At 31.7% G+C, this 288,358-nt stretch overlaps 18 protein-coding genes across 34 annotated transcripts in view; 11 read left to right on the top strand and 7 right to left on the bottom strand.

Moving 5' to 3' along the window:
- Positions 1–2,412: 2,412 nt before the first annotated feature.
- On the bottom strand, positions 2,413–4,293 carry LOC109808567 (phosphatidylcholine:diacylglycerol cholinephosphotransferase 1). Its single transcript, XM_020371614.3, has 3 exons — positions 3,681–4,293; positions 3,473–3,610; positions 2,413–3,258 (listed from the first exon to the last, which is right to left on the bottom strand). The coding sequence occupies exons 1-3, from the start codon at positions 4,041–4,043 to the stop codon at positions 2,950–2,952; spliced, it is 810 nt and encodes a 269-aa protein (XP_020227203.1). The 5' UTR covers positions 4,044–4,293; the 3' UTR covers positions 2,413–2,949.
- Positions 4,294–20,626: 16,333 nt separating this feature from the next.
- On the top strand, positions 20,627–24,139 carry LOC109806829 (PTI1-like tyrosine-protein kinase At3g15890). The gene is made up of 4 exons (XM_020369342.3): positions 20,627–20,999; positions 21,372–21,516; positions 22,883–23,145; positions 23,231–24,139. Exons 1-4 carry the CDS (start codon positions 20,962–20,964, stop codon positions 23,874–23,876), a joined length of 1,092 nt encoding a protein of 363 aa, XP_020224931.1. The 5' UTR covers positions 20,627–20,961; the 3' UTR covers positions 23,877–24,139.
- A 5,438-nt stretch (positions 24,140–29,577) lies between these two features.
- LOC109809338 (uncharacterized) lies at positions 29,578–34,613 on the top strand. Its single transcript, XM_020372613.3, has 5 exons — positions 29,578–30,006; positions 30,963–31,089; positions 31,353–31,573; positions 33,447–33,620; positions 34,259–34,613. Exons 1-5 carry the CDS (start codon positions 29,845–29,847, stop codon positions 34,340–34,342), a joined length of 768 nt encoding a protein of 255 aa, XP_020228202.2. The 5' UTR covers positions 29,578–29,844; the 3' UTR covers positions 34,343–34,613.
- An 8,507-nt stretch (positions 34,614–43,120) lies between these two features.
- LOC109808699 (mediator of RNA polymerase II transcription subunit 7a) lies at positions 43,121–47,081 on the bottom strand. Of its 2 annotated transcripts, none has more exons than XM_020371809.3 (6): positions 46,957–47,081; positions 46,151–46,294; positions 45,526–45,595; positions 44,643–44,809; positions 44,475–44,548; positions 43,121–43,435 (listed from the first exon to the last, which is right to left on the bottom strand). In XM_020371809.3, the coding sequence occupies exons 2-6, from the start codon at positions 46,283–46,285 to the stop codon at positions 43,375–43,377; spliced, it is 507 nt and encodes a 168-aa protein (XP_020227398.1). In that variant the 5' UTR covers positions 46,286–46,294; positions 46,957–47,081; the 3' UTR covers positions 43,121–43,374. The 2 variants fall into 2 exon arrangements, with proteins under 2 accessions (XP_020227398.1, XP_020227399.1); XM_020371810.3 differs by having other exon boundaries at positions 46,151–46,323; positions 46,957–47,080.
- Positions 47,082–58,586: 11,505 nt separating this feature from the next.
- On the top strand, positions 58,587–62,225 carry LOC109817386 (signal recognition particle subunit SRP54 2). Its single transcript, XM_020382621.3, has 8 exons — positions 58,587–59,081; positions 59,162–59,315; positions 60,255–60,405; positions 60,486–60,634; positions 60,779–60,879; positions 61,011–61,168; positions 61,313–61,427; positions 61,535–62,225. Exons 1-8 carry the CDS (start codon positions 58,751–58,753, stop codon positions 61,861–61,863), a joined length of 1,488 nt encoding a protein of 495 aa, XP_020238210.1. The 5' UTR covers positions 58,587–58,750; the 3' UTR covers positions 61,864–62,225.
- A 10,518-nt stretch (positions 62,226–72,743) lies between these two features.
- LOC109817373 (zinc finger BED domain-containing protein DAYSLEEPER) lies at positions 72,744–79,127 on the top strand. 5 transcript variants are annotated; one of them, XM_020382606.3, is made up of 3 exons: positions 72,744–73,029; positions 73,890–73,959; positions 76,999–79,127. In XM_020382606.3, exon 3 carries the CDS (start codon positions 77,015–77,017, stop codon positions 79,004–79,006), a length of 1,992 nt encoding a protein of 663 aa, XP_020238195.2. In that variant the 5' UTR covers positions 72,744–73,029; positions 73,890–73,959; positions 76,999–77,014; the 3' UTR covers positions 79,007–79,127. The 5 variants fall into 5 exon arrangements, with proteins under 5 accessions (XP_020238195.2, XP_029131053.2, XP_029131052.2 ...); XM_029275219.2 differs by having other exon boundaries at positions 72,745–73,029; positions 73,679–73,959; XM_029275217.2 differs by having other exon boundaries at positions 72,745–73,029; positions 73,614–73,959.
- A 3,606-nt stretch (positions 79,128–82,733) lies between these two features.
- LOC109817384 (Pentatricopeptide repeat (PPR) superfamily protein) lies at positions 82,734–85,384 on the top strand. The gene has a single exon (XM_020382620.3). It carries the CDS (start codon positions 83,022–83,024, stop codon positions 85,251–85,253), a length of 2,232 nt encoding a protein of 743 aa, XP_020238209.2. The 5' UTR covers positions 82,734–83,021; the 3' UTR covers positions 85,254–85,384.
- Positions 85,385–85,876: 492 nt separating this feature from the next.
- On the top strand, positions 85,877–91,141 carry LOC109817374 (alpha/beta-Hydrolases superfamily protein). The gene is made up of 11 exons (XM_020382607.3): positions 85,877–86,250; positions 86,433–86,508; positions 86,628–86,713; positions 87,282–87,375; positions 87,470–87,546; positions 87,748–87,875; positions 88,661–88,732; positions 89,252–89,322; positions 89,526–89,601; positions 90,754–90,897; positions 90,982–91,141. Exons 1-11 carry the CDS (start codon positions 85,990–85,992, stop codon positions 91,019–91,021), a joined length of 1,125 nt encoding a protein of 374 aa, XP_020238196.1. The 5' UTR covers positions 85,877–85,989; the 3' UTR covers positions 91,022–91,141.
- Positions 91,142–110,913: 19,772 nt separating this feature from the next.
- Positions 110,914–122,694, top strand: LOC109817382 (Tetratricopeptide repeat (TPR)-like superfamily protein). 5 transcript variants are annotated; one of them, XM_020382618.3, is made up of 24 exons: positions 110,914–111,065; positions 111,325–111,402; positions 111,505–111,563; positions 111,662–111,754; positions 111,890–111,962; positions 113,864–114,199; positions 114,298–114,362; positions 114,452–114,583; positions 115,235–115,276; positions 115,363–115,884; positions 116,036–116,190; positions 116,520–117,003; positions 117,277–117,339; positions 117,429–117,530; positions 117,979–118,296; positions 118,372–118,464; positions 118,589–118,690; positions 118,786–118,890; positions 119,031–119,164; positions 119,276–119,459; positions 119,562–119,693; positions 119,848–119,960; positions 120,044–120,119; positions 120,551–122,387. In XM_020382618.3, the coding sequence occupies exons 2-24, from the start codon at positions 111,333–111,335 to the stop codon at positions 122,174–122,176; spliced, it is 5,079 nt and encodes a 1,692-aa protein (XP_020238207.2). In that variant the 5' UTR covers positions 110,914–111,065; positions 111,325–111,332; the 3' UTR covers positions 122,177–122,387. The 5 variants fall into 5 exon arrangements, 4 of the variants coding, with proteins under 4 accessions (XP_020238207.2, XP_020238205.2, XP_020238206.2 ...); XM_020382616.3 differs by having other exon boundaries at positions 111,496–111,563; XR_014433815.1 differs by lacking the exon at positions 110,914–111,065 and adding an exon at positions 122,414–122,694 and having other exon boundaries at positions 111,090–111,402; positions 111,496–111,563; positions 120,551–122,319.
- Positions 122,695–136,425: 13,731 nt separating this feature from the next.
- Positions 136,426–136,917, bottom strand: LOC109817387 (VQ motif-containing protein). Its single transcript, XM_020382622.3, has one exon. The coding sequence runs from the start codon at positions 136,915–136,917 to the stop codon at positions 136,426–136,428; it is 492 nt and encodes a 163-aa protein (XP_020238211.1).
- A 7,105-nt stretch (positions 136,918–144,022) lies between these two features.
- On the bottom strand, positions 144,023–146,178 carry NHO1 (Actin-like ATPase superfamily protein). Its single transcript, XM_020382610.3, has 3 exons — positions 145,672–146,178; positions 144,601–145,558; positions 144,023–144,410 (listed from the first exon to the last, which is right to left on the bottom strand). The coding sequence occupies exons 1-3, from the start codon at positions 146,028–146,030 to the stop codon at positions 144,165–144,167; spliced, it is 1,563 nt and encodes a 520-aa protein (XP_020238199.1). The 5' UTR covers positions 146,031–146,178; the 3' UTR covers positions 144,023–144,164.
- Positions 146,179–170,527: 24,349 nt separating this feature from the next.
- Positions 170,528–175,467, top strand: LOC109817379 (pyrophosphate-energized vacuolar membrane proton pump). 2 transcript variants are annotated; one of them, XM_020382612.3, is made up of 8 exons: positions 170,528–170,897; positions 171,953–172,527; positions 172,698–173,077; positions 173,342–173,428; positions 173,521–173,851; positions 174,391–174,801; positions 174,907–174,966; positions 175,063–175,467. In XM_020382612.3, exons 1-8 carry the CDS (start codon positions 170,642–170,644, stop codon positions 175,267–175,269), a joined length of 2,307 nt encoding a protein of 768 aa, XP_020238201.1. In that variant the 5' UTR covers positions 170,528–170,641; the 3' UTR covers positions 175,270–175,467. The 2 variants fall into 2 exon arrangements, with proteins under 2 accessions (XP_020238201.1, XP_082930835.1); XM_083074709.1 differs by lacking the exon at positions 170,528–170,897 and adding an exon at positions 170,918–171,056.
- Positions 175,468–176,585: 1,118 nt separating this feature from the next.
- Positions 176,586–182,721, top strand: LOC109817383 (S-adenosyl-L-methionine-dependent methyltransferases superfamily protein). Its single transcript, XM_020382619.3, has 8 exons — positions 176,586–176,850; positions 176,930–177,056; positions 177,148–177,209; positions 180,404–180,562; positions 180,674–180,818; positions 180,931–181,002; positions 181,346–181,454; positions 182,341–182,721. The coding sequence occupies exons 1-8, from the start codon at positions 176,754–176,756 to the stop codon at positions 182,440–182,442; spliced, it is 873 nt and encodes a 290-aa protein (XP_020238208.1). The 5' UTR covers positions 176,586–176,753; the 3' UTR covers positions 182,443–182,721.
- Positions 182,722–183,267: 546 nt separating this feature from the next.
- LOC109817388 (uncharacterized) lies at positions 183,268–195,398 on the top strand. The gene is made up of 16 exons (XM_020382623.3): positions 183,268–183,425; positions 185,178–185,473; positions 185,557–185,685; positions 185,763–185,970; positions 187,631–187,777; positions 188,299–188,373; positions 188,692–188,763; positions 189,210–189,281; positions 189,914–189,985; positions 190,127–190,198; positions 191,473–191,544; positions 191,778–191,849; positions 193,092–193,235; positions 193,603–193,674; positions 194,158–194,304; positions 194,958–195,398. Exons 2-16 carry the CDS (start codon positions 185,279–185,281, stop codon positions 195,140–195,142), a joined length of 1,734 nt encoding a protein of 577 aa, XP_020238212.2. The 5' UTR covers positions 183,268–183,425; positions 185,178–185,278; the 3' UTR covers positions 195,143–195,398.
- A 3,367-nt stretch (positions 195,399–198,765) lies between these two features.
- On the bottom strand, positions 198,766–206,734 carry LOC109817375 (topless-related protein 1). Of its 2 annotated transcripts, none has more exons than XM_020382608.3 (26): positions 206,575–206,734; positions 206,012–206,149; positions 205,718–205,897; positions 205,490–205,603; positions 205,252–205,410; positions 204,629–204,806; positions 204,407–204,533; positions 204,207–204,316; positions 203,940–204,108; positions 203,726–203,835; positions 203,552–203,621; positions 203,366–203,439; positions 203,180–203,275; positions 203,005–203,100; positions 202,723–202,850; positions 202,371–202,605; positions 202,123–202,284; positions 201,961–202,053; positions 201,611–201,757; positions 200,742–200,852; positions 200,461–200,640; positions 200,250–200,378; positions 200,071–200,166; positions 199,694–199,882; positions 199,447–199,613; positions 198,766–199,273 (listed from the first exon to the last, which is right to left on the bottom strand). In XM_020382608.3, exons 2-26 carry the CDS (start codon positions 206,089–206,091, stop codon positions 199,069–199,071), a joined length of 3,405 nt encoding a protein of 1,134 aa, XP_020238197.2. In that variant the 5' UTR covers positions 206,092–206,149; positions 206,575–206,734; the 3' UTR covers positions 198,766–199,068. The 2 variants fall into 2 exon arrangements, with proteins under 2 accessions (XP_020238197.2, XP_082930834.1); XM_083074708.1 differs by lacking the exon at positions 206,575–206,734 and adding an exon at positions 206,292–206,411.
- A 46,666-nt stretch (positions 206,735–253,400) lies between these two features.
- LOC109791549 (uncharacterized) lies at positions 253,401–254,639 on the top strand. Its single transcript, XM_083074707.1, has one exon. It carries the CDS (start codon positions 253,563–253,565, stop codon positions 254,178–254,180), a length of 618 nt encoding a protein of 205 aa, XP_082930833.1. The 5' UTR covers positions 253,401–253,562; the 3' UTR covers positions 254,181–254,639.
- Positions 254,640–256,625: 1,986 nt separating this feature from the next.
- Positions 256,626–272,392, bottom strand: LOC109791550 (mediator of RNA polymerase II transcription subunit 15a). 3 transcript variants are annotated; one of them, XM_020350856.3, is made up of 12 exons: positions 272,139–272,390; positions 270,466–270,598; positions 269,242–269,353; positions 269,007–269,127; positions 264,678–265,895; positions 264,473–264,543; positions 262,670–262,744; positions 260,170–261,522; positions 259,669–260,013; positions 258,023–258,226; positions 257,825–257,913; positions 256,626–257,032 (listed from the first exon to the last, which is right to left on the bottom strand). In XM_020350856.3, the coding sequence occupies exons 2-12, from the start codon at positions 270,573–270,575 to the stop codon at positions 256,825–256,827; spliced, it is 3,906 nt and encodes a 1,301-aa protein (XP_020206445.2). In that variant the 5' UTR covers positions 270,576–270,598; positions 272,139–272,390; the 3' UTR covers positions 256,626–256,824. The 3 variants fall into 3 exon arrangements, with proteins under 3 accessions (XP_020206445.2, XP_020206447.2, XP_029125741.2); XM_020350858.3 differs by having other exon boundaries at positions 270,466–270,589; XM_029269908.2 differs by having other exon boundaries at positions 256,893–257,032; positions 258,109–258,226; positions 272,139–272,392.
- A 12,018-nt stretch (positions 272,393–284,410) lies between these two features.
- Positions 284,411–288,358, bottom strand: part of LOC109791551 (uncharacterized) — a 15,527-nt gene continuing 11,579 nt past the window's right edge. For all 4 annotated transcript variants that reach the window (XM_083074703.1, XM_083074705.1, XM_083074704.1 and 1 more), the window contains 6 exons: positions 287,907–288,358; positions 287,696–287,763; positions 286,001–286,855; positions 285,754–285,842; positions 285,524–285,684; positions 284,411–284,862 (listed from right to left, as the gene is read on the bottom strand). The exon at positions 287,907–288,358 is cut by the window's right edge. In XM_083074703.1, the coding sequence (XP_082930829.1) occupies positions 284,855–284,862; positions 285,524–285,684; positions 285,754–285,842; positions 286,001–286,855; positions 287,696–287,763; positions 287,907–288,358 (1,633 nt within the window). In that variant the 3' untranslated portion in view covers positions 284,411–284,854. The remainder of the gene's footprint in view (positions 284,863–285,523; positions 285,685–285,753; positions 285,843–286,000; positions 286,856–287,695; positions 287,764–287,906) is intronic.

Genomic DNA, 288,358 nt, shown 5'->3' with positions numbered 1-288,358 from the left:
CCGTACATAATACGATCATAGCAGTCCAACCACATGGAAACACAAAGGGTAAGCTAGTATAAAAAGAACAACGTATAGCAAGATTTAAGTAATATGAACAACTACAACTATCAACACATCGTCAGCCTACATCTCATCGAATGTACAACAAACCAGCAAATGGCAAACAATGCGTCGTCACGCATGTCATCTCAGAGATCTCCTACAACAACTCAGCCTTTCGGCCTACAACAACTCAGCCTTACGGCCTACAACAACTCAGTCTTTCGGCCTACAACAACTCAGCCTTTCGGCCTACAACAACTCAGCCCTTCGGCCTACAACATCTCATATCATCATACAACATAACACCACTTTACAGCACAACATATCATCTTACAGCACATCAAGACATCTTACAACAATATTCATCTGATACAACTCAACATCATCAAACAACTTTATCTACTAGTCATCACATCATAATCATCAACTTCAACTTATCTCAGCACAAAACAACATTGTACAGCATATAGTGAATTATCATCTATGCGCCTGACGCACTCGTGGTTACGCCCGGTGCAGTGCAACTAGAGAGCACCAAGGGGCCAACGCGCCCAGCGCAAGCATGCCCGCGCCCGACGGGACCCAACCATAGAGCCCAAGGCTCACTCGCGCCTGGCGCAATACCAATTGCGCCCAGCGCATGCCAGGCAGAGACTCCATGGAGTCTCACGCGCCCAGCGTGCCCAAACCCACGCCCAGCGCGGGGAAGGCAGAGACCTCCCTTGGTCTCGCGCCCAGCGCAATTCAAATTGCGCCCAGGGCCCTCAAGGCAGAGACTCCCAAGGAGTCTCACGCCCAGCGCGACAAGGGTCGCGCTCAGCGCAGAATCAAAAAGCCCAAATCAGGGTACAATTGATATCGTGCCCAGCATGGTCCAAGTCACGCCCAGCGCGGACTAGCCAGAGACCCACATTCCCAAGCGCGCCTGACGCACCCATCATTGCGCCCGACGGGCTTGCCTAAATGGAGTCCCCTGGTTGCCACGCGCCCGCGCGAAGAACTGCGCTCAGCGCGAAGCTCAGCAGCAACACCAACAAGTTCGAAAATTTCACCCAACCCTGCAAAACAATCAGAAACCCAGCATGCAAACGGTTCAAAGTACCACATTTTCATCCAAGAGTCCAAAAACACCACCTTTTTACACATTCAACAACAAAACAAGAAAAACCCCAAATTTTTCTCAAAACCCCAAAGACCCCAAAAACTCAAATTTTCACCCGATCAGTAAAGAATCAGCAATCATAAACAACCAAATGAGTTCTTAGACCCATTTTCAGCCAAAACGCAACAAGAAAACTAGCTTCCCTTACCTCGGGCAAAGATTCCGAGCTTCCGGGAAGAAGAACAACAAGAAGGAGAAGTGAAGAGAAGAGAGCTTGAGAAAGGAAGAGTTCCACACGAATCAGCTAGCTCTTCTAAACTTGGTCAGCACCTACACACCCAGAGAGTCCAGAGAATTTGAGATCAAAAGCCAGCAAAAGAAAAGAGAGAATTGAGAGTGATGGTTCTAAAGTTTGGGGAAGGAAAAGAAGAGGGAAGGGGTCTCACAATTGAAATTATTAGTTTTAATATAATTTGTTGTGTAATTAAAGAGTTTATGTATATACAATTATCTTTATCAATAAGTAATATTTTGGATGATGACCATAAATAAAATCACAAAAACTTAAAATCAAAGTGAATGATATTTAAACAATGTAGTGCATGTTTGGGTTCCAATTCTAACGTGAATTTTCATGTTTAGTTGAAGCAAAATTATTTTGCTTCCACGTAAAATCCATATTCAACATGGAGAGAGAGTGTAGAATCACGTTTTAAAATCTAATCCAAACATGCAAGTAGAGAGTTATGTGAGTGTGTAAGCCCTAAAAGCACAACACTTCCCTTCTCTGACAACTAGGCTAAAATTTTAAATACTCCGGTAAATAATTCCAACAATGAAAAAGGTGAGGATCTTCTTTTTTATATTTTTATTATTAATTAAAGTTTATTAAAATGATAAATTTAAGAAAATTTCGTTTCTCATTGAATGATTTTTTTATTGGTTTAATGAATTTTTTCTTACTAAAATTTATGATTTTTAATTACATTTATCTTCCGGAAAACTATTCAAAATCGGCCTTATTTTATTTTCGTAGTCGCCCACACGACTTATCTTTGCGGATTGCGGGCCATACAAAAGGAAACGTGCATTTACTAATAACCACTATATTGAAATTAAAAATCAAAATTTAATAGTCAAAATCTGAAAATTTCAATTTTACAATCAAATACCATGAATGAGCTAACGCAGGATCTTAATAGAACCCAAGTTTTCCAATTACAATGAATGAACTAAAGCAAAATCTTAAAAATTCAATTTTACAATCAAGACACAACATTAAAATCTGATATTCCATTCAATAGCCGTCCACCAAGTGGGAACAACATCTAGAGCAATCCATCATGCCAAGGGAATTCCAACCCACACTCCACTAAAACAAAAGAAACTCAATACAGCTTACAAAAAAAATACAAGTGAAATAAAACTCAAATTTAAAATCACGCCGTAACCAAGACTACTTCTAATATCATATCACTTTTTGACCTTTTCTTTTCCTCTTTACAATTCAAACTATTGCCAATCTTTGGAATCCATCACCTTTTCCACTTCCATGATCCTTCGTCAATTTTTTCATTTTAGCTACATCAAACCAACACTAACAGTGTTACCATCATGATCTCTAACACTTCTCTTAACATGACCTCTCTTATCGATTAAAATTGATTGAAAATTACAAATTTGTGAGATTCATGGTATAAGAAACGAGTCTCATCAGATTTTGTAATTTTTGATAAATTTCAATGAATAAGACTAAAAGAGACGATATAGCAGAGCATATGTAGTGGTGATTGGTGATGCAATCAAAGAGTGAAAGTGTGTTTAGTGGTGAAAGGAGGATTCCTTTTGCTATCTTCATACTTGCCAGCTAAAGAATCAAAAAGAATTCCAGCACCAACCCCGACAGCCAAATCAATAGTGTAATGGCCTCTGGAAGCGAGCAACCTGACAGCTTGCAAAACATTGAGCACATCAAAAGTCCATGCCAGTTCCCACCTCTGCATCCTCCTCATGTCCAACGAAGCAATCACCGAACCCGCAACATGCCCCGAGAAAAACAAAAAAAACGACACATTCCCGACAGGAAAGTCCGCACCAGACCCCAAAAACCCCTATTCACCATCAAATCAAAAACAATATATTAATCATCAAAATAAAACCAATTTTATCTCACTTTTCACTTTTGTTCTTAAAAATAAAAACCACCTAAAAACTGCATTTTTTTAATCAAAATTGGGGTTTTATCTAGATAATTTATGTGAACCAATAACAGTTACAAGATGGAGGAAAGTAATTTAGAGAAATCATGGTTGATTAAAGAATGACCTGAGGCAATGGAAGCTGGGTGGAGTAGCCTAAAATGCCACGGCAAGTGAACATGAACAACGTTGAAATGGTGGCTCTGGGGCGTCCTTCAATGAGCCACGTCCATAGGATATAACTGGTTTGCATCCCCACAAACACCTGCCCATAAAAGCAAAAAGATCAGATTTTGAGAGCAACCCAGATTCGATGAGAGGAAACGGCGACGTACCGTGTTGAGAGCGGCGCAGAGGGTGTTGAGGTGCGGCGAGGACTGGAGGAGCGCGTGGAGGGGGCGCGTGGCGAGGAAGCCGAGGTCGAAGGGCGGCGAGGAGGGCGGCACCATGTGGAGCGTGTACTCGACGCCCATGAAGAAGAGGAGTCCCAAGGCGAACAGGCACGGCATCCAATGGTGCGTCGCCACGTGGAGCGCGTCCGCCACCGTCCATTTCAAGAACGACGCCTCCGAACGGCGCGTGGAGTTGTTCTTCATGCCTCCGTTTGCCGCTTGCTGTCTGCTGCGTCTGCGCTTCGCGGAGGCCTCACCGGAGAGAGTTGCGCCGCCGCCGTTCATGACCGTTGGAGATGGGTTCATGTGCGCAAAACATAATTAATGCTTTATTTATATTATAATAAAATGGGTGACGGAGTTTCCTATGTCGGGTTGAGGTTGGTTTTTTCAGAATTTGGAGTACGCTATTTTCTTTTTTTCTATTTTTTTTGTAAAATAAATGAATGCAGAGTGGTGATTGGTCTAAGTCCGATGTGATGTGGTTTGGGTGTCATTCTCTATGCTTTCAGTTTTGTGGTCGGTGCTGAGAATTACTTGGAGGAGGTTTGGCACCAAGCTAAATATGGTACTGGATTTTGGCACGGACCAACTTTTAGGATAATTTTTTTAATCAAAAATTTAAATTAAGATATGTCACAATCTTGTAATATAAATGTTAATGTCGTTATAATATCACTTTGACATTTCATTATATATTAATCACTTTTAATTCTGATTAAATTATTCTCAATTCAATGTACTAGACACAAAATGTAAATCAATCGGTTAATTGTTTCGTCTTAATAAATGTTTGTCATTTCAAGTTCCAACCAAGTATGTAAATATGTTAAATTATATTCCACTTTTTCTAGTAAGAATACTAATAATTTAAAAAGAAAAAGAAAAAAACATAAAATATAGTGATTCAAGATTTATTGTCTTTGAAACTACTATTTTACATATATGAGGAAGTGTCGTTTTGAATTAGCATATCTAGTTTGTTTTGTGAGAAATTTTATGTATATTGAGTGATGTCTATTATGTATAATTAGAGATGAGTAGGATTTATATTTGAATATAAGTTTGATTCTTACTAATATGAGAGTTTTATTGACAAATAATTTGTAATTATCTTTATAAATACTTATCAGATTTTGAGACATCTCCTAAATTCTGATTCTAATGAGTCTTAAAGACCTAAATTCACTTAAGTTTCTATCAATTAAAAAAAATAGAAGTGAGCAACAAATCATTTTAGAGCATCAACCACATAAATTAATTACCATGAGATTGATCAAGTTTCAAAACACAATCATGTAAATTAGTTGGCGTGAGATTGGTCTAATTTATCTAGAGATGTCAAAGTCTTGAACATACGACTACTTTATTGCTTAGTGAATAAAATTTGTCTTACACAAACGTTTTTGTGGTTTATACAAAAAAACAAGAGATCCAACTCTAACTAAGGTTATTTAGATAGGTTCAATTTTGAGATTAATTAAATTTGCTATATTTTTTGAACGAGTTCAAATTAAACTGAATCATCCTAAAGTTTAAAAATTAGACTTGATGCATTTTTTTAAGATAAGTTCTTTCATTGAAATATCTATAATTTCATCAATTTTACTTTTAGTTTTTGTGTAAAAAAATTGGACCAAATTAAACAAACTTCAAATGGTTTTTTAAATTAGCATTAAAACTCTCACTTAATTGGTTCTCATCCCCACGGTGTAAGTTTTTCTGACATAAAAAATTGTATGTAGCCATGAATCATGAGAAATATCATGGTCAACAAGTAAATCATTCCATGACTTTAAGATTTCGCCTTCCTTTTCATGTAGATTAACGCATGCTTTATATCATGTTCTAGTTTCTAATATAGGTTCTTTTGTTAAGTGGTCTCATTTACCAACACCTCGTTTATCTTCTTTGAAGCATGAAAATTTTATTGAAATCAAAATTTCATTTTTTTTACTTTTATTTCCATATTCTCAATGAATACTAAACCTAATTTTCCTGCTATACTCGTTATAAAATTCATATGTTGTTGGCTCATATTCAAACTCCATTCCCAAATATGGTTTGTAATCAACAACATTTTCTTGACCATGTTGTGGATTATGTTTATAGATATTATTGACCCATTTCTTTATACCTTCTACTATTAGAATTGATGTCGCATTCATGTTTTCTGAAACAGAATACAAGTATCATCTTAATGATCATAGAAAAATAAAAGGTTTGATACACTTGCTCTTATAGTTTTATAAACTTTACCTTTTATTTCTTATGACTAAAAATGTTCTATTTTAATCTTTATACATATCATTTTTTTAATTCCTATAATTTTATAAATTTTTTTTTAGTTCCTATAACAATAGAATACAAAGACTAAAAGAAAACAAATATAATATATATAAATATTAAAGTAAAATGTTTTGAATTATAAATACTACAATATAAAGTTTATGAAATTATAAGAAGTTAGTTAAACCAAAATAAAAACAAAAACTTACAAGTCTAAATGCATTGTTTAATCAAAGGAGAAAAAACTATTCAATCAAAATAAATTCAAAGAGATATAAGTATATTTTCGACTAACTAATTAATATGAGTTTTAAGAAGAAAGGATGGATTTCTTAAGCACCATAAGAATAATGAAGATGTCTTGGGTTTTCGCAAAAAAATGATACAAGTGTTTCACAATATCTTTTTTTTAAGTCCGTATAAATGGCATCCCGTTTTGTTAAAAGAAATGCTAAACTACGTTCCATTTTTAAGTTAATAAATTATTTTAAATTAAAATAATTTCCAGCCATCAAATTATTTTTAAGAATCGGAGATGTCTATTTTTCTCACCTATACTGGGAGGAGACGAACGCGAAAAGGAGTGTCTTACTCTAACTTAGCATCACATTAGCATTGATTCCAATTTTTAATAAAATCAAAATGAACAGAAAAATGTCTATTGTATATTATATTACAAATAATCTCTTCACTGTCCATGTATAAATGTAAATAAATTTTTAATTGTAAGCATCAGACATTAGTACTCTTGTAGACAACGATATATGATTGTCGCCATTGCAATTCCTAATTAAAACTTTTTAGTAGATATGCAATATTATATGGGCATTTTATCATTGAGGACTATCTTTTAATTGGTTTAAGTAGGTAAGGAAAAAGAGAAAACTTGTAGTGTATTTGTGGATTAAACAATATCTTAAAAACCCTTTTCTTAAACATCTCACTATAAAGACTTTTTTCTTTCTGAACTACTCCCCCAAGCATATATAGAATGTGTTAAAACATTTGATGCATGATACATGAAAATATAAATAAGTATGATGAGTAAATCAAAAATGATGTCAATCACTACTTATGTGTTTGGAAATCCGTTCAAAACAAGTTAAACGGACATTTTCTTCAACATGTTAGACCTCAGCCCAAATAACTCATTAGTTTCAAACCTATCCTCGACCAATAAAACCTATAATGTCCTTGAAGAACCCGAAGTTCAAACGGGGAACAGGACAAAAAAATTGGACCACAAAAACAAAAATACCAAAAAGTCCAAACTGAGCAATATAGCCCTACATTAAAAAAGAAAAAAAGCAAAAAAGAACGACCAAAAACTAAAAAGAGTGAAGAATTGTAACTATTGTCCAAGTACATGGATCAAAATATGAGACCTATTTCTAAGTATCTAAATTTTTTTGGTGAGGCTGTCCTTGAATGTTATCCATCTTGCTTAAACATTTTACCCACAAATCGTAAGCCCATTTCTAAAGTCACACATAAGCCAGAAAAGATCCTCAATAGGCAACAACAATCCATAAATAACCATGTTCTTTAAATAAGCTTCTAGAACGATATAACATGTGTTCTGAAGTGGTTTGGAAGACGGAAATGAATCTTAGACTACATAAACAAGATTAATGTCACTTTTTTTTTTGGGGTCGGTGGAAATTTGTGGCACTAATGATATGGGTTCCACGTTTCATTTTGGTACAGATTCGTGAATTAGTAGTCCTACACATTGTTCCCTAACCCACCACTAAGCTATCTACGTGGGACTATGCTCCAATCTACAATCTTTAAATCGCTAGAGAAGTGTGTGTGTTCGAAAAAAGAAAAGGTATAAATAAAGACATCTATGCACATGCAATGATGCAAAGACTCAAAAGATGTGGTAAACTCGAATTGGTGTATCTCATTGAAGGAAATTAAATAACACGTAAATTTGAGTTTAATTCAATATTATAAAGTTTATGTATATGATATTTATATATATTAATTTGATTGTATCATAATATCTCTAACATATTTTTTCACAAAAAAAATAATTAATTTATTACATAAAAAAGGGAGAAAAGCAACTTATATAAAAAAAAACAACTGAAATAACTTTAAAATGTGAATTGCTTGTTGTAATCTCCATCTATTTTCATCTTGAACTAAATAATACGTGACAATAAAATAAATTTTGTAGTCTAAGAACTAACTTTTGAGTAATTATTGACTAAAAAGAGTATGAGATTTTAATTTTAATTTTAATTTAATTAAATTATTAATATGACCTCTCTTATATAAAATAATTTTTTTTTATAGTCAATAAGGATCAAATTTGACTTTAACCATCAATCGCTAACTTGATCCCATTTGTTAACGAATTTTTTTATTTGACATGCATCTACATTTACTAATTATTATATATGTTTATGGTAGTTTTAATTCTTTTAGTATACTTAAAATTCATCATTTTGATATATGCAGTGTAATTCTTGTTTTATTATATGCTTTATTGATCCAAAGATGATATGAAAAATAGAAAAACTACATAGGATTTTATTTTATTTTTTTTACTATAAGAAACTAAACGCCCAGATTAAAAATCTCTATATATTAAAAAAAACGGTTGAAATATTAGCAAGTAAAACAATTTTTTTTGTTCGTCCCTGGAATATTCATTATCGATAACAGTGATTAATCTCCTCATTACGTTGGAGGCATCTCAAAAAATGAAATAGCTGACCCTAAAATTTAACGCGACTACATACACAAGTCAAGAAACAAGTAAAACAATTTGAATGTAAAGGAGAAGGGAATTGAAAAGCAGTATCACATTTTGATAGAATTCTATTACGCTCAGCTACTACCACTGCAAAATTCAACGGCCAAACCACCCCATTATTTCATATGTGAAAAATGAGAGGGTACATTATCATTTGATTATTGGATAAGACTGCTTAATAATAAAATTTATAAGGCTAATTTAAATACATCCTCCTATTCTTATCATAAGGTATAATTTAATAGAAATTATTTTATTTTATAATTTTTAAAAAGTATTAAATTATTTTTTGTTTCAATCATTTTAATTAGTATCGATGCATAAGTTTTGATATGAAGTAATATCTTTATTTTTTTTTTATGAAATTTAATGATAAGAAAGAAAAGTAAAATTGATCCATAATTTATTTTATAAATTTAATAAAATCAACTAACATAAATACTTATATCATGTATGACTTTGTTAAGAGCTAGTTATCAAGACTAATATCCTACCAATTATTCTCTCATTATTATGATGTAATTTCCTGTTTTACATTGTAATCTTTTTCTTTAAATCATATTGATTGCCTCACACAAATTGTGGTAAGATTTATCACATCTTACATGGTATCAGGTTACGGTTCCAAACCCTAGCCTCCAAACCCTTATGCCGTCATCGGCCTTGTTTGCGTGCATCTTTTCTCTCCTCCTCTCTGCCACCACGGTCGTGCATTCTCCCCCAACCGTGCGATCGTCCAATTCTGTTTGCGGTCCTCTTTCATGGCTGACGATACCACTCCTCTGTCTCTGCCGTTTGCTACCTTGGTTCACATGATCACCATTCGGCTTAACTCTGAGAATTTTCTTCACTAGCGTAAACAGGTTACTTCTCTTCTTCAAAATCAGAATTTGTTTCACATTGTTGATGGTTCTGTTGAACCACTGTCACAGATCCTCGATTCTGTTCCAAATCCTCGATTCGCTCAATGGCAAGCTCAAGATCAAAATGTCACCAGTCTCCTACTTTCCTCCTTGACCGAGGAGGCCCTCTCTCAGACACTCAGTGCTGACACTACTCGGGATATTTGGACTCTCTGCATACTGCCTATGCTTCACGCAGCAAGGCTCGTGAACTGCGCCTCCGTGACAAGCTTCAACTCATGCGTCGTGGTTCTATCTCTGTGACAGAATATGGAAAGAAATTTCGCACTATTTGTGATCAGTTAGCAGCTATTGGTGCTCCTATTGCTAATGATGACAAAGTACACTGGTTCCTTCGTGGTCTTGGTCCCTCCTATGCAAATTTTTCCACGGGTCAACTTGATCAGGTACCTTTGCCACGATTTACTGACATTCTTTGTAAGGTCGAAAGCCATGCTATTTTTCAGGCATCTCTTGAGGAACCAATGCCCTCTCAGCCAGCTGCCTTCTATGCGAACAATCAACCTCGCTCATCTGGCAATCAGTCATCTCGCAGTGGTAACTGTGGACATTCCAATGATGGTTCTAATGGTGGTAATCGTGGCAATTCTAATGGTGGTTCTCGTCAACGTTGCAACAACTCTGGTCGTCGCAACTCTTATGTCCCTCGATGTCAGATTTGTCGTGAACAGGGTCATTATGCTAACAAATGTCTGGTTCACTGGGACCGGTCTTCTAAGTCTGCTAATTTGGCTCAGGCATTTGTTGCCAGTTGCTCGTTGGACACCTCAAACAAGTTAGATTGGTATATGGACACCGGTGCAACATCTCACATGACGCCTTCTTCGTCTCAGTTGACTGATTCCCAAAATTATAATGGTACTGATCATGTTTTTGTGGGTAATGGGACCTCTTTAAATATTACTCATGTTGGTTCTCTTTCTTTATCACGTACTGTTCCTTTGTCAGATGTTTTGGTTGTGCCTCATCTAACTAAAAATCTTGTATCTGTTAGCAAACTGACTCGTGATAATCATGCTAAAGCCATTTTTGTGGATGATATCTTTGTTATTCAGAATCGAAAGACAGGCAGAGTTCTGGCAAGGGGACGATGTGATCAAGGACTCTATGTGATGGATCAAGGACCACAAGCATTGCTTACTACTAGTTCTTCATTGCCTCGTGCCTCTTTTGAACTTTGGCACTCTCGTTTGGGACATGTTAATTTTGATGTTATTAATAAGTTGAATCAGCAAGGTTATTTAAATGTTTCGTCTATTTTGCCTAAGCCAGTCTATTGCACTACTTTTCAGATGGCTAAGAGTAAACGTTTGTTTTTTTATGACAATAATAAAAGGGCTTCTACTGTTCTTGATCTTATTCATTGTGATTTATGGGGACCATCTCCAGTTGCTTTTGTTGCTGGATATTCTTACTTTGTTATTTTTGTGGATGATTTCTCTCGCTTTACCTGGTTTTATCTATTACGACATAAATCATATTTTTATGATGTGCTTGTTCGGTTCAAAGTCTTTGTGGAAAACCAATTTTCTCAATTTATTAAAGTTTTTCAAAGTGACAATGGCACCGAGTTCACGAATAACAAAGTACAAGATTTATTTGCTTCTTCTGGTGTGTTTCATCGGTTCTCATGCCCGCATACTCAAGCACAGAATGGTCGGGTTGAACAGAAACATAGACATGTTCTTGAGATTGGTCTTGCAATGTTGTATCAGTCACATGTTCCTACCAGTTATTGGGATGATTCTTTTAGTTTTGCGGTATATATTATTAATCGTGTTCCCTCTCAGGTGCTATCCAGCCATATTCCGTTCACACTTCTATTTCAAGTTGCGCCTACATATGCTAATTTTCATCCTTTTGGTTGTCGTCTGTTTCCATGCTTGCACCCATACATGAAAAATAAATTTAGTCCTCGGAGTTCTCCTTGCATATTTTTGGGTTATAGCAGTCATCACAAAGGATTCAAATGCTTAGATCTGACCACTTCCAGGATTTATGTGTCTCGCCATGCTCAATTTGATAAAATTTGCTTCCTTTTTGCAGGTTCTCCTTCTTCTAGCATCGATCTTATGGTTTCTTCATTTTATGAACCAATCACAGGCTTCAAGTCTTCTTCGATGTCTGCTTCCTCTATTCTTCCGACAAGACCACCACCAGTTACTACTTTGTCTTGTCCATCATGTGTTTCCTTGGATGCTGCTCTAGCTCCCCATCCTGCTCCACCTGTTGCACCTGCTTCATCGGAACCTGTCTCTCCTCCACGGACTCCATCCCCAGCATCGGCCTCTCCTATAGTGTTGTCTGCTTCTTCTAATGCTTTTATTCAACCAGCCCCGGTTGCTGTTCGTATGCAGACTAGATCACAGAATGGCATTTTTCGGCCTAATCTGCGTTATGCCCTCGCTCATCACCAACCTACTACTCTTCTCACTGCTTTGCATGGTGCTGCTGATCCCAAGGGTTTTAAATTTGTCATGAAGCATCCTCAATGGTTGGCAGCAATGGAGGATGAGCTCTTTGCTCTTCATAACAATCATACTTGGACCTTAGTCCCTCGTCCATCTGCTCCTAATATTGTTGGTAGTAAATGGGTTTTTCGTACCAAACACAAAAGTGACGGCACTATTGAGCGCTTAAAAGCGCGTTTGGTGGCTCAAGGTTTCACGCAAATTCCAGGTTTTGATTACTCACTCACTTTCAGTCCGGTTGTCAAGGCTACTACTATTCATCTTATTTTATCAATTGTCGTGCTTAATGGCTGGCCACTTCATCAGTTGGATGTAAAAAATGCTTTTCTTCATGGCCACCTCACTGAAACTGTCTATATGGAACAACCTCCTGGCTTTGTTGATCCTCGTTTTCAGACTCATGTCTGTCGGTTGAACAAGGCTCTTTATGGGCTCAAACAGGCACCCCGTGCTTGGTTTCAACGTTTGAGCTCTTTTCTGATGCGCTCTGGTTTTATTTGCAGCAGGGCTGATCCATCCTTGTTCTTCTTCTATCGCGGGCACATCACTCTCTACCTCTTGGTTTATGTGGATGACATTATTCTTACTGGAAGTGATCCCCTCTTTCTCACTCAATTTATTGCTCGTCTTAATGCTGAGTTTGCAATTAAATATCTAGGAAAGCTTGGCTACTTCCTTGGTCTTGAGATCACTTATATTGCCGATGGTTTGTTCTTGGGACAAGCCAAATATGCTCATGATCTGCTTTCCCGAGCTATGATGCTTGAGGCCAAACCTGTCTCGACCCCATTGGCTGCCGGTTTTCATCTTGTCAGTGATGGAGTGACTTACTCTGATCCAACTCAGTACCGCTCTTTGGTTGGGGCCTTACAATACTTAACCATTACTCGCCCTGATTTATCATATGCAGTCAACACGGTAAGTCAATTTCTCCAGGCTCCTACTATTGATCATTTTCAAGCTGTCAAACGTATTCTCCGTTATGTTTGTGGTACACAACATTTTGGACTTACGTTTTGCAGCTCACCTTCTCTCGCAGTTCTTGGTTATAGTGATGCTGATTGGGCTCGCTGCACAGACACTCGTCGATCTACCTATGGCTATGCTATCTTTCTTGGTGACAATCTCTTGTCTTGGAGTGCCAAGAAACAACCTACTGTTGCCCGCTCTAGTTGTGAATCTGAGTACCGAGCCATGGCCAACATAGCTTCTGAACTTGTTTGGTTGCTCAATCTCCTTCGTGAACTTCGTGTTGGGTTGTCAGCGACTCCTCTCCTTCTCAATGATAATCAAAGTGCATTGTTTATGGCTCAGAATCCTATCGCTCATAAGCATGCTAAGCATATTGATTTGAATTGTCACTTCATCCGTTAGTTGGTTGCCTCTGGTCGCTTGGCTGTTCGCCATGTTCCTACTTCTCTACAACTTGCTGATATTTTTATAAAGGCGTTGCCTCGTCCGTTTGTTTGAATTGTTCGATCCAAGCTTCGTATTGGTCTCAATCCAACGTTTAGCTTGACGCAGGGTGTTAAGAGCTAATTATCAAGATTGATATCCTACCAATTATTCTCTCATTATTATGATATAATTTCCTGTTTTACATTGTAATCTTTTTCTTTAAATCATATTGATTGCCTCACACAAATTGTGGTGAGATTTATCATATCTTACAGACTTGATTAAAAATGTCTTATAATAAAAATAGAAAGAAATATAATGTTAGAACAAGTTATAAATATATATATTTTCTCGTATTGTTGAATAAAAATAATAAATAGAATATTAATAAATATTACATCAACATCACTCAATTTTGTAAAAATAGTTATCATAAAAGTTCATATCTCAGTAACAAATGTTATACATGTGTATTTAATTAATGAAAACACAATTTTATGTGTTAGGTAAGCGATCATTTATAACATAACATGTGGATTTTTAATTTATTAAAAAGATAAAATATAGACTGATAGTATAAAAAAAAAAGGTTAAAGGAACATTTTTTTTTCTGCAACTAAATTATTGAAGAGTTCATTTGATAGCTGTGTTGAGTAATAAAATGATTGGGCCATGCATGCCAAATGCTATAAAAACTGACAAACTGTTACCGCAAATTTGTACAAGTAAGATCAAGGAATCTATATGATCGATTAAATTCAGTCTCCAGAAAAAGAAAATGCATGTATAATATTATATTGGATATATACATTGATTTCTAATTAGAAAACATTTTGTAAACCAAAAATCAAAGTGAAGTATTATATTTTTTAAAATTCAAATCAGCATATTGTAAAGTGATAAGAATAATTTATTCAGACGAAAGAAAATAATGTATTCTTCAAAGCATCAAAGAGATTTTTGGAAAGATATCCGGTGAAAGTAATATTCTCTTTTCTTCTTGAGAAATGACAATCCGTGCCACGCTGTAATTAAAAATAAACAAATAAGAGATGATAAAATGAGAGTGTAGATATAACTTTACAATAATTTGATAGTTATAAATATTAAGAGGTAAAGGAGTTAAAAAAATATAAACACTAAAATAACATATCTTTTATATAAATAGTTATGCGAGATTTAATTATTAATTTAATTAAAATATATATTTGTTATAATTACTTTAATTATTATAAATTTTTGGTGTATTTAATTACTATAAATATATTTATAAATTTAAAAAATCAATGAAATTTAAGAAGAAGAAATGAATTTGATTCTATTACAATTAATTAATTAGTTTACAATTTATTATTTTATTTATATATATAGAAAGAAATGAGACATTTTGCGCCTCGAAATTATTTTTTAAAAAAATATATGATAAAATGAGTTTGCAAATAGTACTTTATAACAATGGGGTAGTTGTAAATATTAATTAAGGAGAAAAAAACTAGAAAATGTAGACACGAAAATAACATTTTCCATATATTAATAGTTATAGATATAAAGAAAATATATATTGTGACTCTCATTCTTACATTTGAGAAAAAGAATGTTTAATCTCAATTTTTTAAATTAAAATAAATTATTTACATTAAAAGATTAAAAATAAATACATTACTATGTACTATCATTATCAAAATTAAATCCATAGTGTCATTACTATCAATGACGAATTTAGACTCAACTAAACACTACATTTTACAAATCAGTATCTAAGCATAGTGAATAATTAATTAATTCAACTATATTAGGTTATCATACGATAATATGTAGACATTCATACAATATATATATATATATATATATATATATATATATATATATATATAAGGTGTAGAAAATATATTAATATAAGTTGAAAACATAAAATTTATTAAGAGGTTATAATAAATCTATGTACATATATATAATATACATCAAGTATAATACTAAAAACATAACTCTAACGTCAGTCAAGCATTTATTCTATATACAAGCTACACTAGAGTAGCCTCCAACAAAAAAGTGTCATCTCTAGCATGACATGCAAGCAGCTAGTCCTCTAGCCTAATCTTGTCATTCTCCTATATTATATAATCATCACAGTCCAACAAAAAGAAAATGCAAGGGTAAGTACAAAATAAAAAGGACAACATAGTATAAAAGTAGTAACATAGCTACACAAGCAACTTATCCAACACCACACAACACCAGTCCAAGGGCCAACGTAACTTAGCAACATAGTATAAGAACAACACAACAACTTACAACTTAATACAACTTAATAACATCAACTTAAACAACATTGTAATCATAACAACATAACATCATAATGTGTTGTCACACATTTCAACTAAGAGATCTCTTATAACATAGGTGAGTTGTCTAGGCATTTTGACCCTTTCAAATCAACTTAACAACGTGATCTTTTTGAGCTCACTAGATCAACAACAAATTTGGATATCAATCAATAACACAGCGTAATTTTTCAGATTTTGTCACTTAAACTAAAAAAGTTCAATATCCCTGTTAAGATTATAACAACTTGTGTATGAGCCTACTACGACCTTAGTATGCATGATTAAACCTATATGGAATTAGTCCATTAACCAACCTCCAAATATTGCACACCTTTCCAATACTTAGTTAAGAATTTTAGCTCCCGATCTTGTACTTGTAACAACCCTTCCTGACTACTACACTTACGGAATCACTATATCACTAGCAACGAAAACTAATTAGATAACTAGAATGTAACATGTTACTAAGAAAAAAAATCACATGAACATACACACATAAAATATTCATTTAAAAAATAAACGTAAAAATTTAGAAGAGACAAAAAGAAAACAGATTAGTAATAATTATTTTTATTCTTTTAATTTTTATTATTTCGTTCCTACAATATTAAACAAGTTGCACAAAATAAAAAATTCACACTTTAATTAATATAATCTAAATAGAGATACAAAATGATAAATTGTTAACCTATTGAACTATAATTTATATATAAAAAAATATTTTTTTAAGATTTTATCAAAAAATGTTTATTTTATTGAAATTTATTATATTTTTATTCTTTGAGAATTTTATAAAATATTTTATTGCCTGTATTTTCTGTATCTTATACCTTGCCATCACTATTAGTTATTTTTAATTTTAAATAAATATACGTAGACATTCGTGTTTTTTTTCCATAACATAACATAAAGAGGGATTGCAAAAATATAAGCCTCTCCTATGTAAATATTGTGATTTTGATATTTCCATAATTTTTTAACTATTTTTCTATAAGTATTCTTTTGCAAAAGATACGATTAAATATTGAATTAATGTAGGTGTTATTTTAATAAAGATTTACATGGTATGATGGTTAGTCACGTTTCATACATAATTAATATATACTTTGTACTTATAACGTAGTAATAAAAGGAAATAATAATTTGTTTTAAACTCAATTTTGATCTCTATTTTTTATTGGTATAATTAAATAATAATATCTTTTTAGTGTAAAACTGTTTCTTCCCATTTTCTAGTCAAATTATTTGCAATTTAAGATATAAAAATGATTTCAAATATTCACAAACTAGAAATGCAACAAAAATTTGATAGATTTTTTAAGATTTTAATTTCTAAAAGTGGAAATATTGAGTTTTTTTGTTGGTTTGGGATAAGTTTTCTAATTAGTAAAGTTATGCCAATTAAAGTTTAAGTAAGAAAAATTGACAAAAATAAAAAAAGAAAAAACTTAGGAGTTATTGGATTGAGATTTTGAAGGATTTTAAAAGATTTTGTTTTATATAAAAAAGTATTATGATATTTAATCAAGATTTTCAAATAATATATTCATGACTTTTTTTAGCACAAAAAGGTCTTGTAATTTTTAAAAAACTTTGTAAGAATTTAATAAATTTTAAGATTTTTTTAAAAGACTTTGTAGAAATGTATTAATTTAAAAAAAATTATATGACTTTTTTAATCAAGATTTTGTAATATAAATTTTAAAGGAGTTGTATCAATTTATAAGATTTGAAAGGATTTTATTAAATTTCAAAAGACAATATGGATTTTTTTGTTTAAAAACAATACAATTAATAAAAACATAACATAAATGACAAGGTTTTGAATAAAAAAAATTAAAAAAATCAATAAAATTTTCAATATTTTAATAAATAATTGAATATGATTTCATGTTCTTTTAAGTAATATTCTCTAAGTATAATTTTTTATGTATTTATATTTTTTCATTCACACTATTAAATTTGTACAACATATTCAAATTTATGATATTAATTAATTGGTAGAGTTATCAAAATATATTTTTAATATATGTTTAAAATATTGAAAATAAATATTTGTTATATTTTAATAATTTAAAATTTTTAACTATATAATATTTAATAATTCAAAAAATAGTTTTAAATATTAATAATAAAAAAATATATTGATAAATTATATTTCAAAGGTGAACAAAAAGAGAAAGAGAATATAAAATAAAAAAGACACAAGAAGAGAGAGAGGAACAAAAAAAAGTAAGATAAGGAAGAAAGAAACAAAGAAAGGAGAACCAAAGAGAAAAAAACATGTGAGAGAGCCAGAGGGGAAAAATAGAAGAGAAAAAGGTGAGAAAAAATGAGGAGAAATTAATAATAATAAAAATTCACATAAAATTTTAAAAGTTTTGATGAGATTGTTGAATGAGTGAATTATCTGTAAATTTTACTAAAAGTCTTATAAAAGTCATCTTTCAAAATAATCCATTAAAATTTTTATGTTTTTGAATACTAATAGACATTTTTTTAAATGAAAAAAGTCTTAATTGAATACTATAAAATTTTAATGTACTTAAAAAAAAAGACTTTGATGTACTTTTTAAAAAATCTCAATTGTCTTAATTAAATATCATATGATTTTTTTATATTAATTTTATTATGAAACACTATAAAACTATTTTGTAATAATAAAATCTTTTGAAATTTTAATTTAATATATTCTTTTTAATTTTTTTAAAAGAGCAATGAAATTGGGTGATGTTTAATTGACCTTTTTTCCAATTTATAAAAATCTTCTGGAATTCAAAAGTATACGATAAATTATTTTGTAAAATAAATTTCATATGACAGTTTAGTAAAAAAAATATAAATAGATACTCTTCCAACAATCTCACTCAATCGAATAAGACTTTTCTACGCTCTCTTTTTTCTTCTTTTAACTACACTTTTTGTCTTCGTTAGAAAATATTTCTCTTCCTAAAAAGATATACAAACATTTGTTTTTCATCCAATTCTCCACTCCTTTTTTACAGTCAGGTACTTTTTTATATTATTTTTTTTTCTTTTTATTTGTAATAGTAAAACTTTTCATTATTAATGATAATATTTTCTATAAATTAGATCGCTATACATAATACCTATTTGTTCTCTTAAATTAAAAGTGTTCTCTCAAGAAGAAAAAAAAACTCATTGGAATAGCCATATTTTTATTATTGTTACTGTTTATGTTAAATGCGTATTGTTGAAGGTGATTTTTTTTTTTATGATTTTTTCTCTATGTGATTTTTTCTTTATATTTTTTTATATTATTTATTTGTATAATATGTGATGAGGCACATAAATATTATATATATTTTTATTATTTAAATATTTATTTATAAATATCATATGATTCTTTTTATGATAATGCAGATTGTTTTTTTTCTTGTATGATCATATACTGATTTGAATATATAATATTTGATAATATTACTATTATTATGATATATATATATAGCAATAATAATATATTGTTATAATATTACTTTTAAATATATATTTTAAGATTTTATTCATATTTTATTTTTCAAGTAAAATTATTTTTTATTAATATAATAATTATTCTTGTGAACTAATTTCATACATATATTGTATTCTGGTCTTATTACTAGTTTTTTTTACATTATAAATAAAATCATTTAAAAAATAAGAGTGTCTTTGTATGAATTTTTAATTAAATTAGTAGATGAATCTTCATTTTTAGTTTTACTAGTTAATGATATTGTTCAAATTCAAGAACATGAAAAAGAATGTCAATGTATGAAGAGTTAGTATAACTTTGAATACGTAGAAAAATGTTAATTAAAAAAACATGAAATTATAGTTAATTATTTGTCAAAAAATAAAAATTTTATGTTAATTTTACTTTTATTTATTTATTATTTTTTTATCAAATGCTTGTAGCAATGTTTTACAATTTTTTTTTTGTGAAATCTATAAAATTTGTTGAAATTTTAAGATATAAATTCATCAAGATTTATTAAAATCCAAACTACAAAACTTTGATTAAAATCCATATTTTAAAAATCTTTTAAAAAAATCTTGATAAATATGATATTCTTAAAAAGTTTTTCAAAATTCATTAAAATCTACAAAAAATTTTAATGCTAAAATAATCTTTCAAAATCTCAAATATTAATAACTCAATCATAATAATCCATTTTTAATTTATTGTTGAGATCAGAGAATCCATTAAAATGCAATATTAAACATTTATTTACTAAACAATAAATAAATAATTTTTTTAGAAATTTATTTATTTTTATCATTATAGATAGATAGGATATGTAAATATTCTAAATAAATATTATATTATATTAGATATTTAATTTATATTAATTTGATTATAAAAAATTAATAATTTTAAATTCAGATTTATATAAAAATAAATAAAAAATTAATGTGCATTATTATTACTGATCAATCAAAATATCTATAAAAAGCGATGAGGGAGAAAAACTTTCAAAATTTTTATAGTAAAAAATTCATTTATACATGTTATATCACATGAAAAAAAATCTATAACAACAACACAAAAACTGCCATTCATTAGCCAATTAATTTCCCCCCCAAAACACAATTAAAATTTAAAAAAGAAACAGGCCCCACACGTGTCTTGTTTTATTTAATAGTAATTAATAATTAACTTTAATAATTAATAATAAATAAAAAATAATAAATGGCAACAGCTGGAGTTGAGGTTCAGCATGACAACAAGACAAGGACGAAGAGAAGTAACAACGCAAACCTTAACTTCCATTAAACAGAAACTCTCTTACCTCCTTTTTTCGTCACTTTTTTGCTTACAACATCATCATGCTTTCACTTCCTCGTTAGTGTTGTTATCTTTTCTCTCACAACTCTTCATTTATTTGCCTTCACGCTGAAACCAGTTACACATAAAAGAGAAGTGAATAATATCCAAAGGAAACAACAACAACACTTGTTTGGGTTGGTGGGTCGAGTTCAAGTTTTGATTTTGTTCACCTTTTCTGGGATTCTTTGACAGAGGAGAAGGCGGAGCTGAGTGGTGGAAAGGTTATGGCCTTTTGGTTTTGCTGCGGAAAATCTTCTTGTCGGTATGACAATAATACATGTTTTTTTGTAAACTGTTTTCTTGTTTTGGTTTTGGGGTTAGATAATGACTTCAAGTTTGTATGTTTAATTTTGAAGAAAATGAATGTTGTAGAGGATTTTGAATTCTGGGTTTAGCAATAATAGTCTTGAATCTTGAGTAAGAAGGATCTAAATAAGTTTGTTAGATTAACTGTTTTCAGCATACCAAGGTGTCTGTTTCATTGATCCTATATATACCAGACTTCTCAAAGTGTATTTTATTTTATTTTATTTTATTTTTATGTTCAAACTTTGATCTCGATTATGCTTTTCATTTTATTTTTTGCTCAATGTGTTTTGAGTACACTTGACATTAGTCTTGTTCATGCAAACAGAAGGCGAGGGAAAAAACATCCTACTTGGAGGGTGTTTTCTTTGAAGGAATTACACGCTGCTACAAATAATTTCAACTATGATAACAAGCTTGGAGAAGGGGGATTTGGCAGTGTGTACTGGGGTCAACTATGGGATGGGTCTCAAGTATGACTAAACTTTAATTTTTATTTATTTATTTACTTATTGTTGTTATTGTTACTGTTCTGCATCTTATGAAATTAGCTTCATTGTGTGCCTTCTATGATTATTCTTGCTCATTTTAGTGACAGATGAGGGTTTTTTAGTGTTACATTTACTCTTAATAATATATTTGGACGGCCTTTTATTTTTTATCCAACTGCATATTTTGAAAATGACGAACCATATGAAGGAGTTTTCTCGGATACATGTTCTATTCAATAATGACATACCTCGACAGATGTAGTACTGTCACATGATTTTTTTCATTCCTACCAAAGGATCTGCTTCAGTTGGTTAAAAAGTGTGTGAGTTGTTGTAAATCCTTTGATATCAAGTTCAATGGATAAAAAAAATGATTATTTTCATTCATTGTTGACACTTGAAAATTGAAATTGATTTGACATCCATTCCATCAAAGTATTACTCTCACCACAATATCATTTTCTTTTATCTACTTTTATGAAATAATATCTTCTTATTTTGTCTCTTTCATATTGTAGATGTTAATACTGGATGCTCTGTATCCAAAGAAACAATCATGATTAATAAATGCAAACATTGTTTCTCATAATTTATAAAATATAATAAACATTAGTGTTTTTTTTCTTCAAAAGGATTGGTAATTCAGTACAACGTGCGTGTAGCTGGCTTATACATTTTTGAACAGAGTAGAGTTCATTAGCAGTATCAATTGTAAATGACACTGGTAAAAGTAAATAATTGTATAAAAGCCATTTCTCTTCATCAATTATTTTGGCCATTTCACATTCTTAATGGCTTTGTCGGGTATGCTTTGGTAGTAAACATCTCATAGAATTTCCTTTATTTTCATCAGTCTTACTTGACATTAGTAATGATGATTCTTTCATTGTTGCTGTAATAGAATCAGCTTGTGAGAGATCCGTGCCAAAGAAAAATTTTCTTTTGATCAAATTGGGGTTCAGTGGGAGAGAAGGAAGATGAATCCCCTCATTCCTCAGTGTCTTTGATTTTGTATTTCAACAACCCTAAATAATATGACACCTAGCTGTTGATAACAATTTTTACTATTTATTCTTATTCCTTGCAATAGCATCGTATATAGAAGAGAGTTTGATTTGTGTTCCTTAACGGATAGTCTTTACAGACATGCGAGGATTAGATTTGACCTCATAATGTAATTTCCAAAGAATATGCTCAAAAGTTTTTGAGGAGCAAATGCTGCAAAAACCTCTCTATTCATAACATTTTATCCAGCGCTTGAGAATTGAAGCTACTTAAATCAGTTGATGGAAGACAAATAGCACATCTGCATAACCATTTTATTATTTCAAAAATCTTGTTATTTCAGATTGCGGTGAAAAGATTGAAAGTTTGGAGCAACAGAGCAGAGACAGAATTCACCATGGAACTTGAAATATTGGCACAAATACGACACAAGAATCTTCTGAGCCTTCGTGGGTACTGTGTTGAAGGACAAGAACGGTTAATTGTATACGAATACATGCCAAATTTGAGCCTTCACTCTCATCTTCATGGACACCACTCATTCGAATGCGTTCTTGACTGGAATCGGCGGATGAACATTGCAATTGGATCTGCTGAGGGAATTGTGTGAGTACTAAGGACTAACCTCACTTTTCTTTTGAGCTTATTACACTGACATTGCATTATTCCTAAACTACTTGACCACTTTCAGATACCTTCACCACCAAGCAACACCTCAGATCATCCACAGAGACATTAAAGCAAGCAACGTGTTGCTGGATTCTGATTTTAAAGCCCGAGTTGCTGATTTCGGATTTGCCAAGTTGATCCCTGACAGTGCAACGCTTGTGACCACAAAATTTAAGGGCACCCTTGGCTACCTTGCACCAGAATATGCTATGCTAGACAAAGCTACTGAGAGTTGTGATGTCTACAGTTTTGGCATCCTCCTTCTTGAACTCGCTAGTGGCAGAAGACCAATCGAAAAGCTTAGTTCCTCAGTGAGGCGATCGATAGTTGATTGGGCATTGCCATTGGTTTGTGAGAAGAAATTTGGTGAAATTGCTGACCCAAGACTAAAGGGTAAGTATGTGGAGGGAGAGCTTAAGAGAGTTGTTTTAGTTGCACTTATGTGTGCTCAAGATCTTCCTGAAAAGAGACCAACCATGCTTGATGTAGTGGAACTACTCAAGGGAGAATCTAAGGATAAATTTTCTCATATAGAGAAGAGTGACATGTTCAGAAGCGTCCTAGCTGTAGAAAGCAGTGGTGGGACATCAGTGACTGAAGACAGTTTGGACTATATCTCAGAAGAAAAAGAAATGGAACGTCCCTTGAAAGAGAATAATGAACTATGAATATTGAATTATGATAAAAAGAAATAAAAATGTATGAGTTCGAGGGGTTGAAAGTTGAATATAAGTTATGAGGGTTTATTTATTTTTGTCGTTGTTATTGCAATTTGCAAGACAACACTGGGTGCACATTGATTAGATTAGCATGGATTTGTTTAGTGCATGCGTGATTGTATGAGTGGTTGGGGTTTGTTCGTTTGTGCAGTGTTTTATTATTCTCCTTGTGGTTACCAATTTGATATCTGCATCGTGTTTCATCCTTGTTACTGTGTTGTATTGCTAGTAAGTTTTGGTGAATTGTGTCATATCAGAATTTGTCAATATTTGTTTTTGTAGTATTTTCGTTCTAAAGTTTCAGCATCATTTGACGCACAAGCGCTAGCTCTATTAAGAATTTATATAAACATATAACTTTTGTATTGTACAAAATATATGTTTACTTTATATTTATTAAAATCTATAATAAATATTTTTAATATATATTGCAATTAAATTCATACTAAATAATTTTTTCAACACCAATTATATTCTAGATTTATGGTGAATAATTTATTATTATTATTATTATTATTATTTTTTATAAATAATGAACAATTTACATTACTCCCTTGGGTTTTGTATAAAATAATCAAAAGTGTTAACCAGTGTTCTATTAAAAAAATCAAATGCATAATTTTTTTTTATTAAAAAGTGCATTTGTACATTTTTTTTCGTATAGTTTTATTATAAATTTTAAGGAATTTTTTTTTACATATTAATTTATTAACGGTGTTTTAAAGACACTAGTTATTGAGTGTTAAAAATAACTAATTCATCAAGACTAGAAAAATAGTTCTATAATTAATTTTAATTAATAATATCATAAATTTAGATTTTTTTCTAAAACTATCATTTCAATTAAATGATTTAAATAATTATTATATTTAATGATACTACATATAATTGAAAAGATACTTTTATATTTTCTTATCAATGAGTATTTTGTGTTATTAATAGATAATATACATACACTATAACACTATAAATTTTTTGTTGTTTATGAGTTATTTTGAGTTGAGGTCAAATTGATGAGTTAGGAGAGGATATATAAAATTTTTCTTAAGATATGAATTTCATAAGTTTATTTAAAAAAAAATAGAAAAAAGTTAGAAAGAGAAACTTTGGAGCCAAAAAAGAACCATCTTCTCTTTCGACTTCACATGTTTCTTCCATCCTTCCCCTAAGTGAGGTTGAGTAGCTATGTAGATATTCAAAGCCTCTAAAGCTAATAAGTAAGGATCGTAGAGTGGTAGTGCAAAGTTTTCCTAGAGAGTCTTGTTCTTGTTCTTCATCTTCTTCTTCCTTTATTTTAGGCGATCAAAGGTAAGGGATGAAGTGAATGTCATTATACAAGAAAAGGGATTGAATTTTTTTCTTTTTAATTTTTTTCTTTCAAATTAGTTTCTCATAAAACAAGTTGTCTAAGAAAAGACAACTATGGTATTGAGTGTTTTTTTACTACGACAACTTCTGAGTTTAATTATTTATGGTTCAAAATATTTAGTAATATAATAGTAAATGCAGCAAGCTAAATAAACAAGTAAAATAATAAGGAAGGGGAGTATGAAAATAGGATTTATATTGGTTCACCCCAACTGGACTACATTTAACACCCACATAACCTTGTGGGATTTTTCGCTAAAAACACATTCAACTACCGCACAAACTCAACCACTTGTTCATACAAACTGCTATTCAGCCACTTGCTATTAGCAACAACACTCAACCGCCTATTAAGAAAGATAGCTTCACAATCATCTACTATGAGACTATACACAACACCTGTTGTGATTTACTTTTCTTTCCTACACTATAACACTTTCAATTCTGGGTAGGAAATGTTTACAAAAAAGGGTTTATTGTGTTATTGCTGATAACAAATATCACAAGTCAATCTCCTACAATGGAGTTTCCACTAAGGAAGATATCTTTTTTTTTTCTATTACAAATTAGAGTTACGAACATGAAATACATTTCTCCAAAATATCAGAGGATGAAGCAACAAAAAGTGTAGCTTTTTGAGTTTAAGTGAATTTTCTTTTTCTTTGTTCTTGTTTGCTTTAAAATGAGACTTTTGTCTTCCATTTATAGGCACTCAACAAATAGATCCGTTGGAACTTGCTTTATTTTTTATGTTTGATGTTAACATCACTGTATTTCTTGCAATTATTAGTTTTTACAAACAAGGTGCCTTTTGAGAAAGTCTTCACTTCAAGTCTTTTGAACCAAGTTTTCAAGACAAGTCTTTTTAGAAGAAATGTTTCAATTGAAAGTTTTTGATCAACAACTTGGTGTAGTCATCCAATGGCTAGGGATAGACATTATCACCGGTGCTAATCATCAATCTTTGACATATTCTTAATTTTCCTTTAAGTTGTCATAAGGAAGTCTTGTGAATCTTTCCTTTTGTTAAATGACATAGCGTGTCATACCAAGAGTAATTTTTGGTAGACTTACTTCACCTAATAACTCATGTTTCACATCAAATTTTAAAAATTCAACATTAAGTTGAAAGTTCTTGATTCATAGATCAAATTTAAATTGACGAATAATCATAAAAATATTTTATACGTTGATTTAAATTTATATAACAAACTATCATAAGATTTTCAAAATTTTTAAGAATTTTTAGTTTAATTGATCGATTGTTGAAATTTAATATAAAAAAATGAGTTATTGAGTTAAGTAAGTCTATTCAAATTTACTGTTAGAGTAAATGAATCTTTAATCATAAAAGCATTAAGAACTTTATATTTAGAACTTGGACTATTGAGTGTATTAAGTCAACTAAAACTATCAACTTACTTCAAGAATAAGTTTTGGTTTATTTGCTTCGTTCAATAACTTATGTTTTACTTTAAATTTTAACAATATAACAATTGAATTAAAAGTTTTTAATATATAAATCAAATTTATAATTTAAAAAAAAAATGAAAACTATTTAATACTTCATTTCAATAATCATAAGAGTATCTTATCTATCAATTTGAATTAATAAAATAAAGTATTTATAATAAATTACATATATAGATAAATATTATGTTTGAATAATAAATTATATTTAAAATTTCTATAAATAGATATTTTTAAACTTATAAATGATATTTTAAATTTATGATAAATAATTTATATTATAGCTCAATTATTTATCTTTATTGATAATTTATTTAAAAATATTAAAATTTAATTGATAAATAAAATCAAATTAGATAAAAAAGTTAAAAATTCTTAAGAGTTTTCTCGTTGAAAAAAATAATAAAATAATTTTAAACAAAATTGAAAAAAATATAATTACAAAATAAGAGAGTTATTTTCTATAACTATTAATAAATGAAATATATTTTTAAATAATCGTTTTCGTCTCAATTTTTTTTTTTGAACTTTTTTGTCTATTCAAGTATACAGTGAAACTGTTATAGGCACAAAGTGCCTCGAATTTTTTAATCTATCATAAAAGGAATAAATTTTGGTAATCATCCTTTTAGTTTTCATTTTTATATTTGACACTATTATCCTTAGATTGAATAAAATTTCATTTTTCAAAAATAAATTATTATTTTTGTATTAGAAACCATTACCTTTAAATTTAACAATTTTTTTCTTTTAATTTTTTAAAATAAATATATAGAGGCACAAAATGTCTCTTTCTCTACTAGTTATTGATTGAGTGAATAACTATATATATATATATATATATATATATATATATATATAGATATGATGGTGAGAAAAAAATAATATATAATAAAAATTTAATGTTTAAAAAATGTGAAACTAAAAAAATATGCCTTTATATATGTTGTTAAAATCTACTGTAGAGCTGATCCACTAGGTAAGATCGGTGAGCCTCCTTCACTGGTACGCTTGATGCTCCAATATGGGGGTGATACCTACAAAAGAGACTCCGATATTCAAGTTAGGGTTTGTATGAGTATGAATCTCGTATATGTAATGCACGTACCTTGGTGTGACTTAGGGTTGCTTTGGGCCTTGGACCTGAGATAAGATGTGATAAGATTAGATAGTGGACCTCGTTCGAAGTGAAATCCCTCGAGATCAGTTATGATCTGCTTAAATGCCGAGCTGACGTCGCGTAGCGTGTGCCCGACCTCATCTTGTGCTGTGATGCCGAGCTCCGAACTCGACTTCGCAGTACGGACAGTACAATATATAATATAAATATAGATAAATATTTAGCTTATGAAATGGATACCCGTAAAAAAAACCTAGTTTTTAACAGAATAAAAACATAATGAAAATAATACAAAAATTGAAAAATGATTAACGAGTGATAGGGATGGCAATGGGGTAGGTCGGGTATGGGTTTCATGATACCCGTCCTGTCCCCGCGAGTCAAACCCATTCCCGTCTTTGTGCTCGTACCCATCGGATATATAATTTTTATCCTCATTCCCGTCATGTCGTGTATCGGGTATACTCGTATCCGTACTCGTACCCATACCTATCAAAAATTATTATTTTTTATTAAAAAAACAATAATTTTAAATTATTTTTTATTATATTACAATTATAATTAAATTATTTCTCTATCTCATATTATAATAAATAATCATACATAATAAAATATTAAAATTCTTTAACATAATTAAATGGGGAGTAGGGATGACAAAACGGGCCAGCCCGACCCGTTTTGGCCCAGCCCGCCATTGGCCCGCCAAAAACGGGCCGGGCCGGCACGCCAATGTAAAATGTGCTGGAGATGCTGGCCCGCCCCGCCTAAGGACGGGCTGGCAGGTTGGCGGGCTGGGCTTACAAAATAAAAAATAAAAAAAATGGAAAGAAAAAATATTTTATGATCAAATAAAATTTTTTTGCTACAAATAAATAAATATAACCATATGAAATTAAAAATGTATACATATTGTACATAATATATGTTCAACAAAAACAAATTACAAACTTAGAACAAAATCAAATAGAAATTAGTCCATTTACACTAAAATCAAAACCAAATTATAAACTTACAAATTATTTATAAACTAAATTTTTTGATAGTCCACAAAACAAGTTTAAATACAATTAATTAACTTTAAATTTTTATTTTAAGAATATTAGAAGCTCTCTTGAAAGAAGTTGTCTCTACTTTTTTTCTTGATCATCTTCATCCTCGTCTTCTACATCAAAATAAAATTAAAAAAAATATATGCGGGCCGGCGGGTTGTGACAGGCCTGCCCGCTATTTGGCCCGACGGGTTGGCGGGCTTGGCAGGACAGGTTTGACGGGTTGACGGGTTGAAATGATTGGCCCGGCCCGCCAATTTTTTGCGGGCCAACGGGCCGGCCCACGAGCCATGGCCCACTTTACCATTCCTAATGAGGAGTAGATATTAAATTGGGAATAGGAATGAGAATGAGGACGGTACGGTACCGGTACGTGTACAGGTACGGAACGAGTAAATACATATTCATAGATTTAATATATCAGATTTTATCCGTATCTATACCTATACCTATTCAAATCAAATATTCCCCATCAAAATTATGACGAATTCAGATATTTTCCACGAGAACGGATATATTTGCCATTTCTATCTGGTGACGCTCCCCTCTCTCGTCTCGTAAAAAAATGGGCGATAATAATATGGAAAAAAAGAGGAGCAATAATATAAATTTGAAGGAGAATTTCCGACAAAAGAATCGTTGGTAGCGAACGCGCTGGAAAGCACGTGGAGCACAGGTTCGTCTCCTTTGTGGCACAGCATTATAAATAGTCCTCAATTTTCCTCCCACCAGGGAAAGCGCAGAACCTAACCCTCACGAAAACCCCTTCCCATTCTGAACGCTTCTTGTTCTGTTCCCAAACCTTAACCCTAACCCCAACCCTAACCCGCGTTGGTTCTGATTCAATTGGTATTGGAGGGAGGCGATCGAACAAGGATTCATTCAAATTGGTGGCTAGCATTGAAGAACGATGTCTGCTGCTGTGTGCGGAACCAAGAGATCTTTCTTCGAAGAACTTCCACCTTCTCCGCCACTCTCCAAGAGGCTCCGTTGCTCCTCTTCTCCGATTCGCTTCCCTCCTCCCTCTCTCATCGATCATCTTCGCCCTCTCTTTCCCCACATGGACGACCTCGTGAGCTTTCTTTCTTTTTCGCTTTTCCTTCATGTTTATTTCAATTCACTACTGCATGATTTACTCTTTCACTAATATTTCTACTTTTAGGGTTACAACTTATAATTCATGCTCTTGTCCGTATTGTTATTGTTCGTTATTAACTTGTTCCTTTCTTTTCTTTTTCTTTGGTTTTTGCTGCATAGTAGTTATAGAGTGAATGCGATTTTTAAATTTTGTGTATGGTTGAGAGAAGGAATTTTCTCATTTGATTGTGTTCGCGCTCGATAATACACTTGTAGTTTAGTTTGACCTCAAGAGCTATAGAATGCTGGCCTGCTGTTGTCAACTGAGCTGGTTATGCCTATTTAACGACCATATTAATCAATAGTCTAATGATTGAATTGATTGATTGGCCTGAGGTTTTCGACAAAAAGAATTTGTCTTAGTCACTTTTGTTTCTTTTTGTCCAAGTTACTTCTATTTTCTTGTGCAAGTTTTATCCCTTTTTGTCTAAATAGCTATTTTTAACTTTGCAAGTTTCGAGAGTATTGTTGTTCTTGTGTATTGTAACGGTTCCCGGTTCGGGGGTGGTTTGAATGGCGCCTTAGTAACGTATGGGAGAGATGGTGCCAAATGTGTCTTAGTAACGTGTGGGAGAGATGGTGTCAAAGGTGCGTTAACCGCACGCGGTAAAGTATCTAGAATGATATAATGGGCTTGAAGAAGGCCCAAGCCCACTGACTTTTTGAGGTCTTAAGGTCTCTCAACCCTAAATGTGTGGTAGAGTGAGTGATTGTGGTAAATGGCTGGTCTTACGAATGTACGTTGTGAATCCATGATCTGGCTTTCAGCCGGACGGTCCAATTTGTGATTTGTTTGTGCCATTTAAGATTGCTGCTCTTTGTGAAAGGGATATGATTGATATCGGCATCTCTCTTATCCTATAACTTATCGGTTGTCATTTTACCTTTCAGGTCCTTGAGAGAGCTCTCCAGGAATGTGGCAATGATATAGATGCTGCCATCAAGAGGCTGAATGAGCTTTGCTTGGGAACTGCAGATGGAAATGGAACTGTCGAAGAATCGGAGGTTGTCGATGCGGGTATGTTTGGATGACTTGTGCAATTGAATGATTAGGAGATTAAAAATTTTATGAGAAAATTTTGCTTTTACATGTTCTATGGTCGGATGTTTTAACTGTTAGTTAATCATGTTATGAGTACGGTATTAGTGCACCACCCCTCTATGCTGTCCTGTGCTGGGGTTGTGAAGGATAGGTAGTTGTGTTGAATAAATTGACAAATTGTCAACAGGTTGTGACAACGAATCCAGTTGAGAAACTGATGCTTTTGAGAAATTTTTCAGGTAAATTGGAAGATGATGGAAATGCTTCTGTTTCTCAGAGCCAGCCTGCTATGAACAATCTTCCTGCAGATGGAGCAGAATGGATTGACTTTTTTGTTAGGGAGATGATGGTTGCTACTAGTGTTGATGATGCTAGAGCCCGTGCTGCCAGAATGCTGGAGGTTCTTGAGAAATCAATCAGTGAAAGAGCAAGGGCCGAGGCAACTGATGTGCTTCAGAAGGTATTCATACTAGTACCATTTGAGATTCATGTTATCAACCAAACTCTGATCTTTTGCATGTCACTAAGTTAATGTCCTTTTAGAGCAACAATTCAATTGTATGATGTCATATATGCTACTGACTGGGGATTGCTGAGCTCACACTAGTACCATTTAAAATTCATGTTACCAACCAAACTCTGATCTTTTGCATGTCGCTAAGTGAATGTCCTTTTATAGCAAATTGCATGATGTATGCTACTGGCTGGGGATTGCTGAACTGAAGTAGCAGTTGGATGGTGTTGAGTGTTTCCACTGTTTGTGGAGGATTTCTACGGTTCACTTAAGCAGAGCATCCATCCAAATTGTTTATTTTAATATTTTAATTTGTGTTGTGTATTGATTTACTTTTGTAGTTTCACTTGCTTGTATTTGAGGAGAAACAAGAAAATGAACTCAAGTGTATCACATATGTTGTGTTGGATGTGTGGACATAGACAAGATTAAAGAAAGTTGGGGGTAGTACTTGTGTTGTGGTAGAAAAAATAGTAGAATTTTGCATTAGGTGAATTGGGCATATGTGGAGAAGGTGTTTGCATCTCCTTTTGGGACATTTTTGTCAAGTGAAATCTCAGCTATGAAGCATAGGACACGACATGGCTAAAGTGTGAAACATAGGACAAGGGAACATGACACGCACACATATATATACACACACACATCATAAAAGTTACTAAATTGATCAACATTTGGTAATTAAGAGATATCATTATCATTGAAAAGAAAATTTCATAATACTAGAACTTTGTTGCTTTACATAAAAAAAAAAAAAACTAACAACAACTTGCTAAGATCTTTAATAAAGAGTCCCAAAAAATACTTGATAAAGGAAAATAAGAAATTTACTTATTACTATTCTATTTTTAATTTTAAAAAGATTGGTAAAGAAAAAGATAACTGTGTCTATAACTGTATCCAGCCATTTAAGGTGTGTTTGAGCCGTGTTGAAGCCGGAAAAACAAAAAAAAATCAAAAGACACCGCAGAAATGTGTCTAACACGTGTCGGCTTGTCAACAGTGTGTTGGTCTCAGAGGTGTGTTGGACACCTTGACACCTCTGTTGCTAGACGTGTCGGTGCTTCCTAGAATCTCGGTCCTTAATTAAAAAAGCAGAGAGAATTTAAATAATAAAGTAAGGGGAAATGGGATTTTGATGGTGGGGATTTTTTTTGGGATAAAATCCAAGTGAAAATATCAATTGAGAGAATCTATTCCTGTGTAGAAGACATGGTAGAAACTCCAGGAAGGATAGCAAATCAAATAGTTTGGTCTTATAAATAGAGGTAGATGGAGATCAAGAAAAGTTGCAGGCAAAACCATTAACAAGGGTTTAAAGGTCGATGGTTTGTCTATGGATATGATTTATGATAGAATATTATGGCATTATTTGATTCATGTAGCCAACCTCACCTAGTGGGAAAAAGGCTCGGCTTGTTATTGTTATTGTCATTGCTTATATGATGATAGGCTTCAACTTACTGTGCTTATACAATCTTTACTATGGATCTTCTTCAAATAAACATGCAAAGCATCTGATTTTCTATCTATAATTTTTAATGTGTTTTCATTTAAGGAAAGTTGAGTATTTTAGAAAAAAAAAATGAACTAGTTGTCAGAATTATAATGCTTAAGCTGCATCTTTGATTAAATGATTTTATTATCTGAGTACTGGGTTTTGGGTGGTCCATGATTTTAATGATGCAGAGTTGATCTCTCTACACACTTGTACACTGATGTTCTTATATCCTAGAACCTAATGATTTAGGAATTTATGTATAATAATTTTCCTGGCTAAGCATGTATCGTAATTGTCGCCAGATGTTTTCATTTTCAGGAAAATTTGATGCTGAAAGAGCAAATTGAAGCCTTGATTAAGGAGAAAAATTCTTTTAAAAATGCTTTTAAAATCCAGCATGAACGTTATGCTGATTATGATGTTAAGAACCAAGAGTTGCAGCATTTGAAGCAATTGGTGTCTCAATACCAGGAGCAGATCAGAACTCTTGAGGTCTGAATTAGTTTTATCTTTATCTTTGTTTTATTCACAGTCACGGATTAAAATTAAAAATATAATTATGTTTTAAAAATAGTTATAAAAAGATTGCAAATTAAAATATAATTGCTTAAATTTTATGTTTCTCCTCATCATACGAAGAAATAGAAGGGGAGGAGATTATGTGACTGCATAAATTACAGAAACGACTTAATGACGATATTCATGGAGATTTGTGGTCATTCCTGAGCCTGACGCAGATTTTTCTAGGATACTGATGGCTAGTAATGCATCATTTCCTTGCACTTGCTGTCATGACCTTGTCTCCATTTGGGGTTGAAAGTCAATCTAGTAACCCTGTTATCTATATAGGTTTACAAGTGAATGTTGGAAGTTTCCATTCTCGGTCCTCTCTCAATTTTCTTACTTCGTTTGGAAAGGGGGAGAGCCAAAGCTCAAGTATTGCATCTTAACATAAGAAATTAGTTTACAAATTAAAATTGGTCCATTTTGAAATTTAGACAAACAGATTAGTGGGGAAGTGGTGGGTAAAAGATCTAAACTCTAATATGAATTGTGATTGTTAATGTTTTGCACATTAAAAATTGTTTTTGTGCATGTTGATGATGTCTGTATCCATGGTTTTTTGACAGGTGAATAACTATGCTTTGGGAATGCATTTGAAGCAGGCTCAACAGAGCAACCCCTTTCCTGGGCGCTTCCCTGATGTCTTCTAAAATGAATGTGTAGAATGTCATAATAAAAGGCAGCAAATAGCTGCATCAGGTTGATTAATTATGTCGTGACTTTTTTTTCCTTTTTATTTCCTAAAAAAATCAAGCGTTGTTGTAGTTTGCCTAGCTTCTGTTGGTCAGAGCTTGATTTCTGTTTTTATAGTCGAGGGTTATTCCATTCCATCATATCAACATGGTATACAATTCGACAGTATAAGAATATTTGTCAGTCAGTTCAATTACTCCAGTTATGCTCATTACTGAGATTCCGACATTTGCCTAGTACCGTCCCGATTGAATATTGGGTTAAGTTTTTAAATCTTTTATTGGTTCAAAAGAAATGATCTCCTTTAACGTTTTCTCGTCATAAAAAAGGATATTTTTTTCAAATTAAGTTAAATTATATGTACAACATCGGAATTAGAATTTATATATTATTGAAACTAAAAAGTAGGAATTAAACTAAAAAATTGTAATTATAATGTACATCAAATATTATGAAATTATGTCAATTTATTGAAAACTGTTCCTTAAACTAGTTTTATTATCCGTTGATGCATCTGATTCATAAATATGAGCTTGAACCGGACTATTACCTATTAACAAATCTTTCGTGAGGGCAATGTATGTGTGGACTAGCTTGTCATGTATGGAGTAATGCAAAGGATGCTTCTTTCATTTAGAATTGTCTTCGCTAGTTATCTTCATCTGTTTTAGGTGATAAAATGTGTGTAGTTTTTCTAAGATATTAACATGCCTGTTTCCTTTTATTTTTTGCCAGATCACTACATTTGTTATTGATTAGTTACTACAAAGCGAAAGATTAAATAACATGCATCAAAATGAGTTTATAATATATTTAGTAATTAATATTTTGTACATAAATTCTATATACAAAATATAGTATTAAGAGTAAAGTAAATCTTAGTGTCAATTGATATTTATACAATATATCACTACATTAGAGTAGTCATTGATAAAACTAGTCACCTTCAATGTAATTGTTCTCTAATTGTACAAGTTATCCTACTAATCATGTCTTACTCTCATACCAAGTATGATCATCGCAATTTTAATCACAAGAAAAATATAAGGTAAGTTTGTGAAAGAATTTAACATGACAACTTATGAACATCATTGTAGCAAAACATTTCAACTTAGAATAGAACACCATCACCATCACAATAGTTCAACAACTTAAACATATTCATCATATCAACATATATATCACATCTAATGTTTCGTCATATATATCAATTACAAAGATTTCCTACAACAAGAGGTGAATAGTTTAAGTGGCTAGACCCTATTAAACCACAATAGTTGGTATAAAACCAAAAATAACAGTCGATACTAAGGTTAGAAACAACAACTAGAATAAGGCTAGAAACAACAGCTAACATTAGCTAGATTGATTTGTTAGGTTTTGCCACTTAAACTAGGAAGTATGGTATTAAGTCAAGATAAAATATTTTGGGTATGAGTCTACCACAACATTAGCATGTAACACTAAGTCACCTATGTGATTAGCCCACTAACTACCCTCCAAATACCACAACCCTTCGATACTAGATTAGAGACTAAGTCTTTGATTTGGTACTTTACTCGATTAGTCACTTTATAAATGTGTGCCTCGACTTTGTCCACACACATATATCACATAAAACCTAGTGGGAACAATTGAAAAACAACTTATCCATCGAGGACAACTTATCCATCCAGAGGCCAACTTACCTACGGAAGGGTTTCAATTGAGCTCTTGAAACACTGCAACGTGGCTGATTGACCATTATAAGTTTTTTTTTAAAACTAATTATGTAAATGGAGCTGTTTTGAAACTATTTACACATTTAGGGTTGTTTACTATAGTGTCGCTATGGGCCATATCGACACTAGTGCCACATGTAATTTTTTTAGAAGCCATGAAAGTCATGCTGTAAAAGTCGCCACAGCCGGTAACGCTTCAACTAAAGTCGCTACAGAGAAACCGGCTTAATGTTATATCTACAAAATCGCTACAGGCTATAATGCTAAGAATTTTTTTAAAAAAATAATTAAATGAAATCGCTACCGGCTATAGCGCACTAAATAATTATTTTTTTAAAAAAATTATTTAATTAGTATATAATAATGATAAAAAAAAATGAAATTTATTTAATAATTTTTAAGACTAACATAAATTGTTAAAAATAAAAAAAATTCATTTTTGAATTTAGTTATTTAATATAAAAATATAATTATAAAATATATAATTATAAATATATGTATATATAATAAAGTAAGTAAATTTTTTTACTAGTAGCAAAATATAAATTTTTCATAAATTATTAAATAAATAAAATTAATTTATAAATATTAATTAAATATATTAAACATAAAGTCGCTATTCTCCCTACTAACACATTTGTTTTTTTAAAATTTATTTTATATAATATGTAAACATATTAAAAATTTTAAAATATTAATTTATGTTTTAAAAAATGAAGGTAATATTATTTAAAAATTTTAAATTTAGAAATAAATAAATAGTTTTATTTGTACGATGTCATTACAAATTAAAATGCATAAAAAAAGTTTATAAAAAAGTTATTAAATAAAGTGGCTACAAGTTATAGCGATACTAATTAATTATTTAAAAAAAAACAATTTAGTTAAATTTTTAACATATAACATTTGTAAAAAAATTAAATTTATTTAGTAATTTTTAAGACTAACATAAATTGTTAAAAAATAAAGAAAAAAATCATTTTTAAATTGAATTATTTAATATAAAAAATATAATTATAAAATATACATATATATATAATTGTAAATATTAATATAATAAAGTAAGTAAATTCCTTTATTAGAAGTAAAATATAAATTTTTCAAAAATTATTAAATAAATAAATGTATTTATAAATATCAATTAAAAATATTAAACATAAAGTCGCTATCTTCCTTAGCGACACATTTGTTTTTTTAAATTTATTTTATATAATTTGTAAATATATTAAAAATTTTAAAATATTAATTTATGTTTTAAAAAATAAAGGTAATATAATTTGGAAAAAATAAATTTAGAAATAATTAAATAATTTTATTTGTACGAAGCCGCTAAATGAAATCGTTATAAGCTGTAGCGACACCAATTAATTATTTTTAAATTTATTTTAAAAAATATTAATAATTTATTTTTGGTTGAGTAAACTATTTTTAATTATTTTTAAAAAATCTTATTTTTTGTAAATTATTAAAATATTTTAAATGATTAATTGTTAAAATAAATATATTTTAAAAAAAATTATCAAAAAAATTATTTTTAAAAAAGTTGAGCCATTTGAGATGTTGAAACAATCAATGACGACACTACTAAAGTCGTTACAACGGGTAATGACTTTTGCATGGCTAAATTCAAGCCGTTTTTTTTTTTAAATACATGTGGCATTGGTGTCGCTATAGCTCATAGTGACATTATAGTAAACAATCCCAGAGGTGTAAATAGTTTCAAAACAGTCTCATTTACGTAATTAATTTTAAGAAAAACCCTACAATGGTCAATCAGCCCCGCAACGTAAATTCACACAATAGGATATTCTAATTTCGAAAACAACTTACTTCCCTCTAGCTTTTATGTATCGTAGCTAAGACATGTATCTAACTCATATGCCTATAAATTAACAACTTAACAAATTTATCATTTGTACAACATGCAGCTCATATAACGTTCAACTTTCAACTTTACAACATATCAACTTGAAACAACCTAAATAACATACATATCTACATCATGAGTAACCTGATAGAACAATAACATAAATCAACTTAAAACAACTCACAACTTCACAACATGTTCAACTTACTACATTTCAACATGTATATTCTCTTAAATCATCATTCATACAATTACATCATCATAAATCAATTGTTAACCCACTTAAACAATCAACTTTACATCATAAAACTCATTCACCATCAATAAACTATAAAACAATATTAAATAACAATTTTTCATCATACAATTCATTCACCATCAATCAATTGTAAAACAACATTAAATAACAACTTTTCATCATACAACTCGTGCATAATGCTACACATTAGGTGCTTGGTACCATTGAGGCAGGGAGCTCCTTGTCTTGCCCACGCTTGGCATTGCACCATTCGCACCTAACGTGATTAAGACAAAGAATGCCCCACAATCTTACGTTTAGTGTGACATCACCCACACCCGATCCTAATCAAATAAAGAACTCTTTGCCTGACTCACACTCGACGCCATTCCACCAACACCTAATGTGAATTTAGACAAAGACCAACCTTTCATCTCACGCTGAACGTCATTTAACCCATGCCCGACGTGATTCTAACTCGAGACAAGTCCCTCTCTTCACGTTGGGTGCCATTGATCTTGCACCCGACGTGATTGAGGTACAGACCTCTCTTTGGAATCATGTCTGGCACCATGAAGGCGTGCCTGGTGCAATATTAGGTTTTGCACTTCTGTAAAACTCGATTTTAGCCATTCTCCTAAAACTCAGAAATCCTAACAATATGCAATGTGTAAAGCAACATTTATACAGCTTGTACAACATGATTTCATCATTATAAACAACATGCAACTACAATCAATCAATAATCAACTTAACTTCTCCTACTTCACTTCAAAGCCACAAAACCCTTTCAACTTCACCTTTTAATCATTGAATACCTTTAAACAACTCATTCCAATCATCACAACAACAAAAGCACACCTAAATTCGAAACCATAGCTTCCCTTACCTCTTAGAGAAAATATGCAAAGAAGAGAAGGAGAAGCACCTTAACACACCACAATCTTTAAGTTTTGACCTCGAAGCTTGGATTCTTCACCACCTCTCCTAGAATCAATTGAGAAAATGGTAGAAAATGAAGGGTTCGAGTGAAAATGAAGAAGAAAGAAAGGAGAAGGAGGAGGAAATTCTTTCTTTAGCTTCTTTCTAAAGTTCTTGAAATTTTGAGTTATGAACTTCCTTTTTGAAAAATTTTCTTTTATATATTTCCTAAGTCAACTCTACTCTCTGGTCTAACCCTCCAAAAATTAATGTGTTCTCAAGGTCTCCTAACACTAGAGCTCTTAATAGCAATTGTCAAGTCAAACAACAAGACTATGAAATGACAGTGTTATAATAACAATTTTAGAAGAGTAAAAATAAAAAAAAAATATTTTACAATAATAATTTTAGATTTTAGTAGCTTATGAAAAGTCAAAAAAAGTTAAAATTTGTCAAAAAAACAAAAACTCACTTACTAAATAAATTTATTTTAGTGTGACTAATATATAAGTTTATTAAATGCTTTGTAACACTCTTTAATATCAAAAAATTGTGACACGCTTGATAAACAATTTAGTCTTTTAAATATATAATTAGAGGTTTGATCTCTATTTGATGTGTATGGAAAATTATTTATTAAGAGAGATCAACTTCTTCTCGACAAATCTGATGGATTGGTGTAATGATTAGATACCCTACAATCACAAGTTGTGGATATATTTTAGGAAATTTTGTGTTTGCGAAAATTCATTATGATCGTGACAATTACAATATTGTGAGTGTTGAAAAGATGAACAAAATTAATCTTTAATTCATTGGGTTGAAAGATACTTGTAATAAAAAGAAAAAAAAACTCTGAAAAATTAGTTTTTATCTTTTCATGCTTGATTTTTTTTAAAAAAATAATCTCCTTAATTAATTCTATTTTATTTTATGATATCATTTCATTTTTTTTATATAAAAACAAACTCGTTATATCATGAATAAGATGAAAAACAAGATAAAACATTAGGGAGGGTGACAAGATAGAATTTTAGAAGTCCTCACCAAGCCATAACTACTAAATTTACTTGCCTTCTAAAAAAACTCAAACAATGCATCATTTAAAAGTACTTTTTATTTAATTGAGATTTAGATTTTATGATTATTTTATTTTTATATCAAACTAGTATTTTAACATATGTATAAATCTTTATTATATGTAACTAAAATTTATGATAAATTATATATATAAATAAATATTATATTTAAATATATAAATCATAATTAAAATCTGTATAATGAATTTTTTAAAATATATAAATTATATTTTACATGTATAATAAATAATTTATATTGTAACACAATTTTTATTTATAATAATTTATTTTAAAAATATCAAAATTTAATTTATATATAAATAAAAATCAAATTAAATAAGAAATTAAAAATATTTTAAAAACTTTTTCATAAAAGAAAAACCTCTTAAAAATACTATTATTTATGATAAAGATTCATGTTTAATATATAAGAGTTGATATTTGAAGTAACATACTGACTCCGGTATTCGTCTTATTCGTGACAAGCATCGGCATTAAATATTTTCAACACATTCTTTAATTTTCGCACACAAACAACAATCAGGAACGGTGAGTGTGATTAGACATATTAGTTGGGTGATTTTATTTCTCTGTTTAGTTTTTGAAGACAGGTACTACCACTAACTTCACTCTTATCTTTATGTTTTTCTCGATGCCATAATAGGGGCAGTTAAGGTAAATTGTTTTATTCTGTTTGTTTTGGATTTTTTTTTTAATAATTGTAACTTGTAAGACTGCATTTCTTCCTTTTTCCTCTTATTTTTTTTATGTACAAAACTACAAATAGACATCTTGGTTTAAGAAAATGAATAACTTGAGATTTATGCTTATCATACACCCACATGGCTGATGGCTGTACTTTATCATCAGCTTAAATGTTACCTAATGTCATCAATTAATTTAATTTTTGGTAGCTTAATAGGTGAAGACAGTTGAAGGCATTTCTGAACTTGAAATACCTCCTGGTACCCAACCTGGAGATGTCCTTGTCCTAACAAGGAAAGGTGCACCAAAATTAAACAAACCACCAATACATGGTGACCACTTGTTTACTGTTAAAGTTACAATACCAAAACGTATCAGGCAATATTTTTTAGCACATTCGATCTTTTATAAAGAATGTCATTCGTTAGGCCACTTGCAAGTTGCATAGGTATGAGAAAAGGTAATGTTCTAATATCATGTTTTTCCAAGTATGAACGGTTTCACAGCACAAGAGACTATTTTGCACTCAGTTGATTAGTGAGAGGCTGAGAGATAAGATTATGACTTTCTTTGATAAATGCTGAACTTGCAGGTCAGTCAGTAGCTTTCAAGTGGCTGAAAAATAATTTAGTTCTACGAGTTTATCAGGTGGCCTCGTGTCTCTACAAACCAGTTTCTCTAATTGAGTTTGAGGCTACCGCTTTAACAATTTTTGTAGCATGTGCAAGTAATATTTTGTGGACTTTCACTGAATTGTTAGCTACATAACAAAATCAAACAACTAATGCATATTCTTCTATTTGTTTTACATGTAAATTTGGACACATGACAATTTATACCCAATTTATTTGAGGATCTCCAAATTGTAAATCAAACAAGAAATAATGTATATTCTAGTTTTTTTTTTATAATTATTATCGTAAAGATCTACTTTATTTGTAGATTTTACTAGTTTCTGCAATACATCAACTCCTATATATCAAATATGAGTGATTATCTTGTATGAGTGTTTTTAAGAGACTTTTTTCGACAAGAAGATTTTTAAAATTCTTTCAACTTTATATCTAATTCAATTTTTATTATTATAATTATTTATGAATTAAATTTTCTAATAAATTATCAATAAATAAAAAATTTATATTACAATATAAATTATTTATCATAAATTTAAAAATATAATTTATAGATTTAAAAATATTTATTTATTTAAATTTTAAATATAAACATTTAACCTGTACATTGATCCGACTAATATACTAGTTACTTTATTATTTAGAAATAATAATGATAATTTTACGACCACTGCAACTAAATCTCTGTTAAGCCAGTTTAAGGATAAAAGATACACATTCTCGGTGTTGAATTGGGTTGTAAGTAATAGAGCACATTTTTGAATATACTTAAAATATTTAGTAAGATTCAAATGGTTGTAAAGTAAGGAATTGCCTGTCTCGAACCCAAAACACACCAATGATATTACAATGAGCAGGCTGAAAAATTAATAGTTGATGCTGTGAAGAAAATGAAATTGCTAAAATATATTATTTTATGCTTTAACTAATGAAACCTTTTATAGTTTATATCATTTAAAAGCATTCTTAATTCTTTTTTTAAGGGCAATAAAAAAACATTCTTAATACTTAAAAACCAAAAGGGTCTAATTCGATTAGTTGCATTGTACATATTACTATAAACCTCGTAATAGTAAACTTAATTTATATAAATTAAAAAAATAGACAAATTTCAGTATTAGCATGATTATTTAGAAAAAAAAACTCATAATAATTAAAATATCTCGATAACTACCTCAACTTTAAACTAAATTATTTAGAATTTGTTACGTTTTTTTAATTAAGCTTTCTAAATACTTAAAACATTTTATTTATTCATTAACATAAATAATAAACATTGATATATGCAAATATCACCAAAAGTAATGAATATTTAGTGACTGAACTTTTTTAATAGATAGAAAAAAGATAAGGAACCCATGCGATTGTAATTGAAAGCAAAGTTATAATAACATTTAAATAACATTCAATATAAAAGTAAATCCATCATAACACTCTTACATTGGTTATAACTTAAAAAAAAAAAAAAAACACACACACAATCTAATGGTCCAACCATTAATAGCTCAAAATTCATACACTACTAAATATATTTCCAAGAAAAACACTAGCATAAAATTATGAATTAGCCTCTTTAAAAAAATGTGAAATTTATAAAATTGTTATTTCTAATCAATTTTAACTAATAATAAAAATCGTTAAAAATACATTGTTAGGATTTCCCTATTTCTACTATCTCTACACAAGCGGCAAAAGCAGCCTTCATTTAGAAGGTTTGACAGTTATGTCCAGCGACAACTAATAAGGAAGCAGCATAACTTGTTTTAATCTAAGTCATAAATCATTCCTTAGTAGATTCTTGTTATGAGTACAAGATAGAGTATGCTCTAATGACCATCAAGTGTCGCCAAAGACTCGTTAAGGAGCCTCCGAGCTTCTTCTCTCCTCCTGCAGACAGAGATTATGTTAGAAAAGACTAATGACAAGAACGAGTCAAACATCATTTAACATTCTGATCCTCGGAAGACTCGTAGTCGATCACATTTGTCCGTATAATATAGAAATCACCATTTTCATTCCTGAAAAATGAAAATATTAATTTAGTCCCTACAGAGGACTAAATCAATGTCAAAGGAGGACAAAAATTGCCTTTTTCATTTTTCAGGACAAAAATGGTGATTTTCAGTTACCTCTACAGTACAACTGAATTGAGATCAAGTGCTAGTGTGAAAACTATACAGATCACAATAAATGGGCTGAATCAAGAGTTCAGACCTTAGATTATTACAGCACTATACACTTTAATGATAGTAAGCACAATGAAAAATATGAAACCAACAAGGATGTAGAATGGATGGCTTGGATGGGAGTTAGAATGGGATTAAAATGGATAGGGAAAAACAAAACTAGTCCCTTTACAATTCATTAAGAATGTATTAAAAGAATTCAATCCATCTGACTCAAAAAAAATTACATTCATGGTTAATCATTTTTCATAGATGGATATCCAATCCATTCATTCAAAAAGAAATTAAGTTATACTTTTATACTCTTCGTATTTATCAACGAAACTTTTCTCAAATATTTATCTCCGAACAAGAAATGTTTTTCATAAGAACCTAGAATGGATCTTTATGACCATCATTGATCCAATATCTTGACCCATTGGTTTAAATAATTCGGTTGATGGTTTATTAACCATCCAATAATAATTGTTGATCCAATCCATTAGGTTCCATTGTTATGGTTGGATCATATTGGTTAAATTTATGCATGGACGAATTATTAGATGGTTAGTGAATATATGGATGCAATAACCGCCCCCAAAAACCAACTACATTGTTAAAGGATATCAAATGATAGAACAAGGACATTTCATTATGTTGGTACCAGAGCAAAAGATTCATAAGGGTTCGTATGCAATTAAAGAAACAATCAGGAGATATAATACTATAACAATCAGGAGATGTGATAATATAATATGTACCTCTTTATGTCCTCCACTGCTTGTTTACGGCGCTGTATCTGAAGTTCCAAAATGTGAATCAATGTTGCTCTCGCCTACAGAGTAAATACTATAATTAAAATCCAGACAAATGAAGAAAACAAAACAGCAGCATGCTAGAGAAAGGAAATTGTATAGATAAATGTATACCTGATGAGGACGCAATGAATTTAAAAGGTGATGTAAGTTCTTGAATATAGTTGAAATTTCTTCAACTCTCCTTGCATACTGTGAAGGTCTCTCGATAAGAATATCAGCAAGCTCCAAGACGTGTAATTGCAACTCTCCATTAAGTGATCTCAACTCCTTCTTGAAATCTACGTAAGATCAGAATCTTTTACTAAAGTATGGAAGATAAAACATTTAAAGAATCTTGTAATGGTTACACTGTAGCAACTTATAATGAAAGAGAAAATAAATTATGGACATTTGACCCTTTTGAAATCACTCACTTTACTTTATATGACATAGATGTACGTTGTACATATCATTCTGGAATATTAAGAATTAATGCATGTTACAACAAACAATATTACAACAGTAGTTCAACTTGTAATATAACAGCCTATAAAGTAATAAAATCAATACACAATTTGAAAAGTCAGTGCATGCAAAGTAGTAATTGATATTGTATGTGCCATGTCTGATCGTTAGCAATTCCTCTTTCCCATATTGAAATTTTAAATAAATGGTGAAAATGTTATTATTTAGCAACATTATAATATAATACTTCCTACATGTGGCAACAGAGTATACAATAAAGCTAAAAGTGAGTTACCTACATTACAAAGCAAGGAATCAGCAGAGGCATTCAAAGGTTAAAGCAGAGTTCATAATGATACTACCAGCTCTCTCGTGGAGCAAGAAACAAGTCATATTTACTTGCTACTCTTTTCGGAAAATAATTACTAGATAAAATCAAAATAGAAAACCATCATAATAGAAAAAGCAAAACTATTTTTAGCAACTAATATGGTCATTCCATAACATCATAGAATCAAATTGCACATAAATAGAGCTAAAAAATGCCTACCAACATTAGGCCCCTTGGAATACAGCTGGCGCACCCCTTGTTCTTCCAAGCTTGGCAGAACATCACTAGTCTGTGTGGAAAATAAACAAAGAACAAAAAAATTAATTAGAGGTAGTCATGCCAAGACTTAGCAAATATTGCATATCAAACCTACAAGAAAAACCCCATTTTACAACTCTAAATTCAACCACTCACTAATTCCTACTTTAAAGTTCCTACTTAAGAAAAATGGCCTTAAATCATTAAAAATAACTAAAAAGAAGAAGAAAAAACAAAATAGGTTTATTACAAATCAGCATGCCATCCAATCACAACCCCAAAAGTTCAGTAGACGAACTGACTACATAGAGGTCATATTGAATGAGTAAATTAAAACAAATTTTGACTCCCACATAAGCTGTTTCAGGTTTCATTTCACAACCCCAAAATCGAAAGTCATAAAATAAGCATCTACAAAAGCCTTAATAGATAACAATTTCTTACTAAATTAACTTAGATGTACAGTTAAAATTTCATTTGGGACGTGCTTATTCCAATGCCACTGCACTTGCAACAACAGCAGAAGCATATTTTAACAATATTTCCTCAAAAATAAAAATAAATAAATAAAAGTAAAAATCCTTACAGTGTAAGTGCCTCCAAAGCAAACGTAAGTCCCTTCAATAGGAGGTGGAGGCTCAGGAGCAGACTTAGGGTCTTGCTTGTAATCTTTGTAAAGTCTGTAAAAAGGTGGCGGTGGAGGGTATGTCGCCGTTGCCATAACTAAAACCTAATATACAAGTATCTCAATTTCAATATCTGCATCATTAAATTAAAATTTATAGATATAAATAAATAAATGTGTAGGAATTAAATTTAATAAAAAAAATGAAAGAAGGGAAAAAGATATGGAACATCTTAATTGTGTGGTGAGCAAAAAAAATGTAGAAAACATAATCCTCTACTGAACTGTACAATGGCGGTGGTTAGAAGAGTAAGCTACTTCTATGAATAAGATATGGAGGTGGATAAAGCTCCTGTGAGAATGATTTGGCTTATTTTAACATTAATGGCATAACAGATACTTGGTATTTGCTTTGAAGATGAAACAGAACCCATTAACACACGCACGCTTCCAATTATTAATTAACAGAAAAAATCATAAAGTGAGCGATTTCAATTGAAGAAGTCGGGGGAAACACCAAAGTTGGAACCTAAAATACTCCATCTCCACCAAATTGGTTAGGGGGAAACTGAGTTCGCAATAAAACTGGGAGGGTGTCTCAAATTGAAGCTTCCAAATGAAACCAATTTGAGTGATTTGATGAGGGATGCGCGTAGAAACCCTTGGTTAATTCATTGGTTGGGCATAACAAAATGAAGGAAAACAAAAGAAAATTGCGGTTGGAATTATATGTTACGAGGAAAGAAGAGAATGAGTGATTGCATTACCTAATGGCTAGGATGGACGAAGCACACAGCACTGCGAGCGACTCTCAGAGAGAAACCAAAATTTCGACACTTATAGGTTAAGACTTTTCAGAGAAATTGAATTTGTAACGCTTAAAATCCTTTTTCCCATTCAGATCATATATATATATATATATATATATATATATATATATATATATATATATATATATATATATATATATATATATATATATATATATATATATATATATATATATATATTTATAAAAATAGGAAAGATTACAAAGATGTAACAACGAAACTTAGGTCCTTTTATTTTTAATTACCTCAATTTCAATCATTTCCTACCCAACAACTAGGTTAATTTTAATGATTATTCAGATGATGCATATTAAATACGAAAAATGTTTTTTTTTATAATTTTAAATTTTTTTAACATCTTATCTAAGTTAAGTTTATTTATTATAATTATTTATAAATTTATTTTTAATATTTTAAATAAATTATTAATAAAAAATCTTAAATTACAATATAAATTATTTATTATATAAAATATAATTTATATATTTAAAAATATTTATTTATACAAATTTTAATTATAATTTATATTTAAATAAAATATTTATATATATATATATAATTTATTATAAATTTTAATTTTATATAATAAATATTTAAGCCAATACAAACCAATTGATGGAGTCTTCAATTGTGGAAACTCCATGATACTTCACAAGAAAACTCCTTCTCGAATCCTTGAGATGGATGCAAGGACTTGAAGCTAAGAAAAGGAGCAAGAGTAGCCAAGGTTAACCTTCCAATTCCGATTAGAAGATTGATGATCTTAACTCTACAAAGAGAGAAACTCAAGTAGAGAAGAAGAGAGGATCTTAAAGTGACTTTCGATGGAGAATTTGCACAAGAAGAAAATTCTCATATAATATCCAAAAGTGCTACAATATCTAGCCACAAGTGAATATATAGGGAAAGAAGTGTGGTGAACAAGTTTGGCTTAACCCAAGGTTAAGTTAAACCATACCATGGTTTAACTAACCTTAGGCACCAAAATTTGAATGTTTAAATTCAAATTTTGGTGCCAAATCCAGTCACCACATGTGCGCCTCCCATTTGAATGTAATTTGGTATTCATTTAAGCATCATTTCGGTCACACTAAGTGCATGTGTGCACATGGCCGAAATGCATACTAAATGGAATACTAATTACATGCAAATGAACATGCACATGCTAACCTAGATTAACCCTAAATTCACATGGCAATGAAATGAAATTCCTAATTTAGGTGGCCGAAATACAAGGCCCAAAAATACAATACAAGCCCAAAGGCCCAAACCTATACTACAACCTAATCTACTTGGGCTTGAGTCAAAGCCCAACTAAAGAGTACTATGAGCTTCTCTTGAGCATGGGCCCATGCTTCATGTATCCTCTTGGCCATAGTCCTAGTAGTTGGGCCTTTGGCCCATGGGCCTCCTCCATCATCCCCTCCCTCTTGAAAAGGATTTGTCCTCAAATCCAAAAATTCCTCCTCTTGGTCAGCAAGTCCTGTAAAAAGAGGTAAATCAGATATATTGAAGCTACAACTAACCTCATACTCAGAGGGAAGATCTAGGACATAGGCATTATTGTTAATTCGCTTAAGGATTTGAAAGGGTCCATCCCCTCTAGGACTAAGTTTAGACTTTCTTTTGGAAGGAAATCTATCCTTCCTAAGGTGGAGCCAAACTCAGTCACCTTCATTGAAGATAACTTCCTTTCTACCCTTATTATTGTATTTTGTGTATTTTTCAGTTTGGGATTGTATATGATTTCTAACCCTCTCATGCAAGTTCTTAACAAATTCAGCCCTAAATGTTCCTTCTTTATGGATAAAAGAAGCAACATCAGGTAGGGGTAATAAGTCTAAAGGGGTAAGAGGATTGAAACCATAAACAATCTCAAAAGGAGACATCTTGGTGGTTTTATGAACCACCCTATTGTGGGCAAACTCCACATGAGGGAGATAGTCATCCCATGACTTTTTATTGCCCTTGAGAATTGCCCTCAACATAGCTCCAAGGGACCTATTGACTACCTCAGTTTGCCCATCAGTTTGTGGGTGACATGTGGTAGAAAATAGAAGTTTAGTTCCTAGCCTTGCCCATAAAGTTTTCCAAAAGTGGCTAAGGAACTTAACATCTCTATCCGAAACTATAGTTTTAGGTATCCCATGAAGTCTCACTACTTCTTGAAAGAATAACTTAGCAATATTGCTTGCATCATCCACTTTGTGGCATGGAATAAAGTGTGTCATCTTACTAAAACGGTCCACTACCACAAAGATTGAATCCTTTCCTCTTTGGGTTCGAGGCAAACCAAGGATAAAATCAATGGAAATATCTACCCAAGGAGCATTGGATATTGGCAAGGGGGTGTATAGTCCATGAGGTTTTGTTGTAGATTTAGCTTGGAGACAAGCTATGCATCTAGTACAAAACCTTTGAACATCTCTTTTCATATGAGGCCAAAAGAATTTCTCTTTTAAAAGTAAAAGAGTCTTCTCAATTCCAAAATGCCCCATGAGCCCACCCTCATGACTCTCATTTACCAAGAGTTTCCTAATAGATCCTTGGGGAATACAAAGTTTGTTTTCTTTAAAAAGAAACCCCTCGGAAATATAGTAACCTTGATAAGGTTTTTAAATACATAGGAGATAAAAGTTAGCAAAATCAGGATCTTTCTCATACAATTCCTTTATGTCATCAAACCCTAGTATTTGAGATCCTAGGATGTTTAACAACACATGTCTTCTTGATAAAGCATCAGCTACTACATTTGTGGAGCCTTTCTTGTATTTGATGACATAAGGAAATTGTTCTAGGTACTCAACCCATTTTGCATGTCTCTTATTTAACTTACCTTGACCCTTCAAGTATTTAAGTGATTCATGATCACTATGAATGACAAATTCCTTGGTTACAAGATAGTGTTCCCAAGTTTGAAGGGCTCGAACCAAAGCATACAACTCCTTGTCATAGGTTGGGTAGTTCAAGGCAACCCCATGAAGTTTTTCACTGAAATAAGCTATGGGGTGGCCACGTTGTAACAACACAGCTCCTATGCCAAGACCTGAACATTCTAGTTCAAAAGTTTTGCTAAAATCAAGGAGAGCTAGAACAGGTGCTTGAGTGAGTTTTTGCTTAAATTCTTGGAAGGCTAAATTATGTTTTTCTTGCCAAAGAAAGACCACATCCTTCTTCACCAACTCATTGAGAGGTGAAGCTAATGTAGAGAAGTTAGGAACAAAACATCTATAAAAGCTTGCCAATCCATGGAAGCTCCTAACTTCACTTACATTAGTAGGAATAGGCCATTCTTGAATGGCTTTGATTTTCTCGGGGTCCACATGAACCCCTTGTTTGCTCACCACAAATCCTAAAAATATAACATTATCAACACAAAAAGTGCACTTGTCTATATTGGCAAACAAGTGATTGTCTCTAAGCACAAGTAAAACTTGTCTTAGGTGATCCACATGATCACTTAGACTTTTGCTATAAATTAATATATCATCAAAATAAACAACTACAAACTTACCAATGTAATCCCTCAGGACATGACTCATCAGCCTCATGAATGTGCTAGGTGCATTAGTAAGCCCAAATGGCATTTCTAACCATTCATATAATCCAAACTTAGTCTTAAAAGTAGTTTTCCACTCATCACTAGGGGTGGGTATGCGGACCGGTCCGGCCCGTTTAAGGCCCGGTCCGCGAAGTCCGCATTTTTAACGGGCCGGATAAATCCGGTCCGCGAAATAAATGGACTTAAATCTTTAAGTCTGTATCCGGCCCGTGAAGCCCGCGGATAAACGGATAAGTCCGCGGGCCCAATTAAATCTAAATTGTTTAGATGAATATTGACTCAGATTTTGAATTTCTTTTCCTTTATTTAACCTATGAAAACATGAGGAAAAAAAAACATATAAAATGATATAAATATACTTCTAATAATAACATCTAATAAATCAAAGTCTTAAATAACAAAAGTTACACATTCTAAATTTCTAATAGAAATATTTAAGTCTCAATGCCTTTAAAATTTAAAGTCCAAGCATACCAACTATTAACCAAATATTAAAGCATTACTACCTTAAAACTTTAAAAGTCTTAATACACAACCAAACAAATATAAAACACTTGTAAGTCCAAGTACATCAAAGTCTAAATACCTTAAAACATCAAAGTCTTAATTAATATCTTAAAAACAAACATAAAATATTTGTAAGTCCACATTTAAACGGGTAATCCGCGGGCTCGCGGATTAAATCCGCAAAATCCGCGGACTTAACGGGCCGGACCTAAAAAGTCCGTATGATTATACGGATTAAAAATCATGGGCCCGTTATCCGTGAAGTCCGCGGACTTACGGACCGGTCCGCGGACTCAAGTCCATATACCCACCCCTACTCATCACCTTCCTTAATCCGAATTTGGTGATATCCACTTTTAAGATCTATTTTGGAAAATATGGATGACCCATGCAATTCATCAAGCATGTCATCAAGCCTAGGAATTGGGTGCCTATATTTAATGGTGATGTTGTTGATGGCTCTACAGTCACAACACATCCTCCATTTTTCATCCTTTTTGGGCACCAATAAAACAGGCACAGCACAAGGGCTTAGACTCTTTTGAATCCAACCCTTATCCATCAAATCTTGTACTTGTTTCTCTATCTCTTTTGTTTCTTGAGGATTTGTCCTATAAGCTGGTCTATTAGGTAGACTAGCTCCAGGCACAAAATCTACTTGATGCTCTATTCCCCTAAAAGGTGGAAGTCCCATAGGGCCTTCACTAGGAAATACATCATCAAATTCAATCAAAATATTTTGAATCTCAAGAGGTAGAGAAAGTTCCAAAGATTTTGTGGCAGTGCATGTGAGTGTCCCTCTATACATGAGGATATAAGAAGATGGTTCAAGTAAGAGAGATGTTTTTTGCAAATTTTTTGTTTCAAATTTCTCTTCTTGAACTATTTATAGAGAGGGAACACTAGTCTCTCTAGAATCCTCTTGGGTCCTAATTTTTAGAGGTTTTTTTTTTACTTTTTTTTTTGTTTTCCTCTCCTTTTTCTTGATCACGTTTGGTCTTCATTTGTACTTGATCCTCTACTACTTGTGAAGGTGTTAGAGGATGAAGTACAAACTTTTTACCCTTATGAGTGAAAGTTATCTTGTTAGAAAAGCCATCATGATGTGTTTGCTTATCAAATTGCCATGGCCTTCCCAACAAGATATGACAAGCTTCCATAGGAACTACATCACATTTCACTTTATCTTGATAGTTCCCAATGGAAAACTCTACTTCCACTTGTTGGTTAACCACCATGTCCCCATCATTGAGCCAGTGAAGTTGATAAGGTTTTGGATGGGATGTGGTAGTTAATCCCAACTTTTCAACCATCCTAGTGCTACAACAATTGCACCAAGATCCACTATCCACAATTAGAGAACAAGCTTTATTTGAAATATTACACCTTGTGTGGAAAATGTTCTCTCTTTGGGATTGTGTATCACTAGGTTGGTTATTGAGAACCCTTCTCATCATAAGAAGTTCCCCATTGTAAGGGTAAGTGACCTCACATGTTTCTTCCTCACTTGCTTCTTCTTCATCTTCACTTGAAGATGAGGAAGTAGTAGCTTCATCTTGGCTACTATAAATGTCTTGGCCCCTCAATATCATAACCTTCTTGTTATGGCATTGAGAAGCAATGTGGCATCTCCCAAGACATTTAAAGCACTTTATCTCACTAGACTTAGTGCTAGTGTGTGAGGTGTATTTTTCTTTTTCTTTTTCTTTTTCCTTACCTTTGTCTAGGTTTTTGGAGGAGTCAAAAGTATTTTTCTTTTCAAAATTTTTACCCTCCTTCTTGTAGTCGTTCTTGGAATAAGATGAAAAGGAGCTTTTGAAATTTTTCCTTAAAACTTGTTGTTCAACCTTGATACAAATTTGAACTAAATCATTCAAATCTTGGTATGGTAAAAGCTCAACTTTATCCCTTATTTCCAAATTAAGACCACTCAAAAACCTAGCAATGGTAATGTATTCCTCTTCTCTAATTTCAGCCCTCATCAAGTATAACTCCATCATTTGTCTATATTCCTCAACACTCATGTTTTTTTTATGGAGTCTTTGGAGCTTATTCATAAGCTCCCTAGTGTAATATGAGGGAATGTGTATCCTTCTCAAGGGACTCCTTAACTCATTCCAATATTGAATTGGAGGATCATTATAAAGACGCCTATCCCTAACAAGGGATGTCCACCGATACATGGCGTGGCCTTGGAAACTTAAGGTGACAAGAGACACTTTTCTTTCTTCACTCACTTGATGGCAAGTGAAGATTTGTTCAACCTTCATTTCCCAATCAAGGTACCCCTCCACATCATCTTTTCCATGAAAATAAGGGAGATCCACTTTGGGTTCCCTAACTTTGGGGGTCCTATGGTTTCTTCTAGGAGGTTGTTGATAATGATCTCCTAAAGCTAGGCTATCATCATGCATGGACTCTCCTAGGGCTGAACTATGGAATTGAGAACTTCCATGCCTACTTCGGTGCTTATTGTGTAATTTTTCTTCCTTTTCCTTTAATAGCCGAATTTCCTCTTCCAAGAGTGCAAGTTGGGCCTCTCTTTCAAGTTTTTCTTTAAGTCTTTGCTTGGCCTCTTGCTCTCTCCAAACTTTTAGTGATCTTAATTCATGTACCACCTTTGAAATGTCTTTGTAGGTACGTGAATCACTATCACTTTGAGGAGTATAAAATTCTTCCATTATAGGTGAAATTTTTTCTTTTATGAAAGACTTTTTGAAAGCAATTTTTGAAGGTTTGAACTAAGTACTTGGAGGACTAAGTATACAAATTGAAATTTGGAGGGAGGTGAGCTACTAAGAGCCACTTAATAACCAAGCCTCTTCAAATAAAAATTACTAATCCCCCTTGTAGTCAATCCTCACCTAAAACCCTTTTTTTTAATGAATTTTTTTTTGTGATTTTGATGTGATGATATATCTAGACGAACAAGTAATTAAAGACAAAGTAAATTTGCAAAATTTAAAAGCTATCTAGACGGATTCCTATGGTGAAAGCTTGAGAGGTACCAAAGACCTTCAAGGACCACTTCCACCAAGTCTAACGCAAACTAGGGTTCTATGGAGAGATGGTTGTGTACCAAAGACACTTCCAAGACACTCCAAATGGCCAATTACAATTAAAGAACAAATGCTAAAACAGAAAATTAATCAAAGTGGCTTATCAATTAAAATAAAACAGCCACCGAAACTAGTGATGGAATTAGAGACCAATTTTGCAAGGAAAAACAATTTAGTGACGGAAATTTCGTCTCTAGTGCCCTATTTTTTTTTTTTTTTAAACAACACAATTTGAAGCTTTCTTCCAAGTAAAACTCCACAGCTTTGAAGGAGGTGCAGCAGCAAAAAATTTCCAGGTGTTTAAAGTGTTTGATGATTTTGTTTAGTAGCCAACCGAAAGCTTCCTCCACTTGTCACCTTTCCTCAACTCTATCTTAGTTCTCTTTTGATGACCCTTGTAGAACTAGCTTCTAAAGAAATGTGTTAGATCAACACTAGGCCACACTTAGAGATCAATTTCAAATTCAAACAGTCAAGACACTTTAGTGAACTCAAAATCAAATAGTAGAGTAGAAGACTTAGATGAACAATGAAGACAATAAGGCTAGCTCAAGAAAGAATGCTCCTAGATAGGTTCCAGATTTAGAATGACAAATCAAAAATGAATTCAAGGATTAAAGCTGAAAATCATATCACACACTTCATGCTACACATGGAAACTGAGAAGCATTAACATATAATACAATCTCCTTTTTGGCTTTTACTTGAAATTAGGTTTGCATATATATATATATATATATATATATATATATTTAATCAAAGTTCTTTTTGAATTTTTCTTTTGATTTTGATTTGATTTCTTTTTTTTTTATTTATAAGAGATGCCTTTTTCTCTTTTGAGTTTTGAAGTCAAGTAGTTCTCAGTCACTTTCAAAATTGCACCAAAACCGGTTTAAAATTTGAATACAAATGAGATACAAATTAGGTCAAAATGTAATGCACTTGCACATGTTTTGCTCATTTGTTTTTCTCACTTCACCGTGGTCCCTACACTTAATGAAATCGCACTAAAAATTTGTAAACTAAGATAAATAATAAAATTGGATAACTCATAAATACAAAACATGAAAAATATATAAGAATAATTAAGTTTTTAAGTATTAGTATTTACACAGTTATCCAAAACTACTATCTCCTAGTGCCGGTCAAGCACAAAATTGTTACCCAAGATGGTGACTCTAACACTAGGAACAAAATATCTCACTTCTAGCAGCAGACTCAGCCAACATCTCCAACCTAGCCCTGATCTGCTCCCATACATCGTATGATCATAGCAGTCCATCCACATGGAAACAGAAGGGTAAGCTAGAATTCAATAAACAACCATACAAGTATAGGGAAACACTATACTACCCATTCATTCAATCATTATCACAAACGACCATACAGTTCAACATAAAAACACAACTCATTCATACAACTTAGAAGCAACTTTAATACAACAACAACAACAATATACAACTTAATATTTAATGCGTCGTCATGCATATACAACTGGGAGATCTCCAACAACTGAGGTTGAGTAGTCTAGGTGGCATAAACCCTACCGAATCTAGTGTTTGACCTACCTCAATCAGGTCAGGTATAGAACAGCGTTAGGAACTCTGAAGATAACTAGGTATAAATAACAATAGTTGATTTCTCAGGTGTGCCACTTAGACTCGGAGGTCCAGTACTACTGTCAGGACAGAAGGGTTTGGGTATGAGCCTACCACGGCCTTGGCTAGCTTCACCAATCCACATATGGAGTTAGCCCACCCACTGTCCTCCAAGTACCACGCACCCTCCAGAACCTAGTCAAAGACTACATCTCTAACTAGATACCTTACTCAAATTGGTCATTCAACCATGACATGGATCGACTGTTTCCATGTCGCCCACACAGTACTAAGGGATTTAACTTTAAAACAACTTTCAACTTTAAAACAACTTTTAACTTATCACCTTAGTACTATGTATCTCAACATAGGACATATATCTTCACCATATGTCCCCAACTTTTCAACTTTACAACAATAGACATCTTTACAACTTTACGACAATAGGCACCTTACAACAATATACAACTTACAAAAATACAACAATAGACATCTTACAGCAATAGGCAACTTACAGCAATAGGCAACTTACAGCAATACAACAATAGGCATCTTACAACCATAAGCAACTTACAACAATACGACTATAAACATCTTACAATAATAGGCAACTTATACAACTTTAAACAACTTTTGCAACTTTAAACTACTTCAACTTATACATCTCAACTTATTAATAACTCAACAATAAACAACATAAAAACAACTTAGTTTCACAACGTATAACAACTTTAACAACATAACACATATTATCAACACACAACATATGACCAACTTAAGCCAACAACTACTCAATCCACACCCAACAACTTAACCATTTTCAAGGAAAACAATGCATGAACTTCCCTAACTCTCCTGAAATTAAACAATTTACATTCTAGCTTCCCTCACCTGAAGATTGGCTCAGATAGCCAAAAACTGAACAAAAGTAGAATTTTCCTTCGAATCTCAACCTGGAACTTCAATCCATTCAAAGCAAGTTTTCTAATATGCATTTCAAGAAATGACAGAAGACATTAGTGGTCTAGAGGAGAAAAGGAATCATACAGAGAAATTTGGGAGAGAAAGGAGCTCACAGACCCAAAGACCTTCTCTCTAAAACTTCTCTCTAAAAACTCACATTCTCCTCACTGCCCACAACCCCTATTTATAGACATTCTGGAGTGGCCAGAACGGCCTGTACCGAATCCAGAACGACCCATTCTCCATACAGAACGGCCCGTTCTCCATCCAGAACGGCCCGTTCTCAACTACGATTTACAGGTTAATTTAATAACTTGAAACGGCCCGTTCTAGATTGGGAACGGCCCGTTCTGGGCTACTAAATCACCTATATTGGGCTTGCTAAAACAACTTGCTACGTTACACATTGACTTCTACAATATCTTTGTTAAGGATAACATTTTTTTGAATTTACCCTCTAAAACATGTGTTTAAACTTAATGTGGATGGCAGCTCCATCAACAACTCAAGACTTGCAAATTATGGAGTTCTTTTACGTAATTCAGTTGAAGAATGGATAATAGGTTTTTCAAGTTTGTTCAACTTGGCTACAAGCCTCTTTGCAGAATTGTTGGCTTTGTTGAAAGAGACTTAACTTCCTTAGGACATGAATCTTTGTGATATTCTATGTAAATCAAATTCATTGTCTGCCCTCCAACTCATTACTTAGGATATTTCATTTTATCCTTATATTACTGTCATAAATAAGATTCAGGAGTTTATGAGTTGAGATCGAAACATCCCCTTTATTCACACTCTTTGTAAAGAGAATAGTTGCACAAATGTTATCCATGATAAAGTCTACATCAAATATGACTATAGTAGTCTAGGTTTTCAGCCCTCAATATTCATTGATATTGTTGATGTTGTAGGTGTCACTTATTTTAAATTTTAATTTTGTTTATTATTTTTGTACCTGATAAAATGAATAGTTATTTTTAATCCATGTATGTTTCTTAAATAATAATGAATAAAAATAATGGTAATAAAAAATTTAAACTAATATTAAAAATAATAAAAACATCTCACAAAAATGGTAAAAAAAATAAAATCTACCACTATTACAATTGTCTTATAGATATAGATTTGCACATTATTTTTTTAGCTAAGCATTTATGAATTATTTTTTATATATTTGCATAAGCAATATATACTCTTTTTTTTTTTTTGCATAAGACAAAATGATAAATAATATTTTTTTTCTTTAAAATAGTGTGTTCATTAGTTGCATAGATAAAAATATAACATTTATTTTTTGAGTGTATCATACTAACTACAATCTCATAAAATAAGCATTTTTCAACGCTTAAATTATAAAACTAATATATAATATCGGACGCTTAAATATTTATTAATCGTTGGATGATCTAGTAAAAATATTTATAAGACGTCTTAGTTTTCTTTAGAGCTATAGTTTAGTATAAACTTAATTTTATTAAAACTCCTAATATAGTTTTATTAATGTCAATTGTAATACTATTATTTCATGTCTTTTATTTCAACAATATACTTATTATTTTTAATTTAACCATATTATTGATAGCACATTTGCACTTATAATATATTTATGGATTGGGTGTGACACTGACATATAGCTATTTAAGTTTTAATATATAAGATTTTTTAATTATAATTTTACAAATTCTTAAAATTTATTTTAAAGATAAAAAATAGAAGAATTAAGAAAATAAAAAATAGATTAATTTAAAATAGTTTAGAGATATCTTTTCACTAATTAATTAGAGTGTGAAAATTAGCATGGTTTTTGTATTGTAATTCATAACTTATACTAAATTATAACTTACAGTAGATTTTTATTTGTCGATTTTAGTCAGAATTTAAAAATATCGATAGTGAAGGTGGAGCGTGCGTGCGTGCGTGTATACGCGAAACGACGTAGTGGGAGTTTTCAGATTTGGATTATTTCACCGGCGGCGAAGGTGGTGCAAACCCTAGTTTTCGAAAGCAGAGAATCAATCGGCGGAATCTGAAGGTCGGCGAAGATGGTTCTGGCGGAGCTAGGCGGTAGCATTTCGCGTGCTCTTCAGCAGATGAGCAATGCGACGATCATCGACGAGAAGGTTCTCAACGATTGCCTCAACGACATCACTCGCGCGCTTCTCCAATCCGACGTGCAATTCAAGCTCGTCCGCGACATGCAGAGCAACATTAAGAAGATCGTCAACCTCGACGACCTCGCCGCCGGCCACAACAAGCGCAGGATCATCCAGCAAGCCGTCTTCAACGAGCTCTGCAAGATCCTCGATCCCGGAAAACCCTCTTTCACTCCCAAGAAGGCCAAGACCAGCGTCGTCATGTTCGTCGGCTTGCAAGGTTTCTTTTTAATCCCTGTTGCGTTGTGCGTTTTGAGTAAATGGAAATATGATTGATGGATGATTCTGTGTTTTTATCAGGATCTGGCAAAACGACGACGTGTACGAAATACGCGTATTATCATCAGAAGAAAGGGTGGAAGCCTGCGCTGGTGTGTGCGGACACGTTCAGAGCTGGTGCTTTTGATCAGTTGAAGCAAAACGCCACTAAAGCCAAGATCCCTTTCTATGGAAGGTAGGTACACGCTCGCACTTGTTGCTGCTGTGCATATATTCTTGTTGATACTCAAGCTGAGGTGTTGAATTGTTGATGAGGTACATTTGCTGTTATATTTCTATGTAAGATCGTGCCTTGGATGGATGCTTGTGTTCCTTATGACTCTTGAAACTGCTAGATGAATAGTATTCCAAGAGAACTGGCTATTCTTTTTGGAGATCGGAATTGCTTTGCAGTCTACTATTTTATGTTGGGTTAGAATTTAATAATTTGTTTTTTGTAAAGACTTTGGCCTTCTAGTGAGTGATTAAGGACATTGAAAGCTTGTTTTGGGATATTATTTGGCTTCATGTATTAAGTCATAAGTGAAGAACAGGGTGAGATTGATGTCCAATCATTTTTAACTATTGAGGTCCAGATTTGGTTGTTCTCATTCTCTTTTTCAGAAATTCTGGCTTGTACATACATTCTTTGATCCCATTGTCAAATTTTGTTGTTCAGATTCCAATGTTCCCAAATTGGCATACACTTTTTCATTATTTTTCATTTTCTTATGTTATTTCTTCTAAGGAAGGCTTAGGAAAATGAGAGGAAAAGAAACTAAGGAAAAGGAGATAAGTTGCCTATTAAAACCATTGATGGCTTGATTACAATCTTTCTCATAGACATGCTATATCATTTTTCCATTGGAAGATCTTTTATTACCAACACAAAACATCAATTAAATCAATAATTAAAATAATTATTCTTTTTTTCTTTCTCCCAAGTCCCAAGGATCTATTTGGATTTTTATCTTATGATTTCTTTTGTTTTCATTTGTTGGGTGGACGGGTGGGTGGGTGAGTGCGTGTTCTATCTTTCATGACAGCAGCCTTGCTTCTATATCAATTGCATTTCATTGCCTATGGTCTTCATGCTCACGTGATTTTATGGTTGCCATGGCCCATTCTTTTGCAGCTATATGGAGTCAGATCCTGTGAAAATTGCTGTGGAAGGGGTTGAAAGATTCAAGAAAGAAAACTGTGATCTGATAATTGTTGACACTAGTGGGCGGCACAAGCAAGAAGCTGCTCTTTTTGAAGAAATGCGCCAAGTTTCAGAAGCAACGGTATTTTATGTGGATACTGGATGGGTTAATTTCTATTTCAAAAATTCAATAATCTCTAATATCTTTTGTTGCATTTTCAGAAACCAGATCTGGTTATATTTGTTATGGATAGCAGCATCGGTCAGGCTGCTTTTGATCAGGCTCAAGCATTTAAACAGAGTGTTGCAGTTGGAGCTGTCATTGTCACTAAAATGGATGGCCACGCAAAGGGTGGTGGTGCTCTTAGTGCGTAAGTATTATCATGATAATTGTTTTAAATTTATATGATTTAAAATCAACTCATGTAAATACCATGTGCGTTGCTTGTGTTTGGGTGTTGTGTTTTGGATCCTAATCTCATGATTTGTGAATCTAATTGATGTTGTGAGTGCAGTGTGGCAGCAACAAAAAGTCCCGTTATATTCATTGGAACTGGAGAACACATGGATGAATTTGAAGTTTTTGATGTTAAACCATTTGTCAGTCGTCTATTAGGTGTGTACTTTCTGGCTTTTTCCTTGACATGGAGAGTATTGGGTCACGTGCACTATTTTAAGCATATGATATTCACGTGTCACTTCCCTTAAATATTATTTTTTAGCATTGTCTGATGACTTTTAAACTAGGCATGGGAGACTGGTCTGGGTTCATGGACAAAATTCATGAAGTTGTTCCTATGGATCAACAGCCTGAACTGCTTCAAAAGCTGTCAGAAGGAAACTTCACTTTGAGGATTATGTATGAGCAGTTTCAGAACATACTTAAAATGGGTCCCATCAGCCAGGTTACCTCCTTGTTATGTTTATTAAATTTATTACACACAATTTTATATTTGATGCACTAAACAGATACTAATGACTGCGTGGTTACTGTGTAATGAAGTTCTGCTCAATTTATTTTGGTGACATTTCTTGGTTGATTTATGTAGGTCTTTTCTATGCTACCAGGATTTAGTGCTGAATTGATGCCAAAAGGCCGTGAGAAGGAAAGCCAGGCAAAAATTAAGCGTTACATGACAATGATGGACTCAATGACAAATGAAGGCAAGCATTATAATTTTTTTCTTCTTGTTTTGGCCGTTTTGAGGACATCAACTTTTTGTATACTAAATCTATTTCACCTTCTAACCTTTAATTGTTTATGGTTCCAGAGTTGGATAGTTCAAACCCAAAGCTCATGAATGAGTCACGAATGATGCGAATAGCTCGAGGTTCTGGTCGTCCAGTTAGGGAAGTAATGGAAATGTTGGAAGAGTACAAACGTCTTGCAAAGATATGGAGCAAAATGAAAGGGCTTAAAATACCTAAAAAGGGTGAGATGAGCGCCTTATCCCGAAATATGAATGCGCAACACATGAGCAAAGTCCTTCCTCCGCAGATGCTAAAGCAAATCGGAGGCATGGGTGGGTTACAAAGCTTGATGAAGCAGATGGGATCTGCTAAAGATATGATGGGAATGTTTGGTGGTGGTGATAAGTAAAATCACTGTGGCATTTGAACTGAGGATTGTTTCTGATCACTACGACACACTCTTTTACTTGACAAGAGCATGACTCATCATTGTGCAATTATGCAGTTTGCATTGAATTCGGATGTATTGTTTTGTCAATCAATCTGCAGCAATCTCAATGGGTGAAATGGTTCGTTTCAATTTTACCTTGAGAGTCTTTTTTCTGTAAAACTAATCCCCCCTTGTTTTCCCTTTTCTGTATATTTATTAGTCTTTAGGTGAAGTCAAAGCAATTTTTATTGCGAATTGGAAATTTTAAGCAATTTTATTGCGAATTTGAAATTTTCTTGTAGGTGTAACATTATTAATAAATTATATATTGCTCCTCTCAATATATTGAAAAAGGTGGAGTTAATTCTTACAGTAGGTTTGTATTCCCATTCATGACATGGGAGTGAAATGTAGTTATCACGTGACGTTAGCCCCATCCAGACTTGAACTCGGTACAATATCCATGAGTCTTCGATTGCTCCGTAGTTTTTTTTTTTTTTTTTTTTTTTCTGGTTGGATTTTCGTTGTTATAACAATGAAATTATCCCTTTCATGGTGTTCACCGTGCAAGCTTAGCATAATGACGTGTCCAACTGACTTTGCAGTTGTGAACGTCTAGACCATCTGTTACTTTTCAGCCACTCTTTTCGCATTCCTTATTTCATATTAACTTATTCATGCATTTGTTCTTATTTGATCATGTCTTTTGATTAGTTATTAACATTTAAGTGCATATTTCTTTTAACTATTATCCTCCTCAAATTTATGGAGGATGAAAAATCTATCATTTCTAAATTCTAATCACGTTTAAAAAATTTGTTGCTGAAATTTTAATTAGTGTAATTGTAATTGATTCCTAAATATTAAATATAAGTCTCTATTTTGTATAAGAGTGTTTTTAAGATCTTTTTTTCTCAATGAGAGTTTGTAAGAATTTTTTTAATTTATTGAGTTGATTTTTATTTATTATAATTATTTATAAATTAAATATTAATATTTTTAAATAAATTATTGTTAACTAACAATAGTTTTTTGTTATAATAAAAATTATTTATCATAAATTTAAAATATAATTTATATATTTAAAATTATTTATGTATACTGATTTTAAATATGATTTATATACTTAAACATAATATTTATTTATATGTAAATTATTATAAATTTTAATTATATTATATATAAAAAATATATTTGTGTATTGCAAATGTTATAATACTAGTTTTATTGTACAACAAACATCATAAATTTTCCTCAGACAATTGGACGTAACGATTTAATTTATTTGAGGTGAGTAATTAAACAAATGAAAATGAAAATATAAAAACAAATTATTTTGAATTTGAATTAAAATGCTTCATAATATTATTCGTCTTTAGATTAATGATTAATAGTTCTTATTTTTAAATTTCGTTCAAAAATAAATTTCTGTGCCTTTGTTGTCATGATTCAAAAAGAAAAAAGAAAAAAAAACTGTTTGAAAAAAGCGGCAAATCGAGTTTTCTCCGCAAATGAAGGTAAGATATAGACAGTATTAATTACTACTATTATTATTTAAACTAGCATATTAAATTCACTCTGTGCTTCCGTATACTTTTTAAAATAAAATAAAAGTTAAAAAGTAATAATAAGAGATTGTGAACAGTTTTTGAATAATTATAATTAATTTAAAAAATAACAAAATTTAATTTAGAGATAATTTTAAAAATATTTTTTTTATAAAATGTGGACACTAAATGGAACAATTTTTTATTATTAATTATTAATAGTATAGATTAAAATTCATAAATAAATAAGAATCTTTTTAAAAATAATATTAATGTATGGTTAAAAAAAATAATTTTAATGTTATAGTCAATAAATTAAATTATTATAAAAAATTACTATTAATATTCTTATTGTTTTCTCAAATGTTTTTTCTCTTTAAATTAAAACAATTAATTATCACTAAACATCAATTAATATGAAATTGTTTCAATTTAAATAGTGATTTCAAAATTAAATATAGTGTACCACTACATTAAATACTCAAAGGAGTGATCTCAAAAATTAAATGTAGTGTACCACTATATTAAATACTCAAAGGAATAACTTTGTAGTTGACTGATTCTATTATATTGCCTTTGAGTAGAATATTGCGGGTAATAAATAGGGGTGGGCAAAAAAAACTAAACTGAACTGAACTGAACTTGTGGTGAACTGTACTATAAAAAATTGAACTGTTTGTAAAAAAAACTGAACTGAACTGTTTAAAAAAAACTGAACTGAACTGAACTGTTGTAAAGTTGAACTGTACTGAACTATAAAAACTGAACTGAATTATAAAAATTGAACTATTTTTATAAAAGAATAAAAATTAAATGTGTTTAACATGTTATGTCTTAATAGATTAGTTCGATAGTTTAATAACCAAAATTTTAGAAAAAAAGTGATTTGAAAAAAAATTGTATCAATTTTGTTGAACTTAACGGATCAATTGAGCTATGTTGAACTACTTATTTTTAGGCGTAAAATTCACTGAGTTTGTTTGACTTAATTTTATATTTTTTTCCTTTGAAAAATTTAAATAAAATGGAAAATAAAGTAAAGTTGACAAATGTGTCCTATTTTGATAGATCAATGAGTCAAAATTGTTCAATTCAAAATATCATAACAGTTTAGTGCAATTTAAATTGCAGTTCAGTTCAAGTTTTTATAGTATAGTTCAGTTCAGTTCAATGACACAAAAGAATAGTTCAGTTCAGTTCGTCTGAACTAATATTTAGTTTAGTTCAGTTCATATGAACTACTTTTAAGTTCAGTATAGTTTTTATAAGTTCAGTTCAGTTCAGTTCGTTTTGTCCACCCCTAGTAATAAATGATACTTATGGTCTATATAAAAAATTAAATGTGTATTAATGTTAAATATTACATACATATTATAAAAGGAGAGTTTAAACGATATCGATGTAACTTTTACTAAGTATTACATTATTCAATATCTTTATATTAAATGTGAATTTTGTAAATCTAACTATTGAATTATAACTTTATATCACTTTATATCAAATTTTGTTAAAATTGAACAACTTAAAGGTAATCAAAATATTTATATTTTATTATATTTTGAAATGTACATATTACATTAATTTTATTTTATAAGAATGAAGTATCAAATCATCTTGAATTAATATAACATTTTGTATATATGATTTAAGAGTAAAAAATTTTAAATCTAAAACGATTAGATTTATAAAGTTCACATTTAAAATTATTGAACGGTCAAATACTTAGTAAAAGTTAAATTGGTGTCATTTGCACGCATACACATACATACACACACACACGCACATGCACACTCACACACACACCCACACATACACAAAATTGACAATTGATAGGAGTATATATCTTATAACACACACACAAAATTGACAATTGATAGGAGTATATATCTTATAGCTTTGCTAGAATTTAGTCTCTTCAAGATCTTGAGTGCATTAAATATTTAAGGTTATCCATCTTTGCACCATCTTATTATCAAATGAGTTTGAATCTCGATAAAAAGGTGACGTTGAGAAAAGTAATCTTAATACAATAAAATAGCTTTGCTAGAATTTAGTCTCTTCAAGATCTTGAGTGCATTAAATATTTAAGGTTATCCCTCTTTGCACCATCTTATTATCAAATGAGTTTGAATCTTGATAAAAAGGTGACGTTGAGAAAAGTAATCTTAATACAACAAATTTTTTGAAAGAGATTGATTTTCGACAAAGTTAAAAAATACTCTTGTCAATATCATAGTAAAAAAAGAAATATAACATTGTTTTTTACTATTAAATAATTAAATTTAAATTATTTATGCACCCAAAAATAAAATTTTTCCCGTTTTATGATTTATTTTTAAATTTTGATCTTCTATATTTTAATTATATCATTTAAGTCTCAAATTTTTTCTCATTTATAATCAAGTCCTCCGTCGTAATTTCATTTGGTATTCAAGTTATGTATTTGCTAATTGTTTTTTTTGTCATTCATTGTTGACATAAAAATAATAGTTTACTTGTAAGGATTGTCAATAATCAACATAACAATTAAATAAATTTTAGGTACCGTAGTTCAAATATTCAACATAACAATTAAATAAATTTTAAGTACCGTAGTTCAAATATTCAGTGTTTTTACATGGTAAATTATATTTATTTATGTTACACCATGTCTAAGTTTTCATGTTAATTAATTATGTTAAATATAAGATGAAATTAACATAAAAAATCTGGTTGTAAATAGGAAATAATAGAGGAGTCCTATTGACCCAATTTTTATAAGGATTTGTAACGACCCGCCATGGTCTCTATACTTAGTGGAATCGCATTACTACTAGTGAACTAAGAGAAATATTAAGCTGGATAACTCATACATACATGTATAAATAAGAATAAAAATAACTAAGTTTCTGGTTATAAAATAGAACACCATATATATACAGTCATCCCAAAAATAATATGACTCTAGTGCCGGTCAAGCACAGACGGAACCGTTACCCAAAATGGTAACTCTAACACGAGGATCAAACTCCATGTCTCACAGCGGTCACCCCAACTCCAAGCTAGCCCTGGCCTGCTCTCATACAAGATATGATCATCGCAGTCCATCCACATGGAAACAGAGGGTAAGCTAGAGTTCAAAAATCAATCATACAAGTATAGAACAATAATCTATACTACACAATCATCCAACTATTAATCATATTCATAGAGTCACACCATACACTCTATCCAATACTACTCATGCATAAGATAAAATCCACCAATCATGAAGTCAAACACCACACTTCATCATATTAATAATCATGCAATAAATGCATCTCATGACAAATATCAATGCATATCAATCATCTAATGCGTCGTTACGCATACACCTATGTGATCTCCCTAACAACAGAGCTGTATAAGTGACATCCCATCTTACCGAAATCACCCCAACCGTTTTCACGCCCAACGCGCCCGCTCGGTCACAACTAAACATGATATAATCCTCACTCAGGTTTACTCGAATGATGTCACTTACACAATTGGAAGTCCAGATCCACCGTCAGGTATAACACAGTTGGGTACGAGCTTACCACGATCTTGGCATGCATAACCAAGTCAATTGTGGAGTTCGCCCACCGACTATCCACAAGGATCCACGCATCTTCTCGAGTACTTGGTTAAGGGAATAACCCTCGACCTCATACCTCACTCCAACACTAGCTAAGGACTTAGAGGAGACTCACCCAACCCAGTGGCCTACCTGAGCACCACTCTCCCAAATCCAATGGCCTACCTGAACACCACTCTCATATATCAGTGGCCTATCTAAGCACCACTCTCAAGAGATCCTATGTGAGCTCTTCCAGTTCAAAAATATTTTTCCTCTCCTCAAGTCCTAGGCTAGACTCATGCCATAAGGCATCACATGCAATTATGCATCACACATCATACATGGTCTGCCCACCATCATGATCAACAATCATACATATGTCATAAGACATCACATGTAATAATGCATCATACATCATACATGGTCTACCCACCATTATGATCAATAATCATACACATGCCATAAGGTATCACATGCAATAATGCATCATACATCATACATGGTCTACCCACCATCATGATCAATAAACACACTCATGCCATAAAGCATCACATGCAATAATGCATCATACATCATACATGGTCTACCCACCATCATGATCAATAAACATACCCATATGAACATATACACATGTCATATCATATTCAAACATTCATACATATCATCACAAAGCATACATATGAATCACACCTCACCATACATCATATATCATACATACATGATCTAAAACTTCAACTTTAAACATGCATAAGCATCAGTTTAAATCAATTATTTATAAACATATTCACGCTCGGGGCAGTCAGCTCGCGTCTGGCCTAACACCAACCCGAGAACTCTAAGCTCTTCCACGCCCGACGCGCTCAACCTGCGCCCGACCTAAATCTCAGTCAGAGAGTTCAAAAACTCTCATCAAACCAATAAATCCAGCCACATGCAAACACAAAAACACAATGCATAGGCTCCATACAACTTAAATAAACTTAGATCTCACATGCATTCAACCTAGGGATGGCAATGGGGCCCCATGGGGGCGGGTAATAGTAAACCCGCCCCCGTCCCGCTAGATGAAAATTGGCCTCATACCCACCCCATATCCGTGCGGGTATCCATGAATTTCTTGAATACCCACGAATATCCATGGATGTCCATGGATATTTATAAATTTTTTAAGAAATTTAAAAAATTATATTACAAATAATTTTAAGTTTATATTTAATGTCATTGAAATATTAAAAATAAAAATTCAATGTTAATTTTGAACTTGTATTTAACATTAATTTTGTTGAAATAATAATAAAAATGCAACATAATCAATAACTTAAAATACATCCATCTCACAAGTAAGTTAAAGTCTCATCACAAAGTTACAATAATTCAATCTCATAATTCTAAAGGAAAGTAAACAACTTAAAATACAAAAATCTTATTGGTTTAATCAAAGCTAGAAAATTAATCAAATTACATCCAACATAATTCTATAACATGCTTAACACATGTTGGTAACTTCATCAACCTCACTTTTTTAAGAAAATAAGATGAGAGAGTGTAGTTTTAGGGTTATGTGGTACAAGGATAATTAGGATATTTAAGAAATAATATTAAACGGGTACCTGCGTATCATCATACCTGCCCCCCGCCCCCGCCCCATTTATAAACGGGTAAAAAATTATCCGTCTTCATTATCTGCGGGTATCCAATTAGCTTATCCATTTATTATCCGTAGCAGATTTTATCCGCAGATACCTGCGGGTGCGGGTATTTTTGCCATCCCTAATCCAACCTATGCATCAAAATCCTCCTTTTTCTCAAAACCCCAAAAATGAGATTTTCTTCAATCCATTTATGGATTCTCAACATTCATGCATCAATTGAGTTTCTAAACTCACATGCAACCTAAACAACAAACATTATAGCTTCCCTCACCTGAAGATTGACTCAAAATAGCTAATAACTGAGAAGAAGTAGAATTCCCTTCCGAAGCTCAACCCGGAACTTCAATCCTCTCAAAGCAAGCTTTCTAGTCTGAATTTCAAGAAAAGACAAAAGACATTTGTGATCTAGAGGAGAAAAAGAATCATACAGAGAAATTTGGGAGAGAAAGGAGCTCACAGACCCAAAGTCCTTCTCTCTAAAACTTCTCTATAAAAATCTCATTTTCTCATAATCACACAACTCCTATTTATAAAAGTTCAGAAGTGGCCAAAACGGCCTGTTTCGAATCCGGAATGACCCGTTCTGCACCCCTACATCATGTGCCAAAATCACATGCAGAACGACCCGTTCTGAAACCAGAACAACCCGTTATGGGATTCATCCAGAATGGCCCGTTCTCCATCCAGAACGGCCCGTTCTCCATCCAGAACGGCCCGTTCTCAACTACGATTTTCAGGTCAATTTAGTAGTTTGGAACGGTCAGTTCTAGTTTGGGAACGGCCCGTTCTGGGCTACTAAATCACCCATATTAGGCTTTTGAGCCTTCTGAAATAACCTACTACGTTACAGGATCGACTCTATAGACACAAAGAATAAATATAAAAATTTTCATCAAGTATTACGTTTTCAACATCTTTTATATAATATCATTTTAACTGAAATAATTATTAAATTATGTGATGTTATATTTATAATTATATATATCAAATTTTATTTAATTTTAAAATTATTTAATAGTCAAATAATTTTATTTCAATGTATAATATGACATTCAAAATATATGTAAAATTTTATTATTAGTAACATATAAAAAAAACAATCATATAAAATTTGATATATATATATATATATATATATATATATATATATATAGAGAGAGAGAGAGAGAGAGAGAGAGAGAGAGAGAGAGAGAGAGAGAGAGAGAGAGAGAGAGAGAGAGAGAGAGAGAGAGAGAGAGAGAGAGAGAGAGAGAGAGAGAGAGGAGAGAGAGAGAGAGAGAGAGAGAGAGGAGAGAGAGAGAGAGAGAGAGAGAGAGAGAGAGAGAGAGAGAGAGAGAGAGAGAGAGAGAGAGAGAGAGAGAGGAGAGAGAGAGAGAGAGAGGATTGCTAACATATTCTCACATCTCATCTATTTTTTAGTTGGAGTATATTAGTAACCTACACCAAAATTTTAGGATAAGAAAATCACTTATTTCTTTTGATTTAGTTAATTTATATAAAAAAATATTAAAGTAATTTAATTTAATTTTTAAAAAGAAAATAAAAATATTTTTTCTTTTCTATTAATTTTTTTTCAACTCATTTTCTTTCTCACCTATCATAAAATCGCCCCTCTCTCGGAACAAAAAAAATTAATTAAAAGAAGAGAGAAATGAGTTGCAGAATGCAGTTAATAAGAGAGATAAAATATTTTTATTTTCCTTTAAAATTAAATTAAATTATTATAATATCCTTTATACAAATTAACCAAATCAAAAGAAATGAGTGATTTTCTTGTCTTAAAATTTTGGTGTAAGTTGCTAACATACTTCAACTAAAAAAACAAGTGAGAGTATGTTAGTAATCTCTCTCTATATATATATACACATATATATACTCACAAATATAATATCATATAATTTAATAATTGGATAAATTTAAGTTGCATTATACAAAAACTCATTAAATATGTAAAATTTGGCATAAAATTTTAAGCTTAAACATGTAAATGAATTCTACATATATTTTGAATATCATATAATATCATAACTGAAGTGATTATTAAATTATGTGATATTATATTTATAAATATGTATATCAAATTTTATTTGATTTCAAAATCATTTTTTATCATTTTATTTTAATATATAAAATAATATTCAAAATATATGTAAAATTTTATTGTTAGTAACATATCTAATAAAAGTAATCAAGTAAAATTTGATATATGTAACCACAAATATAATATCACATAATTCAATAAATTAAAATTTATATTATAGAAGAAATTATTAAATATGTAAAACTTTGGCATAAAATTTTAAGCTTAAACATGTCAATAAATTCTACAATTTTAATGGTAAAATATGAGAAACTAGAATTCCAACTTAACAATATTAAAAAATTTTAAATGAAAAATAAAATGAACTTCTAACACTAATAAATTATTTATTGTTAAATAATTTCTATTATAGTATGAGTCAATTATTTAAGGTATGTTTAAAAATTAGTTGAGTTAAACTTAATTGGTGTCGAAAAAAAAGTATATTCATAAACTTTTACTTTTTCATTAGAATGTATATTTTTTTTATTAAATATAATTTTAAATTGATATTCAAACATAATTTTAAATTTAACAACCAATTTTAAGCTTGACTCTTGAATATAATATTAAATATGTGAAAAGTTTTTCTCTAAAAAAAATGTGAAGAGTTTTATCACTTGTAAGAACAATATCCGCATTGATCATGTGAAAAATATATTTGATCTCAAAATTAAAAAGAAAACAATAACTTTTATTAATTTAGCGTAAAAAATACTTCATATACTAATTATACGTAAAATTTGTATAAATATTAAATAGATATTTTAAAATATATAAATAATATTTTAGATTTAAAAGAAATAATTTATATTATAATATATATTATTTTATTTATTAATAGTTTATTAAAAATATTAATATTTTATTCAAAAATAATTATGATAATTAATAATTGAATTAAATAAGAAATTTAAAAAATTCTTACAAATCTTATAACTAAGAAAAACTCTTTAAAATATTTTCGTGTACGATAAAAATTTGCGTTTAATATATAAAAGTTAATATATAAAAGTTGATTTATAAATTTATTTCATACAGTACTTCCTTCATAAAATGTTTTATAATATAAATTATTTATCATAAGTATAAAGTATAATTAATGTGTCAAAAATAAATTTTTATATAAATATTAAATATAATTTATATATTAAAATACAGTTATATTTTTTTTTCCTTCATTTCTCTCTCCGCCAACACAGTGAATCGAGGGTTGCAGAACACGCCAATGTTTTCTAGTGTATAAAATTAGTATTGCCAAAGTTAGAATTTTAATGTTTTCGGATGTGCCTTTGACGATTAGACACACAATTTAGAAACAATTTTTTTTTATCAGTAAAAAACAATAATAAAAAAGCGAATTTAAATTCCTGTACTTCTACTCATCCCTACCACTACTATAAATCCTTTAAGATCAAATAATTACAAATATTTTTTTTTAATTCACGTGAAAAATGAAATAAAAGTACATTATTATTGAATTATCAACATACAAATAGTACAATTATAATTTTGTTGTGGAACCAATATATTATAAACTAGTATTTTTTAATCCGTACATTAGGATTAATGTTTATTATATATAACTCAAATTTATAATAAATTATATAAATAATTATTTTTGAACATATAAATCATATTTTATATTTAAAATAAATAATTTTATATTACATTTTAACATTATTTTAACTATCAACAATTTAATTAAAATATTAAAATTTAACTTATAAATAAATATAATATATAAGAAATTTAATAAAATAAGAAGTTAAGAGGCATCAAATAATAGTTTCAAAAAATATTTTTGTATAAGATATATATAAAAGTTGATTCTTTTTAAACAATCCTTACTCTTTTTTTTCTTCTTCTCTGCATCATGATTCTTTTATTATTACCTTAACTGATTTTTTTAAAATAGAAAAATTGGATTTCATTAGGCAATATATAAGCCAATATTTTTTGTTTTGTTTTTGGATACATATGGCAGCAACGAGCAACCAACCCTATAAGTATAAGCAGTCTAGAAGTTGCAAGTTTAAACCCTTGAGTTGATTGCCTCGTTTCTTCGGCCGCGCCAACACACACTCTCTCTCTGCCTTCCATCGTCGTTACTTTTGCTTCCGACTATTCCTCTCTTTCTCTCTCTATATCTATCTATCCACATATACATACATACTCTCATATATAACTACTCCATCCTCATTCGGTTCTCTCTCCATTCACTTTACAACGCCGTTTCTCTCTTCCGCTGCCGTTGTACGCGCTCTTACAACTCCCTCGTTGCACAAGGTTTCTCTCTCTCTAGTATTTGAATGTAGTGCTACTCTCTAACCGATTAAACTCTCTTTCTCTCTCCCTGTTGTGGTTGTTCTCACTGTTGTGCGTTTTTGTGTTTGATCCCTAGGCGAAGGAACCAAAAACAAAAACAAAAACAAACAGCCCTATTTATTATTTGAACTGATATTTCTGTTTTAATTTAAACCAATTCCCTGTGTTTCTAATCGTCTGTGTCTTCGCCATGCATGTTCTGATTTTAGATAATCGAGTGAAACGCTGCGTTTTCAATACTTCGTGGTATTTGTTATTTTCTCGTGAAGAAATACAAAATCGTGGTTTTTTTTTTATTTTATTGTTTGATTAAATTGGTATTGTTTGATCTGTGTGTGATTCCGATATATGTGTATGTAGTTCTGTGCAAATGTGGTTGCCTTGTCAATTCATCTGCTTCAGAGGTTTTAACTATCTAATTGTGTTGGATTATTTGTGGATGTTATGAAGAAAGAAAACATGAGTGCGAACTTTGATTTTTGACTGTAAGTATGACTGTTGAGATATTAGAGATAAAAGTGGTCTAGTTATTTGGTTATTTGTAGGCTTGGTTTTAAGCAGTGTTGTTGAATAGCGGCTATAGTGATGCTTTAGAGCTATTGCACAGCAGAGTTCCTAGGATCTGTTATCGCAACAACATTGTGGTGTGCCTTATGCGACCTCTATGGGTGTTGTGGCTGTGGCTTGCATCTTGGTGTCCTGGTTTTGAGAGATGAATGTGGGATTACACATGACTTTTTCCCACCCAGCCCCGGTGTCCTGCTTTCCCTCCTCATGTAAAACATATTAAACTTCTCTTATATGCAAACCTTTGTTCACAGCCTACGTAAGGATCAAGGAAGGACTCCTCCACCTCTCCATTGCCGTTTGTTCACCTACTGTCATCATCTTGTGAGTTTCTGGCCAATTGAACTTTTGAGATAATATTATGCTACCTTTTAGGCATTTTTATTTTTATTTGTATACAATTTAATTTTTCTTACATATATAATTTGATATATTTCAACTGCTATGTGATTTCCAATATTTGCTTGCGACATAATCAGCTAGATTATTGGTTTTCTGCCATTTTCTGCAATTTGCAATTAATAACACTGGTTTTAAGAGGGTATATCTGGCAAAGGGAAGTTACTTCTATCAAGAATATGCTGAAGCTAAAATAGATAATTAAAACATGGATGGAAAGGTTGTTAAATTGAGATTTAAATCATGAACTGCCATGCTAACTTTTGAGGTGTGAATTGTAAGACTGAATTGTAAGATTTGGAGAGAGAAAAGTAAATTCTAATATAAATGATGAATAGTACTTGTTCCAAACTCAAATCTGTCATCATCATGGAAGTCACCACATTCGAGGTATTGTCTGATTTAATGCTGAGTTAGGCACCGTTTTAGGACAAAACTTTGATAACCCACTTAGTGTCAAAGTAGATAATATCTTTGATGCAGTGACCATGATGATGTTAATAGACTTGAAATCAGAATTTTGGTGCTATAAGGAGGGCTTAGGCCACTTTTCCCTGTTGGCCTCAATTGAAGGACTTGTTATAGTATGTTAAAAAGTTTCACATCACTTAGGAGTCGAAATCAATGATAGTTTATAATACATCATCTTCCCTTAACTCATCAAGATGCCTTTTTAGGACAAAATTGTGACGGTTCATTGAACACCAAAGCTTACCTATGATACGGTAATCTTAATGATTCCAATTGACTTGACGTCAAAACAATACTCAATGTAACAATTTTAAACTAGAATTAGACAGAATAGGTTAAACATAAGTCTCGCAAAACAACATTATTAGTCATAGTTGAGTTTGTAAAGGCTTTACTTTGGAAAATATTAAAACAAAGTAATGGAGTAACCAAATAGAGTGCATGCATTAAAAGAGTGGTGATGAAGATAGTAATGGAATAATAATCAAATAGGATATGTTCCATAGCTTATATAAGTTTTCAATTTCTGTGATGAGAATTGATGGAAAAAAGTAGAAAAAAAGGAACTAACGTTGAATTGTTGATTTGGGTGATTTGTTTTGTTGTGATACAAAAATGTTATAATTCATCAATGTATCACAAGATTCAAGAGATTCATTACATGATGCAAAATGCAGGTTAGCCAAATCGCATCTAATAACTATAATGGATGAATCATTTTTTAATATTGTTGTAATATTGTAATAACTCGATTTTTGACGGGATCCATTTAGCTCGATTTTGTTTAAGCAAGTTGTAGTAGTCAATAACGGACTATAGTGGAGCTGCCCCGGGCTGCAGTGAGATTCAAAAGAAATAGTGAAGTTGCTGTTGCAATGACAGACAAAATAGTGGCTTTTCAAGTGCTATAGCAGTGCTACCTTGATATTGGCTTCAAAAACCAAAATTTACCCCTGAAACAACATTGTTTAGGCTTTTGGGGTAAAAATGTGATTACTCTCCCTGTTTTTAATGCATTTTTCACTTCAAAACATAATAGGATTTGAAACCCTTCATCATTGACCATTCCAAAAAAAAGTTACCATTGTTTTGACCCTTATTCCTTCTCACTTTATGGGGCAATTTTATTTTTTATTTGTACTTGTGTTCTATTCCTTTTTCTTCCTTTAGACATCATGGTTCACATTCTGCTAATTTTTATCTAATTCATTGCTATGTTCTTATTACTCCTAGATTGATGATGATTGTGTGTGTAAATCGTGACTTTATTATTTATATTTATCAGGAACTTCGTTAATTTTATTTTTGTTTTGAAGTATTTATGTGCACTATAAATACATTTTATATTGAAAGTTATAATAATTCAAATAGCAGCCACCCCACTGCCTGCTATCTGAGATTAGGGATAACAACAAGGTGGAGGCGGTTAGTAGCTTCCCGTCACTTGCTTTGTTTAGTGCTGGTATCCATGAGTTTTTTTTTAATATATTCGTATGTATCCATGGATATCTGTGGATATTTGAGAAAGTGTAAAATTTTAAATAAAAGAATAAAAATAAAATAAAACTAAAATTAAACAATTTTAAAACATATATTTATATTAAATATTTTTTGTAACATATATTATACTAAAATAAATAATTATGACACATTTAGTGTAAAAATAAATTAAATTAAACTAATTTATATATAATTAAGAAATTTTTTAATATTTTTAAAGTGAGGGTACTCGTGGGTATAAGTAACTTATTACCCACCTCATTATTAAGTGAGTACCCATTTTATTATCCATTTAAAATCCAAGTGGATTTTATCTGCAAGTACGTTTTTTTTTGTTATCCCTATTTGAGATTGAAAACTATTTTGTATTTTGTACAACAATTATTTTGTACTAATCCTTTAGTTATTTACTAGTTTATGTGTGTTAAATATCAACTAGGTCCAACATAATTGGTTAATAGTTAGGTTCCTTAAGCATGTTGATAGAGGTTTGGTTCCTTGACCATGCGCATGGAAAAGATTTTGTTGGGTGAGACAAAGTCCACTTTCGTGAACTTTCTGCTTCAAAAGTCTTTGATTATCGGTTGAAAGATATCCTTGGTTCAAAAAAAAACTTGGGGTTAGAAATGTTCTGCTTTAAATTTGTTTTTCATTTGTAATCTAGAAACAGAAAACAAACAAAAAAAGATGTGACAGTGTTATTCATTTTATATGATGAGGTTGAACCTTCCTTTGAAACTCAAGACTGTACGACAAACTTAAGAGTTCTGGGTCCTTTGTTTTGCAGTATAAATTTCATTTTTACTTAGCAGCTGAAGTTCTATTGCATTCTAAATTCTAACTCTTGTTCAATTTGTTATTTTATGTTTTGCATAAAATTTAATTCCAAGTCTGCCTTGTTTGTTTTTGACAGCTCCAAGTCTGCCTTGTTCATGTATGATATCATGTTCTTATTGATGCCCTTCTGATATTCCATTATTTTTTGTTTTGCAGGGTTACTTGTGCTATCATGGAGTTTGATGCTCGTGTTACTCCTGTTAATAATGATGAGATACCTGATCCAGGAGTGCTACTCAACAAGCAGAGGAGAAAGAAGTCTATTGTGTGGGAATACTTCACAGTGGAAGCTGTTGGATTTGGATGTAGCAGGGCTTTCTGTAAACAGTGCAGGAAATCATTTTCTTATATATCTAATTCAAAACTAGCTGGCACGAGCCATTTGAAAAGACACATTTCTTTGGGTATCTGTCAAGTTCTTCGGGAGAAAAACCAACAAAGCCCATATCCTAAAACTGGTGGTTCTCAAGATACTGCCAATCCACCCAAGAAAAGGCCAAGAGCAACACCTCGATTTGCTGGTAATAGTATCTCATTTGATCAGCAGCGTTGCAACCTTGATATTGCCAAAATGATAATTTTACATGATTATCCTCTTCATATTGTGGAACAACCGGGTTTCATCAATTTTGTACGGATTCTTCAACCCCAGTTCAATCCGTTATGTTTAAAATCTGTTGAAGGGGATTGTGTTGCTATGTACCTCAGGAAAAAGCAAAATTTGTTAAATATTATTAATGGGATTCCTGGACAAGTCAACCTGACATTGGACTTTTGGACTTCAAACCAGACAATGGGTTATTTTTTTGTTCGAGGACACTTCATTGATAATGATTGGAACTTACATCGTCCTATTCTCAATGTTGTTTCAGTACCATTTCCTGATTCTGCTGACTCTTTAAATCAAACGTTAGTGATCTGCCTATCTGATTGGCATTTGGAGGGGCGGCTGTTTACCCTTGCGCTTGATAAATCCTTTTCCAGTGAGATTGTGATAGAAAATTTGAGAGGCCTTCTCTCTGTGAAGAACCCTGCCATCCTCAATGGTCAGCTGTTAAACTGGAATTGTTATGCTCGTGTTCTTAGTCGCCTTGCAGCACATGCACTATGGATCATGAGAGAAACTGTTAGCAATGTCCGCGATAGTGTAAAGTATGTGAAATCTTCCGAATCCCAAGAAGAGAAGTTTATTAAACTGAAGCAACAACTACAAGTACCTAGTATGATGGACCTTTCAATTGATGACCCGTGTAAGTGGGACACAACTTATCATATGCTTGTAGCTGCCTGTGAAATAAAAGAAGTCTTCGCTTGCCTTGATACCACCGATCCTGGTTATAGAATGAATCTAACAATGGGTGACTGGAAGCGGGTTGAAACTCTCTGCACATATTTGAAGTATTTGTATGATGCGGCTAAATTTTTGACTGCACAACCATACCCTACTTCAAACTTATTTTTTGCTGAAGTGTCAAAAGTTCAGGTGGAGTTAACACATGCGGCCTTCAACCAGGATCCTTTCCTTAGCAGTTTGATTTTCTCTTTGCATGACAGCTTTGACCAATATTGGAGAGAGAGCTGCCTCATCTTGGCAACTGCCGCTGCAATGGACCCAAGGCATAAAATGAAACTTGTGGAATTCACCTTTGCTAAGATATTTGGTGAGAGTGCTGAGGCATGGATAAGATTAGTTAAGGATGGTCTTCACGAACTATTCATTGAATATAGCACCCAAATGTTTCTTACAGAAACAAATGGTGATGATGGGGTTAACATTATGATAAAAGAAACATGTCAAGAAGGGCCTATTGACAACGCACTTTTTGTTGATGAGGATGGATTGTCCGACTTTGAATTTTGTATGTCTGATTTTACTGGTAACCCACAGTTTAAGTCAGAATTGGATGAGTATCTGGAAGAGCCTCCGCTGACTGGAGTAGAAGATTTTGATATTCTGAGCTGGTGGAAAGTAAATGGATTGAAGTACCCGACATTGTCTAGAATCGCATCTGATATTTTGTCTTTACCAGTATCCACTCTGACTGTAGATTCTGTTTTTGACACAGAAATTAGAAAGATGGATAGCTACCGTAGTTCTTTAAGCTCCCTGACTCTCGAGGCCCTTATCTGTGCCAAGGATTGGATCCGGTCTGAAGGGTTATAGATTTTTCAAATGTACTTGTGAAAATGGAATTTCAGGTATAGGATTTTTCATTTAATTTGTGTTTTTGTCAGATTTTTCATTACATGTTTATAGTATAAAGATTAATTCTTTTCAAATTTCATTTTCTTGGCCAAAATAACCCCTTTTGTACCAAAAAAAAAATGAAGGATTATATTCATACTTTCATTGTTTCAATGAAAATCTGAAAGATTAATAGTTTCAAATTTTGAATAAAGAACTTGGAAGGATTTTTTTCATGGGATATATTGGCAAATTTTTACCCCACAGGCACAGGTTTACACTTCGGCCTAACTTTTATTCTTTTCTAATTTGATGTTTGAGCGTGATAGGTTGGTCTATTAGTTACTTTTGTATGTGTACTTCACGTATTTCCATTAATATTTCAAAAATTGATTCGCAAGTCGAATTGACCAAAATTTCTGAATCATGCTTATGATTATGTCGAAGCTAAATGTTATGAACACATTTTTGAATACACTCTCTAATTTATTAGAAAATATAAAAAATTTTAGAGATTCATACCATAGTTATTGACTCTATTTTTTATAATAAATTTTAATTAATAAGAGATATTATATTAAGAACAATATGTTAAAGAGTGTTATTGACACTCTTCTTGTTTTAACCGGCTAATTTAACAAATCCGCTGAATACAAAATAAAGAATCATATCCCGACTTATCGTTTGACTGATTGAACGGAATGGGTTGATCGTGTTTAAAACCATGTTAATTTATATTTCGGTGTGATGGATAATTTGATAGAATAGTTCTTAAGAAAAAAGTTATATTTTTTTATTCAATTATCAAATCAGTTTGATTTTAAATTTATAGTTAATTAAATTCTAAGTTGAATTGCATTTTTAATCTCAATTTTAGTCCTTTTATTTTAAAATAAGAATATCTAATCATTCTATTTTTTAAAAATATAAGATTTTGATTTTATCATTAATTTTGATGTTGGATAATTGTCAAATTTTAACATTGTCGAGTAATTTGTCACCATTCAACTAACATGCTATTTAGTGATACAAGGGATAAAAATTAAAAAAATAACAAAAGATTTATATATATATATATATATATATATATATATATATATATATATATTTTTAATGAGTGATTGATATTTATTTTGTTAATAAAATTTTTTCAATGTCTTTTTTAATCTTTGAACATCATGTGACTAAATATTATATCACATAATGCTAAAACTTAATAATTAATAGATATCAATTTGATGAGAGAATTAAAATTTCATATTTTTAAAAATAACGTGATTATATGTCTCTATATTAAAATAAAAAGACTAAAATTGTGAATTATTAATAATAAAGAGATCAAATGTGTAATTTAGCTTAAATTTTATTTCATCTCCTCTACATTTTTTTAGTTTTAAAAATATTAAACACTAATATAAAGCAGAAATTTACAAACATCAATTGAGAGAGAAAAAATATATCTGAAATTTGTTACATGTACAAAATAATTTTTTAATTTTTAATTGCTTTCAATTATTCATTCGTGAAGAAATATTTTTAGTATTGAATTCTAAGATACTGCAATGTCTTATGTTAATTTTCTTTTTTAAAATATAAAAATCCTAATTTCATAATATAAAAATTTAAAAAGTAAAATTCATAGTAAAAAAAAGAAATAAAATAATTGTTGTCATAAAAGGGGAATGATAACAATAACAAATTCAAGAGAGGGAGAGAGATATCAGTTTTTATGTTGAAAGGGTTCTTTCCCCAACTAAGATTCATTCTTATCTCATTCTACTTACAGAAACCCTAACTCAAATTTATTTTTTACATATATATATATATATATATAAATATATATATATATATATATATATATATATATATATATATATTGTTCTAATAAATCTAAATTGATTACAAGGTCTTGAAGATCTATAGTTGATTATAGAGATTATGATATTAATTTTAGCTTTCACCTTTGCCTTTTCTTGACGCGTGTTATAAAAAAAATTATTACTTAAAAGTTAAAATTTCAAGTGTTTTCTGTGTTATATAATTGAGGAACAATCTCAATTAAATAGACCAAAATAAAACAAGTTAATTAAAGAGAACAGAGAGAAAAATAGAGCAAGTTAATGACACTATTATTTACGTATAGAAGTTTCACCAAATAGGAGAATGAAATGAGAACAGTGGTACAATATTATATATAAGTAGTAGTGTAGTATTATTAACAAGAGAAAAAAATGGAGAAGACATGAACCTAGAAAAAAAAAAGATGAAAAACTCACTTAAAATTTTTTGAAGTACTTGAAAAGTCACTTCAAACAATTCTCCAAAATCTTGTGGGTTTGGATGTGATTGTTTTATGAATTTGGTATTTATAGATACCACTAAAAAACTAAAAAGTCTATCAAAATCCCTCTAATATAACAATCCTTTAAAATCTCTATATTTTTGAATACTGATGAATTGTTTTTAAGTTGTAAAAAGTCTCAAATGAATACCAATGAATTTTAATGGACTCTTTAAAAAATCTTGAAAATCCTAATTGAATACCATTAAATTGTTTTTAAGTGACATAAAATCCTGATTGAATACTAACGAACTTTTTAACTCAAAAAAAGTATTTTAAAATCCTATGAAATCATAAACTAATACACCCCCTTACTCTTTGTATTAAGAACTTTAGATTCAATAATTGGATCATTGAAATTTGATATAGAACATGAGTTATTGAACGAAGTAAATCTAGCTAAACTTACTCTCAAAGTAAATGGATCTATCATGTGTATATATATATATATATATATATATATATATGAGGAGGGATATACTTCTTTCAATAAACTTACTTCAATTAATAATTTATATTTTACATCAAATTTTAACAATTAAAAAAATTTTAATGTATAGAAAAAAATTTAATTTTTTAAAAAAATTAAAAATCATATAATACTTTATTATATAAATTTAAATTAATGTATAAAATGTTTTTATCCATCAATTTAGATTAATAAAATAAAGTATCAAATAATTTTTTAATTTTTAAAAGTTGATAAACTTATCTATGTATTAAAATTTTTAATTTAATGAAATTTAATGTAAAATATAAGTTATTAAGTGAAAATAAATTTATTCTCGAAATAAATAGATTCTTTTATATATATATATATATATATATATTTAAATATGTAATTAAGATATATAAAAAGATATATTTAAATATGTAATGTATATATTTAATCACCAAAAGATAGTATATATTTAAATTATTTTATTTTGACAATAATTATTTTTTGAATAAATCTTTTAAATTAAAAGTCGATTAATTTTTAAAAATGAATATATCCTCCTTTACCAATAAATAAATAATATATCCTAAACATGCAGTATATCGATAGGTTCGATACAAACACAAATCATATCAAAATTCGTAGCTCATGCACAGTGAATTAATTAGAAATATGATTTGAATGGTTTTTAAGGTAATTGTTTTAATTAATAATGGACGTGCAAATAAAAAAGTGTCTTGAAGCATAGAGATATTTAAATAAGATATATTCAACAAAATAAATTCGATATTAATAACACAAAAATTAAATATATCTATTACGTTAAGAAAAAAAATAATATTATAAAAAAATTAATAATAAAATTTTAAAAAATAAAAAAAAATTACAAATATAAGAATTATATTTAAAATAAAATAAATTAAAATAAAATTTAAAAATAAATATAAAAACTAAAATAACCTATTTTAAATGATGGATAATAAAATGTAAAATAACTGTAACCACATGAACAAAAAAAATATTTTAAATTTATTACTAAAGTGTACATGTTGGATCAGCCATGAAAATCGTTGGTGGAATCAGTTCTTACTAGTTGGATTCGAAGTATTGTTATGTTGTTTGTTGGATTGAGGTAGAATCATGAATGAATGGTTGTAACTTGCATACAGTTACAAATACATACGTTGTTATGTTGAACTGGTGAGTAAGGTGACATGTTCTCCATGTTATGTTTGCCTTTTTCACTTGCAACTTTCTCTTGGTTCCCCAAGAGAATGATTTCTAACTCTCCTGCTACTACTGTTAAGTGTTCTTCACACTTTTTTGGAGAATCTCCAATCTCTTTGCTTGAAAGGTGCAAGTCCACGTACCAACTAAAGCAAATTCACTCCCACGCCATCAAAATGGGTCTCTCTTCAGACCCTTTATTTCAAAATAGAGTTATAGCCTTTTGTTGTGCCCACGAATCAGGAAATATGGACTATGCCCGTCAGATGTTTGACACAATCCCGCACCCAAGTGTGTTCATTTGGAATACCATGATGAAGGGGTATTCTAGGATCAACCGTCCTGAGAATGGAGTTTCTATGTATCTAATAATGCTGGCTAATAACATCAACCCTGACCGTTTTACGTTTCCTTTCTTGTTGAAGGGATTTACCAGTGATATGGCTTTGCAGCACGGGAAAGTCTTACTAAACCATGCAGTGAAGCTTGGATTTGATTCTAATATGTTTGTTCAAAAGGCCTTCATACATATGTTCTCCTTGTGCGGGCTTGTGGATTTGGCTCACAAGGTTTTTGATATGGGTGATGCATGGGAAGTAGTTACCTGGAATATAATGCTATCTGGGTATCACAGAGTTAAGCAATTTAAGAAATCAAAGAAACTTTTTATGGAGATGGAGAAGAGAGGAGTGTCGCCCAATTCAGTTACTCTAGTTTTGATGCTTTCTGCATGCTCCAAATTGAAGGATTTAGATGTGGGCAAGCACATTTATAGGTATATCAAAGAAGGTATTGTTGAACCTAATCTCATATTGGAAAATGCTTTGATTGATATGTTTGCAGCTTGTGGAGAAATGGATGCTGCACAAGGTATTTTTCACAATATGAAGACTCGAGATGTGATTTCTTGGACTTCCATTGTTTCTGGGTTTGCCAATATTGGTCAAATTGATTTAGCTCGCAAGTACTTTGATCAAATGCCTGAAAGAGATTATGTTTCCTGGACTGCTATGATTGATGGTTACCTTAGAATGAACCGTTTCGTAGAGGCTTTGGCACTTTTCCGTGAGATGCAAATGTCAAATGTGAAACCTGATGAGTTCACCATGGTTAGCATTCTAACAGCATGTGCACATTTGGGAGCACTTGAACTAGGGGAGTGGGTAAAGACATACATTGACAAAAATAGTATTAAGAATGATACTTTTGTTGGGAATGCTCTAATAGACATGTACTTTAAATGTGGGAATGTTGGGAAAGCAAAAAAAGTATTCAAGGAAATGCATCTGAAGGACAAATTCACCTGGACAGCAATGATAGTTGGCCTTGCCATTAATGGCCACGGTGAAGAAGCTCTTGCCATGTTTTCAAATATGATAGAAGCTTCAGTTGCACCAGATGAGATAACCTATATCGGTGTCCTTTGTGCTTGCACACACGCAGGTATGGTAGAGAAAGGGAAAAGTTTTTTCACTAGCATGACCATCCAACATGGAATTAAGCCTAATGTGACACATTACGGATGCATGGTTGATCTCCTTGGTCGAGCTGGGCGTTTAGAAGAAGCCCTTGAAGTCATTGTGAATATGCCTGTGAAACCAAATTCAATTGTTTGGGGATCACTTCTAGGTGCTTGTAGAGTCCACAAAAATGTGCAACTAGCAGAAATGGCAGCTAAACAAATTCTTGAGTTAGAGCCTGAAAATGGGGCTGTCTATGTCTTGTTATGTAATATATATGCTGCCTGCAAGAGATGGGAAAACTTGCGTGAGGTTAGGAAAATGATGATGGAGAAGGGAATTAAGAAAACACCAGGTTGCAGTTTGATGGAATTGAATGGCAATGTTTATGAATTTGTTGCCGGGGACCAGTCACATCCTCAATCTAAAGTGATATATGCGAAGTTAGAAAACATGATGCAAGACTTGATAAAAGCAGGGTATTCTCCTGATACATCAGAGGTTTTCCTTGATCTAGGGGAAGAGGATAAGGAGACTTCACTTTACAGGCACAGTGAGAAGTTGGCTATTGCCTACGCCCTTATTTGTTCAGGGCCTGGAGTAACCATAAGAATAGTGAAGAACCTTAGGATGTGTGTGGACTGTCACCATATGGCAAAGCTGGTGTCAAAAGCTTACAATAGGGAACTAATAGTTAGGGATAAAACCAGATTCCATCATTTCAGGCATGGTTCATGTTCATGTAATAACTTCTGGTAGACAATTTTAACGAATAAGAAGATATAGATAAGTAGCTAAAAACCTACAATTAGCAAAGTTCTAACTAAACATTGAAATGTATATTTTATATTTCTGTGCTTAGGTAAGTCATATGTCAATTAAGATCTTCATTCAATCATTATAGAAACTAGACATTGACCCACTTATTTTGTGGGAATACAAACTAGAAAGAATAAATATTTCTATTCAAAATAAGAATTTTAAATTAAAAATAATTACGTTATGTAGTATTATGGGTACCTAAATCATATAACATTTTCTTTTGAAAGAAAGAAATGTTTCACACCTTATTTCAAATTAAAAGAAATATTTCATTTTTATCCATTCAAACAATTGTAATAAAATGAAATCTACTCTTCGTATTAATTCCTCTGCGCACCCCAGCATAGAGTAAAATTTTCTAAGACTTCCTAATCCATTTTATAGACGTAGAATTGTGGAGCAGAGAGAGCCATATTTTTCAATTAAATTATTAAAAAATGACGGAGACAAGATACTAGTTACACTATATGCCACATCTTAGGTGGAAAAATATGAGGACTACATTGAAGTGGGGACATCAACCGCAATTTATGAAGCAATAAAAAAATAGAAAAACAAAAGGCAAAAAAAAAGTGGCTAGATTTGTTGGTTATGTTCAGCTTGAACCGTTGAAGCTTTTTCTTTGGTTTGCAAAAATTCCAAGTCACCTCTGCCACTGATCACATACCCAACAATGGTCTTTTCTGTTATGTTCTCTCCCTCTCTCAACCTTGCCATTTCTTCCACCACATACTGTTGCAGAAAAAGAAGAACATCATCAACCACAAGCAGAGTTACAGTGAGAGCTAGCTCCACAGAGAAGGGTGAATCCAAAGACAAAGATGCCCCAGAATTCAACCCTTTTGGGTTTGTCACTGACAACCCTTCTAGCCGCAGTGCTATTCAATTACCTGAAAGCCCTGCTGAGGATGGCAACGTTGGCCAAATGCTATATGTACTTATCTCTCTTTCCTCCTTCTACTTTACTTCCTTTGAGTCTTCGTATTGAAGATTTTATGTTGTTTTTGCATGACATCACATGAGTTGATGCTTCTATTACTATATATGTTTGATTGAATAGTGACGATACTATTTATTTATTATGTGGGACAGTAGTAATAGTTTTTGTGTTGCTAGAGGATAGAAGACAAGGGCAAGGAATACGGGTCATACGTTAAATCTGGCAAGTTAAGATGGTTTGTGAGAGAAACAGGTATTATTTATTTCTTTGCTGAGGAATCAGGAATTGCTTTCTAGTTTTCATTTTTCAAGTTTAAGAAATGGTTGGAAAATACATGCTTTTGATTGTTTTTTCTTGTTCTATTTTTACAGGATCAGCAGATAGCAGAAGAGGAACAATTGTGTTTCTTCATGGGGCCCCAACGCAATCTTTTAGTTACCGAGTTGTTATGTCTCAGGTTACCATGCTATCTATGTGATATATACCTTATATTTTGTACACAACTTTAATAATGATAAACAGAAAAGTGAAAAAGGCATACCTAATCTCAACATGATTTTCTAATGTATAAGTTAATTTGTAAAAGTTCTCCCATTTAAATTTTCTAAAAGTTAATTTTAATTCATGTATAATTTAATTTTAACTTATGGGAGAAGCTTAATTCATTTTATCTTCTTATTTTCTTCTCTTATAAGTATTTATTTAGAAGTTTTTCCAAACGCACCCTAAATGATTTTGACTATCGCGGATTCTCAAAATCCTTAAACTCATGAGTAGCCAATAATGATATTCTGTTAATGCTAACTAGAACGCCTACCTATCTGCTTAAGTAACTCATACAATATTAGAAGTATTTATTTTTCACTTCTTTCTTCAGATCATCATGTTTCTCTAATGGATGTTTTAACAGTCTTTGTTCTGGCTTTTATATTGTCCCTTTACCTCCATTACGTGTTTTCAGCGTCTTATGATTAATACTATTTAAATTTTGTTCTTATTTTTTTTAATTTCTTCCTCTTAAACAGTTGTCGGATGCGGGGTTCCATTGCTTTGCACCAGACTGGATAGGATTTGGTTTCAGTGATAAACCACAGCCAGGATATGGTTTTAATTACACAGGTTTCATAATAAAAACATCTTATATAATGAAGAATTTTCCCTGCAGTAACCTCATTCTTAAAAATGTTTTTTTTTTCTTTTTCAATTCTCTCAGAAAAGGAGTTCCATGATGCATTGGATAAACTGCTTGAGGTGTTGGGGGTCAAATCTCCCTTTTTCCTTGTTGTTCAGGTACCTAAAGAGGAATAATACAATCAGCTGTTAGTAGAATCTCTTGCATTAAAAAATTTCAGTGAAACAATTGGAAGTAATACATTTACTATGCAACACTGGGATGCATCTCTTAGAAACAAATATATATTCTAGTTGAATTTAAGTTTTATAAACTCCTTACTAAATAGTGTCTAACATATAGTCACACTTTTCCTAAAGGGATTTCTTGTAGGTTCATATGGACTAACTTGGGCCCTGAAGAACTCAAGCAAGATATCGAAGCTAGCAATACTAAACAGTCCATTAACTGATTCATCTCTCATTCCTGGACTTTTTCAGAAGCTCAGGTTTCCATCTTACAGTACCAATGAATGCATAGCCAAACTTCTAGGCAAAATCTATACTATAGTTTTCTAGATTTATCTCTTGATTTCAGTCACTTGAGGGCTATGGACAAGCACTGTTTTCACTTTCAACATAGATTGTAAATGACATAATTTTTTAAGGTCATAACATGGGTCTGGTAACTGAATATTTCTTCAACTAAAGAACACCCTCGTTCCTATTCTATTGAAATTGACTATATGACTCCTAAAATGATGGAGAGTGATGAATAGTTTCTTTGTTGCAACTTGCAATCCTATGTAGATCTATCACCTTTTGCCACTCCTCTGGAATCATGTACTATTTTGTACTTATTGACTAGAGTCACAAAACTTTGCGCATTTTGAAAATTTTAGATTAGTCTATGTCACTGCATAATTGCTCTTCAGAAATATGACCTATCCCTGCCCATACGAGGCTCCTGAAGGATTTTGATGTCATCATATTTCTGATGGATGATGCGTCACCAATGGGAGTGTGATACTTTAGGAGTTAAGGGAATAAGTCATATTTTGAAAAATTATAAGAATGTTCTGTGACAATTTTTTATCTATATTTGTTGTAGACAAATGAAGTGTGGCCTGGTCATGCATTAACTATATTAATGCTGCTTAATTTTAGCTATGATTTCTCCATGTCACAGCACAACTTAATTTACTGCTGCTTTTGTTTTATGCAACATGTTGCCTGTTTGATCTTGATTCTTAAAACTATATTAACTCCTTTGGTGCTTTTTCTTTCTTTCTAGAATTCCTCTGTATGGTGAATTTACATGCCAGAATGCTATTATTGCTGAGCGGTTTATTGAAGGAGGTAGCCCGTATGTATCCAAAAATTGTACATGACTATTGGCCGGTAATTTTATAAATTGAAGTTGAAACCTGCAACTTAATGTCATTTTCAAACACTCAAAATATCTTGCGTAATTTTGCACAGATTGAAGCAACCAATTTAATTAGCTTAGGAGTATATAACTAACAATTTTGCATATCTGTCTAGCCCTTCATATGACTTAATTGTAAATACGTGGCTCCTATACTGAAAACCAAGGAAAGTTCATTCTAGGTTTTGGCACCACATCAAGTAATGAGGGTTAGACTTTTCACAAGTGATAAACGCATCTTGATCCTTCATTTAATGCACTGCCCAAAGACTTGGAAATGATATTGTAATTTTAGTGCATGGAGCATATAACATACACAGTCATTGTTGTTTTGAATAACCCACTGGAGTAAACAATTTTTTTGTTAAAGCATTAAAATATGAATTAAGGATATAATTACTTCTTCAAACTATAATTTTATGAGGTGCTTGCTCTTATAGCTGCATTATTTTGCAGTTACGTTCTGAAAAATGAAAAAGCTGACGTGTACCGGTTACCTTATTTGTCAAGCGGTGGACCTGGATTTGGTTAGTAGCATCCTTATATATATATGTGTGTGTGTCTGTGTTATATGGAAATAGTTACGAAAAATTACTTGATGTCAACGAAAAATTATTATACTAGAAAATCCATGGTTTATTCACTACAAATTTATGTAATGAACACGAGTAAAACTAATTTTGCTGCCTTAGTGTTAGTAAATAATAAAGTTTCTGATGTTGGTTTTCAGCTCTACTTGAAGCTGCAAGAAAAGCAAACTTCAAAGGTACTTTCAGTGAAATAGCAGAAGGATTTGCAACTCAGAGGTATATCTATTGAATTTGAGCACTCAAGAATTCATGCTTTTCTATTATTATTATTTTTGGAAAGTATAAGTTATTCTTGATAGAGAAGGCTGGGGAACACATCTAAATGGCAGTAGTAACCCTGCCCCTCGCACAAGAATAAAGTTTACTGTTTGGCAGTTACATGTTGGGAAATCGGAATATTTTAATCTGACATATATAGTATATGGTATACAGTATACTTTATTAATTTAGCTCCTCTGAATTTAGTAAAGGTAAAATAAGTAATCTTAGTCATTGATAAGAAAATCAATTTCGACATATTCATGATTTATTGTGCATGTGCATGTAATATAAACGATTGCGACTATTTACTAAACTTTCTAGAATGAGTTGCTCACTTTAGAAGAGCATGATCCATACACTACACTACTCATTTTGAATATTTGACTTAACTCAATTTTAATGACACAGATAACTAATAAACCCTTTTACTAGATAATGGTTGCAGAAGCATAGGGTCTGTTTACTTCTGTTTTTATTTCCTGTTTTCATTCTTAATTTACAAATCTGTCATCTTATTTTCAGCATGTTTCTTATTCTCAAAGTTTTGTACAAGAAACATAAAAAACTAAAAAGTTGTTTTCACTATTTCGTGTACAAATCTTTGGAATAGAAACAGATTGAAAATTGAAAATAAAAACAACTTGCTCTTCCCTGTATTTTTTCTTTTAAATCTGATTCAAGAACAAGTTTTGCTTTAAATATTTGATATTTATGCTGTCTTGTGGTTACTAACTTCAACAAAAAACATAGCCTTACTTGTCAATGCTTTGCAGATATGGATTTTGATTAGTAGAGATATGCAATGAATTAAGTGTTCAATGTCCAACTCGAATTCGTGGGAAGGGGATGTAATAATAATACACGCATAACAATTCATACAATAATTTGTAAAATTAAAAGAGTAATAATACACGCATAACAATTCGTACAATAATTTGTACACCATCAATTTTTTCTCTCCGTCACATCATTTATTGTATTTTAAATTTCTCTCTCTCTCTTAATTGAACAAATTGTTATACTTGTATCATTTCTCAAATAAAAAAAATCCCACCACCCTGAACCTATAGGCTATGATGATAACTAGGTTTTGCAATTGTATTACAGATGGGATAAACCAATACTACTTGCTTGGGGATTATCAGACAAGTACTTGCCCCAGTCTGTGGCAGAGCAGTTTCAGAAAGGAAATCCAGCACACATCCAGCTTAAATTGATTGAAGGAGCAGGTCACATGCCACAAGAGGACTGGTAAGTAACTTTAACATAGGATTCCACTGAAAGTGAAATGTTTTATTCAACCTCTTAACAACAAACCCTTTGTATTTTTGACAGGCCTGAGAAAGTTGTTGATGCTTTGAGAATGTTCTTCTGATTTCAACAACTAACTGACCCTGCAATCATCCAAGTGCTTATTTGATTGGAAGGCCATTTCTGATTTTTTCCTTAAATTGTAAATTTATAGTGCCTTAATAAAATTATAACTTACTTGAAATGAATTTGTGCTCCATTTCCTAATAGAAAATTAACTATTGTCTTTTATTCCTTTAAAAAAAATGACAAAATGTAGAGACACACAAGTTTTGAAAAATTGTAGAGGATGCCAATCTTTTCTTTCAATTGGGATGAAAAGTAATGCTTGTGCCAATCAAACCAAACATTCTACAATCGATTTCTACACCTTAGCAATACGAGTATTTGTGGGATGTGTTGACAAATTTACTGTGTCTCTACTTGACTTGAAATTTTATTAAACACATTTATTTGAATTCCAACTTATTTTGATTAAGACCTGAAATCATATAAGACAAGATCGATCAACCCAATTCATTAACATAATTAACAAAATATATCAATTTTAATACTAATTATATTTTAACTTGAACCCATGATAAACACTGCTTTAACAAACCAAGATTCTAAAAAATATGTAATAATATAATTATTTTTTGGCGAATGAATATGATCGGTAGAATATTTTAAAGTTGACAATCAAAAATTAATCTGTATTTATAAAACATAATTTTTATTGATCAAATATTATTTTAATACTAACAATCTTGAAAGCACAAACTTGATCTTGGAGAAAAAAATGTAGAAATATATAGCCAAGACTGCAATCTCTATTTTCATCAAAGAATCAGAAGTTAATGAACGTTGGTTGCAAAGAATTTAACGAAAGGAAGGTAGCATGGCTACACGTGAAAAGAAGAAATAAAAAAATGAGTTGACATTTCTTTCACTTTCTTACTACATGAAGGGATAAATAATATCACAGACATCAATTAAGCAATTATATTTTTATAATTTTTTCTTCTTCATAATTTTAAGCTATCAATATATATCCCCGCAAGCTTAAGCATTCATCAAAAGACATCATAAGAAAGAAAAAAAAAACTGATCTATGAATTTAATGAAAGGTTTTTGGAGGAGAGAGGGAAAAAGTGGAGAAGAACTAGTTAAAATTAGTGTGCCTATGGGGACTATAATATTAAAGATGATCTTATCTTATGATTCTACAAATCGCTTTCACATTAACTTTTTTGTTTATATTATTATTCAATATTCAAAAAAATTTGTTAGAGTTTAATCTTTGTTATCGCAAAATCATATATTGCTTAAGGTAAAATAGGCCATAGTATTTTATGTTTATTCTCTTTTCGTTTTGAGGTTACACAATTTATTGTTTTTTAGAAGATACTGATAGATTAGACATTTTTTTTCTGTGAATGTGTGAATCTCCGTTTGAGAGAACTGAGATAACAGAGAGAACAGAGAGGGAAAACTTCTTTTGTTATTGCTAAAATAAATCTGAACATGTTACAATAGAAAAGCTACACTATATATATAAAACAACTTAACTGACACTTATATCAGTTTTACCTCTAACATCCCCTCTCAAACTAAGTGTTCTAAGAGAGTGCACATTTAGTTTGGTTCTAAGAGTAAGAAACTGATTACTAGAAGGAGCTTTAGTTAAGAGATCTGCAATATGAAACTGAGTTGGTACATGTTTGACATTTATTTCTCCTTTAGCAACCTTGTCACGAACAAACCATAAATCTAGCTCAAAATGCTTTGTTTTGGAGTGCATAACTGGGTTAGCAGTAAGCATGACAGCTCCCAAATTGTCACACCAAATCAGAGGAGGAGTGGTTACTTTTAATCTAAGCTCTGTTAGAAGAGATTTGAGCCACTGAGTTTCTGCTACCAAAGCTGCAAGGCTTCTGTACTCTGCCTCTGTGCTGCTTCTGGACACAACTTGTTGCTTCTTGGCCATCCAGGATATCATGTTGCTGCCAAGGAACAAACAGTAACCAGAGGTGGACCGCATATCATCTTGATCACAGGCCCAATCACTGTCACAGTAGCCGATTAGATGCAAATTATGTGACTTTTCAAAGAGCAGACCATGATCACGCGTCCCATTTATGTACCGTAAAACCCTCTTAACAATCTTCCAGTGACTTTGTAATGGCCTGTGCATATATTGACACAGTTTGTTGACTGTAAAGGCAAGATCTGGTCTGGTAATGGTTAGATACTGAAGAGCACCAACAACAGAACGATACAGGCTTCGATCTTCAGCTACTTCTGTTCCTGCAGATTGAAACTTGCATCCAGGGGCAAGAGGAGTCTTCACAGATTTGGCATCCTGCATATTAAGTTTATGCAACAAGTTAGAAGCATATTTGGACTGACTTAAAAGTAACTTACCATCACTAAGACTTTTGGCTTCTATTCCAAGAAAATAATGCAATTCTCCAAGATCCTTTAAGGGAAAAATTTTATTTAAGGCGGAGATAACATGTTGCACAAAGTCAGCATTGTTTCCTGTGATAAGAATGTCATCAACATACACAAGCATATATGTGATACTGTTAGCAGTACTATGTATGAATAATGAATGATCACATTTAGCTGAAACAAATCCAAAGGATACAAGTGTAGAGGCTAGTTTGCCAAACCAAGCTCTTGGAGCTTGTTTTAACCCGTAGATCGCCTTCTTTAATCTGCACACCAGATTTGGATTGCTGTTGTGAAACCCTTCTGGTGGTTTCATGTAGACCACTTCCTGTAGAGTTCCATTCAAAAAAGCATTATTAATATCGACTTGTCTAATAGACCAGCCTTTAGACAATGCAATGGACAGTATGACTCTGATAGTCACATGTTTAACTACAGGCTAAACGTTTCCTGATAATCCAAACCATGTTGTTGGGTATATCCTCTTACCACTAACCGAGCTTTATATTTAGAAATACTGCCATCAGGATTGTGTTTGAGCCTAAAAATCCACTTGGAGCCCACTGGTTTTCTATGCGGAGGTAAAGGAACAAGATCCCACGTTTGGTTTTTGACTAAGGCATTGAGTTCCTCATGCATAGCTTGAACCCACTGAGGAGATTGAAAAGCTTCTCTAACTGTAGTTGGTTCCATTTCAGTCACCATGGCCTTTGGTTTAAAAGTTCCAACCTTGCCTCTTGTGACCATAGGATGATTATTGATGACTAAGGGTGTAGCTCCACTGCTAGGACCTGTATCAAAAACAGTCTCAACAGAGGGGTTAACAATATTATCAGTTAAAATAGGTTCATCAGTATGAGAAGGCAGAATTGCAGGGACATTGGTTAAAGGACCCGTAGGTGGAGGAGTATCCTCAATTTGAGGTGCTCTACAAGTAGAAACAACAGGTATAACAGGAGGATGAGCGTTACTAGTAGTAGGAAGAGAACTCAGATTTTCGTGCCTGTTACTAAGCATAGGAAAATCAAACTCATCAAATACAACATGCTTAACAATATAAATTCTTCCTATTGCATCAGGGCATTTATAACCCTTATGATTACAACTATAGCCTAAAAATATACAAGGTTTGGACCTGTAATCCATTTTATATTGATTATAAGGTCGAAGATATGGGTAACACCTACAGCCAAAACATCTAAATATGCTGTAATCTGGTTTCTTATGAAATAGAATTTCAAAAGGAGATTTTAATTTCAAAACAGGTGTAGGAATGCGATTTATAACAAAGATAGCACAGGCGAACACATGGTACCAATACTCAAATGACAAACCAGATTTAGCTAGTAAGGTGAGACCGGTTTCAGTAATGTGACGATGCTTCCTCTTAGGAGAACCATTCTGCTCATGCGTGTGAGGACAACTGAATCTGTGAATTATGCCACTCTCTTTGAGGACAGAACTGAAACTTTGATATTCTTTTGCAGCATCAGTTTGGAGAATTTTCAATTTCTTTTGAAATTGTAACTCTGCCATCTTTTTAAATTCAAGAAAAGAGTTTAGTGCTTGAGACCTGTATTTTAAGAAGTAAGCCCAAGATAATTTCGAATATGCATCAAGAAACACAATATAATATCTATATCCTTCTTTTGAAGGTATGGGTGATGGTCCCCAAATATCAGAATAGACTAATTGCAATGGCTCAGTATAGACAGTTTCAGAAATAGGAAATGAAGATTTATGCATTTTGCCTAAGCAACAAGAACCACACACTGTAGCATTGTCATGAAGTGGTACAGAGATATTACATTGTTTTAAGACATGCTTGACAATTTTGTTTGCACAATGGCCTAGCCTAGAGTACCATATGGGTAAACTATTACATGTGGTAGAAGAATATAAAGCTGAAATAGGAAAACCATTATTAGGATGAACAATTTGCAGATTCTCAAAAGCATATAGACCATCTTTAAGTTTCCCTTGTAGCAGAATCTTCCGAAAGCCCTAAGATTTAACAAAGCAATCAGTGGAATGAAATTCAAAGAAACATGAGTTTTCTTTGGCAAATTGAGCAACACTTAATAGATTTTTAGTTATATCTGGTACATGTAACAACTTATTAAGAGTAAAAGCAATATTGTTGGAAGGATTTTTGAGTGTAGAAGTGCCAATATTGTGGATAGGTAGGCAATTACCATTACCAACCACTACCTTTTCTGTTCCTACAAAAGGAGTTTTGATCATTAGATTTGAGAAGTCATTAGTAAAATGATTTGATGCACCTGTATCCGGGTACCAAGTTTCATCCAGAGAAGATTGAGTTGCAGAGGTTGCTGTCATAGCTTGATGGAGAGGTTCTTGTACAACAGCATCAGATGTGTTATGCTGAGTGGTCTTGGGGTCTGGGAGATTTTCATCAAAACGAGACAGCAATGATAGGCAGAATGTCCCAATTTGCCACACAGTTGACATTGAATTCGTTGCCATCGACCTCCACCAAAGCTATGTTGATTCGAGCGGCCAGACCTGCCTCTTCCACGATTCTGACCACGTCCACGCCCGCGATTGGTCACAAGATTACCTTTCTTGGGTTGAGACTGAGCAATATTTGCCTGAGGAGTGAGCGACTCACGTTTCTTATGCCTCTCAAGACGTTCTTCTTGATGCATCAGAAGAGCTTCAATTTCTGCAACAGTGTATGCTTCAGTCCGTGTGATACACGAAGTGATGAATCCATCATAGTCTTCGTCAAGACCATCAAAGATTGCGTCTATGTGATCTTCAACTGATAACGGCGATCCGATTGCAGCTAGGGTTTCAACGATTTGTTTCACCTGGACAAGGTACTCAGCGATCGATCCAGTTTTCTTGATGTTGCGAAGTTGAATCTTTAATTGCTTGACACGCGCTCGCGTTTGAGAAGCGAAATACACTTTCAAGGCATGCCAGATTTGATGCGACCATACGCACCCAACCATGCGGATCTTAAATTGTTAATCCATAGATTCAAGCAACCAAGATTTCAATAGGTTGTCTTGTTGCTCATAATTTTCGAATGCAGCATTTACCGAACCCTTCCGTTCATCATCCGTAGTCAAGAATTTTGCAGGGATTGATGTGGCTCCATCGATATGTCTTTGTAAGCGGAAACCCTTGATCGTCGCTTCTGCATGTTGCATCCAGGTGAGGAAATTATCATCCGTTAGTTTGGATGAGATCGCATTGGAGAAGACATGAGGGTGCAACGGAGTTTCTACGGAAGCCATAAGAGAGACCTAGGATCGTGGCGTAACTGATACCATGTGAATGTGTGAATCTCCGTTTGAGAGAACTGAGAGAACAGAGAGGAAAAACTTCTTTTGTTATTGCTAAAATAAATCTGAACATGTTACAATAGAAAAACTACTCTATATATATATAAAACAACTTAACTGACACTTATATCAGTTTTACCTCTAACATTTTCAAATTTGAAAAAAGGTTCATATCCTTGGCTCAACTTCGATATAACGTACTTTTTGAAAAAAATTAATTTACAAACACTATATATATATATATATATATATATATATATATATATGAATGAATGAATGATGAGTTACATATTTATTTTTTCTAGCACATTCTTTTTTATTAGTATTATATTGGATAGTGACATAATGTATTGCTTGTCCTCAACAATATCAAATATTTCATTAACACTAGTTTTTTTTATTATATATAAACCTGATTTATGCAATATTTCAAAATTGATAATTAAATATTAATTTGTATTCATGGTCAATATTATAAATAACATTACTGATTTAGTTTAATAAACTTTAAATTAATCAAATAAATTAAAAGTTTAACTTAAAATCTTTGTCCACTAGACATATAATTGTGTAATGTAAATTATTATATTTAATATTAGATAACTCTGTAACCCCAAAAAATAATTCCACTCAAACAAAGTGCCTGACTATTTGTCATATATGCATTTTGATTATTTGCATTTGTGGATAAGAGTCCGAAAGTATATTTTATAGATAAGATCATCCAGTTAGAAAATTTTTTTAGTATGATTTGAATATAGTCAATGGGTTAAAATTATTTTTTTTATCTTTAAAATTATACTTATTTTATTTTTTAATCTTATAGTTTAATATATATATATATATATATATATATATATATATATATATGTGTGTGTGTGTGTGTATAAAGAGAGGAAGGTTCAAACAATACTGATGTAATTTTTATTAACTATTATACCATTGAATAATTTTATATTAAATTTAAAATTTTTAAAGTTTATTATTAGATTGAAAGTTTTACTCCTAGATCATATAATAAAATTTATATCAATCCAAAATAATTTGATATCTTATTCTTATATAACAAAATTGACGTATTATATTCATTTTAAATATATATTAAAATGTGAACACTTTGATTACTTTCAAATTATTGTTCAATTTTAACAAAATTTGATATAAATACACAAGGTGATATGTAGTTACAATTCCATGTCTGAATCAACAAAATTCACATTCAATATAAAATTATTGAACGATATGAACTCTCCTTTTATATATATATATATATATATATATATATATATATATATATATATATATATATATATTAGTCTCTGCATTTAATATGTATGTAACATCATTGCATTTTCATCAAATATAAATTCTTTCATCTGAATCCCAACATGAAGATGACTTTATCACATTAATAAAAATGCAATGATGTTACATACATATTAAATGCAGAGACTAATATATATATATATATATATATATATATATATATATATATATATATATATTCATTCGATCCCTATAGTTATATTTTTAATATCTTTTAGTCTCTACATTTAATTTTTATGTCACATCATTGCATTTTTATTAATGTGATAAAGTTATCTTTAGGTTGGGATTCATATGAAATGAATTTATATTTGATGGACTTATCCTCCTAAATTTAATCTTGTACCACATAAATTAAGGACAAAGATTAAAAGGTATTATAAAAAAAATTAAGTATAAGAACTAAAAATATTTATTTTAAATTATACATATTAAAAAGTAAAATAAGTAAAATTATAAAAATCAAAATGTATTTTAACCAAGTTAATATAAAAATCAATAATCTTATTATATAGAATAATTTATCCTTAACTACAAAAGCCAAAAAAAAAATACATATATTATTTATTGAAATCTAAATTTTAACTGCACTGCAAATAGAATTTAAAAATGTAAAAAGTAAAATATAGTAGCTCTCTAAAAGGAAACAAAAAAAGTTATAATACCAACAAACAGTGAATTTCAATTAATTGAAAATATTTTTAAGTAATGAATATATTCAAATATATTTTCTCATTCTTATATAATGAAAAATATTTTTATAAGTTATTTTTTCTTTATTAAGTCTCATGTATTAAATATCATATTTCATTTAAGTTTTTTATTCTACATATAAAAATTAAATTTCAAAACAAAAATTTTTTATAATAAAAATTACAATAATATTAACAATATTAAAACTTAAAATTTTGTCCATACTTCAACTTTCCAATTGATTTGGTTGAGTTCATCCAGTGATGATCGAGGTCAGATACTACACCCAAGTGCAAGATTCCTACTTCTATGAATAGTAAAGGATACTTCAATAATATAGATCCAAGTTGCTTGTTGCTATATCAAAATAGGGTAATATATAGTACTCTTATAGACCTCGTGTCAAAAATCTAACTCATCTCAGACCTTATAAATACAGCCAATGTCACTGTATAAGGTTAGCTTTTATTATATAATCATAATCATGATATGTCAATATGTTTAAATTTATATTAACTTAGGTCTCAAAATACCTTTTGCAAATACCCACCCAGTCACCCACCCTCCTATCTAAGATAATTCAGTCATATCAAAGGTTAATAATCAAACAGTTAAGAGTTCTGTCAAGATTAATAGTCTTACCTTGAACACAACAATTATTTTCTATTTATATTTGATTTTTAAATTTTTACATACATCAAATTATAAATTTCTTAGTATTCTCCACATCCTTTCCACTAAACATTCTCAATTTCTTTCTCTCTCTTTCCTTTTGGATGTCCACTTCACACACTACTCTTGTAATTAGCCAAAACATTTATCTATTAATTATCTCAAACTAAGTTTTTATTGGTATAGTTGATTTTCTTTATTCTTTCGTCACCTTTAAAAATAATCTCATATCACAGTTTAAATTATTTACTACAAATAAAATATAATTTATATATTTAAAGATATTTATTTATTATAAAAACTAATTATAAGAAAATAAATATTTATCTTATATTATGCAGAAACTAAGATGCTTGTTGCATTGAAGTGATGTGCTTTAATTTAAACAAATTATATTTTTCTAATTTTCTTGATTTCAATTTTTTTTGTTAGGTGTTCAAAGTATTTCGAAATGAGAGGTAAAGACTAATTTATTGAAGTATGAAAATTAAATTAAAAAAACTAAATTATAGTTTGTTAATTTATAATCTTTGATCCACATTTTTGTTTTCTCAATTTTATATTTTATGATTTTAGTCCTTTAATTTTAAAAAAAACATAATTTTAAGTCATATCGCTAAATCCTATTCATTAATTAGTTGAATGAAACTTTGACAATTAATATGTGATTAATGAACAGTGAACATAAAGTTTTTAAGAGACACAATTTGTATCATGATCGTTAAATTTTATTCATTAATTAATTAGTTGAATGAAACATTAATTGACTATTAATGTGTGATTAATGAACTGTACGTGAACATAAAATTTCTAAGAGACACATAATCCCTAACATGGTCCCCCACTTCTGTTTCTCTATAAGATACACGTGAATACATTCTTTCTTCTTTTTTTCTTTCCCTTCCCCCAATCAATACACTAGCTTAGATGCCTAAATTGAATATTGTTAAAGACAATGGTTTAGGACGTAAACGACCTCAAAAATACACGAAGTTGCTTAAGGTAAGATTCCTAACGTTTCTTTATGTGTTTATGGGATATTTTGGTAGTTGGGTTATAATGGGATTGTTTTGATGCATGTGATCCTTAATTAAGGTTAAGTAATCATCCATATACAACAAAATTTATATAACATCTTTTTTTACTTATTTTTCTCCATCATTTCATTTATTATAAAGAGATATATTTATTAATGAAAGAAATAAACACAAAAATAATATTGTATAAATTATTGTACAATTTTTATTATAAATGTAACATTATTCATTAAGATTTTCTTTAATGGTAATGATAGAGTTTGATTCCACAAGTAATGTTGTAATCGGCATGAAATATAAAGAGAAATAAATCATGATTAAGAAGAGGAATAGAAAGTTTTACGCATTTAAATTTGTGAAAATTACTACATCAATTATGCAATAAATTATGAGTAATTAATATATTTTTAATCTCTACATTTATTAAAAGTGATATAGTTTTAATCTCTCATTAAAGTTTGATTTTATTAAAATACACAAAGTAAAGATACATTGATTTATGTAGGAATTAAAACTAAATTGAGACATTTTGAAGGATCAAATACATAGTTTATCTTTCAGTTTATTATTATACAACAATAATAAAATAAAATATAAATAAAATAAAAAGGAGTTATAATTAAAAATACATTTTATAAAAAAATTATAAAATTTAAAATATAATCAATATTTTTAAATAAAAAAAAATAAAACAATTTATTTTAGAGAAAAATAGTATTCTCTACTCCTATAATATGTTTTGAATTCGTTCGAATATTTTAGATGAATTTAGGACGGATTGACCATGAAATGCACAAAAAGAAGAAAGAAAATTATATAGTTTGTCCGTAATCCATTTAAAAAAAATTCTAACCAAGAAAAAAATCTATTTAATTTTTGAGTTAATCAGCCATACACTACTAGTGTAAAATTTTTTACACCAACAACCAATCATATCTTTTAAATTATTTTATTTTATTTTTATTTAATTAAATAAGAAAATGACAAGATACTATTAAAAGATATGATTGGTTGCCAGTATAAAAAATTTTACACTGACAGCATATAAGTAATTAACTTTTTTTTTTACGGATTTAAAATAGATTGTGCGATAATCCATTCAATATTAAATAATGACTTTAGTCAATCCCACTTGTGTTTGAAAATTACAAACAAATTTGTGATTGAGCTGTAATATTAAAAAAAAAAACTAATATGTCCTATATCTGACATGAAATTATATAGAATTTGGATAATTTTTCTAAAATAAATGCAAATATATTTTTTATTATATTTAAATTCCATTGGAAATCTGTGTATAATTAATGAAGTATGTAATCTTTTATCTAATCGACTTATCTAAAATTAGGAAATACACTTTGAAAAAAAAAGTATAATAATAATCATTATTAATTAAAAAATAAACAGTAGAGTTTTGTGATAAAATCAAATGCGTATTATAAAATTTAAAATTAATTACGGTATAATTTCAATAATTTAAATAATAATTATGATTATCATTATTGTTTCAGTAAGGGGATAGCAATCAAAAAATCCTTAGTGATATAAACTCTAAGAGAACTTAGTCGCCATCCTGACCTAGAACATTTAAGAATGAGAAAAACCTGACTTTCACCAATCATCTTTCTTCTTATTTATATGGGTCTCATATATGTGATACGAATCTTTGATCCTCATCTCCTTAAATGCACGTGAATCCCTCCTTGTAACGAGCTTATGAAACGCATTTATAATCGTAATCAAACCTACGCAAGAATCACGAGAATCATAACCTTGATTAGTTTTACCGGAACTTGCTCGTCAATATACCGATGGCTAGCCTAAAGTTTGGGTTGGCCGGTCGGATAGGGACAAGGAAGGTATGTGTTGTTTGGCCTGCTCGGCCAACTGGAGACCAGGAGGGTACACAACCCTCCTGGCTTATGCGTTAACGATGTGTAGAGCCATTGATCAGTCAACTCGGCAAATTGAAGATCTAGAGGGTACACAACCCTCTTGGCTCGAGCGTTAGCGACGCGTAGAGCCATTGATCGGTCAACTCGAAAAATTGGAGATCCGGAGGGTACACAATCCTCTTGGCTTGAGCGTCAGCGATGCGAAGAGCCATTGATCGGTCAACTCGGCAAATTGGAGATCTAGAGGGTATACAACCCTCTTGGCTCGAGCGTTAGCAACACAAAGAGCCATTGATCGGTCAACTCGGCAAATTGAAGATCCGGAGAGTACACAGCCCTCTTGGCTCGAGTGTTAGCAATGCGTAGAGCCATTGATCAGTCAACTCGGCAAATTGAGGATCTGGATGGTACAATTACATTTTATACTTTTAAATTTTTTTTTTCACTTTGAAAGAGACAAATCATTTACTTCTAATAAGAAAAATTTTCAATTAAAATATACTTCAGACATTTTTTTAAAAGATGATCTATGTAGTATTTTAAAATTAATAATTAAAAATTAATTTACACATATAGATGTGATTTTAGTTAGTTAACTATTATTTTAATATTACAAAAATCAATATCGAGAGACAAATTTTCTTTTATTTGTATATCATATAATTTCAAGATTGACTAAATTTTGATGGCGTGAGGTGTTGCACTCCCATTCCATATATAAAATATCTAAACTTGTGTTACTTTGCCCAAAAGCCAATATGAAGTATGAAAGAAAACTTACGATAAGATTTTTTTTTCTCACATGTTTTTTTTTTTTTTTTAAAAAAGATTAAATCATTGACGAAGATAAGAAAGATATTAGTACTTTTTTAATTATTGCTAAAATAATTATAAAATACCATAGTCCTTATGAAATTATAAAGTAATCATATTATTGTATATTTGTACGTCTTAATTGCATTGCTCAAAATACCACTATAATATGTGATTAACTGAAGTCAATTGCTCTCTAGGATACTTTACGTTTCTCAATTATTTTGAATAAAACTATAGTCGTTGAAGTTTATAAATATTTAATTGTTCATTTCATATTGATATATGTTGAACAGGTCACCTGTTTTTTTTTTGTAACGAGTTTCGTTGATTTTTAAATTGGACGGTTATCATTGAAGTCAAATGAACCGTAATTACTCTTTGGTAATCACGTTTGAAAAGCTTGGTCACCTTAATCACCCAAAGTTACATCATTATCATGCACGAATTTGAAGGTTTATTTATTTATTGAAGTTGAAGATGAAGCCTATGCTTCTTGCTTAGTTTGACATGCCTTTTAAGAGGGAAAAAGAAATGCCATGATTAAGGCTGCGGAATTAATTAACGACTATGCAATATATTATGTTAGATATTTTTAATTATTTAAAATATGTGTGTGAGAATCTTTCGTGTCGATAGTAACTTTAATGCCGTACTTAAAATTAATCTATGACACAGTTGATTAGATATACATACTCATGATAAAACAAAAAACTTGAAAAAAATAATGGAGGTCAGACTTTTTCCACATGAACAACAATTAAAATAATTTATTTCTATTATTAATATATTAAATGCTCTCGTCTTAATTTTAAATATAATATACATATTTAAATATAATATTTTTTTAATTATGATAAAATTGTGATTAATCCTTGCTTAAAACTGTGAACGTACTGAAAATGAGTATTTTTCTTTTTAACATAATTTATTTCATATTAAAAACCAAGATTCAAACTTTGATATTATTATTATAATTTTGATAAATAAAAAAAAATTGATCTCATATTTTATATAAAAAAATAAATATTTAATCCATCAAAATTAAATCAATAATAATAGTTAAAGGTGTAACGACCACAGTGGTCGTCACACTACGAAATAACACTATACATTACTGGAATATATACTAAAATAGTATAATAAAATATTTACAACACAAGTTGTTAATTAAGCAACCAACAACAACTAGTTATATATATAACAAAATATGCTACTATAAGGTAGCCTACAAAAAAAATATCCATCTCCAGGCACCTCCTGTGGCCTCTAGCAGCTATTTCCCAGCCTATCCCTGCCCTGCTCCCGTACAACGTATGATCATCGCAGTCCAAACCACATGAAAACATGCAAGGGTAAGCTAGAGACAATAAACAACTCATAATAATTTAATATGCAATACAACAACTATATAATCATCTTCGCATCCGACACATAAGACAAACAACATATATATTATACATCTTAACATCATTTCAACTTGATTCCACATATCAACGCTGTATCAACACTTCAACGCAACTACTGTACAAACTATTGGAATAGTCATCATATTCATCATAACAACAACCAACACATGTATTACACACCTCTCAACAACACATGTTTAAAACAACTTACAACACAGGTAATCTAGCGACACTAGTATCATCATCAACTTGTATACAATTAAGCAACTTACAGCATAACAACACTATCATCATCCTCAATAGGGTCAACATACAACACAATCACAGCTTAACAGCATAACAACATATGTACAACTCATATCAACAACAAATCAACTCATCAACAACTTATGCGTCGTCACACATTTCAACTCGGAGATCTCCTACAATGTGGTGAGTAGTCTAAGTGGCTAGGTCCTACCAAACCGACAACACATAACCTTTTTGGGCTTGCTAGGTAAACAACAAATTTGGATAGAAATCTACAACACGATAACGATTTCTCAGACTTTGCTACTTAAACAAGGAAGTATAGTACTCGGTTAGGAACTAAGTTCCTGACTTTGTACTTTACTCAAATTGATCACTTTGTAATCGGTATAGCTCGACCTTGCCCCTATACCGTGGTCGCTTTGTAATCAGTATAGCTCGACCTTGCCCCTATACCGTGGTCGCTTTGTAATCGGTATAACTCGACCTTGCCCCTATACCGTGGTCGCTTTGTAATCGGTATAGCTCGACCTTGCCCCTATACCGTGGTCGCTTTGTACACGTGTGCCTCGACCTTGCCCACACACGGGACCAACTAAGTCCTAGAGGAGAACAACACAACGTCCACTCCAAGGGACAACTTCCCAAGAAGGGTTTTCAACAAATTGGGCTCTCAAAGCACCACAACTATCTCAATCCGCACAATGGGATGAGAAATTTTGAAAACATCTCTTCTAGTCCTAGTGATCAACAACTTATCATCACAACTAAATCATCTTACAACTCAACAGCACAGCTCAGCTTAACAACTTAAACAACACACAACTTTCAACTCATCATCTCAATTAACTTTCAACTTAAACAACACACAACTTTTAACTCATCATCTCAATCAACTTTCAACTTAAAAAACATGGTATATCAGCACAACAACTCATCAACGTTGTTTAACAACACATTTTAACAACACAAATCTTATTTCAACTTTAAACAACACAATCAACTCAACAGCTTATTAGCTCAACTGATAATTTACAACTCAATCATCATAAAATAATATATTTTCAACACATGGCACAACATACAACTTTATAGCAACATACAACTTTTCTCTAACAACTTAACAACATGGTCTACTAATAAATTTTGTATAAATCTCAACAGGTCTACACATTTCACATCATGCTTCTCACAACTCACAACATTATCATTTCATCATATTTTACAACATATAAATAATCCACACATAAATATAGCAACTTTAGCAACATACCATGTATTCAACGCATTTTCTATTTGGCACAACTACTCATTTAGTTTACAACACTATACTTAACATGCATCTCTTCATTTCACTTTCTACTCATCATACATCTCAATGTAATTATACAACTTCATATGAGTTCCTAAACTCACATGCAACCAAACAACATACAATCTAGCTTCCCTTACCTGAAGATTGACTCAAAATAGCCAAGAACTGAGAAGAAGTAGAATTTCCTTTCCGAAGCTTAACCCGGAACTTCAATCCACCCAAAGCAAGCTTCCTAGTCTAGAGTCATTCTCTCTAAAACTTCTCTCTAAAAATCTCTCCTTCTCCTCAACTGCACAACCTCTATTTATAGAAGTCTGAAGTGGCCAGAACGACTCGTTTCAAATCCGGAATGGCCCGTTCTGGGCTCCTTCATCATGTGTAAAATTCACATGTAGAAAGGCCTATTCTGAAACCAGAACGGCCCGTTCTGGCACGTCTAGAACGACCCGTTCTAAAATCAAAATGGCCCGTTCTAGAGTTGAATTTAACTCACAATGATAATTTTGGAACGGCCCGTTCCAGTCCAAGATTCATAGGCCTATTTAGTAGTTTAGAACGGCTCATTCCAGTTTGGGAACGGCCCGTTCTGGGCTACTAAATCACCCATGACCATCTAAAATACTTACTACGTTACAAAAGGTAGTTTATTTCCATCAATAATATCGTAAAAAAATTATTAAAAATATCCTTTGAATTTAATGATTTAAATAGTGATTTCATTTAATAACATTATATCAAATTAAAAAAATATTTTTTTCTACTTATAAATGTTACTTATATTGTTTATAGATCAATGAATACATCCACTTGCATGAAAAAATAAAAAAAATGATTAATACATGTTAAAGTAGATTTATATTTCTTATAATTATAATTAAAAAAGAATATTTATTTATTTCTTATATAAACAACTCGAGAAAATAATTGTAACGACCCACCCTAATTATTACACTTATAAATCATCTACTACAAGCAATGTAATGACTAACATGTTTAAGACTATATATTAGTAATATCTAGATATGTACACTATAACATGTATATAAATATAAATATAACTAAAAACAACTCTACAAGTAAAATAGTATATACAATATATGTACAATCATCCAATAAAACACGGTATAATTCTTAAGTTGTCGGTCAAACAACATTTATACAAACCAACAAAAGTAGTCAAAAACTACATCACCAACAAAATATGGCCCGGTAATAATTCCAAAAGTCCACTCCAGCTAACACTGCCTTGCTCCCATAAAGATCATGATCATCTCAATTCAAACCATATGAAAAACATATAAGAATAAACTAGATTTCAAAAAGAATACAAGTATAGAAATGAAATATCTATACTACCCACCAACATGCAAACCATACAATCAATAACTCATGGCTCATATCATACAACAATCAATAAAACACCAACATGTTTGAAAGCTAAACACCCAAGCAATTCAAACAGTCACCACAATCATATCATATTACAAAGTATTCATTCAGTGCATATGAACAAGAATCAACTCACACTACATTACATGCACACACCACAACTAATGCATCGCTGCACATTCACTTATGGAAAATCTCCTAACACACTTAATCATTCTAAGTGGTTTGATCTTACTGAATCAACCTAATCGTTTTCACACCCAATGCACCCTCTAGATCAACAACTAAAATGGGATACTAATCCTTCTTCTGATTTCTCGAATGTCATCACTTACACTAGAAAAATTTGATTCAACCATCATGATTAGTATAGTTGAGTATAGGCGTACCACAACCTTTGTATGCATTACAAGTCACATATGAAATTAGTCCACTTACTATCCTTAAGGAATCACACAACTTTTTTAGTAATTAGTTAAAAGTTATAGCCATTGACTTCATACTTTACTCTAACATTGATTAAGAACCTATAGGAGACTCAACAAAGTCCACTCCAAGAGTTTCACACTTACTCAAGGCAAGGAGTTCTTTACCTTATCCACACTTGATGCCACTCAACCTGCGCTTGACATGGCTGAGGTAGGGAAACCCTAGGACCTCACACCTGGTGCGACAAAATCCCATGCTCGACCTCATGCCAACATGAGATGATTCTCTTTCCTCATGCTTGACGCCACTCCTTTGGCACCAAGTGCAATCTAGACAGAGATAATTCCCCTACCTTATATCCAACGCCATTCAAATCACACCCAGTGTCACTTCAATCTAATACAACAACTTTTTAGTATAATTTACATGTAATTCATTTATCAAACAATCTGACAAAAACTTTTGAGATTTCACATGATTTTTTCCCCTTCTATTTCTATTCTCTCTTTTTTTTTCTATTAAATAAATTCTCTTGCCATTCTTGTTTTTCTCATATTTTTTTTCTCTCTCTTTTTTTATTCTTTATCTCATTTTCTCATTTTCTCAATTATCTCTTCCTATTATCTTCTTATTTTTGTTTTCTTCTCATATTTTCTCTCTCTCCTTCTCTATCACCTTTCTTACTTTTTTTTTTCTCTCTCTCTTCTTTGTCTCTTTTCTCTTACTCTTTTTATTCATCTCTCCTATTTATCTCTTCTTCTTCTCCTCCTATTTTTTTAATCTATCAATTGATGTATAATTTATCAATATTTTATTTTTAATTATTAAATATTTAAAATAATTTTTGTATTATTAAATATTATCTATGGTTAAATTTTTAAAATTGTTAAAATTTAACTATTTATTGTTAATAAAATTTAACATTAAAATATAAAACTTTGAAACATATATTAAAAAGACTTTGCAGGTCATAGTAATGACCCTTAAAATAAAAATGAAGTTTTCAATTTAAGTCATGCATGCTTAAGAGGATATTTAGTATTTTTAAATCACGCTTCACAATTTTTAAGTCAAAGTCTCTATTTCTATTAAAGACGCAAGCTAAACTTGTATTAACATGTAGTACTACATAACTTTATTGGCAAAGAATGTCGTTTTAATGAATTTTCAATTGAATTAGTGGATGAATCTTCATTTTTAATAATATCAGTTAATAAATACCATAATTTTAAATATATTGTTTATACTCAAGTGCTTGAAAGAGGATATGTCAATACATGAAAAATTACAATAAATTTAAATATATGAAGAAATGTTAGTTAAGAAGATATTAAAGTTAATTATTTATCAAAAGATAGAGATAATTATTTGTCAAAAGATAAAAAAAATTTGTGTTAATTTTAGTTTTCTTTATTATTTATGTTATATTTTTTTTATTAAATCTTGTAGTATTACAAATCTATATTTTCTTGTAAAATTCATAAAATCTTTTAAAATCTTATAACGTAAATTCATCAAAATCCATTAAAATTTGAATTATAAAGTCTTGATTAAAATCTAAAATTTAAAAGTCTTTAAAAAAATCTTAAAAATCATGACATTTTTGTAAAAACTTAAATCCATTAAAATTCATAAGACTTTTTTTACGTAAAAATTATCTTTCAAAATCCTAAATATAAATGAAAAAAAAAATTAATTAATACCATATATAAAAGTTGCAATGACATTTATTTTGATATAATATTTTTTTGTTACACAATATTACGGGATGGATTAAGTAATAAATAAATTTTTGATAATTTTTTATTTTGTGACTAAATTTTTTGAGACAGTTGTTAATTTCTATTTATTATTTATTTTAGAGAAAAAATATAATTTAATTTGTGATATTTGCATAGTTGGGGATGCTATTAATTTTATTTCTCATTTACATAATTTTCTTTACACATATCAATAGAAAGACAGATAAAACAACACCATAGAGAAAATTAGTCCCTCGAAAGTCAGAATATGGTAAACCACGGTTTAAGATATCCTGCAGTTCAATGAACTGCATGAATCTCAGATATCAATTAATAAAATTTTGATAAAATTATAATAAATTTGTGTTTGAAAAAATCATATTTAATATCCATATGTATTTCAAACATAATTTCTTTTGAGGTGGTTATTATCTTAACATATGAATTTTTTTTTCATATGAATAGATGAATAGATGTTCCCGGTTTTTCATTTAATACTTTTTCCCCTAATTTATTTTTACATAAAGTGCTGAAATCTGAATTGATTGCTGCCTATTTGTCTGCACTTATGATGACGATTTTGTATTTATTGAGAAAGTAAAATTATTTTAACAAAACTATATAAAAATGATTTATTTATTATTATTATTTTTAATATGAGGGTAAAATTCTTAATATGAATGGAAAAGGTATACAAGTATAAAAATAAAAATAAAAAAGAAATATAAAGAACAATGAACATTTGTCTAGAGTTAATATTTTTTAATAAATGTAAGACAAAATTAGAAAATATCTGTTACATAAAGAAATATAAAAAAATCATTTAATGCATGTTTCTAAAATAATTAAAAATATTAATATATTTTATAAATTTTTTTACATCTTTTTCATTGTTTCCTTTTTGGTATATAAGATTCCAAATAAAGTGAAAATGATTGAAGGTAGGAAGAAAAAAAATAAAAATAAAAAAGGCACACAAGTGATCATCGACTAAATAATAGATAAATTGGCAAGAACCAATAAGAAGATGACAAATTTAGTTTGATGAAGTTGAATAATGTACTTGGTCCTGAAAAATTGTGATGGCAAAGACGGCACATCAACGGTTCATGGGTGGTGTTGAGAGGAGGAACAATTGAACAATTGAAGGTCCAAACATGTTGTAAAACAAAAATGTATCTGCCACACAGCATGGTGCCACGTGGCAAAGAATCAACGGGTAGCTTTTCTCAAACACTGTCCATTTTGTCTTTAGCCTCAGCCTATGTGCATGCCTACCTCTAATTTGCTTATAAGTTATTGACATATAAAGAGAGAGTGTTAGAGAGAGAAGCTATCAACTTATTAGCAACAAGGAGAGGCCAGAATTGCTCTCAAATCCTCAAAAAGGTTAAAACTCAGATGACCCTTATCCTATCTTCTTCAAAACAATTTACAATATATCACTCTCTCTTCTCTTGAGACATAAATTTCTTTCTTCTCACACATGTATACTCTTTTCTTTCATTCCCTCAACTTTATCAGCCACTCAGTGATTGTTTTTCCCTTCTAATATCTCATTCAGCAATCATATTTGGGATTGTTGATGAATTTACCCCAATAGGCGTTGTTAACTTTGTGTCATAAATTGCCTTTTGTTCTGTGGCAGTGCCAAAAATGCCCCCAAGATCAGGAAAAGGGAAATCAAACAAAGCAAAGGCAGAGAAGAAGAAAAAGGAAGAGAAAGGTCACACTCTTTTTTCACTTTTGGATACATAACATCCCTGTAATATCATCGGATATTGATGTGTATATATCCTCTTTTGTTCTGTGTTTTTAGCGGCAACAGCACCTTCTCTTGTTGACATCACTGTGGTCACTCCATATGACACAGAGGTTGTCTTAAAGGTACATGATTTATTTCACATTCTCAAGAAATTGTTGTGGTTTGTCATTTTTTGTTTGATATCATCACTAACCATTTGTGTGATGAAAATTTTCCAAAGGGTATCTCTACCGATAAGATACTGGATGTGAGAAAATTGTTGGCTGTCAAGGTGGAGACATGCCATTTCACAAACTATTCTTTATCTCATGAGGTTGCTATTTTTTTAGTAATTTTTCATTATTGTTGGATTAATATTTTATTCCATATGTGCCAACAACCATGCAGTTTTCTTTATTTTGGGCTTACTCACATCTACTCTACTGATTCAATGATGTTTCTTCTATAGGCCAAAGGGGAGAGATTAAGTGATAGAGTGGAGGTTGTTACCCTTAAGCCATGTCTTCTAAGAATGGTTGAAGGTAGGTGCACTTAGCATACTAGTCATTCACCATCAACTACCACTTCTGTATCATTTCTGTCGCTTTTGCATGCCTAATTAATTCAATCTTCGGTTTCTAGGCATATAATTTTGCGACTTTAATACAATTTAATGTATTTTAATGAAGGGGGTAGAAACTTTCCAAGTGTTAGGCACAAATTGTGCATTGAAGATAAATAATAAAGTCTAAATTAAATTTCTAATTTATTTTAATTAAGGTTGATGGGATGGCTTACATGGTGAATATAAATAATGAAGGTAGTGGAGTCTCAAGTAATAATCGGTTTTTACCATTCAAGTTTGCAAATGGTAGTGGAGTCTCATCCTAATTGTAAACAACATATTAATATTAACATAATTATTTTTAATTAATTATACTATAAATTTAAGTTTTATTTTAAGTATATCTTTTACTTTAATGTTAGTTATAAATAGTGCATAAAAAATAGAATTAACAATAAATGAAAGATATAAAAGAAAATTAATCTTGAATAATTTTAAATTTTAATTATTGTTGTTTATATTTAAAATTTAAAAAAAAAATCTAATTCATTATTTACAATTAGAAGCAAGTAGTGTAATATTTTAATGAAACATTTGGTAAGTACAAGGTATGTAGTTTTCAAGTGAACATGTTTTATAGTAATTGTCTAGATTTTTGACTTTAGATGGGAGGACCAATGCATTTTTCTATGGAATACCAACATTATGTTCATGTTATATTAAATTTTGTTTATAATCAGTAATGTCAAAGTCATTGTTTGAATAAGTAAAATAGTGGAGTATATGCGAACATTGTCCCTCTACAAACCACGTGATATATTAATTTCTTATTTCATGTATGGTTCCATAAAGTGAAAAGATTTAATTTTACTTTAGATATTTGTCTTCAACATGTGGAGGTAGCATGACATAAAAGTCACTGTTGGATGCTCTTTATTGCTTTCTATATCTGAGGAGACATTGCCCCTTAGAATATATAATTTCTTAATACTTCTTAAAATACATTTTATAATAAAAATATATAATTTTTTGGCGAGCCTCAAGTATTTATGTTATTGTTGAAATACTTTGAAAAAAGAGAGTAATTTTTAATGTTCAAATTCAAACCTGCTAGTAAATTAATTATATATTTGAAAAAAAAACCTTTCAATGTGGTTTTTATTTGTTTTCCCAATTGGTTATATATTTATTGTGTTTAATGTAAGCGAAAACTACAACGCATTATTAAAAAAATCTATACACTTATTGTTGTTGTTGAAAAATATGTTGTTGTCCTTGTCATAAACGGCGATTATTTATGTTTTGTGATACACGTTTAATATTCGCCGAGAATTCTTGTTGTCATTTATTCAAGTTGCATTTCGGTGGAAAACCAAGCCCCACTTTTCTTCTTCATCGCCACCTCACATTTACATTTTTTTTTTTAGTTTATAAGAATATAATAATTTTTTAAGAAAATAAGAGGGATTTAAAAAGATTAATTATTTTTTAAATTAGGCTGGAACTAGCATGTTAAAGTAAAGCTGGTGTAAAAAGTAACATTTTTTTGTCTTTTAAAATATTTCAAAATATATTAGGCGTTGAAAATTCATTACATTAAAAAAATCATAGTGTAACATTAGTTTTTTCTCCCAATATCGTTATCACTGGTGTGGTTCACACAATTTATATTTTAGGGGAATGCCGGAATGAAATTGTTTTATTTATTATATTTATATATTTGTTTGAGCCAATGTGTTACACAGGATTATATATTTATATTTATGTATCGGTGTCACTCGTGTGAACGTGTGATTCATGCAATTTATATTTATGGGGAATAAGATTGTTTTATTTATTATTATTATTATTATATTTGATTGGGCCAATGTGTTACAGAGGATTACGCAGAGGAAGCCCAAGCAATTGCGCACGTGCGGAGGCTCTTGGACATTGTGGCCTGCACAACAAGGTTCGGTAGGCCCAAACGTGGATCACCAAACCCAGAAACAAAGCCCAAGAAGAACGGTAAGGCCCAACATCAGAGCAAGACGGGCTCGAGTGTGAGCCCACCGGAGACACCGAATGGGGAATCCCGGGTGGGGTCACCGTCGTCGTCGGAGCCTCCGTCGCCGATCTCCGACAACGTGGGGATGAAGGCGATTCACACGACGCCGAAGCTCTCCGATTTCTACGAGTTCTTCTCTTTCTCTAACCTCTCTCCCCCCATTTTACGTGGGTACCCTCTTTCTCTTTGATTTTCTTCCGTTTTCGCACAAGCTCAGATTTTGGCAACAAGGGGTGTTTTTTTTTTTTTCTTTTGCCTTTTGCAGATTTGAAGAGGTGTGAAGTGAAGGATGAAGAAGATAAGCGCAAAGGGGGTTTCTTTCAGCTTCAGGTTTTGAGCGTTGTTAATTAATTAATGAACAAATTTTATTTACTTTAGTTGTGTTAAAAATCCTAAATTATTGGTGGTGGTGGATGAAGGTTAAAATATGCAATGGAAAGGTGATAGAAGTGGTTGGTTCAGAGAAAGGGTTCTACACTGTAGGGAAGCAGTCTCTGCGCAGCCACACTTTGGTTGATCTTCTGCAACAGCTCAGCAGAGGCTTTGCTAACGTAAGCTTATGTGTGTATTTGGTTCAAATTTTTAACTTAATAAATCACGTTAAAATTAGTAGTGATGGTCTGCGTAATAATTTTTCTTCTGCAACACTTAGGTGCTACCGTGCTAGTAGGTTGTAAGTTAGGTTCACTTGGCACCATTCTTTTATAGTTATTAAATTATCGCTTTATTTTATTATGCTATTAACTTTTATTAATAGTTATATGTTATTTATTTTTTTATGATTATTATTTTCGAGCTAAACCATTATTTTTTGTTGACCGGTCATGCTACCTTTTAAATATTAATTTCCTATTATCGAATAAGGTACTCTATAGGCAATTTTTATAGCATGAAAAGAAATTATTTTTTCTCAAATTAAAATTAACGCTTTGAAAAAGTTAAATCAAAGAGTTTTTACAAATTAGTTAAAGTATAAGCCTAAATTTTAGTTTATAAGAGAAAAGTATTTTGTTTTATCTTCTTATTTTATAAATGTTTAGGAATAAGTTTATTTTTTACGAGATCAAATGGTGTATATTTTTGCTTTTATCCTGCTCCCACTGCATAAGCTTGCATGTCAAGCTATCAGAAAAATAGCGACAAGAATGTCTAGTTTGATGTTGTTTTAACTAGTGATTCTAACCAATGACTGAACAATGCAGGCATATGAATCATTGATGAAAGCTTTTTTGGAACGTAATAAGGTACACTTTTCATCAAATGAAACTGATTATTTCCCTTTGTTTTAAATTTTAAAAACCATGTTTCTCTAACAACTCATCTCCTTCAGTTTGGAAATCTTCCATATGGATTCCGAGCAAATACATGGCTTGTTCCTCCATCTGTTGCCGAGTCTGCTTCAAATTTTGTGGCATTACCCACTGAGGACGAAAACTGGGGTGGCAATGGTGGTGGCCAAGGAAGAAATGGCGAATTTGATCATAGACCATGGGCAACAGATTTTGCAATATTGGCCTCTCTTCCTTGCAAAACTGAGGAGGAGAGAGTGATCAGAGATAGAAAAGCATTTCTCCTTCACAGTCAATTTGTTGATGCCTCAATATTTAAGGCTGTTGCGGCTATACGGCATGTCCTGGAATCAAAATCAGACATGAAGAATGAATTGAATTCTTCTCCAGGTTCTATTCTGCATGAGGATCACGTGGGGGACTTGTCCATTGTAGTCAAACGTAGCATCCAGAATGGAAATAGAAAGTATGATTCTGTTGTGGATGAATCCAGCATCCGCAAGGAGGATGCTCAGAAGAATTTGATCAAAGGGTTGACTGCAGATGAAAGTGTAATTGTTCATGTAAGTCAATAAACCGTCTTGCAATGCTATAGAATATAGACTTACATGCAGATCACACATAAGATTTGTTTTGAACTTGTACAGACTAAGCTATTCACACATAAGATACTAAGATTAAGTTTTTTTGTTTCCCCTACATTCTTGATTACAGGATACTTCTTCCTTGGCTGTTGTCGTTGTACACCACTGTGGATATACTGCAACAGTAAAGGTTGTGGGTAATGTGAACATGAAGAAGCCCAAAGTTCGAGATATTGAATTAGATGATCAGCCAGACGGAGGGGCAAATGCTCTCAACGTCAACAGGTTTGAACAATAAACAAATTCGTAAATGTTATTTGTGGATGATCTGAAAATGGTAGCACTTCTAGGTAACATAACATGATTCTATTCAGATATAACTTTAAAAGAGTTTTTGAGAACTTCTCTACTGAAAATAAAGAATTTTTCTAGTAGATAAGCTCTCAAATATTTTCTAATTTTATATTCAAACATGCTCAATGTAGACAACATTTTATTTTATCTCTCTCTATTGTTTTATGAGATTCATTGCAATTGAAGCAGTGCCATCCTTATAGATTAATATTAATAGCAAATTTGTGATGATGCTTGACACAATTTCATGATCTATGCAGTTTGAGGCTACTGCTTCACAAGTCTGGAGGTGAGTCATTAGAAAGGACTTTATCATCCGTATCAAATTCGGATGACCTAGATGCTTCTAAAAGTCTAGTTAGGAAGGTGGTTCAAGAATGCATGGAAAAGATAAAGGAGGAGCCAAGTGTTTCAAGAAGGTTTATTCGATGGGAACTTGGCTCCTGTTGGATGCAGCATTTGCAAAAACAGGAAACTTCAACAGATAACAGTTCAAAAAACAAAGAAGATGGCAATGACATTGAGCAAGCTGTCAAAGGTCTGGGAAAGCAATTTAAATTTTTGAAGAGGAGAGAGAAGAAATTAGATAATCTACATGGTGCAGATTCCAGGGAGCAAAATGACGCTACCCATAAAGTTGAGCAGAACAATGATGACTTAAGTAACTCTAATGAATTAGAGAAACTACTTTCTGAAGAAACATTTTTGCGTCTCAAAGAATCAGGAACTGGTCTTCACAGAAAGGTCTGTGGAATATTTTGAAGATTGTGATGCTTCATGTTGGTGTATTCTCATGCTGCTATTTGTTTCGCTTTTTTTTTTTTTTTTTTTTGAAAATTAACTAGAACTTTTGTTGCATCACTTTTGATTATTGTCGTTTTCCAATTTTTTTTTTATTTTATCATTTTTTCTATATTTTAGCTTGTTTTGGGTGATATTTTTGGTTGCTATGTTTATTATAATGCATCTTTCATATGTTTTATACCTACCATTTCAATTAGTTTCTTCTTGCAACAGTCAGTGGATGAGCTTATCAGCATGGCAGACAAGTTTTATGATGAAATTGCCTTGCCGAAACTGGTAATATTACATTTCTCAGGATTTCAAATTTCTTTAAATAACAGATGGATTTTAGACATGTATCAAGAACTGAATGTATTACTATTTAGGCTATGGACTTTGGATCACTTGAACTTTCTCCAGTGGATGGGCGTACACTGACTGACTTCATGCATTTGAGAGGATTACAGATGCGATCATTGGGTAAAGTGGTGAGAATACTTTTCTCTCTTTCTTTGATTCCTCTAGAAACACCTTTGCTAGCTAAGGATGACCTTTTGGACCTAGTATTAATAATATTCTTTCTATATCTCTAAAGCATCTCCCAAAGAATGTTAAAATCCTCTAATCACCTGAATAAACTTTTCTAGAAACACTTTTAGGAGAACAACAGGAGGAAAATGGAAATAAGTTTCTCCATAAGCTAAAACTAGCTTATACACAAGTTAAAATAAGATTTTGGAGAAGCTAATAGAAGAGAACTCATACAAATTATCATTTTAGCTTATAGAAAAATTTCATTTATTCTTCATATGTTTTTTTCTGCCAAAGTGCTTATGGGGAAGTTTACCCAAACAGATCCTAAATATTGTTTCTAGTTGAAACTAATTTTGGTAATTTAGTTTGCTTTTGCTGGTTCTAATTTCTTGTATGAATCAGGTTAAACTTGCAGAGAATCTTCCACACATTCAATCCCTCTGCATTCATGAGATGGTTACTCGAGCTTTCAAGCATCAACTTAAAGCAGTTATTGCCTCTGTTGATAATGTAGCTGATCTCTCTGCAGCCATTGCGTCAACACTGAATTTTTTACTTGGCGGGTGTCAAACAGAAGATACTGACCAAAGTTTGAGTGATGATCATAATCTCAGAATTCAGTGGTTACGAATATTTTTGTCCAAAAGATTTGGGTGGACATTGAATGATGAATTTCAACATTTGAGGAAGTTATCGATTCTCAGGGGACTCTGTCATAAGGTATCAACATTCCATCGCCTCATTGTATTTTCTTTACATGAATCTTTTATTAATTGCAGTTGTATTTGTTCTCAGGTTGGATTGGAATTGTTCCCAAGAGATTATGAGTTGGACTCCCATAAGCCCTTTGGGAAAAATGATATTATCAGCCTGGTTCCCGTTTGCAAGGTTAGATCATGTTTATGTATTAGTCTCCGAATCTATTCTGTGTATAAATGTATAATACAATAATTTTTATCCCACTGAACCATTTACATTTACAAACAAGAATTTATTTTTATTTTTTTAACAGCATGTAGGGTGCTCCTCAATAGATGGACGCAATTTATTGGAATCTTCTAAAATTGCTCTTGATAAAGGAAAGCTCGAGGATGCCGTAAATTATGGAACAAAGGTACCAATCACTTTCTTCGGTTTGTGTGATGCGTTATTTCTATTCTTTACTGGGTGTAAATATGGAAGTGTTTTGACAATACTATCATATTTCAGGCATTAGCTAAGATGATGGCTGTTTGTGGCCCCTATCACCGAAATACAGCAAGTGCGTATAGTCTTCTAGCTGTGGTTCTCTATCACACTGGAGATTTTAATCAGGTAAAGAATATTTCAGATTTATGTCCCAGCTATTGTAAAAATTTGAGATAAACATGTTATGGACTTGCTGAACATACATATCATGTAGTGATTGGTAGAAGGTCTGGTACTTACATCAATTTTTATTATTCTTTATTTAGGCCACTATTTATCAGCAAAAGGCATTGGATATAAATGAGAGGGAGCTTGGACTTGACCACCCGGACACAATGAAAAGCTATGGGGATCTTTCTGTTTTTTATTATCGTCTACAACACATTGAGTTGGCTCTGAAGTAAGTTAAACTTTGTTGAATTGGTTTAGATGTTTAAGTTATATGACTTTCTGCTTATTGTTACGAGATTTACTTCTTTCTCCTTGAACTAAATGTGTCTTTTGTTGTTAGGTATGTTAATCGTGCTCTATTCCTTCTCCATTTTACATGTGGGCTGTCTCATCCAAACACAGCTGCAACATATATAAATGTAGCTATGATGGAAGAGGGCATGGGAAATGTTCATGTAGCACTCAGATACTTGCATGAAGCTCTTAAATGCAACAAAAGATTGTTAGGAGCAGATCATATACAGGTATCTCTTCCTCCCTCCCTCCCTCCCTCTCTTTCACTCTCCTTATCCCTCCCTTCCTCATAGATGGAACAGTCTTTTAAACAGTATTTTTTGCATTTATAGACTGCTGCAAGCTATCACGCCATAGCTATAGCTCTTTCATTGATGGATGCATATTCTCTGAGTGTGCAACATGAGCAAACTACACTAAAGATACTTCAAGCAAAACTTGGATCAGAAGACCTCCGTACACAGGTCATTGCTTTTCTGATAGTACTACTAGTACATGTCAAATAATCTGCAGTTTCATACTGGTCTTGGATTGAACCAAGGATTGGAAAAATATGGGGGTTGATAGATGGTGTTGGCCAATGTTACCATTTCTTAAAGAATCTTTCTTCCAATGCAGGATGCTTCCGCATGGCTTGAATATTTTGAATCAAAAGCCATAGAGCAGCAAGAAGCAGCTAAAAATGGAACTCCAAAGCCTGATGCATCCATTGCAAGTAAAGGACACCTTAGGTAGTAACATGGTATCCCCGATTTACTGTGTTTCAAACAGGTTATGTTTCAGGGTACATATATATTTAACCTTTTTCATGCAGCGTGTCAGATCTCCTGGATTTTATTAGTCCTGACCCAAAAGGAAACGATGCTCAGAGGAAACAGAGGCGTGCAAAGGTGGGTTAATATTTTTCTAGATGATGTTTATCTCAAAGATAACCAGATAGCATTTCTTAAAATGTAACCAACAGATCCAGTACTCATTTATCAAATTTATTCTATGTATGTTCTTATGATATGCTACGGTAATACGTGCTTCTCTCTTGATTAAATACCTCTTGTTCCAGTTTCATTGGTCACGTGCCTTTCAGTAAGTACTGTCCTTAAGGGAAACAAGAAGACTAAGTTCCAAAGATTTTGGAAGTTTTTACCTTTATTAAAGTCAAGTTTGAACGGCATGCAATTGCAACCTATTACATTCTTTTGGAGTTAGCTTATAGTTCTAGGTGAAGTGCTATTAGAGTTTAATTTTAAATCGGAAGTAATTTTGATAGCATTTGATATCATTGTACCTTATTTTGTATTTGACTTGTTGCTTTTATTTTCAGATACTCCCAACAAGTGATAGCATCCGTCAAGAACATGATGATGCAATTGCTGATGAGAGCATACATTTTGATAACCCAAAAGATGCTCCAAGTATGGTAGAAGGCAATATAGAAGAAACAAATGGCACAATTGATTCTCAAGTACCGAAAGAAAATGGTGACTTCACTAGGTACAGGCCAGTGACAAGGGAAGTTGTTTCTGAGACATCATCTGATGAAGGTTGGCAAGAAGCCAATTCAAAAGGGCGGTCAGGAAATGCTGCTAACCGCAGCAAGTTTGGACGTAGAAAGCGACCAGTTCTATCAAAGCTCAGCATTAATGGTTCCAATAATTACCTTTACAAGGATGGAAGTTCTAGGAATGACATTACCTCGCCACCACAAAGAGGAGTTCCAAAAGTCATGTCAGATATGTCATCTCCATCTAGACAACCAAAAGCTCGAAACGTAGCTTTGAACGAGGATTCTGTTAATCATCCAACAAGAGCTTCTAAAATTTCATCTCCAGCATCTCTAAGTTCCTTGGCTTCAAAGTCTATATCTTACAAAGAAGTGGCTTTGGCACCACCAGGTACAGTTTTGAAGCCATTGTTGGAAAAGGCTGAGATGGACAAGGCTAATGCTGAAGATGAGATATGCAGCAGTCCAGCTGTGACATCAACAAATGAAGGCACCTGCCAAAGTTCCATTATTAATACAGTTTCTCAGCATGATGAAACAGAGGAATCTCATGAAATTGAACCTAAACAAAATTCTACATCAGAACATGAGAAGGTTTCCCTTGCTTTTGATCAGGCAAAACCTACTGAAACAAATGGAAGTAAGCTTTCAGCTGCAGCCAAACCGTTCAATCCAGGAATGTTGTCCATGTCTCATCATTTAAATTCAGTTTCCCTCACAAGCATGTATGATACAGATGTTAGTCAAGGCATGCACGTGGAGCCTGTGCTTCCCCCTGCTGTTGCTAGGGTCCCTTGTGGGCCTAGATCACCTCTATATTACAGAACCAACTATACTTTTCGCATGAAACATGGTTTTGCTAAATGCCAAACCCCTATTAGGGAAAGAAGTGGATTTGGCTCTCCAAGAGTAATGAATCCACATGCTCCTGAGTTTGTTCCCAGAAGTGCTTCTCAAATAGAAACCAATGATGTCAATTCAAATGATTTGTCTGAGGTAGGCATGGCAGAAAAAAATAAGCTTGATGAAAACTTTGTTGAAATCAAAGAAAGTTCCTCAAAAAACAGTATTTCTGAATCTGAGAAGTCTGAGATAGGGAGACAGATATTGCTCAGTCTTCTAGTGAAATCTGTCAAGGATAATATTGATTCTGTGGATGAATCTAAGGATGGTGAAGGAAAAATTGAGAACTTGGAAAGTTGTTCTGATGAAATAGCCAAAGACAGTGCTGTCATAAACATTAAGTATGGAAATGAAGAAAAGAATAAGACGGTGCCTCATTCCAGTGATGGTGGTGAGGAAGAGAAATTAGGTGTTACTGAGAAAAAGAATGGAGATGGTGAAGGGTTTATAGTTGTCTCAAAGAGGAGGAAAAACAGGCAGAAGATCACAAATGGAGTCACAGAATTGTACAACCAACAGTCCATCTGTGCTTCAGTTCGTTGAATAGAGTTATGTTATGAAATGAATAACCGATATTCTCTCTCCATCTGAGTATTTAATTCCATGGCCTAGAATTTTGGTCATTCAATTCATTTTGTTTTTGTCCATATAATAAATCCGTTCAGGATTTGTTTATTCTCTATATAGTAAGTTTCGTTCTGATACTTAAAAATTTTGTTTCAATAAAAAGCTGATTGGCAACTCCATTTTAGTATTATTGTTGTTAATTTCTGTGGACAGGATAGTTTCATTTCACATCTGGAGTGGAATTGAACATAGCTGCTTGGTCTTTCTTTACTCGTGGGCTTTGTCATGGAAACAAGGCCTAGTCTCTATCGTGTTGGGCTTTGGTTTTACATGAACCTCACACATAGTTTTGGGACCAATTTAATTATTGAGTACTTGGAGAAGGAGTGGTCTTTATTACCATAGTGGACCTCTATAAATTATCTGTTAATTGTACAATATAACTTTCAATTTTAAGATATCTATCCAAGTGGGTTGATTGCGATTTCTATTTACCTCAACCCTCAAAATGTTATGCATTTCTTTAATTTTGGCTACTAGGGGAAGATATCCTTTGCAAAGTTAAAAAAAAAACAAATTACTTCAATAAGGATTTATAATAAAATTTATATATAGCCTATCAATAGAGAAATCTAAAAATCAAGTTTAAGTCACAACTATAAAGGTATATTTGGTTCCATGTCAAACGTGTTTTGAATCAATTTCATTACATCCAAAAAATATCATAATCACATTTCTGACATGTTTGATTATTAACAAAATTGATTTCAAAATGTTAAAATTCAAGTTACATTATTTATGCATATTGTCTCTTATTTTCACGTCAAATGGATCCAAGACTTAGAAGTTTGTGAGAATAATTTCTAAATCAAACGTGAATCCACTCCTCCCAAACGTTGATCCAAACACACTATATTAATAGTTTTTTCATTAAAAAAATCAATTTTAGAATTTTATCTGTTTAGATTTATAATTATACTCTTAAAATCAATTTTGATAATAAGTTTCCAAAAAAACATTCAATATGAAAATCAATTTTGGTAACAAGTCCATATCATTTGTTATCCAAAAGAAAATCATATTACTTTTGACTCTTTGATAGAGTCTACAGAGAACTTAGGTCTACAAGAGCAAATCTAAGAAAAATCTAAATCAGGAATTTCATCATGCTCATTCAGTGGTGATAAAGGGGTTAAATACCCTTACACTGGTCTAAAGACCTTGGAGGAAAACAATTATAATAAAGCCCAAACTAACATTATATTCTCTAGTCCATTAAGTAATCTTTAGCCCAATATGGTAATTTTCTGGGCCTGGCTATTATATTCCTATCAATGGGCCCTGGTTGAGTCAGCACCTTGTCCTCAAGGGTGCTACATGTCATGGCTTGAGTGGTGCATGGTTGAAAGTCACGGATCGAAGCTGTAATGGAGGGTGGAGATGTGTTTGTGTTTCTTCGAATGCCATCCAATGGTGAATCACAAACAGGAAGTGGAGTGGCCGTGTCATCAATGCTTGCTGCCACGCGTGTCTCGGGTTTCCATGAAGCAGTTTCCAAGATCGTGTCATCCGTTGGTGAGTGCACATGTACCTTCGAAAGTTGATAAGGCACGGTGGTGGGTTCTAGTGGTTTCGTGTGATTTTCAAGTGTTGTTCCACCTGTATCGGAGCGTGAAGAAAACGGTTCGTGGGTCGAATCGAGTAAAGTTGACGGTGGTGGCCGGAAATGTGAAAGTGGGTCGTCGCCGACAAATGGACGTAGCTTAGACACGTGGAAGACGGAATGAATGCGGGAACTCTCTGGTAACTCCAAGGCATACGCAACCATGCCAATACGTTGACGAATCCTGAACGGACCATAGAATCGCTTAGACAATTTCTGGCTAGATCGACGATGCACAGTCGTTTGACGATAAGGTTGAAGGCGCACCCAAACCCAGTCGCCAACAGTAAAGTGTGCGTCTAAACGATGTTTGTCTGCTTCTATTTTCATTCGTTGTCGTGCCCGGTGAAGATGGTACTTCACAACTGATAAAATGACTTTGTGCTCTTGCAGGATGGTGAACACTGAGGAAACTTTGGGGGCAAAGTTGGGAAGCAAATCAATGGTAGTAGGCGGCGTGCGACCATAAAGAACGTGAAAAGGCGAGGTGGATAGGCTGGAATGCTTGCTGGTGTTGTACCAGAACTCCGCAATGTGAAGGAAACGAAACCACGAACGCGGGGTATCGCTCACGAAACAACGTAGGAAACATTCCAGGGTGCGGTTCAAAACCTCCGTTTGTCCGTCCGTTTGTGGGTGGTAAGAAGAGCTGTATTTAAGTGTTGTTCCTTGAGCTTTAAAAATCTCACGCCAAAACTGACTCAAAAATATGGGGTCTCTGTCTGAAATGATGGTTTTAGGAGGGCCATGCAGTCGAAAGATCTCTTGCATAAAACGTTGGGCGAGCTGTTGTGCAGTGAAGCGTGTGGGCAGGGCCACAAAATGACTATACTTGCTCAGACGATCACATACGACCCAAATCACGGTGTAGCCGTAGGAACTTGGCAAAGAGGTAATGAAATCCATGGTCACCTCTTCCCATACCTTGTTGGGAGTGTGAAGTGGTTGTAACAAGCCCCTAGGTTTCTGAGTTTCATATTTGTTTTGTTGGCAGATGGCGCAACGCTTGACGAACTGACGAACATCTGAAGCCATTGAAGACCAGTAATAGGAAGCAGCTAGGCGGCTAAGGCTGGACTTAATGCCAGAGTGACCAGCTATGGGAGTGGCATGGTATTCCTGCATCAATTTTTGTCGGGAATCATAGACCTCGGGCACGAAAAGCCTATTGTGGAAATACAAGAGCCCCTCGCGAAAATTGTACGTGGGTCCCAGGTGAGGATTATGAATGAATCTAAGAACTGTTGCTTGGCCTGCTGGATCGGATGTAAAATAATTCTTCCATTGTTGTAAAAAGGTTGGAACTGGAGATGACAAAGCTAGCAAAATCTGATCTGGAACATCCTCCGGCCGGGACAAGGCGTCAGCCACTGTATTGTTACGGCCTGCTCGGTAAACAATTTGAAAATCAAATCCCAACAATTTTGTCAACCACTTTTGTTGTGCCGGAGTCTGAATGGCTTGAGACATCAGATGTTGAAGACTTTGTTGATCGGTCAAGATCACAAATTTTTGGCCAAGTAAGTATTGTCTCCATTTCTTGACAGCTTCTGTGATTGCGTACATCTCCCTCACATAAACTGACTCATTTTGCATTCTTGTGCATAACTTTTTACTGAAAAAGGCCAAGGGATGAGAGTCTTGGGTCAACACAGCTCCTACAGCAATCCCAGAAGCATCAGTCTCGAGCACGAATGGTTTGGAGAAATTCGGCAGTTGTAGAATAGGTGCACTTGTGATGTGTCTCTTTAATTCTGTAAAGGCCTGTTGAGCCTGAGTAGTCCATGTAAAAACTTGAGCTTTCAATAATTCGGTGAGAGGAGTGGCGATTCTAGCATAGTGGCGGACAAATCGCCGGTAAAACCCGGTGATACCCAAGAAGCCACGTAGGCCAGTCAACGAGAGCGGAACGGGCCAGTCCATGATGGCCTTGACCTTGTCTGGATCAGGTTGCACACCAGACTCGGTAATGGTATGACCAAGATAGCCCACACAAGCCACGCCAAAGATGCACTTAGAACGTTTTGCATAAAATTGGTTAACAGACAATAAATCTAAAATGGAACGTAAATGTTGCAAGTGTGCATTAAATGACTTACTATAGACCAAGATATCATCAAAAAAAACCAAAACAAATTTTCGTAAAAACGGTCTCAGTAAGTCATTCATTGCAGACTGAAAAGTTGATGGAGCATTAGAGAGTCCAAAGGGCATGACAAGGAACTCATAATGTCCATCAAAAGTACGAAAAGCTGTTTTCTCAATATCTGAAGGATTAAGGAGAATTTGATGATACCCTGAGCGTAGATCAATCTTAGAAAATATCTTAGCAGACCCAAGTTCATCCAATAGCTCATCAATTGTGGGAATTGGGAATTTATCCTTTATAGTGATGGCATTTAAAGCTCTGTAGTCCACACAAAATCGCCAAGACCCATCTTTTTTTTTTACCAACAAAACTGGGGATGAAAAGGGGCTATTACTGGGACGTATGATACCTTCTTGTAGCATTTCTTTAATCATCTGAGACATGGCTTCTTTTTGGTGGTGGGGATAACGGTAAGGTTTAACAGAGATTGGGTTAGAATTGGGTTGTAATCTAATGTGGTGGTCATGAGGCCGGGAAGGAGGAAGGCCGGTAGGTAGTTGGAAAACTTGCTCATACTCTTGTAATAAGCGAGTCAGCTCAGGTTGGGTAGGTTGGGTAGGTTGAGTTTGTAAGTCTAAGGCCGGAGAGGAGGGAAAAGGGTCAACTTGTTGTATAGTTAGGAGGTGGAACGTAGCGATTGAATCCTGATGGAGGAATTGGCAAAATTGGTGAAATGTGGCTTGAGTAGGTAATTGGGAATCCCCCGCAATCGTGACTTGTTTCCCTTGATGAGAAAACGTAAAAGTAGGAATTGAAAAATCTGCCTGCACAGGCCCAAGTGTTTGTAGCCAAGCCAATCCAAGAACCACGTCAGCCCCCTCAATAGGTAGCACAAATAACGGAACCTCAAATGAATGTGTTTGAAATTGGATTGGGACTTCTTGACACACTGTAGTACAAGAAATATAGGCACCATTGCCCACCATGACCTTGAAGGGCTGTGTAGGAACAGGATGAAGATTAAGATATTGGACCATGCGCGGTTGGATGATATTGTGTGAACTGCCTGTGTCAACTAGAATGATAACACGTTGCCCGTAAATCGTACCTTGAAATTTTAATGTTTGGGCGGATGGTTGCCCCGTAAGTGCGGACGTAGATAGATGAAAATGTGAGCCCATGGTGTTTTGAGAAGGAGAATCGGCGGGGGGTGTGTCAATAAGGAACGGGCAGGTGTCGGTTTCCTCCTCACACAAAAGAAGTAAGAATTTGGGGGTGGTACATCGGTGGCCGGGCATAAATTTTTCATCACAGTTATAACAAAGTCCCAAGGCTCGACGTTCTTGCATTTGTTGCATGGATAATTTTTTTATGGGAATTTTTGGGGTAGTGGTGGAGGTAGTTTGGGTAGGATCTGGGGGCGCGGGTAATTTGGTAGAGTTGGAAGCTTGGATGTGATGGGAGGGCGTGGAGGTGGGAAGGTGTGGGCGAGAGAATTTAGGCTTAGTGTCGGATAATTTTTCCTCCACTAGTTTAGCCATGCCAATAGCCTGTGTCAGGGTGCCTGGTTTGAGGATTTTGAGCTCACGCTCAATGGGTGGGCTTAAGCCCGACAGGAAACAATTCAACAAATTTTCATGGGATAAGCCAACAATTTTGTTACACAATTTTTCAAAAGAGGCCTGATATTCACCCACCGATCCAGATTGTTTGAGTTTGAATAATGTACCTTGATGATTTTCATACGTAGATGGTCCAAAGCGTAGTTCGAGCGCTCGGCTAAAACATGTCCAATCCCCCAATTGATTCAAAGAATACATCCATTTGAACCAACTCAAGGCTTCGCCTTTCATATAGAAAGCTATCATAGGAATTCGTTGTTCCCAAGGCACTTGATAAAACAAAAAGAACTGTTCAGCCTGGAAAATCCAATCCAAAGGCTCAGATCCATCAAATAATGAGAGTTGTAACTTGGGAGGACGGATAGCGGAAGGGAAAGATATAGGAGTGGCCATGGGAGTGGTGTATGGGATAGGGTTAGGGTTGGGATGGGCAAAAAAATTATGGTGAGGAAACGGGGGAGCGTATGGATTATGTAGATGGGAGGTAGAAGATGTAGTGGTAGAAAATGTTGGGGAGGAAATGTATGGCGGTGGGTTGGAAATCAATGGAGCGGTTTGGCTTTGGCTAAGGGTACCAGGCACGGTGAGAGGTGGGGGTGTGGAAGTAACGACGGGTGGCTGGGTCGATTGTTGGGTGAAAGTGTCCATCAAGCTGGACATTAGAGTGGTTAAAGCAGCATGACGTTCATCATGAATTTGATTTTGTTGGGACAATTGTACCTGTAAATCAGCAATTTGAGAAGTGAGGTTGGCAATGGCCTCGTCACGGTTGAGGTCAGCATCCCGATTAGGCTTAGGAGCCATAGCAATGAAAGCACCAATTTGATAGAGTCTACAGAGAACTTAGGTCTACAAGAGCAAATCTAAGAAAAATCTAAATCAGGAATTTCATCATGCTCATTCAGTGGTGATAAAGGGGTTAAATACCCTTACACTGGTCTAAAGACCTTGGAGGAAAACAATTATAATAAAGCCCAAACTAACATTATATTCTCTAGTCCATTAAGTAATCTTTAGCCCAATATGGTAATTTTCTGGGCCTGGCTATTATATTCCTATCACTCTTTCACTTAAAAATCAATTCTACAAATTCAAATTTATTCAAAATCAATTCGATTAACACATACCCAAATACACACTAATTAGTATGAGTAGAAGGTTCAACTAGATGTGTCAACTCCTGTTGGCATGTATTTCTTATCAAGTGGCTAATAAATTTTGAGGTTCTTAATATTATTATGACTTAAGGTTGAGGCATGACTCAATATGTGGTAGCAACTTCTAGCATTTAGTCATTGTCTCAAGTCTACAATCTTAGTCCAAATACAGAGCATGTTTGTTGAAATATTATCCACAACTAGAAAGAAATGAAGTTTAGTTTTCTGAACTAGCTCAAGGAACTCAATGTGGGGAACCAATCATGCACCCAAAAAACCAACTGCAAAATAAAAATTCAACAACACTTAACCCCGTTTTTGAAGATTATGACAGTTAACCAAATCTGTCATGTCACGTATATTGTTATTTGCAAGGGAAGGAGGTAGAATAATGCCATATTGATTTCATTTGCTCTTTCTTAATTAAACAAGAGTCGAATACCACATTGAGGAAGAGGTATTCTTTAATTATGAAGATATTTAAATAATTTGTCAAATAAAGTTGAGGCACATCACATCCTAGTGGGTTATAACATGCAGAATTGCTTGAAGGTGAAAACACTCAGCAATCATTATTGTCATCATGCTGCATCATATCAGTTTATGACTTTTGGATGGTGGGTTCTATGACAAAAAAAAAAATCACTTGCTATGTTTGGTCCTAAGTTTTAATTAATTTTCATTTCATATATTTATTAATTTTTTTAGATTTTGTGCAATTGAAAAAGCTAGTATAACAGGAGGATCAAAAAGATGCAAAGTTATTGGTGTGATTAACTTCGAAATATTTTGTTAGATGTTACAGTACTTACCTTTTTCTTTTGTTATTGGATTCTAGGAGATGCGCTTGTTTAATTACTATGAATCGATGTGTACAACATTTGTACAGAATCTGAGCGGAAAATGATATTGTTATCATCATTTTAATAAAGTATATGTATTGTCCAATTAGTGGCATGAACATGTCATATAAATCATATGCTTTGTGGTTGCAATAAAGATTTTTGAATTCCCCATCTTTAATAATTAGCTGCATTAAATTAATTAAGCAAAATTTGCTTGTACCTAGTATGTGATTTGAGTATCTAATTGGGAAAATGAAATTCAATTCCCATATTATATATAACTTGGAAAAAGGAGAGAAAATTAAGCTAGACTCCTGATGTTTGATCTTAATTTTTCAAGGTTTTTTCAAGTTAATCAAGTCATCTTATTTATAAAATTAAGCAAATCCCTTCTTTTATCAATTTTTTTATTTGAAATTTTCAGATTCTCATTTTCTATCCACATATTTGGAGATTTATAATGGATTTGGGCTATGATTATTTTTCAAGGTTTAGAAGTAAAACGAATTGTGAATTTTTTTTATATTTTTACTTTGGGCTAAATTTTGATGTTTTAGTTAGTATATTGAGTAAAAAAAATGTTTGAAACAATTTAATTTATAAGATATTTAGTAGAAAATGATATTCTGATAAGATGGATGAAGTCCATAAAAAATGTTTTATTTTAAAAAATAAGGAGTTAATTTAAAAAAGTTAGGAAATTAAAATTGCACATAATACAAGTATATAAAGAGATAAAAAGTACAATTAAACAAAAAATATCTTTTGTTTATAGAGAACATAGTGCTCATTTGTTTTTTTTAAATATAATTGATTTTGAATCATTATCATAATTGAGATGTGTATCCAAATAAATCTCAATCATTATTTTTGCATTGATATTGCACAGTGTGAAAAATTGATTGAATGTAAAAACAAACAGGATGTCACAGTTATTACTCAAATTATAAGCCGTGTTTTGAAAAATTAACAAATAAGCTAGTTGTATATACTCGTATACTAAAAAAAACTAATTTTGAAATCTAAAAGCTTATATAATACTTAATTGAATTAAAAGTGATGAAAACCAGATTCTAATTTAGCTTCGTATAAAATATGGAAAGACTGAATCATGGCAAAATAAATAAATAAATAAGTTTTGTTCTTATACTTGGGGAGGGGGAGAGGGGGAATCAATTAAAAGTAAATTGGTAACTTCATTTTAGTATTATTGTGAACCCATAGGTTCGGTCTAGTATTAGCCTAGTAGGGATTGGAATAGTATTTACAAGGCTTAAGTTCGAATTCTCTCCATGTGTTATCATATAATTTCTAATGATAAAAAAAAAATAATAAATAAATAAATATATATATATATATATATATAGTTTCATTTCACATTTATAATTGAACATAACTGATTGAGCTTTGGTTTTACCTCCAGGATCAAACAATTTATGCATTTCTCAACAACTGGCTAATAAATTTCGCGGTTATGAATATTTTTATGACTTAAGTTAAGGTTGAGCGTGACTCAAGAAGTAATAGCAACATTTAGTCATTGTCTCAAGTTTAAGAGTCCAAATACAGAGCATGTTTGTTGAATATTATCCACAACTCGAAAGAAATGAAGTTTAGCTTTGAGAACTTGGTCGAGGGTATGGGGTCTTTTTAATGGACTCAGTGTGAGAAGCAAATCATGCACCAAATCAACATAACCCCATTTTAAAGATTATGATAGTTAACCAAATCAGTCATGTCACGTATGAAGTTACGATGTTATTTGCAAGGGAGAAAGGGAGAATCATGCAATACCATTGATTTCATCATTTCCTCTTTCTGGATTAGACAGGAGTAATACCTTCTTCTTTCTTTTAAGAAAAATAAAATCCAAGTAAAATTTTATATATATATACATAACTATTTAACATAATTATGTATTTAAAATAAAATAACTTTTGTACTAGATAAGTTAATTTGCGTGTTTATCCGTGGAGATATACTTAAATTGTGAAGATATTTAAATAATTTGTCGAATAAAGTTGAGGCACATCACATCTATCTGAGTGGGTTATAACCATTAACCACACCATAGCAGAATAGCTTGGAGGTGAAAACACATAGCAATCATTATGGTCATCATGGTGCATCATATCAGTTTATGACGTTTGGATAGTGGGAGGAAGAGAGGATCAAAAAGGGCCAAAGTTATTGGAGTGATTAACTTCGAAATATTTTATATTAGATTTGATGTTAATGTGATGTACTTTTTCTTTCGTTGGATTCTTGGAGATGCGCTTGATTAATTGTTCAATCACTAACAGCCACCAAATTATTATGAATCAACGTGTACAATATTTGCACAGAATCTGAGTGGAACATGATTTCGTTATCACCATTTTAATAAAGTACTATATGTATTATATAAATCACATGCTTTGTGGTTTCAATGAACATTTTTTAATTCACCATCTTAGATAATTAGCTGCACTAATTAAATTAAGCAAAACTTGCTCGTGTCTATTCTCTGCTTTGAGCATCTGATTGGGAAAATGAAATTCCATCCTCATATTATATAACTTAATTTGAAAAGGATGGAGAAAATAAACCTACTGTTAACTAATTCTCACATACTGTTGCAAAAAAAAAAAAAAAAAGTATTAGTTAAACATTTAGTTGCAGGATTAGATGGCTTAACTCAAATTAACATTTACTTATTTTATATGTATTTACTCATTTTAAAGAAGTCAAATCTTAATGAAATTACTTTGAAGGAAATGCACGACTACAAATAAAATTCATAAAACTATGATGAAAGAACTTGATAGCAATAGGGTTAAATGCATGCATCTATGAGATTCTTCAGTTAATAATTTGATCACCAACATGCAGGATCCTAAATTATGAAATGTTACCGAACAGAATAGGTTCAAGGATTATTTTCTCTGTTAGAGTTCGATACTATATCACAATCCAAGTGAAGAGAAAAGTTTATTTCTCTAAGTTATCTTATAATTAATCAGTTCAACACGTCCAAATCGTGTTAGCATATATACAAAATGCAAAATATCAGAACTTATGCTTTACTTTCCCAGAATAATGCTAGCAGAAATTTTCGATAATTAAAAATTTTGTGGAAGCAAAGCAAAGATAGCACTTTCATATATATATATATATATATATATATATATATATATATATATATATATATATATATATATATATTCTTTATTTATATCTATTATAAAATAGATATAGGGGTGTGTAACATCTTTTAATCTCTTTTTAGTGGATTATTATATCTCTAAGATGTATAAAAAAAATCTTATATCATTTTTAAATAACTACACATAACTTTATAATATTTAATTTATGTATAATTATTAAAGATACGATGTGTCTCGGCTTCTCTAGTATAAATAAACAAAGAGAGAGATAATGAGTATAAAAAAAATAGAGATAGAGACACTCTCACGTCATAATTATTTCACTAAGAACATTTAGTTATTGTATGAAACATTACATCAATAAATACATATTATTATATCACATTTGAATGGTAAAAATTAAAAATGAATCCAAATGTATTTTTAACTTTATATGATTATTAATTTTTTTTTCAATATTAACTATCAAAATATAATTGTATGATTTGGATTTATAAGTTTCACATTCAATAAAAAGAAAACTATTTTCACTTTGTATGAACACTCACTTTGTGTTTGTTATCATTCAAATAGCAAAGAAGTTAAAAGAAAAGCAATGAAATAGTTGAAAAATAAAAATGACACTTTGTTTGATTTTGATGAAATTCGTCCGTGAAGAAATAAAAAGGTGTGGGAGTCACTAGTTTTAATTTTTTTCGCAAATTTGTGGAAAAATAAATAGTAAACGGTTGAATTCGTATTGACACGTCACCCGTAATTGTATTATATTTGAATACAGGTCGCTTGCAATCGAACGCATGTTATTCAATTAGGTTTATTTCATTTGATTAAATCAATTTTTCATTCAATTATGTTTATTTCAAAATTTCTTATTCGAATATGAAAACTTCTTATTCGCATGAAATTTCTAATAATTATTTATATTATTAGTTATTTATTTTATTTTAAAATATTATTTATTTAGTTATATATTTTTTATTTAATTAATTAAAATAAAAGATAATTAATAAAAAAATATTTTAAATATTTTTAAAATATATATTTTTTATTTCTAATAAAAAAATTCATAAATACTTTTAAACTGTACTATAACTGAATCTTAATATTTGTATTCTTAATAATTAAATGCATAAAATCACTCGAGTGAGGGTCTAATTTGTATAGTCATTTATTTTATTTTATTTTTATTCATAAGCGAGTATTTTGATTATTTAAAAGGTTATTTCTTATTATTTTTAGGTTTTATAACCTTTTTAATTTTTATAGATTCATAATGTTTATCATTTTAATTTTTATAATTAAAATATTTTATTTTAATTTCTATAGAATTTTCTTTCTTTCTGGTCTTTATAATTTGTTTTATAAAGTTTAAAGGTAAAATTTAAGCAATTATTTATACAGGCTAAAACAAACAAAATTTTTATCTATTACAACTAAAATAAAATATTTTCAATTATAAAAACCAAAACGTAAAGTTCATGAAGTAAAAGGAATAAAAAATAATTAAACTTTATTTATGGATAACTTATTCTTATAAACATTAAAAATGATAGTTAATCCTATTATTTGAGATGTGACAATTTAAAATTATTTTTTAAAATGTACATTGAAATACTTTTTTGCAACAAAAAAGTACAAATACAGAGACTAACAGGAGGAAAACCGACATGATCCTGCTGCAGAAAATGATCATACATGAATGAGGCTCCACGATTACCAGTGTCTCTCATTTCTTGTCTGCTCGAATTCTAAAATATATTCTTGTTTAACAAATAAATAAAAGGTTAAATGTGTTTTAAATGTCTCAATTTAATAAATATATATATATATATATATATATATATATATATATATATAATTTATCTTCATTTTAATTTTTAATCTTTATTATATGTAAAAATCTTTCAGACTAGTAACACTTACAATAACGTAAACAATGATAGATTTGAACAAAATATTTTGAAAGACTCATAATACTTAAATACGTATACCTTAAATCATTTATAATAATCGGTGTCCTTGAGTTTGATCTTTAAATTTTAAAGTCTAGAGTTTTAGTCTTATGTTTCTAAATATAGTTAATTTTTAATATTATTTAAAATTCAAAAATAAAATTGTTTAAAAAATGTGTACACCAAAACAAACTATTATTTTTACATATATATGTTTACTGATAAAATTCTTTGGAAAGATGCATAATATTTGGAAAGTAGTCGTTGGGCTAATTTCATATAAGACTTAGTTTAAGTATTGAAACTTGAGAAATTAATTTAAGTTGTTAAACCAATGTTTGAGTAGTCTGAAGTTATATTTACTTAACTTGGTTGTGACAGGTCATACTAGTGATTCGGTATGATCAAATTACTTAGACTACTCACCTGTGTTAAAAAGATCTCTTAGTTGAAGTGTGTGACAACACAACATGTTGTTGTGCTCATATGTTGTTAAGTTGGTTTGTATTCAAAGTTGATATTGTTGTTATATTAGGATATCTATGTTGCTATGTAGTGAGATTGTTTAGTTGTTGAGTTGACGTTGAATTGTGTTGTAAGTTGAGAAGTCACCTTATTGTAAAGTTGTACACATATGCTAAATGTTGATAGTATTGTTATAGTCGTTGTATAATTAGTTTATTGCTTCTATAATGTGTGATTTCTTTTGAATTCAAGTTTACTCTTACATTTACTTATTGTTAGACTCTAATTGATCATATCTATATGAGAATAGGGTAGGAATAAGTTGGAGGACAAATGAGTTTTTGAGGGTCATGTTGATGATGACGATTTTGTTTAGACTACTCTGATGTGATTGGTTTATAATAGTAGTTACTTGATTGACAACCCTAAATTTATGTTTTCGGTCCAATTTTTTGTATATATATATATATATATATGTATAGTTTATAGTTATAATCCCATTTAAGGATTTACATTTATGTTTTTAGTTGAACTTTATACATATACATATTGTTGTTTGAATATCTAGAGGTTATTTGCATGTAAACTGTAAATAAATTGATTTATGTTTTCTACTACTTAAATTACTGAAATGTAAAATATAGTGATCTGTTAGGTCGTTATAATTCACAATGAACATTAATTTTTAGGACAATGATTTATAAATTTTGGTGATAGAACTATAAACTAATTTTTCACATTATAAGTGAATTTTGTTAAAAAAAAAAATTCTTCAAAAGTACTCACAATTATAAGAAAATAAGAAGAAAAAAATATAATAAATTTTCTATAAACTAAAATATTTAGTTAATTATGTAAAAGTTAATTTTAATTCTTAATTCTGAATTATAAGAAAAATCTAAATATATATCCAAATTCTTAATTTGCCTAAGGGGTGATTTTTTCAATGTTCCATTTGGTAGCATTGATTTAATTGTAAGGAGATGTTGGGCATTAAATTAAGAAGCGGCACTATGGTTTGTATTGTTAGGTAAGAGAGGAAATAGAAGTTGGTGGCGCAATGATTGTGAAATGGAGATTGGTAATGATTGTGTAGTGTAAGTATATATGGGGATGAAAATGAAGTGATAAGAAAAAGAAAGAAAGGAGGCGTAATTAGTTAAATAAAAAGGTGGAGTAGCGCACAGGAGTGTTAAGGTAGAAAGAGTAGTAGAGTACAAGGATAGATTGTATTTGGAAAGAGAAGAGAAATAAAAAAAAAAAAAAAATGATAAGGAAGAAGGTGGTCAAGAATGGTTGTTGTTGGTGTGAGTGGGAGAATGGAGAGGGAAAAGAGGGAGAAGCTGAGGGGATCTGGGAGTGGAGAGAGGAGAAGGGTGCAAGTAGAACCCTTTCTCGGCTATGGCTCTCTCCTCTTCCTCCTCGTGGGGGGTGCGTGGGCTCCCACTCCCACTCCCACGCGCCAACATCTCCAGTGGGGAAACAGGCGAGGCCATCACCATCATCATTCTCTCCGCCACGCCCACGCTCAGCTCCAGCTTCTTCCCGCGCCTCTCCTGGAGCTTGAAGTTGGGCTTTTTGGGGCCCACCTGGTCGGCCCTCTGGGAGTGGGCCATGCGGGAGGGGAGGGTCAGGGGGAGCTTCTGGGCGGAGGGGTGGTCGGAGGCGCCCGTCAGCTTCTGGACGACTGCGCGGAAGTTGGAAGGGTCGGCTTGGACGAAGGTGGTGTTGGGCGTTGTCGGGTCGGCTCCGTAGGTGGTGTTGGAAGTAGCAGCCATGTCTTCTTGTTCTGGTTTAGGAAGCGGGAAAAGAGGAATGTAAATGTCCCCTTTTATACACAAACACAAACCCACCCTTTCTTTTCAACAAATATAAAAATACTACATTACTAACTCTAACTTTATCTAATTACACGCGCTTTAATAATCTACTACTTCCACACACCCACTGCCACTCCCACTGTGCTCTTTCTAATGGAAAAAACCTTTCCCCACTACTCCATAATAACTTAATAACCAGGGGGCTTTTTCTCATGACTGCAACTTTCCATCTTTCTTTTATCCTTGCAAGTGAAAATTCATTATCATCAACTTAAGCTACCTAGCTAGCTTTTCAATGCGAGTATTATTCAAGTTTGCCGCAAAAATCACGTGAAGCTCAAACCTTTGCACCCCAACTTTCATTTCAATTACTCATTAATTCATTCAGACATGGTTTAAGCTTTAAAGCACATGCAAGCCGGCCTACCCATCATTGGTTGCTACACTCATACTAGTGCAATAATAACATTAAATACCCTTCTTTTTCTTATTTAAATTATCATATTATACATTATATGTTGAGAAAAAAAACTATACAATGATTTATATAACATTATTTTTATATTTATATTTTTCTATTATTTCATGATATATTGTTAATGATGAAAAAATATGGACAAAAAATCTATATTTTATAAGTTTTACATGTATCATCACTTCAAAAAATCAATATTGATTGATACAAATAGTAAGAACTTGTATCTCTTAATTAAGATATTTAGGATTTGAAATCTTAACTTTAAATGTGAAATATATTATGTTGAGAGATAAATATATACTTTGTGTACACTTACGATCTTCACCAGAGATTAAAAAAATCATTATTTCATAAAATTTAAATTGAACAACTTAATTTAAAAAAAATTAGTTTTATTTAAATATGTTTCTACTTCCTCAAATTTAAGGTAAATTTATTTTTAATTACTTAAATGTAAAACTACTTTTTTTAGTTCCAAAATCTTATTTTAACCCTTTAAATCACCAATAATATATATAAAAGTGTCAAATTAAGATAGTTATGTAATATTAATTAAATTTGATGTAATATTTTTATTAATAAAAATACTAAAAAAATGAATTTTATGTGATAATATTTAATATATTTTTAACAAAATTTAAATATATAAATTTAAAAAAATTTTAAAAATTAATTTTAAATTTAAAAGGCTAAAAATAATTTACTTAAAATTTGAGATATTTAATCTTAAAAATTTTGTATTACTAGGAAGAAGATAATATTGATTTGATTTATTTTATAATTAAATTTTACTGTGTGTTTTACCATGTGGGTAAAGGATTGAATTTGAAAAAGGGGGCAATGAATGAGGGTAAGCTGGCATTGAATGATGAGTCATGCGGGGTCAGCGGAGCATTGAAAGAAGAAAGAATGCAATGAGAGAAAGGAAAGGAAAACTATTTGCAGAGTCTGAGTTATGGTCAGAGTCTGATCAGAAAACCTGATGTGTCTTGTGATTCTCTCTTTCTTTCTTTCTTTCTTTTATTTATCTTTTTACTATTCTTCCATACCTTTTTTTTTGTTTATTATTATATACCATGATATTGTGCGCATAATATATCATATCATAAAAAATTTAGCTGCTTTCACTTTCTTTGTTTGTATGTTTTCTTTGGTTTCATTAGTTTGCGTGAAGAATTGCACTTTGACATTGGAGACAAAAGTTGTCTCAACTCAAAACTCAAGGCTTCCTTAATTTGATTTCGTATGGTTCGTCGCAGTTTCTTTGCTTTACTCTTGGATTGCTTTTCTTTGCTCCAGGATTTCATTTTTCTGACTTACCATCCTTTTTCACACCTTTGCTTTTTCTTGCCTTTACAGGACTCTTTCGTTTTTCACCTTCCATTTCTAGCTGCTTCTATCATTAACTTTCTCACCATAACTATGCATCAATAAATCATTTATATATGCATAACATAACTGTACAATAACTACACACTATCATCTTTAATGTCTACTGCACTATAAATTACAGATTCACTTCCACCGGGGAAAACCCTGTGCATTTTTTTTATACAGTAATATTCAAAGTACGTTTAATTCGATCGGAGTGTGTACAATGTACAATTTTCTCATACCCCATTATGGCAATAATAATAATAGGAAAAAGAGCCAATTAAAGGAAAAAATAAATGATTTTTTATTTTATTTTACAACAACCACAACAAAATTATAATTAATTTTTAAAAAATTGTGTATATTATTCAATGGAGATGAATAGGGTTGGGTTATCTTTCTATCTACTTGGCCAGATTATTTATTTGAATTTGAATTAGATTCGACCAAGATTTAAAACACATGGGCAGGACTCTATCAACATGGCGTGTTAACATATTTTATCAACATTAAAATTGTATATAGTTAACTTTAAAAGTATAAAGAAAAACAAATTAAGGTATGTTTTACATTTATATTATAAATTAAACAATATAATATTATGTTATACAAAGTATTAAATAAAATAATTTTATTATTAATACATAATTACTTTTAAAAAAATCAAACAATATAAAATATTAATAAATTTCAACAGTTCAAAGAATAACTCAAATCCATCATATTTATACTCGTAATTAATGAGATCTTTTAATTGTGTCATGTTACGGTAAATATATTTACTTTTAACAATGACATGACACAATTAAAAGATATAATTGGTTATCAGTGTAAAAAAAATTTCACTAACAATGTATAGGTGATTAATTTATTCTATATTGCTAATTTTGTTCTTCATAATATACGGATATATAAAGGACCTTTTACTCTAAGGATGTTCCAACATTCTTGATATGTATTTATTAATTTATGAATGCAATATTTTTTTATATATACATTGAATATGGAACTACATTAAAAACTTAACTAGAGAATCTTGTCACTCTTTACATAATTTTTGAACGTAAAAGATATAAATAAATTAAGAGTTTAGACTTCAGTGTTTTACTCCAAAATCATGAAAGGACATGGAAAAATATATTCTTCATTAAATTTAGTAACGCAAATTAAGCAAAGCAAACAAATAATAATTGAGAATAAGCTGTCCTGTATTTGTCTGAAAACTGCATATGAATCAACTTACCTTATCAGCAGTTATGCGCATATATATTTGATGCTTAATTAAACACCGATCACGTGTTGTCGTGTACAATTCACAACCTTAATATGATTTGATCTTCTTGTTCGAATTTCCGATCGATGGCCCACTTTGAGAAACATTATTTTGCCGTTGCTTAAATAATGCAAACAAAGTATTTATGACTCATAAGCCAAAATAATACCCGAAATGTTCACGAAATTGACAAAATTAACAGCACTCTTCTTTTGGTAGTCAAATGGGGCACTTATAGAAAACCATCGTTTTCAATTCCATTGAGAGTATGTAAATGATGCCAAGGGAACATTCAATCATAAGAGCCATGTGTGAACGACACTATGATTGCCAAAGGAGACTAAGAAACTAGGCAAATGTGGAGTGGTGTGTTAACTAACTAAGACACCCTCATTCAATTTAATGCATTATTAATTACATTCTTGCCAAACAACCCACTAGATAGGAATAATAAAATGATTTCATGATGTGAACAAATATAAGTAATTATAGCCAATTTGATGAACCACATTCATATACTTGTTATTATTATTATTATTATTTTTTGTCACATGTTTTGGGGTGATGGGTCTTGCTTTGGGTACAAGTGGTGGGTGCATAGGACAAAGCATAGAATCATGGGCGTTTGGATTTCAGTGGAATTTGAACGAATGAAGGATTAAAATTTAAGGATAAGGTGACACGAATGTTTTGGTTTGTTTTTTTAATTTGAGTTGCGTAAGCTTGATAATTAAACATTTAAACTGTAAAGCATCTTTTTGGCACTCCCTTTCTAAAGTTTTTCAGGTGAAGCCGTGAAGAATAACCCAAACCTATATAATATGCTTCTGGTGAGAGAAAATGGAGAAAAAAAAAAGAAAAAAAAAAAAAAAACAAAGTGTTGCTGCATATAAGATTCAACAAAAATTAGAGCTTACTATATAAATATAACATGACAACCCAATTTGATAAGGTCTCGTAATTTTATTTACTTATTCTGCAATACGTGTTTTTATAGTGAGAATATATATATAATATATTTTATTAGAAACAATCATGTTTAATCAAATATAATCACTATTTATTAAAAAAAATCTATTTAAATATTTAACATAATTATATATCTAAAATTCAAACTCAATCACTTGTTAAATTAGAATAACATCGAAACAGTTGGTCTACATGTTTGATGGTACAGTGGGATTAAGTTATTGTTTAATCATTTATTAAATAAATAAATTAATGTTATTGTATTTAGAATTTTGTTGGTATCTCGATAGAGTAATAATAGGAAACATTAAAAAAAATGCCATATTTTCACTTAAAAAATTATAAGGACTATTCGATTGTTTTTAATTAAGAAAAGCAAAAAATTGCAAGAAAAAATACTCTAATATTTTTTTTATGAGCTTAACCATTTCTTAAAAGGCAAACAAAAAACTCTTTCACAAAATCAACTGTTTTCAAATTTAAATTGTTCAGCACCAGCTTAACGAGAAATTATGAGTATTTGCAAGAGTTTAAAGAAATGAAAGAATTAGAGAGTGGCATTTACTTTTGTCATGATAAACTTATTCATAAGACTCATCTGTAATCTGATGGTGCATAGAAGATGCCTTTTCTTTTGGTAATTGGTAGAAGATGCCAGAAGATGCCTTTGAGACGAATCTCTTAATTTGCAATAATATTAACAAATTGCATTCATGATATCATGTTTCACACCTGCATGGTTAAATAATTATATTTGATAACCCAAGCGTCTGGTTCAGCGGAGTTGATCTAGCTTAAACAAGGTCAGGGATTTGAATCCTACCTTGTGTATGCAGCCGCGTTAAATCTTGAGGTCAGCTATCCCACCCTTTGAGGTGTCTCCAACGTAACTATCGGCAGTGAATATTCCAGGGACGAATAAAAAAAATTATATTTGATTGTATTAAATCAGTGTATTTACCTATATGGGCTTTAGAAGTCTTAATGGGCTCAAAACATAAATAAATAGGACCTTATTTTTGAAAAAAAAAATTAAATGCCTTAACAAAAATGCTTTCATAAATCTGTAAATTATTTTGTCAAAATAAATATAATATAAAATGAAAATAAGAAGACATGGATTTAATGCAATAGACTTCTCTGCAAGTATTTATAGAAGAAAAAAAAAAGTAATAAAAAGGATAAATAATTTTTTTTATAAATTAAAATTAAAAATTGTGTATTTCAACTTTTAGAAAAGTAAAAGAAAATTTTTATAAAAAAAAACTAGTTTTAGTTTATAAAAAAAATGAAATTCATTTTATTTTATTTTAGAAAGATGGCTAAAACAGAATCGTTCACTTTATTTTCTGTTTTTTGGTACATAAACAGGTTAACAGGGCCAAGGTCCAATACTGGTTTTTGTGACTTAAAATAGAATGGACATTGCATATGCTCGAGAACCCAAATCCTTAATAAACTAATGTTTTGGATCAATCCCCTCCATTCCTACGTTGCGAGATTTTTTCTTCTCCATATAAAAGGCCAATTTTACATTGAATAAGGAAGTGAGTTAAATATATTTGATGTTTATATTTTTACATAAAATATACACTATATTTTTTAAATATTTTTATCACATTTATTGTTGATAGTACTCTTATTTATTGTTTCATAAATATTTTTGGATAAAGAATGTTAAATAAAATAAACTTGATTAAAATTTACGTGTATATAAAATATTTGATTATTATATTTTTTAATAAAAATATTATAAAATATTTGATTGCATTCACTTAACAAATTTTCTGGATCCGTTATTGCTTTCAACCATAAATGCTTTGTACAAATATAAATACCATGGTCCCAAAATATATATATTTTTTTAGGGTTTTCTTACATTACATCTGAATCAGGAAGGCGGGAAGTAGTGGTGTTTACCACTAAAAGCATATCATTTTCTTATGAAGAAAACATTATTGATTACATGTCTAGATTAGACTTGTCATGCAACCAGCTTCCCAGGGAGATCCCAGAACAAATAGGAGATCTAAGTTGGATTCATGCTTTGAATTTCTCAAGAAACTACTTCATTGGTTCCATTCCCGCAAGTCTTTCTGAGTTGGTGAATGTGGAGTTCTTAGACGTTTCACGTAACATGAGCGGAAATATTTGATATTCTATAGATCAAATATATACTACGGATCGTAGGAATCGTCTATCTGGTTTGACATCTATTAAGGGACAGTTTGCAATATTTGATGATAGCAGAGCAGCTATAGAGGCAATCCTGAACTTCGATGGACACTTGAGAATGGCCAGAGAACAGACACTGAACTAATCTTGTCAAATATAAATATGATGATGATACTGCTATAGAAATTGTGTTAATCTATTGGACCTTTTGTACATCTTGTGTCATGGCCTTGTTGGCACTAGTAATAGTCTTCCGCATACAACTATGATATCCATACACCTATGTAGGGAGCTTTTAAACGGTATAATTCTGACATACTAATCAATTTAAATGTTTTAGTAACAAATATAGTTTGTTTGTTGGTTTTATGGGAAAATCAAGCCATAATACCAATGCAACATGGAAACCAAGAAATAACACTTCAAAACAGTAGTCATACCCTTGTCTGACACTCTGGATACTCTTAATTGTATGTTACAAAAAATTTTGGGTTTTCAATTTTCACACATGAAATCAACAGTTCTCAAAAATCACTCAATAACATTACTCAAAACTGGTTATATCACAGGTGTACGTAAATGGTGAGCTTTTATGTTAAAGTACAAGTTTTTGAGAATGTATCATTGTCTGTCATTGCAAGCCCGTCCACCCTTGAGTACTGATAGTATACAGAATTATAATTCTCAGCGATCAATACCAAAAAGATTAATAAGAAACTTCCACTCATGTAATTCTTCCATTTTATGCAATGTTTTTTTTCCTTCTCCAAATACAAGGAAAAGAAGGAACAAAATAAAAACAAAACGCCAAATTTATTTGATACTTGATAGTTTATACAATTATTCCCTTCATTTTAGTGACTAATAAGACTATATATAAGATGTTGCACTCAGAAGTAAAGGACATTAAAAAAATGCGGGAAAAGATCATCAAGATCAAATAGCAAGATCAGCCAAGTCAAAAGTTCTACTAATAGCTTTGCACCAACCCTCCACTTTCTTTTTCCTCACTTCCTCAGCAATTTGGGGGCGGAAAACATTAGCATTCTTCATCTTCACCTTAGTATCGAAAACATTATCTTCATTCCAAATCCCAATAGCTAATCCTGCAGCATAGGCTGCTCCAAGTGCCGTTGTCTCTATGTCAGTAGGTCTAATCACTGGATTTCCCAACAAATCTGCCTGTAGAACATTATTAACAAAAATTTATCAGTTATGTAAAAAGTAACACGAACACTTTAGAGAAGCACTACAAACCAGGAATCACATAACGTTATTGTTAGTGCAAAAGTAACCTGACAACTAACAAAATTTTAAAAATTAGATGAAAGAAAGAGATTCATATAGAAAATAATATGCAGTTAGTCCAAACCTGAATCTGCATCAACAGGTTGTTAACAGTTGCCCCACCATCCACTCTAAGCAAAAACTCCTCTGTTTTGGATTCAACATTTCCTGAATCTTTATGCATTGAATCCAAGACATCTTTCACTTGGAAACAAATGCTCTCAAGCACGGCTCGAGCAATGTGCGCCTTGCTTGTAAACCTTGTTATTCCAATGCAAACCCCACGAGCATCTTCACGCCACCATGGAGCATACAATCCATTGAAAGCGGGAACAAAGTAAATCCCACCAGTGTTTTCAACCTGTAATGCCAGCTCCTCTATCTCTGGAGCACTGGAAATGATGCCAAGGCTGTCTCTGAGCCACTGCACTGCGGCTCCAGCAATAGCAACTGACCCTTCCAATGCATAATTGGTTGGAGCTTCTGGGCCAAGCTTAAAGGCTACAGTGGATAAAAGACCATGCGTTGATTTAATTATCTCTTCCCCAGTATTTAGCAGTATGAAAGCACCTGTGCCATAAGTGCTTTTAGCCTGCCCTCTACGGCATGCTTGTCCCAACATGGCTGCATGTTGATCCCCTAAACATCCAGCAAGAGGCACCCCAGCAACTGGCCATCCAGACCCAATCTCTCCTATAACTTCAGCATTGCTAACAATTTTAGGCAAAATTTGAGCAGGAATTTTAAGGGTTTCTAAGATAGACGCGTCCCAATCAAGGGTTTTTAGATTCATGAGCATTGTCCGGGATGCATTGGAAACATCAGTGACATGCAATCCCCCTTTCACCCCACCAGTTAGATTCCATATCAACCAAGTGTCAATAGTTCCAAACAGCGCATCATTCTTCTTTATTGCCTCCTTCACAGCATCCACATTTTCCATCAACCACAGCAGCTTCACAGCACTAAAGTATGTGCTAATAGGCAAGCCACACCTCTCCACAAAATGGTTTCTGCCGCCGGATAACTCCTTTTCCAGTCTCCTGTTTGAAAAGGATTCCATAGATAGCATTGGACAGGTGACATAAATAAATAAGACAGAAAGGGATCCATACAAGAATTAGAGAGAAGAGAGAAAAGAGAAAAGAGAAAAGACCTGCAAATGGTGGAAGTGCGAGCGTCCATCCAAACAATAGCGTTGTAGAGAGGGAGGCCAGTGGATTTACTCCAAAGGAGAGTGGTCTCCCTCTGATTGGTGAGACCGATGGCCTTGAGACCCTTATCGACGTTGAAGCCATCGGCGGTGGCCTTGTCGACGGCCTTGGCGACGCAGACCTTGACGCTCTCAACGATCTCCATGGGATCGTGCTCCACCCACCCAGCCTCCGGGTAGAACTGCGTGAACTCCACGTGGTGGCATCCGATTGCCGTTGCCGTCCCGTCGTATATTATGAACCTGCTGCTGCTCGTACCCTGGTCGATCGCGCCTATGAACACCTCCTCCTCCTTCGACATCTTCTTCCGCTCACAACAAAACCAAACCTAAAACCAAATGCCCATCATCTTCCTCTCTCCTTATTTATCAGGGTTGACCACAAAACACCCACTTTCTTCGGAAATCCCAACCATGTTAATCCTTGTTTTTAGTGAAACCGATCATGCTTCCACACTTTATCCAAATATATTACCACTTTTCTTTTTTTCTTTTTAAATATATTAGACCAATGTACACCCATTATACATATATATATATATATATATATATAAAGTTAATCATTTATATATTATTAGTGTAAAATAATTTTATTAATCATATTTTTTATTAATATTATGTTATTTATTTATTTATTAAATTAAAAATAAAATAAAATAATTTAAAAAATATGATTAATTATGATTAAAAAAAAAAAACTTTACACATAAGTACATAAATGTCAATGGTCACTCCGTGTCAAGTTAGCCAACCACCCCTTTGAAAACTTCAGACAGATTCTCTATCTTGTTCCTTCTGCTATAAATCCGTATCAAAAATTATAAAATATAAAAGAAATCAAAAAAATAGTTTATTTTTATTTTTATTTTATATTTTGTTTTATTTATTTGCTACTCTTGTTATCTATTTTGCTGATACAAATATTTGTCAATTATATACATAATTAATATTCATTGGAAAAACGTTGTTAATTATTTTTTATTACTCGAATGACTGAATTTTGATTGGCCCACGTTATACTAAGTACTAGTAGATAGCCGTAAAAAAACAAAAGAAAATTATCATGATCACTCACATAGGTTATAACGAAAAAGATTCCATGTTTTCTCCAATGTGCTTCTCCCACGTGTACCAGATTTCTTTTGTTTTTGTTTTTCTATATGGATAATATTCTGTTTTATTAGATGTGGTCATTTTTCTTATGGAAACGCAAGTCTTCATTTATTAATATGCTATTCACTATACTCAACCTTGGTTCGTATTCACAGAAAATAATATGTTATTCTACCATCAACAAGACTTATCCATTCGTCCAAAACAATAGAAAATTGGCAGATTAAAGTCTATTCTCTTTTCTTTCTTTTTATGTTTGCAGGCCCGTGTAATTATTGATATAATTAATTTTATTGTTATACCTTTCAATTTTAATGTGAGCTTTAATTTTATCATATCAAAATTAAAGCAAATGTCGTGTAAATCTTTTTGGTTTAGTTAATAGTAGAATTAAATGGAGAAATATGGATCATTTAACATTTAAAATTGTTTAAGCTTTTTGCGTGATTTGGTTTAAATTTCATTAATAACGTCAAATATAACCCCTTTAGGGATGGCAACGGGGTGGGTCGGGTACGGATTTCATGATACCGTTTCCGTTCCCGTGAATTAAACTCATCTTCGTTCCTGTCCCCATATTTGTTGGGTTGGGTATGTGATTTTCATCATCATTCTCGTCCCCGTCGAGTATCGGATATACCCGTACCCATACTCGTATCCGTCAATTTTTTTAATTTTTAATTTTTGTAAAAAAATAATATTTTTAAATTATTTTTTTATTATATTATAATTCTAATTAAGTTATTTTTCTATCTCATAATATAATAAATAATCACACATAAAAAATATTAATTTTTTAATATAATTAAATTAAAAGTGGATATTAAATTAAAAATAAAAACGGGGACGGGTACGGGTAAGGGTACGAGACGGGTAAGTACCTACTCGTACCCGTACCCGATTTAATATATTGGGTTTTACCCGTATTCATACCCTTACCCGGTCAAATTAGGTATTGTCCATCAAAGTCGAGACTATTACTCGCAGGTATGGGTATATTTGTCATTCCTACTCCCAAATTAATGAGAGAAGATTAATAGTACGAATTGAGCATATAATTTAGTATTAAATTTTGATTTTTTTGTGAACAAAACTATTTAATTTAACTAAGAGTCAAGAGAGCACTATTCGTTCACCTTAAAAAGAATAACTTCCAATATAAGAACTAAAAGTTTAAGTTCATGACATCATTGACATGAACTATGAGTATTAAAAAGAAACTATACGAAATATTATTAATTATAAGTAAAAATAAAGAAATAAAGTTCACGAGGACAGAAAAGTATTTAAATCATGGAAAAATAATACTAGTCAAACTGTGAAAGTACTCGTGGATGCAAAAGGTGAAAACTAAAAAGAATGATGGGTGAACATTAATTGCCGTCTATTTGAGGTGGTGAATTGAATGGCGTGACAGTACCGTAGTTATTGGTGGACACATGATTATGAATCCCAAAACCAAAAAAGTCTTTCCGATTGTTGAGGTAGTTCACCATCCTTTATTCCTTTATGCCTTTAACCATTCATTCTCACGCCCTTCTCATGGACTACATTTTCTTCTTCAATAATTTATTTTCATTAGTTGAATGAATGTATTCTTTTTAAAATACATGATACTTACAATTTTGGTCACGTTATTGTAGAATTATAAATTGTCATGTGTAGGGTTTAGTGAATTTGAACAGTATATGCGAGTTATTGTAAATCTTTGAGACTGAATTTGATTCTTATGCATAAAAAAATTATATAAAATAAGTTTATCAATTATTTTGATCAAAGAAATGTATCTTAATTAGTTGAATCAAGTGTATAAATATTATAAACTTTTTCGGAACAAGTTCGATTCAGTAAATTAAAAAAAAATATCCAATTGTCCCGCGTGAGTATTGATATATAAATAGTTTAACTGAATTAGATGAATCTGAATTAAGAAATAGTGGTAATAATATAGTCACCGAATTATTCTTGACGTATTTGAGAGAATAAAATTGAATTGAAATGTTACTTATAATTTATAAAAGACAAATTCCCTTGTCACCTTAACTATTAAATATTAGTTCTAAGTGTTATCATTATTATTTTGTACAAGTTGTTCATTTGTTTTGGTCCCCCGTTATACTCGAATTAATTTGTCACACCATACTTCAATTATCATTATACTCTTATTATTATTTTGTACAAGTTGTTCATTTGTGACATTATATTTCAATTAATTTAAATCAAATTTAGTAAACTTATTTATTTTATTAGTTAGAATTGCAATAACAATTGTAATACTATGGATTTTATAATTGTTTGGTTATTTTTATTTATTAAATGATGATATGTGATTAGTTATTTTGGGTTAAGGTCAAAGTTAATTAAATTTAGAAAAAGATATATAAGGTTTTCTTAAAATTTGAATTTCATAAATTCATTTCCTTAAGAAAATTATAGAAAAGTTAGGAAGAGGTGTAACGACCCGCCTGGTCAATACACACAACACAGCACACCAAAATACTACACAGAAACGAACAAGTATATACATATAGGATCTAGAATATATATATATATATATATATATATATATATATACAAGGTCCAAATCCGTCTAGAATCAAAGTGTACAAAATACATCCAGCAAATGCTAACTAAGTAGCTAAATACATCAAAAGAATAAAACTTCATCTGCTAGCTGCAGACTCTCATCAGCAAACACCAACCTAACCCTGTCCTGCTCTCATACATAGTATGATCATCGCAGTCCAAACCACATGGAAACAACAAAGGGTAAGCTAGTGAAAGAAACAACATACATATATAAATATATGAATAATAGCTACAGCTATCAGCACATCAATCATCTTAACAACATCAGCTTAATATATATAACAGCACACCTTTCACATCATTCAGCAATAACAACAGAGAACAGCAGTACACAGCGATAAATAGCAGTAAACACACAATGTGTCGTCACACATATAAGTTAGTATTGGTCGCTTGTAAGCGGTATAGCTCGACCTGACCCCTATACCGTGGTCGCTTTATACACGTGTGCCTCGACCTTGCCCACACACGGGACCACTAAGAACTTAGAGGAGAACAACAAGTTACCACTCCAAGGGTCAACTTTCCAGGGAGAGTTTTCAACAAATTGAACTCTAAGAGCACCACAACCACTCAATCCACACAATGGGATGAGGAATTTCGAAAACATCTCCTCTAGTCTTAGTGATCAACAGCTCAGCCTTACGGCCTACAACAGCTCCTATCAGCACGGAGCACAGCACTGCATAGCAGCAATAACAGCACCGACTTAACGACTATAACAGCACCACATTAGTGGCTAATAACAGCACCGGCATAGCGGCTATAACAGCACCACAATAGTGGCTAATAATAGCACCGACATAGCGACTATAACAACACCACAATAGTGGCTAATACAACATACAACTCAGCACAACACAGTAATATCAACATATAGCAATAGCGGCTTACAGCTCTATCAACTTACAACACGGCTAAACAGCTTACAGCACAACATTATACATCAAATACGACTTAAATCAGCATACAGCACAGCACAGCTTACAGCACAACATTATACATCAAACACAACTTAAATCAGCATACAACACAGCTCAGCTTACAGCACAACATTATACATCAAATACAGCTTAAATCAGCATACAACATAGCTCAGCTTAACATCTAAACACAGCTCATAGCACAGCCTAAACAACTTACAACACAACAATATCAGCATCCAATACAGCTAAACAACTTACAGCACAACAATATCATCAACTACAGCTCAACATCATAATTCAGCATTATCAACTAGTCAGCACATCAATATTTAACATCTACAGTTCAGCTCATCATATCTATCAGCAAATTTCTATACATAACAGCTTAACATTAAATATCATGCCTGCGCCCGGCACGCTCATGGTCGCGCCCGGCGTGGCACAATTAGAGAGCACCAGGGCTCAGCGCGCCTGCGCAATTCCCATTACGCCTGGCGTGCTAGGAGGTAGAGACCTAGGAAGGTCTCACATGCCCGGCGTGCAAACCCTCGCTCGACGCAGGGTAAGCAGAGACTTCCCCAAAGTCTCACGCCCGGTGCAATATAAATTGCACCCGGCGCCACCTCTGACAAAGACTCCCAAGGAGTCTCCACGCCCGGCGAGACAAGGTCACGCCCAGCGCCACACCAGAAATTCTCAAGCAATGTCACTTACTGATATCGCGCCCCGCGCGGTCCAACCACGCCCGGCGTGGGCCATCCGAAGGCTCACACCCTCAAGCTCACCCGGCGCATACACCACTGCGCCCAGCGGGCTTGCCCAATGGAGCCCTCTAGTGGTCACGCACCCGGCGTGAATAACTACACCCGGCGTGATACCTAGCAGCAACCCTCAAACTTCGAAAATCTCTTCCAAACCTGCACCAAATCAGCTTTCCAAACACATGCAGTCGGCCCAAAACATCACATTTTCATCAAACAACCCAAAAATTTCAGCTTTACCCACATGCAACCATAAACAATGAAAATCCTAAATTTCACCAAAAACCCGAAAACCCCGAAAAATGAGTTTTCATCCAAAACAACTCAAAATCTTTGAAAATCTCAGCAATTCGTGAGTCCTAGCTCACTACAACACACAACCGGCAAGAAATCCTAGCTTCCCTTATCTGAAGATTGGATCAGGATAGCCAAGAAGCAGAATCCCCTTTCCGAAGCTCAACTCGGAACTTCAATCCTTCAAAAGTCAGCTTTCCAATCCAGAGCCCTTCTCTCTAAAAAAACCTCTCCTCCTCAACTGCTCACAACCTCTATTTATAGACATTCCGGAGTGGCCAGAACGGCCTGTACCGAATCTGGAACGGCCCGTTCTGCTCCCCCTCAACACGTACATAAATTACATGCAGAACGGCCCGTTCTGAAATCAAAACGGCCCGTTCTAGAACTCATCCAGAATGGCCCGTTCTCCATCCAAAACGGCCCGTACTCCCCTCCAGAATGGCCCGTTCTCCCTCTAGAACGGCCCGTTCTCCAACCAGAACGGCCCGTTCTCACTCCAGAACGGCCTGTTCTCCGTTACGATTTTCTGGACATTTTAATAGCTTGGAACAGCCCGTTCTAGATTGGGAACAGCCCGTTCTAGGCTACTAAAACACCAACTTGCTACGTCACAAGAGGAACTTTAGAACCAGTGAGATTTATTTTCTTCTATTAATTTTCTTAAGTGTCCATATCTTCCCCCGAAGTGTAGTTATGTAGCAGAGTTGAGATTCAAAGCTTTGAAAATTGAGGGTCATAGTGTTTGTGGTGTTGTACGATGGAGCTCGGAGTAACCCCATCTTACCCTCTAACTCTTTCCTGATGATTTGAGGTAAGAGAAGCTTGTAGAATGATTATTGTTATGTTGTATGTGATGAATTGTTGTTGATTCCATATAGATGATGTGTTGATCAATTGAGGAACTTATATTTCTTGTTTTGTGATTTTGGTTGCTTTTGGGGAGAAGGAAAACTTGGCGATCTCAAATTTTATGGGTTGCATATTGAAATTCTAGTTGTAATTAAGTTATTTATAATGAATATGTGATGTCTGGTGTATTGCATGCTGGTTTTAAGGAGAGGTTGCAGGTTTTAGAGTCAAATCGTGATTTTGCCAAGTGCAAAAATCACTATCACATTCAACGCAACTTGATAGCATCAGGTGTGGTGTAAGCCAGAGACTCTCTGTCTCACTGACGCCAAGTGTGAGCTTGGTAGTATCAAGTGTGAGTTAAAGGATAACTCTTTAAATTGGTCATGTCAGGCATGGGTTAAAGGGTGCTAAGAGTGATTACCTTTAGAACTCTTCAACCTAGTAACGACGAGCTCAAGATAAGTGGTGCCAAGCATTATCACTGGTTAGAATTGAGGGGTATTGAGAGTGATTACCTTTATAATTGACTAATCAAGTAAGGTACAAGGTTGGGAGCCAAAATTCCTAACTAAGTACTGGAAAAGGTGCAATATTTGAAGGATAATCAGCAAGCTAATTCAATATAGGCTAGAGGTGTTCAAAATTGAATAAACCCAAATGAAAAAAAAATTACAAACCAGTCCAAAAAATTGAAAACCAATAGAAAACCACATATTAACAGTATGTTTGGTTTTTAAATTTCCAAAAATGTACTATTCCTAATAGGGATATTGGACTTTTCCTAGTCTAAATGACAAAATTTGAGAAACATATTGTGTTGTGGATTAATATTTAAATTTGTTGGTGATTTAACATGCTTAAAAAGATCATATTGTTAAGTTGGTTTAGTATAATCAAGTCAATTACATTGTTCACCTTGTTATAAGAGATCTTTTAGATAAAATATATGACGTTGTACAATGGAAGGTTTGTGTTGCTATATTGTCATGTTGCAAGGTTGTTTAAGTTGTTATGATATTCGTTGTTGTGTTGAAAAATTGTATTGTTAATATACTAAGTTGCATACTATTATATGTTACTTTGTTGTCTTTAAGGTTACCCTTGTATTTTTCTTGGCGTTGTATATGGGAGTAAAGTGGGATTAAGCCAAAGGATGGAAATGACAGTACTACTCGTTGTAACTTATATAGATTAGTTGTTTGACCGGCATGAATTATTGTATATGTCTGTGTTTATGTTTTATACTATATAGTGATCTACTGAATTGTTACAATAATAACTGTATTTAAATCTATTTATAATAATATATAAAAGAGATATTCTTTTTAATAATTACCTTAACTTCCATAATTTATAGACATTATAATATTTTATTATTACAATTTTTTATCAAACCTAAGATTTAAATACAAGACTTTATGATATATCAATTGAACTAATATACTTTTATTATTTAATTTTAATTTTTATTTTATTTTTAATAAAAATACGAAATGCCACTCTACTAATTTTAATAACTCTATTTGAACATCTTCATTTTCTTTTCATTCCCAATTTTAATCCAAATTGCATATTACTTATAAAAGACAAATTTTCTTGTAACTTGAACTAATAAACATTATCGTTAGGTGCTATCATTATTACTTTGTACAAGTTGTTGATTGTTTTGGTCTCCGACGTATACAATTCACTTTTTAATATAGTTGTTATATCTATATTTTAATCAATTTTCAGAACATACCTTACTTTTATTTATTTATTTTCAATTATTTTTTATATGAAAGAGGCAAACTGCCAAGTCCTAATTAAGGATATGTTTAAAAAGAGAAAATAAAGGAGAATAATTGGAAAGAGAAGAGAAGTGTGTGGAAGTTAAAGAATAAGAGATATATGATAAAAGAGAATTGAAAAAAGTGTATGAATATTTTTGTGAAACCCACATAAAAAACTTACCCTCTAAAATGAGGAGAAGTGTTAGGAAGCTGATTAAATAAAAATAAAAATAAAAAAATTAAATAATACTAATGATAATAATAATAAATAATGAATACAATTTTTATTTATTATATTTAAAATAAAGGAATGATTACGTTATATATATATATATATATATATTTATATTTATATATATATATATATAACAAAGTAAAAATAATAACAATAAATAAAATATTTTAAAATAAAATTGTTTATGAATATTATATTTATTTATTAAAATAATATAACTATAATAATAAATATAATAAAACTATTTATTTTTATTTAAATAAAATTAAATATAAAAATATATTTTATTTATTTATTTCTACTTTATGTTTCTATACTTTCTTATACTTCTTTTCTCTCCTTTCCTTTTCTTTCCTATTCTTTTCTTTTTCTTTATTTTTTTCTTCCAAACATTGTGTAAAGAAAATAACACGCGAGTTATATTAGTGATCGAATATTTTCGACAAATTTATATTAGTCGAAAATGTAAGAATTTTTGACAAAAATTAACAATCATATATTAAAAGAAATAATTAATAAAATTTTAAACATATATATATATATATATATATATAGAGAGAGAGAGAGAGGAGAAGGAGGAATCAAATGACTCACAAAGTAACTTTTAGTAAATTTACTCCCCTCAATAACTCATGGTGTATGTTAAATTTCATCGATCCAATTATTAAATTAAAAGTTATTAAATTTTACTAATAATTAATATAGAAAAATTTGATTAGCTTTGAAATAAATTATTTGTAAAAAAATATAGTTGAAAATTAATTATTTTAAATTACTTAACTAGAATCTTATTAATAATTTACTATATGATCTTTGATATTTTTGTATAACTAATATCTGGTTTTAAAATTGATATGAAAATATTATGATATAACTAGATAAGATTTTAAATTAGTATTTTATTAATGGTTGATAATTAGAAAATAAAACAAGGATAAATACATTTTTTGAATTTTATATCTTAGATTTAAGATGAATAAATATATTAAGTTAATTAATAATTTATTTAAAATGTTAAAATTTAATTTATAAAAATAATATTTTAAAAGAGAAGGGTTATAATAATACGGGTGTAACTTTTACTAAGTATTACATTGCTCAATAACTTTATATTAAATGTGAATTTTATAAATTCAACTGTTAGATTGAAAGTTTTTTACTCTTAGGTCATATATACAAAATTTTATATGAATTTAAGATGATTTGATACTTCATTATTATAAAATAAAATTGACGTAATATATACATTTCAAAATATATTAAAATATGAATACTTTGATTACCTTCAAGTTGTTGTTCAATTTTAACAAAACTTGATATAAACATATAAACTGATATGAACTTTCAATCTAACGGTTGGGTTTACAAAATTCACATTTAATATAAAGTTATTGAGCGGTGTAATACTTAGTAAAAGTTACACCAGTATTATTATAACCCTTCTCATTTTAAAATATATAAGTTATTATTTAAACTTTTAAATTTATAATTAATAATTTAAGTTGTATCATAATATTAATTTTAAATAGAAATAAGTAGATTGTTAATTATAAAAGTAAGTATATATATAAATAAAGATTAATTAAATATAATATAATTATTATTATTAGTAATATAATTATTATATATATTATTATATATTTATAATGGTCCAGACACACCGAAATGAGGGATCCAAAGATAGTATAAGTATGAGATTGTATAGTTGAAGATGACTTAAATGAATTAATTTGTACTACTTATTCTAACAACATGCATATGCTTTTCGGTAGCTTATCTCATCAGAACTTCATAGTTAAGCGTGCTTGACTTTGAGTAATATAGGGATGGGTGACCTTCTGGAATGTTTCCCAAAAATTGTGTAATTAAGGACAAAACATACTGAAAAGTGAAGTATTGTGAAATAGAATCATTGAGAGACCAAATATGAGTGGTTCGTAGCGACCGAATTTGCGATGTCTATAAAATTTAATAAAATGAAAAATAAATATTTAGCGATCGATTTAGAGACTAAACTAAAAAATCATTTTTATTTTATTTAAAAATAAAAACAAACTTAGCGACCGGTTTAGCGACGTATTATTCGGTCACCAATTTGGTCTCATACACAATAGCGACAAAAATCATTGCTACCATTTTGCGACTGAAATTTTTGGTTGTTAAATAGCGAGCTAGCAACCTATGATATTTTCGTCGCTATATAGCTTTGCGACCAGGGTTTTTGTAATTACTTAATTTCGGTCGCTAATTCAGTCACTAAGGTAAATAGCGACCGATTTTAGCAATTTAGCGACCAATATTGGTGATCGCTAAATGCCATATTTTTTGTAGAGTTGCTAGTCAAGCAACACCTAGTTATATTAGAACAATCTCCACCAAAACATCAACATCACCAACATGACACAATATCCTACTTGCTCTTTAGTTTAATCTTGCTCTGCCCCCATAATAATATAATCATCATAGTCCAACAACATGAAAAAATAAGAGTAAACTTGTATGCAAAGAGAACATCATATAATATAGAAGCAAATAAGCTAACTATATAAACAATTTCATAACATGAATACAACTTTACAATTAAACAACTTTGCCACACAACTTTTAGCTCAACATTCAACAATGCATACAACCTTCAACAATATTTCTACTAGACAACACAACAACAAATTATAAAACTTATAAATTATATCATATTAACCAACAACACAACATGTTTATGCGTTGTCACGCATTTTAACTAAGAGATATCTAACAACACATGTAAGTAGTTTAAGTGAATTGACCTTACCAAATCACATCGTTTGATCCCTAAAAAGAAGATCAAGTCAACATAATGTATGGCACGCCGATACCAAGTCAATACGAAAGGTTGCGTACCAATGCCTATTCAACAAATTTACTTATTTCATGGATGTCGCCACTTAGATTAGGAAAGTCAAGTACCATTATTAGATATAAAACAGCTTGGGTGTATGTGGATCTTGATGAGACTTGAAATTGGGAATTTCTAAAATTGAGAATTCAGTTAGAATTGGGGAATTTCATTCTTTCAAGTGAATAAAAACACAGAAGGAAAGAAAGGGAAGGGAAAGAAAGGCATCACAAACAAGGTCGTTTGATAAGTCTGAGAATTACCACAAGAATTGGAGAATTCTTGATAAGATCAAAAGATGCAAGGAAGAATCCTAGCAGAGCTTAAACTCATAATTTAGAAAATGATCAAAGGTCCTTTCATTATGGAATCCAAAAGGATTAATACAAATTTAGTTTATGGGTTTGCTTCATTTTGGAGTAAATAAAAGAAAATTAAAATCTCCAAATGACATGTAAAACTAGTAAGTCTAGTGGTTACAAGATGACATTCTAAGCTTGTAGCCCTAGGTAGGGATGGTAATGGGGCCCATGGGGGCGGGTAATAGTAAATTCGTCCCCGCCCATTGGATGGAAATTGGCCCCATACCCATCCGATATCCACGCGGGTATCCATGAATTTCTTGAATACCCACGGATATTTATAAATTTTTTAAGAAATTAAAAAAATTATATTACAAATAATTTTAAGTTTATATTTAATATCATTGAAATATTAAAAATAAAAATTTAATGTTAATTTTGAACTTGTATTTAACGTTAACTTTGTTGAAATAATAATAAAAATGCAAGATAATCAATAACTTAAAATACATCAATCTCACAAGTAAGTGAAAGTCTCATATCACAAAGATGAGAGAGTGTAGTTTTAGGGTTATGTGATAAAAGGATAATTAGGATATTTAAGAAATATTATTAAACATGTACCCGCGAGTATGAATATCATCATACCGGCCCCCGCCCTGTTTATAATCGGGTAAAAAATTATCCATCCTCATTATCTGCGGCTACCCAATTAGCCTATGCACTACTAGAAAAATTAAAATTTGTGACGAAAATTTGTGACGGATAAAATGTCGTCACTAATAGTGACAAATTTTGTGACGAAAATTTTATTTTTGTGACGGACTACTTTTTTTCAGAGTTTGTGACGGATTTTGTGACGGAAAAATTTTCGTCTCTAACAATTCCGTCACAAACGGGGTCACTAATAAAAAAAAACATTTGTGACGGATTTAGTGACGGATTTTGATTCCTCTCTAAATATTTTGTCACAAAAATCCGTCACAAAATTTAATCAATAATTTTGTGACGGATTCTGTGACGAAAATTTTTTAAAAATTGTATTCCGTTACAAATTCCGTCACAATCTATGAGGGATTATGTATCCCTCTCAAAATAGAAAATTTTATTGTACAATTATTATATTTAAGAATTATGTATAAAATAAAAAATATTTTGCTAAAAAAATAATTAAAAAATTATGAAACTAAAATATTTTTTTCATCCAAAGATTAAAAATTAAAACATAAGAAATGAATTAATTTAAATAATAAGTTGTTATTTTGAAGTATAAGAAATTAAAATATGAATTAGGAAAAAACTTTTAATTTAAAAATACTTATGAAATTATAAAAAGACAATATTATTTTTCATTTTAAATAAAAAAGCTAAAAATAAATATATAAAAGTATATTTATAAATTATATATAACTCTATATATATATATATATATATATATATATATATATATATATATATATATATATAATGGTTGACGCTAGAAAATTCATTGTGCTTAATCATTTAATAAAAAGTACAATTAAGTCTATCAATAAATATATAAAAATATTATCATCATAAATAATACACTTAAATAGAATAATTTAATATATACTATATAATTAATAAAAGGTGAAAAAAAAATATATATATATAATTAATTATAAAGTGTATTATATATATATATAATACACTTTATAATTAATACTTCTATATTAGAAAAAAAAGGTGAAAATAATATATATTATATAATTAATAAATCTGGAATAATTTAATTATTTTTTATTTAAAAATTTAAAAATAAAAAATTAGGATTTTATGACGGATTTTGAATCCCTCACAATTTGTGACGGATTCTGTGATGAAAATTTTTTAAAAATTGTATTCCATCACAAATTCCGTCACAATTTGTGAGGGATTACGTATTCCTCTCAAAATAGAAAATTTTATTGCACAATTATTATATTTAAGAATTATGTATAAATAAAAAATATTTATCTAAAAAAATAATTAAAAAATTATGAAACTAAAATATTTTTTTCATCAAAAAATTAAAAATTAAAACATAAGAAATGAATTAATTTAAATAATAAGTTTTCATTTTGAAGTATAAGAAATTAAAATATGAATTAGGAAAAAACTTTTAATTTAAAAATACTTATGAAATTATAAAAAGACAATATTAATTTGCATTTTAACTAAAAAGCTAAAAATAAGTATATAAAAGTATATTTACAAATTATATGTAATTATATATAACTATATATATATATATATATATATATATATATATATATATATATATATAATGGTTGACGCTAGAAAATTCATTGTGCTTGATCATTTATTAAAAAGTACAATTAAGTCTATCAATAAATATATAAAAATATTATCATCATACTAATACACTTAAATGGAATAATTTAATATATATTATATAATTAATAAAAGGTAAAATATATATAATTAATTATAATGTGTATTATATATATTATATAATACACTTTATAATTAACACTTGTATATTAGAAAAAAAGGTGAAAATAATATATATTATATAATTAATAAATATGGAATAATATATATATTTTTGATCTTTTCTTTTTATTTTATTTTATTTGGAAAAATCACGCAAACAAATATAAGTTTAGTTTTTTTTAAAATTTTTTACTTAAGTGGTGTTATGAGAGAAATAAATTTTAAAATATATTTTTCATTTAATTATATTCAAATATTTACTAAAAATATACTTTCAATTAAAATATATTTTAAATTTTTTTTAATTCATTATCATTCATTCAGTTGATTAAAAAGTGATAAAATATAATTAATTTTCAATTAATTTAATAAAATAAAAATTCTAAAATAAATTATATTATGATTTTAATTATGAATCTATTTTAAATTTATTAGTTTGATGTTTAATGATGTTTGATATTATTGTGATAAAAATTGATATTCTTTCATATTTATATATATTTATTGTTAATTAAGTACTGAACTGATAAGGTAGCTCAGATGGCTGGAGAATGAGTGTTAAGGTTAGAATGAGTAGAAGGTAAGGGGTTCGAATCTTACCACTGCCAATTATCTGAAAATTAATAATTAATACTTGTAGATTAGAAAAAAAAGTGAAAATAATATATATTGTATAATTAATAAATATGGAATAATTTAATTATTTTTTATTTAAAAATTCGTAAAAATGAAAAATTAGGATTTTGTGACGGATTTTGAATCCCTCACAATTTGTGACGGATTTTGAATCTCTCACAGTTAGTGACGACAAATTTCCGTCACTAATTGTGACGGATTGAATTTTTTCGTTACTAAATATTTTGTGACGCCATTTTTTGTGACGACCCAAAATCCGTCACAAATTCCGTCACTAATAATTTTGTGACGAATTTTCTTTAATTTTGTGACGGATTCTTTCCGTCTCTAATTTCCATTTTTCTAATAGTGATCTATTTATCATTCGTAGCGAATTTTACCCGTAGATACCCGCGAGTGCGAATATTTTTGTCATCCTTAACCCTAGGTTCAACTCCAAGCTCCAACATATTATTTTCATATTTTGTTTTTTTATTATTACAACGCCTTTTACCAGATAAAACCAAAACAAACTTTATAATTTAACACAAAATATAAAGAATATTAAAATATCCCAATTGGGCCTCCTAGCTCTCCGTGCAAGCTATACATATAATTAGCCTTGTCTCCTCCATGTGTTGAGCCTTCCATAATTGAGCCTCCAGTAGATTGCCCACCTTGTGCTGCAATGCCTCCTTGACCTTCTTAAGTCTACATCTGGTCATGGGTCCAACTAAGTTTTGAAATGGGTCTTGATCTTGATGTTCCTCATCATAGGCTTGGTCTTGCTGATCATTCTTTTTCATGGGCTTGAGTTTTGATGTCCACATCAAGTCTTCTACTACATTAATATGCACAAATTAAATCCATATGAAATTAACTTGTCGACTACCCTTCAAATATTGCGCACCTTTCCAACAATCAGTTAAGAATTTTATCTTTCAACTTCATATCTTACTCGATTTTTTTGTCACTTATAAACCTATGTGAAGCGACCTGGCCACCATATGGTATCAACTAAGGACCTGAAGGAGTTTCAACGTTCTACCTTAGGAGTCAACTACTTAATAAGGGTTTTCAACAATTTGGACTCTTAGAACACCACAACACATATCCGTAGTATGTGATATCTCATCTTTCATAACAACATCTCTCTTCTAATCCTAAGCTCACAACATAATTCAACAACACAACATAAAGTGCAACTCAAAAACACAACATAACAATACAACTTAACTACATAACTTAATAACAACACATCTTAATAGCATAACTTTACAACACAATGTAACAACACAACTTAGCAACACAACTTGATTATACAACACTATAATAATCTTTAGTTCAACTTCCTACGACATGATTCATCAATCATAACAACATATTTCAATATTATTTCATCTTATCTTCTCAAAAATATAATAATAATAAGCATTAAGTTAAAAAAAGTTGCAAAATAAGATGCTCACTAAGCGAGCTGAGCTTTCTAGAACTCTTTACTGAGTGACACTACTCTCACTCAACGCTTTGCCACTTTCCTCGTTGGATGGGCTTTTGGCTCATTGGATGACTAAACTCCTCTAGAGCTTATCATTGAGCGGTCCATCCTATTTGTGTAAATTCTTGTTGAGTGGGCATATCACACTAAGCGATTAGAATCCTTCATGGGTCATTCTGTTGGGCGTGATATGTCTTGCTCGATAAGCCTAGCCACAAAATTGTTCTCTTGTTGAGCGATACTTTTGCCACTGAGCAAAAATGTGATTTTTGGGTAGATATTCATCTGCTTTTAAATTAGAGTTGGGCACCATGAACTTGTGCTGGGTGAAAATTGGGATCTTCACCCACAACATCCAACTTCTCTCTACAATTGTAACCATCAATTTGTACCAACTCAACATGCAATACTTAAATCAATATTTATACATTATAAACATCTTAGATTTCAAAAGAATTACTACATGCAATAATAACATGATCAAGGATCATCAATTCTTCTTCCTTCACCAAGGAAACCCAAAAAAAAATAGCACTTAGGATTCAACCTTTCAAATTCCAATATAAAACACCATTCAAGCATGAAATCAACACAATAATTCAACATATTTATCCTAGAAATCTAAAGCACCAACTTCTTTTATCTTGAATCCTCCAAAAACAAGGAAAAGAAGAAGAAAATTATGAGAACACTGAATTCTCTTACAACGACTTCTCGCTTTGATTTTCGACTCCTTAACTTTGAATCTATACTCAGCTATAACAATCTTTACTCCAGGGAAGGATTAAAGCACTTATAAGAAGTTAGAAGAAAGAAAGATTTCATTTGCCTTCATAATTTATTTCTTTAAAACCTCTCTTTATGAATCCTAAGAAATAAACTTATACAGATCATGTTCTAAAAAAATCTTATATACGTTCTTCAAATTTAGTCAATTTTAACTCTAATACAAAATAACTAAACTCGTAAAAATTCTTTAATCTTTAGAATTGTAAAACATCATAGCAATACATCATCATAAATCAATTAAATATTAAAATTTAAAATAATTAATAATTCGCAACATAATATTACATAATAAATGATTCAATATTTTTATTTTTAATAAAAAAATAGTGTTCAAAACCACAACTAAATATTACTTTATTATTTTTTTAGAAGTTATTCGGTGTGAACATATTAAAAACAAAATTGAATGGATATTGATTGTTATTTTAAGACTTAAGATGGCCATGCATGGCAAGTGACTAGAGGGCATACTATATAATAAGAATAGCATGACCCATTCCAATAAGGGAAATTAAGAACCGGGAGCGGTGCTTCGGATTAGCCGACAGTATAGTGGAGCGCGACTGTCAATGCTTTAAATTATACTTCATTCATCACACCATATCTTCATAACCACATGCTTACCAAGATTCTCTGTTCCAATAAGAACTCGTACCAGTTAATAACTCTTAACTATTCCAAATGCTTAATTTAAGTGACGAAAGTGAAGTGCAATGGCAATAATAGCTACTTTATGGAAATTTCTCAAGTGTGCTCCAAGTGAAATGAAGGGTGTAATAAGTAAATCAATTCCACTTTTCTTCTCCAACTCATTCTCACATCACGCATTTAAAAAACACAAAACTTTCCTTCGTATTCTAAGTGCGTGTTTGCTTAGATTTAGAAACGTGATTTTTCACTCTTTCCACGTTTACAAGCCAATTTACGTAGAAGCTACAATTTTTTGCTTCTCACAAACGTGAATTTTCATGTCCAAAAGCTAAAGCAAACAACAACAATCTTCTTCTTTTCCTATTTTTCTTTTTCCTTCTTTATTTTAAACTTTGCCTTTTATCTTCTAGTGCCTGCCACTGTCCCCAAAATCGGAGAGGGTATAAATTCTTGAAGCAGAAAGATGCATCCTGCTGGATTGGAAAGCACATAAAGATGGAATGGGTGAAAAGAAAAACACCTCGATGAAAATAGAGATTCGTGATCCAAAACTAAGAAAAATATACTCAAATATCCAAGGCATTAAGGATTTCACTATATTAGCAATAAATTAGAAATATATCCATTATTATACCATAAATTATAATACATTTTTTAAAAAGTCTCTTAATTAGTGTATGATATATTGACTAAATTTCTTCGAAAACCCAAGAGAAGAATTAAAAGAAGAAGAAAAAACACTAATTTTGTCTTGGGATTTGTTGGATTCAAAAGAAAAAAAGAAGAAAGATTTTAATTGTAACGATTCGATAAGCCTTACATTTACTATAGCTCAACCATTACATAACAAAATAGACAATAATTTATCTAAAGTTATCATGCAGCAACTATAAAGACGATCATATAAAACATGCATGTATAGGGTAGGAAATAAAATGTTGAAAATAAAAACCTCTTATGATTATATACGTACCTTGTACACATATACATACTACATTACTACATAACTGTACATGAAATAAACCCTACTCATCAATCAACAATTATACAAGACTTGACTACTACTAAGTAACCTCAACAAAATGAGTCATCACCTGTATGACTCACCACCGAAGTATCCAGCAAATCTTGTTAATCTTAACCTGTTCTTATACTAATGTATGATCATAATAGGTCCCACCATAAGAAAAATAAGTGGTAAGTTTGTGAAAAGATAAACAAGAATGCACAATTAAACAACACAATAACATTAATTTCATCATACAACTTCAACATATCACTAATAGTACTCATGCAACTTACAACATAAAACACCTCATCATCTTCAATTTAACAACATATCATCACACGACAATATACAACTAATGCATCGTTATACATGTCAATTATGAATATCTCATAATACATAGGTGAATAGTTTAAGTGGTTAGATTCTATCGAGTCACAACGTGTGACCTATCTTAACCAAGTCAATTGTTAGGCTTCTTAGAAAACCTGTTTAACAACTCAAATTGATTTCTCAAGTTTTGTCACTTAAATTAAGAAGTCTAGTACTACTATCAAAGTAAAACAACTTGGATATGAGTCTACCATGACATTAGCTTGCAATATTAAGTCACCTATGAGATTAGCCCATTGTACCCTCTAAATACTATGCTCTCCCAATGCTTGGTTAGGAACTAAGTACTCGATTTTGCACTTTACTTAGTTGGTTGCTTTATACATGTATAACTTGACCTTACTCACATACGAATACCACATAAAACTTAGAGGAGATAATTTAAAACAATTACCCATTCAAAAGCCAACTTACTTATTGAAGGATGTCAACTTGGACTCTCAAAGCACCACAATGTATATCTACACAATGAAATATTTAGTTTTCTAAAACAACTTTAACTCTCCTCTAGCTTTTAGGTATCTCAACAAAGACAAGTATCTTCACCACATGTCTAGCACCTCAACAACTTAAGAAACTTAAAACAACACACAACTTTACAACTCAATCATCTATCATCTCACAACTTAACAATAGAAACATCATTAATCATGTATCAACTTACAACATATAGGTTCATCATCATACATCATCCATACAACTTATTCATCATCATTCAACTATAAAATAACTCAAAACAACAAGTTTTTATCATGCAACTCATGTTCAATGCCACTCGCACAACACTCAACATTATTGAGACGAAGGGCTCCCTGTCTTGGTCATGCCCAACGCCAAACTACACACGCCAAACATGGTTGAGGCAGATAGTCTCCCATCCTTTTGCAATTGGCATGGCAAGAGCCCACGCCCGACCCTAATTAGGCATACAACATTTGTCTGACTCACGTCCGACGCCACTCCATTAGTGCTCAACATGGATCCAGGTATGATTCCTTCTCCTCATGCTCAATGCCACTAATCCTGCGCTTGACGTGAACAAGACAAAATCCATTTGTTCAAACCATACCTAGCACCATGAAGGCGTGCCTGGCATAACATTAACTCTACATTTATATAGAACTCGATTTTGGCTCCAACCACTTAAAACACAACCATAATTCACATGCAACCAAATATACATCACATTTGCATCATATAGAGTTCATAAGCACCACCAAAAATAATATGAAACTAAAGATTAAGAAGAATCATCATCTACTCTTCATAAGTAACTCCAAGAACATCTCAACTTAACAATTCATCAAACATGGATTTCAAACAACAATAGTTATGAATCTAGTGATTCTAATCAACAAAAATCATCATACAACAAGGATCATTCAAAACATCAAGCTTCCCTTACCTCTTGATCAGAATCAAAGAGAAAAAAAAGAGAAGAATTTTGCACGTCCTAAAACTCGAGATTCTTGGCTCCACAAGCTTTGAATCTCTAACTCAACAAGATTGATCAGTTACAAAAAGGGAGAAGATAAATGTTTTATTAAAGGAAAGAGAAGAATATTCACTCAAGTTCTGAAAGATTCTCTAAAACATGAACTTATGAGGCTCATGTCTTAAGAAAACCCCAGTATACCTTTTTTCTGAAGCTAAACCAATTTATCTCCAACTCAACTATCCCATAGACCAACTTAACTCTTAGGGTGTCTGGACTTTATAGTCCCTAAACAACAACCAATAGTTAAACAACACAAATCATACAATCACTCGTATAATTAAATTAAACATCACAAAATTAATAACATTGCATTAATAAAGGAAACGAGTTAGAAATTTGTTTGGTTAACATGAGGAGAGAGAATAAGAAACTCTCTTTCTTTATTTATTTTTGTTGATTTATGAGAGAATGATAAAAATTTTAAAAATTAATTTATTCTTATATTTTATAATTTAAAATTTTAAAATATAAATAAAAATACTTTGAAAATTATGCTAAAAATATATTAAAATTCGTCCTCTAATTTTAGTATATTTTATTTCTCCTTATTTATTACATGAAAAAGTACGTATTTTGTGCTTTTTTTTAAATAATACAAAATATTATTTATAAAATTATGAGAAGTTTATCATAAAGTAAGGGAGGGGAAAAATAAATTAAATTAAAAATAAAAAGTTATTATAACAAAAAAATAAATTTAAAAAAATGTGTATATAAAAAACATCTCTTTTATTATTAAAAAATAACGTTAGTTACTCTCTTACTAACATTTATTATTATTATTATTATTAATTAAAATTTATTAAAAATTATAAATTTTGATACTTTTTATTTAATAAAATAAAGTTTTACTAAAATTTATAATATTTAATGAATTAAAATCAATAATACAAGAATTTTGGGAAGTTGGTGATAAATAATTTATAAAATGAGTAGAAGTTTAGGGAAGTTGGTGATAAATAATAATAATAATAATAATAATAATAATAATAATAATAATAATGAATATAATTTTATTTATTATATTTAAAAAAGGGTGATTATTTTATATATATAATAAATTAAAATAATATTAACAAATAAATATAACAATAAAAATAAATTTCATTTATATTTTAAATAACTTTATTTATAAAATTATGTGTATTTATGTTAAAAATAATATCTATAATAAATAAATATTTATTATGTTTAAATAAAATTATTTTAAAAAAATTTTCTTATTTATTTAAAATGATAACATTTATTTTTAAACAAAATTATTTATAAAAATTAACTTTCACTCTATTTTTATTAAATTTTTTATGAAACAATTTATTTTATTTTATTTTATTACAATTTTCTTTATTTCTTATCCAAGAAAAGCCTCATCTAACATTTTATTTAAAACAAAAATAAATGTTTATTTTGTGAATACACACAAAATAGTTATATTAAAAGACAAAAGATGTAAAGAAACAAAAGGCAAAAGAAGAAGTAGTGTTACCCGATGAGATAGGAATAGGATGCTTAACTCGCTATCCAATGCATGTTACGTCAGTGTCCGTTCTTGAAAACTTTCATGATATTCTCTCAACTACAACGGCTATGTTTGGCTTATCGTGTAAACAGTTAAACGCACGTTCACTTGTTATTGAACGCTAATCGATTTGAACCTTAATCGATTTGCTTGATAGTTTTTTTTTCTAGTTAACTTGAAAGATATTTTTGTTTTAAGGCACGTTTCAACCAAAGCAACAAGATATTGCTTTTGAGTTAATGTGAACTTATGCATATAATATATTATTTTATTAAAAATATCTTATTGTTTAATATATAAGACACTAACATCTACTTAAACTAAGTTCCTATGTGTATTTAACAACTTAAAATTACTTTATTTATTTAATTTTATTGATAGTATTTATTTGATTATTTTTTTTTCCGGTCCTTATGTTATTTAGTTGTTATGAAAATGTTTTAGTATTATTTGTAATTTAATTTATAATATTATTATAATTTTTAATAATAATAATAATGTAATAATTTAAATATAATTAAAAAATAATTAACTAAATAATATTCGTATTATATAATAAAATTTATATACATTTTAGTAATTACACATTTTAAAAATATTTTTAATTACTATTATTCAAATAAATTTCTAATTTAATAAAAATACTTGTAAAATAAAGATATCCAAATATAAATCAAGGTAAATTAAATTTATTTTTAGTTAAATTTAAGTTTAAAAATTTAAATTCAACTCAATTTAATTTTCTAACTATACTCCAAAATCAAACAATATTATTCACCTAAACTGGCTAAACAAAGTCGCAATCCTGTGCTATTGCGCACACATAAACCATCAATCCCACACCCTTCGCAGTTCAATCAAAACCATCACCGACACCGTAACATCCATCTGTTGCTTGAATTCCTGGTCCCACTTACTACCTAATCCACATGGAATATTCCTTGATGCTAACCCCGAAAAAGACACGTCACCCAAGGGTACATACCATCAAACTCACGTGCCAAAGTTTTTCTGACTAAAGACGCTAATAAACACATTTAATGTAGTTTAATTTTAATGGTAGTATATACTACATAGTATATAAAGTTTTTTTTTAATATTTTTTTACAGTTAAAGTATATAAAGTTAAAATGAAAAAAATTAACGAAAAATATTTTTTTTAATGAATATTAAGTTTTATTTATAAAAATAAATTAATACATATATAATCAAATATATAATTATTTTTTTAATAATTATGATATTAATATCAAATATCTATTATACAAAATAATGATTAATTTATATCAGAAATTGTAAATACATATAAGATAGATATATTTTTTTAAAATTTTTAAAAATAATATAATGAATTAAATATACTTTTTTTTTTTTTTTTTTTTTTCAATTTTGTTTTAGTCTTTGGAACTATTTTTTAAAACTTATTATAATGTCTAATTTTTTTCATCTAATTTTCACTTTTAATCCTTAATTTTTTAACATTTTAATTTTTAATATCAATTTTTTTCATGAAAATAAGTTTTAAAAACTAAAATAAAATAAATTATGTTTAAAGATTAAAATCAAAAAATTATAAAAATTTATGGAATAAAAATATATTTAATCCTAAGAAATTGTTTTAAAATTTATTTTCAACAGATTCTTTGACAGCTTGTTTAAGTTAATGTTTTATGGAAAAAATGTCTAGTAATCCATTAAAAAATTGTATCTTTTCTATATAAAATTAAAAATAATTAATAAAAACTAAATAAAAATATAAAAGACATTTATATTTTTTTTTATAAATATTTTATTTTATACAAAAAAAAAAACTCATGTGTGAAGAAGATCTTGGAAAAAAGGATGGAGTCTAAAAGCTTCTTCCATCAAGCTTTGAGACTACTTCCATCAAAATCCTATTTAAACTTAAAATAGGAAGGTCATTAAAATTTTTTTTTCTTAATTCTTTTAATATTTTTTCTTATCTATGGACATAATTCATATAATGTCTTAAAATTAATAATTAATAATTAATTTATATTTCTTTTAGTTAAACTTAAAATAGAAAGATCATTTTTTCTCTTGAATTAATTCTTTTAATAATTTTTCTTATCTATGGACATAATTATATGTCTTAAAATTAATAATTAATAATTAATTTTTTATTTTTTTTAGCTAACATCATTGTAGAAGCAAACTGAAATTATTTCTACATGGTATGCAAAAGAATATTGATAAAAAATAAATAAAAATCTAGTTTTCAAAGGTGTGTCTGATGACTACTTCAAAATGAAAGTTTATTTAAAAAAAAAAACTTGACTTTAGTAGATAGTTTATAAAACTATTTCACTAAAAATCATTAAAATTCTCGCTGACATTTACTAGTAAGAGGATGAGTTCGATAAATTAAAAAGATTATGCAATAAGATTAAAAAGTTTTATAACTTTCTATTTATTTGATTTTAGACTTCTAATAAATGAGCTACTCATTTTAGAACTAAAGTAAAAAAATATCGCATTTCTTTGGAATATTACCTCGCATCCACCGTTGGATGACTTAAACCCTCAATGGAAAGGATCCAACGGTAAATATCACAGCTACAACTCAACGCTCAGAAACCGAACACACTCTACCTCTCTCTCTCTCCCAATATAAATGTCCCTACGTCTCGCCTCGCCGCACTCGAGCTTCCCTCACAACACGTTTTCCGTGACTGCCTCCGTTCCGCCAAACGCAGCATTTTTCCCCGTTCAGCTCTCCGGCGGAAGTTAGGTTTCCGGCGACGATGGGTGCTGCTCTGCTGTCGGAGCTCGCGACGGAGATAGTGGTTCCGGCGTGCGCCGTCATCGGGATTGCGTTCTCGCTGGTGCAGTGGGTCCTTGTGTCGCGCGTCAAGCTCACGCCCGACCGCCACGGAACGACGTCGTCGCCGCGCAACAACAAGAACGGCTACGGCGACTACCTCATCGAGGAAGAGGAAGGCATCAACGACCACAGCGTCGTCGTCAAATGCGCTGAGATACAGAGCGCCATTTCCGAAGGTAACATTTCCGCTTTAGATCTGAGCATTTACCTCTGAGATCTGCGTACGTTTCACTGCGTTCCAAACGCGCTTCTCCGGGTTTCTCTTAAACTGAACTGACTCAGGATTTTGTTACTCGGCTTCTGATACGGTTTTCGTAACGGCGGTCTTGAAAAAGGTTCTTAAAGATTTTACGTTACTTTCTACTGTGTCGTCTTGATAAATCATTATTTCATTATATTACTATATTGTTGGGCTTGTTAGCTTTTTCCATCTATAGAAGTTTATTAACTATTAATAAATATAAATATTCTATGTTAAGACATGAACCATACTTGTTAGCGAAATATTTCATGTTTTATTTATGCATAACTTAGTAGTTTCCATGTTGGACTTATTTTTGCTGTTACGGACTATTATTTTTTTAACAGCAGTTAAATGGTGCTACTGTTCTAGCTATAAGTTCTCTTAAATTTTAGGATTGTTCTACATTGTTTATATCCAATTTTAGAACGTTCATTATTGTTAACTTTTTATTTATTTATTATTATTAAAATTCTATGGTCGTGATATACTTGGTAAGGAGGAGACTGGTCAACTTCGTTACCATGGCTTGATTTAATACTGTAGATTGTATTATTATATTAAACAATTATGGAAAATACATCAAAGTTGGTTTGGCGCATGTATAAGTAGTTTCATATTATGATGATAAATTTGGCATTTTCATTCTTCAGTCTGGAATGTTGACACTGAATGTACTCGCTTCAATTTTTAGCACCGCAAGTGATGGACTGATAGTTCATATAGAGCGTTGCTAATGTGCCTAGTCAGTGTTGGGGACGGGATGGACTTCATTAGAGAGCCGCTTGATATTTATAATTTTGTCTTTTAAGTTTCTCATTGTTAAATACCAAGAACACATGCACTAGCTCATGCTTGTGTCTTATCTTATTGTATGTCCTGGGGCACTAGCTTGTAGGCCCAGGCCATGAAAAGTGATTTCTAAATTGAATAGGATAATGTTAATCTCGTAGTAATCTTGTACTTACAAGTTGTGCATGGATTTTACAGGTGCAACATCCTTTCTTTTCACTGAATATCAATATGTGGGGATCTTCATGGTTGCTTTTGCAATACTGATCTTCCTTTTCCTGGGCTCTGTGGAAAGCTTCAGTACTAAGAGCCAGCCCTGCACGTATGATAAGAGCAAGCTATGCAAGCCTGCCCTTGCAACTGCATTGTTTAGCACTGTATCTTTCTTGCTTGGTGCTATAACTTCAGTACTATCTGGTTTCCTTGGGATGAAAATTGCAACCTATGCCAATGCAAGGACAACCTTGGAAGCGAGAAAGGGAGTTGGGAAGGCTTTTATTACTGCATTTAGGTCCGGTGCAGTGATGGGTTTCCTTCTTGCAGCAAATGGTCTTTTGGTGCTCTACATTACCATTAACCTCTTCAAGCTATATTATGGTGATGATTGGGAAGGTCTTTTTGAGGCTATAACTGGTTATGGTTTGGGTGGATCTTCTATGGCTCTGTTTGGGAGAGTCGGTGGTGGTATCTATACCAAGGCTGCTGATGTTGGTGCTGATCTGGTAGGAAAAGTTGAAAGAAATATCCCAGAGGATGATCCAAGAAACCCAGCTGTAAGCCACATTTGCTGTTTTCAATTCCCTTGTTTCCCTTCCTATTTTGAAAAACAAGTGATTTATAAATCGTTGCATTTCCATCAATATTTCATCCTTTTATTGTCCCAAGTTTGTAATGGTATTTACTATTTAGTATTGACTATTGATCCTTTCTATGGTCTCATCAGGTGATTGCTGACAATGTTGGTGATAATGTCGGAGATATTGCTGGGATGGGTTCTGATCTTTTTGGATCATATGCTGAATCATCTTGTGCTGCCTTAGTTGTTGCCTCCATTTCTTCATTTGGAATCAATCACGAGTTCACTGCAATGTTATATCCTCTACTCATCAGTTCTGTTGGCATTATTGTGTGTTTGATTACTACTCTCTTTGCAACTGATTTCTTTGAGATCAAGGCTGTCAAGGAAATTGAACCAGCATTGAAAAAGCAGCTTATCATTTCTACAGTACTCATGACTGTTGGAATTGCAATTATTAGTTGGCTTGCTCTGCCAACATCCTTCACAATTTTCAACTTTGGCGTTCAGAAGGAAGTAAAGAGCTGGTAAGTTGTTAATCATTTAATGTTTATAAACACTCAATGTTATGTGTGATATGTTGAAATTTTCTTATTGTCATTTGTATCTATAAGTTTGTTTTCTAATTCCTCCAGGAAAACACAATTGGTTGGCTTCTATTTAATTAAATGTTTTTGAAAATATTCGAGTATGGTGTCTTCATTTCAAGATTATCAACTATTGTTTTAGTTGTTTTTGTTGATCATGAATGGAGATTGATATTCGGCTAAAATCTTGGTTTAAATTTTCAGGCAGCTGTTCCTCTGTGTGGGTGTTGGTCTATGGGCTGGACTTATTATTGGGTTTGTTACCGAATATTATACAAGCAATGCTTACAGGTAATTAAATGTTAACAAAGTTGTGAAATCTTTCCTATTCTTTCTGTCTCAATACTCAATGGTCTTGACCATCATTGTTTGATTGCCTTCAGCCCTGTACAAGATGTTGCTGATTCCTGCCGGACTGGAGCTGCAACCAATGTCATCTTTGGTCTTGCTCTGGGATACAAGTCTGTGATTATTCCTATTTTTGCCATTGCAATCAGCATTTTTGTGAGTTTCACTTTTGCTGCGATGTATGGTATTGCTGTGGCTGCCCTTGGAATGCTGAGCACCATCGCAACAGGGTTGGCTATTGATGCCTATGGACCTATTAGTGATAATGCAGGAGGTATTGCTGAGATGGCAGGCATGAGCCATCGCATTCGTGAGAGAACTGACGCCCTTGATGCTGCTGGAAACACTACTGCTGCCATAGGCAAGGTACTATGATGCACTTCATCTCTGATCAAGCTATCAAGTTTTCTGGTTCAAACGAAATGTTTCATAGATTGCTGTGCCAAAATATAAAAGCTGGAAAAAAAAAATCTATTCAGTGAAGTAATTTGGGTGTAATAGAAGACTTGATGGATTTTACCAGGCATTATGCTGAAATCTAGTACCCTACAAAACTAGAGCTTTAGTCTTGATATTATTAAAGAGTTAATCATCCATACACTGCAAGTGTAAAGTTTTTTACACTGGCAACCAATCATATCTTTTAAATTTTTTTTATTTATTATTTCATTAAATAAGTAACTGACATGACACTATTAAAAGATATGATTGGTTGCCAGTATAAAAAAACTTTACATTGGCAATGTATATGTGATTAACTATTATTAAATAGGTTAAAGGCTTTTAATGATATTATTGATTTCATTCATACGAGCATGATTATAGAATATGGAGCAAAAGTTACATTTGATGAGTTATGCTTCTCTATGTATGTATTACTGAATTTACTGTCTTTCTTGTACTAGGGATTTGCTATTGGGTCTGCTGCTCTGGTGTCCTTGGCCCTATTTGGTGCATTTGTGAGCAGAGCAGGAATTTCGACTGTTGATGTCTTGACTCCCAAGGTCTTTATTGGACTCATAGTTGGTGCCATGCTTCCTTACTGGTTTTCTGCCATGACCATGAAGAGTGTTGGAAGTGCAGCTTTGAAGATGGTTGAGGAGGTTCGTAGGCAATTCAACACCATTCCAGGACTCATGGAGGGTCATGCCAAGCCTGATTATGCTACATGCGTCAAGATTTCTACTGATGCATCCATCAAGGAGATGATTCCTCCAGGCGCCCTTGTCATGCTCACACCACTCATCGTCGGTGTTTTCTTTGGTGTGGAAACACTTTCAGGTGTTCTTGCAGGCTCTCTAGTCTCTGGGGTGCAGGTAATAATACTATCACTCTAACCACACATTATTTGCAATTTTCGTGAGTATCACATTATGTGAAGTTTGCTGAATCTTGTTATTCTGCATTGATTTTTTCATTAGATTGCAATATCAGCATCCAACACTGGCGGTGCCTGGGATAATGCCAAGAAGTACATCGAGGTAAACTGCTGGCGCTTTATGAAAATAGGATTGCGTTTTTGTTTTTGTTTTTTGTTGGTGGATAAGTTAACACTCCTTGTGGGGTTGAAATTTCAGGCTGGTGCATCTGAGCATGCAAGGACCTTGGGCCCGAAGGGATCTGAACCGCACAAGGCAGCTGTTATTGGCGATACCATTGGAGACCCTCTTAAAGATACTTCAGGCCCTTCTCTCAACATCCTCATTAAGCTCATGGCAGTTGAGTCACTTGTCTTCGCTCCATTTTTCGCCACTCATGGCGGCTTGCTTTTCAAGATCTTTTGAGGGAATGAAACGTATTTAGGGTAGAGTTTTCTATCATTTAATCCTATTTTTGTCGGAGCCTGCGGGCGTTTTTCTTTGTACCGATACTCTCTTCACCTTTAGCGGTAGCTCTTCCATTATCATATCATGGCAGGAAATTTGTTTCTAGTTTTTGCCATAGTGAATTTTAAATTAATCAGCTTTGGATGTTTTCACAAATAGGGACCTGCTTTACGGTTATACCGATATAGTAATAATTTTTAAAGTAATTATTATTAAAAAGTTATATATGATAATTTATAATTGGATGAAAGTATAAAAAAAAAATATAGATAAGATAAACATGATCAAGAAAGTTGTGCGTTATATTCTTGTACCATCGTTATCATCGATTGACTTAGCTTAGTCCAAAGACTATTTAATGAGTTTGGGTCATAACTGTCTTAAACTCTTAATTATAACTGGTCGAAATCGCGCCAATTATGGAGATAAGATCCATTTAATAAACAAATTAATTGAAATTTTACTGAATAAAAAAGAGGATAGGAATAAACTGCCAAGTTGTTTTCGTAACATCTAGAAATTCCCCTAGCACTTGTTTCGCCATCAATCAGACAATCTATGAGTGTGTTTGTTTTGTAGTTCACAAGCTTTGTCTCTTAGTTCAAAATTACAAGATTCATGGATTAAGTTGAATCAACTTTAAAAAAGTGTGTTAATGATAAAACAAACACACACTACATCAAGCCTTTATTCAAGGCTTTAAAGTTCAGATAGAAGTATACATTGTTTGGAGCAATCGTAAAGATTCTATCATAAATATTTTTCTCTTACAAAGAAAAAAATGGAATACTTTTTTATATAGAAATTTAAATGAAAAATAGTGACAAAAGTTAGATACCTTTTTTTTTGGCTTAATTATATCTTTTAACTAAATTTTACGATTTTGTAAATCTTTTCACTCATTTTTTTTAAATTATACATTTTGTTACTTAACTTTTAAAATTTTACATATTTTATGTGACACAAGGATATTGACATACATAATATATTACATTAACATTTAACAAATGATATAGTAGTCAATATGACATATTAATAATTAATTAACAAAGATAAATAATTAATTAGCGAGATAACAAAATGTATAAAAATTTAATAGAAAAATGTGTGATCTCAAAAGTTGTGTGATCAGATTTACGAAATCATGAAACTTTGGTGGTGAAAAATGCAATTAAACTTCGGTTATGTGGGTGTTTCAGTGTTTTTGTCCTTGACTGAGGCTTGGGCCGGCCCATTTGAGAGAGCAAGCTGTCCAAGTCCAACAGCGTGCCTGAGGTCACGTTTCTGGCGGTTGCACTCGATTTCTTACCCTGCTCTCTCATCCTTCCCTCTATCTCTATGCCCAACCCTTCATACTACGTCCATGCAATTAATCGATTAATCAATCAACATTTCTGATTCTGATTGCGATTCAATTTCGCTCCTTTTCGGCGCCAGGAACCATGGCTTTGGGAGCTGTAACTCGACGGTTGGGGAAAAAACTCTTCCCCGTGTTATCTCCCACTACCAGACTACTCCATTCTCACGCCACAAGTTTCGGTTAGTTTCCACTCTTCGCATTCAAATTTCAATTCGCAATTAAAAAGAAAAAAAAATCGATATTATGAAAAACTTTCAGGGTTCAAACAAGTAAACGAAGAAGAAAAGGCTCGCATGGTAGGCGACGTCTTCACGAACGTTGCTTCAAACTACGATTCCATGAACGACGTAATGAGTGCTGGATTGCATAGATTGTGGAAGGACAGGTTACATTACGTTATCGTTTTCTGTTATAATTTCAAACATATTGATATTGCTGTTGGCCTTGGCTTAAATATGTGCTTATTTTCTGCTCAGGTTAGTTTCCAAGCTGAATCCGTTTCTTGGAATGAAGCATCTTGATGTGGCTGGTGGCACAGGTCTGCTATGTTGTCATTTGTCACTATATTTTGTATTATGTTTCTATTTATAGGCTTTAGGACATTGCAATGTAAATTAAATTGATGCAGTCTGGAAAAATAAGTTAATTGTTTGAATGAAACTATGGTGTGTTTGGATGGAGGATTTTTTTTTTCCATAGAAATTGTCCATGCAGTATTTTAAAGATGACGATCAATGATTCGTTTACGCTCACAAAATATAATTTTCTATACCTAACATTTTTTTATATAAAACCAATAGGAATTGATCCGGAGTGCACCGGGTTAACTCCTTTTTCGTTGGACAAGGCTTACGACCAATGAACCAAGGGCCTTGGTTGGATGGAGGATTTGAAAAGGGGGAAGTAATTTAAAAATGGATTTAAATGTTTTTGGTGATAAAATTTACTGTTTCGATATTTTATTAGGAGGGATTTAAAGTGTTAGGAATTCTAACGAGAATTTTAATCATGTTATCTATCTCACATATTGCTTGCTCAAGTTCTCTCTCTAGTTTGTTTATCTCTGATTTGTCTGCATTTCTTCTCATCTCTGATTTTTTCTCTAATCTAGGGTTTTTTTATTTGTTCTATTTTGGGTTTATCTCTGCATTTCTTCTCATCTCTGATATCTTCTGTAATCTAGGGTTTTTTATGTTTTATTTTTAGTTTATCTGTTCGGTAATTTGATTTCCATTTTCATGGATTTGGTACATTGCAACTTTGCTTCATTTCAAGCTTTTGTGGTATATTTACAAAAATTATTGAACATAGAATGATGCTACTGAAATTTCTGATGTGATGCATGGGATACACCACAAAATAGCAATTATCTGTGCAAAAATATATTTTGGAGCTACCTAATAAACCAGTTTTGATGTTGTGCATGAGATATTGTTAGTTGAGGGTCTATGATTTGAATTCTGCAATGAAATTGTGGTTGTTGTGTCTAAGTTGATGTCAATATTAAATCATCACAACCATTAATTATAAATTTGGATAAATTTGTGAGAGTAGTTATTGGATGTGCATAGGATGTGAGTAGTTGAACACATGGGGTGCTTTGGAAGGGAAATCAATGGTGAACACCCCCCACTGATGTTGAAATAATGTGCCTGAAGTAAGAGTGTGTTTGGATGGGGGATTTTAATGGATTAATTCAATTTTTTGAAGAATTTCAAATGTTTTGGGTTGAAATGCTTTGTTTGGATGAAGAATTTACAAATAATTTGTAATTCGAGCATTTGCGAAATTCTTTAAAATTGTAGAATTTCAAATTTTCAAATTCTCCCAAAAAAGTTAAAATTTGAAATTCTTCTTTTCCTACTTCCCTCTCCTCTTTTTTAAAATCGATATAGAAAATATAAATAGTTTTTTTTTAATTATTGAATATTCAAAATTATTTTCTAAATTATTAAATATTATCTAATATTAACTTTTTAAAATTATTAAATATTTAAAACTTGGTCAATATTTAGTTTATAAAATTTAATCTTAAAATTTTATTATATATATGTGTGTGTGTGTGTGTTTAAAATCAATTTTATCCATCGTGAAAATCAAATTGTTGTATTCAAACTAAAAATTTAAAATTTAAAAATTTGAATTGAATTGTTCAAACAAAACATTTAAAGAATGATAGAAATTGAAATTAAAGTAATTCAAATTTTAAGAATTTCATCCAAACACACTATAAGGCAATGATTGGCATAACAAATGTCACACTGTTGACAACAGCCACCACCCTGCTCCCATTTTAAGCCTTGCAAGATGGACAAAGGTTGATCCCCAACCGGACTGTGAAGAAAAGTGAGTGATCAACTTGTTAATAGGGCATTGACAAGGTGTCTTTTTGGAGTTTAGGCCTTTATGAGAGTTGATGAAGCTGTTAGCAACTTGGGTAGCATTTTTGGGAGGTGGGTGGTGACAACTGTGGGGGTGGCAAGAGTGCCTGTGTAGTGCAATGTAGCTGTGACAGTCAAGTTGTCCACAGTTACAGGAACATCCATGAAAGTTATGAGGATAGGAAGAATAACACACACACATATGTGTGTATATATAATAGAGAGAGAGACAAAGAGACACGGCATTGAAGAGAATTCATATCTTGAACTTCCCACCTGATTCTGATCAATTAGTCTAATTCGAAGTAGGACAAAGGGTCCAATGCAGGCTTTGCTCATGTAAACTTCCCTTGAAGCTTCTGTTACTACTAATGCTAGTCCATCATCATAGTAATTGGAATTGTTTTTGGACTGCATTTGGAATGGTATTAAAGCTTTTTTCTCCTTTATGCCAAACTCCAAACATTTTTGTCATGTTTTAATCTTTGACTTGTTTAGGGTTAGGAGAGTTCTTTAACTCTTGATAGTGTGGAATTCCTTTCTAAGTTTTAAACTGTTTGTTTGAATCTGTGATTTGTCGATGCCGTTTGATGGGTTCTGGCAGGTGATGCATGGTTTCTAAATATTGAGTTAAAAGGGTTGATTCTCTTTTCTCTGTAGAGTGACAATATATGTATTTGTTTAAACAAAAAGTTTAGCGTTGGAAGTTCAGTACAGAAATTTAGCAATGAGGGAGCAAAACCGACAGCAATATCTCAAGGGAAATGGCTGAGTGTACCTTGGCGATAAACGTAGTGGGGATATGTGGATTGGTTAGTAGATGTTTTAGTTCATGGGCTACTTGACGAAAGAAATTGTCCACCTATTCAGAGTTTGCTGATTCATCTTGCTATATTCTTCATAGAACTTTTAATTTGGAGCAATTCATTCTATTTCTGAATGCCTAATGGTCAGTGTCTAGTGTTCTTGCTGTTGCATACCCAAGTAGTTAGATCACAAAAAGTGATTGTTTCTTTTAGATTTAAGTTTTCGGTTTTGTTATTGTTCAGCAATTTGTTGCTGGCTATAGAAGTCATAAAGTAAATATAGTTTGAACAATAATTAGGCATCATTATGTTCACAGGGTGGTATTTTAACTTGTTCAAATGTAAGTTGAATGTTCTTCATATACCTTTAAGTTTCTTTAAAGGAATAGAGTTGTAACTGTTAAGATGTGTCTGTATTTTAATATGAAGTTTGCTTTTCCTAGGTGATATTCTCAGCCTAAGGAATTAAAATGCTGCTGCTGCTGCATGCAATCCTTAAAAGTTTAAGGGTTTTTGTATCAAGCTTAATAATTTTTATTTTACAGGAGATGTTGCTTTTAGAATCTTGGAGAACATACACAGAATTAAGGTGAAAGGAGTTGGAGGTGTTTTTGAAGATACTTTAGAGGCAGAAACTCGGATATATGTATGTGACATTAACCCTAATATGTTAAATGTTGGCAAACAGCGGGCCTCGGAAAAGGGTAAATGAAAATGACTTAAACTGTCAACAATTAGTTTAAGTTCATGAAGAGATTTTGGTTTAATATTATTTTCATTTGCTAGGAATGAATATTTTCTGCTTATTATAACAGGTTTTGGAGAAGATGATTCCCTTGTATGGGTGGAGGGAAATGCTGAAAGTTTGAGTTTCGAAAATGATTCAATGGATGGTTATACTATTGCATTTGGGATAAGGAATGTTACACACATAGAGAAAGTACTTAGTGAAGCTCATAGGTAGGTTTGCACTTTTAAAGAGATAGCTATAACTTGTATATGCCTTAGCAGCTGATGGCAATCAATTAAAATGTGTGTTGAATCACTGTTATATTTATTATTTCTTTAACAGGGTATTGAAACCAGGAGGCAGGTTCCTTTGTCTTGAACTGAGCCATGTCGATATTCCTATATTTAAAGATTTGTAAGTATCATTTTCTTTATTTTGCAAGAACGATGGATGTTGTTTTTTGACATTCAAGAAGATAGAGAATGATGATATGCACTAATCACATTTGAGAAAGAAAAAAACAACTAAAATGTCTTTTATATCATATACATTTTACATATGACAATCTAATTTTACATACAACAACAGAATTCTGAAAACTCCTTTCAGATAGGGGGAAGAGATACCTCAGAAAATACAGGCATTCCAAGCCAATCAAATCTACCAAAAATATATAAACTGCTTCCTGCCATAGAATCAGCGCCTCCTATCATACTTGAATTCAATTCAGTTTAATGTTACTCATCATCTCTTGCAGGTATGACTATTATTCTTTCTCAGTTATTCCATACATGGGTGAGCTGGTTGCTGGTGACCGGGAATCCTATCAGTACTTAGTTGAGAGTATCCGTCGTTTCCCCTCACAGGTTATCACATTTCCATTCCATCTTCCATTGGTCTCCATACTTTTTACTTCTTTATTGCTTCCCTTCACAGGTTATCACACTTTGATTCCATCTTTCATTGCTTTCCATACTTTTACTTCTTTATTGCTAAAATAAAAGACTGGCAGTGCTTTCCTTTGTGAGCGGAATTATTGGTGCTTCTCAAGATGCCTGATTTATGATTACAGTTTATTGTCATCCCTTTCAAGTTTGTTACTCAGTTAGTGAAAGATTTGAACTCACCCCCTTCAAATATGTTAGAGAAAGATTTGAACTAAGCTTTGAGTGAGGATGATGAGTCCTAGGCTAATCAGTTGATGGTGATCATCTCCTATGTTATTTATGATTTAGTTGAAACCCAAGTAGCAAGCAATTAGAGGCTTTACTTATTAATGTGTTGCTAATCTTTCTTCAGTCTCCTACATGCAACCTAATGAGGAAGGATGCTTGGTTGGACATTTGGTAGGATTAGCTACTATCTTTTCATTTTAATAAAAGCTAAGTAATTGACTGCATAATAGCATGAGCATAAGAAGAACACTCGTTTTTTAGGCCCACGCTTTATGCTGTTAATTATGAAGCCAAGTAAAACATTAACTATAAAAAAATAGTAACAAAATTGTTTGTTTTTTAGTTTTTACTTGGCAATAATAGTGCCTGTTCTCTGTTTTTATGGAGTTTTATTTGATATCTATAAATGTTGGAAACTTGCTTATATATGCTTGTTTGCTTGGCATCATAAGAATTGTGAAGAAACTTCTCTGCTGAGAATTCGGATTTGAATAAAGTCTGCGTCTGCTTATCAGTTATCTATCTACTTGTGTGTTCTTATTGTATTGACTAATCTAATGTAATTGATGGGTTGCAGGAAACATTTGCATCGATGATTGCGGATGCAGGATTCCAGAAAGTAGAGTATGAGAATTTAGTTGGGGGAGTGGTTGCTATCCATTCAGGCCTAAAAATCTGATATTTATGAACTTTACTCTCAATTTATCTTAATAATTCATACATCTTTCAACACTGTCTATAAGCATGGAGACTGAAGATCAAACGTGATGTTATTTGAACACGTAGAGAACGGAGAAGATTTGAGTTGTTAGAAAGTGTACTGTAATTTCTACCGTATGGCGTTTGCAATTCTTTTAGTACTCGACAGTTTTCTTGAAACATGTATATACACGCCTCTCATGAGGAGTAAACATTTATTTCTTTACCAACAAAATAAAGAAAGAACTTGATTTCGTCACTTGTCAGATGATCAAACGGTTTGTTTTTCCCTTTCTAAGAAAAAAAGCATATGAATATGATGTGTAATGGAATTTATTTTACATCTAATAACCATTTTTATTGTTTTCCGTTTGAACGAATAAAGTAACTGCACAATTAATTAATTATATATATTTACATACATAATATCAATCATTGAAAGGTTATTGTATTCTTTTAAGAGAATGGCGTTAATTGTAGAATTTAAAAATTGTTGGATTGATTCGTACAATAACGTAAAGGATATATGCTTTAAGTAAGGTGGAAGTAGAAACATGCAATGCAAGTGATGCGATGATTGGGAATTAATTAATGGAGGCATAAATCAAGTGACAAAGCAATGGTTAAGTAGCGTGATGAGTGAAGAAATGGGTGCGAAGATTGCATCATTGCGTGCACAAAGTTCGCAAGGCAAACCGGGTGGGTCCCACCTCTTCCAAATGGATAAAGTCAAGAGAATCCCACCTCCCTTCCCTACCCATTTAAATCCACAGCAACCCTATTCGCCACGTGTCTTCCGATGACTGGTTCGGATGTAGGCTCGGTTACGTACCACGTCCCCACCCACTACTTTTGTTTTCTCGCACTCACTACCAGCTATTCAACTTCACCTGTAACTGCAACACGGCCCACTCGGTGATCGCTTCTCTTCTCCCAATCCAACTCATCGTCGATCATCTCAGGGTACGCTCACTTCCTCGCTATTTTCTTTCTCACCTTCTTTTCGTTTCTAACTCTGCATGCTATTTCCTTTCACACTTTTCATAAACGTCTTTCGTTTCCTTTTTTTTTTTTTTTTCCTCTGTGTGGATTTTTGTGTTTTCTGTAGTTCGATCATCCTTCGTAATTTGTTACTTTGCCGTTTGTGTTCGATCATCGCTCGTAACTTGTTACTATGCCGTTGTATATTTTTCCTATAATATATATTATATTAATATTATTTAACTGGTTTATTTTTAGTGTTTTTTTATACTATTATTATTAGCTTTTTACTGTATTTTATATACAGAAACTATGCATCGACTGTAATCATCTATTATAAATCATCATGTATGTTTCTTATATTTTTAGAATAATTACTTTAAAAATCACGTATGAAGTGATTTTTTATTTTTTATTAGTTGATAGTGTAAAAGTTTTTGACAAATTAATATATATATATATATATATGTGTGTGTGTGTGTGTGCCGGTGTTTCATTCTTTTTATATTATTATTATTATGTATTATTATTTAACTGTAATTTTTATTTGTACTGTTCTGAACTTGTGTATTTTTTTTATAAGGATGAATCTGTTTTTTGTTTTGATTTTGCATATACATATCCTTTTCTTTTTCGGCGCAGAGTCAGTACTGAGTAATCTACTTTTTCCTGTTGCCGTTGTTTTAATTGCTTAACTGTAATTTTTATTTGTCGTGTTTTGAACTTGTGTATTTTTGTTTTGATTTTGCATATAGATGTCCTTTTTTTTGGGGGGGGGGGGGGGTGGTGCACAGTGAATACTGAGTGTATTCGACGGTTTCCCTGTTATTTGTCAAGTTAATGTGTGTAGTGTTAAGAGTTATTTTGTTGGTTTGTTTGATGGGAATATATATATATAATTTTTAAGAGGAGAGTTATATATCTTCTTGTTTTTAGTATTTCCACACATAATTCTATAATGGTAAGATATTATACACTTTGGACTTTCACCTAGATGGTTTTGTTTTGGGTCATCATCTAAAAGACCTTTAACCAATAGAGTGTGTATGTGTTTTATAAAATTTTATTTTAACGATTTGAGACTTGATTTGTATCTTAACAATCTTCCTCTTAAACAAAGGACTTAACCTCCTGATTGCTGGAATCTTTCTTGCATTATATTGTATTTTTTGTATGTATGGGTTATGAATTATTGGTTGTCACCAAATCCAACTAATAACTCTGATACCACTATAGAATATTTTGTATTTGTATTTTGTTAAGATATATTTTTATTTTAAGAGCATGATCTAATTTTATTCATAAGCTCGGTATACATTGAGAAAAATTGTGATACAAGAATCAAATTTTGATATTATTTTATTTTAAAAATAAGGACACAAATCTATAAATAATCAAAATAAATCAAATCTAAATATTTGAAACATAAATAAAAGATTTCTATCAAAACTAATTTATTCTCCTAAAGATATTTGGGCATATCCCCAAGAGTTAGTTATATGTGTCACTAGAAATAAGACGTGCAGTATTGCTTAGGACAAAGACAGTAAGTGCTGATTATGATTTGGTTGCTGATATTTTTGAGGTGATCTGGCAATTTCGGTCTTTGGCTTTTAGACGAGGTTGATGTTGTAAGTAGAGCTGTTAATGGATACAAGAGAAGTCAGTCCCTGAATGCTATAATCTGCTGAAATCTTATTAAGCTCTACTTTTTGGTGCCTTTTTGTTTAACAGGATGAAGTTGGTTGCATATGTTCGTTTTTGGTTATTGAATGAATTATGCTAGTGTTCTGCTGCAAGTATATTAACATACATTGGTTACGAGAATATCTTGGATGGGGGGAGCGTGTTCTAGGAAGCAAGAGCAGGACAATGAAGATGGTCTTACCAGGGGACTATCACGAAGATATTGCAAATGTGGGAGTTTGAAATGGTGGACATCCTCTTTTTCTTATCCATCTGTAGATTTTCGCATACAAAAAGGAGAATGTCCATCTCTGTTGGACTTGTGCGTCCAGAAAATAACTGAGGTGTTGATTAAACAAATTTTGCTACTTTGCTTTATCCAGATCCTTTATATTTTGATCTAATCACTGCAATCTTTATCTAACAGGATATTGAAAAATATGACACATTTTCTATGCTGCCACGGGATATAAGTCAGCTAATTTTTAATAATTTGGTTTACTCCCGAAGTCTAACCAGTGCTTCCCTAGAAGCTTTTCGAGATTGTGCTCTCCAGGTATATCAATTATGAACCTGGTTAATTATGTTTTCTTGATCTAAATAGTTAGTGTTTTTATCTCTTTCATTTTACAGGATCTTTACTTGGGAGAATATGATGATGTTAATGATAATTGGATGGGTGTCATCGCATCCCAGGGTTCATCTTTACTTTCTGTAGACCTTTCTGGGTCTGATGTCACTGATTTTGGGCTGACATACCTTAAAGATTGTGAAAGTCTCATGTCCTTAAATCTAAATCACTGTGACCAAATTTCAGATCGTGGACTAGAGTGTATCAGTGGTATATTTTCTTTTCTTGTATTTCTGTCGTTGTTGTGGAAACGCACTCAATGCATCTACCCTTTTTCACTTATTTCCCATATTTGCACTTGGGCGTTAGTCCTTTGAAAATGGATTACATATTGACTTATTTTTCATTGTACATGATAACTTAGTAAAAGTTAGCCTAACATATTTATGCTGCCAGTTCATATATTTTTTTTATGCTGATTGCTATGGATGCATTTGTTTCGAGTAATGTTTTTCTATTCTCAGGAATATGAAGGTGAAAATATCTATTCTCATATTTGTTAGAAGGTTATAAAAAAATATTTCAGGGTATATTTTATTCCTAGAAATGTAAAACCTTCACATTTAACATGCTTCTCATTCCCATGGTGAAGGATGGGTATCTTATATTTCCATTGGAATAGAAATTACTTTTTCTAATTACTTCCTCTTTCCACTTATTATTCCACATTTTTTAATTAAATAAAAAACATTTTTTTCCCTAAAATTAACAATGTTTACCAAACACATTTATGGGAGTAACATTCCTAGGTATAACATTCCTGGGAATACAATATTATATCTTGAAACAAGTGCCTTCTATATATTTTCTTTGAAAATTTTCAGTAATGGAATTCTTGGTAAATGATTTTCAATTTAAGAACATTGATCTTTTAAGTGATCAGTTAAATGAATAAGTATTTAATCATTAGTTATATTTAAATATTATTAACCGCTTGAGGTGGTCGTGGTTAATTCCCCAAATTGAAAATACTATTACCAAGAATTCCCCATGTAGTCTTCTCTATTTTTTTGGCCAATTTGTTTCCTGTTGATACACCTATTTCTAATTTACTTTTAGTTAATATTGAAAAGGTTAAATTAATTTCTTAGGTCCTTGAACTATTTGGGAATTTTTAATTAGGTTACCAAACTAAACATTTAATTGGGTCATTGATCTTGTAAAAAATTGTAGTTGAGTTCCTAAGGTTTTTAAAACCACCACAAATATTTAAAAACCCTAGGGACCCAATTACAAAAGTTTTACAAGATCAAGGACCTACTTACATTTTTTTAGTTTAAGGACCTCATTTAAAAATTTCCAAATAGTTCAGGGACATACTGATTAATTGGAGCTAGAATCAGTATCACAAAGTGTTGTGAGTCAACCTCTGGTTCAAGTAACACAAGAGCTATGTAGGTCTAACTTATTGAAAAATATGCATAAAGAAATCTTATGCTGTTCATCTGCATGCCATGACATTTGATTTTGTTCTGTAATGTTATGCATTTTAATTTTAATATATCATGTTCAAAGAATGAAATTATGCAAAGGGCAATTGACCATGGTTATGTTCCTGCCGCAGAGATTTCTTGCAAAGAATGGAAATGTTTTCAACACCCACCTATCAGTTAATCTAATTTGACATAATGAATTCTGCTTAGTGAGGTTGAAGTGGTTTTTAGTATGCATTTCATGTGTAGTATATTGTTCATGAGTATTTCCTTTAACTTCTACCATCTGCCTTTGTTACATAATGGTTTCCAACTTTTCCTCATCTAGTTGTCTTCCATTCAGTATTCATTTTCATGGGAGATTACTTATGTTTAGAAGCTTTGTCCATAAGATGCTTTTACTTAAGGTTTACAACAACTGTAATAAAATATTTCAGGTCTGTCAAACTTGACAAGTTTGAGTTTTAGAAGAAATGATTCAATTTCTGCTCAAGGAATGAGTACCTTTTCCGGTCTTGTTAACTTGGTCAAGTTGGATTTGGAGAGATGTCCTGGGATTCATGGAGGCCTTGTTCATCTTCAAGGTTGGTTCTTAGCTGCAATTATGTGTGAAACTAAAGCTTTACTAACCCGATTATATAACCTTCATTTTATTTTTTAATTTTCTAGCTGCTAAACTTATTTAATTCATAATGCTGCTAATATATCCCATGATGTTGTATTTAATGTCTATCACAGTTGTTAGTTGTTTCACCTTACAGTTGCATTGTGCTATCGATGAAGTAGAATGCAATTTACAGAGCACCCAAGTGGAGTAACATTTTTTGAGCTACCTTCTGCCTTTATACTTGCCGAATGCTATGAATAGCTAAAATAAGGAATCAACTGGCTACACTTTTTTCCTAATATTAGTTGTTTTTCATTTACAATTATGTATTGGTGATATGGGTTCAATGTAACTAAGCAGCATTCAACATAAGAGAATACTATAATAAGGTTGAAGGAGCTATATTACAGTGTGATACTGTAGCATGATTAATTGAAGAGCTGAACAAAATTGATTTCCATGTAACTTCAGTCCCATAATTTGGTCCATTTTTTTCAGGTTTGACCAAGTTGGAATCTCTCAATTTAAAGTGGTGTAATTGCATTACAGATTATGATATGAAACCTCTTTCAGGTTTGTTGCATCTTGCTTTCTTTTGAGCACATTAGCTGAAACTTTTCCCAATATTAATTGTCTGGACTTTCTTTTATGCAACTAGTGTGTTTTCTACCAAGGAGTAGTTCCTATACATATTCCACCTTTGTTTATTCAGCTTGAGTGGAATGGTTTTATATCTCTTGAGAAGAACATGTTGCAACAGCTGTATTGGATAACATATAATTGTCAGTGTGCCTTCGTGTTTACAGAAGTTATCATTGGCATATTATTAATATTAGACATATGATTCAATAATCAACAGTATAATTTATCTCTAATTCAATTTACTTCCAGGGCTTGCAAGCTTGAAAAGTCTAGAGATTTCTTCCAGTAAAGTCACTGATTTTGGCATCAGTTTTCTAAAAGGTATTGTGTCTTTCCTTTTATCATCGTGACATTTCAGACAATAGGGATTATATGTGTTCCAAACCATCTTTCTAAGAATATGATTATCTTATTCCTGATACTCTTTCATGTTTTTGTATTCTGGAATATTTATATCTCTCTGTAGTATGTGATAATCTTTGTTGTTGGTATTTTTCTCTTGGGAGAGTGAAACCTGAAAGAGAGGTTCAACCTAAAATTTTCATCTTCTTCCTCAAGTATATTCATTTGTGTCTCTTCTGTCTGTCTATGTGTGTTTCTGTGTTGTTTGAAGATGCAAAGGATGATTGATGTTCTGTGCTAGCTTCTAAATTTTTGTGTTAACACAATTTTATTGGACCAAGTTATCAATAAAAGCTTTACAGGACAGTATAGTGCTGTATGCAATTATCACTATTCATTTTTAACGAGTTGATGGTTTATTACAGGGTTACTGAAGCTTGCCCTATTAAATTTGGAAGGGTGCTTTGTAACAGCTGCTTGCTTGAATTCTCTTGCAGGTTGAGTACCTTTATATACTTTTATGCTTATTATATTTGGGCTTACTAGAACCAATAGGCATTAATTTCTGGGCTATTTCCTGATTGGTCCATTGATGCTTTAATCCCGTTCTATTTCTATTTGAATGGATTAATGCTTAAAACTTGAAGCTGAAACATTGTGTTTATTAGGATTTAGGAATGGGATGCCTTGAGCATACCACTTCAAGCGGATTTAGAAACAGGGCAAGTCTAATAATTGTGAAACTTTAGAAAGAAAAACATGGGATGTGGAATGTGATTCCAAGTGTTTAAACTTACTTTTCTCAGATGGGAGAATATTTGGTCCAAACTTTAGTACCTTTTATAGAGATAACCCTGGTTTTGTTTCTTAGAGTTATAGTGTCAATGCAGTATTCACATATTTGGTTATTCGGTAGCTATGAGTACATTGTGTGTGTCTGCTTGACTCTATTAAACAGAAGAAGTTTCAGCTAAGCATATTATTTTGAACCAGCTGCTATTAGTTTTATTAGTATTGTGAATGTTGTTTGTTGAATGTAAAAATGTAACTTCATCGTGTCTTTATAGTATATAATGTTTTAATGAACTTGAAATGTCCATTGAAATTTTGATTTTATGTTTTGTGCCAGAGCTTCCTGCACTGTCAAACTTGAATCTTAGTAGATGTAATCTCTCTGACAATGGATGCAAAAAATTTTCACGTAAGTTGTTAAGAATTGTATAGCTACTTCTCTCAGGCTGTAGTTATATATTTGACAATAAGCTTGTTGGTATGTACTTTTTGACACCATAAGAATTATTGGGGCCATTACATTTGTAACAGTACCTTTTGTTTTTTACAGGACTGGAAAATTTGAAAGTATTAAACTTGGGATTTAATGTCATAACAGATACGTGTTTATTTCATTTGAAAGGTGATTCCAAATTTCTTGCTCTCTTTATTTTCCTATTCACCTTGGACTACTCTGAAGATACAAGCCATCTTTTAACTTTTAAGTGGGCGCCTGTATTTGTTCTCTGTCTAATGGAATTTTTACATGCCATTTGGGCAGCTAGGGAGCAAAACCTAACCTTTTCCATGAGTGAAAGATGTGGAATCAAGAATTTAATCCTAAATGCCCCAGAAAAAAATTAAGATTGCTGTCCCCAATTATGTATCATTCCAAGTCAGTTTTGTCACCTGTATTTGTTCTGTATAATGGATTTTTATGTGCCATTTGGGCTGCTAGGGAGCAAAACTTAATCTTTTCCATGAATAAATGTGGAATCAAGAATTTAATCTTAAATGCCCGAATTATGTGTTAGTCCAAGTCAGCTTTGTCATCCATCAGATAAATTATATATTAAAAATGGATAGATAAATTAGAGGATTGCTTGAATCTTGTAAAGAATATTTTGGTATTCCTAACCAATGTGGATATCCCAACATACCCATCTCATAACCAAGATTGGGCATTTGTAGTTTAAAATTTGCAAAACTAAACATTTGTGGGTTGGTCAACATGAAGATTGAATGAACTCTGATATTGTATTAGAAGTGGGCAGGGCCTAACTCAATCTCAAAAGTCATACATCGTGTGCCTGAATAACTAAGTGCGGTTAATGTGCTTCATTAGGTAAATTCATTTAATGCTAATTGGTTTTAAGATGAAATCTAAGACCTAACACTATATAATAATGCAATAAAAAAAATAAAGAAAATTATTCATAATCAAAGTTAACATAATTTGTTGTAGACTTTGTCATTAATTGTGGGGCCTCAACTATACTTTTTAATTTGGTTTGATGATGTGATACTGCTGATTTGAAAATTTCATTATTTTGGGCATTAATTTTGGAACAATTTTTGGAACACATAGACATGTAGTGTTGTTTTAATTTATTGACTCTTTGTAACAGAACTACCTTTCTAGCAATGATATAGGCTGGTTAATCTCTAGTTCATACAATATTACCATTCTGCGGAGTTTCACTTTTAATATTATAGTTTTAGTTGCAGTTATTGTTCTTAATATAACTTGTAACTTATTTTGTACATGATAACTTTATATTAACATGCGTTTGCGGAATATTTGTGTATTATCAATAGATATAACAGTAAGATATAAAGCTGGGATAGAAGAAAGATGTGAATTATATTTGAAAGAAAATGTTTGTATCTAACAAGGTGATGTATGTTTTCAAGCAGGTTTGACACGTTTGGAGAGTTTGAACCTTGATTCATGTAAGATTGGTGATGAAGGACTGGTCAATTTGGCTGGTAGATGCTTGAATTCCCTGCCTCTTTTTGATGACTTCCTGGATGAAATTGTTGCCTAAAATTTTTTAATATAAGAAAATTAAAAAAAAAATTACTTAGCATATTATCTACTTGGCATAATTGGTTATATGATTAATTTGAAGGATGATTGTGTTCATGTGATTTATCATTGGAAATGCACATAACTATCTAGTGTGATTGTGTGACTTGCATTTTCTTCCCAATGCTTTTAGGCCATAAGCAATTGAAATGCTTGGAATTGTCTGATACAGAAGTTGGAAGCAATGGACTACACCATTTATCAGGTTTTTGATATGCCAGTTCCTTGCTACTTTCAAAATTTTTATGTTTTTGGGGTTAACTTCTGCTTGTACTTCAATGTTTAATGGATTTCATTCATAGTTATTGATCTTAGATTGTGTGCTTGGTGGCCGACTCCAACAATGTTTTATAACAGTATGGCATATAGCAGGATGGCCTCTATTTTTGAATTTTTGTATATAAATTAAAGAATTTATATTTATACTTTATACATATAAATGCTCACAATTATTTATTTATTTTTAAAATAGAAACTAGTCATTGATGATGTATTCATTATTAAAAAATAAAAGGTAATGGGTTTCAAGCAAAACATCTGAGTAAATAACATTAAATGTTGGGGAAAAAGCAATATTCGAAAGTGTATTCATATATCAAACTTCAAATACAAGACTTCCTGAGCATTGAATAAAAAGTGAGGCGAGGGTTGGGGGGTTCAAAATTTAGAACAAAGGAGGTTGAGGGTTCTAAGTTCAGAAAAGAGGTAATTCAGATTTTCAGAGTTCAAAGTAGAGAAAATAATGGGCGGTGTGTGACACCAAAAATACTGCCAGAGACAAGTGGGTGTTTGTAGAATAGTGTGGGTGTTGCACAGTCTAATTAATAGTGTGGGAAACTACATCCAATTAGGGATTTTTAAAATTCTAAAGGGAATGGTAATATCATCTTTGCCCCTTAAAACCCCCCCAAAACTAAATTGTTTTGTGCGCAAAAAATGGATTTTCAGAAAAGCTTCACTCAAGCACCATCATGTGTCACTGCAGCCACATTGATAACTTTGTAGCGGCACAGGCTGCCCTGCAGCACTACATTGCTATAGTGTGTTATTGATAACTATGGTTTGTTTAGGTCAACCATTTTGAGAGATACTTTCTGCTATTAAAATTGTGTCTTCATCATTCTTTCTATTGCAGCTTGTCTGAGTTGGGCATTTACAAATGATGCCCCGCTTCTATAGTTTGTGTTTTGAGCTTCATTTTTTCTTTTAAAGTTAGCTTTATCTCTTTTTACATTTGAACGTTCTGGCAAACTTCTGATGTTCTCATCTGCTAATCTCTTGACATGGATAACTTCTGAATAATGAATAGAATTTATCAGGGAAAAATGACAGTATTTGATTTTTGATTCTTACTACATAAGGTGTAGTATATATACCTCAGATTTTGGGATGTAGAATTCTTTAACTATGTTTACATGGGCTATACTTTTTGATTATTTTCTTGTAGGATTGTCTAGCCTGCAGAAAATAAATCTGTCATTTACCATGGTTAGTGATAGTGGTTTGACAAAATTATGCGGACTCTCGTCGTTGAAGTCACTTAATTTGGATGCTTACCAAATTACTGATACTGGATTGGCAAATCTTACAAGTACGTGCTTCTATGAAAAAAATTAGAATTCAAAGAATGGTTTGTTTATTTCTGTTGAGTATTACAATTAATTAATTACCTAATCCTGTTCAATCCAATTAACTACCTACTGTTTTTTTATAGCAAGGTTTGAAATATGAAGTTAATTTTATCAATGTAAAACTTTTTACGCTTGCACTCAATTGGAATTCACCCAATCACCACATCATCCTATTCTTTATTATGATGTGGTGGTGGAGTGAATTCATATTTAGATGTCTCTGCAAAATTTTTACACTGACCATGCATATAAGTTATTCTGGCTCTTTGGTTTTCTATACTTAAGCTTAATCTTGCAGCATGCATAATTTTGAGTTTGCTAATGCAGGTTTGACTGGCCTCATTGACCTGGATTTGTTTGGTGCACGAATCACAGATATTGGGACAAACCATTTGAAAAGTATGCAATATATCACTGAATATTAACTTCCAACATGATTATTTGTGGATATATTGTTTACCCTTTACCAAAAATATGGTTTTCGTACATTTTTTTGGCATTTTGTTTTTGCTTCTTATTTTTTATATAACAAATAGATGTCTTGTCTTTGCTGTTACAGTTAAATTACATGAGTTTACAGGATACATTATTCTGACATAAGTTTGACCTGATCACTAAATGTCAATTTGACAACTGTAATATGCAGTTTGTTGTCTTGAACTCCCTGCCTCAGTCAAGATTTTTGTTAGTCTCTCGTATAAAAAGATTATACACGTACTGACTGGTGTTCACTGTATATTTGATGAACCACTCTTGTCAAATAAGATTATTTCAATCTTAATTCTCTCTATGATCAGCGGTATTATATATAATTAACTATTATGTTAATGCCCTTAACAGTTATAAATTGAATTTATTGGTTTGCCAACTTATGGTGAACAGAATTTAAGGACCTGAAGTCTTTGGAAATATGCGGTGGAAGTTTGACTGATGCTGGAGTGAAGAATATCAGAGAGCTTTCTTCTCTAGTGTGCTTAAATTTATCGCAGAACAGCAACCTTACAGACAAAACCCTGGAGTTAATTTCTGGTACTTCTGCCGACCTTTGTTTTCTTTGGGAAGCACACTGGTCTTATTTTGTTTGTTTTGTTTTCCTCTTTCCCAAGTTTAAAACCTAATTAGTCACATTGAAAATATACAAAGGACGTTGTAGTGCCTGGGTTAGATTAAACTTGAATATATGTTTTTCTTTTTGAAAGGTGTCTGCTTGGGTAAGTCCTAAATGCTTAAATTATTTGGCTATTCAAGTGGCTTCTGATTGTAAACTGTATGGAACTATTGGTTTGAATTCTGCAGTTAGCATGTAAATATTTTGGTTATGCTGAAAAGTTGAATTAAATTAGGTTAACAAGGCAATTACCCAATTTGAATTTAGCAGAAGGCATCTAAAATTCACTACAATTTATGTCAGCCTTGATGAAAAGCAGGGCTATTTATTTTTTTTAATTTGTTTTTTACATAATGCTTGGTACCTGTTTTGCATTTTAAAGCGCAAGACCATAGGTTGTAGTAAGCTCTAGACATGAAGGTCCTGTGAATTATAGAAATTTACTCTATTTTACATTGGTATTTTCTTAATGAAAAAGGGTTTGCATTTATTCCGTTGTGTAGAGTCGTGAAACTAGGGTGATTGATTGTAGTTAGCTATATGTCTGATCACATGGTTATGCTCATAATTTCAGGGCTGACTGGGTTGATTTCTCTGAATGTTTCAAATTCTCGTATCACCAGTGCTGGACTGCAGCATTTGAAAACACTGAAGAACTTGAGATCTCTGACATTGGAGTCCTGTAAGGTGACAGCAAATGACATCAAGAAACTGAAATCGGTATACCTCCCGAATCTGCTAAGCTTTCGGCCAGGGTAGTTAATTTGGTATTCTGATCTGTGTATATATGTCAGAAGAATGGAAAGACAACCACTTAAGTGTACATAGGCTATAATAATGGCTTTATGGAAGGTGTGACTCTACTTTTGGTGCCAAGCTTTCTTTTGTTTTGTTATCATTGTATATGATGAAAAAGAATGATGCCACGGCGTGTTTTAGTATTTAAGGTGAAAAATTGGAGAATGAACTTTTTATCGAGCAGATCTTAATAGATTAATAATTAACTTATTTGACACGTTTGAAATATATAGTCATTTTGTACCCCCCCCCCAAGTGAATTCTTGATGTCATAAAAATGTTTATAAATATTTTAAGTGTTTTCATTGTTGTAAAACAATTCATTTTACCTCATTGCTTTAAAATATAAAATTAATATTTTTTTGTATTTGCACTAAATTTCTTTCTTTCTTAATGGGTTGAATTTTTATCGTGGAAACCTTGAAAAATAAACATAAGTGTATTTGCACCGTACCCAAAATTCTGATTTTTGACTTCATTAATAGTGAACCAAAACTCTCAATAATACTCTATGAAGTCATCCAAACTAAGCAAATTTTTCCGGCCGGCAAAGTAAATAAATTTAGGTTGTCTTGTCACAAGTTCACGTTCAAGAGAAATGAGTAGTTTTAATATAATCATTAGTTATTTTAAAAAGTAATTGTGTTTTTGTTTGTGTCACTGTCAAGATACTATTGTAGTATTCAATAATTAAAGAGACTCCAAATTAATATTTACATACGGCAATCTTTGCATAATTGGACTTACACGTCTGCCTCGATACTTCATTACCAGTACCATCTGTAGGAAACTACCACTAAATCACCAATCAGATCATCATTTTTTTGTTGAAAGTGTATCTATGGTTACTTTTATCTCTAAAAACTAATTTTTTTATAAATAAATTTTTAGAAAATAATTATTTTATATAATTTTTAAACTCAAGTATTTATTAAACATGTTAGTTTTTACTTATTTATTTTTTTTACAATAATTGCATTGAAACTATTTTATAATCTTAGATATATTATTTCAACTTTTATCATTAGGTCGACTTTAGTAATATCAAATTTTAATATTATCACTTAAGATAAGTAGTTTCAACTTCAAGGACTATTTTAATAATCTGTACACTTTCATAAACTAAAATAATAGTTTACTTAAAAATTATGATTATTGTTGAGTCTCTTTTATAAGTGTTTTTACTAAAGGAGAGGAGACTTCATTCTACCTTAACCAAACATAACTCACATATTCCAAAATACCCTTATATTTTATATATCAATTTCAACAATTGTATCAAAATAATTCACATGCATAGATGGTTTTTTTTCATTTTTTATTTATTTATTAGAATTACAATGACAACTGACACTTGAATTTAAGACGTTCTACATCCTAAATCAACCTAATGGTTGTCTTCATCTCCCTTATTCTCATTTCGTTCATTTTGAAAGTCTATGGTTCGGTAATACATTAATTCATACGAATATAATTGAATGAAAGAAATAAAAATGTTAATTTGCAAGCACGCCAATCATTAGTATTTATTAATAAAAACCTACTTGTGTTCCGATTTTCTTATTGGGGAAATTGAAATTGATCTGAACGATGAAGGGGGCCCTGGCAGTAGGTGCCAAACAAGTGAAAACAGTGGCTGTGCAGGTGGATCTCAACTGTATTTGTGTGAAAATAAATCATATTTGACCCTACCCTATCTCACTAGGTCCTAAAGTTAAATGAAGCATTTATCAACACAACTAAAAAACATTGAAGCATATACTTCTTCTGACACCGAACTGTTTACAAAAATAAAAAAAATAAAAAAAAATACAATGACTGGCTCCGCAATAGCTTCCTTGAGACAGGAGGAAAAGACCAACCCCAAATTTAATGTTCGACAAGTTAAAATTAGGAAAAAAAAAAAAAAAAAAAAAGTTATACTCCTACGTATTTAAAATATAAGTCACGTTAGGAAATTGATTCAAATTTTTCAATAAAATACACATAAAACTCATCTAATGATAAAAATATATTTAGAAATAAATCAAAACATATATTACCGACATCACTTTACCGTAAAAAATATTTTTTTTTAACTTATGATGTCATGATACTTTCTTAGAATGTTCATTTCAAAGATTTGATTTATTCCTAAAAATGACGAGATGTATCAATTTTATATATTTTTTTCTTTTACAATTTAATGAAAACTCACTGGTGACAGTTTTATATTATTTAATCATAAATTATGTATGATGAGATTATTGATTTTTATAATCATTATTTTAAAAGTTATCATCTATTACACTATTTAATAACGAGGTGAGATTTTACTACATACACATGTCTCTATAAGTAAGATGTTATTTACTTTGGATCTAAGTTTTCACGATTTATTTTTTAATATCATTCAAAAGACCTCTTGACCAATGGAGACAATTATATATATAAACTTATGTTCATCCTCTTATTTAAATAATGTGGGACCTTTCTTGCATTTCAATGATCATGCATTTAAAATTTATATTAATCTAGAATTAGTTGACACCTATTTTAATATATCAAATTTAACGCAATAAAATATAAATAATTTGATTACCCTCTTATTGTTATTTAATTTAAACAAAATTTAATATATACATTCAAGATAATACAAAATTATAATTCAACAATTGAATCAACAAATTTACCTTGAATATAAAATTATTGAATGTTATAATAGTAAAATTGTACTAGTGTGAGAAAGGATCAAATTATATCCGTGTAATTTTTATCAATTATTATATTATTCAATATATATATATATATATATATATATATATATATATATATACAAAATTATATGTATATATAAGTGCAAGTGAGTCACGTATTTTATTTAAAAAATAGTGAACAATTAATAATTAAAAGATATTATAGTTATTATAATAAATTAAGGGTAAAAAATTCTAAACAATATGTACACCCAAAAAGAAATTGTATTGCCTTCTTGAATGTTATACATGTTGCAAACTTAGTTATAAAGATTTTAAAAGTGTTTAAACTGTAAAAAAGATTATTAAAAAAAAAAAAAAAAAAAAAAAAAAAAAAAAAAAGCGGACAAACTTTACTTCAATATCATTCCAAAAAAACAAATTACTTTCACAAAGGGAAAGCCATTCTTCACAAACGCCGACAGTAAAAGCCGAAATGGGTATGGTATTCTTTCGAAATTGTTTCTCACACAAATAGAATAGCTCGTATAATTTGAAGGAAAAAATATCTCCTATTTGTAGTTTTTTCGTTTCTAATTACAAAAGCATTTCATTATTTTTCATTTTCTACTTTTAAAATTTATATAAAAATTAAAAAAATGCCTTTATTATTTACTGTTATATATACAAACCCCGAAAAAATATTTTAAAAAAAATGATCAAAAGTAAAAAATAAAAAATGAAAGACCAAACAACGTTTGAAACTACTAAAGATGGTAGAAGACTACAGCTTTACTCCTCATTCTTGGTTAAACTACGTCACACAAGTTACAAATTGTATAGAAAGTATGATGAAGACAAGATTAGCACACATGCAAGACAGGAATGGAACTAAGAAAAGGCAATAAGTTAGGATCAACCAATCTAATTAAATAGCCAGAAGAAGCTTTGAAAGTACTCAAAAGAACTTGTACATCTGTAGCATTAAAACTTGAAAAAAAAAAATCACATCTATTGGAAAATTACAATGTGGTTTTGGCCTTCAACCAAAAGAGTTGCTCCAGAGTTCTGGCATGACGTGATTGTGGATTGGATCAACTGAATTGGAGAGTGCCCTGCACTGCATCATTAACTTAAGTACAAATTTAGTTCTTAAAATGACTGGCCAGCAAGCCAAGTATGTAAAAGAAACTTGTCTTAGGCTGACAGGGATCATCTTTGAGCTTGATCTGAAGAAGGTCCAACTGAAGTAGCTGCCACATTGCTTGCTGACCCATTCTCTATAGGAGGAGGCACACCCCACTTACCCTCAGATTCAAGGGGTTCAAAAACATGAACTCCCCCATCTGACAGACCTACAGCAAACTGATTTGGTTCTTGTGGGTGTGCGGCGATTACAAGCGGTTGTACGTTGGAACTGCAGCATGAAGACTATGTTAGTACTCAACAAAAAGTATTTGAAAGATTATAAATTTAGAATAATGCAGGGTAACTTCGAATTAATGACTAAATTATAGGCAATGGCACAATTAGATTCAGTTTTAGATCGACTCTCGTTCTAGCAGCAGTATAAAAATGTTAAAGGGTTACCTGACACTTGAAGGAAGATAAGAAGAAGGATTGATACGACAACGTAATCTGAGATTTGAAGCACTAAATACACAGATTGTTGCGTCTAAAAAGCTGGCATATATCAGCTGGCTATCACATGAGTAAGTTGCATGTGATATTGGTGCGGATGAATCTCGCGTGAACCACTGCAATTGAAGTTACGGGTGTCAGACAAAAGCATTATAAACAAAATTATTTACACAACACATTGAACTCTGAGGCTAACCTGTTTTAGACCATCTAGTTTTGTTGCTTCATAAATGGCGAGCTGAGTTTCATGTACAACCAAGAATTGTAATTGATCTAGATGAAACTGTACACGAGTATCAGACTGTGCTGGTGGTGTCCTCCCAGGAGGAAGCTGTAAGAATCTAGACTTCTGCTTTTCCCATCCATCAGTATTCCAAACACAAATCTGCATAATAAACACAGCTCAAAAGTAACTCTCCGTATCATTACTATGAAAATTGGATCGCCATTTTGTATACTGAAAGGGGACATACACTTGATAAAAATCAGTTAAACACTCTTGAACTCTTCCTAGTGCAATTTAATCATAGAAATTCAGATTCTGAAGACAGATATATAATAAGCAATCATTACCTGAGCATCTGCTCCAGATGAAACTAATACATTCAATACATGAGAGAAAGCAAGACCAGTAATTCTTTTAGTATGGCCTTTGAGTTTGCTTTTAACCTGCAAAAGAACTTGGCATTACCACCAAAAATCTCAAATCACGAGTACAAAGTACAAACTGTTTACAGACACAGCTCCGTTACCTCGTCAACACGGACATTGTATATTTGAATAGAGGAATCATCCATGCCTATGGCAATAATATTGTTATCTTGAGGATGGAAAGCTAGAAAGGTTGCTGCAGGAGGCGGAGGCATGAAAGTTGTCATAGTCTGCACTTGGCCAAGATTGAAATTGGTTAATTGGCAAAATTCTAAAATGCAGTCTTAAATAATGACTGGGCTCTTGGGTTACCTTAAAAGTCATCATATTGAACAGAGATATCTTCCCTCCTGATGCAGACATTACGTACGAGTCATTTTTGGACAAGGCAAAGCAGGGTACAGCATCCTCGGGATTGCTATCAGCAATGTCATTGGTCATCAGGATGCCACTAGATGGTTGCCACAACTGAGGTTGCAAAGTAGCAGTGGCCTACAGGATGAAATATCAACATCAAAAGAATATAATTTCAATTGCCAATTTCTGAATAGAAAATGGTAGACTAACAGAATTAACTTCACATGTTCTCACACCTTGCCAGACGAGTTACGCTCACTTCGCTGCCATTTCCAAAGCAGGTGAATGGCATTTGATGCTAATGCCAGAATAGCATTACCAGAATTTGTATATATCAACCTTGATATCTGTCAAAAAAGATCATAATAATTTCATTCATGGAGAAGAGTGAGCCAGAGAAGCCTTGCAAGAATGAAGGTCACAATTATCCAATCATTTTTAATTTTTTTTATATTTTAATTTTTGAGCCATATTTAGGGATTAAAATTATTTTGTATAAATGATTAAGGATTCATTAACTTTTCACTATGTTATGCTTAAACACTACCATAATACAATATAACGTGACATCAGCAATAGATAAGATAAGACAGAAAAATTACATGAAAAACACTATACTCAACTACTTCAGCTCCCATATTTATGCATCAACACACACAAAATAGGTTCTATATAAATGATAATACAAACTGGAATCATAAGTATGACCAATACAAAATTTCACATTGGATAGGACAATTTTTTCGGCAAAAGTTAATAGAAGCAAGAAACCCCCAATTCTCCTAGTTGCATAAAGCTAACTCCGGAAAATACTAGGGTTACCAGATAATAGGAAAAGGCTCCTTTAATGTAACCAGGCAAGGGTTATCCAATCTAGTGACTAAGATCGTATTGCACTTCAGATTAAATTAAGGGTGGATAGAATAGAATCACTTTAACTGAGCCTTTTCCTTGGTAATTATAGTGGAAATCATCACTAAGGACTACATGGGTTTGAGATACCACTACATCTAACCATGAAAACTCTTGTGAAGTTGCAATCAGAGTTTGTTACTAAAATTTCTATGGGAGGGTGTATACAATAAATTTGAAGTGAATAACATACCTTGTTTACTCTAACATTCTCAGGTAGCTTCAAGGATCTACATTGAGATGGTTCATTGATTTCAGTGAGCTTCCATATCTTTGACTTGTCATTCGATTCTTCACTTATTCTAGGTTTAACATCACCCAAGTTTCGGGTATCCCCATTCTGACAAGATAAAATTGCCAAAAAGTTAAATCAATAAATAGTAGTCATCATAATAAGTGTGATCATTCCTGTTTCCCAGTAAATGAAGAAAATACATTATTTAACAAGAGTTGCATGTTGAGGAATAACATAAACATTAAAAAGAACGGCACAAGTAGCATGCAAATAAAAAGTCCCACTGACACAAGGACAAGTTTACAAACCATTCCGGCAATAGCTACTACAGACGAAGCCCTCTCTGCCAGTGCAGCACTGGTTGCAGCAGCAGCAGCAGCAGAAATTGGATTAATTGTTGGCTGCCACAAACATTGTGTTAGATTAGGTTATACTAATAAGTAAGGAAAGTATAATATATACAAGTCTACCTTTGCCAAGACTTCTGGTTGTCTTGATGCATCATATGAAGAATTCTCTAGTGTACGCAACAAACGAATACCATCCCCATTGGCTAAAATTTTAATTCCATTCTCATTCGCAGAGACAGCTAAAAGAGTTCCATCCTTGTTGAAACGAATACGTGGGCTTGCCTAGAGTTTAGAAAAGGCAACAATTAGCAAGTAACTACTATTTCTAGACGCTAGCTCTCCAATTTGCAATAAAATAATTAACTTACAGGAAGACCCCCATCAGCATCAACAGTTGTCAAAAGCTGAACATTATCCATATCCCAGAATTTGATGGAGAAATCATCACCAGCAGCCAAAAACCGATTTTTGGTTGTATCAAATTGCACAACTCCCAAAGATCGTTTACGAAATCCTTGATAAGTTCTTTTCACAGCTCCTTCACTTTCATTCCACTCAACAATAGAGGATTCCCCCTCTTTGCTTGTCCCACATGAAAAGAGCCTGTAGTATACATTCATAGCCAAAAACATATGAACATTGAGTAATGAAAAGGAAGTATAATTCAACCATGCAGCAAGATTCAGCACAATACAAGGATCCATGGTTGAGAATATATACCTTGTACCATCAGCACTATAAGCCATGGTTGTGCACCATCGACCTGGAGCTTCATAATCAACACGAGATCCCAAATTGTCATACAACCATGCTTTTATTTTTCCATCTAATGCTGTTGAAAAGATGAACTACAACATCACAGGACAACAAGCATCAGCAAGAAAACCAACCAGAAAAAATAGTGAATGAATTTGGGAGGGGAGTGGATATTAATATAGCTGAAGGAAACATGCCAACAAACTCATCTAACAATTCCTAATGGTACGGAAATCAATTTTCTACCTGAATGTTTTCTTTATAATGTGGACAGACAGAATAAACAGGAGCCTCATGACCTTCAAAAATATACTGCCTTGCACCCGAAGCAGCATCCCATACCTTAAATTACAAAATTTAGTTAGCAACATATTCAATCCTCCATTTCAGGAAACCAAGCCCGTGTTCTGACAAAACTTACCTTAATGGTCTTATCATCACCACAAGTTATCACACATAGTTGCTTATTTGGATGGGAGAATGCTAGATCATTTACTCCACCAACATGAGCATCAATCTGGTAAACAGGTTCATAAGTAAACAAACACAATAATGCACATGTGTATATATGTATGTATATGTATATATTAGGTATGCATGTGTGTACCTCCAGGTGGTGTCGTATTTCCTCCCCACCATGATAAGAGTATATCTGAACAATGTGCCTTGAGTAAGCAACTCCTGTTCCTCAAACAAACTCAGATGTTACAGATTGGTTCACTTGACATCCCAAGGTAAATATATCATCATCATTGTTTCAAACATTGAAGAATTCAAAAAATTCTCTACTTACCAAATAAAGCACCATCAGGACTCCAAATCACACGATTGACAGAAACACCCGGATCTTTGACAAGAGCAGCCTGAATTGATCACAATTAGGTTTTTCTTCAGTCATGGAAAAATTACAAATCTTGCAGTTTGGCACAAATTCCTATAACGAACATTCATAAGGTAAAGAGCCAACCTGAAATGGCATTGAACATGCACTAAGATCCCAAACTTTGAAATTTCTTGAGACCAACCGCTCCCTAGAACCCACCTCCCACAAAGCAATGTCCCCCACATTTGTACCAACTGACATATTGCATCAAATAAAAGTCAAGTGGCAATTTGATAGCAAAAACAAGCAAATGAAAAATAAATCAATGCTACTAAAAGGTCTTAGAAGAGCAGCAGACCAAGAAGTAAAGATTGTTGAACTGGATGAAAGTCCATGCTCATAGGAGATGAACCCTGATTAAGAGTTCGCACGACAGCCTTAGGTATGTCATCAGGTGCATTAAAAGCTTGACTATGCTGACCATGACCTGGGAATGTTGCTGACAACACATTGACAGGTAGATTCACCTGCATAAAGTGATGAATAGCCAAAAACATGAGGTCAAAACTTACATATGCCTACCAATGAATTGCTAATGGTATGTCCATAAGCAAAGCCAGATTACCTCATCTGAAATTCCCATTGGCCTTGTTCTCTTAGCAACATGATCTGAGTCTCCAGATGGATAGTCAACAGAAGGATTAGTTGGGGGGGTCCTAGGATGCTTCAAAGAAGCTTAACAAGGCAATGAAACATGTTAAAAGCAAGATCAATTTTTTTATATGATTGCAGTACGACTACAACTAAAGAGTTGGTGAATAATACCAGGGATCGATGGAGCACCAAGACCTATAGCTCCACCTCCAGATACTGCAGCATGTGCTACCGTGGTAGGATTTGACATCCAACCAGCCAGGGGTGTTGGCACTGGTGCTGGCGTAGGCTGAAAAGGCTGTAAGCAAAAAAGCACCAAAATAAGAATCAACAGAACCATGAAATGATGATCACTATACTGAAGAAAGATGGATAATCAGTTCAGGAGCTCACCCCATGTGCACCAAGTGGAGGAAATCCTCCAGCCTTAGGCAAGGAACCTAGTAGTGGATTATTAGCAGGTGAAGGAGCACGTGCACCATTTGGTTGTCCACATGAGTGATCCACAAAAAGAGTTTTTATATCTGGATTTGGCCGTGGATTCTTGCAAAGTTGATGCTGCCAATTTAAGCTGTAATTGGTTTTTTAAAGGAGAAAAACATTCTTTGTTAATAGAAGATAATTTAATCAATTTGTCAGAAGAGTATTTAATGCAAAACCTAGCACCTTAACTGCATAACAGTGATCTATAATTTAACAGCAAACAGGCAGAGAAGCAGATAATGCACAGTCAAAAATTGACCCACATTGCGCTGGACACCAATAGAGATTGATGGAACTAAAGTTATCCCCTCCTCATATTGATTAAAAACAAATTGTAATTGTTACATGTAAAAGGAAATTATGAATGATCTAATAACGGTAACATCAAGATTTATAAACCAATAAACACAGGAATCTAAATATGGCAGATAAATTCCACCAATTGTAAATAATGATACTAAATGATTGCATTAGGTACCAGAATGTTGTTTCACATTCAGAGTACAAATCTGAGTTCCATATTGAGAAATTACCTTTGATTGATGAGGGTCCGTAACCTTGAGTTTTTAAGGTTGGGAAATTGCAATTTGTCACGAAATAAGGGATTTGCTTCAATGAGCTTTTTGAGCTCAACCAACATGATTGCTCGGGCGGACTTTGTATCACCATACTTAGACAACTGCTCATTTTCCCTACATTACCAGAAACACATTAGCTGTGAATCTTACACTACTTTGACACTGAAAACGAGGCAAAAATTAAGATTGGTACCTAAAATTTTCCAATGTCAAAAGCTGTGTGATTTCCTTGAACAATTCTTCGTTAAAAGTGGCAAATACTTTCAAATCCTTCACCAATATTTCTACAGCTTTGGACCGGTCATGCCTACCAAAATTTAAAACAGTTCAACTATAAACTTGTACGCCAGTGGAAACCTAGAACTAAAATAATGCTGGGAGTCAGCAACAGAATCTAAATGCGAACTTGTTGTGAGCTTACTTATCTAATGCCTCCAGATACTTCTGCTTCCTTATCTCAAAAAATATCTTCATAGAATACCTATTATCATCCACCTTGGTGAAACCAGAGAGGTATTTTTCCACTTCGTCCCAATTCCCATTGTGCACTTCATCCTCAAAATATTTCATGTTAAAGAAAAACCCTGACTCCTGCTCAAGCCTAGTATTATTTTTAACAAAAAAGAAATAATTAGTTAATTAATGAATGTGGTAAAAAAAAACATACAAGGAACACACCAAAATAAAACCTAACAAAATAACAGAGTAGCCCCACTTGTGCACAGTCTCCTTGAACTTTTCCTCATCAAGAAACTGCAAGATCAAGAACACCAATTCCCTACTAAGAGACGACATCAGAACCCCCAACGTCTTCGATTAGATACACACTAGAATGAGCAACAGTGAACTAGATCTGCAAAAACAAAAATTAAAAATTAAAAAATAAATAGCCGCAAGGGTCAGCCACATAAACCACAGAAAAATCCCAAAAAAATAAATAAATAAATAAATAACACTAATAATTGAAATCTGCACCGTCAAAGAAATCATCTAACCAGAAGCATTTATTTATGGAAGAAAACCGTCCATATTTCCAAAATTAACCAAAGAAAAAAAAAACGATGCGGTTTCTGTGGCCAAACGAAAACGAAGAGAAAAACGAAAACGATTTGACTCTATCTACATCCCACACGATCGACAAACTACCTTTAATCCTAGATGCATGAACCAAAAGTTTCAACCAAAAAAAAAATAAAGACAATTTTTTTATTAAAAAAGTAAAAAAAAAAAAATGGAAAAGCCACAGATTCGGAAAACATGAAAGGGAGAAACTCTAACCTTCAAAGCTAACACATCGCAGACCAAACCCTCTCTCTCTTCCGATTCTCGCACTTTCTCTCTCCTCGCGGAAATGGACTAATCTACTCGCTCTCTCTCTAGAAACTCGAAAATATATATAGAGAGAGAAAGAGGTGATTTGAACTTGCAGAAATAGGGCGTTTTTTATATAGGAGGCGACAGATAGAGGAGATGATAAGTATCTCGAATTATCAACTTTGCATGATAAGCTATCGGGGAAGTGGACGCACTTATATTACAAGTGCAGTTAATTGCGGGGCCCACTAAGCCGGCTTCGGTTTTGTCTAAACAATCGGCTCGGAATCTCGAGCTAACAGCTGTCCTTGAGCTCCAGAGCGTGGGCAATGTTCCGGTGGTGGCGGGTGTACGAGATCCACCGTTGGATGAATGGGTTACGTATGTGTGGATGATGACGTGGAGAATCGGAGGGTGAAGATGGGAGGTTGAAAGGTAGGGATAGTTGCTGAGAAAGCGACTTTTACTGGGTTGAGATCCCCCGGTAACGACAAAGTTTCTGGGAGGGGGGTTCCATTAAGTTTGACCCCGGAGTTTGCGGAATATTACGGTGCATGCCATGGCGAGTTATCGGCATGCGATATAGGAATAGGAGACGAGATGAGAGTTAGTAAAGTGAAGTGAATTAAATGTGTGGTCAGAGAGGTGTGTAGGTTATTGTCCTTGTCAGGTGTGTACGTCTGCCTGTTCTTTTCCACCTAGTAAGTAGTAACAATAAAATAATAATATTCACTCATCACGGACAAATTTAAGTGCTCAACAATCCAAATTATAAAATTAATTTCAACTTATTACAACCACTAATTTATGCTTCTCATCATTAATCAAATTTATTTTTTTTACATCTACATAAAGTTCAAATCAGAACTAAAAATATTAATGTTTAATTTTTTTAGATTTAACTTCAACACATTTCATTTTTAAAATAAAGTAGGATAATAATAGTTTATTAAAATTAATGATAAAGTTATGATTTTTTTTAATTTTATTATATATATATATATATATTTTTTTAATTTTATCATAATTATTGATCATTAATTTTTAATCAATTATTGTTAGTGATTCTATCTTTTAAAATACACTCTTTTATTTTAGAAAACCTAAATTCTTTTTTTTAATATGTCAACTTGGTAAGAAAAATAATTATATTTTCTCCAATTTTAAATATAAATAACCAAAATTAAATTTATAATAATTAACATCATTTAAGTTTACTGGTCTCTTTTTATGAGGTTTATTGATCTCTTTTAAAACAACTTATATCTCTAAAACATTCTTTTTCAAGTTTGATATTAAAAATAAAAACTAACTAATAAGAATATAATTTTAATTAAATGAATGAGTATTTAGAGACTATAGTATTATATAAAGTAAAATTAGTTGAATTTTTTTATATATAGAATCAATAGACATGAATTTTATTTTTTTATTTATATTCAAAACTAGAAAGTGTCTCTTAATCATAAATAAAAAGTATTGAATCAAACTCAAAAAAAAATTAATATATTAAATTTTTTTTAGAGGAGATTAATATATAAATTAGATACTAAAAGTGACAACATTTTTTATAATCATGATATTGAGAGTGTCAACTAATTTTATTAGTAATTAATCTTAATCAAAGAATATGTCTAATTATTTTTAATAAGATTTCTTTTTCTAGATACATTTATTTATTCAAAATTTGAATCCAAAATTTAAAAATATCAAACTCAATTACATCAACAACTTATTCATCATTTATTTTTTTTCCTAAATATATATTTTGTTATAATTCAATGTCCAAAAATTTGATCTAATTTATCTTTTATGATTATTTTGTTAGCTTTCCACTCATTTCATTAACTAATGAATATAGGAAGTAGATGTAACGACCTGACATGATGGTTACACTTTATGGAATCACTCCTAACAGTGAAAAGTACATTACTAGAACATATAAGATTAAGGGAAGGAACATGATATATATATATATATATATATATATAGTATGCATATATAAATAAAATAATTAAACTAATATAAATAAGATATATACATGTATACAGTAATCCCAAATAATCTTATGTCCTAGTGTCGCTCAAGTACATCTATACAAGCTACACGTAGTAACATCACCATCACAAAAGATCACGCCATCTGCCTGCAACAACTCATCAAACTTAACCTTAATATGTTTTCGTACAATGTATGATCGTTGTTGTCCAAACCACCATGGAAATAAAAATGGTAAGTTAGAGTTTGAAAATATATACATATAAAAAAAAACAATCCTATAATATAGGACATCACATCACAATCATAGATGAAAGCTACAACACTCCAAGCAAGCATGTATCTCAGTTGAACCATGTCACACAAGACATCTAACAATGCACATGAACACATCATAACATATATCATATGCAAACACCTTAACTAATGTGTTATTACAGATTCATCTACAGAGACATCCTAACAACATGAGTAATCTAAGTGATTTCTACCCTACCGAACCAACCCAATCATTTCACACCTGAAACGTTGGCTTGATCACAACAAAAAGGAATACTTATCCCTCCTCTAGTTTCTTGGGTCTTATCATTTACCTGAATATTGACAGCTTAACTTTTACTCATTAAAAGGGTCATAAATAAAGTTATAAACCTCATTTTTAAGCGATTCCAAAGTCATTGGAAAGCTAACATCTAAGACTACAACTTTCACGAAGATCTTAGGATCAAATTCGTTCATTTTACACCATTGCTACAATGTTAAATCTGGCACTTAATGCTAGATTTCTGTCGTCCTAATTTTTTTTCATAATTACAACGTTTAACTACAGCTACAATATCTCTTCCAAACCATATTTTTCACTATTGAAGCACTCATTTTTTCATAATTACACCTTTTTTATTTGGAGTATCTTCAATGCTTCAATGTTATGTGCAAAAAAATTTCAACATTTGATGAATAATAAACCCAACAACTAAATTCTATCAAATCTCCAAAATCCCTTCACCCAACCAGCAATTCATGCTTCCAAATTCAGTATTTCTCACACATTAGCAACATATAACTTAGATTTTGAAGAAAATCAAACGTGTAAACCACATCACAACAATTAAACCATCAGATCTTTCTCCTTTCACCAAGAACACCAAGTTCTTCCAAGTCCAACATCCACTCCAAATTAAGTAAATCAGTCGACACTCAATGAGAATCAAGGTACATGTAATACCAATTCCAATAAAAAATAAAGTTCTAATTCTCTTTATCCAGATTCTAGTCGTGAAAAGAAGAAGATTTTGCAACCGCTTCTAAGGTAGCACCACACCACCACCACAACTTGTTTTTTTCTCTTTCATGGGTTAGCCATGGAGAAGAAATGATTCAGTCACAACACTCTCAAACATTCCAAGGACATACACTCTCAGCACCTATGAAGAGAAAAAGAAAGAAGTATGACTCACTATTACGATAGAAATGTTTGGAGATTAAATGATATATTCATATATATTTAGAATCAAAATGTTAACTTGTTACATTTAAAGGTGTAATTTTTTTATTATTTTTAATGATAATGTTTTTTATAAATATTTTTTAGAATAAATATGTTTAAGTTTATAAATATCATTCTATCTTATTTTTGTTGTTTTAAAAAATATTATTTTTGTAGATACTTGATATTTTTTTATTGTTTTGTTTTTGTCGTTACCACTTACTCTACTTTGTTTAGTGAAAAAATGATTAATAAAATAAAAAAATATTAATTAAAATATTTAAGTTAGTAAAAAAATAATTTAAATTAATATGATTAAATTATTTTTAGAAGGATAATTTTATTAAGTAATATATTTATTACTTTTATAAATAATTTGATTATATGTAATTTGTTTTTATAATTTATTTTTAATTCTTAGAATAATATTTTTTATTACATTTAAATTTTTTTCTTAATTTTTAATAATTTTATTTGTTAATATTATAATTTACTTTAATTCCTAGAATCTAGTTTTAATATCTTACTTTTAATATAAATTTTTACATTTCAATTTATTAATTGTAATGGATTGTAATAAAAAAGTTCAAAATATTCCAACCTGTAATTATGTCTTAAAAAATATATTATAATTTACTGTTAAATAAAGTAAATTATATTTTTTTAATCTACCAAAAAAATAATATTTTAAATTTAATTTTAAAATGAATTAATACATTGAAAAATAAAAACATTATTATAAAAATTAAACACTAAACATTATTATAAATAATTAAGTTTTTTTTTTATTTCTAACCAACTTAGACAACACATAGATGTACATACAGATAAGAGGTAACCAGTTAAAGAATCCCAATACGGGATGAATGGTTGATCCTTAAATCACAAAACTCAAGCAAATATCTTAATTAATATTCTTTATTTTATTACATATTTTAATATTAAATAAATTAGAGTTAATAATAAAAATTATAAATAAAAAAAATAGTAAAATATGTTAAAGATCTAAAAAGTGGTAAAACAAAACATAGTAATATTTATATATACTTAAAATATATTTAAGTTTTTTTTAATAAGTCAAAAATATTAATGAAAACATTTTAGCTGTTTTTAATGATTTTTTTAATCTCTCATTTATTATAATTTATCCTTTTTGTTTTAAAATTAAATTTTAATTATAATTTAAAAAATACTAATAATTAAAAAATTATATCACAGATTCACAATTTAAAATATTTATTATAAATTTAAAAAATATTTTTATGATAATTTATTTATTATAAATTTAATTTTAGTGTAATTTATATTTTCAAAAATATTTATTATTATAAATTTTATAAATATAAAATAAAAAATTTATCTTGTATATTAAAATCTTACTTTTTTTAGTAACATACATTTTTACCATGACATATATGCTAACAAACAGAAAAAACAAAGGAAAAACATATCTAAAATACTATATTAAAAACATAATATTTTTTAACATTTATATTTTTATTTGAGAGAAATTAAACTCTTTGTTTTATGGACCATTAAATATTGGTAGACAAATAAGTCTTTTTAAATTGAAAGGGTATCTTGCTAATGTGTGGAATTTTGGTTTTAAAAAAGAGGATAAGAAAATCATTTGTTTTACAAGTTTTCTATGTTTTTAAATGTATGGTTTGTATGTTTATCAAGATAGGTTTGAGAAATAATTTTCTATAACGATTTACAACAATTTATGAAACTTTTGAGTGATGTCATAATGATGAAGAAAGGTGGAGGATGATTTGATTTATTGTGGTGTGGATTATATAGGACATTGAGAATGGTATGTTGTTCTAAACTAAACAAGTAAATTTATTGGATATTGTAGATTAAAAAAAATAAAGTTTGTAGTTAGTTGAAGATGAGAATAAAGAAGTTTTCGCTTAATTGATTCTTAGATCTTGAATCTTTTAACTTGTTTGGAGTGATTAGTTAAATGGGTTCGTGGAAGGTAAAAAGAGATTGTGAGTATTGACATGGTGTGGTGATATAAGAGTGTCTTGATTTTGGAAAAAAGATAATAAGTTTAGATTTATATCATTTAATAACATCATTATTGTGTGACTATCATGTACTTTGAGATAGTTTTTTGACATTTAAGCATGTTTTAAGAGCATATGATTTGTGTTACTACATAATTATTGGATTTTTTATACTCTATACATTTTGTACTTTATTGAGTACGATTTAATAAATAAATTGTTATGCTCTTAAATATGTTTTTTTTATTATCAAAGAGTACTCTCTGTCTAGCACGAGAATAATCTCTTTTTCAAGTTTGATAGACACCAAATAGATGAACATTTCTTCTTAATTTATATATAACTAATTATATATATATATAACATATTTTAGATATAATATTGTAAATATGTCAATTGTTTTCCATTTTAAATTAACAATGTATCTTAAAAGATTTTTAAAGTAAAACATTAATTTTAATTTATGTTATAACATTAAATAAATATACATGAATCTTACCCTTCTTACCCTTTTATGCATGTGATAAGGATAATTTGAGAAATTTCAATTGAAAAATAATATCACGTAATTACATTCCTATTTAGTCCCATATTTTAATATAATTTATTAAAAATTTTAGTTATATAATAATCAATGAGAGCATTTTTAAGTGTTTTTCAATAAAAGTTTTTAAATATTTTTTTAAGTTTTTATTTATTTTAATTTTAATTTATCATATTTTATAAATTAAATTTAATATTTTAAAATAAATTATTAATAACTGATATAATATTGTGTCACAATAAAGTTATCACTATGAAAAAATTGTCTTATAATGATACAAGTATAGTGAAACAATATTTGTCACTAAAAATTACTCTTATTTATATTTATATTCTCATAATTGTTAAAAAAAATAGGTATAAAATATAATGACACATAATATATGTTTAATTTTATTCAAAATACATATTAAAATTTTGTGTAGGTATATGTTGAATAGATGGATACTTATGTATCATTGTTAGAAAAAGACTAACAACAAACCTTTTTAAATACACTCTCTAAATGTATTAAAAAGTGTGTTGATAGCCCTTCTCTTATATCTATAGTGACATTTTTATATATTATTATATATAATATTTCTTGTAGTGTATTTTTATCATAAATTTAAAATATAATTACAATTTTTTTTAAAAAAAATTAAATTAGTAAGTATTTTTTGAAATCGATTTTAGTATTTAATTCCATTTGGTCACTAAAAACAAAATGCAATCAACATTTATTTCAAATCAACCAATTTCTCATCATACTCAAAAAATACCACCACTTACAACATTCAAATATTTCTACCTTAAATCATAGTGTAATCACAACTTCATATAGGTTTTAAATAACACAAACACCACAAAATCAACAAGTAGTGAGTCCTAACTTTTCTTACCTCAAGATTATATCGAAAATGAGGAAGGAGAAGAACGAAACTTTGAGCAACTCCAAAATACTTTGCACAGTTTCACTACCTTGATTCAAGGTTCATATTAACCTGAATCACGAACAAAACAACTTCGATGAAATTTTAGAAAGAAAATCACCTCACTAAAAAATATTTAAAGAAGGCGACTCACATATCATAACACTTCTCTCTATATTTTTTTCTCTCTAAATTTTTGAAGAATCGAATATATGAGGCTCAATTATAAAGAAAAATCTTATATGTTTCTCCCCTCAAGATCAAATTAGATTTCTATCTAGAAAGCCCCCAAAAACTACCTAAACTCATAAGAAATCTTCAAATTCTAAAGTTCTTCAACACAAAAGGACAATTCAACACAAAAATATATAATTTTTAAAGTTAAAGGATAAAAAATCCTTAATTGATACAAAACCATAAATAGTACAATATATTTGTAAATGTGACAGTAATCCAATCTCAATATGATAGAATCAAATATTATATGTAACATATTTCTATTATAATTAGACCATAAATTTAAGAGTGAAATTAATTAGCATTGTATCTATAAATAATAAGGTTCTATGCTTCTATGAAACATGTTAACATGCAATATACTTTCATTCCATTTTCTTTTGTCTACTCTTATTTTTGTCTCTTAAAACATCAACAACATTTTATAACTTACATTGTTACAGAAATAACATTGTCCCATGAACTCGAGAAGGAGCAAACAAGGTGCATCCGACAAATACATAAATTGAATGAATGAACACACAAAGTGTATCAGCATGACTTTGGCTCTCGTACACAACCTTTTCTTTCTGGATATAATAATTGTCTATTAAATTTTGTTTGAACATGATAACTAGTCAATCAAAATGGATTTATAGTGGATGATACCGATGTGAATATGGATTGATTTTGAAAATTCGGATAATTTGGACAATCCTAATTTTTACTACAATCAATATAAAAGTCTTGTAAAAAAATTCAAAAGTTGGAAAAGGGTATAACATTTTACACCATTTGTATGAATAATCAATTTATAAAGTATTTTCTAGATTGGTAATTTGCATAAATGATTTTGAAAGGCTCCACATTCTAGACCATTTAATAAAGAACTTGATTTAGAAAATGTGAGTGTAAACACGTATGCATCGAGTTTATTTTTTTAAGTTTTTTTTATGTAGAATTAAAATAATGATTATCCGTCCTTAGATCTTATTGTGAATAATTAAGATTAAAATATACAAATTACATAAGTTTTTTTAAATCGTATGAGTGTTTTAAATTAAAGTGACTTTAAATCTTAATTATTCATATATAGTTATACAACTAAAATTTATTATTTTTATTTTCATATAAAAAGTTATTCTCAAGTGAAAAAACTTATCATTTTAAGAATATGGAACTTTCCACGCAGACCATAGAATCATAATTGAATGATTAAAATTAAAAATCATAAGTAATTACGTTATCATTTTCAAAAGGTTACGTATTTGTTTTAATTTCAACTATTCAAATATGATTTAAAATTTTAAAATTCTCATTTTTCACACTAATTATATATACTCGTGCAGGAAAGAGAGGAAGAGAGAATAGTACAAGGTCTAAAAGTGAGATGTTCACGTTGAGGGATACAAAAATCTAGAGGATGGCCCTCCTAAAATCGTCCCTATCGATAGAGTGCTTAAAAATAATTATGGGCTTAAAACAATTATGGTACAACCATTGATGCTATTTTTTTTTTTTTTTGGAAATGCCTCCTCAACAATACTCTCTTGTTTTCTTCTTTCTTAGTTCTTACCAAACACGCCAACATTTTCGTTTTTATATTGTCCAGAAAGAATAATGTTAAATCATAAAAGTTTACCATCTAATGTCTTCATATTATTCATCATCCAAAAGAACTAATTGTATTAAATGACAAATAATAAATGCAATCAAATTATTCTCCATAGCAGAGAAAAAGGAAAATAATGAAAATAAATAAGAGTTAATTACTTATACACTATCAGTATAAAAAAAAATTTATATTAACAATTAATTAAATTAGTTAATACTGTTATGTCATTTGTTTATTTAATTAAATTAAAATAAAAAAAAGTAGTATTAACAGATCTGATTGATTGTTAATATAAATTTTTTTTTATACTAACAGTGTATAGATGATTAACTTAATAAATAATTTGTTAAAAGGAAAAGAGTTTTTCTAAAATAAAGTAATTAAAATGGAAAAGGATGAGATTGAAATGGGAATGGGGAAGGGTCCTTTGATGGGTACAAAGAGAGCAGTGCAACTTGGCTCCTCTTGCTGGGTCCCACCTTCTCTCTCTAACTTTCAACTTCACTAGCTGCATCTGCTGTGGTGTGGTGTGGGCTATCTTTTCACAAATTAAATTAAATATATCATTTTTTATTGCATTTATTATTTTAATTTCTTTTTTTTCTTCTATTTATCTCAATTTTTAAAATTATTTTTTTTATAATCACGATCTAAAAGTATGAAGTATTTGTAACTGGAAATAACAATTAATTTCTAACTGAATTATAAATATTCTCATTTCAATATAATCTATCAAATTTTTATTAACTTAATTTAAAAATATAAATCACTATCTTTTATATTAATTAATATTAAATTTAAAATATTTAATACAATTATATACTTAAAATTCCAAACTTATAATTAAGTTGAAATAATCTGGCGATAGTAGATACTCCCTATCGTGGTATACAGCAATACATACATTTTTTTTAATATATATAACTACATGCACTTCTTTTAGGTGTGCCATTATCACAACTCTTAAATAAATAAATAAATAGGACTAAGAAGCAGTAGTTGCGTGCTTTTCGTGTCTGTATGTGTCTACCTGCCTCCTCTTTCTAATTACTTCTTCGGGCCTCTTGTGAGTCATTTTTTCCCACTTTTAACTTTGACATTAATTATAGTAAATATTCTGTACAAATATTATTAAATACATCCAAAAACATGCGAAATTAAATAAACATGCTTTGAAATAATAAAATATATTAAGACTTTAATTTCTCGTACATGGTTAATATATAAAAATTTATACTCGTAGATCAACTATAATGAGATTTTTTGTATTTGTTTATAAATATCGTAATGATATGTTAGAATCGTTATATTTTGTAACATTATCAACTAGTAGTGGAATTACTATTATTTAAAGTTATACATTCATAAGTAACTAAACATGTAACATATATAAAGAGAAGGAGATGGAGAGAGAAAGAATTCACTTACTCTAAGAGTAAATTTATTTAAACTTATTATAATGATTAATTCATGTTTTACATCAAATTTTAATGATTAAACTATTGAATTAAAAAATTTAATGTATAGATCAAATTTGTAAAGTTTTTAAAATTTTAAAAATTATTTAATACACCATTTCATTGATACTCTATTTCATTTAAAAATTTGAAAATCCTAAACACACACACAAACATATAGTAATCTAGAAAGTAAACTATGAACCAAAAGTGTTGGTCAAGCACCAACTATATGTTGAGATTTCCGTTAAAACTACTTTTGTTATCACTTAAAATTACTTTTGTTCTGTCAACGGTCTCAAACACGGCAAGTATACTGGCCGTTCAAGTAGTAAAATTATCGTATCCACAGGGATTAGTAAGTAAAATAAGCATTTATTAACTATTCGTGTCTAAAGAATAATTCCAATTTGTAGTTGTCATGTGAAGATTAATTGAAGATCATGACTACTGGAATGTTAACTATAAAAAATATTGGTTTGTGTGTGGAAAAGGGATAGAAATGGTATTATGGTTTTGTGAGATTGTGGGTCAGATTTCACCAAACGTTACACTAATGAATCCTTAATCTCTTGTTACAAACATTGCTTAGTCAACCCATGAGTTTACTCAAACCTAATCCCTTAGAGCAAGAGCCTAGGTGCGGATATTAAATATCAATTCCTTGAGTATCCAATATCTACACCCGCATTACGGGCTAGGGTTTAAGACTACTAATGGGCCAAGCTCCATCCCTAGATACATTTCCCACTAGGCATTTGTTTCAGAGCTAGTTTCAAAGGTTATTTTCCAATACCCAATGGAACCTATATCATGCAAGGAGAATCAATCCAAGGCAAGCATTAAGAATAGAAACATACACAACAATGAATGAAACAACATGTATATATATAATTAAAACGTAAGGATTACAATAGAGTACGTTAGTTACATCTAACCCCACAAAAAATGGGTAGAACCACTCAAAACAATGAGGGTAAACACAAAATAGAGATGAAGAGAGAATGAAGAACCGAAGGAAAGACCCACACACGAACGGCTCCAAGCTCCGGGAATCTCTTCCACAGCTCCTAAAACGCGCCCAATGTGTGAATGAGGAAGAAACCCTCGAAAATGTCTTCAAATACGAGCTTGGGGAGTCAGATTAGGGTTTCGCGCCCGACGCATAAGTCTTCGCGCCCGGCGCAGGGCCTTCCAGGGAAGGTAAGCATTTTCTGCCTCAGTACACGCCCGGCGTAATTCCTTTTACGCCCGGCGCAATATCTTCCAGAGAGTTTCAGGTACTCTCTGTCTCGATCACGCCCGACGCGGGTAGTCTCGCGCTCGGCGCATATATGGCTTGCAGAGATGAGGCACTCTATTCTTCTCAAGCCTAGCGCGAGTCATCTTGCGCCCGGCGCAGTCACTTTTCTCTGCTCCTTAGCTTCTTAGATTTCCAATCCTATGGGTCTTCAATCCTCAAGTCTCTAGCTCAATACCTGCACAAAAATGAAGTGTATTAAGGTATTGTTAGCTAAATTTGGGTTAGTTATATCTGCACACATAATGGATCAAAAAGAGAACAATTATATTGTAGTGGTTCAAAGAATGAGTAGAATTATTCATTAAGTCTTGTCCAAAAAGAGGTATAATTGAGACTTAACGCTATACAACTCAAATAAAAGGGTAGCCCAAAACATCTAAAAATACCACCATTCACCTGATGACCTCCACTAATGTCCTCTATAACCTATTCTTGCTCTGCTTTCGTACAAAGTATGATCATCGCAATCCAAATCACATGAAAACAAGTAAGGGTATGCAACGACACCAAACAAGTATAAACACTTCACACGACTCATTTCTAAGCTACATGACAACATGCAACCCCAATTATTTGAGATCACCAAAATCATCTCCATAGTTCAAAACACCAAATACATTTTCCCTTCACCATTCAATTTGTTTTCAACCACATACTTGTTCAAATTTGATGAAAACAAAAACAAAAAATTCATCAAATTAAGCAATTTGTCCTAACTTCCATTATCTCAACTCTAAGCAACCAAGAATGAAGAAAAATAAGAAGGGGAAGACAACTCCAAGCTCCAAACAACAAAAACTCTACACCAAACTCTTTGATTCAATTCACTAGTGACCTAAATCAAAGTACTTGAACGCATCAATGATTATGGGGAAAGAATCGTCCAATTGAGAGAAAGTTTAGAGAAGTAGGAAACACATAGACCCAAAGCACTTATCTCTAGTTTATCCCCATAGAATATGGATAATTAAACTTATGAAACTCAATTATCAACAAAAATATTATATACCTTCTCTGTTTCCCTCGGGGTTAACTAGACTTCTGGCTAGAGATACTCAAAACTAACCAAATTTATGAGAGTTTCTCAATTCTCAAAGTTCGACAATGCACCTTAAGCACCAGATACATAATTATTGCTAAAAGTAAATAATTAAAAACTTATAGTATTACAAACATGATTTACACAATGTTTTAAATATGACAACCAAAGACTAATCTACGCCTACGAAACATGATTTTGCTGGTCAAACATTATTTCAACACATACATTTCACTTGGACTAAAAAATAGTATCGAATTTAAGTATTAGGTATGCAATTACATTAAATTATTTAAAGTGAGAAAATTAAGTTTCACTTAAACTAAATAAATGGTGGTAAAAAATATTCGTTTGTTTTTGTTTCAAAATGTTTAAATTTGATACAATAATAATTTTTTTTTTCATTTTAATAAGTCAGTCCATTAGATAAAAAGGTTTTTTAAATGGCTAAAGGTCTGACTTTTTTAATAAAAAAAAACTAAATGTCTAAATAGATTTTAATGAAAGCCTTAATTAACTTAACCTATTTCTTAAAAAGGTTTAGTATTCTAACATATTTTAATTCCTAATTAACATGGATATCAAATAATTCAATAATATAAAAGAAAAAGTCAATACTTTAATAATTTTCTAAAAAAATATGTGTAATATATATATAGATACATATGATATATGTATTAATATATGAATTATTTTATATTTATGAGTTATTTTATATAACTATTAATATAAATTTAAAATGATTGTTTATAATCAAGTTAAGTATAGTCCGATAAAGAGTTACAATTTGTAAAATTCTAAAAATTTGGAGGGTGAAATTTGAGAAAATTTTATCTGGGAGAAGATTTTGCAACAAATTGAATGTTTGAGTGTACAAAATGCAATTAAATATAATGTTTCATTTGCATTTTAATAAATAATTGACAAAGAGATGCACTTCACAACATTCTCAAAAATTTAGGGCAAAATTTACGAAAACAATTATTTGAGAGCAAAATTCATGATAAAATGAAAGTTTGGTTACAAAGTGCTTAAGTCTTAATAATATTTAAGTCAAATTACACTCTTAATATTTAATTTTATCATATAAAAATAGTAAAAAAATAAGAACTAAAATGTAATTTAATCTAAATATTATTAAGTATAAATTATCACATCATTTACTTAATGTCAAGTTATACTTCATGTTTCAAGTTCAATGATAAACAAATAAACATGTAATTAATGATTGAACCAAATTATGAAACTAAAAATTCATAATTAAAATTTGAGAAACCAAATTCCACATAAAAAGTTATAAGGAGACAAAAATATAATTTAACAAAAATAATTGACATATTAACTTTTGACAAAATATCTAAATAAAATCCTAATATAATGATATTTAATACATGAAAACTTTGATCGTATTAAATGAATAAATCAGAAAATCAAGGCTAATATTAATACAAAATCAGAATGATGAATTAATTAAGTTATTTTTTTATCAAAATTTATTCAATATCACATTTTAAAGAATTTACATATGTTATTACTTAAAATGTACTATTTTTTTTTCAATCAAATAAAAATGAAAAATAATTATATTAATTTTCTTATCATTCAAATAATAATAATCCTTTAACATTTTCAACCATGATTTAGATATGAAGTAGTCATTATTTAAAATAGTGACTAATTTTAATCAGAGACAGTGATAATACATAATATAAGCATTTTTCTATCCAATGTTAAAATTTTAACCTTGAACTACTTAATTTAAAAATACAAGATAATGCTTATACCAATTATTATTATTTTTTTGAATAAATAACATATACATTGACAATTTTTTTATTTTATAAATTATGGATAAATTTATTGAGATAATAATTATTTTAAAATTATAGCAATGTTTAATTAATTAACAACATAAAACATATTCAGAAAAACTATACATTGTCGTTATAAAACTTGTGCACCGTAATCAGTTAAAATTACCAGTAATATAATTTTTAAGATAATTATTATAGAAATTAACGAGTTTATTATATATATATATATAATGTTTTATCCTTCTCATATATTTATTATTTTTTTTTATTTTGTTAAAGCCAACTATTCTCTGTTATAGTACTTTTATATAACAAGGATTATTCCGTTATCAGTTATTTTTTGTTGTTTTTAAAAAGTTAGAAATATCAAATATGTTTCATATATACCAGCGGATGATAATTATTAACTTTTGCACAATTTTAGAAAATAAATTTTAAGAAATAAAATGAAAAGAGATTAGGCACATCGAGATTGGGCAACCCCTCTGTCTGTGCCTGTCTGTCTCACACAAAGGCTAAAGAGAGAGAGGAAATTAAATGAATTCTGAAGCTGAGTTTGTGAAGAAAGGAATTTCTCGCGGGTCAAAATATCGCGATTTATCAAAATATTGGAAAATGCTATATCTTCTAAAAGTGGAAACCAAAAAATTGTGCAAATAATTAAAAAAATTATTATTTTATAATAAATTTATTATAAAATAATTATTTTATAATAAATTTATTAAAAAATAATAATAATTTTTTTATCATTCGAAGCGTTTTCAACGGAAGCTGTAGCAAACTAGCAATGCTCTTTAAAAAATGGTCAGTAAATATGGGATGGGTAGTGTGATGTGGTGACCGAACAAAAGGATTGACTCCATTTGGTCATAAAAAATTATAAGATTTTTTAGTCATTTAAAATTAATTGCTAATATATCACGACAGCGACACATCGGTGAACACATTTCTACACTCTCACCTGTGGCGCGTGCACTCCACCATCCATCATGTAATTAAGTATACATCTGACTTTTCATTTCCATTTTGTCATTTTCTAAATATTTTTTTATATACAAATAAAAGCATATCCACTGTCGTTATCAACCCAATTAGGTGCAGGGGAAGGGGCAAGCTTTATGTGAATGACCAGAATTTTTAGCTTTTCTATATTATATAATCTTTACTTATTTTTTACATTAACTATTATTATTAATTACGTAAATCAATTAATATAAATAATTATCTTAATTACCAATATTAAATTCAAATTTTAAGTATATGAATGCTGCACTTTTTTTTTTTTTTTTTTAATTTCTTTACGATATCGAGTGAAAATCAATATTAAATAGTATCTCACGTATTTATGTGAAAGTAATTTATTAATGAAATTTTATTATTGATTATACTTTTTCTGGATATATGTATATAAATATATATTTACACCGTTTAAGAAGGTTAATTATTTTTTTTGTAAAAAGAAATTTAATTAAATTTTCTAAAAAAAGTTAATTAAATATACTTAAAATTTACAATTACACATAAAATATACACTATATAATATTCTTATCTGTAATATAAAAATATTAAATATAATTAATTTGATTAAAGTTTATTTATATTTTTGTCAAACATTTAAACATTTTTGTTTGCTTTTACACTAGACGACATAACTACTGACAGCCTTAACTTACAATTATATGCTTACAGATACGAGAATATATACTATATCTCTTGCATATAAAGGTAAAATAACTATATAAATATATGCAATATAGATACACTAATCCTGTAAATGTAAACTATATAATCTAAGTTGTTGGTCAAACAACTAATATTTAGAATACTACTCTACGGTAGCATCCAAAATATAAACAGTTTCCAAACTCCTAATAGCCACCTCAGCTGCAACACTTCATACTTATCCTTACTTTGCTCTTATACCACATATGATTATCATAGTTAAAATCATATAAAAATACGCAAAGATAAACTAGAGTTTAAAACAACATGTACCACAAGATTTTTCAACACACTTCATATTTTTCAGCATCAACATTTCAACACATTTGACTCTATCAACTTTGTAACTATGTTTACTACAACACAAGGTCAACTCAAATGACACAACATCAACAACTCATTTTTCAACACACTAACATACTTCATCACAAATCAACACTACACGATGGCATACTAATGTCTAAAAACAACTCCACTAATTTATCGGATTTCGCCACTTAAAGAAAGTCCAATATCATTGTCAAGAGTAGAAAAACTTAGGTGTGAGTCCGCTATAACATTAGTATGTGTCAACAAAGCCTATATAAAATTAGCCTGTCGACTATCCTTCACATACTATGTACCTTTCCAATAATCAATTAAGGATTTTATCCCTGAACTTCACCTTACTCAAATTGGTTGCTTCTAAATCAGTATGACTTGACTTAACTCCCATACGATATCAACTAAGAAATTAGAGGAAACTCATCATTCCACTTTAAGATATAACAATACTCAAGATGAATTTTTCAACATTTAGACCCTTAGAGCATCACAATTCATATCCACGATCGACACAATTCATCTTATGCCCAATGCTAGTAAGGTAGAAAGCCTCTAGCTTACTCACACCTAGGATTTCCTCTTGTGTCTGGTGAAAATGGGATAGAGAGTCTCTATGTGATCCATGCTCGACACAACTCATCTTATTTCCAAAGTTAATGAGGCAGAGAGCCTCTAACTTACTTACATTGCCACTTATCCTAGGCCAACGTAACCAAGTCAAAGAGCCCTGAAATCACTCACAGTCAAAGCCATTCATCTTATGTTCAGTGTCAATGAGGCAGAAAGCCTTTGGCTCTCTCACACTCAATTCAATCATCTTGTGCCCAACGTTAATGAGTTAGAGGGCCTTTGGCTCATCCACACTCGACACAAAGGTGATTTCTACACTTTATAGAATCACGATTTTGACACAAAACACCAAAATCTAACTTCAATCCAACATGCATGTATCAATTCAATATATAATCACTTAATACAACTCAAATAGAAATCAACATGCAGTCATCATGTAACATAGATAAAAAGAGATCATCATTTTCACTGTAAACACCTAACATGCACACAACTTCAATTTCAACATAATTCAACTCAAATTATCATTAAAGGGTAAGACAATAATGAAATCTTCATCCACAACTTAGATATAAAGAAAATTACAAGCTTCTCTTACCTCAATTCTCATAGAGACAATGAAAAAGAAGGAGAATGGTGAAGAATGAAACCTCTTGAGCTTTTATTGTACGACAACCTTGACTCTCAATTATGAGCTCCAAAGCTTCAAATCTCAACTCAACTTCTACTAATGATGCTAGATGGAAGGATTAGAGCGATTATGTGAAACAAGAAGGAAAAACAATTTCCTTTTGCTCCACAACCTATCTCTCTAAAATCCCTATAGAATTATTAAAAAAATGAACTTGTAAACTTAAGAAAACATTACATACCTTCCGTTAAAGTTAATCAACTTTGACCTCAACTCAAAATAATCCTCAAACAACTAAACTTATAAGGATTCATTAATCATTGAAGTTTTAAAGCACTAAAATAACATATCATCAAATATTCAATTAAATAATATTAACAAATGAACAACAACCATAACACAATGTTATAGGTGGCGGTTAGTGGTGACAATAGTGGCAGTAAGAATAGTTGTGGTGGTAGTAATAAAGATGGTGGCAATATGGTAGAGGTGCGATGAAGGTGATGAAGACAATAATAACAATGATGGAGAAAATTATGATGACAACTATGATAATTTTATTTATAATTTTTTAATCTAAATAATTTATTTTATTCTAAGAATTGTAATTATTTGTTCTCTTGTTAGCAACTATTGTTACATATATATATATATATATGGAGAGAGAGAAATCAAATTACACTTGTGTAACTTTTTTTTTATTTTATTATATTAATTGTTCAATAATTTTTAAACAATTTTTTTTTAAATTTTTTTGTTAAATTGAAAGTTTATTTCTCATAAATCATATATACAAAATTATATAATAATTAAAAATTATTTTATATTATATTTATATAAATCAAAATTGACATAATATATACATTTCAAGATATATTAAAATATGAACAATTAGATTTTTTTTTCATTATTATTTAATTTTGACAAAATTTGACATACGTATTTAAGATAGTATTAAGTTATAATTTAATGATTAGATCAATTAAATTTAACTTCTATATAAAGTTATTAAATAGTATAATGATATATTTTTTTAAAACTTGTTTGATTATATATATATACATATATATATATATATATATATATATATTTTTTTTTTTTTTTTATGCAAAAGATGGTGGATAGAGGAATCAATAACATATCAGGTATGAGGCCAAATGCCACTTGTTTGATTATATAAAAAGGGAAAGAAAAGAAAAGAAAATTAAAATAATTAAAAAAAAAAGAATAAATAATAATATGTTTAAATAAAACAGTTTATTTGTTCTTCTCTTTTCTGTTGAAAAATGGACGATTTGTAGAAGTCATACATTAATAATGCATTTCTTTCGCTATCAAAATTAACTAGATGAGGGAGGGTTTTTTAATTTTTTTTTTCAATTTTTGCTTCCTTATTTTGTCATTCTAAAATGACTGTAAAGGAGAAAAAGAATAATCACAAAACACGTAAGATCTTGATTCTAAATCTGTCCAAAAGTGGACGGAATATAGAAGGAAAGACAACATTGTAATTGAAATGTCAAAATATCCTTATTTTTATATAACTTTATTAGAAATATTTCTATAATTTTATATGCATTTATTTCTTTTGTTCTGCTTTCTACACACCGAATAAAAAGAAACAAAAGTTTTACATTTTTTATTTTTCCTTTTACAAAATCATTTTTGTTCCTGTGTTAGGATACACACTTCACTTATCCTTGTTGTAGCGAGTCTGATCCTGGGTCTCGGTCTTCTCGTTCCTATCCGGGTAGTCCGATGTGAGGGGGGTGTGCCTGCAAAGACACTCCAACGCTCAAGTAAGTGTCTGGCGTAATAAATGTGGTAGTTGAAAGTTAGTTACGAACCTCGCTAGGGTCCTATTTACAGTAATTCTTATTGGGTCGCGATTAAGGACTGGGCCCCGGGAAATTAGGGGGCTAATCCGGTGCATTACATAAATTAACCTCTCCATAATTATCCTAGCGTAAATCCGTGACTTGGTCGAGCACACCGACACGTTCCGTTCAGATTGTGAGTGGTCGGTGGGCTCGGGTATTCGACCTGGTCGTCCACGAACTCGGGTATTCGGCCTAGTCGGCCAAGAACTCGGGTATTCGGCCTAGTCGGCCATGAACTCGGGTATTCGGCCTAGTCGGCCACGGACTCGGGTATTCGGCCTAGTCAGCCACCATGCGGTATATAACCCCCGCAACGTCGAGGATGGGAAAGACGAAGACGTTTTAATTGTATAGGGTTGTGGTTCTCGGCGTGGAGTGGCAGATGTTGCTTCCGACCGCTAGTAGTAGTGTGCATGTTCCTAGTGTAGTCGGTTTTGCTAACCTCGGTGGTCGTGGCCGGTTCGAATTTCCTTGTGCCAAACGTCCTCCCTAATTGCTAAGCATGTTATGATGAGGTCGGTTGTCTCCGAGGAGAGGTTGCAAGGGCGGCTTAAGGAGGCTGAGGTGACGTTGAAGGAGGCATTGACCGCCAATGCAAAGGTCACCGAGTCGGCCGAAGAACTGAAGAGGGCAGCCGACGCCCATAGGAGAGATGCCGACGACTTGAAGTTGACGGTCCAGAAAATGAAAGCCGAGGCCACCGCTGCAGCTGCCGAGATTGCTCGGCTAAATGAGGCTGCTACCAAGTTCGAAGCCGAGGCCACCGAGAAAATTCTCGACCAGCACGATGTCGGCTTCCAACATGCTATGCGACAGGCCTTCTACTTTTGTGAGGTCCCGGCTGACTTCAATTTTGATGTTAGTCGGGATTTCTACGGTGAAAAGTTCATAAGTTACGCCGAGTTCCCTCAGGGTGCCCAGCCTGACGAAGAGGCCCCACCGGCAAGGGAGGAGGAGCCGATCATTGATGTGGTCGGCGATGGGAATCCGGAGGACTCGGTCGCGGTGTAAGAGGTTGACTCTCGTGGTAGTAGGTTAGGGTTAGGATTTTTCGCTTGCTTGTAATCAGGCCATTAGTGCCTTTTGTGATCGGCCATTGGCGTCGTGGACAAAGATGATTTTTTGTGTAAGTAGTCGTACTGATTGGCCATACTTTAATGGAATATTTTACTTTCCAATTTTTTGTCATATTCATTAACGCCTAGTAATATAAACACAACCGAATGGTATGCTCGGCCGAAGGGGGGTTAAATTCATGTTTGTTGCGGATTAATGCTTGGTGTGAGTTCGGCTTAGGTGTGCTCCGCCTAGGCGTGCTCGGCCTCGAAATGCTAGAGTACGTGCGAGTGCTCGGCTTGAGAGTGTTCGGCCGAAGTGTGCTCGGCCTCGGAGTCGGATCATGCGATTTGATACGCGGAAGTGTATTTGATCCGCGAGAGTGCTCGTCTTAAGAGTGTTCGGCCGAAGCGTGCTCGGCCTCGGAGTCAGATCATGTGATTTGATACGCGATGTATTTGATCCGCGAGAGTCCTCGGCTTGAGCGTGTTCGACCGAAGCGTGCTCGGCCTCAGAGTCAGATCATGCGATTTGATACGCGAAGTGTATTTGATCCGCAAGAGTGCTCGACTTGAGAGTGTTCGACCGAAGCGTGCTCGGCCTCGGAGTCGGATCATGCGATTTGATACGCGGTGTATTTAATCCGCGAGAGTGCTCGTCTTGAGCCTGTTCGACCTAAGCGTGGTCGGCCCCGGAATGTTGGGTCATGTGATTTGATGCGCGAAGTGTGTTGGAGCACGCGAGAGTGCTCGGCTTAAGAGTGTTCGGTCGAAGCGTGCTCGGCCTCGGAGTCGGATCATGCGATTTGATACACGAAGTGTATTTCATCCGCGAGAGTGCTCAGCTTGAGAGTGTTCGGTCGAAGCGTGCTCGGCCTCGGAGTCGAATCACGCGATTTGATACGCGGTGTATTTAATCCGCGAGAGTGCTCGGCTTGAGCGTGTCGGCCTAAGTGTGGTCGGCCCCAGAATGTTGGGTCACGCGATTTGATGCGCGAAGTGTGTTGGAGCACGCGAGAGTGCTCGGGTTGAGAGTGTTCGGCCGAAGCGTGCTCGGCCTCGGAGTTGGGTCACGATTTGATGCGCGAAGTGTGTTGGAGCACGCGAGAGTGCTCGTCTTGAGAGTGTTCGGCCGAAGCGTGCTTGGCCTTGGAGTCGGATCATGCGATTTGATACGCGAAGTGTATTTGATCCGCGAGAGTGCTCGGCTTGAGAGTGTTCGGCCGAAGCGTGCTCGGCCTCGGAGTCAGATCACGCGATTTGATACGCGGTGTATTTAATTCGCGAGAGTGCTCGGCTTGAGCGTGTTCGGCCTAAGCGTGGTCGGCCCCGGAATGTTGGGTCACGCGATTTGATACGCGATGTATTTGATCCGCGAGAGTGCTCGGCTTGAGCGTGTTCGGCTGAAGCGTGCTCGGCCTCGGAGTCGGATCATGCGATTTGATATGCGATGTATTTGATCTGCGAGAGTGCTCGGCTTGAGCGTGTTCGGCCGAAGCGTGCTCGGCCTCGGAGTCGGATCATGCGATTTGATGCGCGAAGTGTGTTGGAGCATGCGAGAGTGCTCGTCTTGAGAGTGTTCGGCCGAAGCGTGCTCGGCCTCGGCGCGTGTCGTAGTGCTCGGCCTAGGTACATCCTTAGCCGAGGAGGGTACTCAGGAAGGAAATCTGTCTGGCGCGAGTGCGGTTTGAGTGGTCGGCCGAGGGTTCTTAGCGTAAGCGCTTGTCGTAGTGCTCGGCCTAGGTACATCCTTAGCCGAGGAGGGTACTCGGGAGGGAAACCTGTCGGGCTCGAATGTACGTTTTGAGTGATCGGCCGAGGATTGCTCGGCGTCGGCGCATGTTCGTGCGTAGTGCTCGGCCTAGGTACATCCTTAGCCGAGGAGGGTACTCGGGAGGGAAACCTGTCAGGCTCGAGCGCACTTTTTGAGTGATCGGCCGAGTATTGCTCGACATCGGCATATGTGCGTAATGCTCGGCCTAGGTACATCCTTAGCCGAGGAGGGTACTCGGGAGGGAAACCTGTCGGGCTCGAGCGCACTTTTTGAGTGATCGACCGAGGATTGCTTGGCATCGGCGTATGTGCGTAATGCTCGGCCTAGGTACATCCTTAGCCGAGGAGGTTACTCGGGAGGGAAGCCTGTCGGGCTCGAGGGCAGTTTTTGAGTGATCAGTCGAGGATTGCTCGGCATCGGCGTGTGCGTTATTCGAGATTGGACCTGCATGAGCGAGACCTAAACGTATATATATATATATATATATATATATATATATATATATATTAAAATAAGGAACGACATGACAAATATTTAAAAATGTCTTGTATACATTGTGTAACGTGGTCCTCTCGGGGGACGAGCATTTGAGGGCTCGGCATTCGCCTTTCTCATCGGGTCTCGGCCCGGTTCTTTTCGTCCATATCCCTCCTCGGCTCTGGCCTGATTTATAGTCTCCGCCAATTCTTCCATTTGCATGTACTTCTCGGCTCGGCGTCGGAGATCGTTCATATCACCGGGCGGTTTCTTACACAAGCTATTCACAAATGGCCCCGGCCTGAGGGCAGTGCTCAGCCGATCCATTACCACGGCTGGGTTAAGGTCGCCGATCTCCATGGCGATCTTGTTGAATCGGTCCATGAAGCTTCTCAAACTTTCCTTCGTCTCCTGACGAACCCCCGCCAATGCTAGTGAGGTCGTCCTGTACGGTTTGCTCGTCGCGAACTGAAGAGCGAATTGGGACGACAGCTCGCTAAACGAGTCAATGGAAGCGCTCGGCAATCGCGTGAACCAGCTCAGAGCCCTCCCTTTCAACGATGTGGGGAATATCTGGCACAAGGCCGAGTCATCTTGAGTAGAGAGGGTCGCTTGTGTCAGGAAAACGTTCAAGTGCTCCTCGGGGTCGGTGGACCCGTCATAGTTCTCGATTGGCATGCTCTTCCAATGGTCCAACAGGGTTGCCTCCATTATCCTTCGGGAGAAGGGGTGTCTCAACCAGTGGGTGGTGGTGTCGATCTTGCCACCAATCAAAGAAGTAACCGGTGTTCGGGTTACATGGTCGGTGGGGGCATCATAGGCCGACTCCTCTGGGAGTGTGGGAGTTGACGGCACGTGGGCTTGGTTCAGACTTCGGAGCTCGGCGTTTTGTCGGCGCAGTTCGGCCAACTCCCTAGCATCGACTTCTCTCTGTCTTCGGAAGGCTGCCATTTCCTCGCGCAATGCGCGCAAGTCATCGTGGAGGTCGGGCTGGGCTCCGTCGGTGTTCGGCCGGACCTCTTGTATCACAGGCTCCGGTTGTGTCTGAGGCATTCCGTATGGGTATCGTTCTTGGCCGGTCATGACAGGATTGTTCTCGGGGTTGGGGATCGGTTGAGTCGATGTCGATGGTCCTTTGCGTGTTACTACCATATCTCGGTCTCAGTTGTAGAGTTAAAAGGGGCTGAAAACGTCTCTTCGGCCCCACGGTGGGCGCCAAATGTTCCTGTGTTAGGATACACACTTCACTTATCCTTGTTGTAGCGAGTCTGATCCTGGGTCTCGGTCTTCTCGTTCCTATCCTGCATAGAAACACTCCTCTTGTTGTTCTTCCTTCTTGGTCTTCTAAGTCTTAGGTGCCGACCGAATACTGTCTCCGAGGGGTGGGGGAGGGTACCTGCAAAGGCACTCCGACGATCAAGTAAGTATTCGGTTCAGAGCAATAAAGGCTTTATATTGGATAATAACGTACCTCATTTATGTCCCATCGCCTGTGTATTTATAGTGACATGAGTGGGCCTGGTGGGCCTTTTATTTTGGGAGATGGGTAACATTTTAATTAACCTTAATCTTCTCTTAATCAGACATGGTAATTATTGCATAATGGGTATGTAATTTGCCACGTGTTTTATGTGGGTTCTCCTTGCCTTAAGTCTTTGGTCAAGCTTAAGGCCGACGAGGTATTCGGCCTGGTCTAGGCCCGAAGGGGTATTCGGCCTGATCTGGGGCCGAGGGGATGTTCGGCCTGGCTTGGAACCGAGGGAGTATCTGGCTAGGTCTAGGACTGAGAAGGTATCCGACTAGGTCTAGGACCGAGAGGGTATTCGGCTAGGTCTAAGGTCGAAGTGGGTATTCGGCTTTGTCAGGAACCGAGAGGGTATTCGGCAAGGTCTAGGACCGAAGTGGGTATTCGGCTTGGTCAGGAACCGAGAGGGTATTCGGCTAGGTCTAGGACCGAAGTGGGTATTCGGCTAGGTCTAGGACCGAAGTGGGTATTCGGTTTGGTCTAGGGCCGAAAGGGTCTCTTTCGGTTTTGGTGTGTTCGACCTTTGACCGGGTCAAAGGTGAGTGCCAACTGGTACAATTATATATATATATATATATATATATATATATATATATATATATATATATATATATTTATGCAAAAGATGGTGGATAGAGGAATCAATAACATATCAGGTATGAGGCCAAATGCCACTTGTTTGATTATATAAAAAGAGAAAGAAAAGAAAAGAAAATTAAAATAATTAAAACAAAAAAGAATAAATATTAATATGTTTAAATAAAAGAGTTTATTTGTTCTTCTCTTTTCTGTTGAAAAATGGACGATTTGTAGAAGTCATACATTAATAATGCATTTCTTTCGCTATCAAAATTAACTAGATGAGGGAGGGTTTTTTAAATTTTTTTTTTTCACTTTTTGCTTCCTTATTTTGTCATTCTAAAATGACTGTAAAGGAGAAAAAGAATAATCACAAAACACGTAAGATCTTGATTCTAAATCTGTCCAAAAGTGGACGGAATATAGAAGGAAAGACAACATTGTAATTGAAATGTCAAAATATCCTTATTTTTATATAACTTTATTAGAAATATTTCTATAATTTTATATGCATTTATTTCTTTTGTTCTGCTTTCTAGACACCGAATAAAAAGAAATAAAAGTTTTACATTTTTTATTTTTCCTTTTACAAAATCATTTTTGTTCCTGTGTTAGGATACACACTTCACTTATCCTTGTTGTAGCGAGTCTGATCCTGGGTCTCGGTCTTCTTGTTCCTATGCGGGTAGTCCGATGTGAGGGGGGTGTGCCTGCAAAGACACTCCAACGCTCAAGTAAGTGCTCGGCGTAATAAATGTGGTAGTTGAAAGTTAGTTACGTACCTCGCTAGGGTCCTATTTATAATGATTCTTATTGGGCCGCGATTAAGGACTGGGCCCCGGGAAATTAGGGGGCTAATCCGGTGCATTACATAAATTAACCTCTCCATAATTATTCTGGCGTAAATTCGTAACTTGGTCGAGCACACCGACACGTTTCGTTCAGATTGTGAGTGGTCGGTAGGCTCGGGTATTTGACCTGGTCGTCCACGAACTCGGATATTCGGCCTAGTCGGCCAAGAACTTGGGTATTCGGCCTAGTCGGTCATGAACTCGGGTATTCGACCTAGTCGACCATGAACTTAGGTATTCGGCCTAGTCAGCCACCATACGGTATAATTTTATCTTTTTCATGCACCAAACACGTCATTAAAATAATTTTACACTCATTCTGATCGAAATATTATCCTATTATTGTGTACGTATAGATTCTCATTTGTATTGAATGCGTTGGTCAAGGTTTGAACTAAGATTGATTTAAATATAAAAAATAATATTGTATAAAATCCTTTTTTTTTCTTTGTTGTTAAAAGGAACATTTCCGATTGATTGAACGTTGAAATCAACCCATTATATTTCCGGTTGATGTTGAGGTTCTGCTTCCATGCGTGTCAACATCATTCTAAACTTTGTCACTGTTTCCACTACATGTTTTATGAAACAAAGTTGCGTAGAAAGAAAGAAAAGAAAAGTCACGGTTACATCACAACTTTATCATATCAATAATATCTTAGAGAAAAAAAAAGGAATTTACAACCAGTCAATTACGTGGGAATAATATTATACACTCATTTCCTATTTTTTAGTGAACGTAGAAATTAATTATTAACTCTTGCTTTTACTAAAAAAAATCATCAATGACACAATTAATGGTTTCACATAATTAATACTATAAGTATTCAAATGAAATTTTAAGGTATACCCACATGCAATATAAATTAAAATATAAAAAAGAATCCTAAAAAAATTGTTCATTCTAAATAATCTTTACTAAAGCATAAATATTTTTAATATTTAATAAGGATATTAAAACAACAAAAATAATAAAAATTAAACTTAAGTCTTTAAGTAGTATGTAAATTTTTTAACTACTTAACGAACTCTAACATTTAATACATGAATAACTATTTAAGGATATTTTTTGGTGGACATAAAATCTTCATGTAAAATTTCTTTAGATTATGAATGACATATTTTATATACTATTTTACTATTATTATTATTTTATTTTTAAAGAACTGGACTTGTAACGGGTAAATTTGGAAATATGTAGAATTAGTGGAGTATATGAGTGTATTTAAAATTGATGGGATGTTGAATTATTTGGATTCTAAACTTGATTCCGTAAAAAGGAGTATAAGTTATTTATGATGTTAGTAAGATCCACGCGTCCAAGTACTATGCTAATTAGTATTTAATAGTGACATTTTGTGGAAATGAATGTGAAGTAGGAAGAGGAGAATAAATGGGAAATAGCACGAGAAATGAAAATAAGAAAATGAGACGGTGGTGGTGGTGCGTGAGAAAATGAAAATGAAAATAAAAATGAAAATGAAAATGAAAATGGTTGTGTTGTGTTGTGTGGCGTACACTAGATGGAATGCGATGTCAGCTGGCATGGCAGTAAAAGTGTACGAACATGGTATGATGGAATAATTCAACATTTTTTTTTAGTGATATCATACCCTTAACATAACATTCTCATATCTTTTTCTTTCTTCTCCACCCCTATCCCATTAACAATTTCAAATATAACAAACATGCACCAAAAATTAACAAAATATATTTTTTCTAAATCTTTTTTTATAAGTATTATATGTTTTATTGCTTGTTTAATATATATATATATATATATATATATATATATATATATTTTGATGTATTTCACTATTCTAACAAAACACGTGGGCAATGTTTAGTAAAATAAAAAGAGACGAATGAGAAATAGGGTAGAAAAATTAAAGTAAAAATTAGGTTATTTAGTTGAGAAAAAGATAAAAAAAAATAATCTTATTAATCAATTAAACTGACAATGCATACGTTTTTATATGAATAACTGATAAATAAATTTAATCTATTAAAAAAAATTCAATCGATTAATTTTGAATGTTACACGTATTACTTTTTTTATTATTATTTATTTTCTTTATTATTTTTTTAAAAATAAAAAAGATGTGAAACTTACACATTTTTATTTCTTCACTCGCGAGTTTCGTCACTTTCAAACAAGTAAAATTTTTAATTTGTTCACACTCCTTTCTCTCTTCTTTCATTTTTGTTTGAAAAAAATAAATCGTTCAAATTATATGGTGAAGGAGAAATAAAGTACAGTGAAAAAAATTAGTAGAAGATAAAAAAAAATTATATTTGATAGTAGAAAAAAAAAGATAAATAAAAAGTGTGAAATCACTAATTATTTTCGCTCTATTTTTTTTCTTTTTTTTTTCTCCTTAAATTAATATATTTATTTCTCACTTATTTTCATTCAACACATTCTTTGTATTTATCATTATTATACATAAGTTGGAAGTGTTTGTGGGAGAAGGTTAGTATATAATATTCCTATGTAAAATAAATAAATGGTTATTTTGTCCTAAGTTTTGAAAACATTGTCATATTAGTCATTCAAAATAATAAAATGATAAATAAGTTATAAAAAGTGTAAATTAACAATCACATTAGTTTAAAATTTTAAAAAAATGTCTTGTAATGCTATAACTGTTGGGTCAGTTTTCCTGTTTCTAGATGAATTTTATGTTATGAGAGTAAGTAGATGTTATAGTGGTTGAAGTCTTTTTCTCCTTTTCTCTTAGTTCCTAAAGAATCTTAAAAGCTTGGCTATTAAAGAGGGGTGAAGGCTAGATTCTGCATCAAACATTTAGGGTTTAGAGTTAATGGATTGGAGATCCAAGTAATTGAAACTATGAATTGGAGTGAGCATGGTGTCATCTAAAAGCTTCTTCTTCCTCTTCTCCATTCTTGGTGAGCTCCGAATCGAGGTAAATGGAGCTAGAAATTGATCTTGGTAGATGATTGTATGGATTTTCTTGTGATGGGTTGTTTTGTTGTTGGAAATGATGTATTCTTGTTGTTTAGATGAGTTTTTATGGCGTTTAGATTTGAATTTGGAGCTTTTAGGTAAGCTTGGTTGAAATAAAGAGGTTTGGAAACCCCAAAATTGCAAAAAACAAAAATGATCTTTGTCATGAAATGATCGAACAATTTTGAAATGGCTAAGCAAAATTGAAAATGAGAATTAGGGATGTCTCTAAAAGGAAATTATTAATCGATTTTGAAATGGTTGAGCGGAATTAGAGATGAGAATTAAGGGTGTCTTTGGAAGGAAACATATGAGCGATTTTGAAAAGATTGAGGGGAATTAGAGATGAGAATCAGAGGTGTCTCTGGAAGAAATTTTCTTAACGATTTTGAAATGGCTGAGCGGATTAGTGCTTTTCAAATTAGACTTTGTTGTTTTAATAAAAGTCGTAGCTCTAGATGTTAGCTTTCCAGTAGCTTTGGAATCACCTAAAACAAAGGTTTAGAACACAAGTTATGAATTTTTTAGTGAGTGAAGGTCAAGTTATCAACATTAGTAAAAAAAGTTGCGGTTTTTATAATTTTTAGTATAGTAGATGATGAAATTAGAACTTGAGGTCTTTATAAAAGTTGTAGGTAATTTTTTTGACTTTCATATGAGATAAGGATGAGTTTGATATGAGTAGTATAACTCCGTGATACTTTATGTGAAAGTTATCATTGTACGATAATTGATTTTGCTAAGTTATATATTGATACATGTTGTACGATGGGTGAATTTGGTAAACATGAATAGATGTATGATTTCTATTGCATGTTGTATAAAGTATGAAGAATGTAGTTCTATGTATGTTGATTGGTTATGACATATGTAGTTGTTTGTATGTTGTTGGATGCTGATGAGCTTATGTATGTCATGTATATATATGTATGATGTTATTGATCTCTATATGCATTGACTGAATGTGATGTATATAGATGATGTAGGTGAAGTGTGGATGTTGAGAATTTAGTATGACATTAAGGCATGTTGGCTAACTTAGGACATGAGAAGAGAAAATTATTTTTGAAAACTGAAGATCCCATCTAGAGAATCTTTGAGTGGTGCTCGGGTAGACTATTGTTGGAAAATCCTCCTTGAGTGGGTGTGTCTCTTGGAGTGGGTTTTGAGATATGTTGATGTCCCCTCTAGGTCCTTAGTTGGTGATTAAGTAAGGTAGGATGTCGAGGGATACAATCTTTAACCAAGTACTTGGAAAGGTTACGTGGTCCCTTGAGGATGACCAGTGAGCTAACTCCATATGTGACTTGATAATGCATTCCAAGGTCGTGGTACACCTCTACCTAGTTGTACCACTCCTAACGATGGAACTAAACTTTTACATTGTAAGTGACAAAATCCAAGAAACCAGAGGAGGGATTATTATCCAATTTTGCTGTGATTGAGTTGGCACTTTGGGTGCGAAAACAATTGGGTTGGTTTGGTAGGGTGGAGTTACTTAGACTACTTAGGAGATCTTTGTAGGTGAATGCGTGATGACACATTCATTGAGATGTATGCATCGGATGAATATCTCATTGTATGATATGTATTGGTGTGTAGCTTTTTAGCATGTTGGTGTTGTATTGTTTGGTGAATGATGTAAACTATGAGGTGTGTTTTTGGTTGGTTTACATGTTGGATAGTAGTATAAATGTTCTTTCTTATACTAATAGATTTTTGAAATCTAACTTATCCTTGCGTATTTTTCATGTGATTTGGACTATGATGATTATGATCTTCATGGGAGTAGTAGGGTAGGGCTAGCTGGAATGAATTTTTGGGAGATGTTGTAGGGTCATCTTGGTAGTGTAGTCTTGTCTTGGACTGCTTTTGATGGTCTAATAGCAATGCTTGACCAGCACTTACGATTCTATATTGTTTTATACTAAATGACTGTACATATACTTTATATATATTTAAGAGTTGTTCCTAGTTGCACTTATACTTATATACATGTCATAGTATATATATCCATGTAGAGTGAGTATAAAATCTTAAGCATGTGAGTAACTCTGCTGTTAGTCTGTGATTCTAGAAAATATAACGACCATGGCAAGTCGTTACATGTTTGACTAAAATAACAACATTGATATATATTCAAGGATCAAAATCATAGTAATTAAATTTAAAAATTTATTTAATATTTTCTTAATGCCATGGATTAATTTAACATCTTTCATTATTTTTAGGGTATAAAGTGAGTGTTTATTCTTTATGAAAAATAACTTTTGATAGCATAAAAATACAATTATGTATTATATTTTAAAGATGTTTGTGTAACGACCCGCCATGGTCTCTACACTTAGTGGAATCGCACTACTACTAGTGAACTAAGGAAAATATTAAATTGGATAACTCATACATACGGGTATAGATAAGAATAAAATAACCAAATTCTTTAAATACAAAATAAAATGCCATATATGTACAGTCATCCCAAAAATAATATTCCTTAGTGTCGGTCAAACAGACAAAAATCGCTACCCAAAATGGTAACCCTAACACGAGGATCAAACTCCCCGTCTCGCAGCGGTCACCTCGACTCCAAGCTAGCCCTGATCTGCTCCCATACCAAGTATGATCATCGCAGTTCCACCACATGGAAACAGAAGGGTAAGCTAGAATTCACAAATGAATCATAATAATCTATACTACACAATCGTATTCATAGAGTCACACCATACACTCTATCCAATACTACTCATGCATAAAATACAATCCACCAATCATGAAGTCAAACACCACACTTCATCATATTAATAATCATGCAATAAATGCATCTCATGACAGATATCAATGCATATCAATCATCTAATGCGTCGTCACGCATACACCTAGGAGATCTCCATAACAATAGAGCTGTATAAGTGACATTCCATCCTACCGAAACCACCCCAACCGTTTTCACGCCCAAAGCGCCCGCTCGGTCACAGCTAAACAGGATATAATCCTCCCTCGGGTTTACTCGGATGATGTCACTTACACACTTGGAAGTCCAGATCCACCGTCAGGTATAGCACAGCTGGGTACGGGCTTACCATGACCTTGGCATGCATTAACCAAGTCAATTGTGGAGTTCGCCCACCGACTATCCGCAAGGATCCACGCACCTTCCCGAGTACTTGGTTAAGGGAATAACCCTCGACCTCATACCCCGCTCCAACACTAGCTAAGGACTTAGAGGAGACTCACCCAACCCAGTGGCCTATCTGAGCACCACTCTCCCAAATCCAGTGGCCTCCCAGAGCACCACTCTCATATATCAGTGGTCTATCCAAGCACCACTCTCAAGAGACTCTATGTGAGCTCTTCTAGTTCGAAAATATTTTTCCTCTCCTCAAGTCCTAGGCTAGACTCATGCCATAGGCATCACATGCAATCATGCATCATACATCATAATGGTCTGCCCACCATCATGATCAACAATCATACACATGTCATAAGACATCACATGCAATAATGCATCATACATCATAATGGTCTGCCCACCATCATGATCAACAATCATACACATGTCATAAGACATCACATGCAATAATGCATCATACATCATAATGGTCTGCCCACCATTATGATCAACAGTCATACTCATATGAACATATACGCATGTCATATCATATTCAAACATTCATACGTATCATCACAAAGCATACATATGAATCACACCTCACCATACATTATATATCATACATACATGATCTAAAACTTTAACTTTAAACATGCATAAGCATCAATTCATTCATAAACTTATTCACGCTCGGCGTAGCCTGAGCTCGCCCAGCCTAATCCCAGCCTGAGAGTCCCAAGACTCATCCACGCCTAGCGCATTCAACCTGCGCCCGGCCTAAATTCCAATAACAGAGTTCACAAACTCTCATCCAAACTAACAAATCCAGTCACATGCAAACACAAAACACAATACATAGGCTCCATACAACTTAAATAAACCTAGTATCAACATGCACCCATCTGATGCATCAAATTCACCAGAAACCCCATTTTTTTTTCCAAGACTTTGAACAATTAGCGAATTCTCCGATCCAGCCATGGATCCTCAACTTCCATGCATCAATTGAGTTTCTAAACTCACATGCAACTTAAATAACAAACATTCTAGCTTCCCTTACCTGAAGATTGACTCAGATAGCCAAAGACTGAACAAAAGTAGAATTTTCCCTCGAGGCTCAACTCAGAACTTCAGTCCTCCCAAAACAAGTTTTCTAATCTGAATTTCAAGAAAAGTCAGAAGGAGTTAGTGATCTAGAGGAGAAAAGGAGTCAAACAGAGAAATTTGGGAGAGAAAGGAGCTCACTGACCCAGAGACCTTCTCTCTAAAACTTCTCTCTAAAAACTCCAAAACTCCTGAAGGCCCCCAACCCCCTATTTATAGACTTTCGGATTGGCCCAGAACGGCCCGTACCGAGTTCGGAACGGCCCGTTCCGAACTCCCAAATCACGCACAAAATTAACGCCCAGAACGGCCGGTTCTGAAATCAGAACGGCCCGTTCCGGGACTCATCCGGAACGGCCCGTTCTCCCTCCGGAACGGCCCGTTCTCCCTCCAGAACGGCCCGTTCTCCCTCCAGAACGGTCCGTTCTCCTTCCCAGAACGGCCCGTTCTCAACTACAATATGTAGTTCAATTCAGTAGCTTGGAACGGCCCGTTCCAGTTTGGGAACGGCCCGTTCTGGGCTACTGAATCAGCCTCTTTTTTTTTTTTTTTTTTTTTTTTTTTTTTTTTTAACAATGTTACATTTGAAACATATAAAATATTTACGACATTTTTACAAATTATAATTTATAGGAAAAAAAATTGTAAAGAATGAAAAAATATTTCATGCATTGAATATTTCACATTTATTATAAAGAATAACTATTATTTGTTTTATACTCTCAATCTTTCAAATAAAATGATACATTTTTCTTATAATAAACCATTAACACTTATTATTTTTATTTCTTATATGAAACAGATAAATACTAGTTGTAATGATCAAACAGGTCACTCCACTTTACAACTCAATAACTAAGCAACAAAACATAATAAATAAGTCAATTACATTAGGGTTATCATACAACAGTGTATAAACATCTATCTAAAAGATATATGTATAAGGTGTAGAAAACATAAAAATAATTCTTACTAATTCGACTTGAAAACATAAAGTCCCTTATGGGGTTATAATACTACACTATACATATATACAAAATATACATTTAGAATAAAGTACTCAAAACATAAAGACCTTAATGTCATCAAGCATCTACTATCCATAAGCCACATCAAAGTAACATCAAACAAAACATCGCCATCTCTCGTATAACACCTAAAACTAGCTCGTCTTGCAACCTAATTCTACCTTGCTCCCATAATAATATGAAAATCACAATCTGACAAGAAAAATGCAAGGATAAGCTCGTTATCAAGAAAACAACATAGTATAAAAGTAATCAACTAGTTATACAAACACCTTAATCAACATCACAGAACATCAACCTAAGGCCCAATTTAGCAACACAGAAAAACATGTTAACACAACTTCTCAACTTAAAAACATTTCATCATCTCAGCTTGCATCACTACTAGACAAATTACTAGCATGTCAACTTAGCGACTTTTCAAAAAATCAACATAGTTTAAAAGCAACACAACAACTTATAACTCAACATAACTTAGCACATATCAACTTAAACAACACAACAATGCAATGAGTCATCGCACATTTCAACTAAGAGATCTCTTACAACATAGGTGAATAGTTTAAGTAGATTGACCCTAACGAGCCAACTTAACAACAATATCTTTTTGGACTTGTTAGATCAACAATAAATTTGGATATCAATCCACAACACAAAATTTATCAGATTTCTCCACTTAAACTATGAAAGTCTAGTATGTAACGACCCGCCCCGGTCTCTACACTTAGTGGAATCGCACTACAACTAGTTAACTAAGAGAATATTAAACTGGATAACACATACATACAGGCATAAATATAAAGATCGAAATAATTAAGTTTCTGCATATAAAATATAGCACCATATATGTACAGTCATCCCAAAATATTCCTTAGTGCCGGTCAAGCACTGACAAAAAAAAATGTTACCCAGAATGGTAACTCAAAACACTAGACTCAGCTCCTCGTCTCACAACGATCATCTCTACTCCCAAGCTATCCCTGACCTGCTCCCATACCAAGTATGATCATCGCAGTTCCACCACATGGAAAACAGAAGGGTAAGCTAGAATTCAAAGATCAATAATACAAGTACAGAATAAAAATTCTATACTACACATGCATCCCAAATCCTGTCCCTAAGGAACCTTTCATCTCAATCAATCATTCATTCACCAAACATGAAGTCAAACACCACACTTCATCATATTAATAATCATGCAATGAATGCAACTCATGACAGATATGCATACATATCAATCATCTAATGCGTCGTCACGCATACACCTAGGAGATCTCCATAACAATAGAGCTGTATAAGTGACATTCCATCCTACCGAAACCACCCCAACCGTTTTCACGCCCAAAGCGCCCGCTCGGTCACAGCTAAACAGGATATAATCCTCCCTCGGGTTTACTCGGATGATGTCACTTACACACTTGGAAGTCCAGATCCACCGTCAGGTATAGCACAGCTGGGTACGGGCTTACCACGACCTTGGCATGCATTAACCAAGTCAATAGTGGAGTTCGCCCACCGACTATCCGCAAGGATCCACGCACCTTCCCGAGTACTTGGTTAAGGGAATAACCCTCGACCTCATACCCCGCTCCAACACTAGCTAAGGACTTAGAGGAGACTCACCCAACCTAGTGGCCTATCTGAGCACCACTCTCCCAAATCCAGTGGCCTCCCAGAGCACCACTCTCATATATCAGTGGTCTATCCAAGCACCACTCTCAAGAGACTCTATGTGAGCTCTTCTAGTTCGAAAATAATTTTCCTCTCCTCAAGTCCTAGGCTAGACTCATACCATAGGCATCACATGCAATCATGCATCATACATCATAATGGTCTGCCCACCATCATGATCAACAATCATACACATGTCATAAGACATCACATGCAATAATGCATCATACATCATAAATGGTCTACCCACCATTATGATCAATAAACATACTCATATGAACATATACACATGTCATATCATATTCGAACATTCATACGTATCATCACAAAGCATACATATGAATCACACCGCACCATACATCATATACCACCTATATATAATCTAACATTTCAACTTTAAACATGCATAAGCATCAATTTAAAATAATTATTTATAAATATGATTACGCTTGGCGTAGTCAGCTCGCGCCTAGCCTAACACCAACCCAAGAGCTCTAAGCTCTTCCACACCTGGCATACTCAACCTGCGTCCAGCCTATTCCCATTGAGTTTGTAAACTCACATACATCCTAAATAACAAACATTCTAGCTTCCCTTACCTGAAGATTAGCTCAGATAGCCGAAGACTGAATCAAAAGTATAATTTCCCCTCGAGGCTCAACTCGAAACTTCAGTCCTCCCAAAACAAGCTTTCTAATCTGAAATTCAAGAAAAGACAGAAGGAGTTATTGATCTAGAGGAGAAAAGGAGTTAAACAGAGAAATTTGGGAGAGAAAGGAGCTCACTAACCCAGAGACCTTCTCTCTAAAACTTCTCTCTAGAACCAGAACTCCTCACGGCCCCCCCTTCACCCCTATTTATAGGCAATCCGGAGTGGCCAGAACGGCCCGTACCGATACCGGAACGGCCCGTTCTGAACTCCCAGATTACGCACAAAATCCACGCCCAGAACGGCCCGTTTTGAAAACAGAACGGCCCGTTCCGGGACTCATTCGGAACGGCCCGTTCTCCCTCAGGAACAGCCCGTTCTCCCTCCGGAACGGCCAATTCTCCCTCCGGAACGGCCCGTTCTCCTTCCTAGAACGGCCCGTTCTCCTTGCCGGAACGGCCCGTTCTCAACTACAATATGTAGTTCAATTCAGTAGTGTGGAACGGCCCGTTCCAGTTTGGGAACGGCCCGTTCTGGGCTACTGAATCAGCCTTTTTTTTTTTTTTTTTTTTTTTTTTTTTTTTTTTTTTTACAATGTTACATAGTATCCGTATTAGGAGTATAACAACTTGGGTGTGAATTTATCACGACTTTAGCATGCATAACTAAGCTTATTTGAAATTAGCCTATTGACTATCCTCCAAATAATGCCTACCTTTATAGTACTCAGTTAGGGATTTTTGATCCCAACCTTGTACCTTACTTGATTGGTCACTTTTAAACCAATATGGTTTGACTTGGCCCCCATACAGTATCAACTAAGTACTCAGAGGAGATTCAACACTCCACATTAAGAGACAACTATACTCAAGAAGGATTTTCATCAATTGGGCTCTAAGAGCATTACAACACAAATTCACACAATGAGATACTTTAGTTTTTTAAAAAACAACATCTCTCTTCTAATCCTAAGTTCACAAAACATCACAACTACATGCATCAAGCATCTTATCAACATATTTCAACAATACAACATGCCTCATGCATAACATAACACAATGCTACACATCAACATATTTCTCATACACTCACATCATAACATATAACATGTTACTAACATTATTTTCAGCATACTTATGCTCGACGTGATCAACTTGCACATAATGTCCATGCTCGATGCCACTCATTCAACGCTTAGCATTTGATGTCAATGAGGCAAAGAGTCTCTAACTCGCTCATGCTTGACGTCAATCCTCTTACGCTCAATGAAAATGAGACAAAGAGTCTATGTAGACCACGTCTGAAGCTACTAAATCTATGCCTTATGTCATCCAAGCTGAAAGCCTTTACCTTAACCATGTTTGGTGGTATTCACTTATGCCTGGTATTGACAAGGGAGAAAATCTCTGACTTGCTCAATCTTGGTGACACTTGTCTTACACTCAATGTCACAAAGTTAAAGAGATCCTAAGGCAGTCACACTCAACACCTTTTAACACACGCTCGACGTAATAAAATTAGAGAGATCCTAACTGACTTGTGTCTAACGCTACCTATCCCACACCTGGTGTTAGTGAGGCAAAAAGTCTTTGACTTGCATCACGCACAACACCATGAATATCTCATATATGATCAAATCATCGAATTCTCTCAATGTGCTTCATAAAAAAAATAAAACTTCAATCTCAACCATTTAATCAAAATTCAATCAATATAGCGACAAGTTTATCAAAGTAAATCAACATATGACTCAAATAATTCAACAAGGGATACAATCTAGCTTCCCTTACCTCAAAATCACATTGAAATAAAAGGAAAACGGAAGAAGGAAGGAAAGAACTCTGAGCACTCCGCACAAATGCTCTAACACTCTATTCTTGACTCAAAAGGCTTTGAATCACCCTTTAGCTACTTAATCAAGAGCTTCTACAACTCCCATGACTAGAAAGAAGAAAAAGAAGAAGGACTTAGAACTCTAGAGCTCTTTTCTCTAGAATTTCTCTAAGGTTCCTGAAAAATGAGTTTATAAAGCTCAATTCTAAAAAGAAACCTTATATATTTTTCCTTTGACGGTTAAATTGAACTTTTGCACAAAGAACCCTCTAAATGCCTAAAACTCATAAAGAATTACTTAATTCTGGAGTTTCTTAACAGTTTAACAACAAATTAACACAACACAAATTTTAATAAAAATTAACTAGTAAAACATGTAGTGTTACACAAATATAATACAAATTTGGATCAATTGGATGGAATTATCATTTATATTTTTATTCCAAACTAAGTAGTTGAATATTTGTGAATTTATTTTGGGTTATCATTTATATTTATCTCAATTATTTTAAAATCAAACAAAATAGTATATGCCTTCATTCAATTATAAATTATCATACATGATAAATTTATCAACTTTGATAACATTTACTTTAAAAATATATTTTGAATAATAATTTTAAAAAATTATTTATCAAAAAATACATATTTTTTAAAATCATTATTGGCTTGTTTTTTTTACACCCAAGACAACTTTTGCCCCACAATCCTTTTATTTATTTTTTTGAATCACCACTCATTTCCCCTATTTCACGTTAGCACTTTTCTGGTATCTCACATTTTATTATTTACTCAACCTAAACTTAAAACTCTCTCTCTCTCTCACTATCAATGAATGCCCGTTCAAGAAGCTCATTCACATTCAACCTATCCGTTTTGTTTTTGGTACAATCTTTTTAATTGAGAAAAAAAAAATAGCATTTTGATAAACACACAAAAAGCCAAGTTTTAGGCACCACACGCGCACATAAACATCACTCACGCCCGCCGTTGCTGCTGCAGCTTCAATTTTACATAATATTTTATTGACAATAATATAATTAATATAAAAAGTAAATCATGAGTCAAAAACAAAAGAAGAGTAAATCATAATAAATGGATAAGATGAGGAGGATAATAATAACATGTTAACAACCCAATTTATAGAAAAGGAGACCAAGAAGACCTGGTACTTGCATATCATCATAATTTATAAGTTTCAAAATTTTATCTATATATGTTTTATAAGATGTGGGAGGTTCGTCGGAAAAGTATATGCTATTACTATAGTTTTTTTAATGGACTCTATTTTATATCTTGTCTGGTTTTAAGTACCCCTCACATATACTTAATTTCATATATTCTTTGTTAATTAAAATTTGATTATGATGAATGGAAGTTCGTTATTTTAACTAATGAAATTTGGAGTTAAGTTGACTTTATCATTGGACAAAAAGCAAATATCTTTGTTTCATTAATTTGGTATCGGTTTTAGAACTTTTTTTTTTTTTTATATATAACAAAAATAATAAAATTTTGTCAACAAGTCAACTTCTTGCTGGTATCCGCACATCATTTATTAACTCACAAAAAATAAATAAAAATAAAATTTGAACAGCATACGAGGATACATATGGTATTATTCCAGGGTTTGTATAAAAAAAATAATAATCTTACGTGCAGGAAAAAACGAATGTAGTAACATGGGTCAGCCCATTTATGTTATGCAATAGTATTTTAGGTAATTGCTTCAAAAAAAAAAAAAAGAAGATAGATCTGACACATCATGCAAGTCACGTGGCCCAGTGATAAAAAGAATATGCTCTTCTCTAAAATTGTCAACTGTTCTATAGTTTCTAACATAATTAGTGATAGTTCCCTTTTATTCAAATTTTATAGTCCCTTCTTCTTTGCAAGATCCAAGTTTGGGATAATGTGATATTCCTTTGGAATTTAAAGCGCACCAAATAAATAATCATATCTTAAACATGTTTGCTTGCTCTTTGTGTTAATAAAAAGTGGAATATTAGGTTTCAAAGCTGATGATTAACGCTTGTTGATACCCATATAGACTCAATTATGATGTTCTTAAACAATCAACTTTTACCAACCAAATAAAATTAACTAATTATTATTTTTATCTTAAAAATAGTAGACACCTAACTTTTCATTAATACTTATACTTTTATTTTCTTATACTCTATTATAAAATATTTTATCAATTTTATCCATGATTAATCTTTATTAAAGAATTTGATCGGTCATCATTAATAAAATCTCTTATTTTAATTACATATATATCTTTTTAATTTTATATAAAAAAATTTGAATCCAAAATCATATTTAAAGAGATCGAGTCTAATATCATTTGGACCAATAACATGTTGATTTGTAATTTTATTAAGTATATTGATAAAGAGTTTGATTTCTAATTAAATAATTAATTTTTTAAATTCAACTTTTTATTTATTTATGTGTGTATAGAAAAAGTTTTGTTGAAAAGATAAAACTTCCTTTCATAATGTCTTTAATTCTCTGTTAGGAGATGTCATTTATTAACAAAAAAAGACCCTCATATTCATATATACTCTTCCATTTGGTATAATTATGCTTTATACATGTGTTTGTCTCGAGGAAGAGGAACCACGAATTCATTTGCTTACGCAATTTGCATGGTGTTTAATGATACCGTACACAAAGTTTGTGTTTAATTTCTCATTATTAAACAGTTTTACATGAACTTCAAACTCAAATGTACATTATATGAAATTATCTTTGCCTTTCACTTAATTAGGTTGATGCACAAACATCGAACCAGACACAGATTGCTTTCATGAGCAGCAAGTGCCACGTAATTATTAACATGGAGTGTTATGAAATCTAAACTTTGGATTAATTTAAGTGGGTTACAATTAATTCGTGCACTTTTTCACTCGTGGTTGCATCAACAACTTCAAGTCTTATACTAAATAGACCCACTTATAATTGGAAGCATATTCACTGTCTCAAACCTGGCGTGAGGGGTGCAAGTAATTAAGTAAATTGAGTCGAGTAAAAAGCTTAAATAAAATTTAATTCTTGTTGAGTTACTCATAAATAATGAGTGTACATATAAAATTAAATATATGAGTAAGGATATAAATGAATGGAGTAAAAAGTGTGACTAGTAAAAGAATATATATGGTCTAGAAGTTTCACTCATTTATTTAAATGAGACAAATTAAAAAATGAATTGCAATTATTTAGAAAAATATGAAACTTAAATTTGATTTTATTATTTTTATTTATTGAGTAAACTCTTGTAGTATTTCTTATATATATATATATATATATATATATATGAATTTAATATTTAAATTATATTTTCATGTTAAATACGAGATAAAAGTGAAAAGGGCCGGGGAAAAATTGAGCATAAGAAAATATATGTGTAATGTTAATTTCTTAAAATAAAATTGCCATTTACTAAATATATATATTTTTTATACAAAATTAATATTTTTCATCAGCATACACATGTATACATACACGAGTTATTTTTTAACGTGTTCATATAAAATTAAATGTGTTAACAAGAATGTAAATGAATTAAGTCAATTAGCTTGACTTGTTAAAAGAAAATATAGTTATGAAGTTTGACTCATTTATTTAAATAGATAAATCAAAATGAAAAATTAAATTATTAGAAAAATAGGAAGTTTGAATTTCGTTTACAACTATATATATATATATATATATATATATATATATATAATTTTAATTTAATAATTAATACACATTTTCATGTGAGATAAAAGTAAAAATGGGAAAAAACATTTAAATATAAAACTTATGTAATGATATTTTTAAAATAAAACTACAATTTATTAACTATATATATTTTGATATGAAATTAACATTTTTTTTCAAAAGGTTAGAAATATTTTTTTTTCTCATTAACATGCACATGCATACTTAGACACACAATTGACACTCGTAAAAAAAGAAGTACACACAACTGACACACAAGTTATCTTCGAGTTTTTAATTGACTTTACAAAACTTTAGATATATTCTTTTAAATAATTGAAGCTAAAATTAAGCTTGAACTTGTTTATTTGTTAAGATGAACAAAACTTTATCAAGAACTTAGTAAATTAAATTCCAATAGTTTATAGACATTTCAACTAATTTATGTGTGTGAAAGTATCATCATGTAATCCACTATTTGCGTGTCAACAAAGATTAGACTTAGACTATTTATAAAGGATAAGTCTCATATATATTCCATAAGATATGAAATTAATTTTGACGGTCAATGTGACGAATTTGTTAATAAATAATATATAAAGATCTGGGTTTTATAGAAACACTATACATCATAGAAAAATATTTTAAATCGTGTCCAAACAAGTTGTAATTGATGAGAACATGCGAAAAAAACAATGTTTTGGTGTGCCATGGGAGACGATGGACAAGCTATTCTGATTCAGGGAAAAAGTGACTTCACATGTAGCCACAACAAGTTTTTCTTATTTTCAACTTCAATTTTATTTTTGAAAAAACGGCATTAACTTTTAAAAGTTGATAGATGAATTATCTATATATATATATTTTAAAAAAAAAACTCATATGGCAACTATTATGCATTCATAGGTTTCACTAGCTCATAACACAAATAAATATTATAAATATACTAATATTTTTTTATATTTATATGAGGAAGAATTTATTTACTTTAAGAGTAAGTTTTAATAAATTTATTTCACTCAATAATTTAAATTATATATCAAATTTTAACAATTCAACCGTTAAATTAATTTTTTTAATATATAAATTTAATATATAATTTTTTTAAAAGATTTAAAAATCATATAATATTTTATTGTATAAATTCAAATTAATATATAAAATACTTTTAGTGTAAATATATTAAAATTTACTCTTGAAATAAGTGAATCTCACTTTTACTTATATAACAACAAAATTAGATCTTTTGGTGGACACAATTTTTTTTTCCTATTTCTCCTATCTAATTATTCTTTTGTAAATCATAATTTTTTTAAAATATTATCCAATAACTATTCATACTTTCAATTAATCACCTATTATTATATATATATTTTTTATTTTTAAAAGTTTCATAGAGGTATGAAGTGTCTTTAATACACTAATATATATAAAAGAGATTTTCTATTTTTGTGTACACGTTATCATTGATAATTTTAACCTTAAAAAAAGACACTATTTTTTATCCACTAATAACAATAAAAGAGATTATTTGATTTGGTGTTCCCAATTTCTATATACCATTTTTTTCTCTATAACTGTTAAAAAAACTGACAAAAAATACCATAAATATTAAAACAGTAAAAGTTGTCATAATTATTTATTCATTATTTTACTTCTGTATTTTACAAAGACGTACGGAATCGCATTTTCATTTCTAATAATGAATAATGCAGTCGCCCGCTATATATATTTGAAAGATATTTAAGCAGAATGATTTAAGGTGCAAAATGAGATTGTGTTAAAAAGTAGAGCAAAATGAGATTAAATTACAGATTGATTAACATTTTTACAATTAATATTGATTTCAGGATCTGTGTAAAATGTAAAATTTAACGGATTTTAAATATTGTCCATGCAATAATATTTATACAGCTGTCAACATTCACGACCATCGTTGAATGTTGGAATTTTATGAAACATTATTGTTGGGCAATGTTATCCAACATTGATCCTTGCGTGATGCAATTAATGGTCCATATATTGCTTAGTGACAAAATGTTATCGTTGAGTGATATGATGCCCATACATTTCTGCGATCCATAGATTTACAATTTTAGCTTCACAAAGTATACAAAATAGTTTATTTGATAAAATAATATTAACTAAATTAAGATATTGATCGTTTAAAAAATCACAAATTTTCTATTTGTCCTCCCCCTTTTTTTTAATAATTTTCTTTTTACATGATATTATTTTGTTACTAAATGGATCCTTCACAAGTCCATTAGTTTTCTGTTTGTTGTTGGTTAATGCTATTCCATATTCCTCTTAATATCTCAAATAAGTGTCTCATCAAAATATTTTAAGAACTTGAGATGATATTTATATTATAAATTTAAAATATTCAAGATATAATATAGTATTTTTATGAGTATAAATATATATTATAATTTTTTTATTAATTTCCATATTTTAAAAATATTAGAAGTTATTTTTAAGTGTGTTTGACTAGATAATTTAGGAGTTTATAACATCATGTACCAACAGATGATTTAAAATACTACACTAAGGTATCAAATCATTTTATATATTAATTTAAATTAATAAAATGAAGTATCAAATAATTTTTAAATTTTTTTAAAAAATTTGTAGACTTTATTTTTGCATTAAGAACTTTCAATTTAACAATTGAGTAATTAAAATTTTATATAAAACATGAGTTATTGAACAAAATAAACTTATTCTCGAAATAAACAAATCTTTCATATATTTTTAAAAATAAAGACTATTCAAATGTAATAGTATTTTATAAGAATATAAAATATTGGAAAATTGTGTGATATTTCACATGAAAAAAATATCATTATTATTGCAAAGACTTAAGTATATTTTTAGTCCCTCGAATTTAAGATAAATTTATTTTTGATCCCTCAAATTTAAAATTGTTATTTTTAGCTTCTGTAATTTTAAAAAAAATTATTATAGTCTTTATATTTACATTTTTTAAGAAATTTATCAAATATTATTGCATAAAATTTATCTATTGATATTTTTGTTAGTGAAAACATCACAGTAAATCCAATTGATATTATATAACTGTCTTAATTTATCACTTTTCAGATATATTATAAGTGATCAAAAGGATTAAAATAAAATTTTTAAAAATTACAGAAATTAAACAACAATCATTTTAAATTTGAACGACCAAAAATAAATTTATCTTAAATTTATGAAATTAAAATCATATTTAAATCTTATTATAAGTTTATACCCTTGACGGTTGCAAGAGTTCAAACGTGCAAACTAATCAGTCATTATAGTATGTCAATTAATTAATTAGAAAATACGTATAGATTAGAAGATAATTGGGTGGTGATGGCACGCAAAACCAAAGTCTATGTAATATTGCAAGTCAAAGTCATCACGGGTAATGATAAATAATTTCCAAACTTTCTTCTTTCTTTTTTTCCTCCTGAACTGTCTCGAGCAAAATGGACTCCAATAATAATAATCTTAAATAAAGTTTTCTTCCCTTCTAAATAACTGTTTGGGTAAGATTAATTAAAGAAACATTATAGTTAGTGCTTCCATAATCTATGAAAGTCTAACTTATTTATGTATATATTAAAGGAAGTCTAACTTTTTTCTCTCTCCCTCTCTCTTATTGTATGTTTAAAGGAAAATATAGAGGAAGAAAATGAAAAAGAATGGAGATAAAAATATTACATTTTAACTTTATTTGAGAGAAGAAATATAAAATGGAAATATTTTCTACGGAATTCATATATATATATATATATATATATATATATATATATATATATATATTCTTTAAATTGACATTAAATAAAAGAAAAGACCATATTTTTCATTTTCTTTGGTTTCTTAAAAATTAAATATTTTTTTTATAACATTTTAAAAAAAAATAATTTTATATTAAAAATACTAGAATAATAAAAAACCAATATTTTATATCAAATTCAATTTTTTTTTTTTAATTAGTATAGGAATCTTTTTACAATTTATTTATTTATACTCTCTCTCTCTTTCTATTTATCCTAACAAATAGAAAGAATTTTCGTTGCTTCTTTCTTTCTTACTTTTATCCATTCAAACGATGTTTACTCTATTTTTATTTTATTTCTATCTTTTCTAAAGTACAGACTTAATCCGAGTAATAAGTTGAGGAGATTGTACTAGTACTAGAAAGTTATCCTCTTTTTACCACAAGCAAGTGCAACTCTCAATCATATGTAATTCATTTTATAGCAAAAGAATGGAATGCCTTGCTTGCTTTTCGTTTAATCAAAGCCACTGTCAATTTTGTACGTAAGGCCTGAATGGATTCAGTTTTTTTTTTTCTTTCTTTTTTCTAACTTACATTAATTAATTTCTTAACACCAAACAAGTAGTAGTGGCCCCACAAGGGAGGAGCACTTTTCCCTAACCCGTGATTCATGGGATCAAATTTCCACAGTAAATTCTTATTCTTAGGTCTCACTCACTCCTCAAAGTTTGATCACAAGGGACTGTTTTTGGAGGGAACATGAACATGGGTGGGTTACATTACATACCCCACACACCCCTATGCTTACTTTATTTTATTTTATTATAGATTACACGTATGATCTATAGATACAATTAAATTGAATATAATAAACAATAAATTTTTTCTAAATATTTAATATAGTTATATATCTAAAATAAAAACGCAAAATCAATAATTAAATTGAAATAATTTTGTATCATTTATATATCTAAAACTAAAATTCAAGATCAATAATTAAGTTGAAATAATCTTTATAATATTAAAACTTGATATCAATAATTAAATTGAAAAAATCTGGTACAAGTTATCAATTCCTAGCCGGTGGTTATTCTTACTTTTTCTTTAGTCACTCTCAAGACTCAACTAATATATAACCGATTTCACAAAAAGAAATTTAAAGCACATAGCCACCCTACTACAAAGACCAAGTCACTCCTTAGACTAAAACCACTCTCTTTTCACTTTTTCAGTTTCTCTTTACCATTCTTTATATATATACATATATAGACCACTCTTGAAGTTGAAGGTCATACATAATAACACAACACACATTCCTTGAAACTATGGATTGGTTCTCCTGGCTCTCCAAAACAGGTCTTGAGCCAACCTTAGTGTACGAGTATGGCCTCACTTTTGCTCACAACGAGCTTGAAGAAGAAGACATAATATACTTCAACCACGAGTTTCTGATGAGCATGGGAATCTCCATAGCGAAGCACAGGCTAGAGATTCTGAAGCTTGCAAGGAAAGTGAAGGGAAAGAGGCCACCACCACGCCCTGTGGCAAGGCTCATGGTGGCGATCAAGAGGACAAAGAGGTGTTTGGCTAATTACATCCGCACGTTCATTGGCTCATGTGAGGAAGAGTCATCAGCACTTGTTGTGGTGCCATCATCAAGGACAAGGCCTAGTAGATGGAAGAGTAGTCATGTGATGAAGAGGAACAAGAAAAAGTTGGTGGTGGCTAAGCAAGAGAGGCTATTGCTCACAAATGGAAGTCCTACTGTGGTGCCTGCTCTTGATGCTTTCACTAGTCCTAATCCTATGGTTTACCATTTCCAAAAGGAAGTTGATGATGATGATGTTGATGTTGATGTTGATGATGATGATGGGTACTGGTCATCAGCTGCTACTGAAGAAATCAGGTGGGATACCATGTTCCAGGATCTCAAGCCAAATTGATGAAAATTGAAAATCAAAACTTTTCATTTTTCTAATTTGGATCTCTTTTTCGGGGTTAACTCTATTATCCCTCATTTTTAATTGCTTGGTGAGAGATGGGTTTTTTGGGTTCTTCCACCACATACTTTTGTTGCTGCTTTTTATTTATTTATTTATTCATTAGTGGTGTGGGTCACGCGGATGGATAACTTTAGCATGCACCCGTCTGCTTCGGTAATGAGATTGTCTACTTTGCTTTTGTATGTTCATGTCATGCCCTTTAGCTTTTTTGATAGGGGAAAAATTTGTATTGGATTAGCGTGTTTATGGGGGGAGAATGATTTGAGGTAGATGTTAGTTATGTTACTGTAGCAACTTTGAAGCCCCAAACAGTTTGGCTTGACTTGGGTTTGTGCAATGTAATGTCTTCTTGTTGACAATACACATTAACAAAGTATATTTAATACTTGATACTTACTACTTGGCAATGATTATGGTCTTTGAAGTTTGAATCCTTGATTCATCGAGCCTTTCTCCCAATCAGCAAATAATTATTTTACTTGATTCTCGTCTGAACCGTGCAACGATGGAGGTGCCCCGCGCCCTACGCATGTAACAAAATACTGTCCATTTCTTTACTCAAAGTGGTGACAATAGATTAGACTCTAACTTCTGAAATGGTGCCACTTCTTTATGGATGAAAATAACAAAGGCTAGCTTAGGCTTTGCATATATTGATTAGATGTATTTTACAAAATTAAAATATAACTCTGATTTATTATTTATTATAAATTTTTTTTATATGTTTTATCTTATCTTTTTAAAGTCTAACTTTATCTATTAGTCTATTTAAAATATATTTTATATTAATAATATTAATTAGGACAATAAATTTAATTTTTAAAATTCATCAAATTTATTTTTAAATATGTCATTACAAGTTATTTTTTAATTTGTGTGATAAAATATAATTTGCTTAATATTATTAAATTTTAAAATTTGAAATATATAAAATGTCACAAAAAGAGAAAAGTTAATATTTTTTTTTTAGATAAATAATTCATGTTTAATCATATATACTAGCATACAATCACACATAAACTGTAAGCCTATAAATTTATAATGAAACGTATAAAAAATATTTTAAATATTTTCTATATGTAATTTGATATATTCTAAATAATTGACTCATATTTTAACAAATTAAAATAATTATGATAACAAACTAAAAAAATATTATTGTATATGAGATAATTTCAAGATAATCTCATTCAAATAATATATGTATATTAATTTTTTACTATATTATATAGATAAATAGATTAGTTTATCAAGTTTAACAGTCTTTTATATAAGTCTAAACTCATTCTTTTAAAATAAATTGTCTAAACTTGATATTTTTATTAAGCAATTCAGATTAGACTTTAAAGAAATCAAACCATAAATTTTTATTTAAAATCTGACCTATTTTCATCCCACACTTCATTAACCAATTTAGAAATACCATGTTTCGGTGAACACTAAAGACCCTGATTTTGTTGGTATAATTATTATGAGTTAATCAACTATACACTGTTAGTGTAAAATTTTTTTATACTGACAACCAATTATATCTTTTAATTATGCCATGTCACTATAAACATATTTATTTTTAACAGTGACATAGAACAATTAAAAAATATAATTGATTCCTAGTGTAAAAAACCTTTACACTGACAGTGTATAAGTGATTAACTCAATTATTATAGTCTAGCATTTACTTCCATGTTAAGAAGAGGTTACCTTTTTTTTCTTTTTTCTTTTTCTTTAGACTTGGCAATCACGGGCTTAGCAATAACAATGAATGTCCGCTAAAGCAAATGAGACAAGGAATATAGCAATTCAGCTTGTATCAATCACAACCCTTCCAGAGCATATTTTGCTTCAACAACTTTAATTTGAAAGAATTAAGCTCCATGCCATTCAATCCGATAAACCGATTTGAATGAGTGAAACTTAAATTTGATTTGAACTGCTTAAAAAATAGAATACACAAAATAAAGGCATTGTATATTGATTCGCTTGTATGTCTAATGTCTTGATCCTGCGAGCACAACTTCTGAAATTGCCAGTTAGTGATCTAACATGTGACAATCCGACGTGGCAACCCCAAGGTATATATCAGTCTTCCCTCACCTAATGAGTCCTACATTAACACTTATTATAAGGATGGTTTGATCCAATTAAAGAGATATTATCTCCTAAAAAGATTTTAAGCACTTATTGGTTATATCCCTTTGTCTTGACATATCTATGTTGCGTCACACCAAGCACCATAATATAGGATAATAGGATCAATTATAACCATTGATCCTGAATAAAACAAAGACAATATATAGAAAAATCAAATTCATCTCATCAAAACTAAGCGAGCAACAATTATAAAGCTAAAATGAAATAGAATAATGTAAACAATAATTGAAACAATTTTCCACTAATACAGCCCAATCATGATTATTACCTTGACAAATGCTAAGAGTATATACAAATGGACAGAGTTCATGGTATGGTACTTCATAACTAGGCTTTTATCTACATCTAATAATTGCTCATATAAATAGAAACAGAATGTTTGGCGGCAACTTCTGGCCGAAACAAAAAGGTCTGCATGTTACTGTAAGGAACATTAATTGGAGGTCAAGCAATTCTCCCAAGTTCCATACTTGGAGCTGAAGCTTCCTCCACCACTCTTTTGAGCATGCTCAGAAATAGCATTGCGAGCACAAACATCCCAAGTCCTAGCTATCTCCCCAAGTGACATAGGTTGTGATAAACTGCGTAAAGATGAGCTAAACCTTGACTTTGCCTTCACTGAAAGATCTTCACTCTCCTTACTGTAAGAATAGAATGACAAACGCAATGAGCATAATATTTCTGAATTCCGTGCAATGAGCATGGTCTCTATATCTATATATATGAGATAGATGCAAGCCTAAAAATATTAATGCATAAGAATTGGTGATTGAGAGACTTAAAAGCAGAATAAAGAAGTGATATGGTACATCAATAAAAGCATATAGATACAGAACGATATTAGTTAAGAGGTATCTTCAGACTCAATATGGTTAGGGGGTAAAATTGGGAGTAAATATATTCATGGACAAGTTTTAAATATAATTTTGCAAAAAAAATAAATCCATGAATTTTCACCTTTATTTTTAACCCTCATATCAAACATAATCAGCTTTAACCTTTAAATACTCAGTCTGATATAATCCTACAAATGTTTCATGCATGAAATAAACAAGACTACTAGAGTCATGATTATGGAAGTTTTTTAAAGGATATGAATATTTTCCCTTTCTGTTGATAAAGCAAAACACCAATGTACCATCAACATTGTTGTTTTGAGAAGAATACGTAGTTTTTGTTGGAGGGCTTTTACATTGCTCCCAAAAATTTTCATTTTTTATTTTTTGGTGTAGATTGCTCCCAAAATTTAGGCACAAGAACGGTCCATACTTATCCTTTTTATATTATAAAATATTTATTTTTTCATTAAATAATATAAAATAGACAACTCTGATTTATGGATCACGCATGGTCCCCAAGTTTTTTAGATCATTTAAGTCATTGCCTTCAAAAATTTATAACACGAGATACAAAAATGCTGCTCATTATCTCACCTGGATTCAACTGGAAATTTGTCTAGGAGTATGGGAGAACAATTAGGATAATTTGCAGGAACCAGCAAACGCAGGGGTTGAATAGGTGACTGTACAGTAAGAAAACACAAATAAGGCTATAAGCAAATAAATAAGCGAAATAAAATATAAAAGCTTTAAAAGGGTCGTAGTTGTTAGATCTCAGAAGTGGGAATCCACCATCTGGGCTGAAGCATATTGGGATTTTAAGCTAGGGCTGAGAGCCACAGCAATGAAAGAGCATTTGACAATGATCCCTTCTGCACCTTCAGCAGCAGCAACAGCAGCTGTTGGATCAAAAACATCTTCATCGCTTATGTCCACTACTGTGTCAATAAGTTGGTGATTGATCTCCCTTATTTCTTCCAAAAGGGCATGATTAACCTACCAAATAAGTCATAAAAATTCCATATCAGAAATCATTCAAATGAAAGACCAATACAGCAGATAAATTACATGGTAACTCTAGGGAAAATCCAGCAATTATGTGGTTTCCTAGCAATAGTAACTTTGAATGTCTTTTAAAACTTATAATCCGATGAAACATCATGCTCTCATAAAACACAAACAGATTTTACTAAGTATCCAAATCAAATTAAATTCTAGTCAGTCATCATCAAATGATGAATCTAATGGAAGGCCCACGTGCTACATGATTACATCAACAACTTAAATAATATTACATGGGTTACTCACACCAACAATAGGTTCTAAGCTTTTAAGCTTATGCCATACTTGGTCGTTGTTACTAAATGTGGTGGATAAAGACTGTAAGAAAACATGAGACAAACTAATGTAGTACATGCATCAACTTGACCACTAAATAATTTCTTATTGACATACAACTACTCTTATAATTGTCTATCTTGATTGGTTGTTATTATTTATATTTTACTAATTGGTAATTTCTACATCATTTAGAAACATTTAATAAGATTAGGACTACTACTGAGGAGTAACACCTACTGAGGAGATAATGACAAACTAGCCTACGATGGTTTTGTTGTGGGAGGTGAAAGACCAATAGAGGCTCTAGAAGAAAAATGGATCAAATGAATGGGTAGAGTGAAAGACAGAATGATTTTAGCAAAACCATTATAACCAATCCCACAGAGTGGGTTATTGAATCTTTGAAAGGCTGTTTTACTAGATTAAATAGTCCAATTTCAACAAAAACAAATCTCTAATTTAATAGTTGTCTCAAATATTTGACTAAACATGCAAATACAAAAGAAAAGACACAAATTTTTCCCCATTTTCTACACATTTAATACTAAGGCATGCAAAATTGCAAATAACTCGTGTTTTAGTAGAATACAAGTATACGACAAGTCAAATTGAATTATTAAATTACATCTTTCTTCCTTTCTCCCCTTTTCCCACTCCAATACCCTATGTTATGCTACTACTATTAGGCGTGTTTGAAGTTCAGGGATCAAAATCTGTAGTCTGGTTCATGTGGTTAGCCGGAATCACAAGTACACTTCATGAATTCCAAGTTCTGTGTCCACTGTCTAAATGAGAAAATAAAATTGCAACTTCGTACACTCGCTTTTCTAAATTTAACTGACTTTTTTTTTCCTTTGTGCAGTTTTTCATAATCAGAAATAGAAAAACACTTGCACTTTTAGTCAGGCAAGGCAGTAGATTAAATAAAAAGTTGTGCAGAAGTAGTGTAGATAACATGTCAATGAATCTATAATTCATGTGTACAAATCCATTGTAAATCACAATGCATCTATAATCACAAGGAACAAAGATCATTGACAGAAAAAGATGTCAATTATAAAATAAAATATAACAGTTAAAAACATACAATTTATTACCTCAATCTTTGGTTTCTTGACACTGGATGTTGCAGTTGACTCCAGATCAGAAGTCTCAGAAGCAGTTATGTGCTTGATACTATCATGCATGCTACCAGCAGATGATACAGCATTCAACGGTATAGCACTGATGTAACGTTTCATCCTCTTAATTCCATTGGAACCATCTTGAGTAATGAAATTTCTAGCCTGAAGACGACAATTAGTCATGGAAACCAAGTCTTCACCAACAGCTGCTCTGGATCCATTACCTGGAGCTGATCCTGCTATTCTATCATTCATGACGACAACTGAACCAATATCCCTGACCGCAGCACTTAATGTTTTAGAAGAAATTGATTTCACCTAAAATCATGATTTAGACATAAATGTCATGTATAATTCCAAGAATATAGCAATAAAATAATTAAAGGAACCTTTTCACTCTTTAATTTTTCAAATCCAGTCAAAATTTAGGTACACATCTGATCAAGCTAGCATCATATAAGCATATATACTAACCACATTAATTAAGTGTTCAACAGGCTGCACTGTAACAGTTGACTTCCCAGAAGTGGTGGCTAAAGTATTACCATGCACACCATCTGAACCACTGAATTCTGCCAATAAAGGAGAGGCTGATATCCCAGGAGTCCCAATGGCAAGTGATTGACCTGGTGCTACTGCACCCCCTGTTTGTTGATGTCCAATATTTGCAGCATTTGATATTGATGAAACACAAGGAATGGACTTCTCAGATTCTCCTGGCATAGGAAATGGAGCCAAAGGAGGTGAAGGGGTAGGTCCCACAAAGGGTGAATTAGAAGATTGCAGAGGAGTTCCAACTTTTGTTTTAGATGGGAGATGATTTTGCTGGTCAAACTGGGGAGATGAGTGTTGCTGAACCTGAGGAGATGCAGCCTGAAGCAGTTGTGGTGATGAAACAGGAAATGCACTCCCTTGTTTCAGCTGTTGATGGGAATACGTTGAGTGTTGACCCGACGCAAGATGTTGCTGAAAGACTCCTGGTTTAACAACCATTCCTTGTCGCATTTTTATATCATTTATATCATTCATTTGGTGAAGCTGAGACATTTGATGTGTCTGCAATTGCCCAGATAGCTGTGGCTTTGCTGCATGGTGTAGTTGCTGCTGCTGCTGCTGCAGGAGCTGCCTCTGCATCAATTGTTGTCGCTGCTGATATTGTTGTTTAAATTGTTGACTCTGCAGCATCTGCTGTTCCTGCTGAAGCTTCAGTTGGTGTTGAAGTGCACTAGAACCTGACTGAAGGGCATTTGGTTGAATCACGTTTGCCCCACCTTGCGATGATAAGGAATTATTGTTAGTCTGTTGAGCAGTAGTAGCAGGGTTTTGTTGGAGGGAGCTCATTGGAACCTGTTGAAGGGAGTTCACAGAATTTACTTGTCCAGAATCTAAATTAGTTCCAGGTTGCATTGAATTCATCATATTCTGTTGTCCCGTTGATACACTAGACAAAGAATTGTGCTGCAAGCTTGCAATGTTATTCTGTTGCATGGTTGGTACAGAACCTTGTAAATTTGTTGACTGCATCTGAGAGTTCATTTGATTTTCATGAGACTGTACTTGAGTAACTTGAGATTGTGGCTGTTGGATGGAGGACATATGAGTTGGGGGAAGCTGTCCTAGCTGCACTGAAGACATGCCTTTCCTGGGTCTATTTGAATTTATGAGATTTATAATCTGCTTCTCATATGATCCCAGTTTTTCCTTGAAATTAGGTAAAATGTTGTTCTTGGGAATCTGTAGGATTTCCATCATACGCTCCAACATCATTTTATATGCCCTCAGCTTTTCAATCTGCTCTGACTTCGGCTGTTGGGGAAGAGAATCGTGCTGATAAAAAAGGCGGATGTATGATTAGATAGAGGAAAAGCAAACACAAAATAGGAAAAGCAAACACAAAATAGATTAATTTACGAATAAATCCTGCAGAGTACAGAAAATAAATATTACACACTTTCTGGATTCCCACGATATTAAATACTTTTGCATTATTGTTGATATTTTTTATTTTAATTCCTGCACATCTAATAAATTATAAGAAAATACTTGGGAATAAAGTGTTGCACTCTATTTAAGAATGGGCTAAAGGCTTGATAGTATTTATTGCTTCACACAGGCTGCAAATTCTAGTACTTACCATGATGATTGCCATGGAAAAATATGCTTCATCAATAGCATCTGTTAAAGGGTATATTTGCCTTATATTTAGGGAAAATTGATTTTGGAAATATTAGGATTAAAAAAAATATTGATGAATTTAAAAGAACTGATTTTATTTGGATGGTAAAGTAGAATCACTTTTGAACCAATTTTAATAATTTTACACTAATATTCATTTACTCTTAACTACTTGATGCAATCCTGAAACACATGATAACAAATAACAGGGAAAATGGATAAATAATGGAAAACAAGTAATGTATTATTTCTGGTATAGAAGGAAAATGCAGAGGAAGGCATATCCCTACTGCCCACCGAGCTAAGCTACTTGGGAGAATAGACATTTCTCTATCCCTAACTGAAAATTGTTCACCCTACAGGTCTACACGACCTCCCATATAATAGAATCCCTGTCACACAATTTGCTCATCCATTTCTCTCTCTGCCACCTCATCACTCTTTCCCTGCCTCTTCTTATTTTTCCTATCAGACTCTTCACACTGGGCTTATGTTACTGATGTGCAATCTGACCCATTGAGTCCATATCCACATTTAAAGTCCTAACAACTTGTAAGGTAAAGTTAACCATATTCACACATGTGGCTAACCACATGTAATGGGTGGAGAATCCCAGAAGTATTGTTAAAAAAAATTCACCCTTATCAACACTAATCATTTCTGCTAGAAACTTCCTTTTAAGCAACATGAAAAATTACCAACAAAGCCTACTGTAGAACTCAATTCTTTTGGCTGGGAAATTGTTTTTTGCATAAAACAGGTCGACAATTAACAAGTCAAAAAGTAATTGTAACTATACCTTCTGCAGTTTGTTAGCAATTTTTTGGTACATTTCATTCATCTCTGGCAGGTAACTTTCTTTCATGGTTTGGAGCTGTAGATTGAAATCAGCAAATCAAATATCAGAACATTAGTAACCTTGAGGTTTTGCATGGTCTGTATGTGTAGGTTGAAATTAGCAGAATCAAATAATTAAAATATCAGTAACTCAGATCTCTCATGCGAAAACATCTTCATCACTACTTAACACTAACAGAGATAATAACAAGAAGTTTGTTTTCCTGTTTATTGTAGGGCATAATAAATGACAAGTTTCACTATAGCAATACTGTACAAATCAATACAGCATCAGATGAATAATTACAAAGAGTCTTTCTTAATGGCAGGTTGGCAGCAACTAAAAGAGGATAAAAAGGATAGTGACAAAAGAAAAATCACTTAACATTAATGTAAAACTTGAACAAGAAAATGTCTGCGTATTATTTCTGAATAAATTATAGTACTGCTGCTATTTACGATATAAATAGACTGATTCTAATAAAGTTAACCTGGTTTACAAACAAACAAAAAATGAGCTAATTATGCAACAGAACACTTACCCTCAAGCTAGCAAATGAATAAATTATAGTACTGCTATTTACGATATATATAGACTGATTCTAATAAAGTTAACCTGGTTTACAAACAAACAAAAAATGAGCTAATTATGCAACAGAACACTTACCCTCAAGCTAGCAAATGAATAAATTATAGTACTGCTATTTACGATATATATAGACTGATTCTAATAAAGTTAACCTGGTTTACAAACAAACAAAAAATGAGCTAATTATGCAACAGAACACTTACCCTCAAGCTAGCAAATGAATAAATTATAGTACTGCTATTTACGATATATATAGACTGATTCTAATAAAGTTAACCTGGTTTACAAACAAACAAAAAATGAGCTAATTATGCAACAGAACACTTACCCTCAAGCTAGCAAATGAATAAATTATAGTACTGCTATTTACGATATATATAGACTGATTCTAATAAAGTTAACCTGGTTTACAAACAAACAAAAAATGAGCTAATTATGCAACAGAACACTTACCCTCAAGCTAGCAAATGAATAAATTATAGAACTTCTATTTACGATATATATAGACTGATTCTAATAAAGTTAACCTGGTTTACAAACAAACAAAAAATGAGCTAATTATGCAACAGAACAATTACCCTCAAGCTAGGAAATGAATATCTATCACTGCTAATTTGCTAGTATGTTCTTGGAACAGCTTTGTGGGAAGTCTCTTGGTCAGTACATTTAAAATTAACACCCTACATATGCTATAGCTGTAAGACCATTATCCAGTTCCTTCTTGATTAAGTGTTAGTCAATCATTACATGCTATATTCAATCATATTGAATTAAGTTGTATGCAATACTAATGGCTGACTTGTTGGAGAAACAACTATATAAAGATTAAAAAAAAAAAGCTAATAAAAGCTGATCTATTGGAGAATAAAACAGCCAATAAGAGCAAAAAAATTGGAGGTGTACACTATGAAGGCAGTCTAGGGTTCTGAGAAAGGAAGTACTGTCTCCCAGTCCAAAGATTGAAAGCTCTTATACCAACTTTAAAGAGAAAATATCTGAATATTATTTGATTATAGTACAAACAATAACTAATTATTTTTGAATAGAAGTACAATTACTAATTATAATATATGTAACATAGGATTTGAAGGGAATTAAGTCTATCCTAATATGTCCTAATTACAGAAATTAGGGAAATCTGCGCAAATAAAAGTGATAAGAAAAATGGCATTGTACCTTCTGGTACACTTCTTCTTGCCAATCTACCCCACTTGGTTGTGCAGTCTGTGTTGTAGAATCCAGAGAAGCTACAATAGGTATATAATGAAATATGCATGTACAATGCTCAGAATGTGGAAGAGAACTCGCATTTGCTATTATAGCTACTATTATTTCCGAAAAAAATATAATGACAGGGAAATACATGGATGCAAGTACATACTTGCTGACGTTTCTGGAAGAGTTCTTTGAGATTGATATAACTGTTTTTGTTGATCAAGAACATTTTGTTGTTGAAGCAAGGACCCTGATGCTTGAATTCTTTGCTGCATATCTCGTTGTGAGGGATTTGGCTGCTGCTGCAAACCCAAGTGCTGTTGCAACTGTGCTGGCTGAGTGTGAATCTGTGACATTAATTGTTGTTGTGAACCCAATGGCTGTGACTGCTGTACATGAGGTAGCAACAAATTTGATGTATTTTGTTGTGATTGTTGCTGCATTTGAACCTTTGATTGTTGCAGCATGTGTGCAGAGTGATGACTTGTTTGCATCTCTGTGTTGCCAGAATCATGTCCAAGCAAATGTTGCTGCTGTAACCCAGGGCCATTGTTTCCCAATTGTTGATGTATATTAGATGGATTGTTTTGCTGATTTATTAACTGTTGCTGTCGCTGTTGCATGTTCGCAAGATTATTCTGTTGTGAAAGCATCCTCTGTGATTGCTGTATATCACCAACATTGTTCTGTTGCCCAAGCATCTGCGGATGTTGCATGTTTGTCGTATTTGACTGAGGCCCCATAAGCTGTTGTTGCTGTTGAGTCACCGGTGTTTGTTGTTGATGCCTGATAACTTGTGAATGTTGCTGCTGCATGGACTGCGTTGACTGTTGAACATTAGTAGACTGCTGATTCTGTGGAAGGCTAGGTAGAGAAGGTGTTTGCATCATGGAGGGCTGCATAACAGATGAAGTTTGCATAACAGATTGCTGAGAAGATTGCAACTGATTTGGTTGCAGAAGGTTTTGTTGTTGCTGCTGCTGCTGCTGCATCTGAGATTGCAAGTGGAGCTTCTGCTTCAAAAGCTGCTGGTTGTAAAGATATTGTTGTTGATTCTGTGCTTGCAGCTGTTGTTGTGGGGAAGCAATCTGCTGCCTTCCTGGCATTTGTCTCTGAGAACCAGCAAACATATTCTGTAAGTTGGAATTTTGGCTAATAGTGCTCCCAACTGAATTTGGCCCAGGTATATTCTGTATGTTGGAATTCTGGACAATATTTTGGCTGGGAGTCTGGGATAGACTAGATACAGGTGGAAGGTTAGGTTGAGACGCAACATTAGTTTGAATGTTTTGAGATAGAAGCTGCTGATGTGGCTGGAGCTGATTAGGCAAAGGAATAGAATGTTGTTGCCCATGATTTTGAACTTGAGGCTGCAAAACAAGTCCTATGAAAAAATTTGTTTGCCTGGGTGAGAAGAAAAAAAATATTGATCACAATATAACATGAGTATGATACGATTTTAATAACATATGGAGAATGTGAACATAAAATTTCAGAAGAAAGAAATAAAATTAGACAAAGGACAAGGATAATATAATGGCCAATACAGCAAAAACTTTATTCATTTATTATATTTCAAGCCAAAGGATACTGTATAGTCTCAATATCGTCAGCTTACAAATATGAACAGTTCAAAAAATCAGGATAATTACGAAAACAACAGGATGACAAAATTTAATCAAATATACAACGGTAAAGTGTATTTGGCTCCCTTAAATTTTGGGGCATTTGCAAAATGTAAAGTTACATGATGAACATTAAAGTCATCTCAATCAGTCCTTAAATTTTAACTACTACTCCAGTCGATAACTACTTTTATGCTTGACTAAATATTTAACAGAAAGCCATGTGGAAAAATATCAACCATCCACTCAGTAATTTATTGTTTTAAGTTCAATTTTATCTAATTTCAGTAATTTCCATTACTAAAAATAATACCAAATTCGAAAATAAATAAATAACTACAAAGAGAATGGTTTTCTTCCGCACTGATCAATGAAAATCATCATATCAAAGTCAATGTTCACTTTCTCATCATCAAAAACTGATTAAGTTTTATCTTCCACATCCGTTGAATCCCAACAATTGTAACTACTAACGACTTAAACATCATATAGCAGCAAAATTTTGTTATAAATACATGCCTTTTTAGCTTCTTGTGTGATCATTTGTATTTGTTGGCAAGATTATCAATAACAAATAACGGTCTAAGACAGTGAGCCAAAAATCTGCTATAAACATATGGGGATGGCATGGCAGTTTATGGCATGCATGACTTTAATGTTGGGTGTGTATTGCTTAACATTGTGCTATAAGTAAAATAGAATCGGGAACCATAGTAGTTAATAGCGGCCTTTGGAGCGGAGCAGCCTGACCCCGCAATCTTGCTGCTGTTGCGTGGCGGATGTGTGTCGCGGCGCGGAGCAGAGCGGGGAAAAATCGCGGAATCGCGGCGCGATTTCGACATACCCTTCATTAAGGGTAAGTCTGTCTTTTCAATTGGGCTTTTTTTGCCCTAATGCTCCCCTCTCCCTCTCGCGGAACCACTTGGTTTCTCAATTCTCGCACTCCCTCTCCTCTCTCTCTCAGATGATTGTTTCTTCTCTCTCGAGGACGATCGTGGACGTGCAGTCCTCCAGTTCCGCGACGAACTCCAGCTCCGACGCGCCTCCAGCTCCGACGTGCCTCCAGCTCCGACACGCCTCACTTCGCTCATCGTCTGTCTTCTGTTCTTAAGTCTTCTCTCTTTTTAGTTTATGCAACAGAATTTTATTTTTAATTTTCTATTAAATTTAATTCAGCAAATTTTATTTTTAATTTCTGATTAAATTTAATTCAGCAAATTTTATTTTTAATTTCTGATTAAATTTCATTCAGCTGATTTTATTTTTAATTTCTGATTAAATTTAATTCAGCAAATTTTATTTTTAATTTCTGATTAAATTTAACTTAGCAAATTTTATTTTTAATTTCTGATTAAATTTAATTCAGCTGATTTTATTTTTAATTTCTGATTAGATTTAATTCAGCAGATTTTATTTTTAATTTCTGAATAAATTTAATTCAGTAGATTTTATTTTTAATTTCTGATTAAATTTAATTCAGAAAATTTTATTTTTAATTTCTGATTAAATTTAATTTAGCATATTATTAAAAATGTTTAATGCATGAATTTAGAGTTATTTTTTGTTTTTTTAGCTTTTATATATATATTATTAATTATTTAATATATATGAATTAATATTAAAATAGCGGTTATCCCGCTCCGTGTCATCCTGCTATCCCATTTTTAGGGTCGACCGCTCCGCTCCGCTATCCGGGATTGACTACTATGTCGGGAACAACATTATAGGTTTAATAAAGAAAATAACATAACTGAGAACATGATAATGAAATTCTAAAAAATGGAGAACTAAATTCCAAAATTTTGAAAAACCAGAGCACAAAAACATTGAACAGATGAAGAACAAGAACAGTCACATAGAGAATAAGAGAGAAAGGGATTAGGAACATTTGAAGAAATGATGAAAAGATGAAAAACAAACAAAAAAAAAGAAAGAAATGGAAGGAAGAAGAAAAGAAAAACAAAAGGAACTATTATGGGTTGCCGAATTTGTTTTCCGGAAAATTTTCCGAAGCTCAAGCCGCCATGGTTTAGGTTACCAGCAAGGGTGGTGGCCTAAGAAGGCTTACCAAAGTTGTTTGGTTGCAACTTAGGAGATTCACAAAAGAGAAGACGAGAAAAGAATAAAAAAAAGGACGAGAAGTTCCACCATAAGCACAACAAAACCATGGCCATGGTGGATATGGCAGACACTGGCATATAACAGGAAATAATGGATAGTGAATGGCAGAGGGATTCAAAATCAAAATCGCCACATTATACCTTTGTGGCAGCGTCATAACGGTTATTTGATAACATTGTTTTTTGGTACATTCTTCAGTGACACAAGGTGGCATTGGCTGCAACATGCTGCAGTCACTCTAAGGTTTGATTGAGTTGGAGCACTGTGCTTCGTGGTGTAAGGATATAGAAACAAAATGAGGATTTTACTCTCTGTGAAGTACAGAAGCATTGACAATGAGATCCTCCAGCAAGTCAAACAAATTGATTTTAATTTTTGTAAGCTAAACTTTGCATATTGGTCACAAATTTCCTGCTATCAAGCTTTGCATTTTGTAAGTTAGAAAAGTAGAATTTAAATACATTAAAAAAGGCACCAATTACATAGAAATGGAGGACTTCAAATTTGCTACATGGCACGTCCGTTAAGGATTTAATAAAAGGTTAAATGGAAAGATCTAAAAGATTAATGACAAAAATTTAGGGAATAATTGAGACAACTTTAAAGATCGTGGTAGTAGTTTTCAAATGCCCCAAAGTTCAGGAGAGCTGAATACACTGTTTCCAATATTTATACACAAATAATTAGGATTTGACACTTTGGTACCATATCATAATATAATCACCAAATCAAGGCTATTAAATGCTAACCTTGATCAGGAGGTTTATTGCTAGGGCCAACTTGATTTGGTGGCATATTGCTACCCAAGGTATTTTGGGATTTATTTTCCATTGTAAGCATCTTTAAAGATATTTTCCGAAGATAATCAGGCTGCAAAGAGGGAACACCAATGCTGTCTCAAGCCATCAATCTTTTTAACTGTATACATTTCCATAGGTAACCATAAATGAAATGGAGGCTCCTCAATTCTCAAAATGAATGTACCTGGCTTATAGCAGCAGTAAAAATCTTGTCTTCAAACCTTTGAGCAATCTTCCGAAGTTCATGCAATCCATCAGGACCAGAAACAGGAAGATGTTTTTTTAATGTGTCCATTCTACAAAACAAAACAAAAATAGTTTCATACTTAGAAATGCAAGCGATGGATATGTTAAGAATATCAGTCAATCCTTAAAAGACAGACATGATTAGCTGTAAAAAGTTGATGAAATCATCAGAGAAACACCCTACCCGGGACCCACCAAACTCACAAGAGCAATAGTAGGATTAATGGGTTACCATGATGATCTTAATAACATCTTCTCAGGATATAAGGTATTTAGCAACAATCACCTTCCACCCAATGTTTCTAAATATCCATCTGTGACCAAAATTGGAGGAACCAAATGCAAAATCCTAAAGTGGTACACTCAAAGACAGATTTTTTGTTTAATTATAATGGCACTACTCTCTAAGACTCTAACCAAAAGCTCCAAAGTCTTACAAATACATCAAACTCGCAAAACATTGTTCTCCCTTCTCTTTCCAAATATCCAAAATAAATGAAAGAGAAGTGCAAAGGAGGACAAACCAAATGCTCACCAATCGAAGAATGTTTATTCTAAGAAGTTGTGCAATGCAACACCAAACAATTAGTATAGTAAATTGTAAACAATAATAATAAAATTAACATCCAATTACAATCATACTAAAACTTGTGCATGGAACTTGAATACAACATTAAAATTCAATATAGTAGTGATTCAAATTAACAACATTCATTTGGCAAAAGATAATGAATATATTTGACTATTGTTGTTCAGATATCAAATACAATTTGGAGCAAAGTTGTGTACTTCAAAAGAATAAGAAAATTACACAGAAAGGTGTTGTTTGTCTCATGTTTGTTTTAGTTCTTCCACCACTTTGTATTTCTATTTTCTTGGATAAAATTGCTTCTCTACATGGCAAACCAATATTTTAAATCCTAGATAGCAGCACGTAGCAGCTAGCCCCAAAAACGGTATAAATTCTCTTAAATGATAACCCTGTGGCAGTATAATGCACTATTTATAACCCTTTGGCTAAAAAAGCAAACCATTTTGGAAATTTTGTCAATTTTAAGATAAAGTATTCACTTATTAAATTTATTTTGACATGCAACAACCAGTAAAAAAAACACTTGTATCCAAATAACCTCAGTGATACAGTATTGAAATTGAAGCTTACATTTTGTTGACAATTCTTTGGCGTGCTTCAGGTGGTAATTGAGCTCTCCAATCACTTGTATCCATAGTGGGGTTAGTTCCTTGATTAGTTCTCCAATTACTGGAATCCATCAAATTCAAACTCCCTGGAGCACCTATACAAGAATGTTCTAATCAAATCAGACTTTAAAAGGAAAACATGTAAAGGGGGGACATATACATACAAGAGAAATTATATATCTCCACTGTTGCTATGGCTTGCTAGTAACATGCTCGCTCCTTTCAATTTCCAAAACCTCTGAGGTTAATCAACATGAACTATAGACCCAGAAGAAATAAGGCACATTTGGAAGAGTTTCCATGAGTTTATTTGGACTTATTTAATCATCAAACATTTTACAGGTGTTTGGTTAAGTGTACAAAAGTGACTTATAAATACTTTTAGCTTATTTCAATAAGTTTCACTGTAAAACTTATCAAATCAAGTATATAAAAATAAACATATTCAATAAATGTTTAATAAAATTGTTTGTCCAAATGTGGCCAAATTCAATATTTCCCCATAACTCCTAACTAAACTGGCATCACTGATATAAAAATAAGTGGCTCTTTCTGAACTAGAACCACATAAAACAGACAACTCTCTGCTGGTCTATGAAGCTGTATCTGTGCTAATTTTACTAAGAATCACTGTGCAAACAAAAGACTTCACCATTCAAGGAGATCTGAATTTTCCAAGGAAGCTTAGGAAGCAAGATGCTTCATTTGAAGACTATGAAAGAAAAGCTTAACCAAATACAATATCGGAAGAAATAAGTGACGAAACCTTATCCATATTGGAGGATAGACATATGGGAAGTGTCTAACAAGTGCCAAAGAAACTGAAACTCATAGGACCTTTTGCAACAGGTATATTTATAAATTATCTAAAACACACTGAACATTAAAATTTTAATAAATCTTGACTGATTAAAGTTGTTGAAGTGACCAAATGTAGAGTTGTTGAATGATTCGAGTTCAACATAGATACAACTGCGTCATTAGTTAAAAATTACACATTGTGCTGAAAATTTAGTTATCGGATTATTTCAACAAAGAAACCAAATTGCATCCTCAGTTACAACTTACACATTATGCAGAAATTTAGAGTTTAAAATTGACACAAAGATTATTCCAAAACCAAGAATAGCACAATGGTTATCTCATTTCTCATCGCAAATGTTGACTTTTATAAAAACAAAATAAAATAAAATCAATCGAATTGACAACTCACTTATAAACTAACTGTGTCAGAGTTTGTCCGTCCGTTCTTCATGTTATACTTCCCTAAAGTCGTTTTCATCTTAAGTAACTAAAGTCTAGAACAAAGAACAAAAGGCCTAGTTTGTATCCGTTCTCCTCTACTCCGATTTTATTTCTTTATATTTTTTTTCCTTAGTCAATTCCTCAAACCTTGGCTTCCTCCTCGCATTCTATTACACTCAACACATGATTTCCATGCAGATTCTCCGTTTATTTTCAAAAGCACAGGATTAGACAATTCAACAATCGTGAAATTCCAATTCCAGCATCACCATTCACACACACAGAGCGAGGCATTCAATGAAAATCAGCGAGAATATGATAATGAAATAGCGATATATAAATTGACGGAAGCGAATCGAATAAACGAAAGAGACGAAGGAGAGACGGTACCGCGGTGGCGGAGAGAGGAATCGTTGGTCCGGCGACGCCTCCTCCGAAGGGAGGTTTGTTGAGGCTAATTCTCTTCCAAATCCAAAATTAATTGTGAAATCAATCTCACTTTATAACCTAATTTTCACGCTAAAAGCACAGATTCTAAAATATATATATTATTTACATTTATAAGAGAGAGGGCTTGTCCCTGCGTCCTTGCCCAAACCATACCTAGACAAATACAATTCAATTGCCCAAGATTACTATCGATGACTCAGCGCGTATCCTATGAATATCATTCTTATATTTTAATATTAATTAATTAATTAATCGGTTCTAAGGTAATTCAATTCATTTGCTTGCATTACAACGCGTCTGTGGATTGCTTATGCCACCAGTAAGAATAAGCCAATGCGTTTGACTTTTTCAAGTTATCATAAATTTATAATTATTTTTACTTAATTTTTCATTATTAATTACTAATGCAATAAAACAAACAATCATATTGAAAAATAATTAATTAATATTAATTATAATTTGTATATAGTCGCTATATAATATATTTTGTAATAATCAATATTTATTTTTGTTTGTTGAGTATTAAATATATTCCATATGATTATAGTTACATATGTTTAAATCATATGTTTAATATGATTATATTAAATTACATTTATTCATCTCTTTTCTTTTAATTCTACTTCCATTTCCATTGAGAAAGTTGCATATTCTAGTCTATTTTATTCCCTACATGCCATTGTTCAAACGATTATAGTTATTCTAAATTCATGTTTGAACTCAAGATGGGTTTGTTTGGACATGGAGTTGGAAGGAAATAAAATAAAAATAGAAAAGAAAAGTATAAGAGAAGAAAAAATTAATAAAAAATGAATTATTTTTGGTAATTTAAATTAAAAAGAAGGTTGAAATTTATCTTCATTTATTGAGTTAAATAGAAAATAAAAAAAATTAATATAAGGACATTCCAACGGATAAAATAACATTATATAATTCTTAATTTATATCATATAATTCCCCCATATTTTACTTTTGGATTGATAGGAACACTAGGATCAATCTAACAACACGTTGCACAATATTAAGATAAAAAATGAGTTAAGCTAAATTAAATTGAATTTGATTTGATTTGATTTGTCTTGATAATACTTAGCTAAGCTTGAAGTTTGTTTTTAATTTAGTATGATTTTTTTTTTCTAATTTGTTGATAGATTAGTTTGGCTTATTAGTTTAAATTACATGAACTAAGAGTTAATTTTTTTAAAATCTTATACGTTTCAAAATTTCAATTTATTGATAGAATTTAGATAAAATGATTGTTTGATTTATTCTAAAAAAATAAAATATAATTTATTCTATTAGTTTTATAAGATTTTAGATATAACTAAAAAAAACAATTATAACCAAAATTTGCATAAATATAAATCACTTTACCTTGCATAATATATATATATATATATATATAATCTATAACCATAAATTTTTAAGCCGTTAATTTTGGTTTTTTTTTTAATTTTAATAAGCTAGAACTAATAGAAGGAAAATTATTTAGATTATATATTTATATATTGAGTCGATTTATAAATTAAACAAATTAAGCTATATATAACTTAAATTTGATATATTTATTATTTATCGAGTTTAATTTTTAATTTGTTTAACTCATTTAATTTATGAAACAAGTTTATTAAATTAATTATCAAATTAAATTTTAAACTATTTTCAAATTTGTTTAGTTCATTGTCATTCTTAAGTAATATGTATGTGATTATAAATTTTTTATTATTGTTACTGTAATTTTGAATAAAAAATTGCTAATTTAATAGGATGATTGTAGGGAAAAAGTTAGGTGTGAAAGGGAGAAGTGAGCTTCATTAAATAAAAACAGAGAGACGTGAGCATAAATTGGTTTTTAATATAAAATAGAAATGTAGTTTAAATTTTTTTTTCTTAATTTTTAATTAGATAAATAATTTTCTACTTTTTAATGTATTTATTTAAATTATTTAAAAAAAAACTTTTTTAACAACTCTTTAATAATTCCCAAAAGTCACTATTCAAAAATTATTTTAAAGATAAATTAATTTTTTAATATGTAAAAGTGGTCCATTATTGAACATTTTAATATTACTAATAATGGAATGTTTTGTTGATAGTGACATTGAAATCATTAAAAAAAGAAAAAAATTAACTATCATATTAGTACAAAATATTTATAATTAAAAATAATAAGTGTATTATTTGTATCGCGAAACCGAGTTTAAGCTCGACACTAAAGTGCTAAACAGCATCGAATGAGCGTTACCCGACATCGGCCAGAATGAAGGTCCACTATCTGAACGAGTCATAACCGACCTCAGGTTCAAGGCCCAGATAAACCCTAATTCATACCAAGGTACATGCATTATATATATGAGACTCATACACCCACATATACTAATTTTAGCATCGAAGTCTCTTTTACAGGTACTATCCCACTTCAGAACGGCTGATGTATTCAGCGAAGGAAGCTCACCAATCTTGCCCAGTAGATTGTCCTCTACGACCAATCTCCGGTAAGAACAATAAATAATGATTAACTTCTTTTAAACATCGTAAACACACAAAATAAATATTTCTCGGAATATTTTCTGTTTTATATATAAAGTCAAAATTTAAAATTTGAGAAAGAGGTACCGCTACAGGTTGAAAAACAAATTTTTGTAGTGAAATCGTTAACTAGAAACCGAATAATGAATGAAGAAAAATGCTTAACTCCGAAAACTTGTTCCGAAATTTGATCTGAATGAATAAAAAATTGATTTAAATAATAAAATATTAAATTAAATAATTATTTTATAATAAATTTATTTAAAAATATTAATATGTTATTTGTTTGGACGCTGATTCGGAATTTCGTTTAGAATATATAGCAATGCTCATGAATGAATATGTTGTCAGTACCGGATTTTGACACAAAATTACTAGTATTCAGGAATAAGCCGAAACACTCGCAGAAGAAGACTAAACGATTCCGGTAAGAGACGCTGCTGTTCATCAACACCAGAGGACACACTTATTTTATATTCTTTACTAAAGTGATAATATCTAGACATATATACTTTATAAAAATCTAAATAACATTTCTTATTTCTCATTTTATTATTATTTTCATTATTATATCACATCATCAATAATCATATTGATGAGAAAAAAGATATTTGAACAATACAATAATTGATTATGAGTGTGATAAATAGAAAAAATGAAAAAAAATAAATTTAAAACGTACCGATAGAGTGTTTTATTTATTTGGTTGTCTAAAAATTGTCATCAATTTATGGAAGGAAAGATAATAACAAAGAAATCAAAGAGGATAAAATGAAATAGAGAAAAAAAAATGATCAATATTTTATTTTAGAAAGAGAATTAGTATATTTTTAACTATATATGGTAATACTCGAACAATCACATAAAAAGAAAAATAACACATAATAGAAATATAAATGGTAATAATGTACATTGAATATGGATATCTACTAATTAAGTCACCAATTATTATTCAAAACATTCTCCGTGCTTTATTAAAATCTTACTAAAAAAAATCTTATGAGAAAAAATCTAATAAAAGAAAAAAAGTACATCATTCTTTAATACAATATCATATATTGTTTCATTAAAAATCTTGTCAAAAAAACCTAGTGGGACAAAATGAAGGGAAAAATAGTTCACAATGTCTCCCTCTTATTCAGACAATCATCTCACTACAAGGAAATTGCCATATAGTGACACACATCTTATAGGGACACAATATGTGTCACTAAAAATTACTTTTACCTATATAATAAATATAATATATGTTGGTATATTGTTAAAAAATGTGAGTATAAGCTATAGTAATACACAAAATATGTTGTTAAATCTCATTCAAAATCAACACTAAAATTCTATTTAGTTATATGCCAAATAGATATATACCTACATATATTATACTTATAGTGATACTTTTTGTATGTCACTATATGTAACATTTATTATAGTGCTCTAAGATGAAGAAGACCAATCTTGTATATCAATTCTCAAAAATTGTACTTGACAATGATTACAAGTTAAAATTAACTTGAGAAAAAATGTTTTGTTCCATCTCCTTTAATGCATTCTTCTTTCAACCAAATAATAGATGTAACATTCTCTCATGTATGACTATATCACCACATGTAAACAAATATTTCATTTGTGATTTATCATTATGAGAATTTAACCAAAATTTTTTTCTAAGATAATAAAAAATATTATTAACTTCGTTCCAACAATTTCACGTAAATGAATAACTATATCTTGCAAGTAAAATAATAGCAAATTATATATTAAGTGATTTATAATTAGCAAGCTAAAATATATTAGTAATCGCATAATACTAAGATATGGTACTTCAAGACCAAGTAACACTTTATCTTTCTTCTTGATAACTAAGAGCATCTCCAATGGGGGTTGCTTATAAGCAACCCCTGTGCCACATCACTGCCACATCATCTCTAGCCCACTTTATGGGTTGCTTAAATTTTAGCAAAGTTGCTTGTAGGATCTTTGTCCACATCTAAAGATTTGGGATCATTGGAGTGCACAACAAATGTGATTTCTCCATATAATTTTTTTAAAACATCTTTATCATATAAAGTTATTAATGCACAATAAACTCCACAATTTAAATATTTAAATTGTAATAATAAGCAAAACTTTGTTCATTCCATATCCTTCATTGCAATCTTATATTTATGAAATCTATAACTCTCTCCAGGAGTTTCAAAATGTTTATGTCATCTACAAAAATACAACAATTAACTCAATTTCATATATTTTTTCATAAAAATACATGGAAAAAATGATTATACCGTGTTTATATCATTCTTTGAACATATCCACATCATCCATATTATTCTAGTCCATAGTGTAACTTACTTAATTTGATTGAGTAATTTTCTCAAGAACTTACACCAATGTTTTAGACATATCAAAATCCTTTTGAGAATATCACATAAATATCATTATCAAGTGATTCATAAAATTGGGTGTAATGTTCATTAATTAAGTCTTTCATATATAACTTGATTAATCAAGTATTGAAAAATACTTACATCCACTATAGGTGAACATCTTTCAAAAATTAATGTTAAATCTATGTGAAAATCATTGATTTTCAAGACATGTTTTGTATCTCATAATTTCCCATTCTCATTTTGTTTTTGCATAAAAAATTATATATCCAACTAATTTTACATCTTCAGGTGTATGCACTATAAATCCAAAATCCAACTAACTTTACATCATTAGGTGTACGAATTACGTGTCCAATTTTTTTTTGATTTGACAAATGAGTTTAATTTTGTCTCAATTGAGTTTTTCTATACTTTTGGCCAATTATTTTTTTTTCTAAAATCTTTGATAGACTTTGTTTCTTGATCCTCATTACTATTTTCTCACATAGAGCTACATTATATGCAAATACATTGTCAAAGTTGACTTCATTTTGGTTTCATCATATTTTTGTACCTATGTTCTTTTAGAACTTATTATTTATGTTAGAGAAATCTTTTGGATTTTTTATATCCTTGATTTGACTATCTTGATTTTTAGCTCATTTTCTAATCAAGAGTTTCTTATCTTTGAAACTAATAAGTCTTGCACACTTTATATGTATTTGAGACTTTTTTGTTATATTGTCCAATAAAGACATCAATTTTGTTGGAACATTAATAGTTGGTGTATATGATTGAATCATTCTTTTGGTTAAACTTTTGTAAATGAATTATCTCATGAGCTTCTAATTCATAATATTTAGTGTGAGCATCAATATTATAATTCATTCAAACTAATATCATTTTTTCAACTATTTATTTTCTCTCCTTAATATTGGAAAAATCAACTCATTAAAATGACAATCAACAAATCGAGCCATAAGTAGGTCTTTAGTTGATGGTTCAAGATATTTTATTATAGATGAAAATTCATATCCAATATATATTTCCATCATTCTTTGAGGACCTATTTTAATTCTTTAAGGAGGGGCAATTGGAACATATACAATACACCCAAAGATTTTTAAATGAGAAATATTGGGTTGCTCACCAAAACAACTGTAAATGAGAGAATTTGCAATAACTTGTTGACCTTATGCGAATTAATATTGCAGTATGCAAGATTGCATACCTCCAAGTTAATATTAGAAGTTTTTATCTCATGAGTAATGGTCTTACAATCAATTTTAAATGTTTGATAAATGATTATACAAGTCCATTTTGTGTATGAACATGTACTACTGGATGTTCATTAATTCTAATGGACATACAATACTCATTAAAAGCATGAGACGTGAATTCACCAACATTATCCAAATGAATTTTTTTTACTTGGCTAGTCAGAAAAATGAGTTCTTAATCTAATTAGTTGAGCTAATAATCTTGCAAATGCTTGATTGTGAGTTAATAATAAACAAATATGTGACCATCTTGTGGATGCATCAATTAAAACCATGAAATATCTAAATGATCCACATGGAAGGTGTATTGGTTCACAAATATCACCGTATATTTGTTCTAAAAAAAAGATAGTTTAATTCCCAATTTTTGTTAGTGATAATCTAATTATTAACTTTTCTTGAGAACAAGCGGTACATAAAAAAATATTTGATTTAAAAATCTCCTAACTCTTCAATAAGTATTGACATGAATTTTCAATTATTTTTCACATCATGAGACTCAAGATGATCCAATCAAATTTATTTTGATTTATAAACTTCTAATTTACAACTGTATGTGTTTCAATTGCATTAACATACTTGCAATATAAACCATATGAAAAAGAGAGTAATTTTTTCAATACTTGCTTTTTAATCAAGTGAAGTTTCATAATATAAAGATATTCTACATTTCATTCATTGTTTGTTTTAATATGCTATCCACTTAAACAAATATCTTTGAAATTTAATAAGTTTCTATAAGACTTAAAGAATATAATGCATTTTTAATATGTAATTTCATTTCTCTCGGTCACAATATAATAACTCTTTTGGAGCCTTCAATTATATTTGTAATACCATATAACATTAACTTATGACTATTAAATATGAGAAGATAAAAATATATTTGAAAATTCACTTCAAGAAATGAAACAATGCTAGTGAAAATGGTCTCATACATAAAAAAATCTCAACATTTTGTTATGTCTTCAAGAGACAATAAACCAATGCATTGTTACATTCATTTTAGGAGGTATGAAACAATGCTAGTTGAAATAGTCTCATGCATAAAAAAATCTCAATATTTTGTTTAGCTTTCGAAAGAAAATAAATCAACTTAGAATATTTTTTAATTCTTTTTCTAATATTACTATTTCAGGAGCAAAATAGATGTATGAAAAATATAATATATTTTTCTCATTTTTCAAATTGAAAAATTATTGTAAAAGTAACATTTCTCTTAATGTATCTTCAAACACCAATTTAATCTCAAAATCTATATTGATTTTTATACTATATCGATATGTATAATCTATAAAAAAAAGTGTTTCATACAAAAGAAAATCATTTAGAAGACATATTTTGATAGTACTTTACTTCATAACTTTGAAAAATGAATGATTTGGTATAAACTCATTATAAACAAAATAAACATATAAAAAAAAGTGAATCTTTCTCACTATAATGATTATGATAAAATAATTTAAAAGATCATTTGATAAAAATATATTTATGCCATTGTTAGACTAATTTTAAGGAAAAATAAATAATACTAAAAATTAGGAGTTATTCTCCCAAAAATTGATCATATTTTTATTAAATTCTACTATTCCTGTACAAACCATAATCAAATTTAATTGGATGATTTTGAATGATATGTGTTGATTTCCATCAATTTAAATAATAGATATATAACATTATGACAACAAATAACACCAATTTTATCGATAAGATTTGAAATTAAACTCTTAAAGATTTGATAACGTAACACATGAGTTCAATCACATAACAAATTGATTATTTCAATTAATTCAATCATAAACAATATCAAATTACAAACAAAGAGATACTCATAACCCTTTCAAGAAATTACACAAAACCTAAATAGACTTAGGGACGAGCTTCATTATTCACAATTCTTACAAGTGTTCCAAATATCATTCAATATTATAGTGATGACATCGACAAAATTATTTCACTTCTGGTGGTTCCCTTATTTATATTAAAGGATATATTTATATAATTTTTTTTAGTTTATCTGTTCTTTTCTTTTTCACTTTTTGGACAATTTTTTTCACTTTGGGTGAGAATTATTTTCTTTTTCACTCTTTGTATGTTTCCTCACTTCTGATGAGAAATTTATTCTTTCATTTTCATTTTTGCACCATTTTTCCACTTCTGGTGAGGAAAAATATTCTTCAAAATTCTCTATTTGACAATGTCTTGCATACCATTGCAAAAATATTCTTATTAACAATAACAAAGCTATCTAGAATATCTTTTTAAAGTGTATCTAGAAAGCTTTGCTACTGTTAAGATATTATAGAGATTTATTATGATCAATCATATCTTAGCTAATCATATCATATCATATCATGTAAATATTTTTTCATTATAAATAAGAGTTGTGTGTGTTGAAAATTAAAACAATTCCTAAATCACAACATGGTATCTAGAGCTTAAAATTTTGTTTGTACCATGAAAATAGCATCACGTGAACAACACTACGTGTACAGTACTATGTGAATAATACTGCACGTGAACAGTATCACATGTGAACAATACTTGCATGTGACATTTTACAACAATCCCTCAAATATGGTCAACTACCTCTAACTACCTTGTTTAGTTTTGATCCCTCTTTGCCTCATCTCCATGGTTGCTCTCACTTTCCCTTATGTTGCCCAAGTGACCAATGCTACCTCTCCTACAAATGCCATTATTTATACATCTGACTATCATGATTTCTTTCAATTTCAGACAGCCCAACAATATACCTTGCCTGTCACTATCGTAACTCAATCTGGTAATCTTGTAACCTTTATTTTTTTGTCTTCTTTTTTTGGACCAATAACCAATCCCTTTTTTCTCACTTGTGTTTCTCAACCTCCTTACCATCTATTACTCTTGTAGGTGGTTCTTAGGTTAAAGTTCATGGCATTGGTCAAACACACCCTTTACATTCTATCTTATTTGTTCCTAATTGTCCTTTTAATTTAATTTTCATTAGCAAACTCATTCACACCTTTAATTTCTCTATCTTGTTTGTTAATAATTATGTTCTTATTAAGGATCGACGTACTAGATGAACAATTGAAGCAGAACATGAGTCTATGGGATTGTATCGTCTTTCACCACTAGTTGCTTGTGTCTCTACTTCTGCTGATCTTGCTCATCAACGTCTTAGTCACCCCAGCTTGGAGAAATTACGTCTTTTAGTTCCTAATTTTTCTACGATTAAATCCATCTAATGAGTTGTGTCAATTAGGAAAACATGTTTGTTAGTTCTATAGGTCTAATGTTAATAAATGTGTTTCTTGCATCGCCTTTTACTTTGGTTCACTTTAATATTTTCGGACCTACTCAAGTCAATTCAACTTTAAGTTATTCTTATTTTGTTACATTTATTTATGATTTTTCGCATTGCACTTGAGTTTTCTTAATAAAACACCATTATGATGTTTTCAATATTTTTCAAAATTTTTCCATTGAAATTGCTACTCAATTTGGGACATGAATTAAAATTTTACACATCGATAATATCAAAGAATATTTGTTTTCCAAATTCCAATTTTTTTCTCCTCATAAGGTATTCTTCATTAAACCTCTTGTGGCCATACACCACGATAAAATAGTGTTGTTAAGCACAAAAACTATCATTTGATTGAGACAACTTGTACTCTTCTCTTAATCATAAAGTTTCACTTTGTTTTTGGGGCAATGTGATTCTCACTACATGTTACTTGATTAATTGCATGCTCTCCTCTGTTCCCAACAATCAAAATTCTATACACCATCTTGTATCCACAACATGACCTCTATTATGTCCCACTTCATGTCTTTAGATGTATATGTTTTATCTATGATCTCACCCCAAAAAGAGATAAACTTTCTACATGGTCCCTTAAGTGTATCTTTCTTGGGTATTCTTGTCTCTAGAAAGGATATCATTGTTTCTGTCCACAACTTCAATGACACTTTATTTCAACTAATATCTCTTTATTTGAGTCATCTCCTTTGGATGCTCAACTTGATGTTCCATTTCCAACTATAGTCGTTGATCCACCACCATTACTTGTTTATTAGCAAAAGACACCACATCCACATGTGGTTCTACATACACATCCTCTAATATCATCCCTTATTCCAAACGGTCATCCAATGATGCACTTAAACTTCCTTTACTTAAGCTTCCCATTATCATCCACAAAGGTAATCAATTTACTTGTAACTTTAATCCTTTATATGCATGTACTCTTTATTGTCATCATTGTCTCCTTATTTTCTTTTTGTTTCCTCTTTGGATTCTGTTGCTATTCCTAAGTCTACAGGTGAAGTTATGGTTGATTCTAAATAGAGATAGGTGATGTTGGATGAAATAGATGCTTTACAGACCAGTAACACATAGGAGTTGGTGCCTTTGCCTCCCAACAAGTCTATAATTTGTTGTCGACGGGTGTACATGGTAAAAGTTGCATCAAATGGAAATTTTGACCACTTTAAAGCACGATTGGTTGCCAAGGACTATACTCAGATCTACGGTCTTGATTATGAAGATACTTTCTCTCCTGTAGCCAAGATGACTTTTGTTTGTTTATTTTTTGCTATGGTTGCCATTTTGTCAGTGGCTACTGCACCAATTGAATATTAAAAATGCATTTTTAAATGGTGAACTACACTAAAAGATTTGTATGGACCAATCCCCGACTTTACTATTTTTGGTGACTTTCACCTTGTATGTTGCCTCCATCATTCTATTTATGGCTTGAAACAATCTCCTTATGCCTGGTTTGGTCGCTTCAACTTGGCCTTAATTGAATTCAGTATACCACTTTATTTTCTTCCTTCACTTCTCATTTGGCCTTTGCACTTATTTAGCAATATATGTTGATGATATTGCCATTACTAGTGATAATTTTGATATATTTGTCACCTCAAATTTCACCTTCAGCACCAATTTTAGATGAAAGACCTCGACTCTCTAAAATGTTTTTTGGTGGTCAGGGTTGCTTAATCCACTTTCGGTATTGTCATTCTCCAATGAAAATATACTTTGGACACTTTTACTAAGCTGGTATAATTGATTGTTGCCCTAATGACACTCTAATGGACCTCAACGTCAAAAGGAGCCATTGGATGACCCAAAAGCTATCGTAAACTCATTAATAGACTCAATTATCTAACTATCACTAAGACAAATATTGCATACTCAATAAGTGTGGTAAACCAATTTATCAACGATCCTCATGAAATTCATTAGACTACAATCATGAGAATCCTCATATATATATCAAGAAGGTACCAAGTTGTGGACTCCTATATAAAGGCAATTCCAAAATTGTCTATTACTCTAATGCTAATAAAACAGAATCACCATTAGTTATAAGGTCTATCTTTGACTATTGTGTTTTGATTAGAGGTAACTTGATTTCATGGAGAAACAAGAAGCAAAATATAATTCTAGATCCATTGCAAAAATAGAATATCCTGCTATTGTAGCAGTTGTAAGTGAAATTACATGGCTACAACTTCCCAAGCAACCCCAACTTAAAGACACTCCAAGAACTATACTCATCTGTGATAATCAAGTTACTCTTCACATTGCCTCTAATTTTATCTTCCACGAGCAGACTCCCAAGAAGGATCACAACTAAGTTTGTCCACATAGTGACCAATTAATAGATGTGTTCACAAAATTACTTAAAAAGCCTTGAGTTGATTACATTTGTAACAAACTTGGTACATATGATATATATACTCTAGCTTAAAGAGCAATGTTAAGATATTGTGAAAATAGATTAACTAATCATATCATATAATATAAATCCTTATTTTTTTTTATTATAAATAAGAATTATATGTACTGAATATTAACACACAATTCTTAAATCACAACAAAAACTATCATAAGAAAATGAGTCAAAAACTTAACTCAACTTTAAGGTGATGATTATTCCCTACTTATATATACTATTAAGACCTTATTCCTAGTCGATGTGAAATCTCCAACACATATTCTCACCAATACTTAAATACTCATGCACTTGCTAAAACCATGTCTAACAAATACATATTAGTCTTTAATTATCAATTTTAAGACATTACATGAATCATATTTATGAAAATAAAAAGAAACACAAGCTACATATTGGAAAACTACATCCCATTAACATGTGTTCTCTTCAAACTTTTTGAAGATATTTGAAGTCTTCTTTCTCCTACAAAAACTACCCACAAAATCAAAGAAAACATAACTACAACTGAAACCAACACCAAGCGTATGAAGCCCTTATTATTGTATCGCCTAAATGGTGGACAATTTGTCTTACTTATTTGATCAAATGTGTCCACAACAAAGGAACAATCCACTAATCAAGCCAAGAGTGGACCATTTAGACATAGTGTGTCACTCGAGTTGGTAGCCACCGTAACCTTTGAGTAGAGGGAACGAGTCAATCTCCCCGTGCTCATGCAAACACCAGTTGGAGATCACATAAATTTTTCATAAGCCTGCCCATTAATTAAAAACCATCATAGTTACCAATACCATACTCCAATTATAGCTTATAAACATAAATATTGTTTAGCAGATGAAGAGAAAGGAGAAATTTGTTGAATAAAATTTCTAGAGTAAATTACACAAATGAAATTTAGGATTTAGGGTTTTGTGAGAATGGATAAACATCCCTACAATTTTACTTTTACAATAACTACTCTTCATTACATTGTGACTTATTATAAAGAGGGTTGCCATAACCGTTGAAAAACAAGAGTATCAATGCAATTTCATATTTCATGTAACTTTAGGAGGTATTAGTATAATTTACTCTAATTTATATGCCATGAGTTGTCAATCATTCAATTACAAATCATCATTGACATGAAATATATATATATATATATTATAAAAGTACACCAACAAACTTATTATACATGACACATTGTGATCAAAAGATGACGCTAAAATTCTTTATGTCGACACTACTTGTACTATTTACTCTTTTTCTAACAACCCAAATATAGCTTATGCAAAAAATTTGATATATGAGGTGAATCAACAATGCACCGAAAGTTTTAATGAGTATAAAGCAATACACCACATATTTTCTAAGCCTTGCATGATGCTAAAACAAAAAACTTGTAAAGGTTCAGAATGAAGTAATAAACTTACTGTTTATGCACCCTTTAACGTTCTTAGCCGCTTCAAGATCGACCAATACCTTATGAATAACATCAGCTACTGTATTTGCTCTTGACACCAGAACATCTGATACATCCCTTGCAGTAGCTTGGAATTTCTCTATTCCATTATAAAGAAAAGTCCCTCCAATTCTGCAATGTAGAAGTCAGCACAAACATGCGTGGATTCAAACATGTAATGGGAAGGAAAAGATGACTTACATTGTCATGATCACGAAGAGTGAGAGGAATATGAATGATTTTGTATAAGTCTTTCGACAGTGATCTGTCCTAGGAGACATTGATTTTGCCTAGAATCATGATTTAGACATAAATTTGTCATGTATAATTCCAGGAATATAGCAATAAAATAATTAAAGGAACCTTTTCATTCTTTAATTTATCAAATCCAGTCAAAATTTAGGCACACAATCGATCAAGCTAGCATCAGACAAGCTTTTATACTAACCACATTAATTAAGTGTTCAACAGGCTGCACTGTAACAGTTGACTTCCCAGAAGTGGCGGCTAAAGCATTACCGAGCACACCATCTGGATCACTGAATTCTGTCAATAAAGGAGAGGCTGATATCCCAAGAATCCCAATGGCAAGTGATTGAGCTGGCGCTACTGCAACCCTTGTTTGTTGATGTCCAATATTTGCAGCATTTGATATTGATGAAACACAAGGAATGGACTTCTCAAATTCTCCTGGCATAGGAGATGGAGACAAAGGGGGTGAAGGGGTAGGTCCCACAAAGGGTGAATTAGAATATTGCAGAGGAGTTCCAAGTTTTGTTTTAAATGGCAGATGATTTTGCTGTTCAAACTGGGGGGATGAGTGCTGCTGAACCCGAGGAGATGTAACCTGAAGTAGTAGTGGTGAAGAAACTGGAAATGCACTCCCTTGTTTCAGCTGTTGATGGGAATATGCTGAGTGTTGACCTGATGTAAGATGTTGCTGAAAGACTCCTGGCTTAACACCCATTCCTGGTTGCATTTTGATATCATTTATATCATTCATTTTGTGAAGCTGAGGCATTTGATGTGTTTGAAATTGTGCAGATAGTTGTGGCTTTGCTGGATAGTGTAGTTGCTGCTGCTGCTGCAGGAGCTGCCTCTGCGGCAATTGTTGTTGCAGCTGATATTGTTGTTTAAATTGTTGACTCTGCAGCATCTGTTGTTCCTGCTGAAGCTTCAGTAGGTGTTGAAGTTCACTAGAACCTGACCAAAGGGCATTTGGTTGAATCATGTTTGCCCCACCTTGCGACAATAAGGAACTAATGTTGGTCTGTTGAGTAGCAGCATAGTTTTGTGGGTGGAACTGCAATAATCATACTTAGTATGAGATTAAGACATGATTAACAAAATTGCTTAGTTAGTTGGCAGCAAGTCATGCTTGGAGATGATTCCTTTTGTAATGTCTTTTGGTGGTGACTAGGTCTTTATATAGTCACTTGACTGGCGAGTAGGGTTAAGTATATACCTTGGTATATGTTATATATATTGTATATGCATACGTGATATGTTTTATCTTTCTTCTTTATATGTATAACAATATGCATGATAACCTTAAGCTAGTTGTATATTGTTTTACCTTTCTGCTGCGTAGTAGTAGTCATACTATAGTAAACATAGTGACCTACCGAGTCATTACAGAAACAACTTTATAAAAAAAAATATAAAAAAAAACAGCCAAAAAAACTGACCTATTGGAGAAAAAAAAAGCCAATAAAAGAAAACAAAATTGATGAAAGGTGTGGAAGCTATGAATGCAGTCTAGGGTCATGAGAAAAGGAAGTACTGTCTCCCACTCCAAAGATTGAAAGCTTTTATACCAACTTTAAAGAGAAAGGTGTGGAAGCTATGAAGGCAGTCTAGGGTTATGAGAAAAGGAAGTAGTAACTCTCAGTCCCAAGATTGAAAGCTCTTATACCAACTTTAAAGAGAAAATATCTGAATATCAATTGATTATAGTACAAACAACTACTAATTATTTTTTAACAGAAGTACAACTGTACAACTACTAATTATAATATATATAGAATATGTAACACAGGATTTAAAGGGAATCAAGTATATCGTAATATATCCTAATTACGGAAATTAGGGAAATCAGTGCAAATAGAAGGAAATAAAAGCAATAAGAAAAATGACATTGTACCTTCTGGTACACTTCTTGACAATCTACCCCACTTGGTTGTGCAGTCTGTGTTGTAGAATCCAGAGAAGCTACAATAGGTATAGAATGAAAATATGCATGAACATACAATGCTTAAAAAATGTGGAAAAGTACTTGCATTTACTAATATAGCTACTATTAGCTCCCAAAAAAATATAATGACATATAGAAATATGTGGACGTAAGTACATACTTGCTGATGTTTCTGCAAGAGTTCTTTGAGATTGATATAACTGTTTTTGTTGATCAAGAACATTTAGCTGATTTATTAACTGTTGCTGTCGCTGTTGCATGTTCGCAAGATTATTCTGTTGTGAAAGCATCCTCTGTGATTGCTGTATATCACCAACATTGTTCTGTTGCCCAAGCATCTGTGTGTGTTGCATGTTTGTTGTATTTGACTGAGGCCCCATAAGCTGTTGTTCCTGTTGAGTCAACGGTTTTTGTTGTTGATGCCTGATAACTTGTGAATGTTGCTGCTGCATGGACTGCGTTGACTGTTGAACATTAGTAGACTGCTGATTCTGTGGAAGGCTAGATAGAGAAGGTGTTTGCATCATGGAGGGCTGCATAACAGATGAAGTTTGCATGACAGATTGCTGAGAAGATTGCAACTGATTTCGTTGCAGAAGGTTATGTTGTTGC

The sequence above is a fragment of the Cajanus cajan genome, chromosome 5 (assembly GCF_000230855.2).
Source record: "Cajanus cajan strain Asha chromosome 5, NIPB_CcT2T_4, whole genome shotgun sequence".
NCBI classification, from domain to species: Eukaryota; Viridiplantae; Streptophyta; class Magnoliopsida; order Fabales; family Fabaceae; genus Cajanus; species Cajanus cajan.
The sequence above is the reverse complement of the archived record's forward strand: the minus strand, read 5'-3'. Positions and strand labels throughout refer to the sequence as shown.

Coding starts and splice junctions, on each gene's coding strand:
- LOC109808567 (XM_020371614.3), bottom strand. CDS start 4,043: ATGAACCCATCTCCAACGGTCATGAACGGCGGCGGCGCAACTCTCTCC. Junction 3,611..3,680: donor TCTGCGCCGCTCTCAACACG/GTACGTCGCCGT, acceptor TTTTATGGGCAG/GTGTTTGTGGGGATGCAAAC. Junction 3,259..3,472: donor CCCAGCTTCCATTGCCTCAG/GTCATTCTTTAA, acceptor GATGGTGAATAG/GGGTTTTTGGGGTCTGGTGC.
- LOC109806829 (XM_020369342.3), top strand. CDS start 20,962: ATGGCCTTTTGGTTTTGCTGCGGAAAATCTTCTTGTCG. Junction 21,000..21,371: donor TGCGGAAAATCTTCTTGTCG/GTATGACAATAA, acceptor TCATGCAAACAG/AAGGCGAGGGAAAAAACATC. Junction 23,146..23,230: donor GGATCTGCTGAGGGAATTGT/GTGAGTACTAAG, acceptor GACCACTTTCAG/ATACCTTCACCACCAAGCAA.
- LOC109809338 (XM_020372613.3), top strand. CDS start 29,845: ATGTCTGCTGCTGTGTGCGGAACCAAGAGATCTTTCTTCGAAGAACTT. Junction 30,007..30,962: donor TTCCCCACATGGACGACCTC/GTGAGCTTTCTT, acceptor TTTACCTTTCAG/GTCCTTGAGAGAGCTCTCCA. Junction 31,574..33,446: donor CAACTGATGTGCTTCAGAAG/GTATTCATACTA, acceptor TTTCATTTTCAG/GAAAATTTGATGCTGAAAGA.
- LOC109808699 (XM_020371809.3), bottom strand. CDS start 46,285: ATGGCAACGGCGACATACCCTCCACCGCCACCTTTTTACAGACTTTAC. Junction 45,596..46,150: donor GCTTTGGAGGCACTTACACT/GTAAGGATTTTT, acceptor TTTTCCACACAG/ACTAGTGATGTTCTGCCAAG. Junction 44,810..45,525: donor TTCCAAGGGGCCTAATGTTG/GTAGGCATTTTT, acceptor GATCTTACGTAG/ATTTCAAGAAGGAGTTGAGA.
- LOC109817386 (XM_020382621.3), top strand. CDS start 58,751: ATGGTTCTGGCGGAGCTAGGCGGTAGCATTTCGCGTGCTCTTCAGCAG. Junction 60,635..60,778: donor GGTGGTGGTGCTCTTAGTGC/GTAAGTATTATC, acceptor TTGTGAGTGCAG/TGTGGCAGCAACAAAAAGTC. Junction 60,880..61,010: donor ATTTGTCAGTCGTCTATTAG/GTGTGTACTTTC, acceptor CTTTTAAACTAG/GCATGGGAGACTGGTCTGGG.
- LOC109817373 (XM_029275220.2), top strand. CDS start 77,015: ATGGAGTTTGATGCTCGTGTTACTCCTGTTAATAATGATGAGATACCT.
- LOC109817384 (XM_020382620.3), top strand. CDS start 83,022: ATGTTCTCCATGTTATGTTTGCCTTTTTCACTTGCAACTTTCTCTTGG.
- LOC109817374 (XM_020382607.3), top strand. CDS start 85,990: ATGGTCTTTTCTGTTATGTTCTCTCCCTCTCTCAACCTTGCCATTTCT. Junction 86,251..86,432: donor ACGTTGGCCAAATGCTATAT/GTACTTATCTCT, acceptor TTGTGTTGCTAG/AGGATAGAAGACAAGGGCAA. Junction 87,376..87,469: donor ATATGGTTTTAATTACACAG/GTTTCATAATAA, acceptor CAATTCTCTCAG/AAAAGGAGTTCCATGATGCA.
- LOC109817382 (XM_020382616.3), top strand. CDS start 111,333: ATGCCCCCAAGATCAGGAAAAGGGAAATCAAACAAAGCAAAGGCAGAG. Junction 111,963..113,863: donor TCTTCTAAGAATGGTTGAAG/GTAGGTGCACTT, acceptor AATGTGTTACAG/AGGATTACGCAGAGGAAGCC. Junction 117,340..117,428: donor AAATTGCCTTGCCGAAACTG/GTAATATTACAT, acceptor ATTACTATTTAG/GCTATGGACTTTGGATCACT.
- LOC109817387 (XM_020382622.3), bottom strand. CDS start 136,917: ATGGCTGCTACTTCCAACACCACCTACGGAGCCGACCCGACAACGCCC.
- NHO1 (XM_020382610.3), bottom strand. CDS start 146,030: ATGTCGAAGGAGGAGGAGGTGTTCATAGGCGCGATCGACCAGGGTACG. Junction 145,559..145,671: donor CGCACTTCCACCATTTGCAG/GTCTTTTCTCTT, acceptor CTTTTCAAACAG/GAGACTGGAAAAGGAGTTAT. Junction 144,411..144,600: donor ACCTGTTGATGCAGATTCAG/GTTTGGACTAAC, acceptor AATGTTCTACAG/GCAGATTTGTTGGGAAATCC.
- LOC109817379 (XM_020382612.3), top strand. CDS start 170,642: ATGGGTGCTGCTCTGCTGTCGGAGCTCGCGACGGAGATAGTGGTTCCG. Junction 173,078..173,341: donor CAGAAGGAAGTAAAGAGCTG/GTAAGTTGTTAA, acceptor TTAAATTTTCAG/GCAGCTGTTCCTCTGTGTGG. Junction 174,802..174,906: donor CTCTAGTCTCTGGGGTGCAG/GTAATAATACTA, acceptor TTTTTTCATTAG/ATTGCAATATCAGCATCCAA.
- LOC109817383 (XM_020382619.3), top strand. CDS start 176,754: ATGGCTTTGGGAGCTGTAACTCGACGGTTGGGGAAAAAACTCTTCCCC. Junction 177,210..180,403: donor TGATGTGGCTGGTGGCACAG/GTCTGCTATGTT, acceptor TTTATTTTACAG/GAGATGTTGCTTTTAGAATC. Junction 181,003..181,345: donor ATTCCTATATTTAAAGATTT/GTAAGTATCATT, acceptor CATCTCTTGCAG/GTATGACTATTATTCTTTCT.
- LOC109817388 (XM_020382623.3), top strand. CDS start 185,279: ATGGGGGGAGCGTGTTCTAGGAAGCAAGAGCAGGACAATGAAGATGGT. Junction 185,686..185,762: donor TTCGAGATTGTGCTCTCCAG/GTATATCAATTA, acceptor TTCATTTTACAG/GATCTTTACTTGGGAGAATA. Junction 188,764..189,209: donor TGGCATCAGTTTTCTAAAAG/GTATTGTGTCTT, acceptor GGTTTATTACAG/GGTTACTGAAGCTTGCCCTA.
- LOC109817375 (XM_020382608.3), bottom strand. CDS start 206,091: ATGTCGTCTCTTAGTAGGGAATTGGTGTTCTTGATCTTGCAGTTTCTT. Junction 202,606..202,722: donor TATAGTGCTGATGGTACAAG/GTATATATTCTC, acceptor TGTATACTACAG/GCTCTTTTCATGTGGGACAA. Junction 202,285..202,370: donor ATGCTGATGGGGGTCTTCCT/GTAAGTTAATTA, acceptor TCTAAACTCTAG/GCAAGCCCACGTATTCGTTT.
- LOC109791549 (XM_083074707.1), top strand. CDS start 253,563: ATGGATTGGTTCTCCTGGCTCTCCAAAACAGGTCTTGAGCCAACCTTA.
- LOC109791550 (XM_020350856.3), bottom strand. CDS start 270,575: ATGGATTCCAGTAATTGGAGAACTAATCAAGGAACTAACCCCACTATG. Junction 269,354..270,465: donor CAAAGAATTGTCAACAAAAT/GTAAGCTTCAAT, acceptor TTTGTTTTGTAG/AATGGACACATTAAAAAAAC. Junction 269,128..269,241: donor TTACTGCTGCTATAAGCCAG/GTACATTCATTT, acceptor CCCTCTTTGCAG/CCTGATTATCTTCGGAAAAT.